The sequence below is a fragment of the Brassica napus genome, chromosome C3 (genome assembly GCF_020379485.1).
Source record: "Brassica napus cultivar Da-Ae chromosome C3, Da-Ae, whole genome shotgun sequence".
NCBI lineage: Eukaryota > Viridiplantae > Streptophyta > Magnoliopsida > Brassicales > Brassicaceae > Brassica > Brassica napus.
In genome coordinates, this window is record NC_063446.1 from 55387495 (window position 1) to 55671328 (window position 283834).

The following is a 283834-nucleotide window of genomic DNA, read 5'->3' on the forward strand; positions in this document are numbered from 1 at the left end:
TATTCTATTGTGATTGGTATGACACCACCCCAGATAGAGGAGTGAAGATTGATGCGTTTGGTGTTACATCAGTTCATTCGCGGCGGAAACTTCAATATTATGATCCCTTCATTCTTGGTTCGCAAGCTGATCAGGTATGTCAATCTATTCATAATTTTTTACCAATATAATTAATTAATGTTATATATTTTACTAATACTTGTATAATTGATATGTATAGGTGTGCTACATCAGTTACCCTCGGGTGACGTACAGAGACGATCCATGGGTTACTGTAACGCAAATCAACCCAAGAGGACGAGTGGATGGAACTTCTGATGATGATGAACCATTGCAACCAGAGTCTACCAGCAACGCCCAGGCAGTTGAAGATTTGGAAAATGTTCAACTCGTTGAGAATTTGACTGTGTTTGGACATGATGCTGTCGTACATTCAGAGCCGGAAGCCGAGGTTGGGGAGTTTGATGAAGATTCAGAAGATTCTGATTAGTTTTTTTTTTTTTTTTTTTTAATGGTCCGTCGGAAATCCCTCGCAATATACCGACGACATAGCGACGACAACGGGTTTCATTGAAAATTGGAAAGGTCGTCGGTATTTCGTCGGAAAATACCGACGACATTCTGACGAACTTGTCCAGTTCGTCGGAATGTCGTCGGTATTTTCCGACGAAATACCGACGACATTTTTTCTATAAAGTTTCAATCATAAAAATCTATAAATTTAGATGCCAAAACTATGAAAATAACACATAATAAGTGTTTAGTATAGTATTAGATCGCAACCGTTCAAATATAACAACTCATTAAAATATTTATGTATGCATATCATTGTTTTCATAACATCTCATCTTAACATTATATACTTATACAATCATATTTATATAAGCTTACACTACAAAAAAATGTTGTTGTGTAAAATCGTGTTATAAAACATTTTTTGTTAAATCTTTATGCAAATACTATATATATTATCAAAGATTTGGATTTTGCATTTAGAAACTTGAAATCAACACCCTAAACACTAAGTCGTCGGAATTCCGTCGGAATATACCGACGACATGTGTCCGTCGGAAAATACTGACGGACACATTCCGTCGAAATTTCAATTAGCCCGGGAGAACCAAACCGCTTGAAAATTTTCGCGAATCGGCATTTGGTATATTTTAATTATACCGACGGAATACCGACGAACCCGTGTCCGTCGGAATCCTCGGAAATAAAAACCCTTCTTCTTCCTTCTTCCTTATCTCCGCGGCCTCTCTCTCACGAAACCCTCCGGCGATTTCTCCCCCTCTCCGGCGATTCCGGCCTTTCTCCACCTCTCTTCACCGGCGAATCCTCTCCTCACCCTCATATCTCTTCCCCAAACCCCAAATCATGTAAGAATCATCTCAAACCTTCTTTTTTATCAATTGTTTAGGGTTTTGGAAGTTGATCTCGGATTTTAGGTTGTTTGATTGAAAATTTTAGGATTGAATGGATAGTTTAGGATATATAAGTTAGGATTGTTCTTTGGATTGTTGTTTTAGTTTTTTTTGGAACATTTTTTGATTTTTAAAAACGTTTTTTGATTTTTAAAAACGTTTTTTGATTTTTAAAAACGTTTTTTGATTTTTAAAAACTTTTTTTGATTTTTTAAAACGTTTTTTGATTTTTAAAAACGTTTTTTGATTTTTTAAAACGTTTTTTTTTATTTTTAAACGTTTTTAATATTTTTTAAAAATATTTAACACCATTTTTCTATATTTATAAATTTTTTATAATTTTGTATACATATATATATATATATATATGTAAATCATGTATAATAAAAATTTTAAAATTTTTATAATTTTTTATAAGTTTCCACTAATAAACTATGTATAATAAAACGTTTTAAAAAAAAAATATAAATATTTAACAACATTTTTCTTCATTTATAAATTTTTAACAACATTTTTCTATATTTATAATTTTGTACATATATATATATATATATATGTAAATCATGCATAATAAAAATTTTAAAATTTTTTATAATTTTTTATAAGTTTCCACTAATAAACTATGTATAATAAAACGTTTTTTAAAAAAAATATAAATATTTAACAACATTTTTCTTCATTTATAAATTTTTAACAACATTTTTCTATATTTATAATTTTTTATAATTTTGTATACATATATATATAAGGTTTAATAGTTTTTTTTAAACGTTTATAAAACCTTTTGTAAATATATAAATGAAAACATTAAAAATATAAATGATTTGAAAATATGTTTGATGGGTTAATTTTTTTTTTTTAGGGCCGAGGATGAAGCCCGCCCTGCAGCCCGTCTTCGACGTAGTTCGGTGAGCAGTTCCCGTGCATCGGGATCGTCTCATGACTCGGTTCCCGCATATATTCCCGCTCCAGCTCCCTCAGCCCCTCACGCTGCCCCTCACGCTGCTGCTCAACAGGATCCGGGGGTCATGCCGGTTCATCTATTGGTTCAACAACCAGGTCGAGAGCATCTCCCGTTTCTCCAAACCAACCCACGACGAGGCCATAGCACTTGGTTAGTATTTTTTTAATTTGTACCGTTATATTTTTTTCTTTAATTAACTTGCTAACTTGTATTTTTTTTAAAGGTTCACCAAGTCGAAAAATGGCATTAGCCGGAGCATCAACCAGATGATGTACTCCATGCTCCGTTTTGGATATCCAAAGTGGAGTGTGATCCCTTCCGACGAACGAGAGTTGTGGTTTCGTCAGTTCGCGGTATAGTAACTCTTCATTTTTTTAAAGTTTGAACATTTTTTTAAATATATTTACTTATTAAATTGTGTTTGTTTTGTAGCAAGAGTTCAACTGGCACTCCGATCTTACGGAAACAGTCCGTAAGAAATTCAACGAAAAGGCCATGGACTCTTACACAAAGCAGATAAACTCGTGGAAGACAGTTTGGCAGAAGAACAAGAAGCCACGGTTCATCAACGGGTCGGTGTGGGAGCAGTTGATAGCTCATTGGGAGAAGGAAGAAACTGCAGAGACGTCTTCTAGGAACTCCAGGAACCGGAAGAGCGATCGTGGCGGGAAAGGTATGTATGTGCACAACCTCGGCGCTTGCTCTATGTCTACTAAGGAGGATGAACTTGTAAGTTTTTTATTATTATTTATCTTTATATTTTTTAAATAAATATTTTATATATTTCTTGGCTAATAATGGCGGTTTTTTTAGATCGAAGCAAATGACGGTAATCCCGTTGATCGTCTACAACTCATTAAGGTGGCTCACACTAACAAGACGACGGGTCAAATTCAGGACCCCGTGATCAAAGGTGTAGTTGATTTGGTGGAAGCTGAAATAGTTTCCCAATCTCAGCCTCTCTCTGATGACGGCGACTCCACGGGAGCTTCAACCAACCTGTCTCTATTGCAAATAAATGAGATGGTTGAAAAGGTAATTTTTTTATCAATATATTTTTTTAATAATGTCGATTACTTACTTGTCCCTATTTACTTACTTTAAATATTTTTGTAGGCGGTTCCTAAAAGGAAAGGAGGCCGTTTAGTTGGGTTGGCCCGTCGTGCTTCTTCGTATCCGGCATCTTCTTCACAAGCTCCGTATGCCGATCCCATGATTCTCGAGGAGCTACATGACAAAGATGAACGGATTGGGGCATTGGAGGAGGAGAACACCACTATCCTTTCCGAGAATGCCACTATCCGTTCGGAGAATGCCACTATCCTTGCTGAGTTGGCATCCCAGAAGAAGTTCAACACCGAGATTATGCAGAAGCTAGATCGTTTGATGTCTTCGAGTTCATCTTAGTTTATTTCGGCTTTTTAAAACTTTCGGAATGTTTTTTTTTATTTCGGTTTGTATGAATTTTAAACTTTATGAATGTTTTTTTCCTATTTCGGTTTTTATGAATTGAAATTTTATAATATTATTACTTTTAAATTATTAATATAAAAAAATATATAAAAATGCAAAATTAATTTGAAAAAAAAAAATGGGTATATACCGACAGACAGTGGTCGTCGGAATTTACCGACGAACCTTGTTCGTCGGAATTTACCGACGGCCAACGGTCGTCGGAATATACCGACGACCGTTGGCCGTCGGTAAATTCCGACGAACAAGGTTCGTCGGAATGTACCGAGGAACACTCTGCGTCGGAAGTGTCCGAGGAATGTTCTCCGTCGGTACGTAGTTTTTCCGATGAACTCTGGTCTCGTGTATCCGCATCGTAATATCGTCGGAAGTTCGTCAGAATGACGTTTCTCGGTATTCGTCAGAAAGTCGTCGGAAGTTCTGACGAAATTCCGACGAATTTTTTTTTTCCGACGAAACGATACCGACGGACGGGTTCGTCAGAAATTCGTCGGAATCGGTCTATTCCGACGAATTTCCGACGATTTCGGCCATCAGAATCCCCCTGTTTTCTTGTAGTGAATTAGAATGAAATAAAAACAAGAGAAATTTCTTATGATAGACTTTTTTAGTTTATTTTCACAAAAAATAGCTTTTAAGGAGGAAAATGATCAAAAATTTTTTATTAAAGGATAAAAATACATTTATACTCCAGGGTTAACTAATCTAGACTCAGAGTTTAGAGTTAAGGGGTGGAGTTTTGAGGATAGAGTTTCAAATTTCAAAAAAAATTAAAATTTTCAAAATAAAAAAGGTTATTTTGGTCATTTTACTCATTGAATGCTATTTTTGTGACAAAAAATTTAAAAATGCTAATTGAGAGAATTGTCCTGAAAACAATGCCAACAAAACTATTACTCCTAACTATTATAGTTGAATATGTAAATAAAATTCAAGTATTTAAACTATAAATCTACATCCAGTCATTAACCCACCCAAGTATTTAACAGCTTTTATCAAAATCCAAAGCTACGTCACGATACAAACCACATCTGTCTAAAAGATATCGGTGCACATGTCCATCACTCGTATTCTATAACAAATATCAAATCCTAATTTAAAAGGTTAATTCCTAAACTCAAATGGATTGGCTTACTTGACCTGGATAGAAACCCCACTCAGGTCGCCGTCTTCTTATTTTCCAGCACCAGATCTGCTCCAGTAGAATATTCCATCGCCGGAGACAACGCGTATCCATTCACTGAACGAGTCACCATATGTGGCTGCATTGGCAAGACCGGTAAGTAGAATATCGGTAAAAATTGATGCTGCTGCAAAGGCTCTTGGATAACTATTCTCCGTGGTTGATCTTGAATCTCTTCTCTCTCAGTTTCTTTATCCGAAACTCCGGTGTTCAAAGAGGCTGAAGTTATAGGATCCTCGTCCGACATGGCATGGATATTACCGTGATCCACACGCTTCGTCGTGGTATCATTATTTTGCGGGAATTTCGGGAAGGGAACAACGGAAGACGAAGATGTGTAGATTATTTTCTGTATAGGCGGTTCGAGTCCAAGCAAGTTAACCGAGAGAGGATGTCGAGTTGATGACTCGGGGTAGTTTAACGGGAAGAGGAAGAGACGGATACGCTGGGGACTAGCTGAGTCATACTCGGCGATCATGTTTTGTAGATCTTCGTTGTTAGTGACGGTGATGAGAGAGTCGAGGTCGCAGCTGGGGGGTCTGTACTTGAGGGAGAAGGAGCGGCCATGGAGAAGCTTGTCCGAGAGAAGCTGGGAGAAAGCGGTAAAGGAGATGTCACGTGGAACGGCAACGATGCGTGTCTCTCCGCCAATGTATTCCAGGGAGTTTGACGGTGGGATGAGCGTTATCCGGCCACCGTAGCTACAGAGCAGACGGAGCTTCGGAGTTAACGACGGAGCTAGCGGTTCCATGATGGAACAGAGATTCCACTTTTCTAAGAACGTCGAGAGAAGGTTTTGGCAGATAGATTTGTTTGTTAAGAGGCTTTAGGGTTTCCACTTTTCTATCTCAGTTTGAATTATACTTTTTATAAGATTATACTCTCTACCAGTTTTTATGGGTTTATAAGTTTATCTTTAGTATTTTTTTAATTATTTGTTTTTATCTTTGTCTCTTAATTTTGTGTTGGATTGTGTCTATTTACGAATCGAACATATTTAATAAAATATTGTTATATATATATATATATATACACACATTATTTGTTATATTCTAGGGGCGATGGAAACATAACCGATAGTACATTCGGTAATAACAAATTTTTGTTGTTGCTGGTAAGTTATATTTTTTTTGCGTGTCATTTATTAAACGCTTCTTAATTATTTTAATAAATAGTATTATGTTCTAATTTGTACATTATATGTATAAGTTGATGACAAAAAAAAAATGTAAAGTTAATACAATATAGTCACAAAACATGTGTACATATATATGCTATTATCATATTATTTATTAGTATGTTATGAATTTATATGAATGTATTCTCTTTTTCTATTTTCTATTTTTTTTACCTGAGTTTTTATTGTATAGTCTTCTTTTAAAAAAAACTATTATTTAAAATTTTGGTTATTTAAATAGGATTTAAATCCTTACAATAAAAAAATTATATTATTACATTACCACACATATCAAAATTTAGTGAGTCATAATTTTCATACGTATATTGATTACATCAATTATAGTAGTTGATATAAACATACATCAACATTTTGATATAAACATACATCAACATTTTCAGAATCATTTTTATAAACGATAGAACTTTTATTTACATCAATTATAAATAAAAATTAGATTTTGATCCGCGCGCCCGCGCGGATGTATGGAACCGGTAATTCAAATTTTTGGATTTGTTGTAAAATTAATGGTGTTTTTTTATAGGTTAGTAAGTTCTGACATTGGTGTTTGGTGTTCATTTTGTTTTGTGTTTAATTTTAGATTATAACGTTGTCATGTGTTTTTTTGTATTTTTTTGTTTGCAGTAAAATTGGTTTTAAAAATATTATAGGGTTGGTGGGAAAGATTCTAGAATGTCGTTCCAAAAATCTCTCTCTGAGGGCGATTTTGTATTGACCAATCAGAGGAGAGTAAACATCAGGAAGGCTTTTTTCCTTGTCGGCAAAGAGATTAACTCAAATCTTTTTCCAAATCTTTTTGGAAATATCCAAAAATTTTATGGAAATACGCGTTTTTTTACCAAGATCTTCTTCAAAAGTTGATGTTTATATAGGGTTCCTCTATACACCGCCGCCTTATCACTCCATCTTTTAGATACTTTTGCGTCTCTATATTCAGAGTAAAGAGATTTTTCTACTCTTAATGGACGATAACCTAGCTGGGGTTATGCAAGGAATGTCGTTAGAGGATGATGTGCCAATTGTCCTCCCGGAAGATGATGATTTCAGTGCGGTAGAACGAAGTACTAGAAGCTTGTTAGGAAGGCTTCTAAATCCACAATGCCAAAACATGGCACGTATGTTACGTACGATGCCAAAGATATGGAAAGTCTATGAAAGAGTTCGTGGAATAGCTCTGATGAAAGAGAGCTTTCAATTCATCTTTGATCTGGAAACAGATTTACAGACAGTCCTCAAACATGGTTTCTGGACTTTTGATGATTGGGGAATGGTGATGGAGAGATGGGTTGAGCAACCCCCGAGAAACTTTTTACAAACAGCGATGGTATGGCTCAGGCTCCGCAACATCCCGGGGAATTATCTAACCATCAAAACCATTGATGCGGTTGCAGGAGGGATAGGTTATGTGAAGGACATTGAATGGGATCCAGAGAAGCCGTTGCTCCAAGACTACATTCGGGTACAAGTAGTGATGGATTTAAGCCTCCCGGTACGTGATAAGAAATGTCTCACCTTGCCAAAAGGAGGTGGTAGTGCTTTGATTGATGTGGAGTACGAAAGAATCCGGAAAAAATGCTATCACTGTCTACGTTTATCTCATGAAAAGCAGGCGTGTCCTCTGCTGAAAGGTAATCTGGCTGGGCGTTCAAAAGGGAAGGAAAAACAAAACAATCCTAGTTCTCAAAGGTTGGCGCAGAGACAGCACAACACCAACCTATCAACAGACATAATGCCCCTGTTCGCTCCATCAATACCGCCAGGCTTTGTGCCTCCCGCTGGTTTGATAGCTCCTGAAGTCTTCGAACAAATGCAGCTTTACATGAACTGCATTGATCCTGAGGAGAGAAGAATAAGAGAGTTTAGAATGAAAAAAGCCTGGGATGAGCTATCTAAGGACTCTATTGCTCAACGTGCATGTCTGAGGATGGAAAATGCCCCAATGATCTCAGGTGCAACCAACAAAGATAAGGGTCTGGTCTTTGACTACAGAAGAGTTACTGTTGATACTCCCCCCGACGTAGGAGAATCTTCTGAGTATGCAGAGATACAGAGGAGAAAAGCTGTTCTTCCTAATACTATAATCGTTGCTACGGACCCGGTTCAAAGATCTTCATCAGAGACAAGGTTTGATAGAGTTCAAAGCCGGGGATATGACCGTGTAGAGAACTGCGCCAAGCGACGACCCCGTAGTAACAAGATGAAGGAGGCACGTTCGGAATGCCTTCGATTCCAGTTCTTGGCGGCTTTGAGATTGGGTGTGGAGCGTCCATGATTGCCTCAAAGAATGGAGATAATAGAGGTACTTCCCGGAAAACAGCTTCATGGACACGAAGTGGAAAGAATAACACCCATTCTAGGAAACAACAGGCGGTAAAGAATACTGATGAAAGTCAACTGAAGAGGAAAGCGGAGGAGGAAGTGGAAGTTACCTCCAAAATGTTGAAATCAACAACGGGTTTGATGGTTCACCAGAAACCATCCAATCCTCAATGACGATGCTCAGTTGGAACTGTCAGGGTTTGAGGAGCAACTTGACAGTTCGACGCCTTGAGGAGATGTGTCGTGAACATCTCCCGGATTTTGTGTTTCTCCTAGAGACTAAAAACTCTAGTGCTCACGTTCTAAAGTTCCAAAGCTCGCTGGGTTATGACCATTGCTTTTTGGTGGACCCAGTGGGACTTAGTGGAGGTTTAGCTTTGTTTTGGAAAAGTAATTTTGAAGTGGAAGTGCTGCAAGCTTCTAATAGGATAATTGATACGAAAATAAAGTTTGGTTCGAGAGTCTTCTTCATGTCCTTTGTCTACGGCGACCCTGTTCGACAACGAAGATCAGTAGTGTGGGATATGCTAAAGGACATCGGATTAAATAGAAATGGAGGCTGGTTTCTGGTGGGTGATTTCAATGAGTTGATGAACAACTCAGAGAAAGTGGGTGGACCAAGGAGACAGGAAAACATGTTCTATGAGTTCAGAGCTCTCTCTCGTGATTGTCGACTCAAAGAAGTACCCAGCTCTGGTAATCGTCTTTCTTGGGCTGGTGCAAGGGAAATTATGGTGAATGGTGTGAAGGAAACTGTGTGGGTACAGTGCAGACTTGATAGAGCATTTGGAAATGCTGAGTGGTTCTGGCTATTCCCGAGCTCACACTCTTTTTACTTGGAAAAGACTGGATCGGATCATAGACCCATATTCACAAGTTTGGATTCTAAAGAACAGAAGCGTACTGGTCGTCGGTTCATGTTTGACAAACGATGGTGTAAAAAACCAGATGTCAGAGAAGTCATCAATCGAGGATGGAATCTAAACAACTCTTCTGGACAAGCCTCGGTATCTGAACGCATTCGATTCTGTAGGCAAGAGCTATCTAAATGGAAAAGATCAGCGAATGTGAATTCTAATATAAACATCTCGCGGCTTCGTAAGGAGCTGGAATTGGAGGAATCTAAAACCTTTCCTGATCTTGCGCGGCTCCCTGTCATGCGAACAGAGTTAGAAAAAGCTTTTAAAGAGGAGGAGGATTACTGGAAAGTAAAAAGCAAGAATTCTTGGTTGCGGGTGGGAGATAAAAATACCAAAATCTTCCATGGCTGGGTTGAATCAAGGAGGATGAAGAACAAAGTTCACTCGATTGTTGATGACACAGGGGAGGAACATTTCTCGGAGGAAAGTAAAGGGAAGATTGCAGTGGAGTATTTTACAAATCTCTTCACGTCAAGTAACTCTGCGATCCCTACGGAACTACTCGAAGGAATGACGCCAAGAGTCACAGAGAGGATGAACAGAGACTTGATCAAGCCAATATCAGATGTTGAGATAAAGAGAGCGGTGAAGGAGATTAAAAGTGATAGTACGCCAGGAGTAGATGGTATGACTGGAATATTTTTTCAGAAGTTCTGGAACATCACTGGGCATCATGTTACGCAGGAGGTGCGTAAATTTTTTGACTCAGGACAGTTGCCATCGGATTGGAATTTCACGGAGCTTTGTCTACTTCCAAAGGTGCCTAATCCTAACCAAATGAAGGACCTATGTCCTATTAGCCTGTGTTCTGTAGTCTACAAGATCGTATCAAAGGTGATGTGTGATCTTTTGAAGAGAGTTCTACCTCACATTATCTCGCCGGCTCAAGGAGCTTTTGTAGCGGGTCGCTTGATCTCTGATAACCTGCTCATAGCACATGAGATGATACATGGGTTAAAGACGAACCCGCGCTGCAAGTCTGACTTCATAGCTATTAAAACGGATATGTCTAAGGCTTACGATAGAGTTGAATGGAATTTCTTGGAAGCTCTGTTCATCAAGATGGGCTTTCATAGGAGGTGGATAGCTTGGATTATGTGCTGTGTGCGGACGGTTTCGTACTCAGTATGTCTGAATGGTCAATCTTATGGCCACATTACTCCGCAGCGAGGGATAAGACAAGGGGATCCGCTATCCCCTTTTCTTTTTGTCTTATGTGCCGAAGCATTGATCCATACAATGAACCAAGCTGAAAGGAGAGGAGGGCTCACTGGCATGAAGCTCGCACCAACATGCCCTTCAGTACAACATTTACTATTCGCTGACGATAGCTTCTTCCTTTGCAAGGCTTCTCTGGTTGAATGTACAGAATATTTGCGACGTTTAAAGCTCTACGGTGACTCTTCGGGTCAGGTAATATACTTTCAGAAATCTGCTATAACCTTTGGCAATGGGATTGATCCAGTCATGCGGCGGCTTCTAGCGGAAATCTTGGGTATTGAAATGAAGGTGGTGATGGCAAATACCTTAGACTGCCAGAGTATTTTAGCGGATCAAAACAAAAGCTTTTAGCTTTCATTGGAGAGAAGCTGAATAAGCGCTTGCGGGGATGGTTTGCTAAGAAGCTTTCGATGGGGGGGGGGGGGAAGATATCCTTCTAAAATCCATAGCTATGGCTCTCCCAGTGTATGCTATGTCCTGCTTTAGGTTGACAAAACACCACTGCCAGAAAATTATGAGCGCTATGGCAAGCTTCTGGTGGGATGAAGATGAGGAGAAGAAAAAAATCCACTGTATTTCATGGAAGAGTCTTTGTATCTCCAAAGACAATGGAGGGTTGGGGTTCCGAGACATTGAAGATTTTAATCTAGCTCTTCTAGCTAAGCAAGCATGGCGTTTAATTAATAACCCTGACAGCCTTCTAGCTCGTATCTATAAAGGTAGATACTCTCCTAACAAGAACCTGATGGAGTGTGGTAAAGGCTCTAGACCTTCGTATGCATGGCGGAGTATTCTATTTGGGAGAGAGCTACTGAATAAGGGTCTTATGAAGTCCATTGGTGATGGGAAGGATACTTATGTCTGGTCTGAAAAGTGGATTATGGAGGACATACCTAGAAGACCGGTCAATAAGCAAGTGACGATGGATGTAAACTTGAAGATGGAGGCGCTCATTTAAGAAAATGGACAATGGAATAAGGAGAGCGTCCAGAACTTGTTCCCAATGAATGAGATGACACGGATTCTTCAACTACCTGTTGGTCATACACCTGATAGGCTTATATGGGCGTATACTTCGCACGGCTCATACACGGTCAAGAGTGGTTATCAACTGGCTTCGCGTGATAAAGAGAATAAGGCACGACAATTGGCTTCTAGTGAACAAGGAGTGCTGGAGTTGAAACAAGACATCTGGAAGGTACCAACTATCCCAAAGATCCGGAGCTTTACGTGGCGGGCTGCATCAGGGGCACTTGCAGTCACAGAGAGGTTGAATACTCGTGGAATGCAACTAAACACGACCTGTAAGCTATGTCAGGCAGGTTCAGAATCGATAGAGCATGTTCTGTTTAAGTGTGCAATAGCTCAAGACTTCTGGTTGAGAGTTGGAATTCAAATGGACCTGCAGCTGTTGAACCGTCCGCTAGTAGAGATACTATCAAAGGTTCTTAAATTGATGGATGATGTTAATGTGACAAAGTCAGTACGGCAGGCGATTCCATGGCTAATGTGGACTATTTGGAAAAATAGAAACTCCATTGTGTATGCTGCAACACAAATGTCTATGGACACTCAAATTCAGCAGGCGTGTGAAGAGGCACGGATTTGGAATGGACTTAACGATGATCCAGCGGGAGAAACGGTGCGGATTGGATTATTGGATGAGTCTAAGAATTGGGAACCTCCAATCTATGGGTTTGCGAAGTGTAATATTCACGCAAACTGGAGAAACGCCAAACTCCACAGTGGAGGGGCTTTCATCATACGCGATTCATCGGGCAATGTGCTGCATCATGCGCGAGATGCTTTCACTTTCTCACCCAATAGATTGACATCGGAACTTAGGTGCATGGAATGGGCGCTGCAGAGCATGCAGGACTTGGGGTATAAAGAGATTATTATTGCATCCGACTTACATGATCTCATTACTGCGGTTACAAAGTCGACTGAGTGGCCTCGCTTTAGGCTTCTTCTTTATCGTATAAGTAATCTCTGCTTACAGTTTGAAGCAGTTGCTTTTGAAACAGAGTCATCATTGTCTAACTCTATCGCAAGGAAAATTGCGAAGAGTGTCCTCCGAGATGGTCGCTTTCAACGTATCTGGCGTTAGGAGTTCCAGCGTGGTTACATCAGCAAATATTCAGAGAAGCCGCTTTGATACGTTCGTAGATCTTTAGATTAAGGTTGAACGTATGAATGTTTCTCTGTTTTTCATTCGTCACTTATCTTTTTTAATGGGTTTTACCCAATTTCCAGACGTTAAAAAAAAAAAAAAAAATATATATATATATATATATTATAGGGTAAAATATTAGAGTGTTTAGTGTAGATTTTGGAAGTTTAATAAAATTATTCAAATATGGGTTGGATTACTAACTCAATATTTTTAATGATTTTTAACATACTTCAAGAAAATAATATTGTCAGCAAAAAATAAAATTGTTAAAGTAACCCAACCCACATTTTTTAGATTAGATAAGTAGCAATTTTAATATCTAACCCAGATTAGAGTGGAATTTAAACAGTTATCAAAGCCCATTTACACTTTTTCCGGGAAAAAAAACAGAAACACGTAACCCTTATACGTCTTTTTTTTTCAGACGAAAGATCTCTTGATCCAGTCGATCTCTTTGTCGGTGCCTTCCATTAATCTCCTTGACAAACCCCTAAACTGCTGTGAATTTTTCACTCAAAGGATGAAAGAAGATAGATCTATTGATTACTTCTGGAGATTTCAAATATAGGTTCGAGTTTGTAGATTTATGTTTAACTTTCTACATTCACGGTTAGTTGTTCTAATCTATGTTCTTTATTATGATTTTCTAATATCCATTACAGTTTTGTAATACGAAGACACTACAATTGGATAGATAGATCCCGTCTCCTCTTTAATTACGAAGAAAAAGCCTCAGGTGGTTTCAGATCGGAAAAGAATCAGATGACTTATAATGGTGTTAATGGTGTTGTGAAACTTCTGTTTCCTGAGCTCAAGGCTAGTGATGTGTTTATTGGCATGGTTAAAACTAAGGCGGAAAGGTACACTAAGTATGGTAAGCTTGCTGCTGATTGTGGAAGACCTTTCTTGTTGTTATGTTTGATCTTTTGTTAAGATGTTTTTGTTGTGATGGTTTATTGGAATCATGATGAAAAGTCTTGTGTGGTTCATGTAGAAGGATATTACAAAATGGAGAAGATATTGGAGTTTCTAGGCAAGAACAAGTTTCCCTTGATTACAAAATCGAGTGAAAGTAATACTGCTTGGGTTTATTCCACTACTGTTAAGCTTCAGGTTTGAAGTTTTTGTCACTGCAGTTTGTAAGAGAATACCAGTTGCAAGTCTATCTTTGTGTGCTTAATCGTTGTTCTGTTTTTCTCTTTTCTTCCTTGGTTAGGTTATGATCTTTGCCAAGGCTGATGATTTTCAGAGTATGGCTCCGCCTCTTGAAGATATTGCAAGAAGGTTTAAATCGAAGGTACTTCTGACGCTGAGTCTAAAAGGGCTACATAGATTTAGTTCTTAGGTTCTCTCTTAACGTATACTATCAATTTTCTTGCAGCTCATGTTTATATACATTGATATAACAAATGAGAACCTTGTGATGTCATTCTTGACCTTGTTCGGAATAGAGGATGCGGACAAAACTGTTGTAAGTTTCTGATGCTTGTTCCAGTAATAAAGCTACAAGCCACTGTGGATTAATCTATTGTTTTCTTAAACAGGTTGCTGCTTTCGATAACAAACTCAACTCGAAGTATTTGCTCGAGGCAGATCCATCACCAAGCAATATAGAAGTACAATATTTTTTTCTATATATATGTGAAGTGTTGTTCTGATATTTATGCTAGCCTAAGAAAGCTCATGTTTTTCAGGCTCTTCTTTTAGCAATGCAAGCTAACTCATGTTGTAATTTTTTTGTCACAGGATGCAGTGCTAAAAGAGAAGTGTAAGATTGACCTGTGTGTTGTGAGGATCACTGGCTCAAGTAACATGTTTGAGTAAGTCGTAAGTCAAAGAACTTGTTAAAGTTCTTTGTAGGTAAATTACTTTAATGATTTTTTCCTTACACAATAATCATTTCCAGGGGAATCAACTTATCAAGATGTAGTGAACTTATGAAAGAAGAGGGAGAGTCGGCTGATGCTGATATTGCAAGCTGTTACTACCACCGGTTGCTGCGAGGAATCCATGTTGTCACTACGACACAGGACAGATCTGGTAAAGTGTTAGATATTTGCTTTAATCATTTTTCAATAGGAAATTAAAAATTTGTTCTCGTTGAGGTCCCATGGTTTGTTGATCAGAGATAAGCCCTGATTTTAAACTTTTTAAATCTGTAGTATGATGTTGGACGTGGAAAGGTCAAAGTATCAGTTATCAAGATGCAAAAGAAGACAACAACCATTGGGGATCAACATCTTATAATACGGTTAGTTATTACTTATCTCTTCTAAGTAAGTCGTAAGGTTTCTGAAGTATGGCAGTGTAGAATAAGGTTTTAGATTAGAGAACCCTGCCTTTAGTTAGTATGCTTTGTTTTGACTTGCTTGAGTGTTGCTTGGTAAGGGTATATGTTAATGATAGTCTTATATAACATGCGCTTTATTTTGATATGGTTTTAAAGACCAAAAAACTCATGCATCTGTCTATATCAAAAGAATAACAAACTTATTGCATTTCAGATTCGTTGGAAAAGAAAACAAATGTTGTTTGCATACTTATTAGAGAACTTTGTGAACCAGCAAGCATGCATCCACCATAGAACACGTGAACTTCTGAGATCTGCAAAGAATAAATAGTTTTTATTATACGTAATGGGCGAGTCAAAACACATTCCCTGGTTTTTAAAACAAAGATCACTTCCAAAACAAACTGTATATGACATCAAAAATATGAAAAGACATAACTTATTACCTCATTTGTTAAAGGTTGTCGAAAACTTCTTTGAAAACTACATTCTTAGTTTGTTTCTGTGGTTTGCCATCTTCGTCTAAAATCAGAATTTTCAATCCCTTTTTGGAAGTCACTCTAGAAACAGCAACATATAACTGACTATGTGAAAAGACAGGTCTTGGTAGATAAAGACCTACTTGAGATAGTGATTGCCCTTGACTTTTGTTGATTGTGATTGCGAAAGCCACCGCAAGAGGCAGTTGTCTTCTTCTCATTTTGAAAGGCAATCTGGTGTCATAAGGGGTTATTAGCAATCTAGGAATATCAACTATCTCCCCAATCCTCTCTCTTGTTATAATCCTAGCTTGAACCATAAAATCCATTAGCTGAGTGATCTGCAGTCTCGTCCCATTCATTAAGCCATCAGAAGGAGCTATGTTTCTCAAAACCATAACAGGACAACCAACCTTTATTCTAAGACTATGGTTTGGTAAATCAGAAACCTTGATTGTGTTTAGAAAATTAGCACTAAGAGATTCATTGTTCACAGCACTTGTATCAGAAGGATCAATGCTATCAGCACTGTTATAAGTTTTTTCCTCACCTGAAAGAGAACATATATTTGGAGAATAAGACTCAAATACAAAGAAAGCGAAATCAATAGATGAAAATACCGAAATTTACCTTCTAGCTTGTCCAACATATTTTCATTAACTGTATTAACATCCTCGTTAGTTGGACAGAGGATAGCTCTCTCTTGAAAAAACTTGGCCTCTTTCTTTTCATGCAATGAAGTTGCTATGCCATAAATCTCTTCGCTGATTGCTTCTATAGGATCATTACAGTCTGTAATCAAAAATTCAGAGGGAATTTCTATCTCTGCCTCACCATCATTAGGCTCTGAAAGTTTACCATCACCAACTTTTAATATCCACTCTGAAAATTCTTTAAGATCCTTTGCCTCTGCTGGTGACAATCCTGCTGATAGCAATCTCATATTCTTGAAGAGCTTAAGAACTTTGCAGTGCGTCCAAAGATAGGATGATTTAAGTGAGGCCATAACTATTTCAGCTCTACCAGCACCATTTATAACAGGCAAAACCTGCCTAAAATCACCACCAAACACGATAACCTTTCCACCGAATGGTTGTGTGTCGTGTTTCCAAACAATATCAGATAAACTTTTATCCAAAGCCTCAAAACAATGCTTGCTCATCATAGGCGCTTCATCCCAGATGATAAGTGATGATGCTTTCACTAAATTAGCTTGGTCACTTCCATGCTTCATTGTACATGAAGAAAACTCGTCTGGATTTAGAGGAATGTCGAATCTGGAATGTGTTGTCCGACCACCAGGAAACAACAGTGATGCAATGCCGCTTGAAGCCACATTTAGAACAATATCTCCTCTAGATCTGATAGCTGCAGAAAGCAATTTTCATAGGAAAGTTTTCCCTGTTCCACCAAAACCACTGACAAAAAACATTCCACCATCTCCTTTATTAACAGCAGAAAGAATCTCTTCATATATCTTTCTTTGCTCGCACGTCATCTTCGGAAGATCTCTTCGAAGAGTCTCTAACAAAGCAAAACGCTCGTAACTGCGTTCGTCTAGCACCAAAACATTTTCATCGTGGCTACTTGTCTTTGGCGGTCTAGGCATAGAATCAAATTTGGCGAGAGAAGTTCCGGACCTTTTCAATATTTTTTCAATCTCAAGTAAAGCATACTTCTTTTTGTCGTCATCACTCAGCAACAGACCTACAATGAATATGAAAAAGGCAAGAATCTAAAACTTAAATTCATGTATCTAAATTGAACAATCTCAGGTCATAAACTAAAAACATACCTGGTCTATTAAAATTCCTTCTCCTAGAGTGCTCGATATCTTCAGACAGAAACATCCAAGTGTTTTCCCATACTGACTCCGGCTTAGATAAAGTGTTACTCATAAGCATCATAACAAACACTTTCCGCAGCTCACTTGCTGTGCTCTCAAAACTTCTTCTTACTGTCATCAATGTACTCATCATCATCATCTAATAACCCACTAGCATAACATGCTTCTTTGTAGCTCGGATAGAGAACATCTTGGTATGTTTTAATGTCCTCATAACTCGTGGGTCCCCTGACAACATTCAACAATACACGCAAGTAATAAGCATCTTCCTGGGTCCTAGGGGCATAGTTAATCCTCCCCAAAGCAAATCCCTGTTTCCTCCTGTTGAACTTCTTTGACCTTTTGTCGTAAGTATAGAAGCTTGGGATCTGAGCATAGGTCAATGTTCTTGCGAAGGAGTCAATCTTGTTCAACTCAAATTAAGCTAAGAACATTGTATTTTGAATGAGATTCCGTGTGATAACTTCTTTCAATTTGTCTTTCCCTCTGAATGTAATAACTTGCTTTCCAGGGAGATGGAAACTAAGCTTCTCAACAGCAGTTGATCGATAGTGAATAGGAAATTTGAATACTCTCCATGTTCCTTCACACGTTGACACGTATCTGAAAAAAAAAAACATATAGTTAAAAATCACAGCTTAATTAATGAACTGGTATACTGTAAAGAAAAACAATGCTACTATTACCTGCAATCTAAGAATTCCTTGAGTTCATTCCTTTTCTTATCAAGATTCTCTTTATTAAGCTCAACATCTCCTAACTCACTTGCAACAATGTTGTCTGGTGGTTCAACAGCAACTGTGACACGATCCTGTCCTTTATTAATGTATTTGAATAAATACTTTATATACCCAACTTGGTTGCACCACTCGACGTTGATATGAGCTCTGTAAAGAAGAGATAACTTTCGGTTATAAGGAATGACACTCTGATTGTCACATCTCACTTCATTCTTCATAACAAAGTTCTCTGACTGCTGACGCCTCTTGTAAACCGGAAATCCTTCCTTATTAATAGTGGTTTTCTCAGAAAATGATTTAGGATATGACTTAGAGCAATGGCCATTCTCCATACATGGAGAATTAGTATTTGCTCGTCCACATGGACCATGAATCATCATATCTTTAATGACCTCATATAGTTCTGGTTCTTCCTTCTTGTTAGGAATCTCAGCAGAAATGATGTTGTCAATATCGTCTGTTGTAGGCTTCTTTAACTTCGTCATGAATAAGAGAATGTGAGCATGTAGTAAACCCCGTTTCTGAAACTCAATTGTGTACACAGCTGTTTAAAAAAAAACATTTTAGTCAAAATATAATACACAGCTGTTTAAAAAAAAAATTTTAGTCAAAATATAAATAAATGAAAATGTAAGGAATACAATTTAAATATACAGATCAGACATGTATAACTTACATGACTGTGTCTCTCCCAAAATATTGTTTTTGGTTAGAGTATCCATCAATGAATCAAGTTTGATCTTGAAAATCCTACAGATAATGTCTGACCTGTCTTCAGCCTTTAGCTTCCTCGCCTTAACATATCTTGTGATCTCTGGCCATTTGGGATTACATGTGAAAGTGATGAAAAAATCAGGGAATCCAAAATGCTTACATATAGCCATAGCATCTAAGTAACAATTCTTCATATATCTAGGACTCCCTACGAATGAAGCTGGTAATGTAAACTCAGTTCCTTGCTCATTCATATCCACTTTTCCTGCGTTCTCAGACTCTTTAATAGAGTCATAGCTATCCGATCGCAAAGAAGGCTGGTTTAACTTCAAATATCGCAAACGATTAGACTCAATCGTTGTGAAGGCATCCACCAAAAACTGCTGAAATAGCCTTCTAGAATGTAGGAGAGAATGCGATTCGTTCTTATGCTCATGCAGGCGAAAAGCAAACCATTGCCTCTTACTGATATTAGGCTTCTTCTGGTTTTTCGTCTTTTCTGTTGCTCCTTTCTTAATACCAAGTCTGAATCCATCTTCACCATATGTAAACAAAAGAGGATACTGAAGTGCAAGATATGAAGCATGAATCTCGTTTATTCTCAGTAGTTTTCCTGAATTTTTTTGTAGAACAATATCCCTCCTGTCCACATCAAGACTAAAATCTCCAGGAATCAGCGCAACAACCTCTGAAGCTGTGGGTGTGTTATACGTCCTTCCATCCTTTAACCTCCCACTAACAATCCTCATATGAAAAGAATTTTCAGGATCTGTGTTGAAGCAGTCCCTTGCTGAACTAAACTTTTTAACATATGGATTGACTTCATTCAACATCTTCATTAAAGTCTCTATAATATCTTTTCTGAGATGATCCTTTTTCTTCACCTGGATTTTCTGTTTACCCAAGCAATAAAAATAAAATAAAAAGAACAATGTTAGTAATCTAAACTATTAAAAGCACAGTTTTCATAAAAAAATAAACTTTATACCTTAAACATTTTGCTCTGTTTTCAACTTCATTCTCCGTATCAACTATATATAGCTGTCCAAACTTTGGTTCACTCCCCTCAGGTGGTGTGATACCCGCACCCAATAAATGATAATTTTCTCCTTGAAGCTGAAACATATCAGGGCCTCTACCTTTTTTCAGAGACCTCTCTACTCTTCCACCAAGAGAAGTGAAGGAAAAAACCATATTGTAGGGCCTTATATGTTTTTGAAAATGTCTGCTTCTTGGATCATCTCCTTGCAAGAGATTTTTTAAAACTGTTGGTGGTTCCTTGAACAACGGCAATTTCACTTGTCCTTGCATACAACATAATGAAAATGTAGGATTCTTTGCGTTTCTCCGCTTGTTTAGCCATTCTCCATACCACATGATAGCACCACAATGAGAACAGTTGTAGTCCGGATCACCTTCATCTAAGTACTCTACAAATTTCACATCAAAATAGAAACATGCTTAAATATGACAAAGATGAACATAAAACGTGTTAATGAATCAAGAAAACACACAGAATCAATACCGTTTTCACTAAAACACTTTTGGTTAGGTGGTTTTGGCGCCTTTATAACACCAATAGTGTGTTCTGAATTAGGTGCCACTCTCTCTCTATCGTTTGGCTCAACCTCTGGCTCAAAATCCATAGTATCATCTAAATCAGAGTCCTCATTTTCTGTATCAGTATTCTCTAGAGAAGAACATTCAAAGACTTGCTGGCTATTTGTATCAATGAACCCTGTTAAACAAAAACTTCAATTATATTTAAGTACCAAAGAGCATAAAAAAATCGTATACTTGATAAAAGATTGGCTACCTCCAAACAAATCAGTTCCGACTAATCCATCTTCTTCTTGTATGGACTGAGCTGACGCATCGAATGTAGATGATGATGAATTGCATTTTTGTTTCCTCAGATGTGCTATATTAGTAATGTCTTTCAATACATTACTTGAACTTCTGGTTTGATGGCATCCCTTAGTTTTCATAGATTTGAAACTCCTCTTTTGTAGATCCTCTGTTATAATATTAAACAAAGTTGAAATGAGTATGAAAAATGAACAGGTTAGAGCATATATATACAGTAATAACCCAAGCAAACACTTACTTGATAATGAGGTCAAGCAACTGCTTAACACTGGGGTGTCATTCACTTGGTCTTTTATCGTTTCGAGACCTTAGAAACATTAGAAAATGGAATACATTTTATAGAACTTGATGATTGTACATGATGATAGTTAATAGGTCATTTTAGATGAATCACTTACCAAGGATACATCTTCTTTTATTTAAAGGTGTTTGCGGTGAAAGCTTGCGTATTTGTTGATATGGAGGAATAGTGTAGTTTGGAACATGTTGATTCTCAATATTTTCGAAGAGTCTAAAGTAAATAGAACTTAATGGAATCGGCTGGTTTGAGATGGGATTAGAAAACCTCCGAATCTCTTCAAGGTTAGGCATATCACTGCATGATGCGGTTTTGTTTTTTTTTGGCAGTGTCAAATCCTATTTGGACGTTTCCTCTCTTGCGATTCATCACTTGAGTGTTTGGATCTAGGAATGTTCCTTGTACGACCACAAAGAAGAAAAAATTGTGGGAAGAATGGGAGAGCTTAAGATTAGATTTGCATATATTGAGGTAATCTCCTATTTTACGGGGTGTAATTTTAGATTGACAATATATACTTACCTTAAAGTTAGGATATTAGTTATAATTATGAAGTTTAATTAGTAATTATTATTTTTAAACATCTGTAACATTAACGGGGGTTTGTATGACATTTATATAGATTTCTACTCTTACTGCATGTAAATTGATATTGCCTTTGTTAGTAAAACTACAGATGCATGAGAAACAAAGATGGAGCAGATTCGAACATTCAGACTCTTTAAGACAGGTACACACTTCTAAACAATCTTACTCTTTTGTCAGTTTGAGACCTTTAGATTACGCAAGTTAGTATAGTTTTACTTTAGAACTATATGAGTTGATCACTAGTAAAATACATCGCTACAGCCACGAACATGCCACACGATTTTCGTGGCAAAAACGTAAGAGCTACGATATAGTTACGATATGCTACGAAAAAGAAAACGTAGCACTTTTCTTGCAAAACATAGTAAAGCTTGCTACGAAATTGCTACGACTATATTCGTGGCAATGTTCTCTTACGTTTTGCTACGTCTTCAACGTGGGTATCGCTATATATTAATATTTTATCTTAGTCGGCCAGAAAAAAAACAAAAAAATAAGCTTGCCACGAACAGATTCGTAGCAAGCCGTGGCTAGCTCACCGAAAAAAATCCCATCAATCCAATCCTGCACTAAGGCAGTGATAAATAAATACAAAAAACTAAGCCACGAAAATGTTTCGTGGTAAATTTCGTGACTAGCTTTCTCAGTGCAATCACATCCGTCTGGTTGTGTGCAGAAAAGATTCTAATATTTGCCACAAAATTAATCGTAGCAAAACCGTAGCAATTTTAGTGGCAATTCGTAGCAAAAATTGTAGCAAATATCGTGGCAAATCATGGCAAAAACGTGGCAAGGTCTTTTCTATATAAGCAAGCAAACCCACGAGAGTTCTATCACATTGCAAACCATAACAACAATCGTGAAATCAAACCATTTTTCCCTTGTGTTAAAAAAAAAGCATTTTCCCAAAAGAAAAAAAAATAGAGAGAAATTTCAATGTCTTATTATTTTCAAAATCGAGAGTGGATGGATCGACACATTGATCCAGTTGATAATAATGTTTCGAGAGAATTTACCGAAGGTGTTGAAGTTTTTATCGCATTTGCCTCGAGTCAAAATTCTTTCATGGAGCGAAAAACCATGCTATGTCCTTGTGTAAGTTGTGGAAACCGAAAGCAACGTGATGTAAGAACCGTATCCCGCCATCTTTACCGAGTCGGCTTCAAAAGTAATTATTATGTATGGTCAAGCCATGGAGAAACCTACTATGACGCTGGAGAATCATCGACGGGAGGTCAATTTATAGGAGATGAAGCAAGATATGTAGGCGGCCCATATGAAGAGAACATTCCTGGAGGAGACTTTGGGTCAACTGAAATACCGGAGAATTTGATGGAGGAACCCAACGAAGAGCAATATGAAGAGGGAGTGTTTGAAGCTTTTGAAGCCGCTAATCAACCACTATATGATGGATGTGTTGAAGGTATTTCTCAACTATACTTGGCATCTCGTTTAATGAAAGTAAAAACTGATCATAATTTGGCGGAGTCATGTATGGATGAGTTATCACAAACTTTTAGAGATGTTTTGCCACAACCAAATATAGCTCCTGAGTCATATTATGAGATGAAGAAGCTGACGAAGTCGCTTGGCCTCCCTGTCGTGAAGATCGATATTTGTGAAGATAATTGCATGTTATTTTGGAAAGAAGATCGCGAGTTGATGGCGTGTCGGTTTTGTGGAAAAGATAGATATCACCAAAAGAACCATGGAAAAGGGAAAATGCGTCCAAAACAGAGAATGTTCTATTTGCCTATTACGGTGAGGTTGAAGCGTCTTTACCAACAAGAGGCTACTGCATCACAAATGCGATGGCACGCAGAACATGAGTCGCCAGAAGGAGAAATGCACCACCCTTCTGATGCAGCAGCGTGTAAGCATTTTAACAAGGTATATCCTGATTTCGCTGCGGAAAGTCGAAATGTTTATCTAGGATTAGCAACAGATGGATTTAATCCAGTGGGTATGAGCGGTGAATCCCACTCGGTCTGGCCCGTCATCGTAACCCCGTATAACCTACCTCCTGGTATGTGTATGAAAAGAGAATATTTCTTTTTATCAGTACTAGTTCCTGGGCCAAGGCATCCAAAGAAGAGCATTGATATCTATCTGCAGCCGTTAATTGAAGAACTAAAAAGTTTGTGGAGCGATGGAATCGAAGCCTATGATGTCTCGAAGAAGCAAAATTTTACGATGCGAGCCGCACTAATGTGGACAAATAATGACTTTCCCGCTTACGGCATGATGTCCGGATGGATGACTCATGGCCGTTTAGCTTGTCCATATTGTCTTGATGATACAAAGTCTTTTTGGTTGCAACATGGAAGGAAGCATAGCTGGTTTGACTGCCATAGAATGTTCTTGCCTAGGGAGCATCCTTACAGAAGAAATGTCCAAGCTTTTCGCAAGGGGCAGACGGTAACTGATGATCCTCCACCATGGTTGACAGGAGAAGGAATTCTTCGCGAAAGAATCAACAACATCGAAGGACTGAAGGAAACGGTCGATTGTGGAGGAAATGGACACGAGAAACCTGCAAGCACTATAAACGGCTACGGCAAAGACCACAATTGGGTGAAGAAAAGTATCTTTTGGGAGTTGCCGTATTGGGAAAACCTGCTTCTTCGCCACAACCTGGACTTCATGCACGTTGAGAAAAATTTCTTCGATAATCTTATCAACATGGTGCTTAATGTTCCCGGGAAGACAAAAGATAATGCAAAGTCGAGGATGGATCTACCTGATTTATGCAGACGGTCTTAGTTACATATGAAGGATGATGGAACGATGCCAGTCCCGATATTCCGCTTGTCGAAGGAGGATAAAAAGGAATTTCTGCGATGGTTGAAAAATGATATAAAATTTCCAGATGGATACACTTCAAAGTTTAGTAGGTGTATCGACGAGACGAATAGCAAGATTTCAGGTCTGAAAAGTCATGATTGTCACGTCATTATGCAGCGACTTCTCCCATTTGCGTTTAAGGAATTACTTCCCAAAAGTGTTCACATTGCCATTTCAGGTACATAATCTTAATAATTAGTTTGATATGTGTTATGATTGACTAACTCCTATTATTTTTTTGTAGAGATAACACTCTTCTTTCGTGATATATCTGCGAAGATACTTAAGCACGAAGATGTTGCCATTTTGAAAGAAAACATTGCGGTGAAGCTTTGCAATTTGGAGAAGATTTTTCCACCTTCGTTCTTCGATGTTATGGAACATCTGACCGTACATTTAGCAGACGAAGCTGCTTTAGGTGGTCCAGTGCAATATAGATGGATGTATCCTTTTGAGCGATACATGTACCATCTGAAAAAGAAAGTTAAAAATAAGGCACACATTGGAGGTTCCATCGTTGCACAATATGTGAATGAGGAAATATCTACCGCGTCTGCTAACTTCTTTGGTAATCCACAAGTGGTACCTGAGGTTCCACTTCCCGGAGAAGTTCGGTTTACATATCAATATCCAGATGTGCCTAACTTGTTTTATCACGAAGGTCGGGTTAGTGGAAAATCTGAAGAGAAATGGCTAACCGATGATGACTACACCGTCCTCCAGACTTTTCTGATGCTCAATTGTGATACATTCGAACCCTACGAAAGGTACTTTGATTTTTTTTTCTTGGTTATTGTTTTAGGATATCTGAAGTTATAATCTCTTAAAAAAATTCACAGGATGTTCGAGGTGTTTGTGATGGAGAGAAACCCGTATATGTCTGGTAATGACCTACAAATACTGAAAGACCAACAATTTTCCGAATGGGTGAAAAACTATGTGAGTTTCCGAGATTATTTGATTTATAATTTGAATGAAACTTATCAATTATAGATATAAATTAAATTAACAGGTTGTGCAAGCGAGTAACACATGAGTTTCCGATGTGGATGTTGGATTTTGTACAAGGTCTGCAACGTAAGTATAAATCTTGGCCGATTTACCATTCACGTGGCTACTGCTTCCACACACATAGCCATGGACAAGATAAGAAAACCCAACATTACGATGTCCAAGTTCGTGGAACCACAGATACTGACTATTACGGTTTGATCGAGGAGATAATGATGGTTGAGTATTTTGGTTCTGTTGGACTGAAGGCCATGGTTTTTAAATGTAAGTGGTTTGATACAACTGAAGGTCGGGGAATTCGAAAACATAATTCAGGAATCGTTGATGTGTCTCCGCGCTGGCAGTATGAGAAATATGATCCATTTATCTTATCTGGTAATTGTGATCAAGTTTGTTTTATTCCTTATCCGCGGGTACGACATACATCAGCCAACGATTGGTGGGCATGTACAAAAGTTATGCCTAGAGGGGTTCGAGAAACGTCTGAGGATGCTCTTGGTGCGTTACAAGATGATACACACAACCAAGTTGTTGCACGGAGCGTGATGGTGCGCATTGAGACGTATGTTGTCGAAGATGATTCAGATTATGAATCCACGCCAATTGTTCCTGCTAATGACGAATACGTTTCAGAAGATGAATTAGACGAGGCTTGTATTGATTCGGATTCTGAATCTGATTCAAGTTCTTAGTAAGTTTGTTGTTTATGAAGTTTTTAAAAATTGTAATATAAATAAGTAATCACTTGGTAATTTGTAGTTTATGAAGTTTAAAATTTTTGTAATATAAATAAGTAATTTGTGAAGTTTTAAAATTTTTGAAGTTTTAAATTTATGAAGTTTTTAAATTTGTAATATATAATAAATTTTTAATTTATGAAGTTTAAAATTTGGAAATATGAAATAACTAGATTTCTTAGTTTTAAAATGTTAATATATTCTTAATTTCTAATTAATAGTTTTGAGATTTCATAAAAAAAAAAATTCTAAAACCTTACTAAACCCTAAACCCTATCTATACCCTAAATCTATTTTCCACCACATAATAAATCCAAAAAAATTTCTTCCTAAACCCAAAACACATTTCCCTCCTAAACCCAAAACCCATTTCCCTCTAAACAAAAGCCCAATTTCTATACTTAAGGAATTTTTTTTCCCTCAACAATTTTATCACGTGTCTCTCTCTCTCTCACGGAGTCTCTCCCTCTGAAACTCTCTCAAACCCTTCGCCGCCTCTCTCATCCTCCCTCGACCCTCTCTCACAGATTCCTCTCCCTCTCTCTCTCTCACGGAGTGTCTCTCCTTCTGAAACGCTCTCAAACCCTTCGCCGCCTCTCTCATTCTCTCCCGACCCTCTCTCACAGATTCCTCTCCCTCTCTCTCAACGATGGCTCCTTCAACTGGAATCCCAAACGAATCCCGTCGTCGCCCGCGCTCTACCGGATTACAGCTCCCAGGTTAGTGAGCCCCTCATCTCTGTCTCGATTCCTCTTGGTTCATTGGGTTCATTGGGTTTCGATTAGACTTCCGAGGGTTTCGATCTAGTTTTTTTTTTGAGTTTTGATTTACATTTTTAGTTAGAGTTTACATCTAAAAGTGTGTTTTTTTTTTCAGTTTCGATTTACATGTTTATTTAGGGTTTACATCTAAAACTGTGGGTTTTGATTTCATGTTTTGATTTTTGTTTTCGGTTTTGTCTCCATTTGAAGTTTTGATTTCAAGTTTCGATTTTTCCAGTTTCGATTTACATGTTTTTTCTTCTGTCTACAGATATGCGGCAAGGGAGACCTCAGTTGACCTTATCGGAGCCTTCTGCCATGGCCCCATCTTTTTCTCCTCCCATGTCTGTACCTCCTGGAGCTGTTCCTCACGCATCTGCCGGCTCTTCAAGTGCAGCGCCTGCAGCTCCTGCCCCTTATGTCAGGAGAAGAGAAGATGCTCTGCTACGTGCGCCATCTAGACGTAACCAGCCACACCTCCATCCTGACAAGATCAATGGAGCATTGTGGTAAGACTATCTTGCATTTAGATTTTAATATTTAAACTATGTGTTTGCCATTTAACAATGAAACACATACATTATTGTTCTTTTACAATCATCCTGATTTAGATTTAGAGCATTGTGGTAAGACTTAGACTTAGTAATGATTTAGATTTTATTATACATTACAGGTAGCAAACTACTACTGATAGATTGTAGGTATTTGTAAAAGCATTAGACCAGGTTAAAAAAAATTGTATGATGAACCGTGTATAAGTAGATTAAGTGTAGAGTTTAATATATGATTTTTCTTTGATGTTTGCCATTGTCTTGTCTCAGGTTTGGTATTGATCCTGAAGTCCATGCTTTTATCCGAGCAACATGGCAAGGAAACTATTGGGGGTCGTGGGCAAGCTGGAACTTCGTTCCACCTGAGAAGAAGGATCAGTGGTGGCATGCGTTCATTGTAAGTGCTTCTTTCCCTCTCTTTTTCCCTTTCTCAGCTATAAGTAACAATCAGTGTTTAACTCTAATGACTTATATTATGTTCTTTTGCAGCAACACTACTACTGGGAGGACCAATTCCATGATGAAATCTACTTGAAATGGAAGAAACAAACTCAGGTTACCGTCTGTGGCCGCATCAGCCAGAAAAGGAGAGATAACCGGCAACCTTCCTACATGTCAGACGCTCACTGGGCAACAATGGTTGAGAAGTACAGCACTGAGCAAGCGAAAAAGAAGAGTGCAAAAGCTGAAAAATCTCGTAAGTCTGCTCCAGTTGGGAAGAAGATGCACAAGCACGGTGCAGGCCCACGCTGTTTCTTTAACATTCAGTATAATATGGTAAGTTTTGCCTTGAGTTTATTTTCTTAATTTTTTTTGCCTTAAGTGTTGTCTAACTTCCATCTGTTTCCTTTCTTATAGATGGTTGATGAAGGTTTGGATGAACCACCTTCATACACAGCCCTTGCGAGGAAGACTCACACAGGTAAAGACGGCTCCTTCTTAGACGAACGTACAGAGGAACTGGTGCTGGAGGTTGGGGAAGCCGTTGAAGAGATGTTACAAGATGGATCTCCACATGGCGACAGTCAAACCGACTCCACTGCTGCTTCAAATGCAAAGCGCTACCTTCTCAACCAAGAATACATCAAGGTCATCTCTTCTCTCATCCTCATTTTATTTATTTCAGCTTACTGGAAATGCTTGTGTTGTTTAATTTAATTATTGGAAATGCTTGTGACTGTCCTAGTTAGTTATGTTGCTTGTGATTGGAAATGCTTGATTATGATTATTTTTCCTTTCCTTTTGCAGAGAGGAAAGACAAAGAAGGGCACAATCTACGGCCTTGGCAGTGCTCAGTACAAGAACAGCAGTCCTTCTGTGCCAATTCCTGTCTCACTCAAGCGCAACCTTGACGTGGATATGCGCATGTCTGGCTTCGAGACCACCATTTATGAAGTCAAGGAAGACATTGCTGGAGTCAAGGAAGATTTCACTGCTTTGAAGACAGAGATCAATGCTTTCAAGACAGAAGTCACAGGGGGGATGTCTGCAAGCCAAGCAACTCTCAACATTATTCTGCAAACTCTCCAATCTCAAGCTTCCACTTCTGCCTCAACTGCACAACCATTTCAGCCTCAAGCTCAGTCACAACATCAAGGTCAGCCCCAAGCTCCAGTTCAATCTCATCATCAGCCACAACCTCAAGCTCAGTCTACGGCTCCACCACAACATCTCTCGACCAATACCCATTCTGATTTAGATAGGTGGTGCCAAGAACTTGATATGTAAGGTTTGATCAGTTCATGTATTAAGCTACAATATTTTGTGTACTTTGGTTCAAATTCATGGATCTTTTGAATGTTTGAATGTTTGAAACTTCAACTCTTATGTAATATATTTCGGTTTCAATGATATTATGACTTTCTATTCGCATATAGCATTTTATATAAATTTCAAATTTGTTTTTTATAATTGATTTTAATTTTTTTTTATAATTGGTTAAACTAGCCACGAAATGTTTCGTCAGTAAAACGTAGCATATGTTACGAAAGAAACCGTAGCAAAACCGTGCCTGTTGCTACATTATATTTCGTATCAAATCGTAGCAAGTTACTGAAATCGTGGCAAGCATTGCCACGAAAACTTTCGTAGCAAAACGTGGCACTTTGCTACGATTTTTGATACGCGTTCTTTTTACTACGCTCGTATACGTACGTTTTACATTTCGTAGCATTTCGTGGTTTCTGCTCCGTATAACCACGAAATATTGGTCATAGCCACAAAAATTAACGTGGCTGTAGCGATGTTTTTTACTAGTGGATTGGTTAGTTAGGCTGTTGTGTGAACTGAATAAGATTGTTTTGATTAGTAATTAGTAATTACATTATATTAGTTTAAATTAAATTTTGAAAGAATGACTAAAAATATAGGATGCATCTAATATATCTCATCTTTTTAATGCAATCCACATAAAAACCCAGCTTATTATTTAATATAGGAAATTCAAATAACACAAAAAACCAAAAAAAAAGCACAAAGCCTCAAATCGAAAGTACAGAATAAATCAAAGCATAACAACAACTTGAAAAATAGGGAAATGAGTTCAATATCGGAAAGAAACTTGATCTTCAGCCTAATCATTCTTGGTCTTCTCTTGTTTGATGATCTTGATGCATTGTTTCTTGGAAGAAGATGTTAGGTCCTGTAGGTCATAATCATATTCCTTGCGCTTTGTTATAGGAGTTGGACACTCATCAGAGGAAATTTGATCCAACATCATGGCCTAAATCCATTTAAAATTTTAGGCTTTGTTAGAAACTATGATTACGCACACAGTAATAACAACATGTAAGGCAAACACTTAATAAATAAAAAATATACTTACTGATCCAGATGACATGGTAGAAGAAGTAGTGACCATATCAGAATTAGATTGAGAGTCAGTCTCGATAGTAAGAACTTTATCTCCAGAACAAACCTCTAAAACAACAAAAGTGTCTGAACCATTTGTGACATTGTCTGACGTTATGGAAATACCAAAACAGAAAGACTTTCCAACCAAACTAAGAATAGGTTCTGGTAATATCTCTGGATCTTCAATCTGATATAAAGTAGAAATATAAGGGGGTTAAATCTAAACTATTATCGTGGGAAATAGTAACTGCAAAACACAAATTCATATCAAAATATACCTCCTCATAAGATCCATCCCATAATTCTTCAGCATCCACTGCGACGATGGACTTACCAACAGAGCCTAGTAACATCAAATTACATGTTGCAGAGTCATCTTTGACAACCAAATGTAGCTTGAATCTATACAAAAAAAAAACAAAAACTCAGGATATAGTAAGAATAATTGGATCAAATAAAATATGTGAACTCTCAATAATTAGTTTAAGTAAATATCACCACTTACTTGGGTCCAACCGTACTGATATTAGAACGACAATGTTCACAACAAAACAAAGGCTTATCTTTCTTTGTCATCCTTCCATAATCAACATTAGGAATCTTATTGACACGTTTTTGGTGCCAGTTACAACCAATGTAGAACCAAGACCAATCTGTATCTATTGCTTCAATAGTACATATGATTTTGCAAATCTCCACCTAAATATTTTATAAAATTAAAATCGACTTGTTTTACAGTGCTCATAACCATAAGGCAAAACAATTAAATTCTGAAAAAATGTATAATGTACCTAAGTGGCCTCAGCGGCTTCTGAAATTGTTTTGATCTCAGCATCATTCCAGTTATATAAAAAAATTTTACCATCCTTCTTTCCAGATGGTTTTTGGACCAGAGCAACAGAGAGATCATCATTTGACAGCCTTAAATGCATTAAGATCAGTAAAATTTTGACATTTTAAAAATTAGATATGAAAGATACGCGTGTAATAATATATAAAGCATAACAAAAGAAAAACCTTTCAGTTAAATGGGTAACTTCAGGGATCATTGCATTCAGGAACAGACGTGAAGCATCAAAAGCATTAGTGATTTGCAGCTCTCCTATTAAGCATTAAACATAGTGTTTGAATTCGAACAAAAAACAAATTAATCAACTACTGTTATAAGAGTCAAAACAAATACCTCTAAATTCCTTGATTTTTGCAAACCTGATCAAACAAATAATTGTTTGATCTTTGCCAGAAAACGGTTCAAGTTGCTCGGCATATGTTCCCCAGAGACAGCATGCTAGATTGTTTCCTCTGACGAAATCAAAACATGTTATTTAGTAAACGAAAAATAAAGTGTATAAGCTAACGAAAACAAAGTGTTGTGAAAACAAACTCTGCGTCAACTAAGCGAAACTGAACCCTCTTTCTGTCTTCGCCAGAAACTTGAACAGTCTGTACATCACCAAGTTCATGAATTCTTCCTATAACATCTGTGAGATAAAAAAGAGAAACATAGGTAACGACTTATATCAACTAACAGAAATGATTTTAAACAATATGAATATAACAGAAAGTGAGATTACCTATGAGGAAAGCTGGCTTTTTGGTTCCATTTTCAATTTCTCCATAATTAGCAAGATATAGGAAAAATTCTATCATCAGCTAAATCTGATCTTGATAGCACAGCGTATTCTGCTATAACCATCTTGTATTTGTAGTTGGTAGTTCGATATTGACCACCAGCTGGAGTGACGGTAACATGTTCAATAACTCCCCATGAATCTATAGGAAAGACACGTTGAATCCGTTGCATGAGAGATCGTTTGCTAGTAGCATGGATCTTGTTACCTTAAGAAAAACACAGTCATATTAGATAGATTTCTGACATTAATAATACAATGAAAGAAAGAAATGTGTATTACAAAACTTACCCATTGATCTGCTAAGACCATCTCGAAAGTATCACCTGCAAAAGTTGTGTTTTGCTTCCATGAATATAAACATTTCACTTGAATTCTCCGGTTGTCTTTGAATGGCCTGAGTTTTGTGAGAGGAACAAATGTCGTCATTTTAGACATTTGCGGTTTTGTGTTTTCTTTGATATGATTTGGAGAATTGATGATGAGATATATATAGTTGGGATAGCAAATGGGATCCCGTTAGGTTAATTCGTAATAATTATATGGTAAATTTTGGTAGTTATAATTTAAACGCAGAATCAATGGCAAAATCTTTGCAAAATAATTTAATGTACATTCATTATTTTTTATCTAATAGGGAAAAAAGAATATTAGATCTTTAGAGATATGCATTACTTGGTTGGCAAGTTGTTTGAAAGATAATTATATATGCTAGTAGCGGCCGATATTAAATAGGGATTACATTAATATCTTAATTAATTATGTAGATTTAGGCGAGATTATAGGCGCTATAAATTAGAATTTTCCTTTAACAAGATATGTGAATATCTGTTTAGTTGGTGTAGCTTTCGTAACACGCTTTTTGGCTTGGGAAAAAAGATTGGGTATCACGCAGTAGAATATCCTTTTCAGTTAGATGTTATCTTCACTTTCAGATACGCATGGAAGATTTGATTTTCTTGTTTTAAAACCGATAATATCATATGTTCAAATAAAAAAAAAACCGAGGATATCAGGCCAAATAATAGAAATTGGGTTTCATGATTTTCTTTGTTGAATCCGTTTAATAGAAACAATATTCTTTGTTGATTTGTTTTTTAATAATCGTAAATTTAGGAGTCATTTTTGGAATATTTTGTAATATGGAAGGAAGGAAGTTTAAGTAGGTCCGATTTTCTATGCAAAATCTTAGCTAATATAATATATAAGGAGAATCTTTTACGCATATACAAAATATACCAAATTGAAATAGGTATGTCTCTGTTGCGATTATAAAATTGCATCATACTTCGGGAACCAAAATCTAAACCATAAAAAAACCAAACCGTACCTTTATTATAAAATTAATATACTAATTGTTAGTATGCATAGTCATAAAGAATATTATTATCTGTTTATATCATGCATATGTAATAGAAAACGTGAATATAATGGTGTAGATACGTTTTGATATGAAAGACATTTTGTAAATATATGTTCAATCGATTGGTTTGCTGACGGTTAGAAGATTTTTAAACATTTGGTTATTGATTTTTTTGTGTTCGGTTTGTAAAACACTAAATTTAGCATTGATCTGGGCCATTAACAATTTGTAAGCCCAAAACTATATCATGGGTGGATAAGAAATACGAAAAGGCAAAAATGTTTCAGGAATTAAAAAAAGAAGTCAAATGACAGAGTTTAATGGTAGTGGCATAGGGACGTAATTTTTGTGCAACTATAAGGAGTAATTACTATCTGTATTTCTGCCTTAATAATTTAGATATATAACATACATGAAGCAAGACACTCCTTATTTTTAGGGACACCCCCATACTAAATATCCGTGTCCAAGTATTATTTGATATTCACTCATTTAAAAAGTCAATAAAGAGATGTGCTATTTATAATTTTTTTCTGTAGTATAAGCCACTTATTTCTATATGCAACACCTCAACGTAAAACATAAGAACATTATTATATGTAGCATGCGCATGAAAGTCCCCCTTTGCATCAGAAAATTATAACGCTCCGACCGCCCACAGCTAATGGGTCACCCACGCCCGCTCTCTCGGCCCGTGGGTTCCATCCCATCCGACGGTCGGTCCGTTAACTTCTGAAGGCTCGAAATCATTGTTTACTGACCCTGCAATCACCACCCGACATTTTCCCATGCTTTGGCCTCACTCGCATGTTATCGCGAATCACTTTCCGATAGGTCACCCATCCTTCCACTACTCCAGCTCAAGCACGCTTAACTCTGGAGTTCTTTCAGGATGTGCTCCGGAAAAGGTAAGTCAACTTTGGTGACATAGGTAGCCAAATCAATTCTCTTAAGCCTTTTCACATATCACAACTCGGGATGTTACAATTCACCGCCTCTCAAAGAACGCAACGTCCTCGTTGCGCTCCACGGCAGGTCTCAAGACGCCTCTCAGGTCAGAACTGAGATGGCTAACCAGCTCTGATACCACTTATAACGCCCCGACCGCCCACAGCTAATGAGCCACCCACGCCCGCTCTCTCGACCCGTGGGCCCCATCCTGTCTGACGATCGGTCCGTTAATTTTTCAAGGCTCGGAATCATTGTTTACTGACCCTGCAATCACCACCCGGCCTTTCCCCGTGCTTTGGCCTCACTCGCACGGTATCGTGAATCACTTCCCGATAGGTCACCCATCATTTCACTACTCCAGCCCAAGCACGCTTAACTCTAGAGTTCTAAACGAATGTGCTCCAGAAAAGGTAAGTCAACTTTGGTGACATAGGTAGCCAAATCAATTCTCTTAAGCTTTTTCACATATCACAACTCGAGATGTTACAATTCACCCCCTCTCAAAGAACGCAACATCGTCGTTGCGCCCCACAACAAGTCTCTAGACGCCTCTCATGTCAGAACTGAGATGGCTAACCAGCTCTGATACCACTTATAACGCCCTGGCCGTCCACGGCTAATGGGCCACCCACGCCCGCTCTCTCGGCCCGTGGACCCCATCCCATCTGACGGTCGGTCCGTTAACTTCTGAAGGCTCGAAATCATTGTTTACTGACCCTGCAATCACCACCCGACCTTTTCCCATGCTTTAGCCTCACTCGCACGCTATCGCGAATCACTTCCCGATAGGTCACTCATCCTTCCACTACTCCAGCTCAGGCACGCTTAACTCTGGAGTTCTTTCAGGATGTGCTCCGGAAAAGGTAAGTCAACTTTGGTGACATAGATAGTCAAATCAATTCTCTTAAGCCTTTTCACATATCACAATTCGGGATGTTACAAAAATATTATCGAGCATTGGGCCGGCAACAAAAGAAGCGACATTTGTGTTATTACCCACCGCGACGCTGGCAAGTGTAAGAACAGCACTGAGGACGCCATCCGGTGAGTAAATAGAGCAATTTCCCGTCTGAAGATTAATTGTGATATAGCAGGAACTAGGTGTAAACAGAAGTGTTTGTAAAAAGTTGAGAAACATGAGAAAAAAACCATTCGGTTGAGTTAATGTTTCAGCGAGGTTGGCGGTTAAGCCACCACATGTTAAGATAACAGTGCCATTTGAGATAGGAGGGGCGTTAGGGTCTCCGTTAAGGCTACACCGTGCGATACCCTTAATTTCGACTTGGCCAATGCTGAGGCCACCAAGTGAAAGAACGTGAGAAGGGGGAGAGACTGCCATGATGAGAAGTATGGAGATGAGATAAGCTTTCAATCGTCTTGACATTTCTTGATTTGTGTTTATAGAGCTGTGTGTGGCAAAGAAGCATAAGGTGTGGGTCTTTATATTGGTAGATATTGATTCATCTTGGTATGATGTATTGTCATTGGAATGTGTTTTTCACGATTAAAGTTTTGACTTAGCGTCTCAAGGTTTATTTGTTGTGGATAGATGTTATAAGCTTCTCTAAGTCACATATGATATGGGTATCTATACTATTATTTGAGAAGTGAATTTACTTATTTATCTTGTTCTCCATAATTTTAGGCTTAGTCATTAAACAATTTTAATTTGACAAATTAAAGTTTTAATATCTAATAAATAAATTATATAATTCATTATTTAACTGATTACAAACTAATATTATAAAAATATCTCAAAAATAAATGAAAAACGTTTTTGAAAAAAGAAGAAGATAATTCCATGTATTTATTTTGTGTTTATCTACATCTTTATTTCTTATTTATTTATTTTTATAATTAGTATTATATATACACATATCATAATTAGATTTATCACTATACTAAAATATTATAAATATTTTTATACAAAATAAAAAAATTTGATTTATATTTTTTTGTAAACATAATATGTCATGTCATATTTTTAAAAATTATTAAATTTATTTTAGTATTAAAATACTAAAAAGAAGTATATAAACAATAACAATAAATTTGATTTATATTTGTTTGCGAACGTGATTTTCGTGATATTTTCATTTTTATTCTTATCATTCAGTCGCAAGAATAACTTGTATTTGTTATTTAAGTTGAAAATTTAATATTTCTTTGTTTTTATTTTTACTAAATATTTATTGTTATAATCCAGTTGCAAGAATAACTTTCAAAAAAGAATATGTTCAAAAAAAATTATAACTTTGTTTAAATTTCCTCAAATATACATTACATATTAATGTTTTGTTTGTCAACATAGTTGGCCTGCTTGAGTGTTTATTCAATTATTATAGGAAGTATTTCCCAATATAATTATACATATATCAATATTATTATTTACTTTGACTAATATAATACAGTAAAACTTCTATAAATTAATAATGTTAGGATTTTAAAATTTTATTAATTTATAGAGATATTAATTTATAAAAGTTCCCTTATTTAGATTTATTATTTTAAGATATATTTATTCTAAGATAAGAAAAATATTTGATTTTAGTGAATAGATATTAGTTGTTATTTTTAAAAATTTGACATTCATATTAATTTTATTATATTATTTGGTGTATATAATATATATTGCATATAACTTAAATGTGGTTTTAGATATAATATTATAACTAAATCTCATCAAAAATATATTAAGTGTTAAGAAAATATAAAGATAATTCCATTATGAATATAAAACAAACAATATAACAATAGTTTTTTACTTATGTAAAATATGCATACATATAAATTATTAATTTATAACTTTAATGGGATCATATATTTACATAGAATTTTTTATAATATTATTATCTTATTATTTTATCGATTTGTGTCAAATTTTGAACCGGTCCAAATTGGGACCGGCGAAATTTATTAATTTATAGAGATTTTTAATTTATCGAGTATTAATTTATAGAGGTTCTACTATATGTAAAGCTGAGTTTGGTTTAACATTCTTGTGCTTTTGATTTATTTTGAAATTTTGTAGGTTATGCTAATTCCTAAAATTTGGTTTAATAACATCACTTTATATTAACACTTATATATTTGTTTATTTAATTATATCATTGTTTATAAATTAATATAATAAACTTTTGTTCAAGATAACAATATATTTACAAGATATTAGTGTTGTTATCCAAAAATAATGTTTTTAAATCAATAAAAATTAAGAAAATGAAAGATTAATAAAAAAAGTATAAATTTAATATTTTATTTATTTTTTTTATCTTTAAACAAATAATATATTTATTAATAAATATTTATTAAATAACAATGCCCGCATTTGCGGGCAAAACTCCTAGTTATAATTAATGTATATGTTTTACGTGCACGAGATGTAGTTTGAGTTACTAAAATTTGTTGATTGCATAAAATAAATTCCAAGCAATATTATGATTCTTTTTGGATAAATTTTCTATCGTATTAACAAAATCGTAGTTAGTGTAAGTTTGTTGAAGGGAAACAAGAGAAAGATGTGTACTGTACGTCTGTATAAGGGCTAGGAACTCATCATAAGTTTATAATGTTGATAATTAGATGCAAATCATGTGAAGCTCAGTTGTTTTTTGTCTCTTCTCCATCCACAGAATCTTTCCTTACTTGAGGTAGAATTCAGTATCCAAAGAACTATCCGAGCTTCATCATAACCATGTTTTATCGATGTAATTTGTCAAATTATTTATGCTCAAACGAGCTTAGTGATAATAGAAAGTAAACATAAACTGGAAATAGCTCTAGAGAGCTTTATTATACAAAAGAGAAATGAAACGAGGAAAGTTTAACTTGTCGCCAAGAACACAACTTATATTGATTGATATATATATATATATATATATATATTATATATATATGAGAAAGAAGAGAGTTGTTATTTTTTATCTGTCTTCAATCGTGATACACAAACATATTATACAAAGGAGAACGCAACAAAGAGAACAATACTAGTGCAAGGGTTAAGAACACACGTGGGTCTGGATATGGAAAATTTTGATCTCTATTCTGATTTAGGTAGCTATATTTTTGGTTACATTTTCTGTTTTTTATTTTTTTTTGTTAATGAATGACTTTATATTTTAAATATGTTTAGAGAACTCGTATACTCAAGGATATATACCAAATTCCAAAATATCTGCTAATTTCGTACCTCCATGTGATAAAGATAAATTGTATATTCATTAGTGACGATCATAATATACCAATATCATTTTGAAATAGAAAATAGTTGTATTCTAAATAGGAATGGGATAAGTTTTTTTTTGTTATAGATCGCTATATATTAGTGGCTGTAAATAAACAATCTATATTATTAAAAGATAAGTACCCTTTAAAAAATACTCCTAAGTTTTCTAACTTATTTACACTTCTATGCCACTGCGAATTAAATTAAACTACATATTTTAATGTTTGTCTTTTCCAGTTAAATTAATGAGTTTTCCTTAATCAAATTTAAACTTAATGTCATTAAATGAACCTACCTATTTTAATACTTGTCTTTTCCAGTTAAATTAATGAGTTTTTCTTAATCAAATTTAAACTTAATGTAATTAAATGAACCTAAAAATACATCATATTTAACATAGCTTATTACAGACGAGTACGGCCCAATAATGAACTTGAATTTTATTTTTACGAAAACGTGAATCACTTGACTTAAATAATATTTAAAATATATTAACTACAATATAACAAATGCATATAACCTACCTATGCTTTAGTTTGAAATGATCATGCTTAAGTTTTATATAGTCAACTTACATCATGCATCGATCGATGTACAATATTCAAACCACCTATAGCTTTCGTTTTCTTTATAAGATGTATCAACAAACCAATCATCTTATTGATTTTCTAAGCTTTATAAAAAAACAAATCAATAAATACAAACTCAAAATCCAATATCTTCTATTAATCAAAACAAAATATCTTCAATGTCGTATCTTTAATGTAACTACTAAATATAGAAACTATAACCATAATTACACTAATTATAAGAATAGATTTGATTCCAACCAATTGATCTATTACTTCAGTAATTGATTTGCTTGCAGAAGATGAAACAATAAATTTAAAATTTATAAGAATATAAAGATATAGAGATTCCAACCAATTGCCTATATTTGCGTATGATTTTCGCATAATAAGCTTCAAATTGAACATTGAAAAAGATAGAAAGATTTTTTTTAATCTTTTACCGACATATAACTTAAACAAAACGAAGAGTTAAAGGTAATTTTTTTTTGTTACACTTCCCGGAAAAAAACGGTTACAACATGGGCTTTCATAATATGACCTTTTAACATATTAATGTTATGGACATTTAATAACTATCTTGACGAAAAACAAAGACTATAAATAATTTATTATTAATAAAATTATGAAATTATTTACAATTTGATGACTAATTCATCGCCCTTTTTTATATGTTAAATTTTTCGTAGAAGTTCAAAAATCATTTTATTTTATTTAAATATGTATAACTAATTTAGAATCTTTTATGCCATACTAAGTCATAATATAATATTTCTTCATATTTTACATTAATAACCATTGTTTTTATATATCGTCTACAATTCTCTAATTAATTCTATTTGTTCAATTTTTTATATGATATCGAATATTCGTCATAAATGGATGGTTTAAGATGCCAAAAAAATTATTTACTTGGTGAATATAATACATCAAATATTACAAATACATCATTTAGTTAAATAAATAAACAAAAACCAAAAATTCATACCTGCGCTGGCGCGCGGATCAGGGTCTAGTATATCTTAAAATAAAACATAAAAAGATACTATAAAACAAATAAATATAGTTTTAATACTGAAGTAAAGAAACTAAAATGAAGACGTAAATTGCTTTTTTAGAAGTTTGTTTCCACCACTGTCGACTGAACTTTGTTTTACTATTAGTCAATCATTTATAAATACAATCATAGAAAACTCACATGTACAAAAGATGTCTTCTGTGGCAAGGAATATCAATAAAAGAAGCCCTAGTCTCTGCCTTAGAGATGTACAATATATATATATATATATATATATCCATATCGGTTTCTACGTAGTGAAACAACAGTATTGTTCACAAGACTAAAATAATCAAGTGCATGAATGCAATTGCAATAGTATAAAGTGTAAGAATATAATATACTGAGCATCTACATTTGTATTTAAAAAAATATAACAGAATTTAAACAATATTAATTCGCTTTGCCTAAAAAAGGGTGAAAGTAAAACGCACAAAACAAAGCCTTCATGTTCAGGCTACATTTGGTAACGTTGGAAGAAGAAAGCCTGAACCTCTGAGAGTCTGTTCAAATATGTGACCAACTTTCAGAAACTTCTCCTAAAACCAATAACAAAATAAAACTCAATCAATCATCATTCTAAGCAAAATCTAAGTGAACCCAAGTATAAAAAAACTTGTTCTCAAGCTAATCTTGAGAGTAATCAAAGAGTTTATGTAACAAACCTCATCGAAGGCTTCACCAATCATTTGAAGAACAACCAGTAGACCTGAGGAACCTCCTTCAACTAATCCACATGGTAATATACAATCGCAGGAAGCCCCACAAGAATCACATTAACCTGCAAAAGAACTCATACGACACAACTTTATGTTCTGTGTAATGAAAACTGGTTAAAGAGAGTCAGACGAGAACATCTATTTGTTATAATTCCTATATTAGCACCAAAGAGAACATGTAGTTGTTGAGCTCGCTTGTAGTATGCATCGTACGTAACCCGCATAATGTTGCCATTAAAATTCTCTTTTTCACCTTCATAACACAAAAATTGGATTTGATTATTGTGAAATGATGGAAGTAATGTAAAATCAATTTATGAAATCACACCTCTCCACCATGAGAACATATTCATACAGATTATTGACCTCGTCAGTCATAAATTGTTTCCCATATCTTCATTTTCAATAGAAAAATCAATCTTATAATATATAGATCACATACATTGTGAATCAAGTCTATCACCGTGTTTACCTGACACCATCATTACGTGTTGCAAGATGATTCAGATGAGGCAATCAGATGTAAGCTGGTAATCCAAGAGAGAATGAAGGAAGAGAGACATGTGAATTTGGGAACATAAATCTCTATGTATTTCTACACAAATAACACACAAAACAACATAATGTCAGAGAAACAAACCTCTGTTCCTGAGTTGAAGATCTCATTCCAGAATGAACATTTTCTTCAAGCGTCTCGCGAATGAAGCCAATTTTCCCTTTAATGGTTTAGATTCAAAAGAATCCATAGAAAGAAACTGTGATTGGAACTCAGGCACATCCTAGACAAAGCAAAGATACTTTTAAGTCAAAAGCAAAGACGTTTCTACTCACTAAAGCAATGTTAATCATCAATTTCGAATTTTAGATCGATGTGTACTCATCTCAAACCAATACCCAGAATCTCAACTGAACCACTCTGAAACACAATTCTTAAAATCACAAACACAAAAAAAATCATGATGCGTACTCACGTCTAGTTCAATCGTTATCAATCTTTAAATCAATCCATACGAAAATCTCAATTTAGCAACAAATCATGGAAACAACGATGAAAATAAGAAAGAGAGGAAGAGGATGGAGAAGATGAGAACGATAGATGATATATGATAATATAAGATAAGAGAAAAATATTTTTAACCGTGTGTATATTTAGTCACAACTTTTGGAATATGTCCAAAAATAAAACATGCCACGGTAGATTAGATGGTCACTATTTGTCAACAAACAATAAATGGATAAATAGATATGGGCTAATGGACGTGGGCTAGCGCAGTTTACAGCTCTAATCAAAGCCGTCGGCGTTTGTTTCACCAACGCAAAAGCAGAGGAGCTGGAGCGCTGTCCACGAAGACTCTCCAACCATCTCTTGTTGTATACTCAAACTTCCAGTGTCGTCCTACAAGCCATGCCATTGCGGTTCCACCAAGCAAGCCACCAATCTGAAATTCACCAGAGATGTTATTCATCAGACCACTACTGCTCCAAGCAAAATAGAATTGGTTAATAGATTTTGAAGGCATGCTTTTGGTTACTTACATGTCCCCAGTTATCTATGCCTCTGGATACTAGACCCAATGTCTGCGTTGTCAAAGCTTGTTAGAATTTGAGAGAGATTATATAGATTCTATAAGTTTCTACCTGACCATGTTTAGGGCAATATAACCTGATCTATCTGCATCAGATTTTCATTGCCACCTCTGACCATTTGTTTGTGTCTCATGACAAATACAGCTACCGAGCCAACCTACAAAAAAAAAAAAAGGTATCATTAACAAACTTCATTTTGTATGAGAACAAATGCTTATGGTTCCCCAAGGAACTTGTCAATCCGAAAATTGCACCGGAAGCACCAACTGACGGCGCTTTGTTGAGCCAGGAACTCATTGCTGAACCTAGAACTCTTAAGATGGTTTTTGTTAGTCAACTATAATCACCCACAACAAAGAAAGTCTATGAAACATAATTACTTGCGATTGAAGAAGTGAAGTAAACGGCAGGGAATCTCGTTGGGCCACCTAAACTCTCAGTAGTTGGTCCAATGGAATTCAAAGAATAGCAATTTATCTAAACACAAAGGGGGAAACAGTTTAGCCATACAGAAAGAAGTAAGCAGCATTGACTAGGGTCATTACAAGGATGAATGGTGGATGAGAAACTGACCATGAGATGCATAGGATTTGCATGACGAACAGAAGATGTAGCCAGTCTCCATAATTGACCTCTATCGATTAAGCTGTTAACCTGCATTCAGCTACAATTGTCCAAGGTACTTAACCTTGTTATACTTCTCTACAATGTATATTTCGTTATATTAAAGCAATAATCTTAGGATAAACATTTTTCATTTAACAAACTTAAAGCAAAGATTGGTTGGAAATACTTGTAACATCTGTAGCTCTGTTATCTATCAGTGTAGTAATTAATCAAGAAAAAATCAATGACAGTGAATCAGTCCCCTATTTATGAAATTATATAATTCATTTACAACATTTTTAAAAAAAGATAACTTACATCGGTTTCATCATTTTGGCTTTTTTTGGCAATGACATGAGATGTGGCTCCTCTCATTCCTCAAAGAAGATCCTGCAAGGGCAGAGATCTCTTGCCGAAGGTGAAATCTATGAGCTCTGGATGAGAACCGTACTGACGTACATGACACATAGATGTACAATTGATAGTATCGTCGTGAAGAGCATCTCTTTCCAGAAAGATATGATTAGATTCTTACGTATATATTTTACAAAATATTGCAAAAGTGTGTACCTCCTAAGTTTGAGACTTGGTGCTGCTATTCCGCCAGAAGCTTGAAGGGTTGTCCTAACATGCCTCTGCATTGCACATAAAGCACAAAACCCAGTCACATGGACTACACAAACGTTTTCATGAGAGCATCCAATTAGACACTGAATAAAAGACCCACCAAGCCAAGCAATTAATCAAACCAGCTTCTAAATGCATACAGCGTTTCACATTGCTAACATCTAGAAAGTAAGCATCTAAGCACTCATGTGTATGTCAAAAATTGCAATACAGAATTCAGAAAATATGTATTCCCAAGATTCTTCAAACCCAGACCCTACAAATCACCGACACCGACCAAATGTCAACAGAACCACAAAGGAGTTCTCAGATAAATAAAAAGACAGATATATTTATGTTAATCAGTGAGTGCTCAACCTTCCCTCTCTTTTGATTTTTTTTCTTGCGAACTTGGAACTTGTTACTGCAGCAGGGATCAACGTCTCCATCTTGAATTCAGAACCACCATTAGAGAAGCCACTAAAGGGTTTCCTAGCAAGATGAAAACCAAGTCGCAAAACCTTCGTCCACTTCTCCGAACCCTAAGACAAATCGCCTTCGTAATCACTTCGTACAATACGCTTATCTTGAAATCCCCAATTTGCGATGATCTCTTGTTCCAGATCACAAAATCTTTTAATTATGCTAAAAATTATTTAGTTGAAAGGGATAGAGAAAAACGAAAATATATTGTTTGTTGTAATAAAAGGATTTCCTGAATAATAAAGATAATTAAAAAGCATACTTTAAAATAAAGCAGTTGTAGAGATCTGTAAATATTGTTGAAACAGAAGCGCATCTCAAAAAAGGGGTCTTCTGTTTTAATAGTATCGATTAAAACTGAGTTCCAATAATGTATATTGGGTAGAATCACGTTTTCAAAACATTAAAATTACTGTCGGTGAAAACATAGAACATAAAGATTTTATAGTGCACAAGACATTGAACATTCTGTAATGAATTGATCACATACATGAAACAATAAGAAGGATAAATACAATGAAACGCAAGGATGTAAGTAATGTTTAACATCAAAAGACTTTGCTAAAGTATTTGTCGAATAACTTATCAACCATAACTTGATAAGCTCTTTCAGTTGGATGGTAGCTATCCCAAAATATATAGGCCGACGAATTAGAACATGTGAATGGATTATATGAGTTGCACATATAAGAAATTTCGAGAAAACCAGTACCGCAACAAGCTCTATCAGCTACCTCGAAACCTGAAACATAATAGGATGTTTACTTAAAACTTAGTCCACGTTTTTAATACAAAGGAATAAAAAAAAAAATATATATATATATATATATATATATTATGTTTGTGAGATGAATTAACCGTATTTTTTAGGATTTTGGATCATGTCCAAAAAGGTCTCATAAACATCAACGTAGAAGATAATACCATCCAACTCTCTACCTAAAGATTTCAGTGCTGGAGAAAGTCTAGCGTTGAATTTTTTTGCCATATTGTTTAAGGGTTTAACACATTCTCTTGTTAATACACTTCCACGCACTGATCTTTGAAGTGGTACACATCCAACAGGAAGTGCACTAAACACCCCAATTTTTCGAGCTCCAAGCTTGTGTAATTTCTAAATATTATTAAATAAATAATATTATTAGTTGTTATTTTATTGTTGTTTGATTTAATATTTGAATAAATCTAACACACTTACTCTTACGAATTTAACTGCTGATTTAGCTAAGAAAGAAGCATACGATGCAGGGTTATATTTATGAGATTGGGCTATATAAGTGTGAGCAAGGTCATTGCTACTAGAAACCACGAGAAAAATGCCACTGTTCAAGATATGTCGAGCTTTTCTTTTTCCATAACGTCGTTTGATCGTTGATATATACTCTTTGAAATATATTAGTTGATCCCCCACTGATATCACCGACTACAAAAGATCAACAAATAAAAATTCTATATTATTTACTAATTTTTTTTTTTTTGAATATTTAGAGGTTCAATCCCGAAAGCCCTTAATTACATCCCCTTGGACGAGATCCACCCCATTTTAAATAGCATTCTTTAGGAGAGCAAGCCTCTCTCAACCGGAACTGGATCCATAACTTTTCAAAATTCTTACTAGGTAATTTAAGAGTTTTAGCCTCCAATCGAAATCCCTATTCCTAAATAAATAAAACTAATTAATATTTCCTAGCGTTCCTAAAAAATATCACCATTCACGAGGAATACATTTTTCTTCTGATTCTCTACTATTCTTTTTTTTTTGTAGAAAAATAAAGAACAAAAGTATTCCTTGTTAAATTTGAGAAGGAACAACCATTCTTTTTATATTCGTTCCTCTTGTTTCCGGAATGGTCACCAGTCGAAGTATATGATAACATACCATAGTTTCGGCTGTCAGTGGATCATAACCGGTTCCTCCAGACGCAAATGTTATACCTTTCAAAAGATTTCTAGGCTTCAAATTTGGACTTAGGTATGCTGGTAATGTCTTAGCCAACCCCAATTTTTCCGCTGAAATAAAATTGGTTAAAACAAGTGTAGAACGATGTAAAAATAGTTATAACTCTTTATATAATCAAATATAAAAAATAGTTCAAACAATTACCAATAAGATCAGAAGGAACTTTTCCATCCGAAAATCTTCCAGTGGCCAATCCGCCGGGAAAGTCTTTGCCATAAGGAGGGAAGTTGGACTTAAGAAAAGTTGAGAGATTGTTGTTGTTACCAGTATCCATTATTGAATCTCCGAAAACTATTAATGCAGGGATTTTAGCCTTCTTTCTTTGCTTTGCTGCATCCGCTTGGACGGCTAATACCAACACGAGCCATAACACGTAAAACTTCATTGTTTGATTTGTTTAGTTTTCTGTCGAGATTTGGTTTGTCTTTTTTAGTTTGTAGACATGCATATATATATATATATGGGTCCCTTCATATCATGGATATCGCTTAATATTTATTATCAAAAAAATAATATTTATCATCAATAAAAATGTAACTAATTTGTTTTCAAATTGAATATACAACTTTTGCAATACCGTAAACGTAACCGCAATTTGGTATAATCACAGTAATATGTCATATTTTCGATATAGAACAGTATGTTTATATTAGCTACTACTATATAAGAAAATGTTCAAATCGTGGTGAATCGTCGCAAATTAAAACTGCTGTTAGTAAAAAATGCTACCAAATATAAAAGAAAAATTCATGGCTTTTTTTTTCTCTGGCTGCTTCGATCATTAAATGCTACCAAAAGTTTGATTGTTGCACCTTTCAGTATGGGTGACAATTTTGGTTAACCTAATCAATGATCTAACTTAAACTAACCTTAAAATTCCAAATTTATTTAGGTTTTACGTATATTCAAAAGTCCATTTAGATTAAATTAATAATTAAACTCATGACTTATTTTACTAGTATTTATATGTATAAGTTAATTAGCTCACTACAAAAAAACACATGCTTAACGAGGAAATTTAACGAGAAAAAACAATCCTCGTAAATTTACGTCGATTTTACGAGAAACTTACGTGGAAAACTAATGTCATCGTTATTTCCTCGTAAAGTAACGACAAAAGCGTTTCGTCGTAAAGTGGATGTAATTTGACGAGTATTTTACGAGGAAATACTATTTCCACGTAAATACGACATAAACTTCGCGTGTTATTTACGAGGAAATAGTTTATGTGTATTTAGCGAGGAAATTTTGAATCCACCAACTTTGTAGGTGTAACACGTTTTTTTTTGCCACCTAATTAATTTTCGTCGTAAATTCATAGGAAAATTACAACTACCAGATTCGAAATTTCCTATAAATATGGATGTTTGAACATCATTTTAAAACACCAACAACAAAAAACGTTAAAAAGAAAAATGGCTGGCTCCGGGACTATCTACGAGTTGCGGAAGTGGATGTATATGCATAGAGATGCTAACGGGAGAATGACGAAAGAATACCTTGCGGCCTGGAGACATTTATGCATCAAGCAGATTCAACACCGCTCGCCCAAGAAAGTGGTAAGATGTTCTGTCCTTGTCGGAAATGCAACAATTCGAAACTGGCAAACCGTGAAAATGTTTGGAAGCATTTAATAAATAGAAGTTTCACGCCAAATTACTATATCTGGTTTCAGCATGGAGAAGGTTTTAATTATGATCAGAACGAAGCTAGTAGTAGTAATAGCAATTTTCAGGAAAAAGAACCGGTTGATCATCATTTGCATAATGAACATAGTTACCATCAGGAGGAGATGGTAGATTATGATAGGGTTCATGATATGGTAGCTGATGCATTCGTAGCTCATGATGAAGATGAAGAACCTAATATAGATGCAAAAAAGCTTTACAAAATGTTAAACGCGGCGAATCAACCACTTTACAGTGGTTGTAGAGAAGGTCTCTCTAAATTGTCGTTAGCTGCTAGAATGATGAATATTAAAATTGATCACAATTTACCTGAAAGTTGCATGAACGAATGGGCAGACTTGTTTAAAGAGTATTTGCCGGAAGACAATGTGTCTGCTGATTCTTATTATGAGATTCAGAAACTGATTTATAGTCTTGGGTTGCCTTCGGAGATGATAGATGTTTGCATCGAAAACTGCATGATCTATTGGGGAGATGATGAGAAGCTAGAAGAATGTCGATTCTGCAAGAAGCCATGATTCAAGCCGCAAGGACGGAGACGTAATAGGGTACCGTACCAAATGATGTGGTACCTACCAATTACAAACAGATTGAAAAGATTGTATCAATCAGAGCAGACTGCTGGAAAGATGAGATGGCATGCCGAGCATACTCAGACGGATGGTGAGATGACTCATCCATCAGATGCAAGAGCCTGGAAACATTTCAACAAAGTACATCCGGATTTCGCTAGCAATAGCCGGAATGTGTATATCGGACTATGCACAGATGGATTTAGTCCGTTCGGAATGTCAGGGAGACAATATTCATTGTGGTCAGTCTTTCTTACACCATACAACCTGCCACCGGAGATGTGCATGCAACGGGAGTTGCTATTCTTGACCATATTAATACCTGGTCCGAACCATCCAAAAAGGTCTCTGGATGTTTTCCTACAACAACTGATAAAAGAGTTGAAAGATTTGTGGTCAACAGGGGTGAGGACGTATGACTATTCAACGAAGACGAATTTTACGATGCGAGCGATGCTTTTGTGGACCATAAGTGATTTTCCTGCCTATGGGATGTTGTCTGGATGGACTACACATGGGAGATTAGCTTGTCCATATTGTAATGGAACGACAGATGCGTTTCAACTGAAGAATGGTAGGAAGACAAGTTGGTTTGATTGTCACCGTCAATTTCTTCCCATTGGTCATCCTTACCGAAGAAACAAGAATTTGTTTAGGCACAAAAGGGTTGTGAGAGACACTCTTCCTCCATATCTAACTGGAGAACAAATTGAAGCGCAAATCGACTACTACGGAGCTAACGAAACAGTTCGTTGGGGTGGTAATTGGCATGTCCCTCGTAATATGCATGATTCTTACAGTGTTCATCACAACTGGCACAAGATCGTGAAGGGGCGAAAGTTCGCTTGTTGGACACGGTCTCCAACTGGAAGGGTGACTGGATCGTGAAGGGGTATGAGCGTGGCAAACCCGCTGAGCTCGCCACGGATGTGTGGGATGGCCTCATCCGTTATTGGCGTCTTTCTGATTCCATTAGAATCGCCCAGGCTTGCTCTAACTCCCGTAACACGGTCGATGAGCACGGAAACGGGCCGATGCTTCACACTACGGGCCAAAAACCCCACGCCGGTATCCGTTTGGAAATGGTAATTAAATATTTTATTAAATAAATTTTTTAATATTTATATTTTTATTCTAACTTTCTTAAATGTTTTTTAGGCCAAAGAGACGGGACATCTCCCATCTCTTATGGAACTTTACGAGAGGACCCACAAGAACAAGGCGGGCGTATTTGTAGATGGCAAGTCAGAGAAAATCTACAACGACGTGGTTGCTCGGGTTGAAGACCGCCAGACCCAGCTGACCCAGCAGTCTACTGACGGATTACCCGTCACCTTATCCACACTTGAAGTGGATAAGATTTACGAGGAGGTAAATTTTCAAAAAATTTAATTTTTTATTATTCATTTAATATAAATTTAAATTTTTACTAACAATATTTATTTTTTGTTTTTAAGGTTGTCCCTAAAAAAAGGGACGGACGTTGGGGATTGGTTCCGTCAACGATGTTCCGAGAGCGACATCGTCTTATGGTCAGCGACGGGATGATGAAGTCACTGAGCTGCGTAACGAGTTGGCCGCGACAAAATCTCGTATGGGTGGAGTCGAGGGCTTCTTGGACGTTATAGCGGCCACAAATCCGGAATGGGAGTCCATGCTGAGGAACATGCGACAACAACATCCCATTCAAGGCGAGTCATTCGACATACATAACGAGGCGGATGTTACGAGGAGGAGTGATGAATTCTACCAGGCGATGAACGACCCTTAGCTCTTTTTTCCGGTTGTTGTATTATAAATTCAAAACTTATTTATATATAAAATATTTTCGTATTGATTTATTTTTATTTTAAATTATAATTTTATTAATAAATTAAATAATTTTAATTATTTTTTAAAATTCTGTAAAATAATAAAAACGAAGTAAATTCGTAGCTAATGTACGACCTATTTACGTAGAAACCTTACGAGGAAATGACGAGAAATAATAAACGAGTATTTTACGAGAAAACATTTACGAGGAAATGACGAGGAAAGATAAACGAGTATTTTACGAGGAAGTACTTTTGTGGTAGTTACGTGTATTTTGCGAGGAAACACTTTCAAGGTATTTACGTGTAGTTTACGAAGAACTCGTTTCGAGGTATTTACGAGGAAATATAGCGACCTCCTTACGTAGAATATTTACGTGGTCTTTACGATGAAATGATGTATTTCGTCTTTACGACGAAATATTTTCCTCGCTAAGTTACGACGAATTGGTGAGGAAATATGTGTTACGACGGATGAGTAATGAGAAAACGTGTTTCCTCGCTAATTCATCGTAAAGCCTCTTTACGACGAACTCACGAGGAAAACCGTCCTCGTTAAGATTATGTTTTTTTGTAGTGGCTTCTTGATAACTTATTCATTTATTAAAGTTGATTAAAAAATAACTTCAGATATCATTTTTATTGTATGGAAAATCTATCCAGTTTTAAACCAAGACAACACAAATACAATTAAATCTATATCAATAACATTTATTTAATTTAATAAACAAACATTAATCCAAACTTGGCTCTTATAAAAACATTTAAGATATCAAACATTAACATTTTAGTAATGAGCTGCTACTTTGACCCAAGAATCAAATCCTCCCAAATACACATCCAATCTCTCTATATTCATTCACATGGCATCAAAAGAGAAAACTGTTCAGCTTCGTCCCCGTTCATTTCTCCACCGCAAAAAAAGCGGCATTGGAGCCCTGTCCACGAAGACTCTCCGACCGTCTCTTGTTGTGTACTCATACTTCCACTGTGGTCCTACAAGCCATGCCATTGCGGTTCCACCAAGTAAGCCACCAATCTGAAATTCACCAGAGATGTTATTTCTCAGACATCTACTGTTTAATACATTTTTCAAGATTTGGTTACTTACATGTCCCCAGTTATCTATGCCTCTGGATACTAGACCCAATGTCTGCATATAGTCAAAAGCTTGTTAGAACCTGAGAAAGGTTATACAAATTTAAATGTTTTGTATTACTTACCATGTTTAAGGCAATAACATGAGCTATCTGCATCAGATCTTCATTCCCACCTCTGACCATTTGTTTGTGTCTCATGACAAATACAGCTACCGAGCCAACCTACCAAAAGAAAAAGAGGTATGAATTTAAAAAAAAAACTTCATTTTGTATGAGAACAAAGGCTTATGGGTTCCAAGAGACTTACCAATCCGAAAATTGCACCTGACGCACCAACTGATGGCGATTTGTTGAGCCAGTAACTCATTGCTGAACCTAGAACTCTTAAGATGGTTTCTGTTAGTCAACTATAACCACCCAACGTCAAAGAAAGTCTATGAGACGTTAGTTACTTGCAACTGCAGATGTCAAGTAAACGGCGAGGAATCTCTTTGGGCCACCTAAACTCTCAGCAGTTGGTCCAATGGAGTTCAAAGAATAGCAATTAATCTAAAACACAAAGGAGGAAACAGTTTAGCCATACAGATAAAAAAGAAGAAGAAGTAAACAGCATTGACTAGGGTCATTACAAGGCTGAAATGGTTGATGAGAAACTGACCATGAGATGCATAGGATTGGCATGAAGTAGAGAAGATGTAGCCAGTCTCCATAGCTGACCTCTATCGATTAAGCTGTTAACCTTGGCTCCCCATGTCAGCACTCTGCCATTGGATGCAACTTGTGCAATATACATTCTGTCATGACACAAGAATGAAACCCATAAGCCTAAAGCATTCCTCTAATGCAACATATCAAAACCAAAAGACATGATCTTTTTGTTATATGTAACAGAGACAAACACATACATAACGTTAACGGCAAGGAGGACATTGGTCCACCTCCGTCCACTGCTTGTGTTTCTCTTGGATGTCTCCTGGTTTGATGATGATGATGATCCTTCATCACCTCTAGGATCTATCCTACTCTCTCCTCCTCCATAAAAGAAACACACGGATAGCAACGAAGATCTGATATCATCTCTGGAGTGGAGGAAGTTAGCACTGTTGAATAGAACGACTCTTGTTGATAACTCCGTTCGTGCAGCATCAGAAACTTGCTGCAGTTTCTGTAAGTCCCAAGACAAATGAGATGAGCCTGCTATGATCGTGATTGAAAGTTGAAACCTTTTTTACACTATAATTGCATAAGAGCAATTCACAAAGTACCAAGATGATCAAAGTTTAAGCCTTTTTTTGTTCTAGAGATCTAAACAAAGTACCCAACTTTCCGAGAAAAGAGAGTAGCTTGAACCTGAAGGGAAGAGCGGAGGTGACGGCGAAGATGATCGCACGCGTGTATGGATGCGGCGGTTGCGAAACCTCGAAACGCCGTGGATCCAGTTTCCGGCGGCCAGAGATTATGTTGAGATAATGACAAAGGTACCATCATCTCCTTTCACGTTTCTCAGTTTCGAACTTGGGACCTTTCCGCTTTTCTTAGGTAACATCGGGCAGGCCTTTTTCCGATTGGATTCATTTTGGGCCCATCTAACTCAAAACTAACGAGTGAATTGTTCAATATCTTCTATTTTTATTTCATTTTTTTTTGCGTAATATCATTTCAGAAATAAGATTTTTTTTTTTTCATTAACTCTTTATTTATTTTCAAAAAACGAGTTACAAAGATTCAGACAACCTACCTTTCTCAAAAAAGCCTAAGAGATTTAACAAATCCTTAGAACAAACTTAACCAAGAACCTAAATAAGTAAGAGAGAAGAGCTGCTAGTGATCCTCATGTTGCGAGATAAAGGATCAAGTCGCAACCGAACAGTCTGTTTTCTCCTGAATGATGGCGTGCGTAGGTCTACTCACGTTTGAATGTAGTCGAGCATTTCTTTCCTTCCAAACCATATAAACAACAGCTTGAAAGATGAGCTTTACTATGAGGAAGATGTTTGGATCAGTGGAAGAGTTCTTAAGCCACCTAAGACAGTCTTCAAACACGATAGGGGGTGTGAAACGGGTACGGGAGCAGAAGTACGCCCAGATTTCAGAGCTGTAGACGCAGTCAAAAAACAAACGTTGCCTAGACTCATCACACCCTGAGCAGAGGAGACAGTTCGGAGATACCTCGATACCCCAAGCTCTCATTCTGTCTCGAGTAACTAATCTGTTCCAAGCTACCAACCAAGCAATGAACGCATGTTTGGGAATTCTACCTTTGAACCAGACTTGAAAATGCCAATTAACCGGAGGAGATGGAGGGTGAGGAGAGGACCACGTCTTGGCGGTAGAGAAGATAGTTGAAAGGGAATCATTTCCCGTTCTCCATAGGTACTTATCATCCGACGATGACAGCACAATCGGAACTGGCGATGGCAGACATTGCTTCAGCAAAGTGATTATAGCATTCCTACTACGAGAAGCACTCAACCACCACTCTCCATTCACTAAAGCCTCTGCCACTGTCGCTTCTTTGTGCAGACCTGAGACTGCTGGCCCTCTTCCCTCCGCCAAGTGAAACAAAGGGCCTAGATCCGTCCAATCATCAAACCAGATGCTAGCGAAATTACCAGACCCCACTTCACATGAAACAAAAGGTCTAGCAATCACTCTCAACTTACATAGCTGCTTCCATATCCAATTGTCTCCTCGACGAGGCTCCAGCTCCCAGAAATTGTCGGGTTTACAAGATGTGATTAAATAAAATACGAGACCCTTAAACTTGTTTTTACGGCAGTAAAAAGATACGAAAATGAACCTAATCCCTTCTTTTCTTTTGTAATATAAAATTTCCAAATATGTACAGGAGAAGATGTTCACTAGTGAGACAGTTAATTAGAGGATATAAAACTACAGCTAAATGCGACAGTAACGGTTACATTAGATAATCAAAAGTAGATGAACATAAAATAAAATATATAGCCGTTATGATATACCATGTCAAATATGATTAGCAACATGCTAACACATATTATATATAGTATGTATGTACGATTACATATTTGATGAACACATGCGAAGTAAGGAAAAGAGAGAGAGCTACTTAATTATAAGCTTTGTGGAACATTGATCACTTTATTGCTGGTTGCAAACACCTCAATGTAAAACATAATGTCATTATTATATAGTTTGCATGAAAGGCCCCTTGCACTGTTGCATCTGAGACTAATAGTGTTAGATGATGGAGCAAAATATGCGGTATTTATGGTATTGTTCTGAACAACCTTGAGCAGTAGTAACGGGACATAGAGAATGTTTTCCGGTGCGACAAGACCACAACTTCCCGGCGGGATATTAATTCCGAGACCGCAGTAACTAGGGTTAAACAAAAGTGTTTGCAAGAAGTTGAGCACTATTCTAAATGCACCTTTTGTATCGGTAAATGTTTGAGAAAGGGTTGTGGTTGAGCCGCCACATGTTAAGTAAACAGTGGCATTCGAGATAGTGCTACGCTCTCCGGTAACATTACAATACAGGACATCGTCAATTATGACTCGGTTATTGTTCTGATCACACGATATTAGAGACCAATGTATATAAGAAATCCTTCCTTATTAACTTAGGAAAATCACTCAAAACCTAAGCTCTCACAAATCAATCTCTAAACTCACAAATTAATGGCACATCTCACAATTCTCTTATATAGAGACTTTTATATTCCTAAACACACTAGGTATATCTTATTTAGATAACTCCTAAATAAAATGTGTTTCCTAATCAATCTAGTTTTAAGTTAGCTAGTGGATTAAGCTACTTTCAAGATTATCCTCAACATTCTCCCCTTTAATCTTGAAGTCACCATCTTTCAAATCTTGAATTCCAACAAGCTCTCTCATCTCTTTGAACTTGATTCTCCCTAAAGCTTTCGTTAGTATATCCGCCTTCTGCAAGTTGCCTGCGATGTGCTCTACCTCGACTTGATTGTTGTCAACACATTCCCTGATAAAATGGTATCGCTTATGTATATGTTTGCTTCGACCATGGAATACAGGATTCTTGGTGAGAGCTATCGCAGACTTATTGTCTAGCCTTATCACCACTTTCTTGCTTTCTTTCTCTAAAATTTCTCCAAGGAGTTCTTGCAACCATATGGCTTGTTTTGCTGCTTCGGTGGCTGCCATGAATTCGGCTTCACAGGATGAGAGGGCAACAGTCTCTTGCTTTGATGAACACCAAGTGATCAGGCACTCATTTAGATAGAACAGGTGTCCCGTTGTGCTTCTTCCATCGTCGAGGTCCACGTTATGGGATGAATCAGAGTATCCAATCAGTTCTGATTGATCCGTCCTCATGAATGTAAGTCCATACGCAAATGTACCTTTCAGATATCTTAGCATTTGCTTCAGAGCGGCCTGATGACTCTCCTTTGGCTCGTGCATATACCTACTTAAGACTCCCACAGAGTATGACATATCTGGTCGGGTATGAAGTAGATAGCGCAAACACCCAATAATTCTCCTAAACTCCTGTTCATCTATATTTCGTTCTTCTGGAGCTTTGGAGAGCTGTAAACCGGCATCCATAGGTATTTGTACTGCATTGCAATCAGCCATCTTGGTCTCGTCTAATATTTTCTTGGCATAGCTTTCTTGTTTCAGAGTAATACCACCTTTGAACTGAAGTACTTCAATTCCCAAGTAGTACGTCAATAGACCAAGGTCACTCATATCAAACCTAGAGGACATTCCTGCTTTGAACTCGTTGATCAAGGTTACCTTTGAGCCGGTGATGAGAAGGTCATCCACGTAGACTGCTACTAGTAGAAGCTCATCTCCCTCACGCTTCCGGTATAGTGAAGGTTCCTTGCTGCATCTCATGAACTCAAGCTCCTCAAGTACTTGATTTAACTTCTCATTCCAGGCTCTTGGAGCTTGTTTTAAACCGTATAATGCCTTCTTAAGTCTATAAACCTTTCCTTCACTCCCCTTGACTTCAAATCCTTCCGGTTGCGAGACGTACACAGTCTCTTTGAGGTCACCGTTTAAGAATGCTGTTTTGACATCAAGGTGATGTACTTCCCATCCTCTAGAAGCTGCTAGACCGAGGATGAATCTTACTGTCTCTATGCGTGCGACGGGGGCAAACACCTCCTCATAATCGATGCCATGCCTTTGTATATATCCCTTTGCAACCAATCTTGATTTGTGTTTGTTTATACTCCCATCAGAATTCCTTTTGATCTTAAAAATCCACTTAAGTCCAATAGCTTTTGCTCCTTGAGGGAGATCAACTAATTCCCAAGTGTTGTTTTTTACTATCGAGTTGATCTCTTCTTTGCACGCATCCTTCCACACTTGTTTTTCAATGGCTTCGCTAAAATCCCATGGCTCATCGTTTATGAGCAGCAGAAGTTTGTCACCTTCAATGTCAGCTAGGTACACATAGTTATCTAAGTAGCTTGGCTTCCTTGTGACTCTCGTTGATCTTCTCACCAATTCTTGAACTTGCTCTGTATCTGAGACAGAGGACTCATTTTCTTCATCTGTTTCTTTAAGGCGAGAATCAGAATCATGGCTCTTATCTTGTATTTCTTCCTCTTCCTCTTCTCCTCGTATTCCATTGTTACCATGTTCTCCAAACGAGACTTTGAACATGCCAGGTTGATCTTCAGAGTTATTATTGGTCGATACATCCCACTTCCATCCTTTGTCCTCTGCAAAGACAACATCCCTGCTTACAACTACCTTCCGAGTGTTAGGATCAAATAATCTGTATGCCTTTGATCCAGGCTCTATTCCTAGGTGAACCAGAGTTCTTGTTCTGTCATCAAGTTTCTTCAGCTGATGGCTATCATACTTTACGAACCCTAGGCACCCAAACACTCGTATGTGTTCAACAGTAGGTTTCTTTCCCTTTAGAGCTTCGTATGGAGTCTGTGTTACCAAGACCCTCGTGGCAATACGATTAATTAAATAGGTAGAATGTCGAACTCCTTCTCCCCAAAGGTAGTTGGGGACATTCATGTGTTTTAAGATGCTTCTTCTCATCTCCATCAGTGTTCTGTTCCGACGTTCCACCACTCCATTTTGCTGAGGTGAGTATGGTGCCGTAAGGTGTCTATTGATTCCTGTAGCTTCGCAGAATGCATTGAACTCTGTAGATGTAAACTCTCCTCCCCTGTCGGTTCGGAAGGTTTTAATAGTCTCCCTTGTTTCTCCTTCCACCATTGTTTTAAACCTTTTAAACTTCTCGAAAGCCTCACTTTTTTCTTGCAGCAAGATGGACCACATGTATCGACTATAATCATCAATAAGCACAAAGATATATCTACTTCTTCCTGCAGTTGGTGGCGATATAGGACCACATAAGTCTCCATGAACAAGCTCGAGCTTCTTGGTAGCACGGAAAGATGTTGCAGCGGGGAATGAATTCCTTGTTTGTTTGCCAAGTAAACACGCAGTACATATCTCGCTCTCAACGTTTAGTTTTGGTATACCTCGGACAAGTTGATTCTTCACCATTGACTTCATTGTGGTTCCTCCAATATGACCTAAGCGTGCGTGCCAAACACTGTACTCCGTTTTAGTGGATACCTGGAAGCATTCTGTATGAACAATGTCCATAAGAACTTTGTATAGTCGATTTAGTGATCTCTTTGCTTTGGCGATGAGGTTTCCTTCTTTATCATGGAGTGTCAGATATTCTTCTTTCATTCTTACTTCACATCCAGCTTCCGTCGCTTGACCAAGGCTAATGATATTGCTTTTGAGGTCCGGTATGAAGTAGACGTCAGCAAGAACTTTCTGTTCTCCGTTTTGGCTTACGAACAGTATAGATCCTTTACCTTTAATATCAACTCGTGAATCATCTCCAAAGCGAACCTTCCCAGTAATACTTTCATCAATAGTTTTGAAGTAATCTCGCACACCCGTCATGTGGTTGCTCGCACCATTGTCTAAATACCACACTCTGTTGCTATCAGTACTTGTCTCGAACTCTTTTGGCTTGACGTTTTTTTCGTTAAGAAACACAATCTCATGCATAAGCAGACCATCAGCTTCGTGTGTTTCATCATTCTTGGTTTCATATGCCTCCTGTAGCTTTAACAACCTGTCAGGACAGCTTGAAGCAAAATGTCCAAGCTTATCACACCTGAAACACGTAACCTTTGAGTAATCTATCTCTCTGTATGATCTCCCACGACCGCGTCTACCGTATGATCTTCCTCCTCGGCCTCTGCCTCTGTACTCTCCATAATATTGTCCGTTTGTTGACTCTGAGGTAGCATACATGAGTTTAGTTTGGTCGTTTTGACTATCATCTTCATCATCACATATTCTTTCCTCATATGCTTTCAAACGTCCTACTATGTCTTCAAAGCTTGTAACCTTTAGATCAAGGACTTGTTCCAACGAAGCTACCATAAGTATATATTTCTTTCTAGGTAAACTCTTGAGAAACTTCTTAACAAGTTTAGTTTCCTCAATAGTTTCACCCAAAGCAGCTGATTTTGATGATATCTCGGATAGCTTGCCGACGAAGTCATCGATTGATTCATTGTCTTTCATCTTTAAGCGGTCAAACTCAGCCATTAGAGTTTGCAACCTTGCCTCCCGGACTCTGTCTGCTCCTAGATGTCGAGCCTTGATCGCATCCCAGACTTGTTTTGCCAAGATAAGCTCTCCCAGCTGGAGAATAAGGGCTTCAGGTATGGATTGGAAGAGTAATGCAATCGCTATGTCGTTTTTCTCACTTTCTGTCGACTCAGTTTCGACGAACTCCCATGCTTTGTGAACCTTAAGAAGTATCTTCATCTTGATCGCCCATACTGTATAATTTGTTGACGTTAGCATAGGGCAGCTGATCGTGGAAGAGGATATCTCCTTAGGTTTGTTGACGATGGCTAATGTATCACCCATAGTTGTAGCTCTGATACCAATTATTGTTCTGATCACACGATATTAGAGACCAATGTATATAAGAAATCCTTCCTTATTAACTTAGGAAAATCACTCAAAACCTAAGCTCTCACAAATCAATCTCTAAACTCACAAATTAATGGCACATCTCACCATTCTCTTATATAGAGACTTTTATATTCCTAAACACACTAGGTATATCTTATTTAGATAACTCCTAAATAAGATGTGTTTCCTAATCAATCTAGTTTTAAGTTAGCTAGTGGATTAAGCTACTTTCAAGATTATCCTCAACATCGGTTAATGGTGTAGCCAGCGATTGTAAGACCCTGGGAAGGGGAAGAGAGTGAAACTACGATGAGAAATATGGCGATGAGAAAAACATAAGATTTGGCCATTTCGTTTTTTTTTGTTCACTCTCTATTTTGATTTGTTTTGAAGAACAGTTTTGGCTGTGTGTGTGGCAAAGAAGCATATATGGAGGGTATTTATACGGGGGTAAAATGAACCATTTATGCGACATTGTTACGGAAAGTGTTTTTCTACTTTAAAATTTTTGACTTTGCGTCTCAACTTGATCCAGTTTTTAAATCCGTGGAATTAATTTTGTTGTGTAGATGTTAGAGTTCTTTTAAGGTTAAATATGACTAGAAATGCTAAAATTGATGTATTTGTGTTTTATGTGCACGATATGATTTGAGTTTTATGTTTCAAAAAAAAAAGTGTTTCAAAAAAAAAAAAAAGATTTGAGTTACTAAAAAGTATTTTGATTGCGTAATAAAATATTCAAGAAAAAAGAACTGGAAATATGTGTTATTTTTAGAAGAGTTTCTACCGTATTAACAAAACTGTGGTTAATGCATACAAGAAAAAGATGTGTTTGGTATGTGAAATAAAACCTGCAATCAAAACTTTTTCTTGAACAAGGTGTTAGGTTTAGGGAAACTATTGAAAATAATTTGAGTAGATTTCTAAAATATTTTATTCGAATGAAGTAGATTTAATATTGACAATAAATACAAAAATATAAAAAACAAATCCATAGATTGTACAATGAACTGAATATTCTAATTGTCAAGAAACAAACCAAATTCACGTGTGAAATAATGGTATTGGCTTGTCTTTTATGTTGTTCACCTTACTTCTACTATTTTGCATATCTAATACGATTGGTCTTGTTATCCACTTGATCTGGAGTTCACTAACTTTAACTGCGAATTACTGATTTGAATGGAATAGTTGTAACTTCTATCAGAATTTGAAATTGGCATAAATACCAATTGAAATCTTAACTTTTATTACACAGAAAGAAAGTCTTCTCAAATTTTATGATATCGGTTATAACTTATAAGTCAGTGAAGATTGCCCAGTGACTGTAGAGAAGAGGTTAACAGTAGACGCCTGACTCTCACAATAACAACCGAGGATTGAGACAAATTGACTTTTACCAAACAAAAAAAAAAAGATAACGAGACACAATAAGGATTAGATGAATGTTTAGGAGAAGTAATGTTTCTTCTGTTATTCACAAGCGAGCTTGGTGTCAAAGCTGCTCAAGCAAATCGCAAACGCTTGAAACGCAGACAACGGATACCTATAATCCATCGTGAACATATCTTTCCCCACTTTACCAAACTGTAGTATCACCTTGTCTTGCTCTCCATGAGCTCCCGGTGCTGGTGCAACGCCGCCTGTCCCTTGCGTCTGAGGCTGTCTCACAGCCACAAGCTGGAAGTTCTTAACAGACGCAACCGTCACACGTCCACGGAAATTCAAACACCAACACTGCAACTGCTCGTGCCACCTCGGCTGCTTGTTCTTCAAAACCAACGGTCTGAAACTCGTCTCTTCTTGGTCCTCCTCGCATGATACTACTCCCATCTCAGAGAACCTAGCGCTGCTGAAATCTACTGAACGGTAGTCGAGTGATGACTTGGAGAATGAGATGTTACTGCGGAATGACTCGTCGAGACGGCCAGGGACGAGCTTCTCAGGTTGGTTAGGAACCGAGCCGCCTGGTTCGAGAGATGAAGTTGGGATCGAGTTCATGGTGCAGTGCATTCTCCTCGGCCCGCGCGTGCCCAGCACGTTGAGCTCGTATGTGATTTGAGCATTGTTGTAGCTTCCGGATGGGACTTTAGGAGAAACTCTTTTAGAGTGGAATCTGCTTCTGCTTGTTTGGTCAGTGATGAGTGCACTTGAAGAAGATGGGGTTTGTGGTGGTTGTGTGTCGTAAACCAAGAACTTTGTCCCAAGAAAGTTTGATCTGAGAGAAGGAAAGAATCTTCAATAAGTGAGTGGGAATTAAAAGTAGCTCAAAACTATCAAGGAGCTCAAAACGAACCTGAGCTTTCCAAGGTAAGAGTTGCTTGATCTTGAGATGTTATCAGCATCCATGGAGATAATGTACTCGGTTCGAGTAGTTCTACGAGTTCTTTTAGCTGAAAGAAGAAACTTCCCATTCTCCACAAGTAGAGCTGAATAAAAAAACATAATGCGACTAGTCTTCAGACATAAACTAATGATCCCCCAAGTCATAAACGAAACGATTTTTTTTAACCACTCGAAACGATTTTCTTGAAATCTAATTATGCGACTCAAATCGGTTTTAAAATGTTCTGAATCGGTTAAAAACAATCTAAATAAGTTTAAATCTCTGAATCAAGCAATAATGATAGTTCAAATCCACAAAATTGTCTAATTTCTTTCTTTCTTATATATTTAGTTTTTATAATGCATCAAATCATTTTATAATAAAACCTAAATGCAAAATATATAAAAATAAATCAATAATTTGTTAACGACTATGCTTCTCCTGGGCAGCCTAAGCCGACTAGTTACCGCCTAGCAATTTATTGAATATTGTTTTCAACACCAGCAGCTAAGTCACTAACAACAAAGCTTACCAGGACTTAAACAAAGGAAGAGATGAAACGTTAGCTTTGATTTATCCCTCTTAATGAAACACTGAATCATCGGATCGCGAGGCCCTGGCTGCAAAACATTAACCATAGTAAACAACAGCTTCTTCATCAGTTTGTTTTGAACTAAAACTACAACACAAAAGAGAAGTTTTCTTGAGGAGCAAACCTGTTTGAGGGAAACTGGAAAAGTGAGCTTCCCGCAGATTTCAGGAGACAGGACAATGTCTTGGCACATAGCTCTCCAAGACCGACAAACAGAAGCACAAGCCACCACATGTTTTCTTGCAGGCCAAGTACTCTCACTCTCCTCTAATCTTTTGATCACATCCAAGAGCAGCTCCGGAGGAAGATTAGCCCATCTGCTTGTCTGAACTATCAGAGGTGACAAGAGGTCACGTGAAGATGAATACTCACAAGAGCCCTGAGATTTCCCTTTGTGAAGCCTGAAGTCGAAACTCCTCCTCGACAAGCTCCCAAGCCCATCTCTCAAATCTTGAACAATGCTCCTAAACGACATTTATCTTTCTATTTCCAAATCCAACAAAGAGAGCTTCAGACTGAGATGAGAGATTCCACTGACTGTACATAAGATTAAAAAGTCATTAAAGCTTGGCAATTCTGAGTCACCTTTTAGTAAGTAAGAAACTAAAGTTAAAAAAAAAAGGCAAGTGGAGGCTAAAAGAGAAAGAAGATTGGCTAAAGCTTCACTGCATGCCCAATAAAGAAACTAGGCCATGTCCTCACCATATAGCTTTTAATCAAGCAAAGAGAAAACTTTTTCTTTATGAAAATAATAATTAATCAAAGAGAATCTGATATCAATTCCACCAAATGCAAAATCCAGATCACATAACTGTGTAGAAGGTAAAATCAAGAGTCAATTTGATAATTAAAGCAAAATAAATTAACTTAAAACATATATCAAGGATATGAAACGGTTTTCATAATAATCATTAGAACATCAAAATTCAATCTTGAAACTACAAAAACGCATCTTATTTACTTCCTATAGATTCAAGATTTTTAATGAAATTATTGGGTTTAGGACATATATAATCTCAGTGCATAAAAACATTAAAGAAAGAACAGAAGAAGGGTTAGAGAACGAACCTTTCAGACAAGAAGGTAATTAACTCAGAAGCTTCAAAGACAAAACCCACCTAACCTTAAGCTTTCTCCGACCAAATCAAGAAGTTCAGCAAAAAAATAAGTAGAACAGAATCTGGGTCTGGCTCAACAACTCAGATCCTCCAGAGTTTACGTGTAAACAGATCACACGGATTTAAGCAGATCCGTAGGAGACTAGAACAAAAGAACCCATAAAGTCAGAGAGAACAATTAAAACCAGAAAAAGATAAAGTCGTCCTTCTCTCTGCTTTTTTGCAGTACCAGGAGCCTTCTTGTTTTTTTTCTTTAATAGTTCATTCACGAGCCAGCAAGTAAATAGTTAAGATTTTTTAATTATTAAATGATTACTCTGGAATGCTTCTCCTCTGGATTTTATTGTACTCGAATTTATATGAATTTTTTAATTATTTGTATTCTTAAGAGAGAGAGAGAGAGAGAGAGAGAGAGAGAGAGAGAGAGAGAGAGAGAGAATGAAATGGTAATAAAGTGGACATTGTTAAGCGTTATTGTCCACGAGGCGGCATGACCTTCGCCTCGCATCATGCAAAGACCCGAACTATCATTTTGACTTTTTTTGTGTGTGTTGATAAACCTTTTTACCTAATTGTTACTGAAAGAGATTTATCACCGTTTAACTTGGAGTCTTATCACTGACAAGCATTCTTGATTAATATATTTTCCCAAATTTGAATTATATAAGCTGGTTTACGTCCGGTTTATCGATATTGGATCGTTTTCCAATAACCAGTTTAACTAAACCGGACATAAACCGATCCATCTACAATACATTATGATAGGCTAGGAAGTAACTGGAAGCTCCAAACCATTTTCTTTGGATAGACTAGGAAGACTCCACCGCAAACCGTTCCATCTAAAATACATTCTGATGATTAGTTTGCCTTCGATGGAACAAGGATGTTAGGCCTACGCAAAATAACCGAAACCAAAAAACCAAACCGAAACCGGACCGAAATACCCTAAACCGGACTAATACCCTCAAATACTCGAGCAGTTCATATATTTTTATATCTGAAATAACCGAACGGGTACCCGGAATATGTAAAAATATTAATTATATATACATATAACATAACTAAATATATATTTTTAATTTAAAAATCTATTAAAAGTATCTGAAAATAGTTGAGGATAACTACATTATTATAAAATATCCGAACTATCCGAAAGTATCTTAAACTAACTCGATAGTTTTATCCGAAATATCCATAGTAATCCGAAATATCCAAAAACATTATCAAAATCATCCTAATGATTTGATATTTAACCCTAAATAACCGATATTTTATTCACATTATCCGAACTACCTGAACTATCCGAACCCGAACCGGATCCAAATGAGAACCGAATTATTTCCGGGTATTTCCGGTTCCTAGTTTCACTATCCGAACCGAACCGAACCCGAAATTATTCGAAACGAACCGAACTGAAAATAGGTCAAGTAGTAAATGGATCTTCTAGCCTCTTACCCGAACTACCCGAAACCCAAAATATCTGAACCGAACCGATACCCGAAATGCTCAGGCCCAAAGGATGTATATCCTTCTACATACCGGTCTCTAAATCGAGCCAAAAATCACAAATTATAATCCTTTATTCTTGGATCTTTTAGCCTCAATCTATATATTATATATTCTATAATTTATGGTTAATCTCAATTATCCATCTCTCGTTACATACTGGTTTTAGAATCATATTTTCCCCTACCAAAACCTGCGACATGCATCATGCATGTTTTCTCTTCACAACTCAGAGAACCCTTACCTCACAGAATTACTTCCATTGTTCCATTTTCACTTAAATTGACAATGATAGTAATGAACTAAAAATTCTGAATCATTTCCAAGGTATAACATCTAGAGAGAATGACAAAAAAACAGCTAATATCGAAGTTGTTATGCTTCTAAACAAATAGCACTTCTCTATACTTGTTATTGATCAGGAGGTGTTACAGGTGACCAAAATATTCAATTAATTTATATCTTGAATTAATTATTTAGGATTATATTTTCATTAAATCCTATATTCATAAATTTAATTTACTTTTACGAAATTAAAAATATATAAATACAAAATAATTTCTTAAGTCTGGTCCATTCTAGTTATTTCAATCCTTTTCAAATCGTGTTGCTATTAAAAGGTGTGTAATAATTGCATTGCTTCCGAACTGGCATTACTATTCACAATTTTTACCCATTGCATCCTACCAAATCACATGGCTTCCACACTCAAATCGCTATCACACTTGAATCGCATTGCTATTTAAGAGAAGACAAGAGAGAGATAAGTTGATCGGTTCCAATGAGCTACCCAACCTACCCTAGAGTTGGGCCTGACAAAGGAAGAGAAGATAAACATAGGACAATTAGCCGGTACGTGTTAGTGTGTTACCTATCCTATAGCCGGACAGTCTAATAAAGAGAAGACAAGACATGAGCTCACTGGTTCTTAGCAGTTTTTATACGAGTTCACTGGTTCTTAGCAGTTTTTAAATACGAGTTGATACTAACATGGCAAATTGACTGGAACATTGAATCGTTGGATCGTAGTTCGACCAGTTTTCATTACATTTCAAAGTTAATACATATGGTAATACTAGTAGTTAAATGGAACATCGGAGCAGCAATTATTGGTTATTGACTACAATAACAACATAAACAATACGTAATATGTTTTGCAGAGATAAAATTTTGAAACGAAGATTACAACATTATTAAATCCAAAATATGGATCTTAGTAAATATCAAAGTTTAAGCACCAGTCTCTCCTGCCTTTTTAGCATCTGCAATTACAAAAAAAAAAAAAAAGTTTCAAGTCCTTTTTTGGTTTCACTCAGATGCTAAACCAAGTCATCTCACGACGTATGATCTGATTCTAATAGGCTTTAAGTATGATAGATCATAGATCATAAATTCCGACCCTGTTAGTCTGTTTCATGCATGATAACATACAAAGCTAACCGACCAGTTAGAGTTGTTACCGATTATACAAATGTACCAGATATAAGGATCCGGTTCATTAATTACCTGGGCCACACCGAATAGAGCACTTGCGATCGCATCGGGACGTCTTTCTCGCTGGAAAACATAAAAAAGGTAGAAAGATTAAAAACAAGATATTTAGACTAATCCCCAGAATTTGTGTAGCGTTGGGGATTCATATAAGTGGAGAGAAGCGTATATGTAAATGAAGAAAGAAGAGGGTGCTCACAGTCGCGCTGGACGCAGGCGGTGGAGCAACCGTCGTAGCAGTCTCCAGGGCCTAACTGAGCCTCAGCAACCATATCCAAATTGGAAGATAAAGCCACCAGAATCAGAAGAGCCGCCACTATTGTCACTTGCTTCTTCATCATTCTTCTATTGTTTAGATCTTTGATTTTTTTTTTCCTTTCTCTTTCTTCAAATTTGAGCTTTTGTGGTTATTTATAGAAATGTCGCAGTTGCCAGGTTTGACCACTAGTCCATGTACACGCGTCATGATTACTCTCCTAACATTATCTATCCCTTTAACATTACTGCAAAATTTATTTAATCTTTTTAATTATGACATTACTGCAAAGTTATCTACTAAATTTTTGTATATTTGTCGGTTACTATTCAAGATCGACGGTGGACCAACACAAATTAATGGACTAATTAGTGGTTATGCCATTAAGTATTGGATTTTTAAAGTTAAACCCCCTAGAATAAATTTGTTTTAGGTAAAAACGGATCAACTATCTATTTCCCCACGATAACTATCATATAACATCAGAACCCCACCAGACTATGGCCTCGTGCTAGATCACCACGAATTGGTAGTTGTAAATCTTTTTTTCCATGAAAAGTTAGTTCGAAACTTCATTACCCATAAAACATGGTTTTACATCGGTTTGCTGGTTTTATTCGGTTTATTCTTAACCGAACAAACTAAAATTAATTAAACCAAATAAAAACTTAATTTTATATATAATCTATACTATTAAAAGGGAAACATTCTGAAAAAAATTCTACTTATACAAAGTTGTTGGACCTATTCACTAACTAATTATAATTGTTGGTTTTACTTTGGCTTTGAATGGTGACCAATGAACGAAAGAGAACACTGAATTTCTTAACATTCCCTAAAAAAATCATCATATACAAGGAATAGTTTTTCCTTCTTGTTCTTCCCCATTCTTTTTTTGTAGAGAAATATAGAGCAAAAACATTCCTTGTTAAATTTGATAAGGAACAAGCATTCCTTTTGCATTCCTGCAATTTTATTCTTATATGTTCCTTTCCTATTCGTTCCTCGTGTTCCCGAAAAGGTCACCAGTCGGAGCCTTATATTTCTCTAACTATACTTAAATAGTTTAACTAACTATACTTAAATAGTTTAACTAAACTCATTTATCACTCCAATATATCATGTGACATACCAAAAAGATTCCATAACGTTACATAAGGCCCATTTTATTAAACTAACATTTTATCAAGTCGTGTGTTTTTTGGTACCTAATTTCACTAACAAGCAAAGATGTTTCCAGATTATACATGACTTATGAGTAAAAAAAATGAACAAAACATAATCATCAGAAATCAAAAGCTCATGCTTTGAAGAGATCAAAATGCACATCAAAAATCCAAATCATCAACAAAATAAGGTTAATCATTTTCACGAAATATCCCGTGAAAGTTTCTAACCTAAATCCCCACCTGAATCAATCATATTGAATTGCTTTTAGAAATCACCAGAAGATCATCTTATTCTATTATCATAGATTCGAGGGATTACCTCTCTTTTAATTGAATTTAGATTTTTGTAACTTTTTACTTTTTTTAAATACGAATTTGGGAGTACTGACTTCTTCTTTTTCTGTGATTTAGGTGATCTATCTTCTCTATGGTTTAAGTTTTGTTGGACTTATATTTGTAGGGTCTTAGAAACGCTGATCAGCAGTGGGAGTTAGCGAATGATGATTTCATGGGAGGGGAAACTCATCTTATCGAAGAAAATTCATAGATGCAACCTGTTAACAATGACTCTACCTAATCTCTAAATTCCGTAGAACACATTGACGGATTGAGAGCAAAAAAAATGAATAGTCTGATAGAGTGACTGGGGTTGCTTGAAGAGTTACAAAAACAAGAGGAGGAACGAAAACTGTTTAAGCAACAAGATAATAAACTAAAATATAAGTTATACCATATGGAGAAGCATAAAAAGGCAATGGTCTTATATGTTTCTCAAGTAGGAAAAACCAGGGTTTCCTCTGAATCTCTCACCGTGTTTACCCAAAAAGAACGAGAGGAAAAGAAGGCTCCCTAGGATCGGGTTTGAATTTGAACTGATGTTGGAAGATAGCCAGACATGTGTTATTGTGAGAGAGGATAGTAACAGTTAGAGTAATCAATAGCAACCCTTTAGAATCTAGACGTAAGAAGTCAACCTGAGCTTTTGAAGAAAATGCATGTCCAAGCTATGTTGTACTGGTTTAAGAAAAGTGCTAAAGCAAATGAAAGCTAAAGCAGAAGCAGAAAATTGCTTGCAACATAGGAATTGGCGCAGCGTACGAATGGGTGAACGGTCGATCTAAGAATTTAGGGTTCTTCGAGACCTGTTCTTGGATCGATCAAGAGTTTCTTTCGATAGCTTCTTGAGACCAACTTCTTGTTTGAAGAATTGAATCGAATCGAACAAGGGATAAAAGCGAAAGCTCTTCTTATTATAAAATCAAAACGTATCTAGTATCAGAGCTTTAGCTGCGTTTATATAGCTCTTCTATTAAACAAACCCTAATAGAAAAGGAAAACATAAGACTTACGTAAAAAGGAAGTTATGAAAAAAGAAATAAAGCCTAAACCCAAAACATATAAGCTAAAGGAGTTATGATTCAAATGCTTCATGTTGGCGCCAATGATGATGATGATGCTGCATCAGGTCTCCCTGGGTGAGAAGGATTCGACCGCGAATCTGGACCATTGGTGTCGGAAACAAAACGAGACAAATACTTGACATTAAACACATCAGAAGTGTTAATATCAGCAGGGAGACGGAGACAGAAAGCATTGTCATTTATACTTTCCAGGACTTCGAGCGGACCTATCTTCTTGGCTTTGAGTTTGTTGTAAGCATGAGCCGGCATCCTATCCTGTGTAAGATATGCCCAAACGAAATCTCCAACTTCAAATACAAGACGACGTCAGTGCTTGTCCACATGACGTTTGTAGTTTGCCGAAGAAGCTTCTAAATTTGTGATGGCTTGCTCATGGAGATGCGTGAAGGAGTCGACAAACTTTGCTGCATCGCCATGAATGCGAGTATGATCCGGTAGAGTAGAAAGATTGACTGGAGCTCGAGGAACTGTTCCATAAATAACCTGGAAAGGAGAGAAGCCTAAACTCCGATTAAAAGCATGTCTGTGGGCGAATTCAGCTTGAGGCAACTTCCCATCCCATGTTTTAATGCTATCACCAACTAAGCAACGCAAGAGATTCCCTAAAGATCGATTTGTCACTTCAGTTTGGCCATCGGTTTGGGGGTGATAGGCAGAGCTCATATCGAGAGAAGTTCCCAAAAGCTTCCAAAGAGAACGCCAAAAGTGTTCAAGAAAACGTGAATCTCTGTCGGAGACAATAGACATATGCAATTCATGTAAACGGTATATCTCCCAAAAGAACAATGTAGCTACCTGTGAACCGTCGGTCGTCTTCTTACAAGGGATGAAGTGAACCATTTTTGAGAAACGGTCAACGACGACGAAGATTGAATCAAAACCTCGTTGAGTACGAGGAAGGCCAACCACAAAGTCCATACTAATGTCCGTCCATGGTTGTGTCGGAACAGGTAGAAGCACATAAGCATTTGAAGAAGTTCCTTTAGATGTTTGCACACGACACATCTCTCAATAAATATTTCCATATCGCGGCGGAGAGAAGGCCAAAAGTAGGAAGTGGTGACGAGGTGTAAGGTTCGATCTCAGCCAATATGACCTTCGCAATGGAGTTCCGTAATGAGCTGCAACCAGAGGCTACAGTCAGGAATGCAGAGTCGTAACCCATAGAAAAGAAACCCATCGTGCAAGGTGTAGTCCGCAAGTGGTGTTCCTGATGACAAAGTTGCAAAGATGTTACCAAAGAACGGATCACTAGGATAAAGATATGCAAAGGTGGCGAAGCCGGGAACTGATGTGTGAAGAACCGTAAGAACAGAATGCCTGCGACTTAAGGCATCGGCAACTCTGTTTGGAGCACCCGAAGTATGTTTGATGACGAATGTAAATTGCTGGAGGAATGCTATCCAAGATGCCTGGCGCGACGAAACTTTCCCTTGGCTGCTTAGATGTTTCAATGCGTCATGGTCGGTATAAAGAACGAAATCTTTATGAAACAAATACTGCCGACAATGTTTGATGGCTTGGCTGATTGTATAGAACTCGATGTCGTAGGTGCTGTAACGAAAACGTGCACCAGCTAATTTCTCACTGTAGAAGGCAATGGGACGGCCTTTTTGACTCAAAACAGCTCTGATGCCTGTCTTCGAGGCATCGCAATGTAGCTCAAACACCAAAGAGAAGTCCGGGAGAGCAAGGACTGGGGCTGAGCAGAGTTTATCTTTAATGACCAGAAAGGCTCGAGCAGCTTAGTCCAGGTAAAGTGTCCATCGCGTATGCAGTCAGTAATAGGTGCCATAAGACTACTAAACTGTGATACAAAGCGCCTATAGAAGGAGGCAAGACCGTGAAAGCTACGAACCTCGGTGATCGTGGTCGGTGATGGCCACGACTGTATCACAGATATTTTGGCGGGATCAACAATAAGTCCATGTTCCGAAACAATATAGCCAAGGAAGTGTACTTTAGAGGAGCTAAACTAGCACTTCTTCAAGGTAGCATAGAACTTGTCCCGGCGTAATACAGTGAGAACGTCTGAAAGGTGGCGCACGTGTTCCTCCAGTGACGTGCTAAAGATCAAAATATCATCGAAGTAAACGACGACGAATTTGCCAATGAAAGGACGTAATGCATGATTCATAACACGCATGAAAGTACTGGGAGCATTAGAGAGGCCGAAAGGCATGACAAGCCATTCAAATAATCCTTCGCGAGTCTTGAAAGCTGTTTTCCATTCATCACCGTGATTGATTCGTATCTGATGATATCAACTTTTCAAATCAAGCTTAGAGAATGTAGTTGCCTTGCCGATCTGGTCCAGTAGGTCGTCAAGACGTGGAATCGGAAAGCGGTAACGGATTGTAATTTTGTTGATAGCTCTACTGTCAACACACATTCTCCACGAACCGTCCTTCTTTGGAATGAGCAAGGCGGGAACCGCACACGGAGAGAGACTTTCACAGAGAAATCCCTTTGCCACGAGCTCCTCCACTTTCTGTCGCAGCTCTTCGTGTTCTCTTGGGCTCATACGGTAGTGGGAACGATTTGGTAATGCTTTGTCCGGAAGAAGATCGATGCGATGCTGGATGTCCCGTACTGCCGGGAGTCCTTCGGGTAGATCTTGTGGGAAAACGTCGGTGAAGTCTGAGATGACAGTTTTAAAGGCTTCCGGAACTTGAGGAAAGTGCTGATTGGCTACTAGTTTGGTAACAAGAACCAGAACCGTGCCTGCGTCACACATGGCGTCGATAAATGGCTTTCTGCGGAGGAACATTACCGGCTTAGGTGACGGGGATGTAATGGTTTCAGGTGTAGGCTTCAACACAAGTTTGCGGTTTGCAAAAGTAAAGGTGTATGTGTTGAGAAAGCCATCATGAATTACGCGTCTGCCATATTCCCATGGTCGTCCGAGAAGGAGGTGGCAAGCATCCATAGGCACTATGTCACAGTAAACTTCATCTTGGTACGACGAGCCAACAGAGAATGATATGAGAACACGTCGAGCGATGATAAGGTCATGATCTTGTTGTATCCAAGCAAGTTTATAAGGAGAAGGGTGTGGTTCATCTTTCAGATCAAGCTTCTGAACGGCATCAGCGGCAATGACGTTCTCAGTACTCCCCGAGTCAATAACAAACGTGCAGACCTTACCATTAATCGTACATCGAGATTGGAACAACCTCTTGTGTTGGGTAAATTATGTGTCCGAGCGAGGTGCTAGACATGATCGACGTAGAACAAGAAGCTGTCCGTAATCAGGATAGACTTCTTCTTTAGTTGGTTCCTCATCGTAGATAGGAGCTGGATCATCGTCTGCTTCTTCAATGAGGAGACCGCGACGAGCTCGTGAAGGACAAGCAGACTGGCGATGGCCATGTTCGCCACAAGAGAAGCAACGTAGGCCGCCAGGGCGTTGTTGTTACGTGGTGGTTGCAGGCACAATCGCTGTTTCTGTTTTGTTAGAAGTGGTGTCCGGGGTAGTTGTGGTTGTGGAAGCTGTTGTTGTTCGGTTCTGTCGTGAAGTACCCCAAGGCTGAGAACCAGCACGAGACTGATTTTCTATTGTTATGGCCTGTTGATGAGATTCAGAGATGGACTGTGGTCTGAATAGGTTCAGGGTAAACTGTATTTGTTGACAGAGTCCTCCAATAAAGCGCATGACAAGTTGCTCTTCAGAATCTCGAACCTCCACCCTATTGATCATCTTGAAGAATTCCGTTGTGTATTCATCAACAGTGCGACTGCCCTGTCGAAGATTCTGCAATTTCTGAAACATCAATTGATCATCGTTGTAGGGAAAAAAATTTTTTTGCATCTTGCGTTTAAGTTTGTCCCATATGGTGATTTTCGGTTTGCCTAAGCGAGCGCGAGTTGTTTTGCTCTGTGCCCACCAGGCGGATGCATGATCGTGAAAACGTATTGCAAGGAGAGGGACACATTTTTCGAGTGGGACTTCCTTGAACTCGAGGATTTCTTCGATGGTGACGAACCAGTCGAGTAATTCTTCTGCATTTGTGGAGCCTTTAAACTCCGGGAACTCGATTTTAAAACTTGACTTCCATGCTCTGTCGTTGTGTTTTTAATCGGAATCAAAGTTGTTATTGATGTTGCGGTGACTACGAGCTTGTTGTAGCGGAGCAAAAGGATTGTCGTCCTCATCCTCAGAGTCCGCGGGGATACTGGTTCGGTTATTACGGTGAGGCGAATCGCGGGGGTGGCATTTTATGTTGTAAGGGCGGCTACAGAGTCCACAAGGGCCGTGACTTGAGCCTGAAGGTCATTGACGGATTGTTGGGATGCTGGTACATCGTCATCAGCTTATTGCTGAGAACGAGTTTTGCGAACCATCGTAGTGGTTGAGAAAGTTTCGGAGCGTAGCAGAGCTCTGATACCAAGCTGGCGCAGCATACGAATAGGTGAACGGTCGATCTAAGAATTTAGGGTTCTTCGAGACCTGTTCTTGGATCGATCAAGAGTTTCTTTCGATAGCTTCTTGAGACCAACTTCTTGTCTGATGAATTGAATCGAATCGAACAAGGGATAAAAGCGAAAGCTCTTCTTATTATAAAATCAAAACGTATCTAGTATCAGAGCTTTAGCTGCGTTTATATAGCTCTTCTATTAGACAAACCCAAATAGAAAAGGAAAACATAAGACTTAAGTAAAAAGGAAGTTATGAAAAAGGAAATAAAGCCAAAACCCAAAACATATAAGCTAAAGGAGTTATGATTCAAATGCTTCATGTTGGCGCCAATGATGATGATGATGCTGCATCAGGAATACTTTGTGAGAGGTAATCAACCTGATCTTTTGAAGATGATAGATATCAAAGCTACGAGTAATAAGTTTAAGAAAGGTCTTAAAGTAGTGAAAGCCGAAACTTGGTAAAGTTAATTATAACTATGATACGTTTGATCTTTTGACATTTTGAATTTTAGTTCACTGCCCTGTGGCTTGAGAGACGATGATCATAATTGGTTACCGAAAGTAAAGAAGAATGAGAAATAAAACATTATTCATCTCCAAGTAAACTCAATTTCAATATCTTCTTACTTAGTTTAAGCTGTAATTGAAATCATTAATCTTTGAAAGCTGTTAAATATAATTAAATCTAATTAATATCTATACTATTAAAAATTAAAAAAGATGAAGTCCTAAAAAATCTACTTAAAAGTTGTTAGTGTATATATATATATATATATACACAATTTGAGAGTGTAAGAGAATCCTAAAACAATTTCACTTGAAAAAATGAGATTTCATCTATATACATAGTTATATTGTAGAAATATAACTAAAATTATTAAAATTTCATATTAATTTCAAAACTCACAAATGTAACTTTAATATGATCATTACAAAACTCATAAATTAAAATGCATAACATAAATACAATGTATTAACTTTATATGACAAATCAAATAGTTTATTTAATTTTGTATACTAATAAAAAGTATATGAGAAGTTTAATCACATTTTTCTGGGATTTTACTGGATCAACATGTGTCGGTTCACAGGTTAATGGCGGGTTTTTAGGTTTTATTGCATTTTTAGTTAATGAGTTTTTTCATTAAATCGAAACCATATATGGTTACCAAATTTACCGATTCGACTGCGGATCTAAATTGTGTATGAAAACACTGTTTATATCTTAAGTCGTCTATAAACTACATATATACCCAACTAAAATGAATTAAATACTTTGTAAAAGTACAATATTTTTTCACACCATCTAAATGTAGTGCACTATTAGTCATCAACATATGGTTTCAGTTCTTTTTTTTTTGGTTTTTGGTGTTGTGTTTCTAGAAATTTAGAAATTTTTCAGGTAATTACAAAGTATAGTTCGGTTTCAGTTAAGTTATTTTGGTTTCTGCTTTGGTTCGGGTACCAAAGTTAGGAACCAGTTAATATCCAAAATAAATCCAGGTCCAATTTGTTTCCAGTTCGATATGGTTTTTGGTAATTTCAGATTTATAATAAAAATATTGGATAATTCGGGTTGGTTAGTTTAAATATCGGGTTATTCAGGTTGTTTGGACAAAAATACGAATAATTCAGATAAATTTTAATATTTCTAATAAAAAATTGGGTAATTCGCTTTTTGGGTAAGTCGGTTTATGAATAATATTTTTAGATATTTGGCTATTTAGAAATTAAATATAACTAATATTTGTTGGTATATAATTCGTATTTAAAAAATTGGATACTCTTAGTTTTTGGTTCTATCCTGGTTTTTTGGTTCTAGAGATATTGGATCCGCTCGGTTAAATATTAAATTCAGTTTAATTTTGTTTTTTTTATTGTTACGGTTTGGTTTCTAGGTTTCCGATAAATGTGCTCAAATCTATATTTTATCTTATATAAAAGTTTGTGTAAAAATAATTTATTTAGTTCTAAAATAAATCCGCACTTCCAAAGCGCGGGTCAAAATCTAGTTATTTTTTAAAAAAAATTCATCATCTTCTTCGCAAGTCTTTCTTCTTCTTTCTTCACGATTGCCATGGTGGAGCTGATGTTCTCTCATGATCAAACTTTTCCTCATTACTCTATTCATCTCTGTTTCAGTTTGCTGGTGAGAACAAATACAGTAAAAGGCAAAGGCCCATGGTATTGGAATCATTTCGTGCCAATATTACTACACAATACGGACGCCTCCACCGTTGCCGTCTAGTCGCTGGTTCCACGGTCTTTCCTTCTCCGCCGACACACTAAAAGAAAACGTCTCATATATAGCACGAGAAAAACGTTATTATAAGATAGCGCAGCGTTATGGCGAACGTTGTATCTTCCTCCGCAATCTTTTCTCAGACACTTTAGATAGCGTTTTATTGAATGCTAAGTTGAAGTATTAATTCGATAGCATTCTTTTAGTTGTGCAATTATATAACTTATAATAGCAAATAATAATTGCTATTATAACATTATTAAATATATATATATGCTATCTTTATCCCCTTCCCTTGTAGTGACATCTAGTCGAAAATGCAGTTTCTCCGGTAGAAGCTATGTCGCCGTGAATCATCATCACATGACCCCTCTTACCATCGTTGATCCGACTATCGTCTTCCTCCTTGTGCTATCATTCTGAATTTTTCATCTCTTTCTTCTGTTTCTTTCCCATTTTTGGTCACAAATCAGATAAGTTCAACTTTGAGTTATCACTATGCTTACGCACATGCATTTGATGCTTTCCAATTAATGAATCGTTGAATCCAGATGTTAATGGAACAAGTTGACCATAGCTTTAGCTGGTTTGACTTTTACTTTGTTGAAAAAAATATAAATAATTAGGTTTTTGTTTGGTTTAATTAATTTTAGTCTGTTTGGCTAAGAATAAACCGAATAAAACTAGCAAACCAATGGAAAACTATGGTTTATGAGTAATTAAGTTTTGAACTATCGTTTCGTGGAGAAATAGATTTATAACTTTCAATTCGTGGTGATCTAGCACGAGGTCATAGTTTGGTGGGGTTCTGATGCTATATGATAGTTATTGTGGTGAAATAGATCGTCAACTCGGTAAAAATCCTCAAACTAAGTATTTAACGAAAAAACTCCAAACTAATTTTATTTAATGAATTAAACCCTACCAGATCATAATTACTATTACTACCGGTAAATCTTTAGTTTGGGGGATTTCTACATTAAGTAAACATAGTTGAACGGTTTTACCATTAGAAATCGAAAAAGAAAAAAAAAAGAATTTGTTTATAATATTATCTAACAATTAGTACCTTAAATTTTCAAAATTAGCACTTTTAATTTTTTTTGTAAATATATGAGTTTAATGTGTTTTTAACATCAACATTATATATGTATAAATTAAAAACGTAAAAACCCAAAAAATATAATAAAAAATATCTAAAGATTTATTGTTACATTTTTATTAGATAAGATATAATTTCTATTATATTTTCTTGTTTTTTACATTTTAACCTTTTAGTAATTTTATTACAGGTAAATATTTATTACATTTTTATTAAATAAGATATAATTTTTATCATATTTTCTTGTTTCTTACATTTTTAACCTTTTAGTAATTTTATTACAGGTAAATTTTTAGATACTTTTTATTATATTTTCTGGGTTTTTAAAATTTTAATTTAGACATATATAATGTTCATGTTAAAAACATATCAAACTCATATATTTACAAAAAAATGCTAATTTTGAAAATTTAAGTTACTAATTTTTAGATAATATTATAAAATTTGATTTTTTTTTTCTGAATTTTTAATGGTAAAACTCCTCAACTATGTTTACTTAATGTAGCAACCCCTAAACTAAAGATTTACTGGTGGTATTGGTAATTATGACCTGATAAGGTTTACTTCATTAATAAAATTAGTTTGAAGGATTTTTCGTTAAATACTTAGTTTGAGAGCTTTTACATAAAACAAACTTAGTTAAGGGTTTTAACGTTAAAAATCCGTAATTATTCCATGATCCAACACAACTACATTAGATAAGTCATACTCCCTCCGTTCCCGAAAGTTAGATTTTTTAGGTTTTTTTCTTGTTTCACAAGGATATGTTTTCTATATTGTTAAGATATTTTTTTTATACTTTTGAGGAACATTAATTGAGAATATTTGAATTGATTAAATTTCATTGGTGAAAAATTATTTGAAAATGTATAATAAAATAAAAAATAAATTAAATTATACACATTTATTAAATTTTTAATAAACATGTATATTCTAGAAAATCTTAGTTTGAGAGAGAGGTAACCTACCATCATAGTCACTACGTCCTACACAAAATAGCTAGGAAATTGTGATTTTATTTTATCTTGAGCCGTTGGAATTAGTTGTCAAAAATTTCCACAGAGAAAAAACGACCACTTAGATGATGAACCACATTAGACACATAAAATATATAGAGAATAAGATTCACATATTAGAGCAGCCTCAACGGCACCCGCGGTTCTTAAAAAATAAATATATTAATTTTTAAATAAAAGATAGTTAAATGATTAAATTTGATCTTTTAAAAAAAAAACTTAAACCAACAGACAACTGACATTTGGATCTGGATTTCTTATGAGTTGCTTTAAATCTGTTAATTAAAGACTTCTTGATATTTTCTCTCTTTATTTCTATTTTATTTCTTTAATTTTAATTATAAGATACTCACTCAAGTTGTACCTTTGGAGCTGCTTTCCACTCTTCCACACAATCACATATACCATACAGGAAAACATTAGTTGATTGATGGAATACACCGAAGTTCCCGATTGACGGAGCATAATTCATGGCCCATACCCGATGGTCATTGCCTAAACCCTTAACGGGCCCTTAAAAGCCTTAAACGGATACGCGCGTCAATCTAACGCCCGCGAAAGGCGCGTGGAAGAAGAGGTCACTAACTTCCACAAGACGTGACGTCAAGAGAGAAAATATTCTAATCTGGAGCCGTGAAGATGCTTCTTCTTCTAATCTCGTAACTCTCTCTCTCTCTCTCCCCAGCTTCCCGGCGTCATTTCACGTCGCCGGTCTCGCAACACTAAACTTCCTTCGCTTCCTTAATCCCAGCAGCGTGGATTACATTCATCCGGTAGGACTTACGATCGCCGTTGATTTAGTTGTCTGTTTAGGAGTATGTATGACTTTAGGTCATACGATTTGATTCAGATTCAGATTCAATTTGGATTGTTTAATAGCTTGGAAAATATAATATGTCAGGATTTCTTTAAAAAAAAAAGATTTGGATTAGTTGTGTATTTTTTTTTAATAGTTGTGGATCTGAGATGTGTTGCTCCTCCATGTGAGTATAAAGGATTATTGAACATGACGATGGTTTGTTCTTTAATTGTTTATTAGTTGATTCACTGCCATGTCGCGTGAATGTTCGGTCAAGCACGTTGCTTTTTTTTTTTTGAGCCTCTGGCATGTAACGTGTTTGCACATCTTCCCTCATTTTTATTGATCAGACCCGACTTGTTCTCTCTCTCTCTCTCTCTCTCTCTCTCTACACTCTGTACATTGATAGAACAATCTGTTTCGCTACAAGGTAGAAACTTTAACTGCTTCGTTGAATTGGAATCTAGTGTGTAAAGAGTTGTTAAATGTCTGTTCTTCGATACATATGTGTCTTCTCTTTTGCTAAGTGTGTAGGGTTTTTGCTTGTTCTTGTTTCAGGTGTTAATCTTTTTCATAAGAAGATGGTGAAGGCTAGAAGGGCTAGACGCAGGGTTTCTACTCGACGGATCAGGGCAAGACCATACAAGTTCGCATCTTCATCAAGGAGGAGCGTGTTCGCAAACACATGTCCCAAGGTGACGGAGAAGAATGATTGGGCGGATGCTGTGTGCTCCGTCTGTATGGAGTGTCCACACAACGCTGTGCTTCTCCTCTGTTCGTCTCACGACAAGGGTTGCCGTCCTTACATGTGCGGAACCAGCTTCCGTTACTCCAACTGCTTAGATCAGTACAAGAAGGCGTCTGCTAAGCTAACGCCATCGCATCAGCAAGTGGTCAATAGTAAGCTTGAGGTTGAGAATCTGAAGTGTCCGCTTTGTAGGGGACAGGTGAAAGGGTGGACTATTGTGAAGCCCGCGAGAGACGATCTGAATCTTAAGAAGAGGAGCTGTATGCAGGAGGGTTGCTCCTTTTCTGGAGCCTTTAAGGAGCTGAGGAAGCACATGAAGAAAGACCATCCTTGCGCCCAGCCGCGTGAGGTGGATCCCGATGTGGAGCAGGAGTGGAGAAGGTTCGAGGTTGAGCAGGACCGTAACGATGTGATCAGCACGATCAGGTCGACGATGCCTGGCGCAACCGTGTTTGGGGATTACGTGATAGAGAGAGGTGCTTACGGTTCAGATTCAGATGAGGAGAGGGAGGAAGTAGGCAGGATCGGTGCTGGGATTGGTAGGAACCTAGTGAACGTTTTCCTTCTGTTGCAGGCTTTTGGGGGATCAGATCTCGCATCCGACACATCCCATGGTCTATCATCTGAATCGAATGACTTAACGATCAATCAGAGCGATGTGGACTCTTCTGAAGATGAGGAGGATGGAGCTAGATCATTCGCAAACCAGATGAGGAGCCGGAGAAGGGTTCTCCTGGGAAGATCAGCTAGTAGGAGACGTAGAGATAGAGAAGCTAACCAGAACTCAGACCATTCTAGATGATACAAATACTCTTTAAAAGGAAAATCTATGTTGGGTTTGTGTAGAAGGTACAAAATCTTAATATCCATTTGCTTTCTTTGTTTTAATTTTCGATAAAAAAAAATAAAAGGGAATGTATTCTGATGTACAATTCTGGATAGCAATTTATGTTGTTTATAGTTTACTTCTGTATCCTTCTGAATTTAGTAGGAAGGCCTTGAAGACCATTGTCTTCATGGATGATGTTTTACTCAAACCTTTCTTTACTGTTTGTTGTCTGTAAATTTGATGTTCTCTTGTGTTATGAAAACGTTTGGCTTTGTCAATTAATAAAAAGATCTTTTATACTACATGCGTTTTTGCTTAAGTTATGTTTCTGCACTTCTGTATCTTTGAGTAAATACTAGTATTTGTGTTTCATGAATCTGGATATGTAACTTAACTTCCAAATATTTGGATTTTAGATAGGTCAGGGCGTTCAGTGGATTTTTTCTGGTTTTCGAGTTCGGCCTTAAATATGTTGAGGTTGTGTTTGGATAATAATATTTTAGATTCGGATTTTTGTTAATTTTACGTCAGATTTGTTTTGGTTCAACTCATTTCGGATTCAAATATTTTTATAGATAGTATAAATATGAACTGAGTATTTTAGCTGTTTATTAGGTTTCAAACAAATTCAAATATCTGAATAACACCATTCGTTATAAAACTTTTCTCGAAAGTTTAATGTGCAAAATATATGTTATAATGTCCAATGGCATTACATATAATTTATCTAGGCAATGGATGCTTTAAAATAAAAAATTGTGTAAAGAAAACTCTCATGATGATATTGATAATTATGTTAATCACACATGAGAGTGATGTTAATTAATAAAAAATGCTCCGAAGATAATAAAAGGGATCAAGACTAGGTATTGGACGGATATTTGAGATCCAAAAGCCAATGTCCACCCGTCGAACGAGAACACAAAAGGCCCATATATCTGAAACTGGGCCCAATCGATTCAACTTAGTCGGATCCAAGTCGGGTTAAATTAGGGATCCGAATTACAAAACCGACTAAAAGCAGAGAAGGGGAAGTTAGGGTTTAAGGAGCCAAAGCCGTTACCTTTGGTTGCTCTCACTTTTTTTTCACTTCATCCATCAGAAACCCTAGAAGACATGCCTAAATCAAAGAGAGACAGACCAGGTCAGAACTCCTTCTTCCTTCACTCTCACATGTCTCTATTGTCTGAAACTATTGAATCTTCATTAAACGAGCTGAAAAGCTCTAAGCTTTATAGCCGCCGTCAAGGGTTTAGATATTTAGAGCTACCCTTTGGAATAAAAATTAAATCTTTGCATCAATTGGTGAATGCTTTGCTATGTATTACTTGCAGTTACTTTGTCGAAGACAAAGAAGAAAGGAAGAGAGCACAAGGAGACTATTGTCAATGGAATCAGAGAGGCTGTTGAGAAGTATTCATCTGTCTATGTTTTCTCTTTTGAGAACATGAGAAACATCAAGTTCAAGGAGTTCCGACAGCAGTTTAGGCACAACGGAAGGTTCAGTTTCTTTTGGTCAAAGACATAAGAAGATATTGTTTTGTCTTTTAGTCTTTGATTTATAGTTTTGGTTTATTTTTTTTTTTTTATTGGATTTAGGTTCTTCCTCGGTTCGAACAAAGTGATGCAGGTTGCTCTAGGTCGTTCTGCTTCCGATGAAATGCATCCTGGTATCTTCAAAGTCTCCAAGGTTGTGTACTCTGCTTCTCTTACTTGGCCTTTTTTATTGTCAGCTACTTATGTTTGTGGAATGTTGTTTCAGATGCTTCGTGGTGATGCTGGACTTCTTGTTACTGATATGCCAAAGGAAGAGGTCGAAAGGTATCTATCTTTCTCTTGAATCCATGTCTCTTTGTTGCAACTGTTAACAAAGCCTTCTTCATTTGCAGCTTATTTAACGCTTATGAGGATTCAGACTTTTCAAGAACCGGAAGCACTGCAGTGGAAACGGTTTGTGGTTGATTAGAACTTGTCATATCTCTATGTATAGTTGTGCCATCTCTTGCTGATTATTGAACAACTCTGTTTCGGTGTCATTGGAATTTTGATCAGGTTGAGCTGAAGGAAGGACCTCTAGAACAGTTCACACATGAGATGGAACCGTTTCTTAGGAAGCAGGGTATGCCTGTTCGTCTTAACAAAGGTTTGTTGTCTCATCATTTTCAGTTTCCATCTCTCATTCAATACACTACTAGTTTGAGTGTAATCTTCATTACTAAAATGTTACTTTCTTTTGCTGATTCATTATGTAGGTACGGTGGAGTTACTCTCCGACTTTGTAGTTTGTCAAGAAGGAAAACCTCTTTCACCAGAATCTTCTCGCATTTTGGTAAATAAGAATCTCTATTCCAAAAGCCTTTCTTCATCTTGTTTGTGTTCTGAATATTAGGAGATTGATCACTCTTGTTTATATTACTTGCAGCGTCTGTTGGGAATCAAGTTGGCTACTTTCAAACTCAACCTAGTCTGCAGATGGAGCCCTAGTGACTTTGAGCTTTACCGAGAAGGCTTGGATCTCTCAGACGTTGAAACCTCTTGAAAAAAGCCAAGATTTTGATGATCAACTCTTTTTAAGTTTCTTAATATCGTATTATTGCTTGTTCTGTTTGGTTCTTGGTTTGCACTTGGATGTTTTATCTCAAAGTTTTGTTTCTTTGATGTTTGTAGAATACCAAATTATCATCGTGACTTCCCTATTCTAGTATTCTCGACTGTAATACAATATCAAGCTTACTATTTTAAATCTTATTTTCCTGTTATTCAGTTACATTATTGAATCTGACAAAAATGCAAGGTTTACAAAATTTCCAAAGTTTGGCATTTTGATGTATGTTATCTTGGTGGATTGATATATCAAATATTTGGGCCTTCTATTACGGTTTAAGGACTTGCCTGCCCAATAACAAATGTAGAATTTATTCTTTAATATTAAGTTCTATATACAGTAAAATCTTTATAAATTAATAACTCTTTGAAATTTTATTAATTTATAGAGATATTAATTTATAAAAGTTTTCTAATTCAGATTTTTTATTTTAAGATATATTTATTTTAAGATAAGAAAAATATTTGATTTTAGTATATATACATTAATTTTTTTTAAATTTTTTTTTTGACATTTATATTAATTTTATTTTAGTGTTTGGTATATATAATGTATATTGCATAAAAATTAAATGTGGTTTTAGATTAATTACTAAATATCATCATGAATATATTAAATGTTAAGAAAATATAAAGATAATTTCATTGTGAATATAAACAAACAATATAATAATAGGTTCTTATTTATATAAAATATGTATACATATAAATTATTAATTTATAATTCTAATGAGTATATATTTACATAAGACTTTTCTAAAAATATTATTATCTTATTATTTTATCGATTTGTGTCAAATTTTAAACCGGCCCATGTTAGGACCGGCAAAATTTATTAATTTATAAAAACTATTAAATTATCGAGTATTAATTTATAGAGGTTCTACTAGGCCTGAGACTTTTTATCCGAGATCCGGATTCGATCCGAGATCCGCTCCGGATCCGCTCTGAAAATAGGATATTCGGGGTGCCCAGATCCGAATCCGAATAGTAAAATCTTGGATCTGTCCAAACCGAATCCGGATACCTTAATTTTTAGGTCCGGATATTCGGATCCGGATCCGTATTTTTAAAACACATTAAATTTTTAAATTTCATTAATATTAATATTTGATATATTAATATTTATACATAAATTAATCTTATAATATTATATTTTAGTTTTATAATATTATATTTTAGTTTTATAATATTATAGACACATATATATATATCTATAAATCTTGTATAAATATTTAATTTATGTATTATATTAAAAAATTAGTATTTAAAAAAAAAAAAATTTAATTATTTTTACGGATCCGGATCCAGATATCCGCGAGTAATAGAATATCAAGACGGATATCCAGATTTTAGATATCCGGAAACCACGAATCCGGATCCGAATATTAAATTCCCGGATCCGGATCCGGGTACCCTGAATTTTCCGGATATCCAGATCCGTCCGAGGCAGGTTCTACTCAATATATCCTTAAAATTTTGCTTTTTATATTTTGTAGACAATAATACAAACATACAAAAATTGTAAATTTGTGGAGATGAAGAAGTGACATGAGATGTCAGATGAGGGTGTGTGGGGCATTAAAGGAGGAGCAAGAAAAGTGAAAAAGTGAGAGCAGAAATGAAATCATGAAAGTGAGGGAAAAATCAGGTGAGAAAGACTGAAGCCTGACTGACTCTCATAACCACCATTTTCAATCTTTTTGGGCACTGAAATCCATGTCGTTTCTTTTCTTCTAAAAGGCAAACGACAACAACTTCTGCTCTGAAACACTGCATTTACTCTCCTCTCCATCTCTCGTTGACACTGATTTTGGCTTTTTCGTGATGGATGAGCATCTTTTAATGTTGTTCTTCCCATTTATAGCACATGGTTTCCTTTTGTATTAGTTAGTTTAGCCAAATGAGAGCGTTTGTTACAATAAATTTTTACAAAGTTGGGTAAAAAAAACCATTTAAAAGCTAAGGATTTTGAACATATCAAAATATGATGGTGATAATAGAATGCCTTTTTCAGTTCGCTTAGATAACATACATATATGTACATAGCTTTTTTTGTTAAAGTTAATATAGGGTATCTCAAACTTAATGAAAATGTCTACACTAGTCTTCAAGGAGAGAGTTGTAGTCCACGAAGAATCCTTCTCTCTGAAAAGTTAAGTAAGGGTCCAAAACATGGTTCTATATCCGTGACCATAAATATTTAGTATTGTAAACTGAGATGTTTGAAACAATAACATTTTTAAAATAAATAAATTTGACTTTCTATGAAAGCTAACAATTTTTGTACCCCATGGCCAATTGACGTAAAATCATATAAATTATTTTTCCGTAAAACCAAATACATTTTACCCCAATGGTTTATCCTCTTTATAAACTAAAGGATCTTTAGTTCCTAAGTTTTTTTCTCGACGGACAGGTCTGCTCCACGTTTCTTAATACATGAATTTTTGAATTTTCTAAATAGATTTGCCTCTTATAGCTAGTGTAAAAGAAAATATATTTTTGTTGATGAAAAGTTTAAAACATATCCTTTTATCAAATGGCATCTTATAAGATTCGGTCTTTATGTGAGTGAAAATGATTTCTTGTTAAGTCAGATTGAGACTAAGCTACAACTACGAGAATGTAAAGATGTGAAAGAGAAAAGAGGCGACTCGTAATCATATTTTATTAGGTGTACATCAATCATTTCCACCAGATAATGCACAAAACTTTGAACTCCATCAAATTTTTCTTTCCAGTTTAATGCAAATTACTACTGTGCTTCCCTCAATCAATGCTCCATTCATTTTTTGTTCTCTAGAATGGTCCCTTAGTTTATAAAGTGAATAATAGCATTTTCTAAAACATTATTACTCCTACGATAGCTTCCATAAAGAAAAGTTACAACTTACACCAACCAATCAACAAACACCACACCATTACGACCATCTTTTTGTTAGAGACATTTATTAATATCAACGTAGCCAAAACCAAATATATAAAACAAGGAACAAATATTCAATACAATGAAATTTATATAACCGGAAATTTTTTAACCGATGTTCCAAACAATTCTCGGAATCTACAGTGTAATTTTTCAGTGGATACAAACGATGCATAGAGTAAAAAATTGATCCACAACATGGTAACCACTAATACCATCATTTCATTAAAAACTATTAATGTTGTCTTTTGCCCTTGTGTGAGTATGAAGAAGTATTGAATCACTCGGCTTCCCCTTCCGTTGTCGCCGAGGAAACATAACACGTAACAAGAGACGACGTACTCTCATCAGCCATAACGGGGAGCTGAAACAGATCCTTGCAAGAATGGCAAGTGATCTCCAACATTGTTGCATTAATCCTCTTTATTGCTTCTTCTCTAACAACATGAGCCTTCTCCAGCTCGGCCTTCGCTTCTTTCCTTATATTCTTCGCCTTCTCAAAATCCACTTGTGCCATCTCTATCTGCCTCCTCGCTTCTTGTCTCATTTTCTCCGCCCTCCTCGCTTCCTCAATTGCTCTCTCCATTGTTAAACTTGACTCACCCTTTTCGTTTCTTTTCACTTGTGTTTTCGTCCTTCCTATGGATAGTTGAAGCTGGAGGTTCTCGAAAGGAGCTGATGAAGCGAAAGCTAGAGACTGTTGATGCGACGCTTGTGGTGGCCTTAAGAAAGGAACTCCAAGCAAAAAAGGGTTAATGCGTGGGGTTAAAAATGTTCTTGATGGAGTTGCATGGCCCTCTGTGTTCTGATGTAGAGGACGGTGGTTGGTGGGCTGAGGTCCCCGGATGGTGCAAGTATCTTGGTGCTCTATGAAACTTTCAACCCTGAAAAAAAACCAGGAGAATAATCAGGAAAGAAAGAGTTACTATTGCACACATATTTGTTTAGTTGATAACCAAAACAAACTGAAAATTAGGGTGTACATATATATATGTCTAAACTTGAATGATAATAGTGGATGGAAATAGGGTTTAAAACATTAGGGAAAAATATGCTTGGTGGAGTACGTACGTAATCAAAGACAGTAATATATATAAAACAAAACTGAGTGGACTTAGGTATCTCTGGAAAGGGATAATGTGGTTATAAGACTTTTTAGTTTGTGTAATAAATTAATGCAACAAAGTGTGGGTAAAGGAAATCTGTAATGTGAAAAAAAAAAAAATCTGTAATGTGGTCAATGTGATGAAATGACATACTAAAACATACCACTATGTGATTAATTCAATTACTAGATTTTGACCCGCGCTTCCAAGCGCGGGTTTGTTTTCGAAATTAAATATAAATTTTTGATGAATTTCTAGATAAGAGTATAAGTTTAAGTACATTTATTCGAAATCTCAAATCGAATTGTATCAAACTGAAAAAAAGAACCGAGCAGATCATATATCTTTAGAACCCAAAATTAAAATCAAACCAAACACTGAATGGGTACCAGAATATTTAAAGTACAAATTATATATTCACAAATATTAATGATCATGACTAATAATGCATCAATACCATTTAAATGGTGAGAAGAAATTTCTTTTTTAAAATTATTGAACTCTTTTTAGTGGAGTACATATATGATTTATAAACGAATTAAGATATAAGAAATATTTTTATATCCGATACAGATCTGTGATCGAACTGGTAAATATAGTGGTCGTATATAACCCGGACTGGTTTATGTTTTTCATGTAGCATTCTGTCAGATTTTTTAACAAACTCATATGTTTCCACAAAATTTGTATTCAATGAAAACTTATTAATTAAAATCCAATAAAACCAAAAAATTCGCTATTAATCCGTGGACCGACACCGATTAACCCGGTAAAACCATAATTTTAATACCTTTTAAACATTTCATATACTTTACAATACTACAAAAAACTGAATAAACTATTTTATTTGTCATATAAATAAATTTATTGTATTTATGTTATGCATTTTAATTTATAATTTTTGTATTGATCAATACTATTACAATTTAAATGTATATTGTTTATTTATTTTGTTTAGAAGCATACAATGGGTTTACACCTATTAATAAAATTAAAATTAAGATTGATACAATGAGAAATTTTTAATAGATCATGAATGCAAAGAATTAAATTAATTAATGGATATGTATAGTCTTTATCCCAAAACCCAAAATACCAAATTTTCATCAATGAGAATTATTTTTTTTTTTGTAATTTTAAGAACATTTTGTAAAATAGTCATTTTCATTAAAAGAAGAAAAATAATATTATAGGTATTATTTGTTAGTGTTTCAAAAGGTATTATTTGTTAACTTATATTTTTGTAGTTGTTAGTATATTTAAGTGTCATTAGATTTGGTAATCATAGTTGGATTAAATATGATTGATCTTGTTTAATATAGTATTCTCGTATAGTTTAAGAAGTCGCTACATATTCTTTTGATTTCTTTATCACAATAATCGTGATCCCACTATATTAGGGTTTTAATTTTTTTATGGTAACAGAAAAAAAAATATGCATAGTTAGTTATTAATCACATATAGTTAGAATAATTAATTGTATAACTAAAAATATAATAACTTGTTATAGATAGGTCCAACAACCTATATATAGGGGAAGACCAAAATATAATAAAAGGAAAAGGTCCAAACAACTTTGATAAGTAGATTTCTCAAAACTGATTCCCTTTTAATAGAATAGATTTAAAATAATCATATCTGACAACAGTCACAGACTGACCTTCTATTGGTAGGTTATGTCAAGAATATATCCACATTAAAAAGAGAAATAACAAATCTTTATGCATTATAGATAATAGATATACCAACATTACACACCATTCTAGAAAACATTCTTTGGTTTAGTTCAAGGATTCCAAAATTTCCTATTATATACTTTTTCTAAACACTAAAAATTTGTATAAATTAATTATCAAGAAAAAAACTTTGAAAAACCAAGAAATTCAATCATCAGCACATTAATTAGGGTTTTCCGCAGAACTTATTTTTTTTAGATGAGAGTACAATAAGAAATGATGAACCTGGAGAAAACGCGGCCGCAGTCGCATGAATGACCGCGTGAACCGCAGGTTTTGAGATGGGCTTTGTAGTCAGATTGAACAGCGTAGCCTTTTGAGCATCTCTCGCAAACCCATTGCTTGAGGACGCTGTGTTTCCTGCGGAAGTGCTTTTTGATTCCGACCAGATCTCCGAGGGCGTGGCATGGGTCGTGGTGCAGACAAGTTGGCTCAGGACACACGTAGACTCTCTTTCTCACCTCCTCATCTTTCTTCTCTCTCTTCAGAAGCTTCCATGGTACTTTATGCCTTCTTCTATGCATCTGGAGGTTCTGATCCCTCTGAAAGCCTTGGTTGCAGATCTCACACACGTACCGATCTGACTCTAGCAGGGTTCTTGGGGATAAAGATACAACATCAGCATCTGGATCTGTTGGCACCGATAAACAGGACTATAAATGATTATATTGATACACAAAAGTATCAAGAAAGCCAACCCACAATATTATCCTATCTATAAATCATATGGAATATAAAGAAAAGTTTTGGAAAGTTATCGAAATCCAAATCTCAAAAAGAAAAACTATACCAGAATTAATGAAAACCTAATAGTAGACAATACATATTTTCAAGAAAATTAATTTGAATTATTTTTAAAAAAACCTGGTGTCCCTGCTGGTCTCCGTTTCCTCTTATTAATCACGGCTGCTCCATTGATGGCAAGAAGAAGATCGGGGGAAGATGAAGAGGGAAAGTTCTGATGGTTGTTGTTTTTCTCGTAATCTATCATCGGTTGAGGTTTATAATAATCTCCTTTTATTTTCTCTTAACGATGGTGGTATTAGCAGAAGCGTACCGATTACTTTGTGACTACTGAAAAAGAAAAGAAAATCAAAGAATCTTTTGTTTTTTCATGTGAAGAGATTTGAGATTGTTTCTCTTTTTCATCTTTTATTTGGTGGATAGTGCTGTCTCAGCTTTATCTAATAGAAGAAAGATAGATGAGTTAAGAGGGAGAAACAAAGGTTTTTGCTGTCTGAAATCAACTTTTGTTTCAGCTCTCTTTTTCGAGGCCTAAAAGTTTATTTTTTACCCCTTTTACTTAATCTTATTTTCCTGAAAAAGTTTATTTTTCTTTTGTTAATTGTTTCATTGACCTACCACCTTACCTGGAGAAGGCATTGTATCGTCTTTGATTGTTTTAATCTTCTTCTTTACATACATTCATTATCTTCTTTCTCTCTCACTGATTATGTAAATGCATACACATACACACATACATGTGACCTAAAGGAAACGGGGTTGAGACTAGAGCCCACATATATATTTGGAAAAGAAAAAAAAGAACATCCCATTTAACAACAAAACAAATCTAAGTCATTATTATTTCATATTACATAATCTTCTTCTCCACAAATTACTCTTTAGTTTTCAAGTTGTGTTATTAAGAAAATTATTAGAGCAACTCCAACAATAAAAAACCATATAAGTTTCTAAAAGAAAAAAAATATTAGTATTATAGTTAAATCAATTATATTTTATTTTTTTAAGTCAATAAAAACACTAATTTTCTCTTACATGATGACATGTGTATTTTAAGGTTACTAGTAGGTTTTAAAAACCTCTAAGTTTAAATTTTTTTTGTTTTTATCTCTCTTAATTTTTTTATTTTTTTATTTTTTTATTTTTCTTAAGTACTTAGAACCTCTCTTCGTACCCATTGTTAGAGGTGTTCTTATCTAAGGACTCATGGGAATTTGGATATATATATATATATTTTATTCTCGACAACTCACGCCCCTTTCATGTCTGAATCCGTATTTGTGAGGAGCGAGACCACTAACGTCAAAGAGATAATATCATTTCACCTATTATCTATCAATGCGTTTTTTTCAGTTGGCCTTTTCAAAAAAAAAAAAAAAACGTTTTCAGTTGGAAGTTTATGATTTTTAATATGCTATAAGAGTTAACTTGCTAGGTCCATACAGGTAGATACAATCGATCCAAAAATATGAAAAATTGATTTATTTCGATATGAATGAGAAAAAGGTACTCTAGCCCGAAAGTTATGTTAGGAATCTTATATTAGAAATAAGGAGCAACAATAGTATACGAATAAAATGTATTAATGATGCCCAATACAAATTTTATAATGTTACATCCAGCAGGTACGTAAATAAAGGGACGACTTAAGAATTTTTGTTCTGGAAGTTGGACGAATAATTACTTATTATTACGTTTGTCGTGTGCACATAATCAACTCATGTTTCTGTGTGGGTGAGGAACGTAAATCGGAATCCATACAATGTGGTACCATTATATGAACAGATCATATAGTATAGTAGACCCAGTGAAGATCTTTGGACAGATTTTGAAGCATCACGAAAGAGCCAATCATGTAAAAAGTGTACAAAGACCGGGTCCATATGAAACACGGATCCAAATCGATTATTTTGAAATTTCTTGTAATTCTCTTCCCTTTCATTTTATTTGTTTAATGTTTTGAAACGAGATTATCGTTATTGCTTTATATAAGTTATTAAGATCATGTTTCGTTTTATTCCTTTTGTTAAAAGATTTACTATTGAATCGTCTCTTTGTTGAGATAATGTTTCTTCAATCTGTCTCTAGTGTACTCTTTGTTCAGTTGATCAGCGTGTGTTGCATATTTTCCAAATGTATGTATGGCTTTATCGGATCTAAGACCCTTCACGAATTCAAGAGTGCCTGTAAATTGTTTCCAATAAAAGATTTTGGTATCATGATAAAAGAAATAGCATATACACCACATGGCTAATTTAGTTCTTCTGAGATAGTACAAACAACTAGTGTTGTTTTCCATGATAACATATATATATATCATATGTTAGGATATATATCATATGTTAGGAAAGTTTGTCAGTGGATTAATGGCATAAATGTCGTCATTGACTTCATAGCAATCTCTATACATGGACTACTGTGAAAATTTAGGCTGCGTACATCATACTGTTATACCATCCGATCCGGAGTGAGCGCAGGTTTCGAGAACGCTGCTCATTGACAATGGAGAAGAGCAGAACAAACTGAGCTTGCTGAACCAGGAGTGAACTTAATTACTTGAACTCTTCTTGCATATCTTCAAGAGATATACACACTCTTGCTCTTTTGCTTTAAAGTTGTTGACTTCTGCATTATGACTTACATCGTCTCTAGCTAGAAGCCAACAGAGACTGTAGAACTGGTGACTTGGTCATCTTCTCCTCGATTAATTGGCTAGGCTTTTAAGTTGTAACAATGTCTGAACATTCACTTTTTGTATGAACTGGCCCATGAAGATTTAAGTAGTGACCGTTACGTTGTATCATTTGGCCTTTGTAAGAAATATGCAAGCAATTACTACAAGTAGGTTTAAATTCTACTAAGCATGTGCAAAGTGTTATTAGAGTTCAAATCTAATCTAATCTATTAAAACTGAAGTATACTTTTGAATTTCCTCTTAGTTTTTCATTTTATTTACTAACCCCTGCCACTGAGTTAATATTTTTTATTTTAAATTAAAGTAAAACAGGATAAAACTTGACCATACACTTATCTTGAAGCCACCAGAATGTAGCACTATTTAATTGAATTTTATAAATATAGAAACTAGAGAGTATATTTTCAATATTTTTCAACTTGACGAGTATGTTTTAATTCAATAGGATATTCTAAACTTATTCCAAATTCAGAATATTCGTAACTATTAAATTTTGTATCCCACTGAAAAAGCAATCTAATATATCAAGATCTTATATGCATATCCTAAGTTAGATTTTTTTTTCCATCGATTAATGAGAATAAATATAAGATCTCTTATTTAATATACGTGCGTTTAACCTACAAATACTAACCATCTACGTATCAAACATTCACACGATTTTCACCAAGGTATGTTATTACAAAAAAGGTGTTATTACAAAAAAGGTTCATCTGACAGAATTTCAAAACTATATATGACTAATTACGACTTGCAGGTTTAAGCTTCATCTGATGCTAAAAGATGATATATGAACTACCAAATTCATGTTCCTAGATTGGATAGCAAAGGGAGGAGAAGGAGAGATCCAAGAGCATTGATAAAGACGATGAACACAAAATGAATCATGCCATCGATTAATTCGGTCTTAGCCAAGATGGTGAGTGCAATGGTACATGCCTCCATCAAGGGCTGTAAGCTATAGGCTGCAGATATTTTAAATTGCAGATATTTTAAAATAAAATATGTGAAATATGTGATGTATATATAAAATAATAATTATTTTTATCACTTAAAATAATTTATATTAATATTTTTAAAATTATCAAAGTTTACTGTTATTTAAAATGTGATATGTAAATAATATTTATATTATTTAAAATATTTCAATAATTTAAAAGCACCCAAATTTAGAGTAAAATATTTATAGATGTTTTTTTTTATGATTATCTTATTTATTTGATATTATAGATATTTTTTTTATTCTACAATTTCTACAGCTTATAAATGAAAGATGTAGGTTTTTTAACTAAAATACATAAGAAAAATATTTGTTTTATTTTTTTTGCTGTAGGTTTAAAAATAAAGCTAAATCGTGATTGGTAAAAATTAATAGAAATTTGATGTAAGCTTTAACTTTGAAAAGTAAAGGTAAAGCATGATTGGTAAAGTTTAATGATTTAGAAAAAAATAAAGCTAAAGTAGGTAGATAAAGTCCAACCAATCACCCTCGTTATATCAACTTTAGAAAAACAACTTTACAACATACATACTTACATGATATTTGCTTATAACTGCCTTGATTTTTACAGATTATATCAATGTGTCTTCATTTAGGCAAATTATGATCGAAACGACCAAATCTGATGTGAATAGAACATACTCTTCATTTTATTCCATATATAATCAAGCAAGAGACGCAAATTAGGCTTTTGGTTGGGGTCTATAGTTAATAATTATTTGTAAGAAAGCACTACTTCCAATATTTATGATCCATTAAAGTCTTTGCTCTGGCCATACCATTTTTATGATCGATAGCGATTTGTCATCTACGTTATTGCTTTCATTACAAATTTACAAACATTTCATATCAAACAAGTCAAATAAAAATGATTATCTTTCTATAACCAAATACTAAAAGACAATAAAATATTCACCATGCAATTTGGTAAAATGGCGATTCATTCATATAAATAATCAGCCAGGTAAGTTTAGTAAGATAACACAAATACAAAAATAACAATTAAAAATATCATCTAACGTCAAAAAAAAAAATATAAGATAGCATCTTCTTATGCTCTAAGCCTTAGCATAAAACCATGTGGTTTATGCAATATTTACAACACATATGTTTCAGTTACTGATATCTTTTAACTTCTAAATTTATTAGATATGTGGAGGATAAATTATTTTTATACCAATTGGTATCAAAAATATTACTCGAAAGCAACGGATAAAATATCTAAATGTTTATTTGGTACAATCCAGACGACATTAACGTCCATATTTGACAAGGATTCTCAAATAGGCCTAAATGAAATGAAAAGAAAAATTTATACTAAAAATCCTGAAATATTTTGAGATATATCTGACGTTGATTATCATCCACATATTCAACCAAACAAAGTGAGAACAAAAATAGAAGAAAACCAAGGAATAAAAAATGAATCTGATCAAGTTGCAATTAGAAAAGGTGATTAAATCTGGGTAACGTGTGAGAAAAGTAAACTGGCTCTTCCATAACTATAAGAGGCAAAGAACTCGGATCCACGTTATACAATCTATGTTGATCAGTTTATTTGATATCCTTACATGTGAAAGAATAGCGTCTTCAAAAAGTTCCCATTTATCGCTTATGATAGTCTGGAACTCTGGTCTCTCTATCTAATATGATACCTTTCTCTTCCTCTACTTCATCATGCTCCTCCTTTGTCTCCTCTTTTTTTCTGACTCCATTCATTAATGACTTTCTCGATCGCTTCAATGTCTTTTTCAGAGATTCTGACGAATATTAGGATATCATGCGCGTTTGAGACCCCAAACTCTTTGCAAAAACCAAAGTAGAGTGCTAGGTCTTCTCTTTGAGATGTAGCCTTCTTTACAATCTTAAGAGGCATAGCAGCTGGATAGATCTTAATGAGAAGCTTGGCTATAGGCTATAGCGCTGCAGATTCTTCCATAGATGTCAAATATCTCGATCACTAGGCAGTCCATGGGTTCAATGATAAGAGTCTTCTTCATGTTATCAGCCATTGGACGGATTTGGAGAAGCATACGGAGAAGAGACTGAAGTTTCTGAATCCTCTCCAGCTCTTGGTTAACAGAATCCAATAATCAAGAAACGAGAAATAAGCTCGGATGAAAGCGTTGAAATCCGAGAATAGACGTGACTTTGGAGCAAAGGACCCCATGCACGAGCATTAGGTATTTTGTTTCAAACTATGTTTCCACAAAAATAAAAATAAATTAACCAGCTTCAAATTGATTCAGAGAATAAGAGCATGCCCATTAGAGTATCACAAGGGGTTCATGGGCTCGGATTCATAGGCCCGAAATATTTTTTAAATTAAAAAAACTAGACTTTGACCCGCGTGCCCGCGCGGGTTTTGAATTTTTTTTAAATATAAATTACTCTCTCCGTTCCTAAAAGATATATGTTTTAGAATTTTCACATTTTTTTAATAAAACATATTAAAATTTAGCTATAAATACATAGTTTTTTGTAATTTTATATTTCCTATATTTTTAAACCAATAAGATTTTAAGAAATGCAATTAGTGTTCTTGAACTTCACAATTTCTCATTATTAGTTGAAAAAAACTACATTGAAATATATAAAATATGTATATTTTTGAAACAAATTTTTTCTCTAGAATATGGATCTTTTAGGAACGGAGTGACATTTTTAAACACATAGTTTATTTAGATATTTTTAGGTGCCTACAGATCTATTCGGACTGATAATTTCCTAACTTAAATCCCTTCTAGAAATTTATATATATGTTCGATAGTTATTTAAATTTAGAACCTACGAATCATATTCGAATGGATACTTGGATGTCCATGTCTAACTGATTCTGAAACAAATAAGTAATCACTTTTATTTTATTTTTATCACGAATGAAACAATATTGTTAGTTTTTTTTTTGCAATCATTGTTTTTTATTTGTTCATAATATTTTATCAAAACTTTTATAACTTGTGCAGTTTCTTTTTTATGAAATTATACTAATCATATATTAACCACTTCCTTTTTGTTAATTAATTTCAAAATCCAACAACATATTGAAAAGTTTTTTTTTCAAATATAGTATGAATTATTATTAATTATATTAATTTTTGAATATTTTATCCTCTAAATATCTATATGTGACTAAACAAAACAAAATAATACTATATTTGCAAATTATTGTTTTATTAAATATATTAAATACTGTAATTAATTAGGATATATTTTGGCATATTGGGTTTAGCTTTCTCCACACATTTTTATGATGGAAAATTAGGTCATATAACCAAAAAAAACTATAATTCACTAAATAACCAGAACTCTATTTCTTTCTTCCTTTCTCTTTCTACCATTTTACTATAAAACTAATTTTCCCTTTTTTTTTGGTTATTTCATAAATAAACCTTTTATGATAGAGGAAAGGGATAACATATCACGCTCTAGGATATATTATATCAATTAGTGGCTACCTTAAATTTAGGAAATATTTATGAATGAGTTCATATATGGTGGATATGCAGATTTTAATTTAAATTGGTTGACAATATTTACGTAATACTTTAATACGTACGATTTATTGTGTGTCTTCTACTTTGGAAAGTGTAAATATTGTTTACATATTTGACCAGATTTTTGGGATATCAGTTAATATCTTGGGTTAATCTGGAAAATATATCGCATGTGATATCAACAACAGATCTGTATCATTTATTAAACAGTATGATTTTTCGGATCAAATAATAGATATTGGGCTTCGGAAATATCTTAATGATTAGGCCAACCAGTAAGTAAGAAAAAATTGCAGTGGCATAAAAGGTAAATATTAAGCAAGATTAATGGTGAAATTATATTTGTACTTCAGTTTTAATAGATTAGATGGGCTAATTTCGGTGAACCGGTTCGCCAGAGTGAACCCGTATGATACGGGTTCAAGCCACGTGGCAACACCTCATTGGAAGGACGTTTTTGTGTTGACGAAGTCGAAACACGGGTCTCTCGATAGCTCTCTCATTTTCTCTCATTTCTAGGGTTTCTTTCTCTCCGAGGCGATTTGTCGAGCGACGGCGACGCCATAGCTTTTCTCCATCTAATCGACGACGGACTGTCTCCTCCACGAGCTCAGGTGAGTATCGAGTACTTTGACGTTATAATAGAATCGATTTTGGGCTCGAAAGCGATCTCGGGAAATCGAAATCGATTTGGGGGTTTCGAGTTAGGGTTCTAAATCGAGAAGGGGGTTTCGATTTATGGTTGTAAATCTTCATGCGGGTTCGATTTAGGGTTCCTTTACCGGGGATTCGAAATCGATTTGGGGGTTTAGGGTTCTTAATCGATTTGGGGGTTTCGAGATAGAGTTGTAAATCGATTAGGGGTTTTCGTTTTATGGTTGTAAAGCGTCATGAGGGTTCGATTTAGGGTTCGTTTCAACATTTTGTTTCGTCATTATGTTCTAATCAATTTGGTTTTCTGGTTCAGATGGATCCCGCAGAAGAGAGAAGAGACACAAATAGGCAAAAGGACTACATCAACATGCTAGGATACGTTGCCGATTCGGAATACGGGATTCCGACAAGGTGTCCGTGTGGTGGGAGAATCATTGACGAGGTCTGAGGGAAGGAGGACTACGACACTCTTCCTGGCAAGCACTTCTTCACTTGCAAAAACTACCAAGTAAACAAGGCTGTTTGTTTATGTCAAAATTAATTATCAATTGGCTAATTTGTAATAATTATGTTGCACAAACTGATTCTGACTTGTGTTTATGTTGTAAACAAGGCTGATGGGTTCCATTATCGTCAGTCATGGGTGATTGGTGTCCAGGAGGAGATCGAACGCCTGACTAAGCGGTTGGAGGAGGCTGAGCAGGTGATCAACGGGGTGCCTAAGCTCAATAATCAGGTTGAGACACTGGAGGTTAGTTAAGTATACTTTTGAGTCTCTCATATTTGTCCTATATTATTAAGTCACTCACGCTTTAATTTGTGTTTACATGTGCATGCACAGGTTAAAATCCTCACTGTGCAGGTTGATAACCTCCATGTTCAGGTCACTGACATGGAGAAGATGGAATGGCTGAGTAAGCGGTTGGAGGAGGCTGAGGAGGTGATCAAGGGGGTGCCGGATCTCAATAAAAAGATTGAGACACTGGAGGTTAGTGAATCTCAATAACGTAGTTAATATTTGTAAAGTTAGGTACTTATTAAGTCACTAACACTGTTTGATTGTCGTTTCCATGTCCAAGCACATGTTGAATTCCGCATTGGCCAGGTTGATAACCTCACTGCTCATGTCGAAACCCTGGAGAAGCTCTGCTTCGAATGAAACCCAAAGGTACACTAAACCTGAACTAAACTGTGCGTGGACTAGTTCTTGTTCTTAGGCTAAAGCAAACTGAAGTTTTATGTTTTTTAAAAGTTATACTAAACTAAACTACAACTAGAACTAGTTCTTGTTCTTAAACTTAAGCGTAACTGAAGTACACTAAACTAAACTGAAGTAGAACTAAAAAACTTTCACTAAACCAAACTGAACTAGAACTAAGCTAAAGCAAACCCTTAAAAAGTTTCACTAAACTAAAATAGAACTAGAAGTACAACTTACGTTTTTTAAAAAGCTACACTAAAGTACACTCAACTAGAACTAGTTCTAGTTCGTAAGCTAAAGCAAACTGAACTAGAACTAAGCTAAAGCAAACCCTAAAAAAGTTTCACTAAACTGAAATAGAACTAGAAGTACAACTTACGTTTTTTAAAAAGCTACACTAAAGTACACTCAACTAGAACTAGTTGTAGTTTTTAAGCTAGAGCAAACTGAACTAGAACTTAATTTCCTTTGAAAAACTTGCATTAATTCTGTGTTGGTTGGTCGCTGTGATGAATGGTCGATTTGAAAAACTTAATTTCCTTTGAAAAAACTGATTTGATGTGTAATGAATGCTCTGTGTGAATGTTGTTGTGTAATTAACTATAATGAATGTTTGGTAGTTAGAGTTTGTTTAACTGTGTGAGCAAAAACTAGTTTAAAAAGATAGCAAAACCACATCTGAAAACGCAAACCAACTTAAAAACACCAACAAAGAAAAACCAAACTCAAAACAGAAACCAACTTAAGAACACCAACGAAACCAAAATGGATCCTTTTTCCCAGAACTCTCCCGAGTTTGTTAACCTATTAGCTTCACAGAGCAGTCAAACAATAGACTTAGAGTCTCCTGAGATTCCTAGGTTTAGTAGCCAGAGCTCTGAAGATCCTAAACCAGTGGAAAAGAGAAAGTGGACACCGAAAGAAGACATTATCCTCATCAGTGCTTGGTTGAATACCAGCAAGGATCCCATAGTGAGTAATGAGCAGAAGACAGGAGCGTTTTGGAAGAGGATAGAGGAGTATTTCAATTCAAGCCCTCAGCTCAGTGGTTTACCTCCTAGAGAGGCAAGTCAATGTAAGCAGAAGTGTACATATATTCTTTTAAAAGTGATCAATAAATTTAACATTTCATCAAAAAAAAAAATGTAAGCAGAGGTGGGGAAGAGTGAATGAGCAGGTGTGCAAGTTTGTGGGTTGCTATGAGGCGGCTGTCAAAGAGCAAGCTAGTGGCTAAAATGAGAATGATGTCATGAAGGCTGTCCATGACATCTTCTTAAATGACTACCAGATGAAGTTCAGCCTTGAACGTGCCTGGAAGGAACTACGGTTTGGCATATATAGCAGAAGCATAGGACTTCAAATTTACAATTATAAACCTCAAATGCTAAATTTCTAAAGACTATAACTGATTCAAAAACAAATATGTGTCCCACGTTAGTATGTTCATATGACGATATATACACATACAAGTTCTGCAACTCACCTTACCGAAAGGTCCGTCCAAATAGGCGTTAGAGATTTTTTCAAGAAAAAAATCTATGACATGAATACTCATGATTTTAATAGAAACACATATATTAATACGTTTTTCTTTTCAAATTGTTTTGAGAACTCTTTTATACTATTAGAGATGAAATGCTCTTAGGAAAAAAAAACTAATAATTTCTAAATGTTATGAAAGTCAAAAAAACACAGCCACCGTAATGTTTGAAAATATAAAAGATGTGGGGTCCGCTGCACTATTTGCACAGTGAATTTATCTTCTATATATACGAACATTTTCGTTCGTTGTAAAACACACCTCAACCTTCTCTTCTCTCTATAATAAAACTCTTTCTATCAGTGTTATAAATTCTACGGGTATAAATTTCGCCCTTATTTAAATTCCCACGATATAATAAAATTCCAGTTCTTTTCATAACACGTTATCAGCATGATCACTCTGCGATTCGGTAAAATTTATTTGTATCATTTATACCCTGTTATAATGGTCGGTATACCGCCTCTACTACTATTTATATCATGTTATAATGGCCGGAATACCGCCTATATTATTTACTAGTAATTTAATTTATTTATTGGTCGGCCGAGCCGCCTTATATTCTGTTTATTATTTATTGGTCGGCCGAGCCGCCTTATATTCTGTTTATTATTTATTGGTCGGCCGAGCCGCCTTATATTCTGTTTATTATTAATTGGTCGGCCGAGCCGCCGTATAATTTATTTATTACTCTGCATTGATCGGCTGAGCCGTCGCATGATTTGTTATCATAACATAAATATTTCATTGCCATAATTTTTACTTTTATGAATTTTTATAGATTTGATTGACTGTTTAATACGATATTTTCAGACTGATTTTTAGTGCACTCGATTTAACACCAACGGTCACAAAGAAATTTTTTTCAAAAATTTCTCCTTTCTCCAACGGTCATGAACAGTATTTTTCATCTATAAATACAACTCATTTTCACTCCATTTCATCATCCAAAACATTTCATCTTCTCTCAAAAATTTCAAATCGTTCTCCTCCGATTTCTCATTTCAAGAAAGATGATTCGCGCACTTTTGTTTTTATGTGTCATTTTTATTTGTGTTTCTATTTATGGTTTATTCGTTGGAGAATTTACTCCAAGTGAATTTAAGATGAATATCGGTTTAATTTTCTTTACATCGCTTCTCCTTGTAATTGCTTGCATGATCAATGTAAACGGTTCCTTTTAATATTAATAATATTCTAATAATTTTTATTTATGTGCTTTAGAAATACAAATGGCAAAAATCGAGAAACTTCAGTTTCCGGCATTGGAAGTAACTGGGACAAACTACACGGCATGGGTTACAAACATGGAGCTTCATCTAGATTCCGAGGAAATACTCGGAACAATAAAAGACGGCAATATATCAACCTCTCATGAAAAGGCTAAGGCCGTGATATTTCTGAGAAGGCATCTAGATGAAAATCTTACGCATGATTATGCGAGAACCAAAGATCCCTTAGATCTTTGGAAAGCTCTGAAGGAGAGGTTTGATAACCAAAAGAAAATTACTCTCCCCCATGCACTCGATGAGTGGAAAAATCTACGATTTCAAGATTTTGAAAAAGTGGAAACGTACAATTCCGCTATATTGAGAATAGCGGCGCAATTAGATTATTGCGGTAAGCCTGTCTCGGAAGCAGAAATGCTCGAGAAAACTTACCAAACGTTCCACAAAAATCATTATGTTCTACAAGAACAATATAGAAATTGTGGGTATACGAGGTTCTCTGAACTCGCTGTGGCGCTTATAATAGCGGAGAGAAATAATGAACTCCTCATTAAAAACCACAATGCCCGACCCACGGGAACCAAAGCATTTCCTGAGGTAAATGCAACGGATATAAAAAATCCGGAAAAAGGAAATTATTCCTATCGTGGGCGTGGTCGTGGCCGTGGTCACAATCGTGGTTTTGGTCGTGGTCGTGGTTATCGATTTAACCGCAACCATGAAAGGAGTAACAACCCAAGAGGAAGGGGATCCAACACATGGAATCGATCTGATCGGGTAAAAGGGAAAGAAACCCAAGAAAACCCTACTCATAAAAATGAGAACGTCTGTTACAGATGTGGATCGAAGGGACACTGGTCTCAAGTATGTCGAACTCCTCGGCATCTATGCCAATTGTACCAAGAATCTATTAAAGGCAAGGCAAAGGAAGTAAATCTCAATGAACACCTTGTGGGTACAACATCGACATACCTCGAATCCTCTGACTTTATGGGAGATTTCGACGAGGCCACTCATCAAAATAATTGAAGTGCTTGTACTGATCAAGCTTAATAATGCCTAGTGATGCCATAAAATATTATGTATTTCACTTTCAAAATAATGTTGTATTTCAAAATATCTAATGTATAATTATTGTGTACTTGTTATTGATGCATAATATGTTTACTTATGAAAGTTTATTTTCTTTATTGATATTAACTGTGTGTTACAGAAATGGATAAGAAAGCAAATGGAACAACAACTAAACAAATTGGTAGAGAAGTTTGCATACCAGATAGTGGCACAACGCACACTATACTGAAGGATAAGAGATATTTCTCTACTTTAAAGTCAGTAAAAATGACTATAAACACAATATCAGGTCCTACAGACCTGATCGAAGGAATTGGCAAGGCAAACTTTATGTTGCCTAATGGAACAAAGTTTTCCATAGATAATGCCTTATATTCTCCAAATTCTAAGAGAAATTTGTTGAGTTTCAAAGATATATACCGTCAAGGGTATAACACTCAGTCTGCAACTGAGAATGGAAAGAAGTATTTATATATAACTTCTGAAAAATCAGGCAAAGGCCTTGTACTGGAAAAATTTCCAGAACTTCCTTCTGGATTGCATCACACTTATATTGATGCTATAGAATCACATCTTGTGATCAAAAGAAATCCAGAAGATGTTACATTATGGCATGATCGTCTTGGTCATCCAGGCACTACAATGATGCGAAAAATCATTGAAAGCTCACATGGTCATTCAATAAAAACCCAAGATATATACCAAAGTAATAAAATGACATGTGATGCGTGTGCTCTTGGGAAATTAATCATAAGACCATCACCAACCAAAATTGACAAAGAATCACCAAAGTTTTTGGAAAGAATCCAAGGTGATATTTGTGGACCAATACATCCACCGTGTGGACCATTCTACTACTTTATGGTATTAATCGATGCATCGAGTAGATGGTCACATGTTTGTTTGTTATCATCTCGAAATATGGCATTTGCGAGATTTCTAACTCAGATAATCAAATTAAGAGCACAGTTCTCAGATTATCCAATTAAAAGAGTTAGATTAGATAACGCTGGTGAATTCACATCCCAAGCTTTTAATGATTATTGTATGGTATCAGGGATTGAAGTAGAGCATTCTGTTGCTCATGTTCATACACAAAATGGTTTGGCAGAATCATTAATTAAACGGCTGCAACTAATTGCAAGGCCATTGATCATGAGATCAAAACTCCCAACATCTGTATGGGGACATGCTATTTTGCATGCAGAAGCACTAATTCGGATAAGACCAAGTGCATACCATAGATATTCCCCATTACAGTTAGCATTTGGAAAAGAACCAAATATCTCTCATCTAAAAATCTTTGGTTGTGCGGTTTATATTCCAATAGCACCACCGCAACGTACAAAGATGGGACCGCAAAGACGGTTGGGAATATATATTGGCTATGATTCTCCATCAATAATAAGATACCTAGAACCACAAACTGGTGATGTGTTTACGGCACGATTTGCCGATTGTCATTTCAATGAGAAAGAATTCCCAACTCTAGGGGGAGACAATAAACAAGTAGGAAAAGAGATCAAATGGAGTGTACCATCGTTATTACACCTTGATCCTCCTACGAAACAGTCAGAACTAGAAGTTCGACGTATCATGCATTTACAAAATATAGCAAATCAGCTACCTGATGCATTTGCTGATACCAAAATGGTAACTAAATCACATATACCCGCTGCAAATACTCCTGCTCGTATTGAAATACCACAAAATGGTGGAACGGCAGTTGATACACGTGAATCAGGAACACGTTTAAAGCGCGGTAGACCTATTGGTTCAAAGGATAAACTTCCTAGAAAACGTAAGGAATGTGAAAAGCATGATACTCCCAAAATAACAGAAAATATTTTGGACGAAGAAAATTGTGAATCTAATGACAATATAAAGCATCTTGAATCTGAAGGAAATCATGAGATTTCTATCAATTACATCCATAATGGAAAGATATGGAAACGAAATGAGATGGATGATATTGATGACGTTTTCTCATACCTTTTAGCAAAGGAAATAAATGAAGAAAACGAAGATCCAGAACCAAAGTCTGTATATGAATGTCAAAAGAGACATGACTGGATAAAATGGAAAGATGCAATTCAATTCGAACTAGATTCGCTTAACAAACGAAATGTATTCGGACCTATTGTGCTCACACCCAAAGATGTAAAACCTGTTGGGTACAAATGGGTGTTTGTCCGAAAAAGAAATGAGAAAAACGAGATTACAAGATACAAAGCTCGTCTCGTAGCCCAAGGTTTCTCTCAAAGGCCAGGAATTGATTATGAGGAAACTTATTCTCCTGTTATGGACGCAATCACATTTAGATTCCTGATGAGCCTAGCGGCAATGAAAATTTAGAAATGCGTCTCATGGATGTCGTTACGGCATATTTATATGGATCATTAGATACTGATATCTATATGAGAATCCCAGATGGATTTAAAATGCCAGAAACGTTAAGTTCCAAACCTAAAGAGTTATGTGCAATAAAATTGCAAAGATCATTATATGGGTTAAAACAATCTGGACGAATGTGGTATAATCGTCTCAGCGAACACTTAACAAAAGAAGGATACACAAATGATCCTATATGTCCTTGTGTTTTCATAAAGAAAACAACATCCGGATTTGTGATAATCGCGGTGTACGTTGATGATCTTAATATTATTGGAACTCAAAACGAAATCCAAAAGGCATCAAACTATCTGAAAGGAGAATTTGAGATGAAAGATCTCGGGCAGACAAAATATTGTCTAGGATTACAAATTGAGCATTCTCGAAAGGGTATATTTGTACACCAGTCTACATATACCAAACGAGTATTGAAACGCTTTAACATGGATAAAGCAACTCCTCTTAGCACCCCGATGGTCGTTAGATCACTTAATGTTGAAAATGATCCGTTTCGACCATCTGAGGAAAATGAAGAAATACTTGGTCCTGAAACTCCATACTTAAGTGCAATTGGAGCTCTTATGTATCTTGCAAATTGTACTCGACCTGACATATCTTTTGCCATTAATCTTTTAGCGAGATTCAGTTCGTCTCCTACACGAAGACATTGGAATGGAATTAAACATGTCTTTCGTTACCTTCAAGGAACAACTGATTTAGGCTTGTTTTATCCTAAAAGTTCAAAAGGTCAAATGATTGGTTTTGCAGATGCAGGTTATTTGTCAGATCCACACAAAGCTCGATCCCAGACAGGATATGTTTTTACAATTGGAGGCACCGCCATATCTTGGCGTTCTCAGAAGCAGACACTTGTTGCTACTTCTTCAAATCACGCTGAGATCATTGCACTCCATGAAGCAAGTAGAGAATGTGTATGGCTAAGATCAATAAGCCGACACATCTGTTCAAGCAGTGGGATTGACGAAAATACGGAGCCAACTATTCTATATGAAGATAACGCGGCATGTGTTGCTCAAACGAAGGAAGGATATATCAAAAGCGATAGAACCAAACATATACCTCCGAAGTTCTTTTCATACACTCAAGAGCTCGAGAAGAATAAAGAGATTGAAGTAAGATATGTTCGATCATGCGACAATGCAGCCGACCTCTTCACAAAATCACTCCCTACCTCGGTATTCAGAAAACACATCCACAACATTGGAATGCGTCATCAGAAGGATCTATAACTGCTCATTCGAGGGGGAGCTTACGTAGTTGTACTCTTTTTACCTTACTATGGTTTTTCCCATTGGATTTTCCTGGAAAGGTTTTTAACGAGGCAACAAAGACGTTAAGCGGAAGCGGATAGTGACACCGGCCCCCACGGGGGAGTGTTATGAAAGTCAAAAAAACACAGCCACCGTAATGTTTGAAAATATAAAAGATGTGGGGCCCGCTGCACTATTTGCACAGTGAATTTCTCTTCTATATATACGAACGTTTTCGTTCGTTGTAAAACACACCTCAACCTTCTATTCTCTCTATAATAAAACTCTTTCTATCAGTGTTATAAATTCTACGGGTATAAATTTCGCCCTTATTTAAATTTCCGCGATATAATAAAATTCCAGTTCTTTTCGTAACACTAAAATATTATTAACAAGAATATTAGATTTGGGCTGCTTATCCAGGTGAGTACGTGACAATATAATCCACTGCGACACGACCCATTCTTACACTTTGACCCAAAGAAATAAAAAATGAAATGACTCACCTACTAATTAAACACGTGGTCCATGTTTCAATAAACGCATCGTTTCACCTGTCATTTCCCAATTCTCTTACACAGATCCTTGTGTATAAAAACTCCTCTCTCTCCTGGAACCAGAGAAAAGGAACCATCTTTAGTTTTCCGACAATGGCGGCTACTACATTGAACAACTCTTCTTGTCTTCTCCAACCCAAGTCCAGCTCCACCGCTCGCCTTAACCCTTCTTCTCTCCTCAAGCCCAGTAAGTCTCGCTCAATCTCGGATGTCTTCGAGATTTATGATTGGTCTTTGATTTTTTTCGTTCTATCTGTGATTAGGAGTTTCGTTTTCGGGGAAGAGTCGTGGACATGTCGTTACGAAAGCTTCGATTGAAATGGCGCATTCGAACTCGACACCTGCCGCTGTTGTCAACTCCTCGAGTAAGCACAAGGGTCCCATCATCGTGATCGATAATTACGACAGCTTTACTTACAATCTCTGTCAGGTTTGACTTTCGTAACTAATGTCAAAATCTGTTCTTTATCTGTCATCTGATAAAATGAATTGAGTAATTGGAGAATTTTTAGAAAAGTTTTGGTTTTTTTTTTTTTCTTGCAAGAATATGATCTTGGCTAGTTTCAAGCTCTTAACTTTATATGAGTTTGTTCAAATATGCATTGTCTTTCATAGAGTCTCTGTTTCGACATGGTTATAGTCTCAGATGTTCTCTCTTTGTTATGTGTTGTCAGCCGTTGTATCTTACTGTCGAAAGTCTACAGTACCTGGAGTAGTGTTTTTTGTTTGTATGCTTGTTGTTGATCTAGCAGAAGCTGAATACATCACTTCTTTGAACTTTAGATTTTGGTTACTCGTAGTTTTAATAACTCGCACTCTCGTGTAATTTTGGCTGCTCTGGATAATACAAGTTTCATCATGTCTCACTTCAAGCTCCTCCACGCATACTCGTGTGAAGTGCATTCAGTTTGTCTTAGCCGTTCTCATTATATGCTTTACCTATCTTTTTCATACAAAGTATATGGGAGAGCTAGGATGCCATTTTGAAGTTTACCGCAATGATGAACTTACTGTAGAGGAGCTCAAAAGGTGAGAAGAAGAAACCAATATATGCATTCTCTTCAAAACTTAATCTGGTTATTTCATACAAGGGGGTTTTGATTCCTTTATTATGCTCTCTCTCTCTCTCTCTCTTTTGGCAGTAAAAATCCAAGAGGGGTGCTGATTTCTCCTGGGCCTGGTAATTATATTACCCTCACTTCCTGTGTGGTGTGTATCTTGTAAGATTCTTTTTAGTGAAGGAAAAAGAAGATAAACAACTTTCTTACTATTGATCCCAGGTACCCCACAAGACTCTGGGATCTCCTTACAAACTGTGTTGGAACTCGGACCACGTGTTCCTTTGTTTGGAGTATGTATGGGTTTGCAGTGTATAGGAGAAGCTTTTGGAGGTTAGTTTGCAATTAACATGGTTTCTCATACGTTTGTGTAATGGATCCTCAACTCTGAATGCACTTTTGTATGAACTTTTTGGTTTATAGGAAAGATCGTGAGGTCACCATATGGTGTAATGCATGGGAAAAGCTCCATGGTTCACTATGATGAGAAAGGAGAAGAAGGCTTGTTCTCTGGTTTATCCAAGTAAGTATGAATCAGTTTTTTTTCTCAATGAGTTTTGTTATATGTTTCTGCCAAAACATTGTGCTTAAACAGATCTTCTTGATCTGTCTGTGTCAGCCCTTTTCTTGTAGGTAGATATCACAGCCTAGTGATCGAGAAAGATACCTTTCCCAGTGATGAACTCGAGGTTACTGCGTGGACAGAAGATGGTTTGGTTATGGCGGCCCGACACAGGAAGCACAAGCATATACAGGTCTTTAAAAAAAAAAAACTCACTCTAGTGGTTTCATGTTTCTTCTTACCTCTATTTAAAACAGAGGTCTTAAAAGTCTTGTTAAAATTGGTTCACAGGGAGTCCAGTTTCATCCGGAGAGTATCATAACAACTGAAGGCAAGACAATTGTTCGCAACTTCATCAAACTTGTAGAGAAAAGAGAGGCTGAAAAGTTGACTTAGCGCGTGCCTCAGTCATCTGTGTACGAATAGTGTCTTTGTTATAAAGTTTGCCGATGCAAAACGTTCCTTGTCATCTTCCCATTGTTTCTATCAATAAAAATGACAAATTTGCATGCATTTCAGTTTTTATTTGGATACTGCTTTGGTTTATTCGATATCTTTGCTTACCTCCTCATTATTGGATACCATTAAACTATGTGACAAGCTGGTGCAATCTTTATGGATATTGCTTCAAAGGTAACAAGGAATATACAAAGAGAGTTCACAAAAGTTCTAGAGCTCTGGTATTCATTCACATACAGATCAAGAAGTCATTAAGCGGACATGACTAGATCAGGCAATTTATACTGACATTAATGTATGTTCAGACGGTTTCTGAACAACAAGATAACAATCAACTTGTGTCTTAACAGCAAGATCAGATCAACAGAACACTTTTCCATGTCAGTAAGAGAAACCAGTCGCATAAAAGATACTCTTTCTGCATTGAAACCCTATGCTAACATATCAAAGGAGACATAATGAGAGCAGAAAAAATATCAACACAAAGATGAGACGGGCCTCCATTCTTGAACTCTAAATCATCTGAATATTCTAATATTAGTGAAAACTAGTTCATTCAAACCTTGAGAGTAATAAAACTCGATTTGGGCAAAAACAAAATTCACTTATTGGTAGTGTCTTTGGGTAAAGAAACAAAACAAACGGAGGATCAAAGCTTCTGCGGAATGTGGTAGGCAACGAGCATACTCTTCTCAGTCGATGGTAAGATGACGTGCCAACTCAGTGTGCAGTGCATGACCCGCCTGCATTTGATAAAGACACAAACAAACCCATTTTATTAGAAAGCTGTTCACTCTTTTGATGTCAAGAAAACTAGAAGGTGATATAAAAGTAGCACTTGCCTTAAATGCTACTATGTGAGCCACAGGGAATCCTCCATTTCCGCCTCGTGCTACAAGGGAGAGGTCACCAATAAGGTCCAAAATCTTATGTCGACATGCTTCATTATCAAACCGCAGAGGAGGGTTCATCCATCCATGCTCGGCGCTGCATCAGAGACGTTTCAGTTTAATATATATATATATATTTTTTTTCTTATTACCATAATAATATCCAGAGCCTTGAACATGCAAGTTTCTTTACCTACAAACGATTGCATTATCCAGAGAACCTCCTTTAATGAGCCCTGCTTCCCGCATTTTCTCCACCTGCAGAGCAACACTCAATACACACATGTTTAAAGAAACAAACACCAGTTACTAATTCTAAATCCCATAAACAAGTAAACAACAATGATGGGACTAACCTCTTCATAGACACAAAACGTTCTCGACGGTGCTATATCTTTTGCATACGAAGAGTGATGTTCAGGTTTCCAAGAAAACCACTGGCAGCCTATAGCAGGCACCTGTAGGGGGGTTTCATCATCATAAAAACCAGAGTCAAGAAAGAAGTTTGTTTTCTTATGTGTTGTCAAAATGCAGTAAAGATTGAACCTGTGGGAAGTCGATACCACAAGTAATTCGAGTCTCTAAATCAGGGAACACAGCTACGAAAGAATCGTTCTTGCGAACGTACACAGGCTTGTTCACATGTGCTACCATCTTCTCCACAGTTTCTCCATCATGGTTTTGAGCTACGTTTATGCCAGCTTCTTCGATCGCTTCTACCCATTCTTTAGCTGATCCATCACAAATAGGGACCTGTCACTTGGTTAGTATTGCATGCATTCACCACATCACCAACTGAGCAAAGCTACACACCATCTGAACCATTTGCAATTGGCTATGGGAGTTCGGATATCCTTTTAAGGTTCGGATCGGGTTTTCGGACTCATCTTCCTAGGCCACATGTGGATTTTACATATATATATATATATATATGTTAGGATCGAATTCAGTTAGATTTTATAACTTTTTCTAAGATATCTATTTTGGGTTCGGTTACAGGTACTTATTTATGTTTAGAATACTTCAATTTACAATGTTCAAGAAACCTGGCAGTAGTTATGCGCCTTATAAAAGATTATTGATTAGTCAGACGTATACAAAAATCGCCTAGACCAACTTTTTTGTTTTGTTTTTTAAATTCTAGAAACATTATTTTGTTTAGGTCCGATTTGTTGACAAGGTAGAACTATTTTTAACAACACTGGATACTAATTCAGATCTTCGGGTAGTTTTACAGTTTGGATCGGGTATGGTAGTTAGGATTCAGTTACAAATGCCAATGCCTATAAACAAACCTCGACTTCCCGATCATCTGGACTCTCGCTCTCGCTCTCGATTTGAATTCTGCAGTTATCAACGCCCTTAGCCTCAAGAGCTGATAGCAAGTGCTCGACGGTTCGGATCCTGAGACCGTCTTTCAACAGCGTTGTGCAGAGAGGCGACTCCTGAGCAAACTCAATCGACGCGGGGATTGATCTGGAACGAAACTCCAAGTACCTCCCAGCTCCCGCGATCGCCGGAAGTAGCTTCACCGTCGAAACCTTGCCGGAATGCAGAGCCTTACCGTTCACTTCCACCGATCCCGCGAGAGTTTGCTGTAACCGCCCGCTCTAGTAACGAATCGCAAGAGTAAACAAAATCATAATGATTCTTATGGAAAGGGAGAGAGAGAGGTGTGTGTACTGGTTTCAAGGAGACTGTTGACGAAGACGATGAATTGGCGGAGGATAGTCGCATCAAAGAGATGAGAGTGGATTTCTTGGCTTTGACGGCGCTAGAGAGGCTCATTGATTCCGACGTCGTCACACCGCCGTCCGATTCAGTTAAGAGAAGTCGTACGCGAAGGAAAAGTGGATTTGCGTCAACCGAAACCTAAACGGATTATGGATTTTTAAATTTAACTATTAACCGGGTTTGGAGTAAGCTTCTAAACCGGGATCAATAAGGAACAAATAAACCGGGATCATTGTAATCCAATGTTTGCACTGGTTAGCGGTATGGCTGGCTTGATTTATGAATGTCCATTGGATTTAGATTTACCTAGTGGTTTGTCCGCGTACCAAGTGCCGGCTGTTGTTTAGTTTTAAATTTGTGATCTTGTTGTGTAACTTGGTCACGTAAAGCTTTTAATACGGTTATATTTTTGTGTTTAGTCTGCCGGTGCAAAATTTAATGTAATGTTTGTCTTTGTAAATATAGTGGGTGTAACGATGTAGTGTTTTTGTTTTAGGTTAGATAGAAAGTTGATGAAAGACGGAGGATTGCTCTTATGAAATTGCGGAAAATACTAAGCAAAAACTCTGCTACCCCCAATAGTGAAACATAATTTGACTATGATATGTGCCAGATTTTAGTATTTCCTATAGTATAAGATGTTGTGAACTTGTAGTAGCAATGTTGTTTGTAAACAATAGAGCTCGGATGGGGCTTTTGTTTTGGTGAGTTTTATGTTTTGCACGTGTTTGAGTGTTGTTTCCTTCAAATTCTTTCTATAAAGCTACCGCCGTGGTTTGGGATTTTGGTTTAAATTGCAAATTTTTGAGAAATATACATCAGTAATATTAAAAAAAGATAAAGTGGAGATAGTGTTTCAAGTCCAAGTATGGAAAGGTGCTGGTGTGGCAATGGCTAGCCAGGCCTGAGATTTCGGGAGCCCTGTTCGAAACAAAATCACCATAGACTTAATTGATAGTTTTAAACTAATTTTTCAATAATAGTTATTATTTATAGTTTAAAATCTATTTATTAAAATGATAACATAAATGTTATCTAATACTTTTAAAATTATTCTTATAAATAGGGATTTTTATTTGTATATTATACATTTTATTTTTTTAAAATAATTTTTTTATAATAATGATAAAGTGTAGATAAACAATTAACATTTTTTATTCCTAAAAAACCATTAACATATTAAAAATTGAGAGCCCATTCAAATGTTTCAACCATTCCCCAAAGGCCCGGGGTTCTGGATTGGTAAAAATAATGTCAAAATTGTATATATTTAGTAGGTATTTAAGGTCGATGATGGTAATTTTGTTCTGTTATCGGTTGTCGCTTTTGAACTTAGGTTGTTTTGTAAAAAGATTTGGATGGCTCATATGTGAAGCTAGTGTGGTGGTTATAATTTTCAGGTTGTGATCCAAAAATTGTGTGTTTTCCGCCGTAGTTTGGAAGTAGATGGATTTACATTATTTGACGGGCTATTGAGTGAAGATATTAGAATGAGTTAGTTGATTATATGTTAAATAACTATAGTGTTAATTTGGTAATATGTTTAGTAATAAAGTTGATACAGATGCATAATACATTACAAAAGATAATATTATATTTTATATACAAACATATTAAATATTGTTATGATAAAGTAAATAGTTATTTGTATATTTTTGTAGTCGAATATTTGTAAGAACATTTGAAATATGTTACCAAATTTGTAAGTGTACTTGTAGTTACCATTTATATATATATATATATAAATATAAAGTTGGGTTTGATCTATTTTCATTGCGCCACGTTATCATGGAGAGAGGGGCAAATCTCAACACGTGGCATCCTTAAAAAATCGCAAAGCTCGCTTTATTTACGTTCGCCGAAATCGCTGGTTCTTTGTGTTTGGTGGGTTTTTATTTGATCCTCAAATTTTTATGGGCTTTAAGCAAATTAGGTTTAGTCATCTTCTTCCTTCGATATTCTCTGTCTCGCAGCCGTAAGTTCTATGGAACTTAATACCGATTAGCTAACCCTTACGTCTTCAGTTTGCATTAAAATGTACTTTATTCCTAGCTTTTACGTGGTTAACCCACTCATGAAGCATTCAATCGACTCATCGATTTCCAAAGTAACCAACTAAAGCAACGAGTATAAATACACCAACTTCCAGCGATGAACAGCATAACTACAACAAGCTCTACAAGGATAGTTTGTTCAGCTTACCAATTACGACAACGGCGAATTCCTACATCCTTGGGAGCTGCTCCAACACGTTGAGACCATGGAAAGAACATGGGAAAAGATCCAATTTTATTCATCTTTTTACTCAACGCCGATTTGTTTGGTGGTAGAGGAGGACATCTACTCTTCTTTGCTGTTTAAAATCAATCTAGATCTGAACCTCTCCAGCGTATCCTAGCAGGTTTTTTTGGCCTCTTCAATTCTATGCTAATCTTCAGCTTGATCTATGTTTCGATAGAATTAACAATTGAAGAAACCCACTGATGAAGTTTTATGGACAGTTTTCTTTTTATTACATAACCGAAGCTGCAAGCTGTGTTTTTGTTGGTATCTCTTGCAGTTACCATCATGTAGCCCCTCTTAGGTTATACGCTTAGATTTGTTCTTCTCTTGCAGATTCCGAAGACTTTAAAATCACATCAGAGCCTGAGGTTGCGATTACACCAAGTTTGCAGCTTCAGATGATCATTGTCTCCGTTCTTTAAACATGGGATGACAGAGTATGTCATCGGAGATTTCATCAATATATTTGGAAGCGTAGCTATTAATTTTGGCACAAACCTTCTCAAATTGAGACCTAATCAAGTTTGCATTTGCCTCAGTCAGTACCATTTGGTTGCATTTGTCCTTCTGAGCCTTACTCTGTTGGTTTTGTGTATTATCAGAGAGAGAGAGGTTAGCTTTACAGAATAATGGTGGAGGAGAAACGCAATTGATGCCGCATATACAGTTTCAGACATGGATAGTTAATAGCAACTGTTGATAAGATTAAAAGGTCAAGAAAAAAAAGTATAGGTGTCATTCCTCCACTCCAATGTTTTAGTAATTATCTTCCGATCAGGCTCTGTTTTCTTAAATTATTTTTTACTTTCATTCTGCAGGATGAGAACAAGTGAGGAACCGCCAGTATGTGTGACATGCTTTTCATAGCAACGTCGCACTCCTTGCCAAATTCATCTTCTCTCTTGACCTGAGCTAAGGTTCATAAATCAAATGAAAAATATGAAGGTAGCTACTTGACTCCATGTTCAAGTAATGGTGGATAAGTATGAAGTCAGCTGGTAAGTTTGATTTTACACTTGCAACTTAAGATTTTTTCCGAACTGTTTCCTGATGTATTTGGAACTACTTGCAGTGATGGTATGAAAGGATACTTGACTCCATGGGCCTATATTCAGGTCTCCAGTGAAGGGTATGGAGGGCATCTTGACCAACCAACTCATGTGAGATCACGGACCTAGATCAGAGGTTTTTCTAACTTTTAACTCCTCAGCTTCCCCGCCCGTCACACTATGGGAGTTGGCCATGCGAATCTTTCTCAGTCTCTCTCGCTCTTCTTCTTCTCCTATGATTATTGTTTCCAGTCTTCACAACATTTTTTAACTGCGGCACTAAAAGGGTTTTACTTAAACCAAACTTTGTATATAAGTCTTAATATTCTATTCATATACCAAATATCGAAAACATATATTGGTGCCTTATATCCAACATAATGTCAAGAAGGTGCCCCATCAATGATATGGACAACACTAAAAGGTTTGTATTAAGAACTTTATAAACTTCATCTGAACGGGTATATTGTCAAAATAACTCATGCATTGCTATTGCTTCAGTTTTACCTTCAACTATAGCTTCTGTTTTAACCTTCAACAACTTGTGCAAATATTTTCTCATTCAGCCCGTCTGAATCAATTTCAGCCCTAAAACAACTACAAATCTTTGCAAGTTAAACGACAACCTTTTTCGCAAAAAAAGAAAAAAAAAGTTAAACATCTAAAAATACCTACTTGATACAAGGAGGTGGCACTTGCCCCCCTGATAAATAATCAAATTCTTTGTAACTTGCCCAAAATTTAGTTATTTGCCTCTTTTAAAAATCAAGTTTTAGCCTGATTTTTATATTTACATATGATTTGTCCCCACTAAAAGTTTGTTCTACATCCGCCTAAAATGAGATAATAAACAAATATAAAAGCTAGAAGACATCATTAGACGGTCTAAGCCATCCGAGTGCGAGAATAATTTACAAACGTACACATGAAACTTACGTTTATAAAATACAAATAAAATTATCCCATTATTTATACCAATATTCTTAGACGTAACATGCATGAGACTTTAAGGAAAAAAACAAAATGGAAAAACAAATACTATTCGATTAAATAAAAGAATAACACCCAAAGTATTGGTAAATCGTTTTGTCTTACGCAACACCATGTAAACAAATATAAAACGGTCGGAGTTTTTTTTTTTTTTTTTTTTTTTTTTTTTTTTGTTTAACCAGGTGTTGACCTTACGGCCCACCACCTAGGCCCGGCGCCAGCCTTTGTCTGTACCTTCTTACGGGCCCTGGACACGCCTCCCCCTCCCCGCGAGTCGAACTGGCCACCTCCCCTCCCCAAGGAGGATGATACCACTGGACTACGAGGCCCTGGACACGGTCGGAGTTAATACTAAAATACTTTTAAGTGTTTAAAAGGTGATCAAAAGAATTAGGGGGAATAGTTAATTCTTCTTCGTTCTTTTAACTTTGACACCATTTATAAAAAAAATCAATATTCTTTTTCATTCTTTTAATTTAAAGAATCATAAAACATCATTATTTCTATTAAATCCGGTAAAAAATATTAAAGAATACGTATTGTTTTGTTTTTCTACTATTTTGTTCTTTTTCTTCTTATTATATTTTAGTGATCATCAGTTAGAATCTAAAAACAACACCATCCGTGAGATCTAAAAATCAGTATGTAATTGTAAACAAAATAATAATAATATTTTATTCTAATTATTATGCCCAATACTACACTTAGATGATTGATTTTTGGGGAAGTTCTTGCTGAGTATATTTTCAGAACTTTATATCACCTTCTCTCATCTTTTTCTATTACTTGAATGGAGTATTGATTATTTTCAAGAACTCCAATGAAAAATCCTCTTTGTAGGTGCTCTAAATGCACAAACACGTTATCAACACTTACGGAGAATTAACTAAGTCAATAATCACTATTAAGAACACTACCTACACATGAGTTGAAACGTTTAATTAAATTAAGTATTCTTCGATGATACAAATCAAACCTTCTAGCTCAAATAAAAAAACAACTCTTATATATAAATGTCAAAATTAATGGAGATAGACCCCTATCAAAACTTGAATAATTCAATCAAGACATCGAAAGCAATATCATCTTTAAAGTATCACTGTTATCAAGAACCATCACCCGTATGTCATGCAATTATTATGTCCAATACTGGCCAAAACTATTAAAGACAGCCATTTTTTTCAAGAATATGACAATTAAATCATTAACCATCATCCATCCATTTGCTTTTCTAATAAAGTATAACGATATGGAAATTGATTATCATCTGAAAACTTATAAGTTCATTATGTTAAAGACATTCAAGAATATTTTAACAAAAAAAAGTTAGCATCATCCTCCATCATCTACAAATATCAACAGACGGTTCGTATCTAGATGCAATTTATCTATACAGTACAACAATGTTTTGCAAAAATGACAAAGATATAGGAAAAAGCTACATTGATAAAGTTGGTTGGAGCCTTGGAGGCATGACCATAAGCTCGGATCAATGTTGAAGTCACATTAAAAAAACATTTCATGAAGTGCGAGTTAAAATACTCAAATCTCACTCAACCACTTTACGAGCAACGAAGTCTACAATCATACGTCATCCCAACTACATCAACAGAAGGTGCGAGCACTGCTATTTCTAGAAGAAAATAACAAAATTCATCTAATTCATATAATAATACATCAATCACTTTTTGTTCCTTAACATAAAACATCAGATCACAGCAACTATTATATATTTCACAGTAACAAATATTTATGGATTTATACTGACCAAAAAAAAAAAATTTAATCACTCTTCACTACAAGAAAACAGCGATATACTGAGGGAAAAAAATCGTCGGTATGTCGTCGGAATAACGTTATTCCGACGACATACCGACAAAACAAGTCCTCGGAAATTCCATTTTCCTCGGAAATCCCTCGGAATTTTCCGACGGAATTCCGAGGAAACAAATTTCCGAGGAAACTCCGAGGACCACCAGTTCGTCGGAAATCTCCTCGGAATATACCGAGGGAGAACGTCCTCGGAATTTACCTCGGAAGTTCCGACGAAATGTTCCTCGGAATTTTCCGATGAAAATTCCGAGGAAATGAACCCTCGGAAAATTCCGAAGAACAAGGGTCCCTCGGTATATTCCGAGGAATGTCCCTCGGTATATTCCGAGGGTTTATTTCCTCGGAATTTGAACCCTCGGAAAATTCCGAGGAACTAGTCCCTCGGTATATTCCGAGGGTTCATTTCCTCGGAATTTGAACCCTCGGAAAATTCCGAGGAACTAGTCCCTCGGTATATTCTGAGGGTTCATTTCCTCGGAATTTTTAAAAAATTAATTTTTTTTTTTAAAAATAAAATTTTTGAAATTTAAATTCGAAAATACAAAATTAAAATTAAAATTGAAATCATATTAGTTAATATTCAAAGTTGTACAAATAAAAATAAAACATTCCGAGTTTTAGAAAAAAAAAACTACGAGTCTGGCACGTCCGGGAACACCTCGTTCGGGTACATCCTCTGCATCATCTCCATCATTTGCTGGTTCAACCTCCTATGTGCCTCATAGCCCGCCTGTTGAGCCGCCATCTGGGTCTCCAACAAAGATATGCGATCATCCTTGTCCTTCAACTGAGCCGTAAGTACTTCTGGATCAACAAAGGGCGGTGGTGCAGAAGAAGGAGGAACCGACCGGGTGCGACGACCCATACCGACCAAACGTCTCTTCTTCTTTGGAACCGACTGAAATAGAAAATAGCCAAATTTAAATCAAGAAATAAATGAATTAAACTTTAAAAAAAGAACTTACGGATTCAACGATTTCGTTGATTCGAAACCGGGACAAGTTGGTCGAAGCCGTCGAAGCGTCATCCTCGGGACAAAAAAAAGTTTTATAGATATTAAAAATGTTTAATAAATATAGAAATTTATATAATATAAATATATATATATATATATATATATATATATATATATATATATTTTAAAAAAATCCCAAATAATAGTTTTTAATCACAAAAAAAAGTTTTATAGATATTAAAAATGTTTAATAAATATATAAAAATAGTTCTAATAAACAAAAATAGTTTTAATAAATAAAAAATAGTTTAATAATTACAAAAAATAGTTTTAATAATATTAAAAATGTTTAATAAATATATAAATTTATAAAATATATATATATATAATTTTTTTTAAATCCCAAATAATAGTTTTTAATCACAAAAAAAGTTTTATAGATATTAAAAATGTTTTGTAAAATCCAAAAAATCGAATTTATATACAAAAAACGTTTTGTAAAATCCAAAAAATCGAATTTATATACAAAAATCGTTTTGTAAAATACAAAAATCGAATTTATACACAAAAATTGAATTTATATACAAAAATCGATTTTATAAATACAAAAAAAAATAAAAAAATTCTAAAAAAATTCTAAATCAATTCAACAAAACAAATTATTCAACCAAATCACAATTCTAAACCTATTATACAACCAAATCACAATCCTAAACAATCACCCTAACAAAAATCTATCAAATCTACACAAAAACCTAACAAATAGAACCTAAGAGAGTGGGATAGGGTCCTTACATGATTGTGTAAGAGAAGGGGGAGATCGCTGGAGATATCGTCGGAATTCAGGGGGAAATCGCCGGAGAGGAGAGAGGAGCCGCGCAGAGGAAGAAGAGAGAAATGGGGAAGAAGAAGCGGCTCGTGGTTATAAAACCTAGGGTCCGACGGATACTATCCTTCTGAATTCCGTCGGAATTCTAATTTCAATTTTCGCGAAATATTTGCCCGGTTAAATGAAAATACTCCGAGGAAATTCCGACGGATACTAAAATATCCGTCGGAATTCCGTCGGAATATTCCGAGGAAATACCGAGGAACTAGTGTTTGAGGTTTCAAAACATCAATTTTTTTGCCGTATTTCATTTCTTATACAATTGTAATGCATACTATTGATGATTCTTTGTATAGATGATCATAAACCATGAAATAACAAATTTCAAAACGAATTGAAAGTATTCCCTTTACCGTTCATTAAAGTGTATAAGTGTTTCTCTTATGTTGTGGGGATTTCGTTCATACAATCGGAAAAGTGTTTATTATAGAGTAAGGAACAAATTTTTGACTTCATAATCAGTCTAAGACACTTAATAAGGGTTATATAAGTGTTATTCAAACCGCAAAACGTTGTTTTCGGTTTAAAAACCCTATTTCCTCGGAATTTCCTCGGAATATTCCGAGGGAATTCCGAGGAAACCCTTATCTTCCTCGGAATTCCGTCGGAATATTTATTAAAAAAAAAAATCGATGCTAGTCTGTTTCCGAGTCATCATCACCAGATGAATCTGAATCTGGATCTTGGTGAAACTCTCCAATCACTGGTTCATCCTCTACGTGAACGACGGTTCCTCTCCGAAGTTGGTTAAATCGACTACAAGGCCAACTCCAGCTAAATCTTCTGCTGCACTTAAGTTGCTGGATGTGCTTGGTTGTAGTGGGTCTTCCAGCTCAGAACTTCCCTGAACTCGGCCTCTCGGGTTGAGTCTTGTAACAGTAACCCATGGATCATCTCTGTTCCTTACCCGGGGGTACTTGATATAACAAACCTGTAACATTTAAAAAATTATTAGTAAAATTATAAATTAATACACATGATGATGAATCATTCTAAATAATTAACATTTAATTACCTGATCGGCCGGAGAAGCAAGAATGAAAGGATCATAATATTGCAGCTTTTGCCTCGAATTTACTGATGTAACACCAAATGCATATGTTCTGACACCTCGATCTAGAGTGTTGTCGTGCCAATCACAATAGAAAACAGTACAGCACAATCCAACCATGCCCAGATACTTGATTTCCAAAATCTCACGTATGTGTCCGTAGTATACATCATCTCCTGATGCAGAACAAACGCCAGCATCATAAGTCGTACTCGAACGTCTCCTCTTCTGAGTTGTGAATGCATATCCTCGAGTACAAAATCTCGGATATGACTTCACAACAAATTTTGGTCCAACGACTATCTCGCGTATCCAATCGTCAAATGTTTCACCTATGGCCAAACCAGCAGACACCTATTAATAGCACATATATATGTTATATCAATAAATGTGAATTAGTATAAATATGTGATAAATGATATTTTAATTTGTTTAAAGCCCTCACATAAGTAAACATCCATCAAGAAAATTCTCTCTGCTTCATTTCTTCTAGCTCGTCCTCTGTGGCGTATCTATATTCGAACCGCTTTTCTGCCATGAAAATCCTGTACATATGATGACAATAATGTAATTAATTAAGATTTAAATTTCAACTTGTTAAAATAAAAATTTGTAAGCTAATTTATTTACCTCTCATATTGAAGAACATCTTCGCAGTTGGTGAGCAAATATGTTTGCAAATTACTGCGCTCCTACTCAGTAAGCCGACGGTCCTTTGGTTTTCCGCTAAGTCGTCCAACGTCTGTGAAAATGTCTGGAACCGTAACATGATATGTTGCCCGTTCGCCTCTATCATCATGCCGAGCAGGTTTTCTGTTTTTGGTCTGAACTTCTGCTGGAAAGTAGTACTCGGCAAAGTTTGAAGTTTCTTCATTGATCATCTGTGCGACTATAGAACCTTCCACCCTACTTAAATTTTTCACCATCTTCTTCAAATGGAACATATACCGCTCATACAGATACATCCATTTATTCTGCACAGGACCACCAAGTTCCAATTCTCTTGCCAGGTGAATAACAAGATGCTCCATAACATCAAAAAATGAGGGAGGAAATATCTTCTCAAGGTTGCACTGAGTCACAGCTATGTTAGTCTTCAAATTTTCAATACCTTCAAGAGTCACTGATCTCGTGCATAAATCGCGGAAGAAACCACTTATCCCTGCAATTGCTTCATGAACATTTCGTGGTAATAGTTCCTTGAAGGCAAACAGAAGGAGGCGCTGCATCATTACATGGCAATCGTGGCTTTTCAAGCCAGTAAACTTTCCTTCCTTTCTGTCGATACAGTTACGCAAATTTGATTCGTAACTGTCTGGAAATTCCACATCGTTTGAAATCCAATCAAAGAACGCATCTTTTCCCTCTGCATCAAGTCGGTATATGGGAAAAGGAGCCCTACCATTCTCATCAACATGAAGTTCTGAATGAGCACATATATCGACTAAATCCAGTCTTGACTTCAAATTATCCTTTGTTTTACCTTGACCATTAAGGATCGTGTTCATGAGATTGTCAAAAAATTTCTTCTCAATATGCATGACATCTAAATTATGTCTTAGCAGATGATCCTCCCAGTATGGCAGATCCCAGAAAATACTTTTTTGTGCCAGTTATGTAGGTCTCCAACAGCATCTACCGGAAAATGCTCATGTCCACCAACGTCTGGCGTCCTTTCTGCACCAAAATATCTTAGTTGTATCTTCAAATCTTTCCCACAAATTTTCGGAGTTGGACTGTCAAACACCCCCTTGTTCTTCGTAAACAAATTCATACTCCTACGATATGGATGATCAAGTGGTAGGAATCTCCTGTGACAGTCAAACCAACACGTTTTCCTTCCGTTTTTTAGTTGGAAAGCATCAGTGTTATCTTGACAATATGGACATGATAGCCTTCCATGCGTTGTCCATCCAGATAAAATATCATATGCTAGAAAATAACTTATTGTCCACATTAGTACTGCCCGCATTTGAAAGTTTTCTTTACACGAAACATCGTATGTTTCAGCACCTTGAGCCCATAGTTGTTGCAACTCATATATTAGTGGCTGAAGAAACACATCAAGTGATCTCTTAGGATGCTCTGGTCCGGGAACGAGAATCGAGAGAAACAAAACTCTCGTCGCAAGCACAAGTTTGGGGGTAGGTTGTATGGTGTAAGAATGACGGGCCATAGAGAATACTGTCTTCCACTCTTGCCAAACGGGCTGAAACCATCAGTACATAATCCAAGGTAGACATTTCTTCTCTCATACGCAAAGTCGGGATACTTTGATTAGAAATGCTTCCACGCTTTTGCATCTGAAGGATGTCTGATCTCACTATCTGTTGAGTGCTCCGCATGCCATCTCATTGGTTGCGCTGTGCGTTCAGACAGATACAACCTCTGCAACCTTTCCGTCAAAGGTAAATACCACATCCTTTTATATGGCACTGGAACTCTTCCACTCGTATCTTTATAACGAGGCTTTCCACAAAATTTGCATGTAACCCGCTGTTCATCCGCCCTCCAATAAATCATGCAGTTGTCGCTGCATACATCTATTACCTGATACGATAAACCAAGACCAGCTACGAGTTTCTGAACCTCGTAGTATGAACCAGGAGCTACATTATCCTCGGGTAGAATACCTTTTACAAAATCAGCAATCGCATCCACACAGTCTTCAGCCAAATTATAATTTGTTTTAATGTCCATCAATCTTGTAGCAGATGATAAAGCTGAATGACCATCTCTGCAATCTTCGTACAATGGTTGCTTTCCAGCATCCAACATATCATAAAATCTCCTAGCTTGTGCATTGGGTAAATCTTCCCCTCTAAAATGATCATTTACCATCTGCTCAGTACCTACACCATAATCTACATCCGTTCTAATTGGTTCTTCTAATCTAACCGCTGGCTGAGGTTCGCTAGTACTACCATGTTCATAATCAGTTTCCCCATGATGATACCAAATTTTGTAACTTCGTGTAAACCCACTCAAATATAGATGAGTCCAAACATCCCACTCTTTAATAACCTTTCTATTTTTACAATTAGAGCAAGGACATCTTAACATACTTGTTTTTGCTTCCGGTTGTCGGTGAACTAACCCCATGAATTCGGTTATACCTCGTTGGTATTCTTCCGTAAGCAATCTAGTGTTCGGATCCAAATGAGGTCGATCGATCCAATAACGAAAATAATTTGAAGAAGACATGTTTTTTTATGAATCAAATTCGTGTGTAAAGAGAGTAAGAGGGAGGATGAAGATATGGAGTGAATGAAGAGGAAGAGGGGTGCTTGTATTTATAGTTGAAATCCTACCGACAGCCCGAGGAAATTCCGACGGAATTCCGACGCCAACGGCTAGTTCGTCGGAATTTCCTCGGAATTTTAAAAATCCCCCAACGGCTCTCTAACGGCTATAATATATCCTCGGAATTCATCGGTTTTTTCTGAGGAATACGTTTTTCCTCGGTATTCCATAAGAATATTCTGACGGATTAGTATTTCCTCGGAATTCCGTCGGTATATTCCGAGAAAATTCCGAGGAAACCAAATTTTGTGTTTCCTCGGAATTTTCTCGGAAATTCCTCGGGATATTCCGAGGATTTCATTTTCCGTCGGAATGTCCGTCAGAATACCAATGTTTTCTTGTAGTGCTTCGTTATTACTATTATTTGACCATCTCTTTTTTCTCAAACATATATATATTCCTGCTAATGGATGTAATGATCCACAAACAAATGACCAAATTCGTGTTTCATAATTTTAGCACAATATGGATTGCTCTCGACTTTCTTTCAGCTTTCATAATAAATAAAATTGAACCACATCTTCTTCTTTTGAAAATTACAAGGAAGAGAATTCAAGCTATAAAAATGTGAAACTCTTAGAAAAAGGTATTAGTTAGTCTTACCTACGATTTCTTCAACTATATCAAAGTGAAATAAAAAAAATATGAACCACTTTTTATCTTTTTATTTTAAATTTTATGTTCTCTATAAAAATAAGCGTTAGTAGTTCTTTCAGTCCAAACCAACAAAATTTAATAAAATTTACAATATGATCCTCGAAAACAAATTAATTTTATTATGTTCAATTTAAAGTAATTTTCAAATATTTTATAAAATTTAAATATATTTAAATATCAAATAATTTTATTGTAAACTCACCCGCCCGTCAACCCCTAGTTTATATATATAATATATTTAAATAATATCTTGTTTTGTTTCCATCGTATATTACATAGCAAATTGCAAAAAATCCCAATTTGAGAAGAACCCATATCATATACACATAGAACCTACGACAACCAAACATAACTTCAAACTTTTGATAAGGTTCCCAGTGGTTAAGATGTCTTATGATATTGGATATCCTGATACTGTTTGATCAATCCTTGAAGCCTTTGAAACCAAAACCAAAACCAAACACAGATTAATGTGAGACGACATTCATTTACATGTGAAGTTTTAAGTTTAAATCTTACCTGCGAGCAAAGGCGTGAAGCTCAGATGTTGTTAGTACCTTCAAAGGAAGAGATTTAGAGCTTTCAAGTATCTCTCAGTCTCCAAATAGCAATACCAACTTTCTAGGATCCTCTTCTTCTTCAGATAGGTTTGCCAATTCAGTCTGGTATTTAATGGTCAGAAACAGATTCAGAAACCAATGAAAGACGGTCTTTTAGGCGGTTCTTTGTAGTTATCTCCGTTACACTGTCATCTACATAAAACATACAACATTTATGATTCAGAGTAGCTCTACAGATACGGTTCTCGTAACCATATTGCAACGGACCGAGTAACAAACCGGTGGAATTGGATCTGATAGAGCGTAGAAGCTTGTTAAGAACGGAATATGCGGGTAAGACAATGCTGATCACTTGATTGCCTTTGTTAGACTTGGCTTCTTAGATGTCGTTTGAGTTTATAATACCTTCCGTTACAGTAATTTCTCTGTTCCAGGAGCTGCAAAAACCATTAAAAGATTTCAGACAATAGTGACAAATAAACAGTCAATAAGATAAATGGTATTAGAGAGATTGTCGAGTACTTCAAGTGGTTTCAATTCAATTTTTGGGCCATTGTTTGATCCTCTCGGAGTTGTCTTGAAGGACCACTAGAAAACGCCAAAGTACCACCTTCATGTTCGTTTCGAAATGTTGGCCTTTAAACTCGCTATTACTCATATCAGTGAAACATTACAAAATACAACATACCTGAACGCCTTCGTGGCTATCATATACACCGAAGAGTTGACCAAACTTTGAGAGAAGAGAAGGTGGAGCTCCATCGGTGAGGACAGTAGAATATGTATACGATGGCAACAGAGGCGATAAAGAGAGTGATTTCGGCATCGGTGTTGGACTTCACCGGAACTTTGGTATTAGAATTTTTCGGGAATCGTATCCATGGAAGACGGTGGTGAATTTCACCGGGGTTGTGTTGCTCGAGCTCGCTGGGGCGGTGGAGCTTGGATATTTATGTTTTGTATCCAGTAAAGCATATATGCATTGGGTTATTAAAGATGATTGGAAGTAGAGGAGGCTTGTGTTCATGGGAGTATATATGCTGAGTTTGGTTGGAGGTGAAGCATTTAGATTTCATAGGGGGAGGTGAAGTTCTGAGAAGTTTTGATGGTTGAGAGATATGGAGGTTGATGATGACGACTAAATGCGAGGGTGTGAGGAATGGTGGAAAGCACGTAAATGCTTGAAATAATGTTTTACTACATCTGTTACACTGATGTCGTCCTTAGGATCCAAATATGAAAGGGAACGGTTGTTCTGCTTTCTATCTCCAACAACAAAAAGGAAGAAACCCTATTAACATCTGGGATTTTATTCAAATGAGGATAAGAGCCCAATGATTTTTTCAGATTCTAACACCTGGCTCACTCAATATTTGCGATACAAAAATCAAATGATTAAAGAAATGGTTGACACGTGTCACAAAATGGAAGCCCTTTCGCTGCGGTGGTAGCATGAGAGTGACTATAGTCTACTTTATTATTATAGATGTTTGAAGCTCGGTGCGGCGCTAGAATTAATCAGATTAGGGTTTAGATATCTAAATATGAATACAGTTGCAACTTTCAGACAAGCATCGTCAGAGGTGTTTGGATTAACAATATTGGATTCGAGCTAGTCCTAAAAGTTTTTTTTTTGAACTGGTAGTCGTAAAAGTTTCCAAGTGAATATTAATTCCTTCGAAAATCCAATTTACCGGGAGGTTAACTTTGCATTAAATTTGACTTTTTCCCTGCTTTTGATCATAAGTTTTTATTACTTGTGCTATTTTACCTTTTGATTTTGGTTAGAGTATTATTAGAACTTGTTAGAATTTCTTGTATGTAAAAAATATGATAGTCAGGTTTTTTAATCCAATTTATTGAGTATTGTGCTTTTTGAAATTTTTATGTTTTTGCTTAAAAATTTCGTTATTTTAGTCTTTACATTTTGATAAAATGCATATTCTCCCCTGGATGTGGCATATTAAAATTTGTTGTAATATGGAGGGAAAGCAAATCACCGGCACACATATATATTATTTATAATATAGCATTTCAAGGAAATAATTTTTAGCATTAGTTAATATGCGTTGTGAAATAATAATAGGATGGGCATACATTAAGGAGTAGTATTAGGATCAAAGTCTCTACGTTCCACAAGCGTTGTCTGATTCTTCAAGGCATAGCAAAGAAGTGTCACATGTGTGCACACAGCTTTCCTCCTTGCTTCTCTTTCCCTTTTTTTTTTACTTTATTGTATCCTCCCTTTCTTTTCAAATTAATTGGTGACATCAAAGATCTTGGTAACATTACAATACAGTTTTACTATAAAGCAAGACATAGTTAACGGTTAAAAATTGACGATAATGCGTTTTTAGACCGCATACATCGCAAAGAGTTAATTATAAGATGTATGTTTATTGAAGTAAGAAACTACAAGATCAAGGTGTGATAACGTGGTACTGGTAGTACAAGTTTTGTAACATCGCGGTTCTAGACCGATTACATCTCAAACACCTATCATAAGATTTTCTAGACTGACGTTATGTGATAGTTCCAGACAAAGCGTTATCTATCCACATGTTATAGTAGAGTTGGTAGCCAAAAAAAAACCCTAACAGATCGTAAATGTAACAGATAAAATTACAACATGCCCGAGTACTAGACTAGATCCAATGTATGGTTACTATGGTATTTACAGCAATATCTTCAGAAAATCAAAAGAGATTCAGGCCCTTTGTGTTTGTTACTTTACATTGGCAATAATAAATTAATAGTTTTCTACAAGTAATATATCGTTGTAATGGAGGCAAGCATGTATGTGAGCACAAAACTCTAGCTAGTTAAATAAATAAATAAAAACGTTTTAAGATTGCGGAATTTCCGACTCAGGAATATCAAATTGTATCAACTGCTTAGTTTTGAAAATGTTAACAACTTGAAATCTTCATAACTTTATAGAAACATTTACTTGTTTACATTGTAGTATCATATAACTCACCTACATAACCTTAACCATTACACTAAAATACCTTTAACAATTTCGAGATCTTTGAAAACTTATATAGAATTCAAGGGTGTGAACCAAAGTTTTCTTGTCATTCATTTTTATCTTTATTTTGTATAAAAAGTCTATAGACCTACAAGACAGGAAACTAGCACTCTCATTTGCTTATGTTACATAGATAGTTGGTACTGGACCAAGCCAAATGAAACATTCTCTTCAAGTCAACAATTTTTTTTCAAAAATTATATATTAATAGGTTTTCAAATTTGTAAGAGAAAAGTGAGGATCCCAAATTATGGAAATCCTTCTTGAACCGTTTATAGCTTTTAAAATATCAGAACCGGCCTTGGTTACATATTTACTGCATCTCTGCAAAAAGAGGATCATACATCTCTTTATTCTGAACTTAAATGACTGATATTCTTAGGTGATATCTAAGAATTGATTCTAAATGTTAGTAAAAATTGTAGTTACAATTACAAGTTCATATACTTTTCTTCTCGTGTTCCATTGATTTTTACGAAGGGATAGAACCCAACTCACCTTACTGGATAAACGAAAGGAGAATAACCAGAAAAAGCACTGTCCCTCGAAAAGGGAAAAAGGGAAACACATATTTGGTACATCGAACATTTACCTCTTTCCACGCGCAAAGCATCTAATCTTCACTAATCACACCTTTTTCTTACTAATAATCGCTAATCACTTAATCAGACAAAATTTTGATCACGTCAACACATTTTAATCATAGTATTGATTATCTACCTATATTTTAGAGCGATTTGCATAGAAAATATACAATAATAATGAAATTTGCAAGAAAATTGAAAAAAATGTGGAGCCCAATAACAGTAGATGCAAAAAGACACGGCTAACTCTATCATTTGTATACTTCTCTCTCCCTCTTTCTTTTTTAATTGTAACAAAATTATATTAATTTTTCCCTGATAAAGGGACGTCGGAGAAAATATACGGTATCGAAAAAACGTCGGAATCCTAAACGAACGGATTCAGCAAGAACGAACAAGCATAAACACAACAAAATCTAGACCAAGATATAAAGAGAGGAGATTGTAGCGAGGGAAAGAAGACATATGAGTTATTGGCCCAGCCCCGACGAACACGAAGGGGTATTGGATCCGATGGCCTCGCAAATTCACGGCAGCCGGTGTGTTCGAAACCGTACATCGATCCATCCACGATTAGTCTTCACCAAAAGAGCCATCCCCGTAGTTGCTTTGCGGCCTCGACCGCTGGAATCTACAAGAGACTCGACTCTCAAACTTTTTCCACCAAGTTCAGCTGCTGCCTCACCGTCACACGCATACTACAACACCGCACACAAACCCTAAAATATACCGGCCAATAAGAGCTTCAACATCTAAGAGGGAGATGTCCCGAAGAACCGACATCCCCAAAACAAGCTCGTCGACACCAGGATCTTCACAGCGACGGCGCAACAAGAAGACTAGTGCCGATAACTAACTAGCAAAACTCCGCAAAGATAATATAATAATTAGCCATCTAACATGAGTTATTAAAGTTTATGTATTTGTTTGTTTAGCTGGCTAATATTCATTAACATTAATTAGTTATTTTAGCCGGCTAACATTCATTAACATTAATTAGTTTAGCCGGCTAACAGATATATGTTTACGTATTCATCTTCTTTGCTTTTAGTTTGGGTAGGGTTGGCGTAAGTACAAATTATATGGTTGATATATAAGTTAGCATGGTTATAATGTGACTCATTTATATTTTCCATAAATTAGCATGGATACATGGTCGGTTAAACATAAAATTAACTCTATAACCAACCACAACACATATGATAAAATTTGTGTACGGCTAAACACAAAATTAACTTTACCAAATCTCAACACATATGATTAAAAAGATTTTTAGCCGGATATAACACTGTAAGCATAGTTAATTAATTGCAAATTTATGCTTTACAACCGATAGCACCTGAGACGAATATCTTTAGATAAAAACGGCTAAACTAAAACTTGTTATTGATATAAATTTCGGCCTGGTCCTCTTCGAAGTATCTGTAAGATCTTTGCTGAAAACTAAAATGCCACCAGTACAATAATAGACATGAAACAGAACGTACATGAACTTATTAATATTGCTTGGCCGTATAATGTTTATCTTAACCGGTCACTATAACACGTATCCGGCCACATAGATAAGTAAATAAACACATACCTTCGCTGAAACTGGTCTGGCCCTCTCTGCAGTATTTATAGAGATCTTTGCTGGAAACTGGAACTTCACAAGCCTTTGGACCCTCCCGTTATAGACCCTTTCGATCTAAAGCAACAAAAGACATAAACTTTGAGCAGACCATATACACACATGCAATAAAGCTTTGAGTTGAAACTAAAAGCAAACAATTTTGAAGCCAACCTTGATGTAGGCGAGATTATTACGGATCTGGGATACGGAGTCGGTGAGAGAGAGTCATGTCTAGCGAATGAGAATTCTCGTTCAACCTTTACCATCAGACTTAGAATCTGACGGTCCACCTATGATTTCGATGCGAAGCAAATGGTCGGAGAAGTTCCTGATGTAGAATTCAGAACCGAAATCACCATTTGGAGATGAACCATGGCGAGAAAAAATTGAATCCATCTGTGTGTTGGGGTCAAATATATATGAACCTATCATCTTCCTTTTCCGACCGATTAGAGGACCCGTCGAACGTCGGTTGCAGAAATATCAAGGAGGTGAGAACTCGAAGAGATTGTGAGAAAATGGAAACGTGCTACGGAGAAACCAAAAGGATTGATAGAGATGAGATAGATATTTCTTCCATTAGAGTTTATCGATTGTAGTGATAAAGCGTCGTCTTTCTCATCACGCGTAATCATTAAAGAGAATATAAGGTTTTGGCAAATATTACATATTAGGCTTCGATATAGTATGATAGGGATAGTAACGCCATTAAAAAAAACACGTCACTCCAAAAGCCAAAAATCCATCCTTGCAAATATGCAGGTTATGTTTGTATACACATGCTATTTTATTAGGAAAAGGTAGATCGGTGCACCTGTCATCATATAAATTGCTTATAATATCTAGAAGTTACAAACAATAATTGATTGGTGTTCTATTTTGGAAAAAGAATGTCCAAACAAAATGAAAATCTGAAAAGAGAATATGATTAGTCTTAAAGTAAAGTTTAATATTTATGAAATTAAACTGTCATAAACCCCTAAATAAACTATACGACATTTGCATAAAATAGTTTAAAAGAAAAAGTTGGATACCGTTGTCAATATAAATTCAACTAAAAGAGTATTGTTATAAACCATTTAGTGATCGACCCATTTATCAGCCCGTGTAGCAAGACAGGCCAAGCCCATCCGCAGGATCATACTGGCGTCTATCTACTCTTGTGTTTATCTACATTATAGTTGGTGTTTATCTTACGTATTGCTAGTCATTATCTAGTTAAGGATAAGTACGATCTCATGTGGATCCAGTACTTAGACCGTCATTACCATATGTATATAAAGACCAGTTGGTCGACCTAATAATACACACAAGTTCCCCTCTTCATTCACAACACGTTATCAGCACGACCTTGTCTCTAAACCCTTCCAAAAATCCACCACCCATAAATCAGAAACCAAACAATCTCTTGCTATTTTCCGGCGACTTCTAAAGCTCTTCCAGTCGCCTCCTTTTCTCTCTGTCAGCAACTAGCAGCAGCTCTCTCTCCTTACAGACCGTTCAACTCATCACAAAAGGTTCAGGTATCTTCAGAAAACTCAAACAAAACCAAAAAGGATTTAAACCCTCAGCCGCATACATACAGCTACATCTAGCCGTATGTCTTTGCAGAATAAAATCTAAAACCCTAATCTATTTTCAAAGCTTAAATCTCGTCTTGTTTCACCCTGTTTAAGCTTGTTTGATTTTTTTTAATCTTCCTGATGTGAGTTAATTGCTAGAACCTTTTAGATTGACAATTACACCAATTTTTTTTTACATATCCGACTACTGCATCAACTTAATATGATTGTTTGCTTGCATTAGAAACTTGTTCTTGAATGTTTAAAGTCTTTCTCTGATATGTTGAAATCGACTAGAACCTGTCTCAAATTTGAAAGAATTTTTTTAATATTTTTAAGATAAATCCGATTTTTCTTATAGATAAATCTGAAATTTTAAAGATAAATCCGATTTTTTTTATAAATCCGACTGAAAACAATATATTATATATTTTAATTTGATTTTCCTATTTTTTTTAAACCTTATATCTTTATCTTAAAAAAAAAAATATAGGATTTTCAGCATTTATCAGAAAAATATCGATTTATTTTTTCTAATCCTACTAGGAATAGGAATTGCTAGTATTTATCTGAAAATAAATAAATTTCGGATTATTACTGATATACTAGCATTATCAAATCATTATATTTAATCTGATAAATATCGAAAACAAATAAAAGTAAGAAATGATTGCATTTTTTTTGAAAATGTATACTAATCTGATTTCATGCATGGATTTAACTTTATCTCGATTTTGTATAGGTTTAACTTTACCTTCCTGCATATCACATGAAATCATCTGATTAGGATAGATCATTCATACTGATTAGTTTACTTTCATGTCGAAAATTGATAAAACTGATCAGATTTCATGCAATGGATTTAACTTTATCCTAGATGTATAGGTTTAACTTTACCTTCCTGCATATACATGAAATCGTTTGGATCATTGAAAAAAAATATTGTTATTTACTTGCATTGCTTGTATCCGACTGAAAGAGTATGTGAATGATCCGATTATTTTCTTACTAATGGGGATAAACTACAAATATTTTTCAGATGTCAAAGATTGCGAATCTTGATTTCAGTGCTTTGAAAAGCAATGGTGACAACTACCTGGAATGGGCGCTTGATGCAAAGATCATGCTGCGATCAAAAGATCTTGGTGACACAATCACCAAAGACAACAATTCCAGTGACAAAGACAAGTATAGAGCTATCTACATGATACGCCACCATCTCCAAGAGAACTTGAAAACTCAGTACATGACCATGGAAAATCCATATGACCTTTGGATCGCTTTACAGCGAAGATATGACCACCAGAAAACGGTGTTGCTTCCAAAGGCTCAATATGATTGGAAACACATAAGGTTCTTGGACTACAAATCAGTAGACGAGTACAACTCAGTCCTGTTCAGAATTGTGTCCTTGTTTAGTTAGGTTATGTGGTGAAAAAGTAACCGAGGAAGAGATGCTTAATAAAACTCTCTCCACGTTTCCTCAAACCAACATGGTATTGCAACAGCAGTACAGAGAGAGGAATTTCGCCACATATACTGAGTTGATAGAATGTCTCTTGTTGGCTGAAGCTAACAACGAACTGTTATTGAAAAACAGTGAGATGAGACCTCCTGGTACAGCTCCATTACCCGACATCTCTAAGCTGGCTATAGAGCCAAAGAAAGAGAGTAACCTTGTCCAACACAATGACCATCCCGGTCCAAACCGTGGAAGAAGTCAAGGACGAGGTCGTGGTTCTTTTAAAGCACACGGGCGAGGACGTGGTCGCGGTACCACACCCGGCTTTAGCCGTGGTCGTGGCCGAGGCCGTAGTGTGTCTTTTAAACCACAGATCAAAGCTGATCGATGCCACAGATGTGGTATGGGTAATCATTGGGCAAAGAATTGCCGAACTCCTAAGCATTTGTGTGAGCTTTACATGGAGAGCTTAAAAAGAAACCCGGAAGCTAACATGGTTCGAGACCCGGGATATGATGGTGATGATGATGATGACTTGGAAGACGTCCAGGATCACCAGCACGAGTCAGACAAAGTTGATCACATGGAGTTTGAAACTTCAGACATACTGAAATAAGGAATTAAAATTCCATATCGTTTTTTATTGTTTTCCCCTGGATTTGGTGTTCTTTAAGATTGTTTATCAGTGTTTGGCTTTGGATTTAACTTTATCCTTATGAATGAATAAATTTTTTCATTTCTCATATGCCTAAGAATTAGATCATTAAAGATACCATCTCTGAAAATTTTATTATTGTTCATTAACTTTATGATTATTGTTTTTGAAGAATGAAAAGTGGAATGGATACAATCGTGGTGGACAGTGGCACCAGCCACACCATTTTGAGAGACAAACGATTTTTCATACATCTCACACATAAGGTAGCTAACATCACCACTATAGCTGGCACGGCTAGCTTAATTGAAGGCTATGGCCACGCCAATATCTTATTGCCAAAAGGTACACATCTTGAGATTGAAGATGCTTTGTACTCACCTAGCTCAAACAGAAGTCTATTGAGCTTTAAAGACATAAGACTGAATGGTTTCCACATCGAAACAATGGGTGAAGGAAGTAAAGAATTCCTACAGATTTATAAAATCACCCAAGGCAATAAGAAAGTCTTTGAGACTATACCTGCGTGTGGGACTGGTCTTTATTATGCCCAGACCAGTCTTGTTGAGGCTAATGCCGTCTTGAATAAAGAATTCAAAGAAGAGTTCACTCTTTGGCACAATCGGCTGGGACACCCCGGTTCGAACATGATGCGAAAACTCATATCAAATTCAAATGGTCACAGTTTGAAAACAAAAAGAGTTATCCCTAAGAATATCACATGTGAAGCATGCTCACAAGGGAAACTAATTACTAAGCCATCACGTACCAAAGTGAATAAGGAAGTGACAAATTTCCTAGAAAGAATACAAGTTGATATTTGTGGACCAATACACCCACCCTGTGGGACATTTAGATATTTTATGGTCCTGATTGATGCATCCACAAGATGGTCACATGTTTGTCTCCTATCAACTCGTAATCTAGCACTTGCAAGATTGCTGGCTCAGATAATAAGACTGAGAGCACATTTTCCAGATTTTCCATTAAAGACTATACGTCTAGACAATGCAAGTGAATTCACTTCCCAAGCTTTTAATGACTATTGTATGTCCATGGGGGTAAGTGTGGAGCATTCTGTAGCACATGTCCATACTCAGAATGGCCTGGCTGAATCCTTTATAAAACGGATCCAGCTGATTGCCCGGCCACTCTTAATGAATACCAAACTCCCAGTATCAGCTTGGGGACATGCAGTACTACATGCAGCTGAGCTAATTCGCATCAGGCCATCTAGTGAGCACAAATACTCGCCATCCCAACTACTAACGGGTCATGAGCCAGATATATCCCATCTAAGAGTTTTGGATGTGCCGTCCAAGTGCCTATAGCACCACCACAGAGAACAAAGATGGGACCTCAGAGGAGGATGGGAGTATATGTTGGATACGATTCCCCTTCTATTATTAAGTACCTAGAGCCAACAACAGGTGATTTGTTTAAGGCCAGGTTCGCGGATTGTCATTTTGATGAATCCCAGTATCCAGCATTAGGGGGAGATTATGGTAAGCTGGTACAGGATATAAAATGGAATCAAACATCCTTAACATGGCAGGATCCTCGGACTAGAGATTGTGATCTAGAAGTCCGGAAGATTATACATCTTCAAGAGCTAGCTAACAGATTGCCAGATTCCTTTGCTGACCCAAATAGAGTAACCAAGTCATACATACCAGCTGCAAATGCACCAATAAGACTTGATGTCCGTGATGGACATAATCAGGCTGCTACTACGTCTAAACCACAATTGAAACGTGGTAGACCAGTAGGTTCCAAAGACAAAGAAGTTCGGAAAAGAAAGAGTGCAAAGAAATCCGACAAAGTGGAAACTCTAGACATGGAAAAGGAAACTCATGTACCACCAAAAGATACTTGGGACGCTAAGAATCAAGGTAATGAAGTTCCTGACAATAATGAGATCTCAATAAATTATGTCATGTCTGGAAGGAAATGGAACAGAAAACATGTCGACATGAGTGATATATTTGCTTATAATGTAGCAGTCGAATTGATGGATAATAAGGATCTAGAACCCACATCTATACTAGAATGTATGCAACGACCAGATTGGTTGAAATGGAAAGAAGCCATTAATGTGGAGTTAGAATCACTGAAAAAGAGAGGAGTGTTTGGACAGATCATCCGGACACCTCACAACATAAAACCAGTGGGATACAAATGGGTTTTTGTGAAAAAGAAATGAGAAAGGAGAAGTTGTGAGATATAAAGCACGACTTGTTGCACAAGGATTCTCACAAAGACCAGGAATAGATTATGAGGAAACTTATTCCCCTGTGGTGGATGCTACGACCTTAAGATTTCTAATAAGTCTGGCTGTAAGAGAAGGTCTTGATATGCGGTTAATGGATGTTGTAACTGCCTACTTATATGGTCCACTGGATAATGAGATATACATGAAAATTCCAGATGGTATTGAATTGAAAAACAAAGAGAGTTCTCGAGAACAACATTGTATCAGATTGAACAAGTCTCTTTATGGATTAAAGCAATCAGGTCGAATGTGGTACAATAGACTGTCCGAATATCTCCTGAAAGAAGGATACAAAAACGACCAGATCTGCCCATGCATATTCATAAAGAAGTTCAATAAGGGTTTGTAATCATTGCAGTATATGTAGATGATTTAAATATCCTAGGAACCTCTGGAGAAATTTCCCAAACTGTTGAATATCTCAAGAAAGAATTCGAGATGAAAGATCTTGGAAAAACAAAGTTTTGTTTGGGATTGCAACTTGAGTATATGAAAGATGGAATTCTTGTGCATCAAAAGGCATATACAGAAAAAGTACTCAAAAGATTTAATATGGACCAGTCTCACCCATTGACTAGCCCCATGGTCGTGAGAAGTCTTGGTCCGGACACTGACCCATTTGGTCCGAAGAAGAAAAATGAGGAAGTCCTTGGTCCCGAAGTGCCTTATCTCAGTGCCATAGGAGCTCTGATGTATTTAGCTGGCCACACACGACCAGACATCAGCTTTGCTGTGAACTTACTTTCTAGGTTCAGCTCCTGTCCGACCCAAAGGCACTGGAACGGGATTAAACATATACTTCGTTACCTACAAGGAACGAAAGACTTGGGTCTTATGTTTACTAACAAATCTAAGGAAGATTTAGTTGGTTTTGCTGATGCAGGTTATCTCTCTGATCCACATTATGCTAGATCTCAGACTGGTTATGTTTTTACACACGGTGGGACAGCTATATCCTGGCGGTCCATGAAGCAGACCATGGCAGCCACATCCTCTAACCACGCAGAAATATTAGCCATGCATGAAGCCAGCCGTGAGAGTGTATGGATGAGATCCATGACACAGCATATTCGTACCACTTGTGGTATGATCAAAGGAAAGGATCCACCGACCATCCTATACGAGGATAACACAGCATGCATCGCACAGCTTAAGGATGGATACATTAAAGGAGATAGGACGAAACATATTCTTCCTAAGTTCTTCTTTACACACGAGCTTCAGAAGGCAGGAGAGGTCCAAGTATTGCAAGTCCGTTCGAGTGAGAATTCAGCCGACCTCTTCACCAAGTCACTACCAACCTCAACGTTCAAGAAGCTCATATGGAAGATAGGCATGCGTCGACTGAAGGATCTTCGGTGATGCATTCATCAGGGGGAGTTCATGTGTTGTACTCTTTTTCCTGTCTTGTTTTCCCTTTACCACATTGGGTTTTGGGTTTGTCAAGAGAGGTTTTAATGAGGCAACATCAAAAGCATGAATGAACCTTGACCGGATGTGTCGATCAAGGGGGAGTGTTATAAACCATTTAGTGATCGACCCATTTATCAGCCCGTGTAGCAAGACGGGCCAAGCCCATCCGCAGGATCATACTGGCGCCTATCTACTCTTGTGTTTATCTACATTATAGTTGGTGTTTATCTTACGTATTGCTAGTCATTATCTAGTTAAGAATAAGTACGATCTAATGTCGATCCAGTACTTAGACCATCATTACCATATGTATATAAAGACCAGTTGGTCGACCTAATAATACACAGAAGTTCCTCTCTTCATTCACAACAAGTAAATTCAAAAGTAAAAGAAATTAAATAAAAAGGTGAAAAGGAGAAGAGAGAAAAAAAAATGTGAAATAAAACTCATAATAAAATAAAAGAGGAAAGAAAAGAAAACTCATAATAAAATCATACAACTCTCGTAAAATCTAGAGTAATTAATGTACTTTTTCTACAGTGAAATAATAAAACTCTTATAAAATCTATCTTATAGTAAATAAAATAAATAATGAAAATTGATATTCTATTTGATTAATAATTTTGTAGTTTAACTTACAGAAGAAACATAAAAGGAAAATGTCTTAAATGTCACGAAAATCTGCATCTAATTAATCGTGTTTCTCGTGTTGTAGGGTTAGTTAAAGGATTATTCCTTGTTAGTCCAACACTCCAACTGATGACAAAAGAAAGTACATAAGTTATTTTCTACAAAGATTCTGATCTATTCCGTATACAAATCACTTTTGTATAAAAATTGTCTTTTTATGGTAAAAACAGACCTGCCGTCACAAACTCGCTGAATAAACAAATTATATATGCAATAAAAAAATAGGAAACATATTCGATTATTTGTTTGTTGATTAATCGAAAAGTAATCATGTTCCTAAGTCAGTGTTCATGGAAGAGATGATGGATTTGATTGATACTCTCGCTGTCTTGTCAAATCTATTACAAGAGAGAGAGAGAGAGGAGGACAGAGAGGGAGAAGAGAGAGAGAGAGAGAGAGAGAGAGAGAGAGAGAGAGAGAGAGAGAGAGAGACAACAACCGTAACAGTATTTAAACTTCTTTTCTTGTCTCTAATTTTCACATTCTCATCTCTCTCATTAAACAAATAAAAAAAAACGAAGAAGACGAAAGAGTTATCTCAAATCTATCTCTCTCTATCTCACTAGGTTAGCATCGTTTGCATCCCAAATAACTCTTTAGCTTCGGATTCCTCTCTCTCTCTCTCTCGAACTCAGCATTATTCAGCTGATACTTTTTTTTTGGCGTGTTTCATCTTCTAGCATTTCGGATCATACGTGTTTGAAAGGATCAGATCGAAGATGTCGGACGTTTCCGGTGACGGAGATGCAACGGCGTCGATCACGCAACCGGCTTCGTCGTATCCGTCACTGAAGGTTTCGGCGTCATACAAGGAGAGCGGCGGAGGAAAAAGCTCCTCCAAGCGTAGGCCAGTTAAGCTGAGCTTAGACGACGCAGCGGCTGAGAATGAGTTCATCACTCAGCTTCATGGCTCGGATCCAGTGAAGGTGGAGCTTAATCGACTAGAGAATGAAGTTAGAGGTTCGAAAAAAAAATAAAAAATGCTTGCTCGATCCGTCGATTCGATTCTGATATTTTTGATGCATGATTTGATTTAATAAATGCAGATAAGGATCGAGAGTTAGGGGAAGCACACGCTGAGATCAAAGCGTTAAGGTTGTCTGAGAGACAGAGAGAGAAAGCTGTTGAAGAGGTTTTCTCTTCTTGTCTGATTTTCTATTTTTTGACTTTGTCTTGTCTTCGTTTGAAATTCTAAAAGTTTTTCTTTTTCAATTTCACATATAGCAAATATTAAGAGAAGTCCCCATCTTTTCTCAATTTGTTTTTGTTCAGCTAATCAATAATGGTTGTTGCTAAGTTACTCATCTGAGTGCAGTCACTTTTATTTCTTCCTTTCACCACATAGTCTATGTTTTATTTTGTTAGTTGAAAAATTCATTTATCATGACATGGTCCAGGTGCATTTATCCCAAGTGGGGGTACTAGGTACTACTTACTAGTTTTTAATCAATCATGACATCATGTGTCTGTTCTTGACTTTTATGTTTTAAAAATGTCAAAGAAATTTGCAGACAGGATACAGTCTCTTTCTTTGTCCAAGTAGTTTCAAGTAGTGAGTTTTTCATGCTTTTCCTGGATTGACTTTTTCGACTTTTTTTTTTTACTATTAGCTTACTGAGGAGCTCGCTAAGTTGGATGAGAAGCTCAAGTTGACAGAATCAATCCTCCAAAGCAAAGTATTTCTCATAATTCCTCCTTAGCTTGGTTTTTTTTTTTATTCTGATACAAATATGATATTAACTGTATTGCAGAATCTAGAAATCAAGAAAATCAACGAGGAGAAGAAAGCCTCAATGGCTGCTCAATTTGCTGCTGAAGCCACCTTAAGACGGGTCCATGCTGCACAAAAGGACGATGACATGCCTCCAATTGAAGCCATCCTTGTTCCTTTAGAAGCTGAACTTAAGCTTGCACGATCTGAGGTATTTTCTACAATTGCTTCCTTTCTTATTGAAAATTAATCAAGTCACTCGTGAACTGCTTGTTACTGCATAGATTGGGAAGCTTCAAGAAGATAACAGGGCTTTTGATCGTCTGACTAAATCAAAGGAAGCTGCCTTACTTGATGCTGAGAGGACCATTGAAGGTGCCCTTGCAAAAGCAGCCTTGGTTGATGATCTTCAAAACAAGAACCAGGAGTTAATGAAACAAATAGAAATCTGTCAGGTTCTCTCTAGTTACCATCTTATTCTTTTGTATGTACTTTAAACACACTAGAGATGAGATCTACCCCATCACATGTCAGTCATCTACCAACAATCTGATTGAATATCTATCTTATGTCCAGGAAGAAAACAAGATTTTAGACAAAATGCATAGGCAGAAGGTTGCTGATGTGGAAAAGCTCACTCAGACAGTAAGAGAGCTGGAAGAGGCTGTTCTTGCAGGTGGTTCTGCTGCAAATGCCGTGAGGGATTACGAGCGAAAATTCCAAGAGATGAATGTAAACTAACCACACTTCACAAGACTGCCACAAGGTCTCTAGTTTTTCTTGCCACTAACTTCTTAATGAATTCAATTCTTGCTGTGTTTTTTTCAGGAAGAGAGGAAAACTCTTGACAGGGAGCTTGCACGTGCAAAGGTTACAGCAAACAGAGTTGCAACGGTGGTAGCAAATGAGTGGAAAGATGGTAATGATAAAGTGATGCCTGTGAAGCAATGGCTTGAAGAAAGAAGGTTTCTACAGGTTTAAATTTAGATATGATGTCCCCTCTCCTAGACTTTCAGGATGCAACAGTGAGAACAATATCAACATTCTCAGCTCTTGATTCTCTACTCTTTGCAGGGAGAAATGCAGCAACTTCGCGATAAGCTTGCCATAACAGACCGAGCTGCTAAATCCGAAGCACAGTTAAAGGTAATGGATCTTACGTACTTAGTGTTGGAATGAAAAACTTTATAAGGATGGAGAAAATGTTTAAGTGTTTGAAGAGAAATAAGCTTTGTGAAGAAGAAAGATTTTATAACTTAGAAGATGACTCTTATTATTACTTGAAAGTTTGTTACAAACTTGATTATTTCTTGGTGATACAAAATGAAAGGGGAGTGGAAGTATTTATAGCCTCCAAAATACAAAATATCTTACATATTTTAATCATAAATCTAGAGAATTCTACCATAATATCTAAGATTTTTTATTATAATTATCTAGATAATTCTATGAGAATATCTAGATTTTTATTCTAAGGAGGTGGAGGATGATTCTAGATATTGGACTAAGTTTGGACTAAAATGATTAGTGAATTATTAGCCCAAAATGTGATCCAAATCAAGTTTAACTTTCAACACCCCCTATTAAACTTGATTTGGTTACTCCTAGCAAACTCCTCATCTTGATAAAGTCGTCTCGCTTGAGTGGCTTGGTGAAGATATCAGCTACTTGATCATTTGTCTTCACATACTCTAACTGCACATCCATCTTGGTAACACATTCTCTAATGTAGTGATAACGAGTATTGATGTGCTTACTCCGATCATGGAAGACTGGATTCTTCGCCAATGCTATTGCCGACTTGTTATCCACAAAGATCTTTGTTGGCTCCTCTTGTGGTAGGCTCAACTCCTTTTAGCAAGTTTCGTAACCAAATTGCATGGCAAACACATGAAGTAGCTGTCACATACTCCGCTTCACAAGTAAAAAGAGTGACAATTGGTTGCTTCTTTGACATCCATGTGAAAGCGGTTTCTCCAATGAAAAACACAAAGCCACTTGTGCTTTTCCGGTCATCTACGTCTCCACCCCAATCACTATCGCTATATCCAACAAGCTTGTAATCGTCAGAAATAGAGTAATACAAGCCAAAGTTGATTGTACCTTTGATATAGCGTAGGATCCTCTTGGCTGCCTTGAAATGAGTTGTTGTTGGATGCTCCATGTATCGACTCACAACTCCAACTGCGTGTAGGATGTCGGGCCTTGTGCACGTTAGATATCGTAAGCTTCCAACCAAACTCTTAAAGAGTGTTGGATCCACACTCTCTCCTTCTTCTTCCTTTGATAACTTGACTCCACATTCCATTGGCGTGCAAACTGGATTTGAGTCATCCATCTTGAACTTCTTAAGCACCTCTTTAGCATAGCCTTCTTGAGTAATGAAGATTCCATTTTCTTCTTGCTTTACTTCAATGCCAAGGTAGTATGACATCAATCCAATGTCGGTCATCTCGAACTCCTTTGTCATCTCCATCTTGAAATCTTCAAACATAATCGGATTGTTGCCAGTGAATATTAAGTCATCAACATATAAGCATGCAATCAATATATCATTGTTTTGAGTTTTGATATAAAGTGCATGCTCATATGGACACTTGATGAAGTATTTCTCCTTGAAGTACTTATCAATCCGAGTGTTCCATGCTCTTGGTGCTTGCTTTAATCCATAAAGCGCCTTCTTTAGCCTTAAGACTTTGTCTTCTTCTCTTTTAACTATGTAGCCTTGTGGTTGCTCAATGTAGACTTCTTTCTCAAGGTTTCCATTTAAGAAGGCTGATTTGACATCCATTTGATGTATCCTCCAACTCTTTTGGGCTGCCAATGAAATGATTAGTCTAACCGTTTCTAAGCGAGCAACTGGAGCAAATACCTCATCATAGTCGATCCCGGCTCTTTGACTATAACCTTTTGCCACCAATCTTGCCTTGTACCTTTCAACTTCTCCTTTAGAGTTCTTCTTTGCCTTGTACACCCACTTCACACCAATTGCCTTGTGTCCATTTGGAAGTGAAGCTAACTCCCATGTATCATTCTTTTGAATCGACTTGATTTCCTCATCCATTGCACTTCTCCATGACTTCTTTTCTTGGGCTTCTTCAAAGTTCATAGGCTCGCAATCCGCAAATAGACAGAATAGAGTAAGACTGTCTTGATTTTCGGTTACCTCGTAGATGTCTTGTAGACTTCTAAAACGTGGAGTCCTTTCACTTGAGCTTTCATCTCCTTGAAAACTTGTTGTTGGTGAAGTTGGTGGTGTAGCTGGCTCATCTCTCTGTTGCTCCACATTCTCTTCTTCAAAGTATGGAAAGAAGTTGTAGTCTTCATTATTTGATCTCCAATCCCATTCTCTTTCTTCGTCAAAGATGACATTCCGACTAATGATTGTCTTCTTTGTTTCAGGATTGTAAAGCTTATAGCCTTTGGAGTTAGCGTCATACCCAATAAAGATGTACTTCTCACTTTTATCATCTAGTTTGCTCCGCTTCTCGTCTGGAACATGAGCGTGCGCAATGCTTCCAAAGGCTCTTAGGTGTGAGACTCCAGGCTTCCTTCCGCTCCAAGCTTCTTGTGGTGTCTTTTCTAAAACACTCTTTGTTGGAGAACGGTTTGATATATAAACCGCACAAGCAACTGCTTCTGCCCACAACTCCTTTGGTAGCTTCTTACTCTTGAGCATGCCTCTTGCCATATCAAGTATTGTCCTATTCTTTCTTTCCGCTACTCCATTTTGTGAGGGGTTCTTGGCACCGTCAACTGTCTCCGGATGCCATTATCTTCACAATATTTCAGAAACTCTTTGGACATAGATTCTCCTCCTCGATCTGATCTCATGGACTTGATCTTAAGACTACTTTCCTTCTCAACATGGACTTTGAACTTTTTGAAATTTTCAAACACTTCTGATTTTTGTTTCAAAAAGTAAACCCATGTTTTTCTTGAAAAGTCATCAATAAAGAAAAGGAAGTAGTTACTCTTACCAAGTGAACTTGGTTTGATCGGGCCACATACATCTGTATGTATGAGTTCTAGTGGCTTTCTTGCTCTTGTCTCTGACTCCTTTGGAAAACTCATCTTGAATTGCTTTCCAAGTAAGCAACCTTCACACACTTGATTTGGATGATTGATGCAAGGTAATCCTTTCACCATTTCTTTCTTGGAAAGTAGCTCTATGCTTCCAAAGTTGAGATGCCCAAATCGAAGATGCCAAAGCCAAGATTCCTCCTTGTAGCACATCTTGAGACATCGTGCAATGTCATTTTGAATGTTTAGGACAAACATTCTATTGCTTGACATTGGCACCTTTGTGATGAGATTATTTGCATTGTCTCTTAAAGAAAGGCTATTATCTTTTAGTCTAATGTCATAACCTTTCTCTAAGAGTTGTCCTAGGCTCAAGATGTTGGTCTTCATGCTTGGAATGTAGTAAACATTGGAAATGAATTTATCATCTTCAAGCGGATGAGAATATTTCCTTTACCTTTCACCTCCATCTTCGATTCATCTCCCAAAGCCATATTGACCGATTCATCAAGCTCCACGAACATGCTTTTATTTCCACACATGTGGTTGCTTGCACCACTATCAAGGTACCACTTGTGAACCTCATTTGGTTCATCCTTCTTGTAAGCCATCAACAACATATCTTCTTCCTTACGCCGTTCTTCAACATAGTTGGATTTCTCTTCAACTCTATTGTTGTTTGGAGTTTTGCATTCAGAAGCATAATGTCCAAACTTTCCGCAACTATAGCATTTGATGCTTGATTTATCGTACCTTGATTTTGGGTTTCCTCTTCCACGATCTCTTGATGAATTCTCTCCTCTTTGGTTGAAGTTGTCTTCATATGGTGTCCAACCTCGTCCATTTACACCACGACCTCATCCTCGGAAATGACCGCCACCACGTCTTAGATTGCTTCGGCCACTTTCTTCCTTGTGATCAATTCTCATCTTGAGAACTTGCTCCACAATATCTTCTTTCTTCTTCTTTTTTTTTTCATAAGCTTGTAGTGATCCAAGAAGTTGCTTCATTGTCATAGTCTCCAAGTCTTTTGTCTCTTCAATCACAGTGACGATATGCTCGAATTTTGAATCCAATGATCTAAGAACTTTCTCCATGATTCTTACCTCATCTAACTTCTCACCATTTCTTTTTAGGTTATTAGTAACCGTCAAGACTCTTGAGAAGTAATCTGAGATGAGTTCTCCTTCCTTCATTTGTAACGCTTCAAATTCTCCTCTTAGAGTTTGAAGACGTACCTTCTTAACTTGTTCCGCTCCCTTGTAAGATGTCTGAAGCTTCTCCCATGCTTCTTTGGATGTCCTTGCACCAGCAACCTTCTCAAATGTATCTTCATCTAATCCTTGATAGATTAGACAGAGAGCCTTCTTGTCTCTCTTCCTTGTATCTCTCAAACCATCCTTTTGTGTTTGAGATAAACCACCATCATTTTCTGGTTCATTGAAGCCTTTCTCAACTATCTCCCACACATCATGTGCTCTTAAGATAGCCACCATCCTAAGACTCCAATTGTCATAGTTGCTCTTTGTGAGCAATGGAACTTGGAAGGGAACACCATTGTTTGCCATCTTCAAAAGGACTTGTAGCTCTGATACCACTTTGTTGGAATGAAAAACTTTATAAGGATGGAGAAAGTGTTTAAGTGTTTGAAGAGAAATAAGTTTTGTGAAGAAAAAAGATTTTATAACTTAGAAGATAACTCTTATTATTACTTGAAAGTTTGTTACAAACTTGATTATTTCTTGGTGATACAAAATGAAAGGGGAGTGGGAGTATTTATACCCTCCAAAATACAAAATATTACATATTTTAATCATAAATCTAGAGAATTCTACCATAATATCTAAGATTTTTTATTATAATTATCTAGATAATTTTATGAGAATATCTAGATTTTTATTCTAAGGAGGTGGAGTATGATTCTAGATATTGGACTAAGTTTGGACTAAAATGATTAGTAAATTATTAGCCTAAAATGTGATCCAAATCAAGTTTAACTTTCAACACTTAGAGGTCATTAGCTTAACTGGAAATGACCTTGACCATTGTGTCAGAGGTCCCCAGTTCGAGGTACAAACTATTCAAACTAATATTACATGATGATGTGGTTTCAGGCCTCGGGGATTACGGGCTTAGGCCCTGATATTTAAAAAAAGGATCTTATTCATTAGTCAGCTTCTCTGTCTTGCTCTTGTTACACAAGACAAGAAGTAAAATATTTGTTTGTGCAGGAAAAGTTTCAACTGCGGCTTAAAGTGCTTGAGGAGGCACTTAAAGGAACTTCAAGCAGCAGCATTAGGAACACATCCGAGACAAGGACCATGAGGAGTGGACCCTCTCGCAGACAGTCGCTTGGTGGATCTGAAAACTTGCAAAAGTTTCCATCAAACGGTGCATTGTCAAAGAAAGCTCCAGCTTCTCAGATGAGACATTCCTTGTCTATTAACTCAACTTCTATGTTGAAGAATTCTAAAGGAACATCCAAGTCATTTGATGGAGGTACAAGATCCTTGGACAGGGGCAAAGCACTCTTAAATGGACCTGGGAACTATTCTTTCAACAAGGCTTCTGATGAATCTAAGGAACCAGAGCCAGCTACTGGGTGGAAAGACAGTTCAGAGGAGAAGACACAAAGTGAAAACACTCAAGCAGCAAGTGAGGACAGTGTGCCAGGTGTTTTGTATGATTTACTACAGAAAGAAGTAGTTTCTTTGAGGAAAGCTTCTCATGAAAAGGACCAAAGTCTCAAAGACAAGGATGATGCCATTGAGGTAGAATAATGAATCTTTTGTAGTTGTAAATGGAAGGAAGTATGATAATTTTGATGTTTTGTAGATGCTAGCTAAGAAGGTGGAAACATTAACAAAGGCAATGGAAGTTGAAGCGAAGAAAATGAGAAGGGAAGTAGCTGCAATGCGTGTGGAGAAAGATCAAGACAACAGAGCCAAAAGGTTTTCAAATATCAAAAGCTCATCCAACACCGCTTAGATTCTTGCTGAAAGGTATATCTATAGTTAAGAGTGGTTGATAGTCAAAACTGAATTTGACGTTTGGATTTGCGCAGAGCTGCTGGAAGAAGCGGGTGAACCAAGAGTACACAGTGAGCATGAGCTTCAAGATATAACAAGTAAAAGAATCTTATAGGCTCTTGTTATTAAGTTGTTTAGCGGTTATATATCTTCTTCTTTCACTTGATTTTACTTTTGTGTTTGTTTTGTTACCTCATGTGATTGATTGTATCACCATATAGCTTAGCATGATGATAATCTCATCCTCACACCTATATAACCCAGTAAAGAGAGAAGGGGGGTTAAACTGGTTAGAGGGAGATAAATGTTGGCATTTTTGGATAGCATTTTCATCCCCTTATCCGGAAGTTAGTTTGTGTTTGCGTGTGTATAGGTTAGAGAGCTTTGTATTGGGTTCTACGGAGAGGGAGAGAGAGAGAGAGAGAGAGAGAGTTTGTGTACCTGTGATTCCTCGTTTGTTTGTACTCTACTTCAGTCTTTGTGTGATCATTCGATTATATATTTGGGTTTATGTGATATATTGATCTATATAAATGCCTCTCTTCAATCATCTTGAAAGCTTAGAATCTCTTTACTCATGCTTGTTAACTTCTGTTTATAGATTCTTGTGGTCGGCATGCATTTCAAGAAAAAAGGAACAAATCTTTATTCTTTAGCATAATCCAACACACACGAAATGAACAAGAACTTGATTAAAGAGACAAGAAAACATGAAAGATTCTTAAAACTTGATTTAAGTAAAAAACCAAGAACGTTTGATGAGTCTCTTTAATCACACAAGGCGTCTGCAGAGAGTGACACCATCACCAATGGAGACTTGCGAGACCTCGATGCGAGGATCAGAAGCGAGCCGCTTGTTCAACTCCATGAGGGCTTTTCTGTTAACCCTCATGTGCACTGGCACAGTTTCCTCTTCCTCAGCCACAAAACCAAACCACAATGTGTTGTCAAAAGCTATTATTCCACCTACCTTCACTAGCTTCATTAGTCTCTCGAGTGCGTTAACATAATTTGGTTTATCAGCGTCCACAAATGCGAAATCAAACTCCGGTTTAGGATTCTCCTGTGGTTTTCCATAATGTATAAACCAATGTCATAAGAATATATGAAAAAATAATAGCTAACAAAAGCAAAAAAAAAAAAACATGAGTGAGAGTTGTAAAGGATAACATACGCTCAGCAACTTGTCTAAGGCCTGAAGACCATCAGATTGGATGAAGTTGATTTTGTGATCAACACCTGCATTCTTGATGAACTCTAGACCCATCTCGTAAGCTTCTTTTGTCAATGTCTATTGCAGTAATCTGTATATATCCAAAGAGTTCATAGTCTTATTATCATTTTTTATTCTTTTTGGAAATTTAAGGATAGTTGTTGCATGCATACACGGCCATCTTCAGGCAATGCGAGGGCCGTCGTGAGCAACGAGTAGCCAGTGAAAACACCAAGTTCAAGCGTATTCTTGGCGTTCATCATTTTTAAAAGCATCGATAAGAAGTGTCCCTCATCAACCGGTACCTCCATCTCGCTTCTACACATAATTAAACATAAATACCTTTTGTTTGTTAGTATTAGTATTCCTCTGAAACTGCGAACACAAATTGTAAAAATATCTAGTAGGGCTAATTACACCCTGATACGTGAAATGAATCTTTGTTGGATCAAAACAAAGAGATAAAGCAAATAACGTTGATTGTTGATAAACTGATTACAAGGTTAATGGAGTCTCTCAAGACTTCCCCTCATTTGATCCTTTCTCTGGATAACCTTTTCTCATTATTCATTCCTAATATCTATACTAACGCATAAGCCTTTCCACGTCATCAAACATCCCATGTGCTCCTGATGAATATTGTTACTCATTTACTTATTTTAGTTACTCTGTAGATAAGGATAGCTCCCTTCTAAAAGTTATGTCACCTTCCACACGCATCACACCCCCAAAAATAACATTACAAAAATGTTTTATGTTTAAGTTAGGATAAGGATCTTAACTTTATAAAACTTGAAATTTGTAGAAAGAAAAGAAATATGATCATATCTCTCACAATATAATAGCTCATCAAAATGAATAATGGTTATTGAAACATGGACAAGGGAGATTGTAGGCAGACTTACAAATTGCCATACTTGTGAACCGTAGCTTCTCGTAACTTTTTTAGCTCTTCATGCTCTCTTGGATATGCCGACGTTTCAAAGATGTACTGTGAGAACATATAACAAGTTTTGATTCACGACCACACCCGTATTATATATATATTGGTTGGTTCGGATTTAGCATTCACACATCCGACATGGTAAAATCTTTGGTAAACAAAGAGGTGCAACACCAGAACTTTCTGGGATGTCTATCACTCTTGCCCAAGCATGTTTAATGCGAAAATTCGATGGGATTAAGTTCATTAGTGATGATATAATCGTACCTAAGAACAATTGAGTAATAAATTAGAGGAAAATCTAGTGATTGATTAACATACCTTTTTGAGTTCCTCGTTCTTGAGAATTCCTTTGGACGGAATCAAATTCTCCATATCTGGCTCCATCTTGTGATGCCTTGAACTTCAAAAAGCTTTGCAATACTTATGGACATATACTATATTACTTTACTTTATTTGTCTTTTTTACTATATCTTTATTTATGGCTTTATTACCTTTTATAGTATATCTTCATTGCTTTATTTCATGAGAATCGCAAAAGCTGATAGAGTTGGTGGCATGTCATAATCAAAAGATATCGATAGCTTTGCAGTTGGCACCACGTTTACCTTCAGGATCTGATGGGTTCGACATTTCGGTTACAGCGATAAAGAATTTAACGTTTATGTGCTACTTTTAATAAAGATCAGTCTCTTTAATAAAAACGACTCGGACAAGCTGCAAAAAGCGGTACATTTGTGTCGGTATAGAAAGTAGATGTTACATTATGGCGGTAATGGGTTGGATGGCCATGTTTCAAGAAAGTTTTTGTTGTTTGGAACTCTACCGTATAGATTTGTACTTTTAAAACAAAATTGAACACATGTTTAGTTTCTATATGATCGCTATATCCTACTATATTATATAACTGGTGGTTGGCCCGCTCTACGGGCGAAAGTATATAATAAAAGTTATTTATATGATTTTTTTTTTTAATTATATAAAACTTTTTTAAAAAATATTCTAAATTTTATGAACATGCTCATGATATATATATATATTATAAATTAGTATTTATAAACTAATAAAACATGACACTTCAAAGTATGAGCCAAACTGTTAAATTAGTTGCACTTGTTGTTGAGGCTTGAAGACATTTGTAGATTTCATGAACTTGTAGGCTTACCTTGTACAGCCTATTACGTGATCTAGTTGTCTTAACCATTAGTCCTCCAAGCCGATCAAATAACATCAACACATCATCCTGGTTGGAGAGGACGAGGAGGTCGTTCTGGTTGGAGAGGAAGAGGCCGAGCTCGTGGAAACTTTCAAGCTCAACGAGAAGCCTACAGGCAGTCCCAGGGACAAGAGAGAGATACTTCCCATATAACGTGCTTTCGTTGCGACAAGCTTGGCCACTATGCGACCGACTGCCCTGATAGGTTACTAAAATTGCAAGAAACTGTTGAGAAGAAAGCTAACGATACGGAAGAAGCTGATGAGTTGATGGTGCATGAGGTTGTTTATCTCAATGAAAAGAAAGTAAATCCAAGTTTCTTTGATACCGATCTCGATATGAAAAACGTATGGTACCTCGTGTTGATGTTATTTGATCGGCTTGGAGGACTAATGGTTAAGACAACTAGATCACGTAATAGGCTGTACAAGGTAAGCCTACAAGTTCATGAAATCTACAAATGTCTTCAAGCCTCAACAACAAACGAGTCATCTAAATGGCATGCACGACTTGGTCATGTCAATATAGAGACGATGAAGACGATGATCAGAAAAGAATTGGTGACTGGTATACCTACCATCGAAGTAGAAAGAGAAACCTGTATGAGCTGCCTGCGACGGAAGCAGACGAGAAAACCTTTCCCATCAACAACTACATTTCGAGCATCACGAGCTCTTGAGCTTGTCCACGGGGACCTATGCGGACCAATCACACCATCAACACCTTCACGAAGCCGATATGTATTTGTCCTCATCGACGATCACACTCGTTATATGTGGACTATATTATTGAAGGAGAAAAGCGAAGCATTTGTTAAATTTAAAAGCTTTAAAGCACTGGCTGAGCAAGAAACGAAAAAGGTGATAACAACGTTCCGTTCAGATCGCGGTGGGGAGTTCACGTCCCGAGAATTCGATGACTTCTGCAGCAAAAACGGTATCAAAAGACACCTAACCGCACCTTACTCTCCGCAGCAGAACGGAGTTGTTGAGCGACGTAACCGAACTCTTCTTGAGATGACTAGAAGTATCCTGAAGCACATGAACGTACCTAACCGTTTCTGGGGTGAAGCAGTAAGACATGCTACATATTTGATGAATAGGATCACAACAAGGTCACTACAAGGGATGACACCGTATGAAGCTTTACGAGAAAAGAAACCGAGCCTGACGCATCTCCGGGTATTTGGTTGCGTTTGTCATGTGAAAACTGACAGTGTGGGAAGGAAGAAGCTGGATGATAGGTCGAAAATCTTGGTTCATCTTGGGACTGAACCCGGTTCCAAGGCTTATCGCCTATTTGATCCCTTGAATAGAAATATTGTGGTCAGTCGGGATGTCATCTTCGAAGAAAACAGAGCATGGGACTGGAACAGAGAAACAGAACTCGAGACTGATCATAATACCTTCTCATTTGCTGGCATGTTGAGAGATGTGGAAGAAGTCGATGTCAATCACGACCAAGAAGATGCATCGCAGGAGCAGGAAGTGAACGAGAATGACGAGATGGAGGAGAACGAAGATGACAAAGAGAATGGAACTGAAAACCACGATCAACCTCAACCACGACGATCAACACGTACTACTACAAAGCCATCATACTTGGACGATTATATTCTTGTGGCCGAAATCGAGTGTGAAAGGCTGTTGATGATAATAAATGATGAACCATGGAATTTTAACGAAGCAAAAGGAATAAAGGTCTGGTTTGATGCATGCGAAGACGAGATTTTGTCGATAGAGAAGAATGATACTTGGGAGCTGGTCGATCTTCCTTTAGGAATAAAACCTATTGGTCTGAAGTGGGTTTTTAAGATTAAGAGAAACGCAGATGGGAGCATAAGCAAGTATAAAGCGCGATTGGTAGCAAAGGGGTACGTTCAGCGACATGGTGTTGACTACGATGAGGTTTTTGCTCCTGTGGCTCGCATAGAAACGATTCGTCTGATTATTGGTTTAGCATCAAGCAAAGGATGGGAGATACATCATCTCGATGTAAAGACTGCGTTTCTACACGGTGAGCTCAAGGAGGAAGTTTTCGTCGAGCAACCAGAAGGCTTTCTAGCTAAAGGAAAAGAAAACAAAGTCTATAAGCTAAAAAAAGCTCTTTATGGCTTGAAACAAGCTCCCAGGGCATGGAACACAAAGCTGAATCAGATTCTCTTGGAGTTTAAATTTCAAAGATGCTCCAAAGAGCCATCAGTATACAGAAAAAACGACAAGAAGGGTCTTCTCATTGTGGTGGTGTATGTAGACGATCTTCTTGTGACGGGAACATCATTGCAGTCAATCATCGAATTTAAGCGAGAGATGTCTTCAAAATTTGAGATGAGTGATCTTGGTAAGCTGACATACTACTTAGGAATTGAGGTACATCAATATAGTGAAGGCATTGTGTTAAAACAAGAACGTTATGCTCAGAAAATACTCGAAGAAACAGGCATGGATGCCTGTAACCCGACACATATACCCATGGATATGAACGTGAGGCTTTCAAGATCACTCGAAGAAAGAAGCATTGATGAGACAGAATATAGAAGAAGGATAGGGTGTTTGCGATATCTACTTCATACACGGCCAGATTTGTCTTTCGCAGTTGGAGTATTGAGTAGATACATGCAAGATCCTAAAGAATCTCATGGTGCGGCATTAAAGCAAGTGCTACGTTATTTACGTGGAACTAGTACGCTTGGTCTTGTGTTTACTCGGACAAGGAGTCTCGATCTAATGGATTTCAGTGACAGTTCCCACAATGTTGATGATGACGACGGCAAAAGCACTACAGGGCATGTGTTTTATCTTAATAAAAGTCCAATATCATGGTGTTCACAGAAGCAAGAGATAGTTGCTTTGTCGTCATGTGAAGCAGAGTTCATGGCTGCAACTGAGGCAGCAAAACAAGCTATATGGTTGCAGGATCTATTGAGAGAAGTCGTTGGGCAATCAAACAAGAAGGTGACGATATATGTTGACAACAAGTCTTCTATCTCACTCTCTAAAAATCCAGTTTTTCATGGACGAAGCAAACATATACACCGAAGATTTCATTTTATACGAGAGTGTGTTGAGAACGAACAAGTGGATGTTGAGCATATTCCAGGAAGCGAACAACGAGCTGACATACTGACCAAGGCTCTTGGTAGAATCAAATTTGTGGAGATGAGGAAGCTTATTGGTGTTCAAGATGTGAGTGATGATGAGTTCAAGCTTAAAGGGGAGAATGTTGGGCTAAGCTTGAAGTAGTTTGGAGATCAAGCAATGTATTTCCTACCGAGTTATAGAATAGGAAATTATCTATTTGTGATTCCTAATGAGTTTAGGAAGTTATGAGTTATATATAAGGAGATGCATATGATGTTGCATAACTGATGAATTGTGAGCTTTAGTTTTTTAGTGAGTTTTCTAAAGCATTGAGAGATTAATAAAGTGATTGAGTTTGAGATATACTTTGTGTTCTTGAGGTTAGCGTTCTATAGTACTCACTTCAATAACAAAATTATTTGTTGGAAGTTCTTTTACTTAAGTTATGTACCATTTCATATCAAATAACTTAATCAAAAGTTAATATGAACCCGAACTGTAACTAACAAAAAACAAACTTAAATGTAATGTAACCAAAGTCCGTCCCCCTTACTCCTTAAACTGAAGAAGAATTGTCGTAGAAGAGGTAAGCATAAAGCGAAAGGATGAGGGGACACACGAGATCAAATCTGAAGGTACTACACGTTTAGATGGATATATAGTAATTATCTTTTATAAGTTTGATTTAGATAACATCTTTTATATTTTAGAAAATACTTTTAATATGATAGTTGGTTGATGCTTACTTTCCAGGGGATGAAAGAAAGTGCAGATGGAGAAAATGGTAAGTACCAAATATATTATAAAAAGAGCGGGTGAAGAAGAATGTAAGGAAAGTACCATATATCAGGTAGATCTCTCTCTTACAAAACCTGGATTTATAGAAATTATTTCCTCTCAGCTGCATCAACGGAAAGTCGCCAGCGATGTAGCACTTGTGGTGGTTTGAAGAAAGGCAATGGTGCCTCGTGGATGCTAGGATCTCGAGGAACTTTAACCTTATTTGTGGTGTGCGTGTGAGGGCAGGTGTGTGGCGTTGTTTTTATCAAGACAAAAATGGTGTTAAGGTAGAGGAGGATGCTTCCATCGTTATACTAAAGTATGGCATAGATAAATATCATCAAGGAAGAATCCCCTTCCCAGGTTTCTTCAAGACTTTGACAATTTCCATTTCATTTGAAAAATAAAGCCTCTTTAACTCATGTTTAACTGTGGAATGTAGGACTCTGCGTCAAAGACCTCTAGTCTCATAGCATCACTGACCCAGATTGTTGATAAGCAAAGGAAAGAACTATGGTCTTCATAGACGGGTGAGAAGCTGAAAGTAACCCTAAAACAGTATCGTGGTATAAGCGCGAGTGAGCTCGTGACTCGTTCACTCTATGAGGAACTGAGCTCTGCCTCGGTGAGCTATATCTCGAAGCTGTCCACGTACAGAAGTCTTATAAAGGAACGGATCAAAGACATGTCTAGCCTGTCACATATAACTGTATAATTCTGTGAGGGAATCCTAGAAACAATTATGCATAACAACACCATCTCAGTATATTGAGTTCGAGATCACATAACGTGTTACTGCTGTAGTACTCACCCACGGTTCTTGATACACACGAGCTGTAGAAGAATAAAAGAAAGCAGCATCATGAGTGGTATAAAGCAAAACAACCTTTCTTCTCCCTTTTTGGCTTTGCATATTTCCTAGAGCAAACAAAATTAAATCCAAGAAGACTCCGAAAATAACATGAAATGTTTAGTAAAGTTAATTACTCTGCGGCTTTGTGCACTGCCATTATTGTCGTCAATCACTTCACAGAAAGAAAGTTTGGTAATTCATAATTAGATTACAGAAGCTAAAATTGGCCTGAAGAACACTTTATTTTTTTTTTTTTTGCTTTGGGAAGATGATTACAACATAACTTCTGGTTTGGGCACACGCTTCAGTAAGCTACGAACTGATAACGTAATGGGAACAAATCACAAATCTAATCGTGAAAGGAGCGTCACCAAACCGTAATTTTGGCTTGCTTCTTGCAACATCAAAAGCACTCAGATCATGTAGGGAGGATAATAATGACCATTTACAGGAAAAGTTAGAAAACTCTAAATCTTAAACTAAAAATTGAAATAAGGTTCCGGCTGACCGTCGCATTAATAAGCAGCATGTCGATCACCATCAGCTCACCGGCCTTTTTCACATAATAGTCTCATCCGAACGGTTTCTCTGCAGTGGACAACATTCAGCTCCAATAAGTGAACTTCATAAGTCGCCATGGTAGAGGGCTTTCAGTGATAATGGACACGAATTCTGGATTTCGAAAAGCGAAAGGATTTGGCGTAGTCGCTCATATGCTTCATTTTTATATGCGATGAAGTAGGTGAAGGTGAATTAAAGAAAGATTGAAGAGTACGTAGTGGACTGGAAATAGTGGGGTAGCTTGATTGATTGTGAAAAATGTAGGACTTATCTAAAGTAATTATAATTTGGGCCATGAGCCCAAGATGAAGAGAAAAAGATGTCTAGAATTTAAAACAAATTCGAGTGAAGTTTAAAAAAAAATACACGTGTCGTAAAAAAAAATCTATTTTATTGTAATAGACATCCGGCCATTTTTATTGACAGTTACAAACTACTAGGTGTTTTCCTGCACCATGTGGAATAAATTTTTTTAAAAATCTAACTTATATTTAAAAATTAAAAATAAAATTTATTAAATATTATAGATTTTACTATTTTCTTACTAATATTTAATATAAATTTGATATATATTAAATCAATTTGTATAAAACTAATAAAATGATATAAAATTGTATAATTATCAAAAATTTAGCCTAAATAATATTTATAAAATTTGTAGATATATAAGAAACTAATGATCTTACGGTTATATAGTTAATTTTTTTTTTTAAATTGTAGAAATTTTTGAAAGCTTCTGTAATACAAATTGTATAATTATACAAAAGTAATAATATTTCAAAATTTGAAATGTTATATATGAATATATTTATTTTATAGATGATGTATGAGCTACTACCATATTTAAAAAAAAATTACCAAAAATAAATATCAACATTAAATGTAATATATGAATTATTACCATATTCTAATAAGTTTACCAAAAATATAAATCAACATTAAATAAAATTATCCATGTCATATTTTTTCGGAAGCTATGTCATCAATTTCAGTAGTCATGTCATATTTGTTTTGTGAAAATGATTGTAGAGATGAAATGTGGCAAAATCACTTCGCAAATATAGTCTAGGAGATTATTTTAGGTAATCAATCAGATTCCACGCTCAGACTAATGAACAACAAAATTTTAACTATAATCAACCTATTTTCATATAGAAGGTTTGTTTACACTCGAAGTCAGTTGTTAAAGTGTCCATTCTCCTTCTCAGTCGGGCAAAACATTTTACATTGATTACATCTGAAGAGTGCTCCTTCCCAGTGGGATGACATTTTGCATTGGCTATCTCAAGTGACCAATAATTGAGTTATATTTTTAGCTATATTACAAGATTGGTAGGTCTGGATTCACACTTTTATTATCCATTATCAACTTATCATTCTCAACAAATACTTAATTTGGTTGATTACTTTAAGAAATTTGGTTCATATTCAAATCCAAGTTATTTCTCCCTTTGAAGATATATTCATCTTTTGATCAGCTGCTTACTTCTCCGTTTTGTTTGTTATCTAAAAGTTTATAAAACCACATTTTAGTATACAAGTTTTCGTTAAGTATCTATGAGTAAGAAAATAAAACATTTTCTCAAATGAGAATTCACAAAATACTCTTTAGAAACCCATTAAACACACATCAGTTTTAAAATGTTTAATTTTTAAAACAAAATAAATTTTAGTTATTAAGGAAAAACATGTCAAAATAATTTATTTTATAGTTGAAAAAAACTCATTTTGAACAACTTGGCATTTGATCGTGCTCTTATAGTGTTTTTGTATTGTCGTTTAATCAAAAAAAGTTATTAGACAAAAAAAAAATGATGAGTCTGTTACAAATCTTTATGTGGACGAGCCATAACCGGCCTGATCCGGTCCGACCAGAACCGGCCCATCCGGTTCGTACCACATGTCCAAAGGCGGCTGGAAGTTTTCCATTATACTTGACCGACTTTTCTTTTACTTATGTAATTAGGTTTTCCTTTTCCTAATTAGATTAGGAATATGTATCTTTACCTTTTCCTAGTATGTTTAGGATTTCCATATTACTATGGATTTCCATTTATCTATGACGGTATATTCTTGTATATAAAGGAACTTCTATGAATAAATAATATACAGATTAAATCATTTTCATCATCATTATTTTATAACATTTCCCATCATCCTTATTTTATAACACGTTATCAGCAAGATAGTCCCTAAAACCATAAGCTAAATCTGAAACCCATAAACCCTAAAATTCCAGCCGACAGAAACCTTGATTCCTTTTCTCTCTCGTCTGTTTTTCTTCTTCATCCGATCAGATCAGTCCAACGATCCGACAAGCAGCCGAAAACGACCAGCTCAGCCACATCCGACGAGACGATAGCGACCCGATAGCAATCCGACCAGCTTCAGCTCGTTCCCGATTCGCGACCCGACTAGTCCTCACGCACCAGCTCGCGAACTCTCTCTGCTTTTTGGTGGTCCGGTTCAACCCTACAAAAGAAATGGTAAATCTGAAACTCTAATAAAGAACCCACATCGAATTTGGCTTGATTGATAAAGGTTTAAGACAAATTAAAATCTTGCAAAACCCTAATAATAGAAATCAATACTCTAAGTTTGGAATAAAGAAATTTATGATAAGATATCGGTTAGATTTTGTGATTATTTGATCATATAGAACCAGATGATAGGATGTAAAATTCGGTTGTATGAAGAACCCTAAAACCCTAATTGTAAATCGGTTTGTTTGATGTTCTTGTCTGATCGTTTGATCATTGAGGTTTAAATTATTCTTGTTTGAATGATTGATGATCTGAGTTTTAAGATTAATAGATTGATTGAATCTCGAATTAAAATCTTAAGGCCTTGAAACCTTAATCTCATATTGTTAAAACCGGCTGCTAGTATTGTTTTAAGATTGAATAATATTAAAACCGGTTGTAGCTGATCATTAGTTTAAAATCTTTGGCTGCATAATAAGTTAACATTTGATTGTTACATATAGAAACTGATTGTTAGGGTTAGAATCTGAATGATAGGATTGTGTATTTTTACATATGGCCGATCATTCTTACTTAATTCAATCTCGACCAGCATGACATATAGATCGCATAAATTGTATTGTTTGCATCATTATACTTCCCTTAGACCATATAGTCTTAGGTTCGTCATAAGCTTGTTTGCATCATGTGATAGAAAGCCGTGTGGCTTAGTACATATTTATGTGGCCGTGTGGTCTAGTAATGCATCATATCCGAATGGTCATGTGACCTTGCTTGCATACTCATGACCGTATGGTCTTATATTCATATTCCTAGAGATTACTTGTTTTGATTGATGCATTCGTTACATTCTCATATAAAATCCGATCTCTAGGGCCGTTGCATCACAACATTATAAGGCCGTGTGGCCTAAGCATCACATTGATACATATATACCCCGCATTCTCGACCTATCTCGCACCATGGTCGAGTAGTAAATTGTTTTTGGTCGAGAGACTTGTGAAACCGTATGCATTGATTATTTTGAATTGGTTGCATGAATTCTAAATCTTGAATTGATTGATAATATGATGTCGAAATTTGAGCCCTTGGATCATGCTGCCATAAATCTCTCTGGAGATAATTATCTGGAATGGGCAATGAACACTTCAGTTGTCCTGAAATCAAGAGGACTCAGTAGGAGTATCATTCAGGATAATTATGCAACTGAAAGTGAAAAGTATAGGGCCACAACAATTATGCGCCATCATCTCACTAAGGATCTGAAAAATCAGTACCTAAATATTGAGAATCCTCGTGACCTTTGGATAGAATTAAAATCCAGATACACAATGGTGTTATTACCAAAGGTCAGACATGAATGGATGAGTCTCAGATTACAGGACTTTGAGTCTGTGGATGAATATCACTTTGCTTTGTCCAAAATCGTTTACAAACTGAGACTATGTGGTGAAGTGGTAACAGACGAGGATTTACTGTTCAAGACATACTCTACATTCCATCCAGGAGATCTGTTGTTAGCACATATCTATATAGAAAGAGGTTTCACCACCTATAATGATCTGCTTTCATGCCTATTGATAATTGAGCAGAATAAGTTGCTAAAGAAAAGCAGTGAGATGAGACCTCCTGAAGCAAATAAGACTGAAGTAGATAAGGAGGAATCCAAGGTAGCTGTGTCCAAAGTAATAGATGGTGTGGCCGGCTTGTCTATTGACTAAGAAAATAAGATTTCGACATACTGATTTTGTGTTAAGTTTTTGATTTATGCTTTGCTTTGATCTTCTTGTCATTCACAAATTTTCTTATAATAATAGAATTGTTTTGAGTTCATTGCTATTATACCTTGCCTGATTTTGCTTGATAATGTGAATGATTTTATTGATAAAGAGTACAAATTTGGGGGTATAGTAGCCTAGTGAGGAATCTATGGCCAAGGCATTGCCTAAAGGGCATTATATACACCCAAGAATTTGTGACCCATTGAGTTATAATAAAATGGTTTCCAAATAGAAACAATGGGCAAAAAGGAAACAAAAAGTTCCTTCAGATTTAAGAAGAAAAATCGCCTAAGGCCTTATAAGAAAGTGGTCAAGACTATACCTGTGTACTCTACTGATCTAGACTATGCCAAAGATCAGTATGATAAGAGGCAAGAGCCATGGTAACCAGATTGGTATACCCCACGAAATTATACACTTTATGGCACGACTGGATTAGCCATCCTAGTATAAACTTGATGCAAAGATTGATATTGCAAAAGGCACACAGAGTTATCCCATAGGATCTCACTTTGTGTAACATGTACACAAGGGAAACTCATTATGCTTTATTGTCCCAAGCATCACGAAATTATAGTATGTTCATGAGGGGGAGTGGGGATAAACCCGTGGTCCATGACCATACTACAAATTCGTGTACCATGGCCTATGACCATGCTATAAATGGCTTGGCTGGACCCTTTTATAAAACACATAATCCACATCCAGCCTAAAGCTTGGGGACATCACAAGTTTTACATGTATATAAGGCAAGTGAGCATAGATATTCCCATCTCAGATTGAATACGGGTCATGAGCCAGACATATACTATCTTAAGAGACTTTGAATAAACCACCACAGACATATGTGCCGTCTAAGATGGAACCTCGGAAAAGGATTGGGAATATATGTTGGATATGAGTATGTCTTTCTCCAATGAGTTTTAAGAAACCTTGAGCTAAATATGGGTGATCAGATTAAGGCCAGGTACACGGATTGCATGACTAATGAATCCGACTATCCAACATTAGAAGGAGAAAGTTATAAGCTGGTAAAGAGTAAAAGAATGATAAGAGAAATAGAATGATATTAACCATCATTATCATGGCAAGATCTTCGGACTAAAGAGTATGATTTAAGACGTCCAAAGAAAAGAAAAATTATACAAAGCTAGCTAATCAGATGCCATACACATTGACCCGAAAAGAAAAGAATGACTAAGTCATACCAGCTTAGCACCAAACGAATTTGATGTCCTAGAAAGAGACATAGTCAAGTTGCTATAGAGTCTATACAAGATAGACCAATGAGTTTCATAAGATAAGAATCCTCGGAAAGAAAGGATAAAGGTGCATAGAAAGATAAGACAAATCCGAGGTCATTAGGGAAACAAGACCAGACATAGAGATAAGGCTGGCCAGCTGAACATCTAAGGTACCAAACCATGTAGCTTGGGACACCAAGCTGCTAGGTAATAAAGGTCTTGGATAATGAGATCTCAAATCGATTAGATCATGTCTGGAACACAATGGAACTATATAAGAGTGTCGACACATAGATGATATATTTGTATAAGGATGCACAAGAAAGTAGCACTTGAACATAAAGATATAAGCGAGGATCATGAACCCACGTAAGAGTACTCGTAAAGATTAAGATTAGATTGAAAAGGAACATGGGATTAAAGTATATAAAGAGATAGGCGTATTGGCCATATAGATATAGAGACGCCATATGATGATTAAGCCAGTGGATAAATGGATCCTGTGAGGAAAAGAAAATCGTGAGATGAAGAATATGATCATGTGGTCTAAGGTGTTCATGTTCCCACTTACAGCATTAAAACATGGCTTGTTACACAAGGATACTCACAGAGACCAATAACAGTTTATAAGGAGATATACTCAATTGTGGTGGATGCTACTACATATTTTCGAATTGATACAGGTCTGGTCATAAGAAAGAAATTAGATTGACATATAATGATGTAGTAAGCAGCATATGGATCACTGGATAAAGAACAACATTGTTCCTAAGCTGTTTATGGACTGAAACAAAGCAGATGCATAAAATATGTAATACTTAGTAAAGGAGTTATATAAGAACAATCCAATTCAGTCCATATATACTTATAAAAGAAATTTGTGTTCCTTGTGTTTACTTTATACTAAACCAGCCTAAAGAGAGGTTAATTGGTTGATACAGATTATCTATTAAATCTCAGAAAAAAACTATAAACCATCGCTGCAACACTAGCCAAGATAATTTATAGTTGAAGTTGATATATCAACATGGACCGATCAGATTGTAGTATGGCTAGTGGAAAAGAAAGATTAGCTATCATGTGGCAGTCCATAAGCACGTGTGGTCGAGGTCCATGACCTAATATATATTCCAGTGAGTGGTATGATCCACGGCAAGAAAGGTCATAGGACGCCATCAAGATATAAATATAGGACTGCAAATGTAAGTATAGCCCATTATGTATATCAATAGACAAGGTAGAACCATAATGGCCAAAGAGATTGACCAGGGGTATGTCTGGTCAAGGTCTAATGTATATGACATTACCGAAAGCAAGAGAGATCGATAACCATGTATGAGGTCCATGAGTGTATTTGGCCGCAGAGCCATAGTTTGATGAGATTGTGAAACTCATTGCAGCAATGATCATTGATCATGATCTTAGACACTCATGAGACAAGTTATGGACATGTATAGACGAGGTCTATGACTCAACATGGATCGATCAGATTAGAGTATGGCTGATGATAATAAAGAAAGATCAACTGTAATGGACAAGACATTGGTGCATATGGTTGATATACATCCGTGTGGAGAAGATGCACCAGAACATAGGTTTACGACCTGAAATTAAAAGTTCATGGTACCATGCTCAGTCTATATTGTCTATGAGTATGTTTAGTCGAGATCTGTCCGACCAAAGTATAGAGTGGTCGACAGCAAAGATTCACGTCTTGTCCATGCACACACGAGTTTCCAGAAGACATGAGAATTTCAAGCATTACGTTCAAGTTACAATTCAGCAAGAGCTATTTCAACATCAACATTCAGGAAGGTTCGAATTAGGGGGAGTAGTATGTGTGTTGTACTCTTTTTCTTATTCATGGTTTTGTCCCACTGGGTTTTCCTAGAAAGGTTTTAATGAGGCAACATGAAGCACATTACGAACCCTGAATGGTTATGGCGTCTAATGGGGAGTGTTATAAATCCTTATGTGGACGAGCCATAATCGGCCTGATCCAGTCCGACCAGAACCGGCCCATCTGGTTCGTACCACATGTCCAAAGGCGGCTGGAAGTTTTCCATTATACTTGACCGACTTTCCTTTTATTTATGTACTTAGGTTTTCATTTTCCTAATTAGATTAGGAATATGTATCTTTACATTTTCCTAATATGTTTAGGATTTCCATATTACTATGAATTTCCATTTATCTATGACGGTCTATTCTTGTATATAAAGTAACCTCTATGAATGAATAATATACAGATTAAATCTTTTTCATCTTCTTTATTTTATAACATTTTCATCTTCCTTATATAAGAGTCTATTTTCTTTCAAAAAAAAATTTTAAAACGAATAATAACTCAAGGAAGAAATTAATGGGCTGATATTGAAAGACCCAATAACTAAAAAAACAAAATCCCCATTATAGGGAAGATGACCCAAAGGTTAAGCTAGGGTTTTACTCGACTCCCTCATTACAGTGGCATATAAACACCTTTGTCGCTTGTTTAAACTTGATCTTCTTCTTCCACTTTACTTAATTGTTTTTTCTGTCTGTTTTCGTTTTCATGATTTTTTTCTTGTGACGAATCCAACTCTAATCTCTGTTTTAGTATGTAGTAATTTCCTTCGATGATGATCAAAACATAACTTTCGTTCTTCCGAGATTCATTATGCGGAAACTTTATGGAGACCTGAACTGAGCAGAGGCAATTACTACATATCATTGAACTTCTTGTAGATCAAAACTTGTTTTTGGTGTTAGCTTGAAGGGTATTTTTTCTGGGTTTGCTCTGATGATGTCAAAACATATAACTTTCGTTCTCCTGAGATTTCAATGTGCTGAAATAAATTGGAGACCTGAACTGAAGTGTTTCGAAACAAACAAAAAATATATTTTTTTCTTTTGTTGTCTTTATTCAAGTTTGAAGGTTTACAGAAGCATACACAGTATACACTTTGCAGCTACATGAATTTAAGGAGAGAAGTTGCCAGTTCGTTTTGAAAATGTAAATTCCAATGACCAGTTACAGCATGGCCTTGCTTGACGAGATTGAAATAGAACGTTTTGGACATATTATCTCGTTTATATTGACCATTAAACAACTAAAAAGCAATAGTTAGACTAATCTCACATGATCAAAACCATATTCACAGAATTTGTAAGTGCACCTAGTAATAACAGGAAAAGAATTTGATGGATCTATCACTAAATTTTATCTCAATATATAATAGTCATATTAGATCAAAAGGAAAATCTTAGACTTTTCAAAGTTATTGGCCTCATAAGTCAGGACAATAAAAGTACTCTCTTTATAACCAAATAAAACACATTCGGTTATACCTATTCATTTGTAATACTTATACACAAAACCTACTAACAAAATATTCAGCTACGAACGAGCAAAGTATAAAAGCCAAAACCGTGATTGTTATTGGAACCGTAAGGCATTGTCAACAAAGAAAGATATCAATCACAATAATGTAGATGTTTAAAATTCCGACTTTTCATGATAAATAATCTTAAAACAAACGTAGGATCTTGGAATCATCAGAGTCTACTTCCGATCTCTCCGCTTCCGTTCTGCTCTCTGCCTCTTGTCTTCTTCCCACTCACGATCATACATTCTAAATACCAATGGTCAAGGAAACCTTGAAGATACACAATCAATGATGCATCATATAAGGGAGTGTTTCATAATGCAAAATTACTAAAGCAGATAAGATTATATAAGTTGCTATTCAAGGATACGGGTCAGGATCACGACGAGCCATCTTGCTGGAAGCTTCTTTGCCAAGAAGTCTGATGCTTGGCTCTTCAGGATAACCTCCATGTTGAATCATACTACTACTGCTCTTTCGCTGCTCTCTGCCTTCGTACGATGATGGTCCCATACCCATTGACAAAGATGACTGGTGTGGCATTGGAGAGTATTCCCCTGGCTCTGCAGATGAGACCTGTTGATCCCTCTTTATCTTCCTTCTCTTGGAGGCTTCAAAATCATCTTTCAATGGGATACTTTTTTCTCTTTCTCTTTCCCTCTCTCTTTCCCTTTCTTCTCCCTGCACATAAGAGTAGACATAAGAGTTTTATTCCTTTTGCATTTATGCTACAGTTTCTGATAAAGAGGAGCCATGTTACCTTCAGGATGATGGTTTCTCGGTCCTCTCGCTTTCGGTCACGAAAATCGTCATCTCTTCTTCGTTTCGACTCTTCCACAGAAACTGATGTATTCTCTTCAGAGCGTCGTCTCTCTCTTTCATCATGCCTCGGAGAAAGCCTCTGGGAATGCCTTGTACCTCCGGCCCTCCTTTCGGGTTCTTCTTTCGAGGCCATAGATTGTGGAACGATGTTAGGAGGTAGCGGTGGAGGTGGGGGTAAGCCTTGAGAAATAGAACGATCATCACCATGAGCTTTCTCAAGTGACGCGTCGCTATGACGCAATTTGCTTCTGTCATCTTTGCTTCTTTCATCCTTGTTTCTATCGTAACTCCTAGTTGTTCCTTTATCAAGCCCCCTCTCAACTGAGCGCTCTCTACCATAGCGTTCCATGGATTTATCTCGTGCTTTTACCACATCATCTGCACGAGTTTTATCAGAACGCTCGACTCTTTCTCTGTGGTCCCTGTCCTGTCTTTCATTACCCTTATCCTTTGCCCTGTCTTGATCTCTCTGGGTGCTTTGGTCATCACTGGGTGTTTTGTTTAAATCCACCCTAGCCTCTGCTGATCTGTCTCTATCACTCGGTCGAGCCTCACTGTCATGCTCTTTGTGCTCAGAGTCTGCTTTACGGCGTTTACTTGTTCTGTCACTATCTTCAACAGCATTAGCTCGTTTCTGTAACCTATCACTCGACCTCGAAGAAGTGCTAATTTCATGCCTAGGGGAATGAGCAGTCCGAGTAGATTGCTTTTGAGTATCTGTAGCTTCAGCACCATCATCTTTCACTGCATCAGAGATTAATGTTAGAATACCTGACAAGTCCGTCCAGTTTTCACTAGCTTCAATGAACGTCTTATGATTTTGTGGGTGAGATCAAACCTTTGGAAGAACCAGTAGCTAAGCTACCATTGCCTGCTGTGCTGGGAGAAGCTTTGGTCAAACTTGCTTGCCTGCTCCCCAGATAAATAACATCGTTGTCAGCTGCGGATGTTCTTCCAGCAGCTTTACCGGACTTTCCATCATCTTTTCCAAAATCTTGCTTTGTTGATTTGTTCATCGATGTAGCCGATGCACCTCGTTTAGAAGAAGGTTTTAACTGCCAACCAAAAAATAAATTAAGCATGATATAGAGTTGAAGCCTGAAATCTACCTGAAATATTTTAGCGAGCAACTTCCAACATAAAAAGGGTGGGGATAGGTTGGGGTGAAGGCGAAGAATATAAGATTATAGTATACTGCACTATCTTGGGATTAAATCAATTGACCTTAAGAGTTTTCACTCACAACCAAGAGCCCACGTGAGGGGATAGGTTATCCCAAATACAATACCTAATTATCACTTTCCTAATGGAGCTGTCAAATAAGTAGAAGGGGCAGGTTAAATTTCCTATATAATTTCTGTGTAGTGCTAGTGACAACTTTGGGAGTTATAAGTAAAGCAGGAGTTGCTAACTTAAATAAATAAAAGAGCAGGGAACATGATGATACCTCGGCTTCAGAGTACTTTGAACCAGCTTTGACAGGATTCTCATCAGATATTTTGGGTGATTCATCTGTTTCCTTTTGGTCCACTGGTTTCTTAGACACAGATGGTTGGGCATCCGATGGATTGCCTCCCTTTGATTTTGGATGTCCTTGATCAGATTTTGAAGGCATATTTTCCGTTCTTCCATCTGGTATTTTACTTTTTGACAACTGGTCCTTGCCGCCAGACTCAGGCTGCTGGTTAGCAGTAGATCTTCCCCCAGTTGATTCACCACCTACCAAGCCATTCTGGGAAGGAGTATGTTTAGGAGTATGTACTGGCGGAGCCTTTAGTTCAAGGTAACCCATGCCAAATTCTTCGTCAGTAACCCATGATGACTGCAAATAATCCACATTCAGTGAAAATTGCAAAAAAAAAAAAAAAAACACTCGAGTATAAAAAATTGCTGTGGTTAGCACTCACTTTTCTTGCAGATAGAGCAGCGGCAACACCAGTTGCCAAGACCTTAAGGTCCTCTCGCTCATCATTTTTAATTTTCGCTACCTGTGAGACAAGACCAACAAAGAACGGAAACATTAATCTTCTCACAAAGAACAACACATGAAACAAAAGCTGTACACATAAGACCAACTTAAATCATATTCATAAGACTGGCTAGTAAATAGGTACTTGCCCGTTTCTCGATATTATATCCAGTTTTCCGAGTAACTGGGAAAACACCAGATATTTTTGTTAGCATAATAAGGGCATTACGAATCTCCATGTACTCGTTTGACTCCAGACACTGGATCAAAAGCTTTGTGATTTTTGCACACCATTTCCAATGTACCTTCAAAGACATCAACAGAAGAAACAGCCATAAACACACATAAGAAACATGATATTGCTACTAGTAATTAAAGCATAACACGTGACAGCTAAATAGTAGAAATACATAGGGAAAACATATCCAAAGATGAAACTAAATATATCAAAATCATCGCTGAGTAGATGCAATGCAGTAACATCATATAAAATATATTTAATTGCTTTTCTACGCGTCATGCCATTAGTTCAACAAATAAAAAAGGTAAGAACACCCAGCTGACATTAAAACAACCCTTTAGTTGAAACAGTATAAAATATATTCTCGAGTCTTAAATATAGCAAATAATAGTTATAGTGCCTTCATAGCCTTGATTTTCCTGATCTTTCCGTTTTATCTGGTCAAAGACTCAAAATTTCTATGCGATAACGTCTCAGCTATTGGAAGATCTTTACGTTAGCCCTTAATACTTCCAGAGAACGTATAGAATTGCCCTTCTACTTTCGGCTGACCATAATAAAGAACACTAAATAATAATGAACAAGGATACTCAACAGCTAAAGAGATTATACCCTCCTCAAACTTGATATCGTTAGATTTTATACATATTACAGAAGTCAAGGATCAGAATTTCTAACCTTCACAAATTGTCCAAATGTGACACGCTGGCTGTTCGGGTATCTATAATAAACAGCAAACCCAGGCATGTTTCCGCATTCACTTTCATAGATTGATTCTGCGCTCTGAGAAAATATATGCGACAACACCAGCATTAGAAACTAGATCAAGAAATAACCCAATTCTATACTTTCATCGTCTAGGTAAAATAAAATTTCTCGAGTTACCTTCCAGTGGTATGCAATCTTCAAGGTCTCGAATAAAAACCTCCCAAGTCGTCCAACTTCGTATTCAGTGCAGCAGCAGATCATCGGTTGTAGCGTTTTACATATCAGTACATCAATGTGGTTGACTGTGTTAAAATAGGGTGTTCCAAGAGAGTGGAGCATATGTACAAACATAGCACAGTACACAGAATCTGCCATGCTAAATGTGCAACGAGGGAAAATACAACGTTGCAGGAACTCCATATTGATCTTCAAAGTATCAGGACAGGAGCTCAACCATTTATCCTTTTCACGTGAAAACCTTCTACGGACAGAGGCAACATGTTCTTCATGCTTTTTCAGTTCACCGGTTAGACGATCAAGAGATTCTTGAATCCTTTCCTTCTCTTTTTTTCTCTTCGTAATTGCAGAGCTGGAATTATCAGCAACCTCTTCCAGAGTCTTAAGGGCAGCATGTTGTTTAGATATCTCAGACTCATAACGACTTCTGGGAACATGGAGATCATACAGAGTAAGCCCCCAAAATGTAGCGTAGAGGTCTGGCGACAGACTATTCCAAGCTTTCGAGGGCAGCATTGTTCTTACTGTATCAAGAACATCAGACCACCTGCAAACATATTAACACGAGAGAAAGTCCAATATATCAGCATCTAGGTGTAATTCAATTAAATAATTGATTCTTATCACACATCAAATCTTCAGAAAAAGACTAATTGACACTTTAGATAAACATCACGTCCACAATGTTGGTGCGACCAAATATACTAAAGTTTTGAGTTGAGATATTACGTTACAGCTTTTTCAGATGTGCCGACATCAAGAATCATGGAACTCTCAGATTTTGATACATCGGAATCTGCATCAATAGATTCCCCACTGTCCAAAGGCCATGAAATATCACCATTCCGTCGACACTTAAAGAGCCTCATCACAGGTCGAAATACCAAAAAAGCGACCTGGCAGGGGATTCAAAACATAAGTTTGGGCTTCATAATGCAAAGCAATAATAGCAAAGTGAAGTAATCGCAAAATTAAGATAATAATGCCTAACAATGTAGACCAGAAAGACATGCGAAAGTGATGAAATTCATATTGTTAAAGAGTGCAATAACACAAGGGTAAAGAACAAGGGACAAAGGAAAGGAAAATCGAAAGACCTCTGGCTCAAGATGGTATGTATGAACAAGCTCTTCAAGCGAAGGTATGAGCTGAGCATAAGCAGTAGCGGGAGTAACAGCGCTAGAAAGAAAGTCCACGTATTGGAGGAGAATTCCATGACATCTGTCGAACTGTTCAGTGACCATCTTAATATAGGGTGCATCCGCATTTACCACAACCCTGCATATAAAGAAGTAGTTTACGTTATAATAACAATTATAACATAAATCTAGAAAATCATAGTCTGTTGACTAGATGAGTAACTGTACATCACACATACTCGATTTAGAGATATGAACATCGTTCGTGGTCAGACCAAATATAAAATATAAAATCTACAATGTCGATTTAATAGGGCATTTTTCTCTCCGTGTCTATTTAAGTTTCCAGGTATATGTTGTAGAAAATTTGCTCCAATTAAGACTAGTGCTCCATGCAAACAAATAATGCCAAACAATTTTGCGCAGTCAAATTTATCAACTTACAGTGAACGATGCTGGGCGATAAGTAACAAAAGGGGGATAGCTAGCTTTGGTTCGTCATTTGGGAGTAACGAATCTCGTAGACGGTTGGATGATTTGACAAGTGCCTGCAAAAACCAGGAAGACATGCATTAAATAAACAAATAAAGCATATTTATACTGATGGCGCTGTCGCAAGCTCATATGTTTTTTTATCTACGGAACCTAGCATCTATAGAAGTATAAAAGAGGTTTTGAATGAAATGCATTTTCTTACAAAACTAGACATTCTACATGAAAGACTTTAGATAAATAACTTGTCACAGCTTTGCAGACATGTATGCATCTGAACGCATAGACAAGTGACACAACAGTGTCAGAATATATGCAGCTGCAAACGATGAGCTCAAACAAAAATGTAGGGGATCAAACTTGAATACAACCAAATCAATAATGTTTCATTCAGATTACTTGGGAAAAAAAGAACCTAAATTTCAAGCTGACAACATAGCCAATTTTCTCTAACAACATTTAACAGATACATGCACTTGTGGTAAAGACCAAAGGTTGGCTCCTCTCAAGATTTAATAAGATATTATTTTAAGTTTCTGGGGATCTATAAAGACAAACCTTGTTGTTCCGTGTCATGCCAAAGGATGTTGCGTGATAACGTAATGTCTCACTTCCTGCCATGGCATCCAACTGATCTTCAGTAAGGTTCTCAGTGTATTGTACATTTGCCATCTGCTGGATCAGTTCCTACAAATCATTGTCGAATGACAGGCAACCACCATTAGTTTGAATAAGTTGGATCATAAAAATTTGAGGAATAAAAACCAACCTGGAGAAGAACAAGCTCAATCCCTTGGCCTCTCTTTAACTGGTTAACGAGATACTGGAAAAGACCCCTTAACTCCATTGATGGATACTTCTTACACCTGGATAGCATGATGTTGTTTATCGAAATACTCCAAAATGATGGCCTTTATTACTTTATGAATGAAACTACTATATATATGCATCATGCAGATAAAATTTTGGCGAAATGACAATATTCTAATGGAATTGAGAAAGATAAAACACTTATGAGAAGAAACACATGGAGAAACTAACACGATGAACACATAAAAAAAACTAATGGCTAACTTCTAGAGGTTAGCACTCGTACACAACGTGCTTTTCTATCCTGGGCATTACTGAAAATATGCCTAGACTACGCAATCACAAAAAAAAACGCCTTTAGCAATCCGTTCTCACTCTGAAAATGTAATGAAACTATTTCTAGCATGTATCAATGCATTCTAAGAAAAACACATACAGGTGACCCCAAAATGAAGCCAAGGATTGAAGCCAGTCTGATAAATTAATCCCGTCATCTTTGAGTTTAGCTCGTCCGCTTTGCACCAGTCTTTCAATCACGACATATTCCAGGACATCATACTCTAGCTGTGTATCAGGAAGAATTTAGAAAGTATGAGAAGCTTCTCAATATCAACAATAACTTAGAAATGAAAGCTGACAAACTCCCTAAATGTACTAGAACATTAAATTAAAAGGGTCTCTGAAAGAATATATTAGGATCCATCTGACTGCATCCCAATTTACCATGGGTTTACAATGTACTATTTCACTTCATTGAAGCCTTCTTCAGAAGCTCATGTTTGGGTATCCGCCAAACCAACATACCCCATTTCCGATATTCTAAAACTAACAGAATGAATGCTAGAACGAATGACTACAATGCATCACTAAACCTGCAAAGCCAAATCACACTGACTCGTGTGAAAATAAATTTACTTTGCACTCTGAAAAAAACACTGGCAAAAAGACCATCCGTTATATTTTTTATTCATAATGCGTGTATAGGAAAACCGAGGTGAGTAAGGGTATAAGGTCAACAACGGCAATAGCATACAAACAAGAGGCATAAGGCGGTACTGACCTGTGTCAAGTATTTGAAGGCGTCTACAACAGGAGCAATCATATCTCTGTATGCTTCAATCTGTTGCAACAAGAACCTAACAGTTAGCCGTCTGAACAACTCTGACTACAAAAATAGTAGCAAAACCAAATTTTGCGGTAGATTGACACCTGAGTCACAATTGTCCGAAGCACCGTCATGGGATTGGCATGCGCTAGTTTTGCCACCATCCTTCCTAACGGCTTCAAATTTTCTTTTGCAAGCCGTTTCAGAATCCATCTAGTGTCCAACTGACATACGAGAATAGCTCATGAGGGTCTGAAGATGCATATTTCCAGCTGTATAATATAAGGATAAAAGGTCGAAGAAGTTATACTGCGCAATACCTTAGCCACTTGCCTTGCTGCCAACAGCAAAGGATTCCGCTCATCGTCCTTTTCCCACTCACCATATAAGCGATAACGAGCCTAAACACAAAATTAAGCAGCTGGATAAACCATCACGTTCTACAGAAAAAAACTATTTGGATAAGAAACAGAAGCAAGTTAACCTCATATGGAAGGAGACTCATCACTTCCCAAATCTCATGACCAACTGCTGGATTTGCAGGTATTAACTGTAACGATGGCAGAAGGCATGTTCCAAGGGCTTCTTCCACTCTAAACCTAGCTTCCTTCAGGTGCTTGATTTCATCTGCACTACCTTCTTGATTTGATGACCCATCACTACTGCGAACAAGATCTAAGGCCGACAAGTAGTAAACCCTTAATAGTCTACAAATCTGCCACAATGGTAAACATGTATCAGCTTCAATCTTCAATATTTTGTATAATCAGAAATTTAAAGGCCAGTGCACGTGCACCTTCTGCAGCAGTTGTGTATTACGGTACAAGTAGGGTCCAACTGTAACAAGCATCTGAAACACTTCTTTAAGATCTGAACAAGTTTTACTGGCACTTGTATTAGCAGCGTGGGCAATCTTTTCTGAACCCGCAGAAGAAGAATTTTGAAAACGTGTCTGACGGGCAATGCGATAAGCATGAGTAATTCTTTTCTCTATAAGCCTGAAACATAGAGCAAAAATATCATTGTTTTCATCATAAATTAGTGGCCAGAGCTGCTGTACTACTTAGGTGATACATAGAGCTGGAGTGAACACTGAAAAGTAACAAAGCAGTTATACATCTGATGAAAAAATAGCTGAGTTCACTCACTAACCTAAACAAGCCATCACATATATGATTGTGAGCCACCGGATTAAGAGGCGCAAGACGCTCGAACATGATATTGGCATGACCCCTGAAGACAAGTAAATTGTTAACAAAATAATAGGAGCTTTCACTTCAGTTGAACAGAAAGGGGAGTAAGTACTATGGCATTAGTTATAAATAAGATATACAAAGCAGCTTTGAAGAAGTATAATTTGAAACTTCACATGCAATAGTTCAAGGCGGTGTAACTAAACAAGCTGTTTTGATGATAGTGGATTTGTTATCAAAAAAGAAATCAAAATGGGGATGGCAAAGCTTTCAGAAGAGTTCAATTTTTTTATATAAATCAAGAGGAATACCAGTCGTCCACAGAGAGGAAACCATCAAGGAGGCCCAGAGTCTGATTATTTTCAAGCTCTGGTATTCGCTCAGCAACAGCTTCAGTTTCCATGTCTAAAGCAGCATAGAGATCAACTTTGAAATCTCCTTGCTTCTCATCCTCCATAAGATCCTTCCCAGTAGCAGCAAGATTTATCTTTCCAATATTATTGGCCTGTAGGAAAGGAAGAATTTGTAAATATGACAACTCGTCAATAAACATGCGAAAGAAAGGCTTCGAAAACAACAAATAATTGGCTGGCTTCCAGGAAAATGGACAACTGCTTAATATGTAAGTATTAATTAAAATCTGGACAAGATGAGCAGACCATCGTATGTGCAGCGGAAACAAGTTTTTTCGTTTGTCTTAAGAGAGAAAAATGTATTAATTCAGAAGAAACATAGAGACAACTTACGCTGGGCCAGCACAAAACTATCTTAAAACATCTATACACATGCATCTACGAACTTCTTAAAGGAAGAGAACAATGTGAATCGTACCTCTTCAAAACGCTTTGCAGAATAAGTATTATAATCCTCAAAAACTTCTTCGTCCTTAGGTAGCAGATGTGCATATCTGTTTTCAACAATTGGAAAACAACATAAGAACATACGGTCCATTGATTTAGTATAGCTTCACTTGTTATTAACACAAGGAAATGTAGCAAACTCGTAATCACCGAATCAGTGCACTGGTAAAACAAGATATTGATTTGAATGAATCACTTGCAAGATAATAAATCATCTACTAGGTAGTCATCCCCAAGAGCAATCTCGAAGTAATTTTTTTAGAGCAGCCAAAATAAGTTTTGACAGTCAAAACCCCACCAATTTCCTATCAGAGTGCATCAAGAAACAAGCTTAAGAGACATAGCTACCAACTAGCTAAAAATACATAATGAAGAAAAATCTTTCATTTAGATTCCAATTTATATAGCCTTATGCTAACACAATGAAAAGAAAGGCAATCGTTATGTACAACAGTACAAGTATCCAATTCAAAAGGAAATTTCAAAGGCATCGTCTGCAGAAAAGGGATAAAACCAGTTTATTTCCTTAAGGCAACATATAAGCTCGACTGAAAATTCCCCAGTGGCTTCTAAGGACCTAGAATGTAAGAAAGAAAGGGAAAAACAGATCAAGGAAAATTACTAACATGCTTTCAAGACTGATGAAATTCTTCTTTACTAGCAAGGCCGTAAGCTTATAGAGCCCAGATGGAACTGGACTATTCACCTCCAATCTCTGATAGTATTGAAATTTAAATCCAAGAATTTGTGAAGCATGAGACTGCATATCAAAGAGATTGGGTTTAGCAAAAATAGTCTCTCAGGCTAAGTGGTAGAATATGACAACACGAGGAGACATTCCAAACCTTGGGAAAGATAGGAATTAGATTGAGAAACGTGTCGTAATCTTGTTCAAGTTCAAAGCAATCCAAAACCTATTCGTCAAAAACAAAGGGAATATACATATAGGGAAGGACAAAGGGATGCACTCTGATATCAAACAAAAAGATGAAAGCGACAGAATAACTTACAATGTCGAAAACACGGTTCGGATCAAGGTCAAAATGCCCAATTAATGACTGCAAATAAATATTTTAGTTCAGAAAAGATAAATGGAATACGTATGTGAAACATAACGTATCGGCAGAAGTAAAAACCTTGATAATTCCCATAGTTGCTGCTGATGCATTATGCGAAGAACCTGCAGATCCTCGGCATAAAAGGGTAATCTGCACTCCACAAAAGAATCTATTTAATGAAGTTGTAGTACTGACAATCTGCTTCAATCAAACTCCAAAAAAAAAAAGAAACCCTGCTGACATATATGTTAGTTACTCTGCAAAACTATAATTAAACTAGCAGAAGATTTTCCTTCCAATTGGAACCGTGTGAAAAGTAAAGGCTAAATCAGCATCGTAGAAGAGATCATCGCATCCAAAAACTAAAGACGAGCATTTCTAAGGTGGATTTCACAGAGAAGGCAGTAAAGAGCGAAGATGTATCTAACAACAGAGCATAGAAAAGAAGGGGACAGAAAGAATGACAACAGATAAAAGCCGGAGATCCTCACTAACCAATTTGGCATATCCCTCGCTTTCTTCACGGAGTAAGTTGAACTTTGTCTGCTGGTACAGAAGACGAGTGTTTAATCGCACCTGAGTAGCACAAGCCAGAAATGTAAGTTATAAGCAATGATCTGTAGTTACAATGGTCAAGGAGAAACTCTTTAAGAGATAAATCTACCGCAAAAGGAACTCACTCAAACTAAATATTACACAAATCAGACTACAGTACATTTGTATTTATTATTAAACGAGATGAGATATTATCATTATCAAATTACCGCCGTCCCTATAGCAAATTTGTATGTCACAATAATATAGTAGTTACAGAAGTGTGAAACCTCACCTCTTTCCCCTTCAAATCTTGGGCTTTTATTTTAACCATTTCAGCTTCCCATAAAAACTCCTCCTAATAGAAAATAAAGAAATCAATCATCAGCTACTTCGTAATAGTTACTTTCTTACTAACCAAGAAAATAGAGAGAATGGTGAAAAGAGGGATCATTAATTGGCTGGATGTCACCTAATGTTTACCTCACAACGCTCTTGGAAGATCCTTTGAGGAACTGTCTGTGATTCCACAAGCCATTTTGCCTACAAAAGAAAACAACTAAATTTAGCTGTGAGCATAGAAAAACTTGAGGCGATGGTAAATGAGAACATAAAGTATATTTTAACGAAGAGACTTAAGTATGTAATAATCAAAACTAATAAAACACCACGAATGCTAATAACCTCCAAGTAAGCAGCTTCAAGAAGTTTTGATCAAACATACAATGTAAAGTCTAGACGAAACTGCACTAATCGAGAATTGAAGGCAATACGGTCAAAGTTTCAACTCTTTAGGCTTAAGGAACCTTTTACGATAAGGATCAAGTATAAGGCTCCTTGCAACCCGCCCAAAATGAGCATAGAGCTAGCTGAACCTTAGAACACTACTGATAGCAAAACAACACATGCTCTAATTACTAGCATAGAATGCTATCACATGATTTGTGCCAGTAAATTCTTGTTCATACTTCATAACCAAGACTAACAAGGCAAAACCAGAACCAGTCGAGGTAAAAGTACTGACCAATTTTGTTAGGCGAGAACGGTGATCCCCCGACATGGTAAGCTGCAAAGCAAAGAATCCAACGCTCAGTACAATCATTTGAAAGCAAAAAAAAAGGTCGAAACTTTAAGATCTATTGAAAGCCTACATCTTGAGCTATCTGAGTCACAACATCCGCAAAACAAGAAGCTAACTCTTCCTTCGATGGATCATCCAAAAACTTCACCTTCTCCAACACTACCTTACAGCTCTGAATCGGCAACTCGCCACGAACCTGATAAACCCATTACGACGCACCTTCAGCAACTCGAACACATACGCATAGATTGGAGAAATAGGAAGAGAAGGTTTGTGTGTGAGCGTGTATACCAAAACCCAACAGAGCTCGTATAGGAAACGAAGCATCGGTACGGAGCTGGGCAGCTTGGAACCGTAGCTGCCACTCTTCCCTTCGCGAACGAACTCCTCCGTCACGTACTTACACTCAAGTAGCGGAAGAGACATCTCTGACCCTCTCTTGTGGTATCCTTCACTCCCCGATTCGAAACCCTAGAAGACGAAGACAATAGCGTTTAGACTGCTGGAGAATCCGATTGGCGGGTATAAATAAGCATTCCTGGTATCGGGAAGATCAGGGAACGAACAATTGATCGGAGAAGATGAATTAGGGTTTTGGAGAGATCGTCTGATTCGATGCGAAGTGAGATTGAAGACGATGACGGGTGTTGGCTATGTTTTGTTTCAGCTAAACGCAAAATTGAACAACCATTAATATCGTACATTTTACATACGAACCGGGTTCGGTTTAGCCCAAGGACGTTTTCTGATTGTGAACCGGCCCATGGGCTTAGTGATCATCACATTTTTTATGATTAGGGCTTGTTCAGGTTGTTGCTCCATAACGTGATATATTAGAGCATCCGCAACTGGGGACGTCGAGAGTCCTTAGCATCCTAACCTAGACAAATTAGATTATAATAATATTATTTAAGCTAAATAACCTAAGGATCAATCCGTAAATAAGGATTTACCGGACTTGATCCTTAGAGACGTGGCATGATTTGATTCGTTTGATCGGCTTTTGAGTTTGGTATTGGAAAAAAAAAAGAAATCATTTTCGACGGAAGACGCAGAAAAAAAAGAGAGCTCTCGACGAAAGGCGATTCGATCCGTCGGAACACGAAGGTAAATCGAAGCCTTCTCATGGAGTTTTTTGGATTTAGATTAGGTTCGATGTTGTATTTCTCTCAATTTAGGGTTGGGTTCTCGGTTTTCAAACGATTTGGGAATTTTTTCGTATGAAGTTAGGGTTTCAAACGATTTGGGTTTTCAATTGATTTGGGGATCTTTTCGTATGTAGTTAGGGTTTATACACGATTTTGATTTGAAACGATTTGGGGAGCTTCTCGTTTGTTTTACCGTCGATTATTACAACCGAGTTACAATCGAGTTTTACAATCTTCTCGTTTGTTCTTAATCTTTGGTCATGTTTTGTTCTGACGGTTCTAACTCGATCTCTCTGTTTTGTTCAATGAAGTGGGAGAACCGGAGGGTAGACCTGTTGGGATCAAGGCTGCTGCTAAAGCTTCTACTAAGAGGAAGAAGAGTGGTAAAGAAGAGGAGTTGTCACAGTTACATGCCATCATGGAAGTGAAACAAAAACTCTCTAAGCAGAAACTGCTTGATCGTTTACTTGCCAAAAAAGATCCACTCACTGAGATGGAAACATCTCTTAAACTCAAGCTTATGTCTGAGATGTTATGAGGTAGACATGTCGTATTGCGTAGTTTAGATATCTCGTATTAAGTAGTTTAGCTATCTGGTATTAAGCAGAAACTGCTTGTGTTCTTTTGAAAACTATAAGTTCAAATTCTTTATGGAGTTGTCTTGAGTAGTTACAACTACTTTCTTATTGTATCACATGTCGTATTACTTTAATTATTTGCTAACTCTTGTCTTTTGTTTTGTTTCAGGTGCAGCTGTAGGACATGTGAACTAAGTCACAGGTGCATTTGTGAAAATGTTTAGCTCATGTGAATCCAAGTCACGGGTTGTATGTAAGAAATGTTCTATAAGTTTCCCTTCGAGCTTGTCTTTAGGTAGCTATCTCGTTTGCTTAGTTTCCACCAGACCTTCTTTCCTTTTGTTTCCTTTTGCTACTACTGTATTCTCGGAGTTGTAATCTTCTTTTGCTGTAATTCGAAGTTGCGGATGCTCTTATGTCCAGCAAGTTGTAATGAACAAGTACTCTTTCTCATAATTCGGTAACGCTATCACTTTAGATGCTTCTCTTTACTTGCTTCTCTTTAACCAATCTTGTATAGATCATTTATAACCAAAGTAAAGTTGATCATGTATGCCAATCGAAACTAAAACTTATAGAAACCAACGTACTTGCTTCTCTTTACTTACTTGATCATGTATGACCAAACCAAACTAAAGTTTTATAGACATGATCCCAAAACTTATAGAAACCATATTAAAAATTGTTAAAAGTGATAATAGAATAACTATAGATAATTTGAACTTATAGAGAATTTGAGCTCATAGATAATTTTTTAGTTTAAAAAAAATAAAACTTGTATATAATTTGAACTTATAGATTAAAAAAATAAAACTTGTTGATAATTTGAACTTATAGATTAAAAAAATAAAATTTGTAGATAATTTGAACTTATAGTTTTAAAAAAATAACTTATAGAGAATTTGAACTTATAGAGAATTTGAACTTATAGTTTATAAAAAATATTATTTTTTGAAGCAGGATACCTAAATATGTCATCATTTTCATCCGATGAACTCGAAGAAAGATTGGACGAAATTTTCGACGAATACTTCGAAGATACATTCAACAACATAGTGGAGGCCCAAACCATTAAGAAAAGGAAACGTGCTTATATAGAACGAAACCGTGAAGCAGGACACGACCGCTTATGGAATGACTACTTCAGCGAAGACTCGACATTCTCGTCACATTTATTCATACGCCGTTTCCGCATGAATAAGGAATTATTCTTGCGTATTGTCCATGGCCTATCAGAGTGCATTCCATTCTTTCAGCAAAGAAGAGATGCAACCGGGAGGTTTGGTCATTCTCCACTACAAAAATGTACGGCAGCAATTCGTCTGCTTGCTTATGGTTCTGCGGCTGACACGGTTGACGAATATCTCCGACTTGCTGAGACCACTGCACTTTCGTGTTTACATAATTTCACTGACGGAATAATACAGTTATTCGGAGATGAGTTTCTACGACGACCCACACCGGAGGATCTTCAACGACTACTCGATATTGGAGAAAAACGAGAGTTTCCTGGGATGGTCGGGAGCATTGACTGTATGCATTGGGAATGGAAAAATTGTCCAACCGCTTGGAAAGGACAATACGCACGTGGATCAGGAAAACCGACAATTGTCTTAGAAGCTGTAGCTTCACACGATCTTTGGATATGGCACGTTTTTTTTTGTCCTCCAGGTACCTTAAACGATACTAATGTCCTCGATCGGTCTCCTGTTTTTGATGATATTTTAGAAGGTCGAGCTCCCAGGGTAAAGTACGTGGTCAACGGACACATGTATAAGTTGGCGTACTACCTCACAGACGGTATATATCCAAATTGGTCAACATTTATCCAATCTATCACACTCCCTCAATGTCCTAAACAAGAGTTATTTGCTAAAGTTCAAGAAGCACCCCGAAAAGATGTGGAGCGGGCTTTTGGAGTATTGCAAGCTTGATTTGCGATTGTGAGAAACTCGGCTCTTTCTTTGGACAAAGAAAAGATAGGGAAGATTATGAGAGCATGTATCATACTACACAATATGATAGTCGAAAATGAACGGGATGGATACACTCGTTATGATATATCTGAATTTGAAGAAGGATACGTCACCAGAAGTTCACAGGTGGAAACCGACAGGCCTACAAATTTCAATAATATGTTTGGCATTCGGAATGATGTTCGGGATAGGCGTATACATCAACATTTGAAAAATGATTTAATTGAGCATATTTGGAACAAATTTGGTGATGAAAATTAATAATTATTGTATTTTTATGTTTAATTATTGTATCTTTATATTTTTATGTTTAATTATTTTTTTATTCCTAAGTACTCCAAATTAGGAACACCATTGGACACACTATTTTGACTAGAATCCTTAACTATTCAAAAAAAAAAAAAAAATACTATAGTACTCCTAGAGACTCCAAGAAGGAGTCCACCGTTGTGGATGCTCTTATCTACATGTAGTTAGCGTCTAAGGGTATGATACAGTTATCTGAAATATTCCATATGGTAGAACCACCTTCGGGTATGATGTGCTCATAACTTACGAGGGGGAGATTAGCTTCTATTGATATAAATAATGATACAAATTGTGGAGTTTGGAGGATGTAAATAGACACAAGTGATCGTTTCAAGACTTTCACTTACTTTTTCATAATTGGATTCTGACTCAGCCGAATGAACACTGTGTATATGACATTTTCAAACTACAAGATTCATGGTGAGTTTATTTATGCACCTTTCTCCTTCGATATATCGTCGTATATTGTATTCTACGATCCGATGAGAAACAGTTGTAGAAGACTCGAGTGTTAACTTATGCATCAATGATCATCTCGTCGTTTATTTATGCATCAATGATCATCTCGTGGACTCTCACGTTAATGGATCATGAAGTGGCAAATCCTCAAGTGGTGGCTATTGAGATTTTAGCATCATACTCAAGATATCATGTGTTGGGTAATTTGGATACCAACAACAAGAAATACATGATGAAGCCAAAGACTGGACTAGGACCAAAGCTTGTAGGATTCATGGGAACATCCCATGATATCATCAATAGCATTGGAGTTCGATTCTACAAGTCTTCCTATGCCATAACAGAGCACGATTTGTTCTGTTATTTTATGTTAGTGTGTATTGCGTTTGCTTTGGGTGTCATGCAGTAACCAAGAGTGGTTATTAGCATTTCTATTAAAATAGCTAAACATTATGTACTTTATTATATTTGAGACAATGTAGTATTATCTTTATGATAATCTGTTATTTTTAAGTTGTTTTTGATTTTGATTGACAAATGTCTATGCTAATTGCGACACTGCTTGACAAGTGTGTTCCTTACACCACCACCAACGCCTACAAAAGAAAAACCAAACGGTTCCACCGCTATGCATTCATTATGGAACTCATGTTCACCGATAGAATTTGGTTTAGCTCGAATATTATCTTTAAGACAGTTTATTACAAACTTTTAAGTTGTTTATGCCACAGTTTGACAAGTATTTAAGCTCAATGTGACACAATTTGACAAGTGTGGCCTCTTATAATGTGTGCTGAACACATCAATCAAATGCATATAATTCAAGTTTTAATTGTATGGAACATTTAGAGTAAATAATGAAGAATAAAAATTAATTATTTTTACTTATTCTTAAAATTAACCAATCAAATAAAAACTTATTTTTCTATTTTCTCTAGTTACTGTTCAGAAAATAGAAAACACGATCAAATTTATTCTAATTCAAACAAGAATAAATATATTTCTGCTTATTTTTTCCTTATTATTTTTTTCTATTTACTCTATTTCTCAGGCACACTCTCAAAGTGATTTCTAACAATACTGTAATCATTATTATGTTTAATTAACAGATTGTGGTTTGAAAACTTCCAATTCAAATTTATGTTAGCAAAAAAAAGTCTCCAAGTATGAGTTCGAGGCTTTGAAACAACGAGTTGTTAATAATTAGAAGCCACCAAGTGAAATAGAAAATTTATCATTGTCAGCTTAGGATAGAGAACAGTGTTTTGATAAACGGGACAAGTAAAAATATTAAATTAAGCTGTCTGGAGGAGAAGCCCAAAGTGTTTAAACTTATAAAAATACACATATATATAATAACTCGAGTATAAGAATGTAAATTTTTATAAAGTTTGTGATATTTTTTTAGAAAAATTAGTCTATATTTACAATAATGTCCGTTTTGTGAAATATAGAAATGTGAGAATGTTAGTTTTACAGTAAACATTTATTGTGCTACAACCTATCTTTTAAAATTAAGACAAACGGCAAAAAATCATAAAATCATATTCACCACAACTTACTAGACTGAAAAGTGTAAAGTCAGGAAATATGGGTCCCCTTCTTGTAAGGGAAATTGGGCTGTATAACGCAAAAAAAAAAAATGATAATTCACTGACTAACTAATTACCCTATTTTTTTACTATTTCTTGTGCTTTTTATATAAAATTGTCATATTACCTTTGATTGCAACCGGTAAAACCTGCAAGTCAATTTTTTTTTAATCATGTTAAGTTCCAAAAATTCTCTGTGTCCATTACAGAATCACATATCCTCACATAATTTATTCTTCCTTTCGAAGTGCGTTGCAAAGGGGACATCATCTCCGTTTCTGAAATCTATTGCGAGACGACGGTGTTACAATTGAAGTGGCGAGAAAGAGCAATCCGAGCATCTTTTCTTTCTCAGATTTGTGGGATCGTTGATGAAATTGTATTGTCTATGTTGATGGTGAAGGGGTGTAGTGGATAATAGAGTTTCAAAGACGAGTGGTGTCTGCAACAAAGTTGATCGGAGAAGATGAACTGTATATATTATGTTACTATACTATTTTATTATGTTTCATTTCATTTGATGGTTACTAAAAAGTGTTCTATTTTGTTTAAAAATACAGTTTTAACTTTTTAAACTTCTCGTTACATATTTTTGAACCTGTAAAATTCGCACTATGATCTATATTGTATAGTTTAATATTACATAATAATATAATATAGTTTAATATTACATAATATTATGTACTTTTTTATATTTTGATATTTGAGTTTAGGTTTTATATTTAGGTTAGGGTTTAGTGATTATAGTTTAGAGTTTAGTATTCTAGAAGGCGAAAGTGTATGGTTGGGGGTTAGCATTAACTTCTTCCATGCAATCATAGACATTTCATAACTTCACCTGTAAATACTATGTCATTTATTTTTTTTTCATTCTATTTGAGTTTAAGATTTATATTTGGGTTAGGGTTTATATTTGGGTAGGGTTTAGTGATTAAAGTTGGTTTATATTTGAGTTTAGGGTTTAGTGATTAGGTTTTAGGACTTAGTATTTAGTAGGTGAGGGTATGGTTGGGATCAATGTTAACTTATTCCATGCAATCATATATGTTTCATAATTTCACCAATATGTACTACGCTATGTATTTTGTTTCATTCTATTTGGGTTTATGGTTTATACTTGGGTTTATGATTTATATTTGGGTTTATAGTTTAGTAACTAGGGTTTAGAGTTTAGTAATTAGGGTTTAGAGTTTCTTATTTATGAGTTGGGTTGGGATAGTGTTTAGTATTTAACAATTGTGGATGTTGTTGCATCCTTCTATACTATTTTGGCGATATAGAATAGAACACTATGTACATATGTATGTGGTCAATAAATGTGTAACATGAATGTCTTTTTTCTTTCATATGACATAGTTTTAAGTCACTTCTCATCATATATTATTTGTGATACGTTATGTTTATCGGGTAATTGTAAGTAGAAAGGGTATAACCGACTAATTCTGGGTGTAAATGTTAGATTCTTTATTATGCCAAAATGAATGTTATCTACCTAATTTTACTTCTAAATTTGGTTAGATGGCCCCTGTAATGTAGACATTTTTTGTTGGTACATTTAGTCATTTTACCTTTCAAAACTAATAAAACCATGACTAACATGTCTATCATTTTCATTATTTGTATTCTCTTCCGTGATAAGGCACCTTCAAAACTCCAAAGCAGCACAACTAAAGCAAAAACAGATATAAATATATATATATATATGTGGTAGTTTAAAAACTTTTTCCAGCATCTGGAAGTGAATACATAAGGATCATCACTTCACATCTACAATTTAATTTAATTTCCAATCAAATTAGGGATTTTTTATTTTCTTTAATAAAATCACGTTTGTATCGTTTGATATATGATTTGTTATTGTTAGTCACACACAGAGTGCTAGGTACGTCCAGTAAACAAGATAAAGAGAGCTATTATTTTGCCTAATGACTTTTGGTTTCATATGGGGTTTGCCATTCCATTATGATAATATAGCTGGATCATCGAACGTAAAACGTCACACTGTTTAACTATAAAAATTCTTGGAAGTGACATATGAGATCTAGTGTACCAAATGTTGCTACCTAATAATTGCTTCTCCACAAAGCTATAATTTCGTTTTGATTATATCCGTGAACTAACTAATTAACCGATTTAGCAACTAGCTTAATTATTTTAAACTCGTTTTGGATTTAAAAATATTTTTGAATTATTTTATTTTGAAGAAAATTACTAAGCGTTATATGTAGTAGTCTTATAAAACCATGGTATGTAAACATTGTTTTCTTGTTATTAAGAAAGATACGTGGTTTAAATGATCCTTTCCAGAGGTTCATTTATGGATCTGGAGATTTATGAGGAGATGTTATACTTTTTCTTCCAGATGGCCATTATAAGATTTTGTATGTTACTTTCTTGCGTGGTAGCCTGGTAATATATATAAGTAACCTAGCACGATTTAAACTGTTTGATGATCCTTACTAATTGAGATGAGGGGACATGGATGTCGTGTATATATATACTTTACCTTATCTCATACAACCGCTACACAGTTTCTTGAATATATTAATCAGCAGGCAATGCAGAATAGATTCTTCAAACTGTGGAGATTAAAGTTTAACGGGTGTGCGCGAATGATCCATTGGAAGCTCAAAAGTCAAAGTACTCGACTTTGTAAAGAATAGTCTGAACTATCTCAAAGTTCTTAACCCGATCAGACTTATTAAAGATGGTGACACATCATAATTTTCTATTACCAGCAATATAGAAACGATGGAACAATTATTTGTGAAGTATGACTGGAAAGCAACTAAGGTAGTGGAATATAAAGGCTAATGAATTGAAGTGGGCCTTCCGAAAACATGTTGAGGTTGAAATTAAAATAAAAGTGGGCACTGGTCACTAGTCACTAGTCACTGGTCACTCACTCAATGCATAAAAACAAAAGAAATAAGGAGACACCCTTATCTAGTTTTGTTTTGCCACTATTCCAAATCTCCAATACTGATTTTGCCTTACTTAATATTTTTGGGATAAAATGTTAAATGTCTTTACTTGATTTGGTCCACGCAGTCAAAAAAAAAAAAGATTTGGTCCACACACCCAACACCTTCTTAAAAAAGTACAGAAATTAGCTTCACCCCTAGTATGAAACTTTAAATTCACTCCACCCTTTAGCACCAATCAAATTTACACATAGATTATTAATTAAAAAATATTAAATTAAACAAAAAATAGCTATAAAAAATAAAAAATACTAATTTTAACGACACTAACTTCTAAACCCTATACCTTAAATTCTAAACCCAAGTCCAAACACCTAAACCCAAACCCTATACCCTAAACCCTAATCCTAAACCCTCAACCCTAATCCTAGACCCTAAACCTAAACCCTATATCCTTATACCCTAATCCTAGATCCTAAACCCAAACCCTATACCCTAAACCCTAATCCTAGACCCTAAATCCAAATTATATACTTTAAACCCAAAAAATAGACTATAAACCTAAACCATATACCCTAAACCCAAGTCTTAGACCCTAAACTTAAACCTTAACCCAAACCCTATAGCATCTAAGTTTGGGGTTTGGGTTTAGGGTTTACCATTTGGGTTTTAGGTCTAGGATTTGGATTTAGGGTATAGGTTTTGGGTTTGGGTTTAAGATTTACGGTTTGGGTTTAAGATTTACCGTTTGGACTTATGGTTAAAGTTTTGGGTTTAGGGTATATAATTTGGGTTTAAGGTTTACGGTTTGGGTTTAGGGTCTAGGACTTGAGTTTAGGGTATAGAGTTTAGGTTTATAGTCTAGTTTTTGGGTTTATGGTATATAATTTGGGTTTAGGGTCTATGATTAGGGTTTAGGGTATAGGGTATAGGGTTTGGGTTTAGGAGTTTGGATTTGGGTTTAGAATTTAGGGTATGGGGTTTTGAATTTAAGATTTAGGGTTTAGGGTTTACGTGGAAGCGTTAGCGTCGTTAAAATTAAATTTTTTATTTTTTGTAGCTATTTTTTATTTAATTTAATGTTTTTTAATTAATAATCTATGTGGAAATTTGATTAGTGCTAAAGAGTGGGGTGAATTTAAAGGTTAACCCTAGAGAGTGAACCTAAGTTTTGTCCTTAAAAAATATCTATTTTACTGGTATAATATAAATTACGATTAACATATACACATATAATGTTAGCGTGAAAATTATCTAAATGACTTTTTATTTTATTTTATTGTTATTTGTTTTTTTTTGGTCAACTATTGTTATTTGTTTAATTGAGTCATTACAACTTATTACGCCAATTTATATATTACCACCGTCATCACCCAAATCACATTATACTCACAAATTTTAATGCAATATTCATATCTCAACAAATACAAGAACTCTCAACTATTATCTTGTGAACTGTTTGAATTTGTCTTCATCAGAAGTTCAATGAAAATTGAAAAGCTGAACACTCAAAGAAAACCATATAAGCTGAAAATTATATGAAAAATTAACTAATTTAAAACTATGTTTTGTTTTTTCTAAATGGCGATCCAATAGAAATGAAAAAAAAAATACAAGAAAACACATCATTTTGTAATACAAAAATAGAAATGAGAAAAGAATAGCAAAGAAAATTAAAGAAACTACTAAAAAGGTAAATTAGTCTTAAAATGATTTATAGGTCATTTTATAAAAGATAGTATAAATAATCTGATTATTCAAATTTGCGTTGTCTTCCAATGAAAAATATGGGTTGTTGGGTTTTATAACCAAAATAAAGGTTTCGCTTAAAACAAAAACTAAAGTAAAAGGTTTAATTACCCTATTTTGCACAATGAAAAGGGTGAAATCAACTAAAAAAGCAATATAATGAAACAAAACACCTTATTGTTTTCTTAGAGCATCATTAACCAGATGAGCTTAGAGAGAAGTGTTTAAAAAAAAATATTAAACAAATGAGTGGGTCTTAGGAAAAATCTAAGCAGCAGAATGCTTGTTTAAGCGTCGCTGTTTGTTCTGTTTGCGGATCCCACCAACACGTGGCGATCCGCAATTGATTTTTTTTTAATTTTTTTTCTTTAATCAGAAAAAAAAACTTAAACACTTTTAATGGGTTGCTAGGGTTAATGATGTTTTTACCGCACCAGCTATTGGTAACAGCAACCCTCACAGTATCGAAAGAAATGTTTTATTTTACCTTTCTAGGAAAAAGAAAAGAAAACATAAATGAAAAGGAACAGAAAAAGCAGAGACTTTGAATCACATGTAAAATTTCAGAAAAACACAAAGAAAATGTCGACGTCAAATGGAAAAGGTGAAGCCGGGGGAATGAATGTATGGGCTCCATGCGACATTATCAAATCCCTTGCGCTGCTCCATTCTTTTTTAAATTAACTGTTCGAGTTCAATTATTAAATATTCATGAAAAGATCCAAATTAAAATCTTTCTGAACAACTCTGACGAGTGAGATTAAAATTGAAAAATTTAATGGTTCTTTTAACTTTATGAAATATAATTAGGTTGTTCTTTTTTTTTGTAAGAGGTAAAAGTTGACTTTCACAACAGCAAGATAGTGAAAATTGATTCTTTAATGCAATGTAATGTTTAAAATTTCAAATATCTCTAGAAACACAAGAATTATAAAGAACAACTTTTCTTTATTAGTTTTAGAAACTACTCAAAACTAAAACTTTCAATGTTTTTCTTAGATCACTTATTTCGATCTTATTGATCTTATGGAACACCTCTCCATTAGACCTATATTTATATAAAAGACAATTCCCTTTAACATGTGGGATATGGTAAACACAAATCAAACCTAAATAGAAACTTCTTTTTCCTATTTTTAAGTTTTCTTATTGTGTTTATCTTAAAATATTAAACATCTAATAATATGTTAAGTTTCCACAAGCTTGGAATTATCCAACATTCACCCCTTAATTCCAACTTGAATTAGGGAGATCAATTTTTTGAACTCCGATTAAGCTCCTCATTTGCTTGAACATAATCCTTGCTAATGGCTTGGTAAGGATGTCGGCCTTCTGCTCAACACCCGACACATGCTCCACTTCGATCTCCACACACGCACGAATGAAGTGATACTTCTTGAGTACATGCGTACTCCTTCCATGGAAAACTGGATTCTTCGTTGGAGCAATGGCTGATTTGTTGTCGATCCTAAGCTTGACCTTCTCGCCTTCTTTGCTTAGTATCTCACTCAACAATTCCCTGATCCACATAGCTTGCTTCGCTGCTTCTGTTGCTGCCATGAACTCTGCTTCGCATGATGACAATGCAACCGTCTGCTGCTTCTGCGACGTCCAAGTGATCAGTGATGAACCATAGTAGAATGCATGACCTGACGTGCTCCTCTCGTCATTGAGATCAATGTTGTGACTGCTGTCACTATAACCAACGACACTCCTTGACCTATCTCTCTTGAAGAACAGACCAAAGTTTGTTGTTCCTTTCACATACCGCAGTATGTGCTTGATGGCTTGTCCGTGAGAGTCTCTCGGATTGTGCATGTATCTGCTAAGAACACCTACTGCGTAACACAGGTCGGGTCTTGTGTGAAGCAGATACCTCAAACATCCTATGATTCTTCTAAACTCGGTAGCATCTATCGCTTGTTCATCTTCAGCTTTTGAGATCTTCAAATCCGCCTCCATTAGAATTTGAGTTGCATTACACGCTTCCATCTTTGTGTCACGCAGGATTCCATGAGCATACCTCTCTTGTTTTATTCTGATTCCGTCTGCTCCTTAAATCACTTCTATGCCAAGGTAGTACGTTAGCTTACCTAGATCAGACATCTCTAACTTCTTAGACATCTCCTCCTTGAATTATCTAATCACCTTAAGTGAAGTTCCTGTCACAAATAGATCATCAACGTAGATGGCTATGATCAAGACGTCTCCTCCTTCAGTCTTGCTGTACACTAATGGTACCTTCGTGCACTTCTCAAATCTCATCTCCTTGAGAACCTGATCGAGTTTTACATTCCATGCCCTGGGTGCCTGGCGTAGCCCATACAAAGCCTTGTGTAACACATACACACGATCCTCTTCTCCTTTCTTTTCAGATACAGTCGGTCTATCTACAAGCTCACATATCTTGTTTCTTGTGATAGATTTCAACTCGTCTGTCATAGCTTCAATCCAATTTTCTTCACAAACTAGATTGAGCTCATCTGAAGCTAACTCTCCTCCTCTATCGGTGCATCCTAGATTGAACATAGCTGAGGCAACCTCTCCTCCTCTATCGGTGCAACCTAGATTGAACTTAGCTGAGACAACATCTCCTCCTCTATCGGTGTGAAATCTTTTGAACCGATAGAATGCCTCACGATTATCTGCTGGCGTTGGTGGTGCGTTTCGTCCACACAAATCTCCAGGCAATAATCCCAATGGCTTTGATGTACAAACCATGGCCTTAGTCGGGAATGAGTCTCTGATTTGCTTCCATGCGAAACATGTGTCACACACGGCTTCTCCGTGTGTTACACTCGGTAACAAGTGTCTAATCTGCTTCTCTGCTAGACATACGTCACACACGCTTTCTTCGTGTGTCACACATGGCATTCCTACGACCCTCTCCTTCCTTACCATGTTTTTCATCACTCCATAGCTTATATGTCCTAGTCGAGCATGCCACCTCCATGTAGCATCTACGTCCCTGACATGTAAACACTCTGGGTAGCTTATCTCCATAGGGGTCTTGTAGAGATGGTTTGGAGATCTTGTCACACGAACTAGCAACCTTCCATGCGAATCTGTGAGCGTTAAGTAGACATCTTTCATGTTAACCTCACATCCGTTTTCTGTTGCTTGCCCTAGACTCAATATGTTGTGCTTCAGGTCGGGTATGTAGTATATGTCCTTGAGTGCCTTCTTCTCTCCAGTCTTGCACACAAAGGTAGCCACACCCTTTCCTACAATGTCAACACACAATCCATCACCAAACTTCACCTTCCCTTTGGTGTTGAGATTCAAAACTCGAAAAGAACTCGTTGTTTCCTGTCATGTGATTGCTCGCTCCATTATCCAAATACCAGACACTTGCATTGCCTTTGTCGATATTAAGATTCTTCGGAATCACCTTATCTTCGTTCAAAAACACCACCTCGTGTACATAGAGTGTATCGGCCTCTTCTGTCTCGTTTAGGTTGGTTTCTTGATTCTTCTCTGTTTTCTCGGGACAGACAGTTGCGTAGTGACCAGGCTTGTCACATCTCCAACATATCAGCTTTGAATGATTCTTCTTCGAGTTGTTATATTCGGTGTGTGACGCACGATTTTGGTTGTGTGACCTACCTCGACCTCTGCCTCTACCATTCCTTCCTCTTCCTCTACCACGGGAATTCTCATAGCCCCTCTGTCTATGCTCTTAATTGTTCGAAAACATCAGCTTCCATTGGTCTTCTTTCTGAGTTTCTTCTCCTACATGCTCCTCGTACGCCTTAAGCCTTCCAACTATGTCTTCAAACCCCGTCGAGTTGAGATCTAGGACTTGCTCAAGTGATGCTACGATCTGGATATACTTGTGTCTCGGAAGACCCTTCAAGAACTTCTTGGCCATCTTGGATTCTTCTATGTTATCTCCCAACAAGGTTGCTTTGGATGATAGGCCCGATATCTTCCCCGCGAAGTCATCGACCGTATCGTTATCGTCCATCTTCAACCTATCAAACTCCATCATCAACGTCTGAAGTCTCGCCTCCCTTACACGATCAGCTCCTAGGTGTCGCGAATTGATGGCGTTCCAGATCTCTTTTGATGCGGTTTATTCTCCCACCTGGAGAATCAATGTTTCGGGAACAGGTTGAAACAAAAGAGCTATCACAACATCGTTCTGAACTGGGTTCGATCGTGTCCCACACTTCATGAACACGAAGTAGAACCTTCATCCACATCGACCAAACTGTATAGTTTGTCGATGACAACATCGGACATTGGATGGATGTAGATCCAAAGTCCTTCGTGAGTGGAGCCCTAGTCACGTCTGCCATCTTGCTTACGCGATCTCTTGTTCACAAGCACCAGGATCTTAAGCTACAACTTAAGCTTAGATCGAGTCTCCAACCTGAGGCTCTGATACCAATTCAAATCTCAAAGATCTCTAGAAACACAAGAATTATAAAGAACAACTTTTCTTTATTAGCTTTAGAAACTACACAAAACTAAAGCTCTCAATGTTTCTCTTAGATCTCTTATCTCGATCTTATGGAACACCTCTCGATTATACCTATATTTATATGAAAGACAATTTCCTTTAACATGTGGGATATGGAAAACAAAACCTAACCTAAATAGAAACTTCGTTTTTCTATTTCTAAGTTTCCTTATTGTGTTTATCTTAACATACTAAACATCTAATAATATATTAAGTTTCCACGAGCTTGGAATTATTCAACAATGTTCACTTTCAAGACAAACTCTTATTTAAAAAACCCTTTGTGTTATTTTGCCACAAGTTTTTGAAATGTTTATGTAAATGAATGGCTACTAATCTGTCTTTGTTATGGGTTTGTTTGAAGAATGTGAACTACTACGTTGAGGAAATGTTTGTCAACCCAATTTTTGTTAAACTGAACCAAATAATAAGTTTGTTATACGAACTAAAATCAAACTGAATTACAAAAACCGAAGCGAGACCAACATGGAAAATAACAAAAGAAAATTGTTACTAAACAATATAATTATTTTTTCTATCAAATTTTTTTTGATCAACAACTAAACAATGTTTGGGAATAAACCCAATACGGCGAACCCTGGTTCGAACCCCGCTGGCCACACGGATATGGGCTATTACTTTCGGCTCATTTGAATGCCCAGGAGAGGGTCTATCCGTGGGCTGTACCTCCACCCGGGGGTTAGGTCTGTGTCTTTAATAGACCCAGGTTTAACCATTTTCAAAAAAAAAAAAAAAAAACAATGAACGCATAAAAATACTTTCTACGTGCACACCAACGCCTATACGGCTGTTGTAAGAAAAAGTATTTTACTTGATCAATTTAGAGAAAAAACTATAGTACTATTTTACTAAATGCCCCCTAGAAAAGGTCGCTGAACTATTGAAAACAAAAAAACAGAGGTCTAACTGGCAGACACTTTAGATTCCCACATGTGTTTCCACCAGACCATGCCCATCTCTCTAACATTTGTGTTTTCCATATTTGTTTAGACATAATTCTCTCTCTCTCTTCTTCAGTACCTCTTGTTCTCTACTTTTCTTCACCAATCCTATCTCTTCTCTCTGGCTTTTATTTTCCTTACATCTGGATTTGACCCATTTTTGGTTAACTCAAAGAGTACAAACTTCTCTTAAGCTTCCAAGTCAACCACTTCAGGTTCTGTCGGCTGCCTCTTCCCAGATCTCAACATAATTTTCGTAAGCATAGTACTCTCCAGTCTCCACCTTGTTTTCTCTCTCTCTCTCTGATCTTTTCTTGTAAATCATATCCTTAATTGTTGTCTTAGATTCTCTCTCTCCTCATAGTTAAAGCTCAAAAGCTTCATTTTGGATGGTCTTCTTTAAGCTTCGAACTTGCTGATCCTTGTCTGAACTTGCTGATATAGTAACTCTGTTTAAGACTTTACTTACCATATCTTTTTATATAGTTCTTGTGTTTAACAGTGAATTTAGAGGGGACTAAAACATTTTCTTGATCTGCTTTTGACTTTAATATGATTTTTTTTTCAGGTTAAGACTAAAAAGAGTTTGATTAAATGACGGAATCTGATGATGCCTCACGAGAATTACCAGCTAGAGAAGGAGATACCTCGTTAAATCAAGATCTATCCAAGCCAGAATCTATCATCTCTGTCTCGCTCGATCTCAAGCTCAACGATAATTTCAATGATGATCAAAAGGGCGCAAAGTGTCAATCCAACCCGAGAGTCTTCTCCTGTAACTATTGTAGGCGCAAGTTCTATAGCTCTCAAGCTCTTGGAGGTCACCAAAACGCTCACAAGCGAGAACGCACAATGGCTAAACGAGCAGTGCACATGGGAAGAATGTTTGGTCACCACCACAGGCCTTACACATACACATCTTCTTCTCTAGGGATGCAAGCTCACTCCGGTCTACTTCACCACACCTTATCCCAGCCTCAGCCTCCTCCTCATCTTGCAAGGTTTCATCATCAAGGGTATTTTGGTAACACCGTGCCATTGTTCTTTGACTATGATGATGGCAGTGATTTATTCTGGCCCGGGAGTTTTCGTCAGGTTGTTGAGGAAGCTGAAGCTCCAGTGGTGGTGGCTGTTAGAGAGTCAGGTCTTGATCTTAACTCGGTTGCAGCTGATGGAAGTGTAGTAGATAATAACAATAGGTCAAAGCCTGATCTTACATTGAGACTCTAAGCTCATCATCTCTTGTGTTCATTTACAGAAATTGATGCAAAACTTTTATTGTTATATAAATGAAGTTTGTTATACATTTTGATATTTTTATGGAGCTCTCAATAGTTAAATTCTTTTTTTTTTTTAACACTAATTGCTTATATTAAAATTAAAAGCCCAATGGGCAAAGTCGGATACAACCGGAAAGATTTTCGACGGTCAACTGAGAAACGAAAATAACTAAGACATAATGAATGATAGATGTAGCTAAGGAGAGAAGAGACCTAAAGAGAAGCTTCACTTGTAGCCCTAAAGCCCGCATTCGAAGAAACGCAAAAAAGTCGAAATTGACGTTGAAAAACCCAACCAAAGGGTTTTGATAGCAAGAAGTCTGGGAACCTCTGTAGATGATAGCAGCTCCGGTGAGAGGGTCACAGTGCCAACTATGTGAAGAACCGTCGATGCTTGAGACGGCATAATGTAATGGAGGCGCAGCGGTGACGTAGTAGAGATCAGATATGGCGAGTCCACACTCTTGTACAATAGTTCCTGGGACGAGGAAAGGGGCGGGGGATCGTAGAGTCGACTCTGTGAAGAACCGTTGATGCTTGAGACGGCGTATTGTGATGCAGACGCAGCGGTGATGTAGTAGCGAGAAAATCTGGCGGGTCCACACTCTTGTACAATAATTCCGAGGACGAGGATAGGGGTGGGAGGACCGTAGTGCCGATTCTGTGAAGAACCGTCGATGCTTGAGACGGCGTAGTGTGATGGAAACGCAACGGAGACGTAGTAGCGAGAAAATTTGGCAAGTCCACACTCTTACACAGTAGATCGCGAAGACATTTCGGCAGGTGAATAAATCGATGTCGAGTTTGAGACCAATCTTTAGATGGGTCGTCGCTTTAAACGAAAGCTTCACAAAGGAAGATTTTGAAATGGACTTTTCAAGGGTCCAATAATCAAATAATTATAGTAATTGAGATGTCAATCCATTTCTAAGTATTTTGATGCAAAGAGAATGCAGGTTCAAACTTAATCTAAGTGCAATCAAGTGATAGGGTGATTCAATCAAACTAACAAGGTTCTAACACTACTAACTAGCAACTTTCAATCAAATAGATAAAGGTGGACACATGGGTATATGAATTTGATGTCAAATGATTAGGATTCAATCTAAAATGGCAAGGTTTCAATCAACACATTTCCCTAAGTCTAGATAACAGTTGTAAGCAAGTTCTTTTTCAAGATAAATGCTCATTTGCTCTCATTGATCAAACATCAAATATTTTTGGTTTGTGTCTATCAAGCAATCATTAAGAACATATCATATAACTATCAAAACTCCCCTAACATCAAATGTCTTTGGTAGGGTAAGTTAAGAGCATGTTGAGTTGGCTCAGACATTTCATCGAACACCTTTTAGGCAATGAAATGTCTAGGATTCTAATCTGAAATGGCCAACTCCAGATTAGCATTAAGATCACTCAATCAAGCAATAAAACATATTAATCTATTCTAAACATTCTAGATCATCACTTAATCATCCTAATCATCCTAATCATCCTAACCCATGAATCAAAAGATGACTACTCACTAGTCTTCATGATAAACCCAAGAATTAATGATGATTTGGTGTTAATCATGATTAGTGATCAATATAACTAAGCAATCACAAAAGATAATGATCAAGATTAGATCTTTCACCTAAAAGTTCTTTGTGATTAGATAGAAAATAAGATAAGTCCCAACTTTGGGATTACAAGAGTATTTATATGTCTTTGGTAAACCTAATGGTTTCCATTAAAAAGTCTAAAAAGCCCTTTAAAAACATTAAAATTTGACTAAGGATAAGTCTCGACTCGCGTAGAAACGATCGGGAACAACCCGCGTCGGATCGTCGTCGAGGTTTCTCCTTCATGCGAGCAGGTAGACGATCCCGCGTTGCTTCACCCCGCGTGACTCCATCGTTTGCTTCTCTTCGTACGCGGGTAAGGGAACCCGCGTGATCCAACCCTCGTCAAGACGTCGAGCAGCCTCATTCTCATGCGTGCGGGTGCGACTTCCCGCGTGATCTAAGCCGCGTTGGAGCTCTTCATTGCTTCATATTGATGAGTCGACGCGGGCTAGTGAACCCGCGTGGGTCAACACCCGCGTTGCACTCATCCAAACTTGACCAAACTTCATTCTTCATCCCTTTTTGAGCCACAATGCTCCTAAACACCTCCAATCACTCCATAAGACACTCTGATACCTGATAGAGACGTATGAATGCAATATGGATCCTAATGATGCTTAATTCCTAATCTATATGATCAATGTGTACAAAATGGATGGTTAAAACAATGCAAATATAGTTGATATCAACTCCCCCAAACTTGTTCTTTACTTGTCCTCAAGTGAACTTGCAAGAACTCATATAGGAGAGAGATTTGAAGGTGGGAACTCATAGCCAAAAGAAACACTTCCTAGTACTCAACTTAACATCCTAAAGAAACATAGCAAATAGCATGAGCAACTCTCTTATTATACTTTAGCTTCTCTAGGCCTATCCCTACACTTATCCCTCTACACAAGTTGCAATACTCTTCAACTAACAAGTTCTTTAAACCAGCTCTCACATTGATTTACACACACACACAAGGTGAATTCTCACAAATGGGCACATGAGCTCAATCATTTGGCTAGGTAAGCAATGATCTAATATGAATGAAGAGAAGGATTTAAATGTTGTCATTTCAAGGTAGTTATCACTCAAGAACAAGGAGCTAGATCATTATGCAAAATTTATCTAAGACTAGAAGCAACTCATGCATACATAGATTCATTCTCATCATTCTACCCCTTTTTATAAGTGATTACAAGTTCTACCCTTTTATCATCATCTTAAAACCAAAATAAAAACCACTCACATCACTCACCCAATGAACAACTCTTTTTTTCTTTTTACTCAACCAACTAGGGACTTTAATTCATTTTTTTTACAACACTTAGCTCTAACTCTTTCTCATTTCACTCCCCACCTTCTCTTTGATTCTTTTTCTCTTTTTTTTTTTTTTTTTTTTTTTTATAGGGGGAAAGGTTCTTTTGTACATAACCTAGAGCTTCATATTTTCTTTTTGTCCCTAGAGTTTTCTTTTCTAATGACACTCTTTTGTTAATCTTTCTCATCTTTCTCACTCTCCAAACACAAGATATTAACATTTAGAATACACAAACCCCTCTCACCACCCCCAAAGTGTTAAGTTAAGTTAACCGTTGCGTTTTATACGATTAATCTGAATCCATGCGAGAAAACAAGTCTTTGCGGGTTGTTTTTTATCGTAAAGTATCAATGGTAACTCCAATCGACACGAAACAAGAGACGTTTCAATCGAGATTTGAAGGAGAACACAAAGATGGTGGTAAGGGCGAGTAGGAGCAAGCAAAGGAGTTTAGACGAGTCTTACTTGTTTTCGTCATAAAATCTCAACGGAAACTCCGATTGAGACGAAACGAAAAGCGTTTTGATCGGGATTCAAAAGAGAACACAAAGGAGGAGCTTTTTGAGGCCTGACAGGTCGTTATGTAGCGATCTAGAGGTCTGACAGGTCACTATGTAGCGAGTAGAAGTAAGCCAAGAAGAGTCCTACTTGTTTTCGTCGTAAAATCTCAACGGGAACTCCGATTGAGATGAAACGAAAAACCTTTCGATGAGGATTCAAAAGAGAACGCAAAGAAGGACCTTTCTGAGGCCTGACAGGTCGCTATGTAGCGAGAAGAGGTCTGACAGGTCGCTGCGTAGCGAGTAGAAGTAAACCAAGAAGAGTTCTACTTGTTTTCGTCGTAAAATCTCAACGGAAACTCCGATTGAGACGAAACGAAAAGCGTTTCGATGAGATTCAAAAGAGAACGCAAAGTAGGACATTTCTGAGGCCTTATAGGTTGCTATGTAGCGAGTGGAGGTCTGACAGGTCGCTACGTAGCGAGTAGAAGCAAGCCAAGAAGAGTCCTACTTGTTTTCGTCGTAATATCTCAACGGAAACTCCGACTGAGACGAAACGAAAAGCGTTTCGATGAGGATTCAAAAGAGAACGCAAAGAAGGACCTTTCTGAGGCCTGACAGGTCGCTATGTAGCGAGTGGAGGTCTGACAGGTCGCTACATAGCGAGTAAAGCAAATCAAGAAGAGTTCTACTTGTTTTCGTCGTAAAATCTCAACGGAAACTCCGATTGAGACAAAACGAAAAGCGTTTCGATGAGGATTCAAAAGAGAACGCAAAGGAGGACCTTTATGAGGCCTTACAGGTCTCTACGTAGAGAGTGGATAATTGGCTTGTTTTCGGTCGCTACGTTGCGACCGAACCGTGTGTGTGCGTGCTCGGTCGCTACATAACGACGGAGCCGTGTACTTGCTCGGTCGCTACGTAGCGACCGAGCTTGGCTGGAGCTTGGTTGCTACGTAGCGACCGAGCTTGGCTTGAGCTCGGTCGCTACGTAGCGACCGAGCTATGTAATCGATTTGTTGCGCTTCCTTTTTTCGCGATTAACCTAGGGGTTTTCTGCGGTTTTTGGGAGAACCAGTTTTACCCTTTCGAATTGTTTTCTGAAAACGTGTTTTGGTATAATCCTTACGCATTGAGATTTCTTTTGTTCGGTAATGAGCCAAACTTGGGGGGTTTGATAAGATTTATCGTTTCCCTTTAATGTTTAGAAAGAGAAATCACGAGCTCGTTTCATTACACTTCCTGTGGCGAAAAGTCGCAGCAAGGTTTTCGATTTTCTCAAGAACTGTGGCATTTGCGTAGGCGTTAGCCATAGGCGCAGTGGCGGCTGGGGTTGTCTTACCAGCGTTATTTCGAACTGCGATTTTGTCTTTTGTATTTCCAGACATTGTTTTGATCAAGCGTTTTGTGGCTGAGAGTTAGAGTGATTCGTACCCCCTTCCTTCTAGCGCCAAACTGTGGGAACCGAAATTCGCACTGTCGATTTCCGTTTAAATTAGGAAACTAGGAAAAACCTAATTTCCTAGAGGTCCCAGATATCTGCTAATACCACACGCCAAGCAATCAGAACACGAGATAACAACGATAAAGTATAAGGAATCGTAAAAAGAGAGCAAAGAGAAGTCTTATTCCGAATTTGCGTATGAGCGTTTACAACAAGGTATTAGCCTGGGGTCGAGAGCTATCGGCGAGATTCCTAGTTCTCAAAACCCTAAGGCGGCTAAACCTAATTGAGTCGCAGCTCGAAATAACAAAAACGGAATGTTGCCTAATTGCTCTAAGTACTAAGTTTGTTCTGAGAAAATCCTCCTATCTGCCTCTTGCCTAGAACTCCTTATATACTCGCTCCTAGGTCGGTTTACGCTTTTCCCCTTCTGCCCTTAAGCCGTCATAGCTCAAAAATGGAGATATTCTGTCTTTCCCGATCTTCGTGATCATCTTCGAAAACTTCATATTTATCCGCAGAAACTTGACATTTATCTTTCCTTGCGAACCAAGCATAAACCGTCATACAGCTCATGGGCTTTTGGTTAAAAAATCGTAAGTGGGCTTCGAGTAACGTCTTAGGTCTCTTTGGACCGTCTTTTGACTCGAAACGTTTATCACGGTTTCTTTGATAAAAATGAACTTTCTGCGGTTTTTATCGTAAAGTTTGATTGATGAATTCGAATAACGAGAAACATGAAATGGTTCAGCTACGGTCTTCGGGAGATAGCATTAAAGAGTAGACGAGAATGCATGGATTCGCGTCGTATCGACGTTTTGGGAAAGCTCGATCGCTTCGTAACGATCGAAATGTGCATGTGCTCGGTCACTTCGTAGTGACCAAGCTTGGTTCCGAACTCGTTCGCTACGTAGCAACCGTGCCGTGGGCATGCTTGGTCTCCACGTATTGATCGTGCTTGGCTTGTCCTTGGTCCGATTATCATGCTCGAGCTCGTCCATGGCCAGTCGGATACGTGTCCGTTGTCTTGGGACAATCTGTATTTGGTTCGACCGAGATTCGAATAAGATTTTACCGCAAGGCTCTTCGGAAAGATTTTTTCAGACATTGATTCCGTCGTGACCGATTTTGACCCCAACATCAGTCTCCTCATCTGTTGAGGCAAGGTATGGAGATTTGTTTCCTGAATTGGAGGGTAGAGCTGGTGGGTTTATTTTCCGGCGGAGCAGCTGTTTCTTGGTGGCGGGAAAACTGAGTGCCAAAGGGCCAATTGAGGGCTGGGGCTGGGGAGTAAGGAAGTCAAAGTCTGATGTTGAGCATCCTGCTACAGCTCCTCTAGTTAGTATATCAGCCACCTTCTTCATGAACTGAGCTGAAGCTTCTGCTTGCCTCTTTACAGTCTTATTCAACTCCTTGCATTTGTCCTTGAGCTTGAAGATATTTCTGTCCTGAGCCTTGTTCCATCTTTGGAGGTTGCCAATATGCTCATGAGCTTGGCGAAGGGGACCATTGGGCAAAGCTCCAGGACGTTGCTCAAAGTGGTAACGAGCAGGACCAAAGAGGAGCGCAGAGTTTAAACCGGAAGTATCTTCTTGGTACATACCACATTTATCTGCAGTCTTCTTCATCTTGGGAGATCGCATGGGGACTAGAGGACCATGGGGTCCAAGGAGGTGCTCTCTCTCAATATCAAAGCTAATAGCTCCTGGCCGCGTCAGGCTTGTTAGGTTGCAGTTTGGAGAAGCACTTCAACCTCTTTTGTAGACTGTAAGTAAGAGTAGACACAAGTTCCATCGAGCCTTCCACTGAAGTACTGAGCTTTCTTCAAGTAGCTTCCATCCATGAAGGTTGGACCAGTTGGATCATCTCCCAAGGGGATATCGTTGTACTCAAGCAATGGAGTTATCAAGCCACCAATTCCAATCTGAGGTTCTGAGTCACTTGTTGTCCAAGCCCACTTTTTGTAATGGATGAGGCGCTTCACAAAGAATCCCACCATTCCAAAGTTCTTGTAGAAATCAGTGCTGACAAGAGGCAACTGAGATGGGTGAGCATAATGTTGAACGGTTTGGTGAAGAAGTTGTAGCTCCTCATCATTAACAGTTCCTGGTTCTTTCCTTGGGAAGATGGTGTGGACAATTAACCGGTGGAGATAGCGCACTGAAGGATGGCGAATGGGAGCATTCTTGTCACGGCTTGGCTTGCGAGTCTTCCCCGCCAACACCTTCCAAACCATTCTGGCAATGCTCTCATCTCTAGTGGCATCATAGAGGATGAGAATGGATGATTCCTCCAAATCCTTAAGACCAAGCGCTTGTCCAATCTCCTTGAAGGTCATGTAATGAACCTTCCCATGGATTTTGAACTTGATCTTTCCCCATCCTTGCCTCACATGCTTAGAGGTGTGAAAGGTGGCCTCCAATGATGCCAAGAACTGACATGAGACCTCTTCATAGGTAGGGTAAGCCATGGAGAAGAAGCTTTGCATGTTCATGTGCTCCAACATTTGCTTAATGTCATCACCTATCTCCAACTCTTCCATAATCTTGATATCCGCGAATCGAGTTGGAGGCCACAACACACCATTCTTCAAATGCCCATATAGCTCATATTCAGTTGGTGTCTTGGTTCTATCCCTCTCAGTATCAACCTTCTTCCCCTTAGACACTTTGGCTTTCTTGAGGGGAACTTGGTCTTCTTCAGTGATGTTTTCATTTTCGTCCACTTGAGGAAGAGCTACCCCCTTATCTTTTGGTTCCTTAGATCTCTTGGGAGGGGCTGACCTTTTACCATTAGCATCCATTTTCTCAACAGTGGCAACTTGCTTGCCATCTCTCTTCTTTGCTGCCAAGGCTTGTTGCCTAGAAGTTCCTCCCGTTGTAGCCACGGAGGTTAAAGGCTTCCCAGTTCTAGCAGTCTCTTGCTTTGCAAGCTTTTGTTTCTCAGCCTCTATCTTGTGTTGGTCCTTTCTCCCCATTTGTACCTTGCTTTGTATGAAAGGAAATGACGAGTTGAATCAAGAAAATAGACTACAGGGGCGAAAGCTTGGATTCAGGAAAAAGAATGGAGTGATTTGGTGGAGAATTGAGTGAGATATGGGGTGATTTGGTGTGGGAGGTTTTGATGTTTTGTGAAAAGAGATAGAGGAAACGGGAGAGAGAGACGCGTGTAGGGGGTGTTTTAGGGTTGAACCGGGTCGGTCTGTCGGGTTGTTGGGTCGGGTCACCGGGTTTAAGGGTATAAATCATACCTGAGCGGGTTTGGACCCGTCGGCGCGGGTAGGAGAAACTCGTGCGACCCCGCGTCATAATATCTTCGAATGCGTCTGTCGTGCGAGCGGGTAGAGGAACCCGCGTGAGCTCAACCCGCGTCAAGCCATTGACGAAGCTACGCGGGTAAGGGAACCCGCATGAGCTCAACCCACGTGAGATCTTCGTCACCGACCAAATTCGTGCGAGCGGGTAAGGGAACCCGCGTCACTTAACCCGCGTTGGCTCCTCTCGACCTCTCTCCAGCTCGTGTCACGCGGGTAAGCTATCCTGCGTGAGTTTTTTTTTTTTTTTAATCCTAGTGAAGTATGTACAAGGATAGACATGGGACTTCCTCCCAAGTGAGCTTGTTTTAAGTCTCTAGCTTGACTTTGTTTTCCTTTGGCTAGGCGGTGACGGGGTCGGAGAGTGAAACCAAGATTCCTTTCTCCTCCATTGTGGTTCCCATGTAGAGCTTAACTCTTTGTCCATTGACTGTAAAGTCTCCACCATTCTTGTCCCATAACACAATTGCCCCATATGGCCTAACTTCCTTTATCTTGAAAGGACCGGACCATCTTGACTTGAGCTTCGCGCGGAACAACTTCCGTCTAGAGTTGTAGAGAAGCACTTGATCTCCAGCACTGAACTCTCTCTTCAAGATCTTCTTGTCATGAAAAGCTTTGGTTTTCTCCTTGTAAATCTTTGAGTTCTCAAAAGCATCCAGTCTAATCTCATCAAGCTCATTGAGTTGGAGAAGTCTCTTCTCCTTGGCACTCTTGATGTCAAAATTCAGCAACTTAACAGCCCACAATGCCTTGTACTCAAGCTCAACTGGTAGATGACAAGCCTTTCCATACACAAGGTTGAAAGGTGTGGTTCCCAAGGGAGTCTTGTAAGCAGTCATATAAGTCCAAAGTGCATCATCTAGCTTGATAGACCAATCCTTTCTTGTAGTTCCCACAGTTTTCTCCAAAATAGACTTGATTTCTCTGTTGGAGATCTCAGCTTGACCACTTGTATGAGGATGGTAAGAGGTTGCAACCTTATGCTTCACACCATTCTTCTTGAGAAGATTCTCAAACAGCTTGTTGATGAAATGAGATCCTCCATCACTGATCACAACTCTTGGAACTCCAAATGTTGGAAAGATTGTGCTATTGAACATCTTGATCACCACTCTAGAATCATTGGTGGGACTTGCTACAGCTTCCACCCACTTGGAGACATAGTCAACAGCTACAAGGATGTATTTGTTGCCAAAAGATGATGGGAATGGTCCCATGAAATCAATACCCCACACATCAAACACCTCCACTTCTAGAATTGGGTTTTGAGGCATCTCATTCCTTTTGGTGATGTTCCCTCTCCTTTGGCATGAATCACACTTAGAGACAAAGTCTTGAGTGTCCTTGAACATATGAGGCCACCAAAACCCAGCTTGTAGCACATTTGAAACAGTCTTGAAAGTAGCGAAATGACCTCCATAGGATGACGCATGACAGTGTGTAAGGATCCCATCAACTTCTTCTTCAACTACTACTCTTCTATTGAGTTGATCTCTACAAAGTATGTAGAGGTAAGGTTCATCCTAATAGTATCTCTTCACATCTTTGTAGAACTTCTTCTTGGCATACCCCTCAAGACCCAATGGCTCTCTTCCATAAGCTAAGTAGTTCACCAAATCAGCATACCAAGGACTTTTCTCTTCAGTTCCTTTCACCTCTTCAAGCTTCTTTCCAGTTTCACAAACTGCTACTACTGCTCTAATAGCCATAATCTGTTCTTCCGAGAGCCCTTCATCAATGGGAATTCCACACTCAATCTTCAGTCTAGACAAGTGATCAGCTACACCATTCTCAACTCATGGTTTGTCCTTAATTTCAAGATCAAACTCTTGTAGTAGCAGGATCCACCTCAACAGTCTTGGTTTAGCATCCTTCTTGGCCAAAAGGTGTCTCAATGCAGCATGATCTGTAGACTATGACTTTTGAACCAACTAAATAGCTTATGAACTTCTCAAAGGCATAGACAATGACTAGCAACTCCTTCTCAGTTGTAGCATACTTCATTTGGGCTTCATCAAGAGTTCTACTCTCATAGTAGATCACATGGGTTTTCTTGTCTTTCTTTTGGCCAAGGACAGCTCCCACAGCGTAGTCACTAGCATCACACATGATCTCAAAGGGGAGCTCCCAATCCGGTGGCTGCACAATGGGGACGCTAATCAGCTTGTCCTTCAACTTCTTGAATGCTTCTAGACACTCCAAATCAAAGGTGAAAGCAACTTCCTTGCATAGAAGCTTAGTCATTGGTCTAGCTATCATGGAGAAGTCTTTGATGAATCTTCTATAGAATCCAGCATGACCAAGGAAGCTTCTAATGTCTTTCACTATCTTTGGTGGAGCTAACCCAACCATCACTTAAATCTTGGCCTTGTCCACCTCAATCCCCTTCTCTGAAATCTTGTGTCTGAGCACAATCCCTTCTTTAACCATGATGTAACACTTTTCCCAGTTCAGCACAAGGTTGGTGTCTTCACATCTCTTTTGGACCCTGCACAGATTTGACAAACAAGCAGAAAACAAAGATCCGTAGACAGAGAAGTCATCCATAAACACCTCCACAACATCCTCTATAAGATCAGAGAAAATAGACATCATGCACCTTTGGAAGGTGGCTGGAGCATTACATAGCCCAAATGGCATCCTTTGATAAGCAAAGGTACCATAAGGGCATGTGAAAGTCGTTTTCTCTTGATCATTTGGATGTATGGGGATTTGGAAGAACCCTAAATACCCATCAAGAAAACAATAATAGGGATGATTTGCAAGTCTCTCTAGCATTTGATCAATGAATGGCAATGGAAAATGATCCTCTCTAGATGCTTAGTTAAGTTTCCTATAATCTGTGCACATCATATGTCCCGTTATTGTTCTTGTTGGAATTAGTTCATTCTTATCATTTTTAACCACAGTTATTCCACCCTTCTTTGGGACAACATGCACGGGAGACACCCATTTGCTATCTGAAATAGGATAGATCACACCTGCATCTAGGAGTTTTAGAATCTCTTTCTTAACAACATCTTTCAAGTTGGGGTTCAACCTTCTTTGATGTTCTATAGAAGTCATAGATTCATCCTCTAGATGTATCCTATGCATGCATAAAGAAGGTGATATCCCTTGAATATCATCTAGTGAGTAGCCTATTGCCTTTCTATACTTTTTAAGTTCATTCAAAAGTTTAGACAATTCGTTTTCATTCATTTCACTACTCACAATGATATGATATGTCTCATTAGGTCCAAGAAATGCACACCTTACACCAAGGGGAAGAGGGTTAAGCTCCACTTTTGGTGCTTTGAGTTCACTCCAATCATCTTATTGGAGGTTCTCTTGTTGATCACCTGAGGCAGCATGATGAACTTCTTGTGGAAGCTCTATGAAGTTGTCTTCTCCACTTTTCTCCTTGTGGCAGTCTAGCATCCTCACATACCTTGATCTCTCCTCATCTTCAATCAATTGAGTCTCTCAATCAACTGTTAGGGCATGTTGAAGAGAGTCCTCAATAGCTAATTCCTCCAAATACTCTTCCGCTAAAGCTTCCATCTCCTCAATGTAGAATGCTTGGCTTTGGGTAGTGGGCTTCTTCATCACCTCTTTGATATCAAAAGGCAGGATGTTCCCTTTGCCAAGATGAAGATCAATCTTCCTTTCCTTAACATTCACAATAGCTCCTGCTGTAGCCAAGAAAGGTCTCCCCAATATCAAAGGATCTGTTGGTTCTTCATCCATCTCCAACACCACAAAATCTGTAGGAATCTGACAATTTCCAACAGTAACAGGGATATCTTCTAGGATACCAATGGGAATCTTCACTGAGCGATCAGCTAGCACAAGAGAGAGTCTACACTTCTTGTATTGTGTAAACCCAAACCTTTTTGCAATGGAGAGAGGCATAAGGCTCACACTTGCTCCCAAATCACATAGACACTTCTCAAAAGCCAATTGCCCAATGGCACAAGGTAGAGTGAAGCTTCCTGAATCTTCAAGCTTCTTGGGGATGGTTAAACGATGTATAATGGCGCTGCATTCATGGGTAAGGACTACCATCCCTTCCATCTCTTTCTTCTTCTTGATTACAACATCCTTGAGGAACTTGCTGTACTGAGGCACTAGCATGAAGGCATCAATAATGGGCATAGTAATCTGAACTTCACTCATTTGCTTCTCAAACAAGGCCATGTATTGCTCCAAAAGTTGTCTCTTGAATCTACCAGGGAAGGGAAGTTTTGCTTCATATGGAGGACGAATGAATGGAGCTCCTTTTGATGAAGTAGCAGCTTCATTCTTGTTCACAACCTTCTTCTCTTCTCCAACTTTTCCTTTCCCTTTAGCTTTAACTATCTTCTCCAAGATCTCTTCATTGGTTTTCTCATCCACAATAACTACATCATCATCCACATTGATGACCATCTCCCCACCTTGCTTCTCATTATCCCTAATGAGAGTTCTAGGAGGAAATTGTTTACCACTCCTTAGGGTGATTGATTTCATTGTCTCCTTGGGGTTTTGCTCAGAAGTTCCGGGAAGTGATACCATAGGACGTTTGGAGTTACTACTCATTGAAGCAAACTGGTTCTCCAAAGCTTTGAAGTTGGAAGCAAGGTTTGAGAACTTGTTGTTGAGATCATTGTAGCTTTCATCAACTTTGGTGTGAAGGTTCTTCAGCTCATATCCAATGTGCTTCTCACTTCTAGTTTGAGACTCCAAGATTTGTTTCAACATTGTATCAGTGTTACTCTCTTGTGTAGTAGAGGTAGAAGAGCTGGCTTGACTTTGTGTAGACTGATTTCCTTTGGAGGGGAAGCCTTGAGAGTAGTTTTGTCTAGTTTGGTAACTACCTTGTTGGTTGTTGTTGTAGAAAGGCTTTTGTTGGTAGTTGTTGTACTGAAAGTTAGGTTCCTTCTTGTACCATGTCCCATTAGCATTCACAAAGCACAACTCTTCTTGACCTTCTAGACCATTAACTTCATTAAGCACAACAGTCCCTTCTTGTTTCTTCTCACCAACAAAGTTCACCTTCTCTTGTTTAACTCTATCCAAGAGAAGCATATCCATCTTTTCTTGTAGAGCCTTTGACTCTCTCTTGGTGTTTGTATCATCACCTCCACTGCCTCTGTTGCTTCTATCATGCTCATCACTGTAGACTGAATCACTCTTAGCCATGTTCTCTACAAGATCCAAAGCATCTGCTTCACTTCTTCCCAAGAAGAAACCATTGCTAGCAGTATCAAGCTGACTTCTAAACTTGGGCAAAGTACCTCTGTAGAAAGTACTAAGCAAACTCTCCATATTGAAGCCATGATGAGGACATTGAGAGATGTAGCTGTTGAACCTTTCCCATGCTTCTCTAAAGCCTTCAAGATTCCTTTGATGAAATCCAGAGATCTCATTCCTTAGCTTAGCAGTCCTTGAAGTAGATAAGAACTTGGTGAAGAAGGCTTTCTTGCACTCATCCCATGCGGTGATTGAATCTCTTGAAAGGCTCTTCTCCCATGTGTGAGCTTTGTCTCCCAAAGAGAATGGAAACAACCTTAGCTTGAATGCATCTTCAGAGACACCACTGATCTTTGTAGTTCCACACAGCTTATCAAAGTTATCCAAGTGGTCTAGTGGATCCTCCAAGGCAAGACCATGGTACTTGTTGCTCTGGATCATGTTTATCAAGCTTGACTTGATCTCAAAGTTGTTGTTTTCCACAGCTGGTGCTCTGATGCCAGCTCTATGCCCATGGATATTGGGCTCATCATGTGTGCCAATAGCTCTAGCTTGGCGCTGTGGGTGTTGTGGCCTAAGGTTGTCAACTCCTTGGCCATTGCCAACTCCATCTTGAGGCTGATTCTGATGTTGATCCATCACAAACCTCAATCTGTCTAGGTGATCCTGTTGCTCTTCTTCTCTTCTTCTCCTTGCAATCTCCCTTTCAAGTGCTCTAATGTCTTCAACTCTTGGAACTAGGTCTGTTGGGCCTCTGCTCCGCAAGTTCATGCACCTGAGATACAAAAGGGCTAGAAGAGAGTATCAGTAACTAGATATAATAATAATAAGACTTAGTCTCAAGTAAGGACCAAATCTCAATGTCAAAATTAACTTGGAATTGGCAACGACGCCAAATTTCAAATGGACTTTTCAAGGGTCCAATAATCAAATCATTATAGTAATTGATATGTCAATCTATTTCTAAGTATTTTGATGCAAAGAGAATGCATGTTCAAACTTAATCTAAGCGCAATCAAGTGATAAGGTGATTCAATCAAACTAACAAGGTTCTAACACTATTAACTAGCAACTTTCAATCAAATAGATAAAGGAGGACACATGGGTATAGGAATTTGATGTCAAATGATTAAGATTCAATCTAAAATGGCAAGGTTTCAATCAACACATTTCCCTAAGTCTAGATAACAGTTCTAAGCAAGTTCTTTTTCAAGATAAATGCTCATTTGCTTTCATTGATCAAACATCAAATATCTTTGGTTTGTGTCTATCAAGCAATCATTAAGAACATATCATATAACTATCAAAACTCCTCTAACATCAAATGTATTTGGTAGGGTAAGTTAAGAGCATGTTGAGTTGGCTCAGACATTTCATCGAACACATTTCAGGCAATGAAATGTCTAGGTTTCTAATCTGAAATGGCCAACTCCAGATTAGCATTAAGATCACTCAATCAAGTAAGGAAACATATTAATCTATTCTAAACATTCTAGATCATCATTTAATCATCCTAATCATCCTAACCCATGAATCCAAAGATGACTACTCACTAGTCTCCATGATAAACCCAAGAATCAATGATGATTTGGTGTTAATCATGATTAGTGATCAATATAACTAAGAAATCACAAAAGATAATGATCAAGATTAGATCTTTCACCTAAAAGTTTTTTGTGATTAGATAGAAAATAAGATAAGAGCAAGTCCATCGGCGTCTCTTCCCCCCCCCCCCCCCAACTTTTTAAGCCAAACTGAAAAAGAAATAAATGAAAAAGAAATTAAAAGAAGAGAAACGGTGCTAAATATAGGTTTTGTAGAACTGGTAAGAGCCCTTACGTGTCACTCTCCCACTGAACCTCACATTTATGACTCTCTCTCTCTCTCTCTCTCTCTATCTCTCTCTCGACGGCTTCGTCGAAGTTCTTTGTCGAAATCAGTTTGGATTCCTCCTCCAATGTCGATCTATCCATCTTCTCTCTCGATTCTCTCTTGAGATCACTCCATCTTCGATTGTAAAAGACCAAAGGCAAATCCAATCGACATCACTCCATGTTCTCTGTCTGGATTCAAAGACGGTTCTGTTTTCTTTCATCGAAGAGCTTCACCGAAGATGGATTCAAGGAGGAAGCAGATGATCTTATCAAGTCTCTGTATTGTGAGTTTCTGATCCTCCAAAAGAGAATCTTAAAGCTTTAAAGATTAGTTTTTTGGTTCTTGTCGCTTATGCGGTTTTGATCTCAGGTCTTTTGAAATTAGACGAAGGAGTTGGAGTTCGTATAGTGAATTGCTCAAGCTTAGTGGATCAGTCGAAGCTTGTTTCTGGGACCATAGTTACTCTTCAGAGAACAACGTTTACTATAATCAGAATCCTCCCTCCTAAGGTTTCAACTCTCTGTCTTTATCATGAACTCTATGTCTCTGTTTTGATGTGTGTAGACAGACTCTCTTTTTAATATACCACACAAACTCTGAATGAAAGTGTATATATGTTACTGACAGTGACACTTATGACCAGGCAAGAAGCTTACCAACGGATAAGCTGCGGATAACCTATATATCAGTCAATGTGGCTGTTTATTGGCTCAGGTTCATGTTTGATTCTTACTGTTTTCCATTTTTTTTTATTTTCATTGATACAAAGAATCTCTTTGAACCGTTCTCACTTTTTGTAGAAATTTGTGGTGAATCGAAAGACTTAAGTCTCATATTGTAATTGATGTCTCTATCAGGTTGTTATATGGGTATTCATCTGGGTAAATGATAACAGCACTGTGGAGTTAGTTGGAAAGATATTTATGTCAGGTAGTTTTTTTTGTCTGATCAAGCAAGTTTGCTAAGCCCGTTACTGAAGTTTTGATTACTCTGTATTGACTTTTTTTTTATTTGTATTATGTACTTCTTCTTCTAGTTGTGTCTTTCATCGCTGCGTTAGGCTTCTTGCTGTACGGAGGAAGGTAGTGTTTTTGTTCATCTCTGCTGCTTATCTCGTAAATTAAAGTGTCCTAAAGTTTTTCAATGGCATTTCTTATGTGTTCCCTTCCCTTGCATGCTTTGTAGATTGTTTATTATGCTAATAAGGTTCCCTATTGAGTCAAAAGGAAGAAGGAAGAAGCTCCATGAGGTAGTCACTGTGCTTGTGCTTCTTTGTCTTAGTTTCACAGAACTTTGTAACAGAAAAGTTATTCAATTGCAGGTTGGATCTGTGACAGCCATATGCTTCACCTGCTTCCTCATAAGATGCATTGTGGTAAGCTCTGAGATATAACCCAAAAAAATGAAATATTCATCTTCAGTTAATGTGCTAATCATTGTTCGGTTTTATCAGGTGGGTGTATCAGCTTTTGACAGGGATTTCAACTCTCTCTCTTTATCATGAACTCTATTCTTAAAGCAGAACGGGAGTCACAGGTTTGTCTCTGACTTCTAAATTTGCTCAGCCACTTGTATATATGTGAATATTCTCATGAGTTGAATGCTTTTTATTTTTGTTTTTGCATTCTTCCAGATGTAAAACTTATATTAAATCATTCTACTCAAAAAAAAAGAAAATTTTAAGAACCCCTATGGGGTTTTCCCATTGGAGGAAGAAAAAATTATTTCTACAAACCAAAGTTCTAAACTTGCCAAATCACCTTATTTATTCTTAATTTAATCATTAGACTCCATTATAGGTTCTAATGGATGGAGGTGGTCTAAGTCCCAACTTTTGGGATTACAAGAGTATTTATATGTCTTTTGTAAACCTAATGGTTTCCATTAAAAAGTCTAAAAAGCCCTTTAAAAACATTAAAATTCGACTAAGGATAAGTCTCGACTCGGGTAGAAACGATCGGGAACAACCCGCGTCACTCAACCCGCGTCGGATCGTCGTCGAGGCTTCTCCTTCATGTGAACGGGTAGGCGATCCCGCGTTGCTTCACCCCGCGGACTCCATCGTTTGCTTCTCTTCGTATGCGGGTAAGGGAACCCGCATGATCCAACCCGCGTCAAGACGTCGAGCAGCCTCATTCTCATGCGTGCGGGTGCGGCTTCCCACGTGATCTAAGCCGCGTTAGAGCTCTTCATTGCGTCATCTGGATGAGTTGACGCGGGCTAGTGAACCCGCGTGGGTCAACCCGCGTTGCACTCATCCAAACTTGACCAAACTCCATTCTTCATCCCTTTTTGAGCCACAATGCTTCTAAACACCTCTAATCACTCCATAGGACACTCTGATACCTGATAGAGACATATGAATGCAATATGGATCTTAATGATGCTTAATTCCTAATCTATATGATCAATGTGTACAAAATGGATGGTTAAAACAATGCAAATATAGTTGATATTAGATTCTGCGGACAAACTAAAATCTAAAAGATGGTCGTAGCAATGTAGAATCTCAGCGGGGCATAACGGGGAGGTACGATAGATCGTAATGGTATCAGTGGAGTAGAGGTGGCGAAGTGTGACTATGGACGCAGCGTTACAGAAAATGCAACAGTGGGGTTGGAGGGTGACGATGGATTGGACGGGACCGGATGACAGCCGCGGACCGGACGCATAAATTTCATCGGAGATAGTAGAAACCATATCCAGCCAGAGAGTGAAGAGCGTCACGGCTGTGTGGGAGGTGGCGGTGATGGCTTGCGACCCAGAAGAAACAACGAGGCTGTAGATGTTAAAGTTGAGGATAACCAGAACGGAGCAGAGAAGTCGCGTGGGGGCGCAGCCGGTGCGGAGAGGTTGCAGAGGATGTAAAGAGCTCGGAGGCGCGAAGAAACTAACTGATCCGGAGAGCTCAACCACATGGTGAGCAGATCTGTCTCTTACACTCCCAGTTTGAGGAAAGTATGGGTTTTGTGGTGTCCGATCAGGAGCATAGTGGAAGAGACGAGTCCGTTTGGTGGTTCTCGGGTGGATATTTGTTGTTTACCCAGTAGATCCCGGACCATAGCCTATTTCCGGTGGATTCGAGACCATATACTGAGGCTGTGGAGGTCAACTCCGGCGGCGCCGAGTAAAGGTCTAGACCGAACAGTAATAGTTTCGTGAGCAGCAGAAAGCAGGTGATAGAGTATGAGAAGACCATGACTATGAAGAGGAGAGAGAGCTTCAGCGGTGAGTCCCAGCGCCGACGGGAAACGCCTTCACCGACGCCGGAAAAAGAGGCTCTTGACTCTGTCTCGATGTTTCGTGCCTGAGAGTTGCAGGGCGAACGTTTTAGTTTTCACTAGTGAAATTCATGAGCTAATTTAACATCTTGAAAGTGATTTTTTGGATGTTTTTGTTTAACAAATATGGCAGAAGATATGGTAGTTGATGTTCTTGTAAGATTTACTCACACATAATTTATTTTGTGAATTTAAGCGCTTTATTTGGAATCGCACAACTTGCTTTAGGCAATGCTGACAAAGAAAAAGGGGTCGATATCAAGAACTTTGTCCCATCAACCAAGAACACAAAACAAGGAGATTATATGACATAAAAAAATGCTACTTAAACATGAAGCAACAAACTACTGCATGAAAAACATATATATATCCAGCACTTAAACATGGCCTAGGTATCTGAAGCAAAGACCTTAGTCAAATCCTTTGTTAGATTTTGAAACACGAGTTGGTATATGCATAGACAAACGAGCACACCAACCATGGAATGTATAAATGGAGAATTGTACAAGGGATCATGGTCCAACCTAGCTTAAATAATGATATCCTTACAAACAAAACCGATCATTAATATTAATTATTAATGGGAAATTAGTAAATATGAAACAAAAATACAACTACATTGTCCCTATACTATAAATCCAACTATAAGTTGTCCTTATGCCATAATTTTTTGTGATAACCCAATTAAACTCCTATTATTAACCCATTTCCATTTTTATTAATTCAGTTATTCAAAAAAATTAATAATTCAGTTATTAAACAAATGAAAAGATTAAGTTTAATAAATTAATTTTTTTTTGGAAAAATAGCAACACTCATTTAGCCCCAAATCGGGTCTCCCACGAACCCTAAATCAAATTTTCTCTTTCTCTTGACCAGAGAAAAACAAAGCCAAGTCAAGGCGATTGATCTCGACGGTGCTTCACTTCGCCATCACCGGAGTTTCTTCTTTCTTCTAGGACTCTGCTAGTCTTCCTTTTCGTAATCGAAGTCTCCTACACCTCTTGCTCACTTCGTGATCTCTTTCTCAAAATCTCGCCGGAAAATCAATTTGTGCCTCGCTGAGTCTACAATATATACTCTCAGCTCTTATTTTAAGCCTAAGAATCGAGCTTTTCAAGTCTGTAAAATTACTTGTCGTTTGTTTTGCATGTCTTTTTCTCTCTTTGATTTGAGTGTTTTTATCATAGTTTGAGTGTGATAGCTTTCAATCTTAGTTTGTGTCAATGATTTAGGCTTATATGCTATCAAAGTTTCATACTTTTTGATTTTTGTCATCGCTTATGTTATCAAAGTTACATACTTTATGATTTTTATCATCAAATTGAAGTCTCATTCTTGTCTTGTGATCTCTCATTACTGGTTCCATATTTGCCTTGACTCCTGAATTCACTTCTATTTATTTTTTCGAACTATTTCACTTCTGATGTATGCTTTGACAATAAATTTTATTTCTATTTTATGATTTTATGCGGTAACTGATTTCTTTTACGGTCCTTACGACATTGTTATACATAAATTTTACTACAACTTCCAAAATATATTCCAAACAAAGAGCACATGCTATTCAAAAACTATAACTAAAATTACACATCACCTAGACTATATTTGCGAAGTGATTTTGCTATCTCTACAATCAATTTCACAAAACAAATATGACATGACTACTAAAATTGATGACATGGCTTCCGAAAAAATATGACATGAATAATTTTATTTAGTATTGATTTATATTTTTTCCAAATTTATTAGAATATGTTAATAATTCATATATTATATTTAATATTGATATTTCTTTTTGGTAAACTTTTTTAAAATATGGTAATAGCTCATACATCATCTATAAAATAAATAGATTCATAGATAACATTTCAAATTTCGAAATATTATTATTTTTGTATAATTATACAATTTGTATTACTAAAAATTTCAAAAAATTTTACAATTTTTAAAAAATTTAAATATCTAATCGTAAGATTATTAGTTTCTTATATATCAATAAATTTTATAAATATTGTTTAGGCTAAATTTTTTATAATTATATAATTTTTTATCATTTTTATTAGTTTTATACAAATTGATTTAATATATATCAAATATATATTAAATATTAGTAAGAAAATAGTAAAATCTATAATATTTAATAAAATTTATTTTTAAATATAAGTTAGATTTAAAAATTTTTTTACTGCACATGGTGCAGGAAAATACGTGGTTTATAAAAACATATGATGTAATCATGAATTAATGTCATGTTGTGCCTTCCTTTCGTATGGCCAATATGACCATATCAAAGATATCCGGGGGCCTATAAATATATATATATATTTTTTTTTGGGGCCTATAAAAATGATCTTCAAATAGTTATTCATATACGTGGTTTATTTACTTGTTATTATATTATTATATTTGTTTGTAGAAACAATGATCATATCGAAACCATCTGCACTTTTTTATACTTGTGTTTGTGTGATGGGAAACTTGAATGGCACACCAAATTCTCACCAAACAGTGCAAAAGCAGTCTTGTTCTACAGAAATCCGCTAGGTTATTTTTTGAACTGATCATATGAAAATACTATTTCAGAATAAGTTTTATTATGACGTAATAAAAAGAAGGGCAATTATCTTAAATAGACATTTTAAAGTTTTTGTTACAAAAATAGTCTAAAAAATGACCAAAATTGTCATTTTTATTTTGAAAATTTTTATTTTAATTTTTTATTTTAAAAATTTGAAACTCTATCTTCAAAATTCACTTCTTAATTCTAAACCATAAGTCTAGATTAGTTAACCCTAGGGTATAAATGTATTTTTACCTTTTAATAAAAAAAAAATTTGGTCATTTTTTTTTAAATGCTATTTTGTGACAAAAAGTTAAAAATGATTATTATAGGAAATTTTTCTAAAACGAATTAGTTTTATCATGGGTCGTGGTTATCATTTTACATACTTTTAGTTTCTTTTCGTCGGCAAGCTTATATCCTTTTAAACATGTTAACTAGTCCAGAGTCGTGCTTCCTTTATGCCAAAAGAAACATTCGCCTAGGGCATCACTTGAAAAAATAACACTTATAATGGAAAGAGCTCATATGACCTAAAAAAGGAAATGCAAATTTTTTTTTATTTGCTAGTAGTGGCCTCTTTCCATTATTATTTTTTTGGTGTAACGTTTCCATTACACCTTTCTGTTTTTTACAAGGTTTTCCCATTATTTCATTTGTCTGAAAAATAGAAACAAATTCTTTGGGAAAATGGAAAAAGAAAAAAAAGAAGAAAATTTCCGGCAAAGAGCTCTTTCCTTTTCTCTCCCTTTGTGTCCCCTTAAGAGGCTTATAACCCAATGTAGATAAAGTTTGAATCAACGCCTCCTCCTTCGTTTCCAACTGTGAGATTTTACTGCGGAAGAAGAAGAATTGAAGAAGATTGTGAGGATGCTGCTTACTTTGCTCTGTTCCGTTGCCTTGGTGTACGGACAACCGTGGCCGTACGGCCACCATGTTCGCTCTGAGAGACTCCCTGAAGTCTAAAAATCTCAACTGGTCAGACCCGAACCCTTGTGTGTGGACAAGTTTAGGATGCGACGCAGGAAGCCGTCGGGTCAGCCGGATCCAAATCGGGAACAGAGGAATCTCAGGAGCCCTAACTTCTTCTCTAAGTAACCTCCCTGCTTTGACTATTTTCGAAGTCATGGGTAACAGCTTAACCGGGAATATCCCGAGTCTGACAAAGATGCATGCTTTAACCAAGGCATGGCTGCAAGAAACCCGGTTCTCAGGTGCCATACCGGTCTTTTCTGGTCTGACCTCTCTGAAACTCGTCAACGTCAGCGGAAATCAGCTTACCGGTATTGTACCGGAGTCTTTAACCGAGTTGACATCTCTTTCTGATTTGGCTTTGGGCAATAATCTTCTTCAAGGACCAACTCCAAGCTTCAAGTCTAAAAGCATGAACCTTGATATGACAGGGCTCAATAGTTTCTGCTTGGACGTTCCTGGTGCTCCTTGTGATCCCCGTGTTAACGATCTGCTTTCAATCGTTGAAGGGTTCGGTTTCCCTGCGGTATTTGCTGAGAGGTGGAAAGTAAATGATATGTGTAATAGTACCAACAAATGGGTAGGAATAACTTGTTATGTGCTAATATCACAGTTATTGACTTCAAAGGCATGGCACTCAACGGCACTATCTCTCCAAGCTTTGCACGTCTTAGAACTCTTAAGGTTATCAATCTCTCTCACAACAATCTTAACGGTAATATTCCAGAAGAGCTCAGTGAATTGAGAAACTTGGAAACTATAGATGTTTCCTATTGTTGTGACGGATGTGAGAGGATACAGATTAATACATTGATAAACGATAAAGAAAGACACAGAGATTTAACGTGGTTCACCCCTAATGGCTACGTCAATAGGCAAAAATAGTATTATTATTGATGGAGGCGAGTTTTCAGAATACACTTCGTGCTACAGAATAGGGTAAAACCCTAAAAGTATATATAAGAAAGCGTTTAATGAAACTTTCCATATTTCTCGGATTTTGGCAAGGAGAGGGAACACCCACTCCATGTCGCATAGCGCCCGTTCCAGGTATTAGGGAACACCCGTTCTCTGCCAGGGATCGCCTGATCCATGACGTCTGGATCGCCCGATCTTTGCCAACTCACAGATTCAAGGCATATTACAACAAATCTCCACCTTGACTTGAATCCTCCATCATCAGATTTACCAGAACACACTTCTTCATGCTCAGAATACAGATGTACCAGACTCTTTCTTTGCCTCAGATGTTCCGTCAAACTCAGATGTCAGATGTCCCGTCGGACCAGATGCTCCTCAGAGCCAGATGCCCTCACTTGGGCTAGATGCTCTTTCGAACCAGATGCCCCTTAGGGCCAGACGCCCATCAGAGCCAGATGCCCCAACGGGCTAAACCATATAAATGGTGAGATGAACATTCGCAGTGCACAGAAAACGGATAGGTTCATCTGAAGACATCACGAACCTTGTCATCACCTTATTAATGTAGGTCTTCTGTGACAAGAACAACTTCTTCTCCCTATCACTGAAAATCTCCTTTCTTAGAATCTTCATTGCTTCACCCAAATCCTTCATCTCAACTTCATAACCCAAAAGCTCCATCTTCTCGATGTCACACATCTTCTCTTCAGCTATCAGCTTGTCATCTACATACAACACCAGGTAGATATACGAAACATTCTCCACCTTACTCATGTAAATACAACAGTCATAAGGAATCTTTTCGTAGCCCAAACTGACCATATAGCTATCCAACCTCTTGTACCACTGCCGAGGAGACTGCTTAAGTCCACAAAGTGATTTCTGAACCTTACATACATAGTCTTCTTTTTCAGGAACTCGGCAACCATCCGACTGAGTATGTATATCTCCTTCTCTAGCTCTCCACGAAGACACACTCTCTTCACATGAAATTTCTCAAGCTCCAAGTCCTGACGTGCTACCAGTACTAGCAACACTCTGATGGAAGTATGTCTAACCACCGATGAGAATATCTCATCGGAGTGTACTCTCTCTCTGACTGAACTCTCTTGCAACAACCTGAGCTTTATACTTAACTTCTTCTGCCGATGATGCTTCATCCTTAAACTTGAAGACTCACTTGCATATTACATCCCTTCTTCCTGATGGTAATGTGATCAGATCCAATGTATGATTCTTCTCATGAGACTCCATCTCATCTTCCATTGCAGCAAACCATTTCCCAGACGCATAACTTGAAATAGCTTCTCTGTAAGTAGACACCTCGCAAGTATCCACTTCGTCTGCAACATGTAGTGCATGACCCACCATATCTTCAAACCGATATCTATCTGGTGGCCTGACATCAAATCTTCTTGGTCTTTTTCTAGCACAACTGCATTTTTTAGACCCAACAAGTTGATTTTCAGAATTAAAAGACTTTGGCTGATCGTCTGTCATCGCTCGATCCCTCCCTGCGGATCGATCGATCCTGGGTAATCCGACTGGATTTCATGCAGCTCCACTTGCTTGTCAAAACCCTTTGATTCAGCCTAAAACCTCTTCTCCAAACTAGCATTTGACAGTATGCACCTCGCTCTCTCATACAAAATTTGGTTCATTCTCTCTGCTACACCATTCTTCTGTGGTGTATCTCTGACTGTAAGATGCTTAGTAGTTGTTGCATCCTTACAAAACTGATTGAACTCTGATGAACAGAATTCCAGACCATTTGCTGAAACTGTTGAACCTTCCAGCAAATACAGAGTACCATGAATGAAACCTCTCATAACCACATCTGAACCCCTGTAGACACTCAGAACTCCATCTCCACCTGAATACTTGAAACCTCTGCTATCCAAAAGACTAACTGAGATCAAGTTCTTGGACATGGATGGAACATGTCTAACTCCGGTCAATGTGCAGACTCTACCACCATGTGCCTTGAGCTTTATAGAACCGATTCTTATAACTTTGCAAACAAAATCATTCACCATCTTGATCTTGCCATCAGTCACTTTCTCATACTCTGAGAACCATTCCCTCCTTGGACACATATAATAAGGCGCTCATGTGTCTAGAACCCACACATCTATAGAATGTGTTTTTCCATGGGCAACTAGAGCAATATCGTCATCAGACTTAGCTTCATTCTCTACTACATCAGCGGAATCAGCTTGCTTCTTCTTCTTAGGACAATCTGATTTCCAATGCCCTTTCTCTTTGCAGTAATTGCAAATATCAGTTGGTTTAGGTCCCCTTGAAAATGAATTTTTGTCTTTCGACCTTTTGCCTTTTCCAAAGTTCTTTCCACCACCTACAAACAACCCAAAAGTTTGGTCGTCTGTACCAGTACCTGATGCCTTGTGTCGCAACTCCCTGCTATGAAGTGCCGACCTGACTTCCCCCAAACTCACTGCATCCTTACTCCCTATGAATGACTGAACAAAGTTCTCATAGGAGTTTGGTAGTGATACCAACAAAATCAGTGATGCATCCTCATCCTCCACCTTAACGTCAATATTCCTCAGATCCAACATAATGGAATTTAGACTGCCAAGGTGATCTTGAAGTTGTGTACCTTCCTGCATCCTCAGAGCGAAAAGACGCTGTTTTAGAAGTAGCTTCTTAGTCAGAGACTTCGTCATGTATAGACTCTTTAACTTCGACCACAAATCAACTGCAACATCAACACCACAAACTTCGATGGTGATCTCATCTGCCAGACACAACAAAATTGTTGAATACATCTCTTCAGCAACCTCCATCTCAGCAATACCAGGTTCAACTTTCTTCCCAGACAACGGTGCCCAAAGACCTTGTTGCTTCAGCAACGCCTTCATCTTGATTTGCCAGATACTGAAACTGTTCCTTCCAGTAAACTTGTCGATCTTCATATTCATCCCAGACATCTTCTCACCAGATTCAACCCGAAGCTCTGATACCAGTTTGTTGTGACGAATGTGAGAGGATACAGATTAACAGATTGATAAACGATAAAGAAAGACACAGAGATTTAACGTGGTTCACCCCTAACGACTACGTCTACGGAAAAAGAGAGTATTATTATTGATGGAGGCGAGTTTTCAGAATACACTTCATGCTACAGAATAGAGTAAAAATATATATAAGAAAGCGTTTGATGAAACTTTCCATATTTCTCGGATTTTGGTAAGGAGAGGGAACGCCCACTCCATGTCGCAGAGAGCCCGTTCCAGGTATTAGGGAACACCCGTTCTCTGCTAGGGATCGCCCGATCCATGACGTCTGAATCGCCCGATCTTTGCCAACTCACAGATTCAAGGCATATTTCAACACCTATAATCATCAGTTGTGCGATCTATATTTTCCTTTTGGGCCAAATGTTATAGTCGTGCATGGGGATCCCGGCATAAGATACCATGTCCCTCCACCGGTTCCTGGTTACCTTGGTTCGTCTTCTCAGAATAATAATGTTGCAAAATTGTGGGTTATGTTATTGGTACTACTGTGTTTATTTTGCTTCTTATCGGATTTGCTATTTTCTTGTGCGTCAAGAAAAATAAGGCATACCATAAGATGCATCCTCAGCAACATTCTGGTGACCAAGATGCACTGAAGATTACACTAGGGAATCTGTGTTGGTGGAAGTGAAAGTGGATTCAGGGGTAGACATGCTCATGTGGTATTGTGATGTTAATACATGTTTTGAGGGATGCCACAAAGAAGAAGAGATGCTTCTGCAGTAGACCAGCTGAATTTTCCATTGATTCCATAATTCAGTTTTACTTTACAATAACTATTTTTATTTTATGATTTTATCTAGAGATTTTATTGAAAATTAATAAAATTCGTCGATTCTTAAGACGTTATATGTTGATTTTACTGCAACTGGCCGTAATTATATTCCAAACAAAGAAAATGTGATATTTTGATTATATAATACATCATGAACTGCTGTCATGTTGTACTTTCTTTAAATAGTTATTCAATAAAATTATAAATTCACTTGGATCATATTTACCAAATAAGAACTACCTAATTCTTGATAAATTAAGGTTTTTATAAGTTACCATAATTCTAAAATGTCAAAAAATAATAAAAAATTAATATTTGACTAAATATCAAAAATATATATTAATCTAGATATTGGAGTTAATTATTAACTAGAACTTGACCCGCACACCCTCGCGGGTATTCTTTTTTTTTAATTATCTTATATAAATGGTAATATATATTTATAAAATTTATATGTATTAAATAATTGTTTAATATATTTCTAAACCCATAAATTTTATAATTTATTGTGAATAATTTTATTTTATTTTTTGATCCGTTAATTATTATACCCATATTTTTAAAATATAACCCGTGTGTTGGTGTAAATGTATTTTTTTATGGATCAAAAATTTAGGTAAAATAAAAATGTTGTCTATGGTTATATTTGATTTATACGATCAAATGATCGAATATATATTATTTATAATTTTGTGTGTTTTATATGATGTATTTTTATAACATTTTATACGTTTTTTTAGGCATAGTTAATATACCAAAATAAAAAATAACCAGTCCGTATAATGAATATTTTGTTATATTTTTGGTATTGATTAAGTGTAATTTATTATTTAGCTTGATTATAGGAAGTGTTCCTTAAATAAGTAGGACATAATTTGTTGTATTTCATTTTAGGAAAATGCATTCATTAAACTATAAAAGATAAGAATACTAAAAAGTAGGTAAATTTATTACTTCAGTGGCATTGAGATGTAAATAAATTAAAAAACTAAGAGTTAATTTATAAGTGTACTTCTATTTTAATAAGATAGATAGATGTGTTTTATATTATGTATTTTTTTAACATTTTCAATTTTTGTAGACATAGTTAATATACCAAAATAAAAAATAACCAGTCCGTATAATGAACATTTTGTTATATTTTTGGTATTGATTAAGTGTAATTTATTATTTAGCTTGATTATAGGAAGTAATCCTTAAATAAGTAGGACATAATTTGTTGTATTTCATTTTAGGAAAATGTATTAATTAAACTATAAAAGACAAAAATACTAAAAGGTAGGTAACACTACAAGAATAGTTGGATATTGCAACATAATTTTGCAACTTTTATTTTTTGTTAAAATTTCAACAATTTTTGTAAATATTTTGTAATGATGACCACACATCACAATTTTATCTCATTTTTATTGAAAAATCATAACAAAAATGGTTTGTTTCAACTTATATTGCAAATTTGCAATACGCTTTTTTACATATGTACGTATGTTTTAAATTTGTGATAACTATTCAACGATAATGAGTTGACATTCTTTTGCGTTAAAAACATGTGACAAATATGCTACAATTTAGAAGAACTCTTATGACAAGTGTAAATTTTTTATATTTTTGGATTTTGTAACTCCTAATCAGAACTTGTTGTTAGTTTTGTTTTTATTTGGTTCAGGTGTTGATATTTGGTAAATACGTATATATAAATTAATTGGTTTTGGCTTGCTATACTAACTTTTTCTTAAAAACCTAAGTATGATTTGAGATTGATGAATGGTTTTTGGTCTATTTTATATCCATTTGATTCAGCTCAATACATATTTTCATAATGATTAGGTTTTGTGCATATCCACAACTGACAAAAGAATATTGCATAGCCTAATTCCACGTTGAATTTTCATTTGAAATATTTAAAACTAGAACAAATATTCTAATCAAACTAATAACAACCTTCTTGATATTTCAGTTATCAAACAATCCATAATCTTCTTTAGATAAGTACAAATCTGGATCAAATATTTGGCATTCTGCTTTCTCTGTCTCTATATATATTCCAAGCTTTCTCTGTAATACAAACTAATTAGGTGATAACTCGTGCCCTGTGCGGAGCGAGAAGATTTTTAAAGTATTATAACTTTTAATATGTAGACATAATAAAAGTTAAAGTCATAGTAAGAAAAATATATGTAAGAAAATACGGATTATAGCTAAGAATTTTAGTATGTTAATATAAATTTATATGCGATAGACTTTGAAATTAAATTGTATATTTGTTTGCATGCGGGTAAATTATAAATATAATATTAAATGAAACATAAGCAATAGTCTAATAAAATATAAAAAGAACAATGTATCAGAAAACAAAAGAAAATGAAAAATAGAAACAAAATAACTGCTGTCAATAATGCTTTCAGAAGTCTTCGTTTGAAATCCTATTATGAGCAATAGCAAAGAGATCATCTTGAGAAATTAAAAATATTATTTAACAAAATATGTGAATGCATGTATTACCTCAGTCGTAAAGCATCAATTTTTGGAACACCAGTGGGGTCGAAGACAATTTTGGAAAACCCATCAATGTTAGTAACCTTCTTAAGTCGGCCTTATTATGAAATATGAAAAATATTAGCAAGATATACATATAATATCAGCTCCAAAAGATTTATTATATACAATAAATACAATAGATTACCCTGTCCCCAATTAATTTGCCAACCCCACCTGCAGGGCGCGGATTATCAAGTCGGCAACAGAGTTAGTTTTTTGTGTTTGCTAGAAATGTAATGCTAAAGGAGTTCAGAGAAGGAGGCAATGGTGAGGAGATGTAAACGAACACCTCTACTATTTATATATGAACGGAGGCAAGTGGTCTTTCCTCACCACGCCAAAGTCATTTGTGAAACCGATATTAATGTCTTGAAATTAATATTGTACATACCAGTTCCCTGTTTTGAAAATTACGTGATGCCTGGACGTGAACTAGGTAAGAAAATTCAGTGATGGTCACGCAAAATATATTTCAGAAATATTCCCCGATCGATTAAGGTAAGTATTTCAATTCTTTGAATTTTGTTTCCTTGAATACGTTAACAATTCAATTGTGTTTCCTTTAAATTTTGAAGCATTAAGTGTTGGAAATAATAAAGGGATTTTCGATGAATTGAATCGAAAAGATCATAAAACGATTTGATATGAATATTCGTACAGGTTATGATATGAACATTATTATAAACGATTTGATATGAACATTATGATAAACATGGTTTACTTGTTGCAAGATTAGATATGACCATTTGTACAGGTTATGATATGAACATTCGTACAGGTTAAAATAACCAATTCAAACCGTAAAGAACTTAGTTGTACGAAGTTTGAAGAATCAAATATTGTACTCAAGCGTAAATGACTTACCACAAACGTATATTTTGTTGCCTTATTTAAATGAACCACTTCCAAATTTTCGAACAAACCATAAAGTCTCTCTTTGGAAGGAGTTAATATGCTGCCTTAATTAAATCCCCGTTTTTTTTTTTGAAATCCGAATGTAATCAAGCGTAAATGACTTACCACAAACATAATCTGAAGGTTTTTTTTGAAATCCGAAAATCTTATAGTATAATGTAATGATCAGTGGCATTTGTTTGTAATTATTCTAGTTGATAAAGGGCTTTTTAAAAAATGAGGTGAGAGTGCATGTGGTGGTGACACCTAGGAAATGGCACACATGTAATAAACACATGAGGCCAAAGTTATTTTTTATCATTGCTCCTCAAATAATAAAAAAGGTTCAAATAATAAAAAAGGGATACAGAGCCCAAATATCTATCTATAATTATAAACCACACACATACGTTTCTCTATTTACTATACCATTTTCAATTTCACTGGATGAGTATAAGGATCAGGCGTGTGTTTGTTGGTATATGTTCTCAGATCAAGATAACACACAAACCTGTGTTTTAGCTTTTAATTGAGTCAGATTATTTCAGTTAATTTAATGTATGTTCAGTCGTCAAAAAGTCTGTGAGATCAGATCACATTAGATGTGTTCGAGTGCAAAATACCAGGTTTGTCTCTGAGGCTTATAATTATTTCTTTTGAGTGAATTATAAATTATTTTTCTTAATTACATTCTTCTTGTGTTTAGCAGTCATTCTAATCAATGGTGGATTTTCTGCTATCTTTAAAAAAGATCTTCCAAGTGCAGCATTCAACAAAAAGGATAGAGAAGCTTGAAGAAATATAGAAAATAAGGAAAAGTATTTTTTCGGTGTAAAAAATAATCCCTCATTTTTTTTGTATTTTATATTTATTTAGTGTGAATTTTTTAAGTTATTATAATTTGCTGGGTGGTTTCGTCTTTAATTCTTTAAAATATGGTTATTTTAGCTGTCACAAAATCTATCTAATAATCAGTTTAATATGATTTTTATTCAACTAACCAGCTTATTATGATTTTAATTAATCAAGTCAAAAAATTAAAAACAAAAAATTATACCCGTGAAAAAAAAAATGAACATTACAAAATAAACAATTCAACCATACATTGCATTGGACTATAATTTGTGGTAACAATTAAATAAGGAAATGGTTGCATATAATATTTTTAATTTTTTTTTGTTTTTATTATTGTTACAAAAAAATCTACAATATATATTTATAGTCGAAAGAGGTCTTAATAAATAGTTGTTAGAAATTTTCAATAGTGCTTGCTATGTGTTTTGTAGCAATGATTTACAACGACGTGGAGTAGCAAACAAACGTTGTAATATTGCTTTAAGTTTGCTACATTTTTTTCATCACGTTAATACAACACATATAACAAGAACATAATTTATTGCAAATTTTGCAATATTCATGCAACAAATATGATTTTGCAACACTCAATCAGCAACAAAATAAAACATGTTGAAACTTCGTTACAATAACTATGTTTGCAACAAAATATCGACTTTTTGCAATAATTTGTTAGTGTTGCTATACTAGTATTTTCTTGTAGTACAAATTTATTATTTCAGTGGCATTGAGATGTAAATAAATTAAAAAACTAAGATTTAATTTATAAGTGTACTTCTATTTTAATAAGATAGATGTGTTTTATATTATGTATTTTTTATAACATTTTCTATGTTTTTAAACGTAGTTGATATACCAAAATAAAAAAATAACCAGTCTGTATAATGAACATTTTGTTATATTTTGGTATTGATTAAGTGTAATTTATTATTTAATTTGATTATAGGAAGTATTCCTTAATTAAATAAGTAGAACATAATTTGTTGTATTTTATTTTAGGAAAATGCATTCATTAAACTATAAAAGACAAGAATACTAAAAATAGGTAAATTTATTACTTCAGTGGCATTGAGATGTAAATAAATTAAAAAAAACTAAGGTTAATTTATAATTGTAATTCTATTTTAATAAGATAGATGTTATAGATGTTGCAAACATTGTGGGTTCTGTTAATAGTGTCACTGTGACGGGTTTGCTTTTTGTTGGATTTGCTATTTTCTTTTGCTTCAAGAAAAGGAAGGCATACCATAAGATGCATCTTCTACAACATTATGGAGACCAAGATGCACTCAAGATTACATTAGAGAATCTACATGTTGGTGGAAGTGAAAGTGGACTCAGTGGTAGCCACGCTCATGTGGTATTGTGATCTCAAAAGATCAATACATGTTTTGAGGGACGAGCTGGTATTTGCATGATCCTTGCAAACAAAACCGATAATTAATATGATTATAAATAGGGAAATAATGACCATGTTATTGACTTTGTAATTATTGACCAGTACTGGGAGAGCAGTACTTCACGCATGACCTCAAGCTCTTCTCATCAACATGCCTCCCACCTCTATTTTCCCATTTCCAAAATACTTTTATCTAATAGCCTATATCCATTTTTAAATTATGACAAAACAAACACAACTAAGTCCATTTGTGTAATTTTTGTCGGAAAGGGAATCCCAAAATAGTTAGCGATCCAGAGATTCATCCGCTTCCTTTGGAATCACAACAAATACGGATATTTCTCTAAACTCCTGATTCTTTTTTTTCTCACAGAGATTTGAAACCATGTCAAACAACAAAAATCAATCCAACGGTTCGGCGTCTAGAACCGGAGCAGACTCTCCCTTCCTGCACAAGGCACGCTCAGGTAAAACAGAGATCAGAGAACTCGAAGCCGTGTTCAAAAAATTCGACGTGAACGGAGACGGTAAGATCTCCTCCAAAGAGCTTGGTGCAATAATGACAAGTCTAGGCCACGAGGTTCCAGAGGAGGTGTTGCAGAAGGCCATAACAGATATCGACCGTAAAGGAGACGGTTACATAAACTTCGAGGAGTTCGTTGAGCTCAACACGAAAGGGATGGATCAGAACGAGGTGTTGGAGAATCTGAAGGACGCCTTCTCGGTCTATGATATCGACGGGAACGGGTCTATATCGGCGGAGGAGCTGCATGAGGTTCTGAGGAGTCTTGGAGATGAGTGTTCGATCGCGGAGTGTAGGAAGATGATTGGTGGCGTGGATAAGGATGGAGATGGGACGATTGATTTTGAGGAGTTTAAGATTATGATGACGTTGGGATCAAGGCGTGATAATGTTATGGGAGGTGGTCAGAGGTAGAGTTTTACGGCTTCATCTTCCTTGTTGTCTTGTTTCTATCATCCATTGTTTATTATTCCACCATTGTTTCAATCTTTCTTTTCTCTTTTGTTCTCTCGGAATTTTCATTCTAAAGTTATTTAAGAAAACATTTATTAATGTAACTCTTTTTGTTTTGTCTTCAGTTGTGCTTAGAATTAACTATTTTGATGCATATACAGTGAAAGTTAAATGAGTCGATTCTAATCAGAACTGATGCATATATTTTACCAAAAAAAAGTTATGTGGATATAAATAAGAACCATTTTTTATTTAGCATCTGGTCTGTTACATATGTTTCAGATGATAAATGTGTTTTAAAAATCGTTTTAGACAGTACTTAAGTATCAATTGATTAATCAGAAAATCATATAGATAAAAATGATTTTAAAAATGAGTTAAACAGTATTTAAACACTAATTTCTAATAAATTGTTTAATTATCACCTAATAATTTTTGAATTCGATGATATTTTTGTGTTGTATGACACACCTGAAATGATTAGTTTTGAGCATAAAATATTTGAAATATAAAATCATTTTCATCTTCTTCATTACAAATATAACTACTTAATAGAATAATTTTATATGAATTCTATAAAATACAAACGCATAATATAGTTTGGGAAAATTCCTACTCCAGCTAAATTTTGTTAAGCTTTTTATACCCAAACTTTTTTGCTAGCCACTTTAATACTCCAACTAATTATTTTGCCCATTTTAATACATAAAATTTTAAAATTGTGCCCATTTAATATCCAAACTTTGTTTATTTAATCAAAAAATGTAAATAAGGTTCAAACGAAATTTTAAAAAATATCCAAATTTTAAGAAAAAATCTTTACAATTCTTACGTTTATTTTAAGTTAAAGGAAAGAAAGTAAATAAATTATGGATAAGTTTTTATATTTAAAAAACTTAATTTTGAAGGAAAAATAAATAAAATTTATTTTCTATTTCAAAAAGTAAACTAAATTTGGTATTTAAAACTTGAAAATTTTATTACACAATTTAAGATTATCCAAAATTTAATTACTTTTATTTCTAGAACTTAAAATAAAACTAGAATTTTTAGAGTGTTTTGTGAATTTTAGAGATTTAAAAAAAAATTGTTTGTAACTTATTAACCTTTTTCATTAAAAAAAACAAAGTTTAGGTATTAAAATGGGCATAGATTTAAAGTTTGTGCATTAAAATGGGTAAAATAATTAGTTCGGGTATTAAAGTAGGTAGAAAAAATTTTGGATATTAAAATGCTTAGAAAAATTTAGTTGAGATACTTTTATTTTCCCATATAGTTTTGAGTCCAAAAAAGTTCGTTATCTACTTAGTAAAAAGCCCATTAGAGATTTAAAACGAATTTCGAAACTTCCCTATAAACTATAGATGTTTGAACAAAGGTGAACACGAGTAGAGATGAAACAAAATGAAACAAAGTTCAAAACGAACTAAAAAGCCCATTAGATATTTAAAACGAAGTTCAAGCCTGTTTTGTTTTTTTTTTTTTTTTTTTTTTTTGTAAACTGGCTTTCATTAATACTAGAAAATAAAAAAAGGTGCAAACCCAATGGGCTAGTGTTGAGAAGGCAAATGCCAGTAAAACCCATAAAATAAAACCTAGAATCTCAATTTGGAACTTTCATGTTGTTGTGAAGCCCAATGGCCCAAGTAGAAGGATGAACGGAGAGTCTCGCTTCCGACATCAGTTTGCATAGCAGGAGAGGAGGAAACAGATCACGATGAAGAAGATCAATGAGTGGTGGTGTCAATCCATCGTTGGTACATAGCAGAGGAGAGGGAAGGGTTTGATTCCCTGAAGCTCTGTGTTTTGTTTCTGATCTGTCGATCAATGATGGTGAAGAGTACATCAGCCGATCGGAAAGTGTTAGTATGCAGACGAGAGAGTCGCTCGTTCCAGATCCAATAGAGACTTGCCTGCCATGAAAGAAGGGTTAGGAGACGATTTGCTTTTTGTGGAGCCAGCGCTTGCATCTGATTGATTGTCTCATCCCAAGTCCGTCGAGGAGTTATCCTGCATCTAGTTGCTATCATAGTCCAGAGATCAAAACTATAGGAGCAATCATAATAGAGATTGTCTCTTGATTCTAGCCGGGAGTTACAGAGGAGACAATTCGGGTCAACTTGGAATCCCCAACGAAGCATTCTGTCTTTGGTGGGACATCTGTTCAAGATCATCAGCCATGAGTGAAAAGAGTGTCTTGGGATGGACCGGGTGAACCAGACAACAGGAGCCCAGGCTTGGTCCGGAAAGTCTCCTCTCAAGTGAGTATAGAGATCTCCAGTACTAAACTTTGCAGTTATCTTTCCTTGTACTTCCCAGTCATAGTAATCTTGTTCCTCTGTTAAGACTATTGTGGTAATGAAAGTGTACAGGTCCAACATCGCTTCTGATCTTGCCGGCGGAAGGTTCCAATTTCCATTTATGCTCAGGGATGCAATAGTAGCGTTCAGTGGGATTCCTAGGCGTGACCCGGAGGAAGCCTGCAGTGAAGAGATACAACCATTTGGAGCCCAGTTGTCCAGCCAAAAACGAGCTGACTGTCCATTACCGAGCCTCATTTTTATTAAGGGAAACACTTCTGACCTCAGCTTGATTAGTTTATTTACTAACCAATAGTATTTCTGACTAGGCTTTACTGTCCAGTAGTTATGCAGGGAACCATTGAGAATCACTTCTTTAAACCAAGCTGCCCAAACCGAGTCTTCTCTGAAAAAAAGATCCAAATGAGGCGCACTGAGCAAGCTCTGTTCCAGATTAGAAGGTCTTTGACTCCTAGACCTCCCTGATCTTTTGTTAATGTTACTGTTTCCCAAGCTACTTTAGCAGAGTGGTGACCCTCTAGGTTTCCTTTCCAGATGAAAAACCTGCACATTGAGTTGATCTTTTTGATACAGGCTTTAGGGAGGATAAATGCTCAGCACCAGAACGTTGTGATCCCGGCAATGATTGTTTTGATCAGAAGCAGACGTCCTGCAAATGATAGAGTCTTGACAGCCCAAGAGGATAGGTGATTTTTCACCTGATGAAGCAGTGGTTCACAGTTTGCCAATGAGAGCTTCTTGGAATTCAGTGGTACTCCTAGATACTTGAAAGAAAGCGTACCATTGACCATTCCAGTCGAAGCTTGGATAGTGTTTATTTCTTGTTCTGACAACCCCGAGGCATAGAAACTTGTCTTTTGGAGACTGACAGCGAGACCAGACCTTCAAACTCCTTGAGAGCCTGAAGCACATTTTGGACTGACCTCAAAGATCCATCGATGAAAATTAGTAGATCATCTGCGAAAGAAAGATGGGTAAGTTTCATTGCATCACATTTGGCATGGTAGTTTATCCTTTCATTTGCAGCTGCTTGGTTTAACATCATAGATAGGCAATTCATTGCCATGATGAAGAGGTAAGGAGACAGAGGATCTCCTTGCCTGAGTCCTCTCTTGCCTTTAAAATAACTGTTAACCATACCATTATAACCCACCATGAAGCAGGTTGTGCAGATGCAGGCTTTGATCCAGGAGATGAACTTTGATGGGAGTTGAAGTCCCTGAAGACAAGAGAGGATGAAATCCCAAGAGAGAGTATCAAAAGCCTTGGCGATGTCGACTTTTATGGTAATTCTTTTAGCTCCTTTGTTTTTGTGATACCCGTTGACTAGTTCACTTGCTAGAGTAGTGTTCTCTACAAGTAATCTGTCCTTCACAAAGGCTGTTTGGCTAGGAAGAATTAACTTAAGAAGAATAGGCTTGAGTCGAGACACCAGTAGTCGAGAAATAACCTTATACACCGTGTTCAAACAGGAGATTGGATGGTAATCAGTGATCTTGGTTCTGGACAAAAGGGTTAGGGTTGGAGGAGTGAGATGGTGAAAAAGTTGGGGATGAACTGGATCGTTTTAGGGATGGTCTTGGAGGAAGGTCATGCGAGGGTGGGGAGCTAGATGAAGAAATATCAGGAGGATGGTCTATTAACATTTGGTCGAGGCCAGGAACTGGTGGCACTAAAGGTCCTAAAGGAATTGGATTAGGCATCAAGGAATCAGGGTCACTTAAAGCTTGAAAAGGGTTTGAGGTTGAGTTAACTGACTTCTTTTTTACATAAACTTGCTGCGGGTTTTTGGAAGGGGTTGTTTCGTTTTGTTTCCCTTCTACTTCATCAACTACTCGTGTTCACCCAACAACGACCCTCTTTTTCATCTTTTCATGCTGTTCACGAGAAAGAATGATAGTTGATACATCCCTTCTTCTTTCATTTACATCATTGCAATTCTTAAATTATCATCATATATTATAAACACACAAAGAGAGACTAATTTGGCGTTGCCCACCAACCTAACTTCCCTTCTACTTCATCAACTAATTTAAGAATTGTAATGATGTAAATGAAAGAAGAAGAGATGTATCAACTATCATTCTTTCTCGTGAACAGCATGAAAAGATGAAAAAGAGGGTCGTTGTTGGGTGAGTTGTGTTTACGTGTCGGCCTCAAAGCTAATACAACCAAGATCTTGACCTTTTTTTTTGTGAGCTTCCAAAGTTTAGAAGCTAAACAAAGAGTTGCTTGAAAAGTTGAAAAAGACTTGGAACTACTCCGTAGGAAATACTTTTGTTTGACGAGAGAAGCTTTGCATGGACTTTCTATTAAAAGACTAGCATTGGCTTCTTAAGGGATTCTAATTAATGTGATTTCTTTGATTAAAGAAAACAGATAATTTGCTTTTTTTTTTTTTTGAATGGTTAGCAAAACCATAAGTCCTAACTCTCTAAATATTGGGCAAAAGACTAGAATTCAGATTCTCTAATGTCGTATCACTCTAACCGACTGCGCTAACCGTACATGAATCTCTCGTTTGAATTATTCTACATCAAATTAAAAACCAGACCAGATTTTAAACCTTTTAATGCGGTTTTTTGGTATCTAACTATGGGCTCTCTAATCATTTCTGATTTTTGATGTTAGATATCAAGTAACGTATAATAAAAATATAAAAACATAAATGAGAAAATAATACATTTTTAATAACTCCATCCTTAGGATTCATGCAACAACCAAACACAGTAACTAGTTTACATTTTATACATGTCGGGGTCAAAATCGGTCACGTAGAAAAACCGAATCTCGGTCAAAACTTCAAAAGCCGAGAAAACGAACAGCCGAAACGGATTGCCCGGCGAGCTCGGCCGCGACACGGGCCAGCTCGCCCGGCGAGCACGGCCGTGTTGCCGGTCGAGTCGCCGGCGAGCTCGGCCGTGACACGGGCCAGCTCGCCCGGCGAACATGGCCGCATTGCCAGTCGAGTCGCCAGCGAGCTCGGCCGTAACACGGGACAGCTCGCCCGGTGAGCACGGCCGCGTTGCCTGTCGACTCGCCGGCGAGTGTTGGGGTCAAAATCGGTCACAACGGAATCAATGTCTGAAAGTCCGTAAAAATTGGCATGAACGTTTTTACGAAAAATAAATCTTAGAAAAAGATTTATTTTTACGAAGAATCTTGCGGAGAAAACACATTCACGAAAAATTGGAAAAAGGCGCGAACAAGGTTGCCACGTAGCAACCAGCGCAAAAGCTGGTCGTTACGTAGTGACCGAGCTCTCCCTGAAGCTCGGTCGCTACGTAGCGACCAAGCTCTCACCCAAAGCTCGGTCGCTACGTAGCGACCGAGCACGTACACAGCTCGGTCGCTACGTAACGACCGAGCTCTCACCGAAGCTCGGTCCCTACGTAGCGACCGAGCACATACACGGCTCGGTTGCTACATAGCGACCGAGCTCTCACCGAAGCTCGGTCGCTATGTAGCGACCGAGCACGTACACGGCTCGGTCGCTACGTAGCGACCGAGCTCTCACCAAAGCTCAGTCGCTACGTAGCGACCGAGCACATACACGGCTCAGTCGCTACGTAGCGACCTAGCTCTCACCAAAGCTCGGTCGCTACGTAGCGACCGAGCACGTACACGGCTCGGTCGCTACGTAGCGACCGAGCACGTACACGGCTCGGTCGCTACGTAGCGACCGTGCTTTCTTAAAAATCGATACGACACGAATCCATGCATTCTCGTCTACTCTTTAATACTATCTCCCGAAGACCGTAGCCAACCCATTTCATGTTTCTCGTCATTTGAAGTCATCAATCGAACTTTATGATAAAAACCGCGGAAAGTTTGTTTTTATCGAAAGAAGCCGTAATAAACGTTTCGAGTCAAACAACGGTCCAAAGAGACCCAAGACGTGACTCGAAACCCACTTACGATTTCTTAATCAAAAACCCATAAACCGTAGGACAGTTTATGCTTGGTTCGCAAGGAAAGATAAATGTCAAGTTTCCGTGGATAAATACGAAGTATTCGAAGATAATTAGAAAGATCGGGAAAAACGGAATATCTCCATTTTTAAGTTATGACGGCTTAAGGGCAGACGAGGGAAAAGCGTAAACCGACCTAGGAGCGAGTATATAAGGAGTCCTAGGCGAGAGGCACGGGGGACTTTTTCAGAGCAAACTTAGCACTTAGGGCAATTAGGCAACTTTCCATTTTTTGTTATTCGAGCTGTGACTCAATTAGGTTTAGCCGTCTTAGGCTTGTTAGAACTAGGAATCTCACCCACAGCTCTCGAGCCCAGGCTTATACCTTGTTGTAAACGCTCATACGCAAATTCGGAATAAGACTTCTCTTTGCTCTCTTTTTACGATTTCATATAATTTATCGTTGTTATCTCATGTTCTGATTGCTTAGCGTGTGGTATTAGCAGATATCCGAGACCTCTGGGAAACTAGGGTTCTCCTACTTTCCTATTTAAACGGAAATCAACGGTGCAAATTTTGGTTCCTACAGTTTGGCGCTAGAAGGAGGGGGGTACTGACTACTCCAACTCATAACCGCAAAACGCTTGATCAAAACAATATCTGGAAATACGAAAGAGAAAATCGCAGTTCGCAACAACGTTGGTAAGAAAACTCCAGCCGCCACTGCGCCTATGGCCAACGCCTATGCAAACGCCACAGTTCTTGAGAAAATCTAAAACCTTGCTGCGACTTTTCGCCACAGGAAGTGCAATGAAACGAGCTCGCGAATTCTCTTTTTAAACATAAAGGGAAACGATAAATCTTATCAAACCCCGTAAGTTTGGCTCATTACCGAACAAAAGAAATCTCAATGAGTAAGGGTTTTACCAAAACACGTTTTCCGAAAACATTTTGGAAGGGTAAAACTTGTTCTCCTAAAAACCACAGAAAACCCCTAGGTTAATCGTGGAAAAAAGGAAGCGCAACAAATCGATTACACAGCTCGGTCGCTACGTAGCGACCGAGCATGCACACGACTCGGTTGCTACGTAGCGACCGAGCTCAAGCCAACTCTCCACTCGATACATAGCGACCTGTCAGGCCTAAAAAGGGTCCTCCTTTGCGTTCTCTTTTGAATCCTCATCGTAACGCTTTTTGTTTCGTCTCAATCGGAGTTTCCGTTGAGATTTTACGTCGAAAACAAGTAGGACTCTTCTTGGCTTACTTCTACTAGCTACATAGCGACCTGTCAGACCTCCAGCTCGCTACATAGCGACCTGTCAGGCCTCAAAAAGCTCCTCCTTCGTGTTTTCTTTTGAATCCCGATCAAAACGCTTTTCGTTTCGTCTCAATCGGAGTTTCCGTTGAGATTTTACGACGAAAACAAGTAAGACTCGTCTAAACTCCTTCGCTTGCTCCTACTCGCCCTTACCTCCATCTTTGTGTTCTCCTTCAAATCTCGATCGAAACGTCTCTTGTCTCGTCTCGATTGGAATTACCATTGAAACTTTACGATAAAAAAAAAAACCCGCAAAGACTAGTTTTCTCGCGTGGATTCAGATTAATCGTATAATACGGCAACGGTTAACTTAACACCTTAGCCGCCTCAACTATACGATTACGTTGAACCTTTTTATTGACTTCGTATCAGTCAAGTTCGGAAGATAAATGTCAAGTTTCAAAGGATAAACACCAATATCGAAAAAGGTGAACATACACAAGAAGAGGAAGGGGAAATGAGCAAGCAAAACTGAGAAGAGACAAACTGCATCTTCGAGAGAACTAAGGTATTTGCGACTTGAAATTTTTGAAATCAGACTTGGAGTTTTCGTAGGAAATTACTAAAAAATAAAAACGCCTTTGAGACTGCAATAGAACTTTAGGGAACGTAAAACCTAGGTGGATAGTCTAGCGAACTAAGTCTTAGGTGATTTTTCCTGTCTCGATATATTGTCCGATAACTGTTCGTCCAGATCTTGCAAACCGATCTAAACTCTCCGAAAATCGAGAAACGATCGCCACGCATATCAAGCTCGCTTCCTAAGGAGAGAAAAAACTAGAGACATGAACGTCGTCTTAAAACCGATTCGTTTCTGGCAATTTTCTCGGAACCGACATATTCCTAGTCTTCAACCTGGAAACAACTAAATCACAGTCCAAGCGTCGTCTTCAAACCGAATCGGACTGTCGATCATTCTATTCCTCGAGAAAAAAAAGGATGGAGTAGGTGTGTATACTATACTCGTATACTCCCATACTTCAAAAACTTATTCATACAATGCGATGTCTCGTCAAAATCATCCTAAAAGCAAACGACAATCTGAGATTCGTCTAAACGCTAGGAACTGATCCAAACCATGTTGGAAAAATTCTCAAAGACTATACAACATCTATCATTGCAATCATTCGTTTAGAAAACCTCTGCCAAACTTTAGAATGAAAGTCGGTGATTTGCTGAAGTCATAAAGATCTTTTCCGATTTGATAAAACGAGTTTCGTATAAGAATCATTATACGAGAAATCTTCAGGCATCAAAGCATCACTCTCATTTTCCATTGAACCAACCGACTCACGGAAAAACATCAAAAACATTTGCCACAAAGCAAAATCAAGAACAAAAGTAACAGAAAATACGACTAAGAGAACACGTCCTCCCCGCTCGTCGACTAAGTCTATCGCTATTTAACTGATTCATTCAAGAAACCTGCAAAAACGTTCCGCGACTAGATCTCGGTGAAATAACCTTTGGTAAAACTCCATGAGTGACTCAGAGAAACTTTCACCCAAGAATAAAACAAAAGCGAAAACGTTTCTCAAAAATCTGCGGAAACATCGTTATTTTGACATCTCCATATGTCGCGTCAATTTAATAAATTCGTAAAAACCAGTCGCCCGTTACTTACGAAAAAAATCCTTCGTATAACCAGATCATGTCATACGAAGTAACTTTTGAAAGTAAACGTAACAGGTTTTACAAAAAAGTACTTTCCTTATAGAAAAAAACCAAGCTGTATGATCCAACATTGGATGACCAATATAAACTTTACTTCCTCGCACCACGATCTGAAAGGTCTCATTCTTTAGCCCTGCGACTCACTGGCATCCGCTCTCATTCCGCTTGGTCACGTCCGAGCAGGAAATCACCCCGCAACTGACTCCGCACGGGCTCTGTATCGAGCTTCTTAGGCTTTATCTCCCTCGGAAACAAAGGAAACAACTTCCATACGAATAAAAGAAACATTATACAAAACTTTCATCGTATAAATTAACCCTAAAGTGGAAAAATGTTTTCTATCACCATGGGCATACTCGGCCTATCAATCTCGATAAACGCTATTCGTCACTCGCCCAATTACACCCTTCCTTCGAAGCCGAACTAGGTTACAGCATCCCCTTTAAGGACGATTCTAACCGACTTGACCTTATTGACAGCACGAAAGTGTCTTGGTCTAATCCTTTGGCAACAACGTCCTTGGCTATAAAGCTGAGCACAACCTTCATGCAAAACCAAAACAAAGTGACCACCGCTCCAATAACTTGACGGTTAAACGGTAATCCGGAATTTGTCTTGAAACGCCAAGTAACGATTACACAAACAACTATCGTACCACCCAAAAATGGGAATCATACGGTAAATTCATCATAACAAAACTCAGTCCTAACAACCAAACAGTTAACGGAAATGTTCCACTTGTCAAAAATCGACCAAGTTCCATATACTATGATTCACTTTAAGCCCGCTGTGTTTTACTCGTAAAATGCGGCATGTAAGGAAAACTCGTAACAGAGCTCCTATAGCTATACGGAACATCCTCAAATAGACACGAAAGAAATCTCGGAAGACCAACACCACACAAAGCACGGAATAGGAGGATGCCTCTTTCCGTGGACAAATTTACGCGACCCCTTGGTCCTAACTCCTCGATCGCAAATCAAATCCAAATAGGAACAACAATTCTGGCTGCGAACATCCGTAGTCAAACCAGAATGTTTCCAAATCGCAGGGCTAAGACTAATCCCTTGCAACATCGCGAAACATCTTCAAGCCCGTGAACATTTCAAGCACGAAACGCGGCATACGAAAGAATAACAAATCTTCAGCATCGCGAGACGTCGCAGACGCCTGAAGATTCGTTCTTCGACGAAATTTCCTTCCTCGATAAAAACACTTTCTTGGAAGACCAGACAGTCATACGCACTAACATCTTCTCAAAACATATCCTTCGCGAAGACTCTAAACGGTAATTTTAACCATTAAGTTTGTTGCTGATCACAACAAACTCTTAACGTCCTAAACAGACTTTTTGGTCAGCACTTCCAAGAGGCTTAAAAATTGTCTTTGGAGAGATGCTCGGTTCCAACCATACAAGTCGTATAAGCCGAGAACCTATCGCGGACTTTAAATCGGTATGGAATCATGATGAAACTGAAACGGGATACGTAAGTCGAATTAGTCATCGCACCCTCTAAAACCAGGAGTAAACCTAGGTCTTGCCCTAAACCCAGCGCACTGGTCTCTAACATCTCTAGGCATAGTATCAAAAACCTTGATACGAGATCCCAAAATTTGTCTCTTTGCCAATATTCGAGCGTCTTCAGAAATCCCGCAAGTTTACACACTGCGGAAAACTCTCGAAACAGATCACGTATATAGCAGTTCACACAGAGTTAGATTACGAGATGACAACTTGTAGTCTTCCTTCTACACCCATATAAAATGCCATCGGCAGCAACACGCCTGATAACCTCTACATAAAAACCAGACCGTAAAGGTCTCGCTGGAAAACTAGTCATACGAACCTAAACTCCAAGAAGAACTACGAAAGGCTTGATCCCTTCAACAAGGGTACGTAGGCAGCCGTCATAAGGCGCAGCCCCAATCTTATCGCATTCAACTTTTAGAAGAGCGAGAAGACCACTTACCACAGACCTTTTCGACCATAAATTCCGCCTAACTCACCTAACTTGCCTAACTTGCCAAGCCAGTCGCTAGAACCTCACGCTAGAAGCTCATGGTTCTAACAAGCTGGGGGACTAACTGTTGGGGTCAAAATCGGCCACAACGGAATCAATGTCTGAAAGTCCGTACAAATCGGCATGAACGATTTTACGAAAAATAAATCTTAGAAAAAGATTTCTTTTTACGAAGAATCTTGCGGAAAAAACACATTCACGAAAAATCGGAGAAAGACGCGAAAAAGGTTTCCACGTAACAACCAGTGCAAAAGCTGGTCGCTACGTAGCGGGCGAGCACATACACGGCTCGGTCGCTACGTAGCGACCGAGCTCTCACCGAAGCTCGGTCGCTATGTAGCGACCGAGCACGTACACGGCTCGGTCGCTACGTAGTGACCGAGCTCTCCCCGAAGCTTGGTCGCTACGTAGCGACCGAGCTCTCACCAAAGCTCGGTCGATACGTAGCGACCGAGCACATACGCGGCTCGGTCGCTACGTAACGACCGAGCTCGCACTGAAGCTCGGTCGCTACGTAGCGACCGAGCTCTCACCGAAGCTCGGTCGCTACGTAGCGAACGAGCTCTCCCTGAAGCTCAGCGCCTTTCGAACTCTCTTAGGCGTAAAGGAAGTCCAGAAAAAAGGACCGTTCCTGAGCAGATCCTTCACCGCAATAATGTCCTCAGGAAACGGAGCAAGAGGATTGATGAAGGGACGATCGTTCGGCAACCTCCGGAACAATGGAATACAACTCTCCTCAATGGACGCAGCGTCTACACGAACGAAGAAGAAAAACTTCTTCCACGAGTTGAAGTTAGAAGTAAACCCCTTAACCACCGACATGAAGTTCCGAGGAACCAGCCTGTACGTGTCCGTATCCTTGATGATCTGTAACCGAAGAAGCGCTTCGAAGTGATCGACGGTATGGGAGAGACCATGCTCGTACCTCAGGATCAGGACTCCAATGAGGTGCTGGATGCCAAGAGGATTCAGTTGGCTTATCGCCACCCCGAAATGATCTAACACACGGACGATAATTTCGGGAATCGGGAACCACAAACGACAGCGAACTACGAATGCTTCGTAACAAGTAAAGTAACCCTCCTGGGGACTACTAGCACGCTCTCCTTGACGAGGAACCCTGAACTCCACCGCATCCGAAATATGGTAGAACGACCGCATGACCTCGAGGAATTTGCTAGTACTCCTACTTGGTGCACCTACCTCCATCGGGCGACGGTTCATGATCGGGAACGATTTTTCTTTGGGAGGCGTGATCAAACCATAATACATCACCCACCATGTCTCGATCTCGGCCGGGTCTACCGAATGAGGAACAAATTCCATCTTTAGCACACAGAGCTCTTCAGAAACATTCGCGGGCAAGGACCCTTTCTTCGAACTCCTCTTCTTACTCGACATCTCGTGTTTTTCTTTTTTTTATCAAGAAGGAAATGATAGAGAGAAAGAGAAAGAAGAAAGAATTTTTCAAGGAACCTCTCTATGAGAATGAGTAAGTGTAAAGATTGTGAAGAAATTACCCCCCTTCTTATAGGCATGAGAAATTACTATTTACTTGCGGATTTTCGGACACGAACTTCGCCCAAATACACCAATCTCGTCCGAACTCGCCATACCGCACGTTGGGATCTCACTAGAAATCCACGATCCTAACGAGCTGGGGGGCTAACTGTTGGGGAAGTTTCCGACAGCTCGCATCGGAATTTCTCAAGCAATACTCTTTGTTCATAGATACAGAAACTTCCGATGTCGATCTCTGGAGTCTGTCCCAGAGGGAAGACGAACCCCTCCGCGAGTACATCAGCGATTCAAGTTGGTATTGTCCAGGGTCAGCGGGATAAGGGAAAAGGTGGCCATTGATGCACTCAGAAAGGCGCTCTGGTACAAGTCGAAATTCAGAAAATGCACATCCCTTGACAAACCGCGGGCGATCCAGGACGCCCTCCACAAGGCGATGGACTACATCATGATTGAGGAAGAAACGAAAGTGTTATCACAAAAACATAAGTCGGCGAGACCATCCTCGAAAGATGTAGATCCGAAAACGAAGAAGAAAAACCCTCGTAACGACAAGTATGTCCATCGCGAGGGGGAAGATCTCCAAGGAGAGCACAATTACGCGATCGGCTCGGACCAGGGCCGAACCACGGGTAATACGTGGACTCGCAATCAAGGATATGATGAAAACACCTTCTGCGAGTTCCACCAGTCCCGAGGACACTCCACGACTAACTGCAAAGTCTTGGGAGCAAGGCTGGCCGCGAAGCTACTAGCTGGAGAGCTCTCAGAAGTGACCAGCGTGAAAGATCTCATCCTGGAAACTGATCGCCCCTCGAAGCCGGACAGAAATCCTCCCGCGGAGAGATCTCCTCAAAGAAACCATTCTGGGGATAAACGCGGCAGGAGGCCAGACGACAAGGGGAACGATAACAATCGTCGCAGAGTCAACATGATCATTGGAGGATCGCAATTCTGCAACGATACGGTTTCGGCCATCAAGGCTTACCAGCGGAAGGCGGAGTCGAGCGCAAACTGGCCTACATGGTCTCCTACTCGAGATGATCATAATTGCTCAATCACCTTCACGAAGGAGGAAGCCGGCGGGATCGATCAACCTCACTGCGATCCGCTCATCACAGACCTCGTCATACGAGATCTGGAAGTCGGAAGAGTACTCATTGACACAAGAAGCACGGTCAATGTAATCTTCCGTGACATTCTCAATCGGATGAGCATCGAACTCGGAGAAGTAACTCCAACGCCGAAACCGCTCACAAGCTTTTCAGGCGAAGTATCGATGACCCTCGGGTCGATTTAGCTACCAGTCATGGCCAAGGAGATCACAAAAATTGTCGAATTCGCGGTAGTCGATCATCCTGCCATCTACAACGTGATCATGGGAACCCCATGGCTCAACGCCATGCAAGCCGTTCCATCGACGTACCACCTGGGTGTCAAATTCCCGACCACAAACGGAGTCGCATCTATCTGGGGATGTCAGAAACAGTCGCGACTGTGCTTCCTCGCGGAGAACAAGTTAAGGCAGATGACGAGCTCTGCAATGACAAATCGCAAACGCACGAAGATAGATAAATTTTCGACCAAAAACGTTTCAAGAAAAGACGATTTAACATCGTCTGCTGACGCAAACGCTTCGGGTGTCGAAACTCAGCATGAGTCTGAAGCCGACAGTACGACTCAACCGTAACATCTGGAAGAGAATGCTGACCCGGCCACGGTCATCACGATCAAGGCGGTCAGCACGGCGACAATCGCCGAGTGAAAACGCTTGCGGCATAAAATAGAACTACGAGATGGCTTGATCCTCGAAAGAGGTACGTAGGCAGCTCGTCGAAAGACGAGTTCAGCTATCCCCCTCTCTAAAAAGGGGGGGGGGGAGTGGGTGCGTATACTCGTATGCTCCCACATAGGAAAAGATGCATTATTGTAATCGAGTTTTTTTATAGATTTCGAAATTTTTTACTACAATATGCATCGCTCCATTTTAAGACACTTGCACTTAAACGCAAAAATCTCAGAACACGCTTAGAAAATCTACAAACGTTAAGACTCTTATCGGCAGCCTCATACGGCCCAAAATCGCGAAACAATCTCGCTTCAGGACCGAAAATATACGTATAGTCTTAGAAATAACTGCGAGACGTCGCCAAGTTAAAAGTCAAGACGATACGAACAAATTGTCCGAACGCGACCACAAAAAATCTTACACTCCGTTCGTTGATTGGCCCCGAAGAACACATCAGCCGTCTTAAACAAACGCAACTTGATTACTCTTTTGATCTTTGAACGTCCAACACAAGGACGAAAGCGCGCTACAAAAAAATCTGAAATTTTGGTCTAGCACTTCCAGTTGGCTTAAATTTGTCTCTGGAAAGATGCTCGATTCGTACCATACAAGTCGTATAAGCCGAGAACCTATCGCGGACTTTAAATCGGTACGAATCAGGTAGAAATTGCAACAGGAAAACCGATAGCCGGCTAGTCACCGCACAAACCTTAAAACCGAGAGTAAACCTAGGTCTTGCCCTAAACCCATCGCATTGGTCTCAAACATCTCAAGACATGATATCTAAACGATACGAGATCTTAAAACATGTCTCTCCGTTCATATCTTGACGTTTTCGAAAGTCCGTAAGAATAAATAATTTTTACGAAAAAACTCACGAACAAACTAACAGATTGAACGCCTCAACGAAGTTAAATATGAGAAGACAACTCATGTTTACTTCAAACCCACTCGAAAGAAAGTAACTCAAACAAACATCCATTATATAAACCGCATAGCGGTAGGGGTTCAAAGCCACCAACGGCCAGTCTCGATAAAAATAAAAACGGCCAAAACAGGCCCATACAAAGTTCGAAGGCCACACTCGGCCGGACATATATGAACAAAGGCCACACTTGGCCGCAAAATACTAGATAAGGAAAAAACTTCTTCCCGTCAAACACTCACAGATCAAAGTTAAAATTCCCGAACAAGGAAGCTCCGAATGCATCCGCGGGATAGTTCACTTCCTCATCGTCACCGGCAAAATCAGTCGTGGTTTCTACGGTATCAGGAGAAACCGGGATGGGATCCCAGAATCCCAGAATCTTCCCATCGATCGGGGAAATGAGCGTCTCAGCGTGAGCATGATCCTTCATGCCACCCTTCATTAACTCCATCTCCCTCTCGAAAACGTAGTCATCCGCCCGCGTCTTCCAAAGGCTCCCGACTGAGCCGCGACACTCACGGAAGTCGCCCGGCGAGTTGAAAGCATCCTTGAGGTTCCCGTACTCAACCTGGAATTGAGAGGCGCGAGTCTTCATAACCTCCGCAATTTCCCTCTTGCCCTTCCGTTCCGCTCTACGAAAAGCCCTGGCATGATCACGAGCGAGTTGAGCATCTGGCACCAACATCTCGTCTCGCATGCGAGCAAGATCCTTTTCCGCCTTCTCCGCTTTAAAGCGATAGATCATGGCCTCTCTATGGCTCGCCTCAATGGCCGATCCAAGCAAGTTCAAGCCCTGTAAAACCGATTGACACGTTATAGGCAAAAAAAAAAAATAACGATCGTCAAAATTCTTAAAGCTTATACCCCGTTGATGATACGAGATCCTTCCGCGACGACTTTCGGCCTCCCCGACTCGTTCGTGGCCGGAAGAGCATCGAAGCCCGACGGAAGACCAGCGAAGAAATTATCGAAGTCCAGAATAAGGACCTCGCTCGTACCGCTTCCATCGCCGAAAGCAAGGTCCGGATCCCATCCTGGAAGCATGCAATCGTCCACCGAAAACTCCAGGTCACCGAGGTCAAAATCTTTCCCCTTTGAAGAATTCAGCCCCGTCGCAATCGTGGGAGCAGCGTCGGGACCTTGGTCATCAGGCTCGGAATCACTCCTTGTTTCTCCGCCCAAAGCAGGACTAGGATGCACAAACCTCAGCGCCTTTCGAACTCTCTTCGGCGTAAATGAAGTCCAGAAAATGACCGTTCCTGAGCAGATCCCTCACTGCAATAATGTCCTCAGGAAACGAAGCAAGAGGATTGATGAAGGGACGATCGTTCGGCAACCTCCGGAACAATGGAATACAACTCTCCTCAATGGACGCAGCGTCTACACGAACGAAGAAGAAAAATTTCTTCCACGAGTTGAAGTTAGAGGTAAACCCCTTAACCACCAACATGAAGTTCCGAGGAACCAGCCTGTACATGTTCGTATCCTTGATGATCTGTAACCGAAGAAGCACTTCGAAGTGATCGACGGTAAGGGAGAGACCATGCTCGTAGCTCAGGATCAGGACTCCAATGAGGTGCTGGATGCCAAGAGGATTCAGTTGGCTTATCGCCACCCCGAAACGATCCAACACACGGACGATAATTTCGGGAATCGAGAACCACAAACGACAGCGCACTACGAATGCTTCGTAACAAGTAAAGTAACCCTCCAGGGGACTACTAGCGCGCTCTCCTTGACGAGGAACCCTGAACTCCACCGCATCCGAAATATGGTAGAACGACCGCATGACCTCGAGGAATTCGCTAGTACTCCTACTTGGTGCACCTTCCTCCACCGGGCGACGGTCCATGACCGGGAACGATTTCTCTTTGGGAGGCGTGATCGAACCATAACACGCCACCCACCATGTCTCGTTCTCAGCCGGGTCTATCGAATGAGGAACGAATTCCATCTTTAGCACACAGAGCTCTTCAGAAACATTCGCGGGCAAGGACCCTTTCTTCGAACTCCTCTTCTTACTCGACATTTCGTGTTTTTTTTTTTATCAAGAAGGAAATGATAGAGAGAAAGAGAAAGAAGAAAGAATTTTTCAAGAAACCTCTCTATGAGAATGAGTAAGTGTAAAGATTGTGAAGAAATTACCTCCCTTCTTATAGGCATGAGAAATTACTATTTACTTGCGGATTTTCGGACACGAACTTCGCCCAAATACACCAATCTCGTCCGAACTCGCCATACCGCACGTTGCGATCTCACTAGAAATCCATGATCCTAACAAGCTGGGGAGCTACGTAGCGACCGAGCTCGAGCCGAAGCTCGGTCGCTACATAGCGAAGCGACCGGGCGCTTAGTCGCTACGTAGCGACCGAGCTCTTCCGAAACGTTGATACGACATTAGTCCATGCATTCTCGTCTACTTTTCGATGCTATCTCCCGAAGACCGTAGCGAACCCATTTCATGTTTCCCGCCATTCTAAGTCATCGATCAAACTTTACGGTAAAAACCGCGGAAAGTTCACTCTTTATCAAAAGAAGCCGTAATAAATGCTTCGAGTCAGAAGACGGCCCAAAGGGACCTAAGACATGACTCGAGGCCCAACTTACGATTTCTTAACCAACAGCCCGTAAGCCGCATGACGGTTTACCCTTGGTTCGCAAGGAAAGATAAATGTCACGTTTCCGCGGAAAAATACGAAATTTTGAAGATAATTACGAAGATCGGCAAAAATGGAATATCTCCATTTTTATGCTATTGCGGCTTAAGGGCAGAAGAGGAAAAGCGTAAACCGACTTAGGAGCCAGTATATAAGGAGTCCTAAGCAAGAGGCATGGAGAGGACGTTTCTCAGAGCAAACTTAGCACTTAGAGCAATTAGGCATATTTCCGTTTTTGTTATTCGAGCTGCGACTCAAGTAGGTTATTGCCGTCTTAGGGTTTTAGAACTAGGAATCTTGCCGACAGCTCTCGTAGCCCAGGCTCTTACCTTGTTGTAACGCTCAAACGCGAATTCGGAATAAGATCTACTTTGCTCTCTTTTCGATTTCTTATACTTTATCGTTGTTATTATTGTGTTCTGATTGCTTGGCGTGTGGTATTAGCAGATATCCGGGACCTCTGGGAAATTAGGGTTTTCCTAATTTCCTTATTTAAACGGAAATCGACAGTGTGAATTTCGGTTCCCACAACGAGCCACTTCGCGAGTTCATGAACAGATTCAAGCTAGTAATGGCAAGAGTCACCGGGATCAGCGACAAAGTGGCGATCGATGCTCTGAAGAAAACTCTCTGGTACCGGCAATGGGTATCCCTCGAAAAACCGAGAACGATTCAGGATGCTCTTCATAAGGCAACGGACTTCATCGTAATGGAAGAGGAGATGAAAATCCTCTCCCAGAAGTACAACCCGCAGAAGATGCCCACGAAAAAGAAAAGCTCTCGAAACGACAAGTATGTCCACCACGAGGGAGAAAACATCCAGGACGAGCACAACTACACTATCAATTCCGAACAAGGGAAGACCTCTGGAAACACCTGGTCCAGGAACCAGTATAAGGATAACTCCTACTGCGAGTTCCACCAGACCAAAGCTCATTCCACTACGAACTGCAAAGTTCTCGGCGCAAGGCTAGCCGCAAAACTCCTCGCTGGCGACCTCTCGAAGGTCACTAGCATAAAAGACATCATCATGGATTCCGACCGCCCTCCCAGGACTGATAAAGAGTCTCCCGAGAGGGACGCACGCGCAAATCAATCTGGCGAAAAACACGAAAGAAGGCAGGATGACCTTGGAGACAATAGTACCCGCCGGAGGATAAACATGATCATTGGAGAATCGCAATTCTATCGCGACTCTGTTTCGTCCATCAAGGCCTATGGTAGAAAGGCGGAAACAAGTTCTAACTGGACGACTTGGTCCCTGACCGACAATGCTCCAAACGATACGATTTTTTTCGAGGAGGAGGAAACCGTCGGACTCGATAAACCTCACTGCGACCCGCTGGTCATCGACTTGGTGATTCGAGACCTCGAAGTGGGAAGAATCCTCATCGACACAGGCAGCACGGTCAACGTCATTTTCCACGACACTCTCCGGAGAATGAACATCGAACTCGGGGAAATTATCCCGGAACCAAAACCACTGACCGGTTTTTCCGGCACAACATCAATGACCCTCGGATCGATCAAACTTCCGGTCATGGCATGATACAAGCCTAAGCTGACAAAGGCTATATAATTCCCAAGCAAGAGAGTAGGAGTCGATCTAGCACAAGGGTGATCCGGTTTTGGACTGATCTAATCAGCCAAAGGGATCTGGACAGGAACTGATGGATGGATCGAAGTGCACCACACGAGATATGGAAAAACTCGTGATACAACACAGGGTCCTCAAGGCCGTGGAGGTACTGGTCTCACAAGGCAATGAGAGAGGAGGCGAGTTCTTGATAGAGAGCTCTAGGGTTTTCTTTAGAGAAAAGTTTATGTTTATTCAAAGCCTGCCCCAAAAGTGGGCTTGCGAAAACATATAAATAGAACCAAGGGAACAGGCTCCACTTAGGTCACGAAAATACAAATAAGGAAACAAACTATAGTGTAAAACATGAAATAAGGTCATGAGTCTTCTTAGCCTTGGATCGAACTTAGCACTTGGTATAAGTGTGAAGCAAGTTGTGGCCTCGTTAAAAACCTCCTCTGGAAAACCCATTTGGGACAAAACCAAGAGTAAGGGAAAAAGAGCACACACAAAGAGCTTAGCCTAGCTGCTAGATTCGTCCAAGAGACTTGCTAGGCAAGTTGATCTTCCATGGTGATGATCATCAAGTTGGTGTGGCCTTGCTCCGAGATGAATGGCCACATAACCTCACTTGATGCTTGTTTCTCCTTAGCTGGTTCTTCACTTAATTCATCTTTCTTCAAGCTTGATTCACCAGCTAGTTTAACATGTCCAAGATCAGAAGCAAGTATCATGCTTTCATTAAATTTATGTTGAAGTATCTTAGCTCTTTGTCTAGTGATAGCTCCCTTGAATACGGTTGGTACTAGCACTTCTTGAACTGTCTCTGATTTGGTTATGTTGCTGATCATGTGCTGGATATCAGGTTCAGTTAGGTCTGGTTCCGGCTCTGGTTGAATGTCCTCATCATTCCCTCCCTCTTCAAAAGGTTTTGACCTCAAAACTGGTTCATCTGCAAAACAAGGAGATAGATCAGTAACATTGAAAGTAGAAGACACATTCAACTCACCTGGCAGATCAAGACGGTAGGCACTGTTGTTGATCCTCTCAACAACTTGAAATGGGCCGTCTCCTCTTGGCTTCAGTTTGGAACTTCTCTGGTTAGGAAACCTTTCTTGCCGCATGTGTAACCAAACCCACTCTCCTGGTTCAAATACAATTTCCTTGCGGCCCTTGTTGGCATGTTTAGTGTACTGCTCAGTCCTCTTCTCCAAATTCTCTTGAACCTTCTGATGGAGTTCCTTGACATAGGCAGCTTTAGATTCCCCGGTAAGACTGACAACTTCAACGGGAGGTAAAGGTTTAAGATCCAAAGGGGTTTTTGGGTTGAACCCATAGGCTGCCTCAAAGGGGGACATCTTAGTGGCTGAATGCTGAGCTCTGTTATATGCAAATTCGATGAATGGGATACAATCAACCCAATTCTTCATGTTCTTCCCAATGGTTGCCCTAAGCAGCGTAGAGAGCGTCTTGTTGACAACTTCAGTTTGCCCATCAGTTTGGGGATGAAAAGTAGTAGAGAATAGCCGCTTTGTACCCAACTTCTTCTATAGTGTTCTCCAAAAGTTGCTGAGGAACTTGGTGTCTCGGTCAGATACACTAGTCCTTGGCACCCCATGTAAGCGCACCACCTCCTTAAAGAACAGATCATCTGTTTTGGACGCATCATTCACCTTGGCGCAAGGTATGAAGTGTGCCATTTTGGAGAATCTGTCCACGACAACAAAGATTGAATCCTTGTGATGAATTTTTGGTAATCCTAGAACAAAATCCATGGAGATGTCTACCCAAGGAGCTGTAGGAATCGGCAGTGGCATGTAAAGGCCATGAGGCTGGACTCGAGACTTAGCTTTCTTGCAAGTTACACATCTTGCGCAATGAGATTCTACTGATTTCTTAAGATGCGGCCAATAGAAATGTTCTCTGACCACAACAAGTGTCTTATCTACTCCAAAGTGACCCATGAGCCCTCCTCCGTGAGCCTCTCTAGTGATTAGATCTCTCAAGGAGCATTGAGGAATGCACAATCTCCTTACCTTGAAAAGAAATCCCTCATGCAAGTAGAACTTTCCTTGTGGTCCTTTGGTGCAACTTGAGTAGATGGCAGCAAGATCCGGATCTTCTCCGTACAAAATTTTGATGAACTCAAATCCCAACACCTTTGCTTCCATGATTGCAATCAAAGCATATCTCCTGGAGAGTGCATCTGCTACAATGTTCTCCTTGCCCTTCTTATACTTGATAATGTAGGGAAATGTCTCAATAAACTCTAACCAGCGTGCATGTCTCCTTTTGAGATTGGTTTGCCCTCTTAGATGTTTAAGGGTTTCATGGTCAGTGTGTACCACAAATTCTTTAGACAGCAGGTAGTGCTGCCATGTCTCCAAAGCTCTCACCAAGGCATACAGCTCTTTATCATAGGTCGGATAATTGAGAGCTGCTCCACCAAGCTTCTCACTGAAGTAAGCCATGGGTTTTCCTTCTTGAATAAGAACTGCCCCTATCCCAATCCCTGATGCATCACATTCTACTTCAAAGGTCTTGTTGAAGTCGGGTAAGACCAGTACTGGTGCATGGGTCAGGCGATACTTCAAGGTCTGAAAGGCTTCCTGTTGAGCTTTTTCCCAAATGAACCCAATACTCTTCTTCACCACAGCAGTAAGGGGTGCAACTATGCTACTGAAATCCTTGACAAACCGCCTGTAGAAGCTAGCTAGACCATGGAAACTTCTGACTTGGCTGATGTTTGTTGGAGTTGGCAACTCTTGAATGGCCTTAACCTTCTCTTCATCAACCTGTAAGTCCTGTGAACTCACAACAAAACCTAGGAAGACAAGTTTATCAGTGCAGAATGTGCACTTCTTGAGGTTTGCATAAAGCCCTTCTTGTCGAAGTGTCTATAGTACTTGCTCAAGATGTGTCACATGATCAAGTAAACTAGTACTGTAAATTAAAATGTCATCAAAATAAACCACAACAAACTTACTGATGTATGGTCTAAGAATGTGGTTCATGAGACGCATGAAAGTACTAGGAGCATTGCTAAGTCCAAATGGCATCACCATCCATTCATATAGACCTTGCTTTGTTTTAAAAGCTGTCTTCCACTCATCTCCTTCTTTCATTCTTACCTGATGGTACCCACTCTTAAGGTCAATCTTGGAGAAGATGGTGGCTCCGCTTAGCTCATCCAACATGTCATCAAGCCGTGGAATGGGGTGTCTGTACTTGATGGTGATGTTGTTGATGGCTCGGCAGTCTACACACATTCTCCATGTCCCGTCCTTCTTTGGTACAAGTAAGACAGGCACCGCGCAAGGACTGAGACTCTCCCTCACGTATCCTTTGTCCAATAGGTCCTGAACTTGTCTCTCCAATTCCTTAGTCTCTTCCGGGTTCACCCTATAAGCCGGTTTGTTTGGCAGAGCAGCTCTTGGCACAAAATCTATCTGGTGCTCAATGCCTCGGAGTGGGGGTAAACCGTGTGGAATCTCCTCTGGAAACACATCCTTGAACATGTCAAGAAGCTTAGTAATCTCTGGATGAAGAGTTAACTCATCAGAACCTGCACTCAAAAGCTCCTTAAAGATCATTAGTAGCATTGTGTGTTTGGTAGCAGCAGCCTTTCTTACACAGCTAGGACGGATAAGAAAGTTTGATTTAACAGACTTTTCCTTTTCCTTAACCATTTGCAAATGAATTTCATGAACTTGTGCTGGGGTGAGAGGTGCTAAGCTTATCTTACGCTTATCATGCATGAATGTATACATATTAGTTCTACCATCATGCTTAGTTTCTCTATCCCACTGCCATGGTCTTCCTAGCTATACATGTCCAGCTTGCATAGGGACTACATCACAAACTACTTCATCTTGATACTTACCAATGCTAAATGGAATGCTCACTTGTTCTTTAATTTTAAGCTCAACCTTATCATCTAACCACCTTAGCCTATATGGGTGCGGATGCTTTGTCTTTTCTAGACCAAGTTTCTCTACCATGTAAGCACTAGCAGCATTGGTCCAAGACCCACCATCTATGATAAGGTTACATACCTTGCCTTTTATGGTGCAACGGCTGTGGAATATGTTTTCTCTTTGGATTGTCTCGGCGGGTTGCACTAGGACGCTAAGCACACGTCTGATCATCAAGCTCTCTCCCACATCAGCATATTCAACTTCTCCATACTCTTCTTGAATCTCAGGTACTTCTCCTTCATCACGAGATTCATAGCCGTCATCAGTGAGCAGCATTACCCTCTGGTTTGGGCACTCTCTTGCCATGTGCCCTCGGCCTCTACATTTGAAACAGGTGATGTCTCTGGCACGTTGGGGGTTGGTAGTTTTGGCTGGCTCGGTTTTGTTGTCCTTCATGGGTTCGGTGGTGCGAGGCTTAGGCCGGCTGTCTCCTTCAACCCCTTTTCCTTTGTCCACCGACTTGTTGTAGTTGCTATTGCTTGAATTCCAAGAGACTTGAGACTTGCCCTTGGAGCTCTTCTTCTTGATGTGTTGGTCAGCTTGGATAGCTAGATGGAACAGGTCCTTCATGTCAGCATAAACATGTATCTCCACCTTGCAGCTTAACCTCTCCTGTAAACCGTCGAGGAACTGAGCCATGGTAGCTTCCTCATCCTCATTAAAGTCCAAACGGTTTCTTAGTTTCTCAAACTCTTCATAGTATTCCTCCACTGACTTGCTGCCCTGCTTGAGTGCGCGTAACTTCCTTTGCAAGTCTCTGTGAAAGTGTTGAGGCACAAACCGTTGCTTCATCGCATCTTTCATGTCTAACCAAGAGTCTAGTTGCCTCAGGCCGTTCTTTCTCCTATCGGAGCACAATCTATCCCACCAGGAAAGTGCATTGTCCGTGAGCTGAGCTACTGCCAAAGCAACTCTTTTAGGACCAGAGTGGTTATAGTAGGCAAAAATGTGATCCATCCTTTTCTCCCAGTCAAGGTAAGCTTCTGGATCAACCTTTCCCGCATAGCCGGGAGCATTCATCTTGATGTGCTCTGGTTCTTGATTATAGTTTTGTTGGCGTGGAGCTCTATGTGGCGGTAAAAAGTCTCCTTCTTCAAACCCTTGGTTGCGGTTTTGCCTGCGTGGGGCTCTTGGCCGGGGTAAGAAGTCCTCATCTTCTTCCTCTTCTTCACCATAGTCACCTTGTTCCTCAGTTCTCCTTAGATTCTGGTTTTGGGGATAGAAAGGTCCGGGGTCATCTTCTGGTTGTTGATGAGTATTGCTAGCCTCCGGAATGTCGTTGAAGTGTATTCCGGTTCTTCTTGGAGCTGTGCCCGTTGGCGTTGTATTGGCCTGAGCTGTTCCAAAGTCAACTCGTCTCTGTGGCCTAATGACTGGCCTATGCTCAATCCGGTCCATCCTGCCTCCAAGTTCTTGTCTCATGTTGTTCATCTCTTCTTACAGATCACGGAGGGCCTGCATCAAAGCTGCTTGAGTTTCTTCTCCCATGGCGGCTTTTCTCTTATAATATAAACCTAAGAGAAAATAAAAGAAAACTTAAGTTGTGATCGGCCAAAGTAAAGGAAATATGCAATATGAATTTTTTTTTTTTTTTAACTTTAGAAAAGGAAAATTTAATTTAAAATCGACAATATGCAAAAGAATATTAGATTGGATGTAAAAGAGGAAAAGGTTGATCACACGGTTGAAAGAAAGGAAACTTTTTTTTTTTTTTAACTCGACCAAATAAGGAAACTCGGATTTGCAAGCTTTACTAACAAGTTTTAATGATTTTTTTGAATGAAAATAAAGATCTAGCAGCCACTAAACTCGACAGGATGAAGAACACAACTTTTTATGGTTTTATGAAATAGAAACAAGATAAACTAGATGCAACAGAAACAAGTATGACTTTTTATGGGTTTTATATGAATGCAAAAACAAATGAAACTAAAAACGATTGTAAATAAAATAGACAGGATAGATAAAACCTGATGCTGAAGGAACTTCAGCTCTGATACCAGAAATGATACAAGCCTAAGCTGACAAAGGCTATATAATTTCCAAGCAAGAGAGTAGGAGTCGATCAAGCACAAGGGTGATCCGGTTTTGGACTGATCTAATCAGCCAAAGGGATCTGGACAGGAACTGATGGATGGATCGAAGTGCACCACACGAGATATGGAAAAACTCGTGATACAACACAGGGTCCTCAAGGCCGTGGAGGTACTGGTCTCACAAGGCAATGAGAGAGGAGGCGAGTTCTTGATAGAGAGCTCTAGGGTTTTCTTTAGAGAAAAGTTTATGTTTATTCAAAGTCTGCCCCAAAAGTGGGCTTGCGAAAACATATAAATAGAACCAAGGGAACATGCTCCACTTAGGTCACGAAAATACAAATAAGGAAACAAACTATAGTGTAAAACATGAAATAAGGTCATGAGTCTTCTTAGCCTTGGATCGAACTTAGCACTTGGTATAAGTGTGAAGCAAGTTGTGGCCTCGTTAAAAACCTCCTCTGGAAAACCCATTTGGGACAAAACCAAGAGTAAGGGAAAAAGAGCACACACAAAGAGCTTAGCCTAGTTGCTAGATTCGTCCAAGAGACTTGCTAGGCAAGTTGATCTTCCATGGTGATGATCATCAGGTTGGTGTGGCCTTGCTCCGAGATGAATGGCCACATAACCTCACTTGATGCTTGTTTCTCCTTAGCTGGTTCTTCACCCTTTAGTTCATCTTTCTTCAAGCTTGATTCACCAGCTAGTTTAACCTGTCCAAGATCAGAAGCAAGTATCATGCTTTCATTAAATTTATGTTGAAGTATCTTAGCTCTTTGTCTAGTGATAGCTCCCTTGAATACGGTTGGTACTGGCACTTCTTGAACTGTCTCTGATTTGGTTATGTTGCTGATCATGTCCTGGATATCAGGTTCAGTTAGGTCTGGTTCCGGCTCTGGTTGAATGTCCTCATCATGGCAAAGGAAGTTACAAAAATCGTTGACTTCGCTGTAGTCGATAACCCAACCATCTATAATGTTATCATGGGAATCCCATGGATCAACGCAATGAAGGCGGTACCGTTGACTTACCACCTTAGCATCAAGTTCCCAACACCAAACGGAACAGCAGTAATCTGGGGATGCCAGAAACAAACTAGGCTCTGCTTTTTGGCCGAGCATAAGCTACGACAAACTCGGAACACCCCTGCGGTTAGCCCGAAGCGAGTCAAGAAAACTCAGAGTACTCCCGAAGGTTCCACGAAGAGCGATTCGGAATCACTCGCCCAGGAAACGGCTCCGGACAGCGACGCGATCCCGGAGTCCATCGCCCTACCAGCGGAAAACCCGACTCACAAAATGGCCGCCGATTTAACTAAAGCCTCAACAGCCGAAGTAGCAGAAACGGCCCTATCCAACGAGTAGGAACGCCCGCAACAACAAAGCAGAACTACGAGATGGCTTGATCCTCGAAAGAGGTACGTAGGCAGCTTGTCCTATTGACAAGTTCAGCTATCCCCCTCTCCAAAAAGTGGGGGGTGGGGGGGTGGGTACGTATACTCGTATACTCCCACAAAGTTTGGAATATCCACACATGTACTCGATATTTTTGAAACTTTTCTAATAAAACTCATTTTATTACGGTCTCCCGATTCACTTGCAATAAGCCACAACAATCGGAGATTAACCTGAGAAACACCCAAGACAAGAGTCTCCAAACACGCATACCTTTCAAGCAGTCCTTGGATGGGAACTAACTTAAACAACAATCACTGCGTATCAATGGTCAAGCAAGACCAAATACATCTTCTCTAAAAATGAAGATTGTAACTTTCTCACTACAAAGGATATACCTTTCGGAAAAAGTGAGACGTCGTAAATATTTTCGAAAGACATTATCCAAACACACGGTCCGTCCGCGACTCTAAAAATTTCCCGTCGATTGGCCCCGACGGACAAACCCAAAAACGTTCTAGAAAAGAACTCGTAGTCTAACCTTTCGTAAAAATAAAGGTTCTCTTACATCCGACGAGGATACCATAGCGCGCTATACAAGAAATCCGAAATTTTGGTCAGCACTCCAAACGGTCTCTGGAGAGTACTCGGTTCGTTCCAAACAAGTCATATAAGCCGGCGCCAAGTCGCGGACTTTAAATCGGAAAGAACCAGGTGGAAATCACCCATAGGCAAAACGAGAGCCGATCAGTCGTCGCACAGCCTTAGAGCCGAAAGTAAACCTAAGTCTTGCCCTGAACCCAGTCCTACTGGTCCACTAATATCTCAAGACATGATACGATATCTTAAAAACATGTCCCATCGTCTATATCTAATACGCTCACGAAACTTCGCGAAAATCCTAAACGTTTCCGAACGCCCTCGTTCAGTAAGAGCAAACGAACAAGACGATAAACTAAGAGTTAAGATACGAAGTGACTACTCGTATCTTTCCCTCACACTTGGCAGAAGTATAAACTAAAACGCACAGAATGTAAATCATTCATCATATATATAGAAGCCGCAAAAAATGGCTAGGACCCAAAGCCACCAAACGGCCGGTCTCAAACACATAGTTCACATAGCCTCGCAAGGCCATAACACACATAAATCAAATACGGCCACACTCGGCCTAGATACATCAAACCTCGAAATAAAACTAAGGGAAATAATCCCAAAAATCCTCAAAGCTCAAAGTCGAGGAACCCAGACATGGAGATCCCGAATGAGCTCACGGGCTGATCCACCTCTCTGTCTGCAACTCCGGCACCTTCATTACCGACACCGGTTCCCGCTTCCACCGTGTCCTCCGATCGGAGGAACCAAGGATTCGGCATGGGCACACCCGTTCATAAGACCCGACATCTCGGCGACCTCGGCAGGAAAAGAGAAGTCCTCTTTCTGCGATTCGTAGAGGGTAGCAACCGAGCCACGGCACTCGCGAAAATCACCCACGAATTTTTGAGCATCCTTAAAGCTCTCGAATTCGCTGGCAAACAAAGCAGCCATCCGCTTCTTTTCGGCGACAATCGCTCTCTTTCCTCTCCTCTCCGCACGGACAGGGGCCCGAGAATGGAGCTCAGCCTGTCTCTGGCTCTGTTCTCCGGCCTCCTTTCGAAACCGAAAGAGTTCCCTTTCGGCTTTGAAGTGAGAGATACGCGACTCCCGGAAACTTCCTTCGAGCGCCGCATTGAACACCCTCATCCCCTGCACGAACTTAAGATCGGAAAGGGAAAAAAAAATATAATTTAGATCAAAGTTCAAAGGATAAACCTCGTTGATTAAACTGGAGCCTTCGGCGACTACTTTCCTCCTCGACTCTTCGTCCAGCGACTTATGAGTACTAAAACCGGGAGGAAGGTCGGCAAAAAAGTCGCTGGGAAGGGGAACCTCGCTGGTTCCACTCCTTTCCCCTAGGGAGAAACCAGGGTTCCATTCTGGCAGCGGAAGGTTTCCCAAGACATTCTCGGAGGCAACTCCCTTGCCTTTCCGAGACCTGATTCTCTGCCTCTGAGCAGGCAAGACATCAATGACCGGTTCTACGCCATACGGAACATCCAGAGGCTGAGAGACGGCTCGAGATCGATGGAGCTCCACCGCGCTTCGAATCCGTTCGACGGTAAAGGAATTCCAGAAGAACGGCCTGCTACGGAGAAGATCTCGCTTGGCAAAAAGATCGGCAGGAGTCGGCGGAAGGATCATGTTCACAGCAAGATAATAAAAAAATCATCTTCGCATGTTTTTGAGGTATCAAAACAAAAAATATAGCTATTCATATTACCACGGGTGAAGTTCCACTCTCGACGGAATAGGTGGATGTAGCTCTCCTCGACAGACTCCCCATCAATCCGGAAAAAGAAAAAGCGCTCGAACCATGCCTTAGGATGTGAAGTGTGTTAGGGTCGAAAACGGTTACGACGAAGTTAACGTCCAAATTCCCGAAGAAGAAAAACAAAAAACCTTCCTCGACAAATATTCTTTCGAAATAAATTCTTGCTTATGAGAAGCTTTGCGGAGGAAACACGAGTCATCGGACAAAAGCTCGAAAAGGGTCGCTATGCATCCGCTCGGTCGCTAAGTAGCGACCGCGCTCTTTCGACCGTAGCGAACCCATTTCACGTTCCCCGCCATTCTAAGTTATCGATCAAACTTTACCGTAAAAACCGTGGAAAGTTTGTTCTTTATCGAAAGAAGCCGTAATAAACGCTTCGAGTCAGAAGACGGCCCAAAGGGACCTAAGACATGACTCGAAACCCAACTTACGATTTCTTAACCAACAGCCCGTAAGCCACATGACGGTTTATGCTTGGTTTGCGAGGAAAGATAATTGTCATGTTTCCGCGGATAAATACAAAATTTTGAAGATAATTACGAAGATCGGAAAAAAATAGAATATCTCCATTTTTATGCTATGGCGGCTTAAGGGCAGAAAAGGAAAAGCGTAAACCGACCTTGGAGCCAGTATATAAGGAGTCCTAGGCGAGAGGCACAAAGAGGGATTTTTTTAGAGCAAACTTAGCACTTAGGGCAATTAGGCAACTTTCCGTATTTGTTATGCGAGCTGCGACTCAATTAGGTTTAGCCGTCTTAGGGTTGTTAGAACTAGGAATCTCGCCGACAGCTCTCGAGCCCAGGCTTATACCTTGTTGTAAACGCTCATACGCAAATTCGGAATAAGACTTCTCTTTGCTCTCTTTTAACGATTTCATATAATTTATCGTTGTTATCTCGTGTTCTGATTGCTTAGCGTGTGGTATTAGCAGATATCCGGGACCTCTGGGAAACTAGGGTTCTCCTACTTTCCTAATTTAAACGGAAATCGACGGTGCGAATTTCGGTTCCCACAGTTTGGCGCAAGAAGGAGGTGGGGCTACGGATCAATCTAACCCGCAAAAGCCACTCAACGATCAGGAACGATATGCAAGACTCAACGTGCGCGAACGTCATCTCTTTCAAGGGGGGAGCAACGGTCGATAGAACCAAACCTCGGAACGATCTCCTTGTTATCGAACTGGCGATCCGAGATATCGACGTCGCTAGGGTGCTAATCGACACCGGAAGTTCGGCCGATATCATCTTCAAAGATACTCTCGAGAAAATGAAGATCGATCAATCCGAAATCGTGAAATACCCTAGCCCACTAATGGGACTCTCGGGAGAAACGACCATGGCCTACGGGTCGATTAATCTCGCAGTCAAAGCCGGAACTGTGACAAGGGTCACAGAGTTTCTAGTCGTTGACCGTCCCGCGTCTTACAACGTTATCATGGGAACACCATGGTTGAACGCCATGCGTGCCATCCCATCAACGTACCATCTTTGCCTCAAGTTTCCAACCCCTAACGGAGTCGAGGTAATATGGGGAAACCCAAGAGTATCACAGGTGTGTTTTGCCGCAGAACAAAAACGAAAAAGATCAGACCTCGAGACCACTCCTAGAAAAATGGAGAAAAACGTCCTCAACCGGGATTCGCGAAGTCAAGATTCGGCTGAACTCTTCTGGCAGTCTCGTAACATCACGGCCCTAGAAGAAAAACGCGAACCAACTTGCGAACCTGTGGTCACAGTCTGTCTCGACGAAGCATCTCCGGAACGATGCATCGAAATCAGAGCCAATCTCCGTGAGCCTTTGAGGACAGAGCTCATAACCTGTGTAAAAACAAACCTCAATACTTTCGCATGGGGCGCAGAAGATATGCCAGGGATCGACATTAACATAACGTGTCACGAATTAAATATCGATCCGACCTTCAAACCCGTCAAACAAAAAAGGCGGAAGCTAGGACCTGAACGGGCTTCCGCGGTCAACAACGAACGGAAGTGAGGTATCGAGACTGGCTCGCTAACCCTGTAGTAGTCAAAAAGAAAAACGGAAAATGGCGAGTTTGCGTGGATTTTACCGACCTAAACAAGGCATGTCCAAAAGATAGTTTCCCTCTGCCACATATCGATCGATTAGTAAGCAACGGTGGGAAACGAATTTCTGTCTTTCATGGACGCCTTCTCAGGTTACAACCAAATTATGATGAACCCTGACGATCGCGAGAAGACTGCGTTTATTACCGATCGCGGAACCTATTGCTACAGGGTAATGCCCTTCGGCCTCAAAAACGCTGGCGCAACTTACCAATGACTCGTGAACCGTATGTTCTCTAAACAACTCGGTAAAACGATGGAGGTTTATATCGACGACATGCTCGTCAAATCCCTCCAAGCAAAGGATCACGTATCACATCTCGAGGAATGTTTCGCGCAGTTAAATTCCCATAACATGAAGCTCAACCCGACAAAATGCAGGTTTGCCGTGGCATCAGGGGAATTCCTCGGCTACCTAGTCACATTCCGCGGCATCGAAGCTAATCCAAAACAGATCAACGCACTGATCGAGATGGCTTCGCCGAAGAATAAACGGGAAGTCCAAAGGCTGACCGGTAGAGTCGCGGCACTTAACCGGTTTATTTCACGATCAACAGACAAGGGCCTGCCTTTCTACGATGTCTTACGGGGAAATAAAAAATTCGAATGGTCGAAAGAATGCGAAAATGCCTTTCAACAGCTGAAGCGGTATTTAGCTTCCCCTCCAGTCCTCGCAAAACCCGGGGAGGGGGAACCTTTGTTCTTGTACATCGCTATATCAGCAACAGCTGTGAGCGGCGTGCTGATCAGGGAAGAACGCGGCGAACAGAAACCTATTTTATATATAAGCAAAACCTTGCTGGATGCCGAATCTAGGTACCCGCTAATGGAAAAATTAGCATGCGCGGTCGTAACATCGGCCCGAAAACTAAGACCATATTTCCAATCCCACACGATTGTCGTCCTCACGACTTTTCCCCTACGAACGATTCTTCATAGCCCGAGTCAATCGGGCCGGTTGGCCAAATGGGCGGTGGAACTGAGCGAGTACGATATCGAGTACCGACCGAGAACAAGCGCAAAGTCACAAGTGCTTGCGGACTTCTTGGTCAAATTACCGACAGAAACCATAACCAACGACGAACCAAATTCCACTTGGCTCCTTCACATCGACGTATCCTCGTCCAAGCAGGGATCGGGCATCGGAATTCGCCTCACATCTCCGACAAGCGAGATCTTAGAGCAATCATTCAGGCTGGAATTCCACGCCTCAAACAATGAAGCCGAATACGAAGCACTCGTCGCAGGACTGCGTTTGGCTCACGGCTTGAAGATACGAAACATCCCCGCTTACTGCGACTCCCAGTTAGTGACAAGTCAGTTCAGCGGAGAGTATGAAGCCAGGGACGAATGGATGGAGGCGTACCTCAAACTGGTCCGAAAACTAGCTCAAAAATTTGACTGTTTTGCCCTTACGCGAATTCCCCGTTCCGAAAACGTCCAGGTAGATGCACTCGCGGCCTTAGCATCAAGTTCTGACCCAAGACTTAAAAGGGTAATTCCGGTCGAGTTCATCGAACATCCGAGCATCGGACCACCAATCGTCGTGAACCTCATAGAAGGTCAAGATGACGAAGAAGAAGAAGTTACGATACGACCGCAATCAGAGCAATCTGATTACGGCTGCGATACGCCATGGCTGCAGAAAATTCGAGACTACATTATCGACGGACACCTGCCCACCGAGAAATGGGCAGCCCGTAAAGTCCGAAGACAGGCCGCGCGCTACGTAACATTAGAAGGCGAAATTTACAAATGGAGATTCTCCGGACCACTCATGACGTGCCTGGAAGGGGAAAAAGCGAGAAAAGTGATGGAAGACGTACATTATGTTCCTGCGGCAATCATTCCGGCGGAAGATCACTGGCATGGTCCGACCATCCGAAAACCAGCTGAAGTTCTCTCCTCCATCACATCGCCCTATCCTTTTATGCGCTGGGCCATGGACATCGTCGGTCCCCTTCATAATTCAAAGCAAAAGTGTTTCCTTTTAGTCCTCACTGATTTCTTTTCAAAATGGGTAGAGGCAGATTCGTACGCAAGTATAAAAGATGTCCAATTCGAAAGTTTCGTATGGAGAAACATCATCTGTAGGCATGGAGTTCCTTACGAAATCGTAACTGATAACGGATCTCAGTTTATCTCCACCCGGTTCGAGGCGTTCTGCGAAAAATGGAAGATACGACTTAGGAAATCAACGCCCAGGTATCCGCAGTGTAACGGACAAGCTGAAACGATTAATAAGACCATTCTCGACGGACTGAAGAAAGGCTTAGAGGCCAAAAAAGGCAGGTGGGCCGGCGAACTCGAGGGAATCCTCTGGTCCCACCGTACCACCCCGAGGCGAGCAACAGGAGAAACCCCTTTCTCTCTGGTGTACGGAACGGAATGCATGATTCCCACAGAAGTAGAGTTCCCCGGTGTTCGAAGAAGATTACTTCCCGAACGAGAGGAGCTCAACAACGCAATGCTCCTCGATGATCTCGATCTCATTATCGAGCTCCGAGATCGAGCACTCATCCGAATCCAAAATTACCAACACGTAGCCGCAAAGTACTACAATTCCAACGTACAGAATCGCAGATTTAATCAGGGAGATCTAGTACTTCGCAAAGTCTTCCAAAACACCGCTGAAGGAAACGCGGGAAAACTCGGAGCAAACTGGGAAGGACCTTATAAAATCGAAAAAGTCATCCGACCGGGCTCCTACGAAATAGCCAACATGCAAGGCATAAAAATTCCAAGGACCTGGAACGCGATGCATCTCAAAAAATACTACCACTAACCAAAACAACTCACAATGACCGAACTACGAGACGACTTGATCTCCATAAGGAGTACGTAGGCAGTTTGTCGAAAGACAAATTCAGCTGTCCCCCCTCATTAAAAGGAGGGGGAGTGGATACGTATACTCGTATACTCTCAAACTCGGAAGCATCCGACCACACCTTTGATGTTTCCGACGTATCTTAACCAAGCAAACAATCTTTCATCCGCAAAACATTTTTGATATGCGAAAATAAATCAGCCGTTAGGAGAAGCAGCCTTTCGCGAGAGATGCCTCGAGGGTTACTTCTTCCGAACAACGAAAACGGACACTCCGTCAAAAAATAAAAAAAAATCACGAACTTTTTAACACATATCTTGCGCAAAAAAACTCTAAGCAACGGCATCTACCGCCAAGTTCGGTGCTGATCACATCGAACTCTTGAACGTCCTAAACAGACATAGCCATCTCACGAAGATGACTCTCGTACATCCGACACAAGGATAATAGCGCTATAAAAGAAACCCAAAATTTTGGTCCAGCATTTCCGGTTGGCTTAAAAATTGTCTCCGGAGAGATGCTCGATGTGGGAACCGAAATTCGCACTGTCGATTTCTGTTTAAATAAGGAAACTAGGAAAACCCTAATTTCCCAGAGATCCCGGATATCTGCTAATACCACACGCCAAGTAATCAGAACACGATAATGACAACGATAAAGTATAAAAATCGCAAGAAGAGAGCAAAGAGAAGTCTTATTCCGAATTTGCGTATGAGCGTTTACAACAAGGTATAAGCCTGGGCTCGAGAGCTGTCGGCGAGATTCCTAGTTCTAGCAACCCTAAGACGGCTAAACCTAATTGAGTCGCAGCTCGAAATAACAAAAACGGAAAGTTGCCTAATTGCCCTAAGTGCTAAGTTTTCTCTGAAAATCCCCTCCTTATGCCTCTCGCCTAGGACCCCTTATATACTGACTCTAAGGTCGGTTTACACCTTTCCTCTTCTGCCCTTAAGCTGGCATAGCATAAAAATGGAGATATTCCATTTTTTCCGATCTTCGTAATTATCTTCAAAATTTCGTATTTATCCGCAGAAACTTGACATTTATCTTCCCTTGCGGACCAAGCGTAAACCGACATGCGGTTTATGGGCTGTTGGTTGAGAAATCGTAAGTTGGGCCTCGAGTCGTGCTTTGGTCCCTTTGGGCCATCTTTCGACTCGAAGCGTTTATTACGGCTTCTTTCGATAAAGAATGAACTTCCCGAGGTTTTTACGGTAAAGTTTGATTGATAACCTAGAGATGGCAGGGAACGTGAGATGGGTTCGCTACGGTATTCGGGAGATAGCATCGAAGGGTAGACGAGAATGCATGGATTGATGTCGTATCGACGTTTCGGAAGAGCTCGGTCGCTACGTAGCGACCGAACTTTGGTTGGAGCTCGGTCGCTATGTAGCGACCGAGCTTCGGCTCGAGCTCGGTCGCTATGTAGCAACCGAGCTCCGGCTTGAGCTCGGTCTCTACGTAGCGACCGAGACCCGGCTCGAGCTCGGTCGCTACGTAGCGACCGAGCGGAATGGGCGTTTGGTCGCTATGTAGCGACTGAGCTTTGGCTCGAACTCGGTCGCTACGTAGCGACCGAGCGGAGTACGCGTTTGGTCGCTGCGTAACGATCCTTCTCGAGCTCTTGTCCGATGACTCGCGTTTCTTCCGCAAAGGTTTTTCGTAAAGAGAAATATATTTGTCGAAGTTTTTTTATACGTTTTTCTTCTTCGGGGATTTGGACGTTAACTTCATCGTGACCATTTTTGACCCCAACAGTTAGCCCCCCAGCACATTGGGAACATGGATTTCTAGCGAGGTCCCAATGCGTGGTATGGCGAGTTTGGACGAGATTGGTGTATTTGGGCGAAGTTCGTGTCCAAAAATCCGCAAGTAAATAGTAATTTCTCATGCCTATAAGAAGGGAGGTAACTTCTTCATAACCTTCACACTTACTCATTCTCATACTCATTCTCATAGAGAGGTTTTTCTTGAAATGTTCTTTCTTTTTCTCTTTGTCATTTCCTCCTTGATCTTAAAAAAAAGAAAAACACGAGATGTCGAGTAAGAAGAGGAGTTCGAAGAAAGGGTCTTTGCCCGCGAATGTTTTTGAAGAGCTTCGAGTGCCGAAGATGGAATTCGTTCCTCATTCGGTAGACCCTGCCGAGAACGAGGCATGGTGGGTGGCGTGTTACGGTTCGATCACGCCTCCCATAGAAAAATCGTTCCCGGTCATGAACCATCGTCTGGTGGAGGCAGGTGCGCCGAGTAGGAGTACTAGCGGATTCCTCGAGGTCATGCGGTCGTTCTACCATATTTCGGACGCGGTGGAATTCAGGATTCCTTGTCAAGGAGAGTGCGCTAGTAGTCCCCCGGAGGGCTTCTTGACTTGTTACGAGGCATTTGTAGTGCGTTGCCGTTTATGGTTTCCGATCCCCGAGATCATTGTCCGTGTGTTGGGTCGTTTCGGGGTGGCGATAAGCCAACTGAATCCTCTTAGCATCCAGCACCTCATAGGGTTCCTGGTCCTGAGCTACGAGCATGGTCTCTCTCTCACCGTTGATCATTTCGAAGCGCTTCTTCCATTACAGATCATCCGGGACACGGACACGTATAGGCTAGTTCCTCGGAACTTCATGTCAGTGGTAAAGGGGTTCACTTCTAACTTCAATTCGTGGAGGAAGTTTTTCTTCTTCGTTCGTGTAGACGCAGCGTCCGTTGAAGAGAGTTGTATCCCACTGTTTTGGAGGTTGCCGAACGATCGCCCCTCTATCAACCCTCTTGCTCCGTTTCCTGAGGACATTATTGCGATGAGGGATCTGCTCAGGAATGGTCCTTTTTTCTGGACTTCTTTTACGCCGAAGAGAGTTCGTAAGGCGTTGAGGTTTGTGCATCCTGGTCCTGCTTTGGGCGGAGAAACAAGGAGTGATTCCGAACCTGAATACCAAGGTCCCAACGCCGGTCCCAACGCCGGTCCCACTATTGTGACGGGGCCAAATTCTTCGAAGGGGAAAGGTATTGATCTCAGTGACCTGGAGTTTTCGGTGGACGATTGCATGCTTCTAGGATGGGATCCGAACCTTGCTTTCGGCGATGGAAGTGGTACGAGCGAGGTTCCTATTCCAGACTTCGATAATTTCTTCGTTGGTCTTCCGTCGGGTTTTGACACTCCTCAGGCCACGAGCGAGTCAGGGAGGCCGAGAGTTGTTGCGAAAGGATCTCGCATCATTAACAGGGTATAATTTTTAAGAATCCCGACGATCGTTATTATTATTTTTTGCTTATAACGTGTCAATCGGTTTTACAGGGTTTGAACTTGCTTGGATCGGCCATTGAGGCGAGCCATAGAGAGGCCATGATCTATCGCTTTAAAGCGGAGAAGGCGGAAAAGGATCTTGTTCGTATGCGAGACGAGATGTTGGCGCGAGACGCTCAACTCGCTCGTGATCATGCGAGGGCTGTTCGCAGGGCGGAACGGAAGGCAAGAGGGAAATTGTCGAGAGGATGAAGACTCGCGCTTCTCAATTTCAGGTTGAGTACGGGAATCTTAAGGGCGCTTTCAACTCGCTGGGCAACTTCCGTGAGTGTCGCGGCTCCGTCGAGAGCCTTTGGAAGACGCAGGAAGATTACAACGTTTTCGAGAGGGAGATGGAGTTAATGAAGGGTGGCATGAAGGATTGTGCTCACGCTGAGGCGACCATTCCTCCGATCGACGGGAAGATCCAGGGATTCTGGGATCCCATCCCGGTTTCCCCCGATACCGTAGAGATTACGGCTGATTTTGCTGGTGATGATGAGGAAGTGAATTTTCCCGCGGACGCATTCGGGGCTTCCTTGTCCGGGAGTTTTAACTTCGACCTGTGAGTGTTTTGGCGGGAAGGAGTTTTTCCCTTTGTTCATATATGTCTGGCCGAGTGTGGCCTTGAACTTTGTACGGGCCTTTTTTGGCTGCTTTTATCGGGACTGGCCGTTGGTGGCCTTGAACCGCTACCGCTATGCGGTTTATATATTGGATGTCTGTTTCGGTTACTTTGTTAGAGTGGGTTTGAAGTGAACATGAGTTGTCGTCTCATATTTATCTTCGTTGAGGCGTTCGATCTGTTAGTTCGTTCGAGACGTGAGTTTTCGTAAAAATTATTTACGATTTTTCGGGAACGTTGAGATATGAACGAAGAGACATGTTTTAGGAATCTCGTATCATTTAGAAATCATGTCTTTGAGATGTTTGAGACCAATGCGATGGGTTTAGGGCAAGACCTAGGTTTACTCTCAGTCTTAAGGTTTGTGCGGTGACTAGTCGGCTATCGGTTTTCCTGTTGCGATTTCTACCTGATCCGTACCGATTTAAAGTCCGCGATAGGTTCTCGGCTTATACGACTTGTATGGTACGAATCGAGCATCTTTCCAGAGACAATTTCTAAGCCAACTGGAAGTGCTAGACCAAAATTTCGGATTTTTTTTTGTAGCGCGCTTTCGTCCTTGTGTTGGACGTTTGAAGATCAAAAGAGTGATCAGGTTGCGTTTGTTTAAGACGGCTGATGCGTTAGTCGGGGCCAATCGACGAACGGAGTGTAAGATTTGTAGTGGTCACGTTCGGACAATTTGTTCGTATCATCTCGATTTTTAACTTGGCGACGTCTCGCAGTTATATCGAAGACTATACATATATTTTTGAGGTGAGATTGCTTTGCGATTTTGTCTTAAAAAGAGCGACGCATATTTCGTGAAAATTCTCGAAATCTAGATAGAATTTGATTACAATAACGCATCTTTTCCTATGTGGGAGTATACGAGTATACGCACCCATTCCCCCCCCCCCTCTTTTTGGGGAGGGGGATAGCTGAACTCGTCCTTCGACGAGCTGCCTATGTACCCCTTTCGAGGATCAAGCCATCTCGTAGTTCTGTTTTATGCCGCGAGCGTTTTTACTCGGCGGTTGTCGCCGTGCTGACCGCCTTGATCGAGATGATCGCGGCAGGGTCAGTGTTCTCTTCCGAATGTTCTGGTTGAATTGTAGTGTTGGCTTCGGCCTCATGTTGAGTTTCAACGCCCAAAGCGTCTGCGTCGGCAGACGATATGAAATCGTCTTTTCTCGAAACGTTGTTGGTCGAAGATTTTTCGATCTTCGTGCGTTTGCGATTTGCCATTGCAGAGGTTGTCATCTGTCTTAACTTGTGTTCTGCGAGGAAGCACAGTCGCGACTGTTTCTGATATCCCCAGATAGCTGCGACTCCATTTGGGGTCGGGAATTTGACGCCCAGGTGGTACGTCGATGGAACGGCTTGCATAGCGTTGAGCCACGGGGTTCCCATGATCACGTTGTAGATGGCAGGATGATCGACTACCGCAAACTCTACGATTTTGTGACCTCCTTGGCCATGACAGGTAGCTGAATCGATCCGAGGGTCATCGATACTTCGCCAGAAAAGCCTGTGAGCGGTTTCGGAGTTGGAGTTACTTCTCCGAGTTCGATGCTCATCCGATTGAGAGTGTCGCGGAAGATTACATTGACCGTGCTTCCCGTGTAAATGAGTACTCTTCCGACTTCCAGATCTCGTATGATGAGGTCTATGACGAGCGGATCGCAGTGAGGCTGATCAATCCCGCTGGCTTCCTCCTTTGTGAAGGTGATTGAGCAGTTCTGATCATCTTCGGTAGGAGACCATGTACGCCAGTTTGCGCTCGACTCCGCCTTACGCTGGTAAGCCTTGATGGCGGAGACCGTATCGTTGAAGAATTGCGATCCTCCGATGATCATGTTGACTCTACAACGATTGTTGTCGTTCCCTTTGTCGTCTGGCCTCCTGCCGCGTTTATCCCCAGGGAAGATTTCTGTCCGGCTTCGGGGGGCGATCGGTCTCCAGGATGAGATCTTTCACGCTGGTCACTTCCGAGAGTTCTCCGGCTAGTAGCTTCGCGGCCAGCCTTGCTCCCAAGACCTTGCAGTTAGTCGTGGAGTGTTCTCGGGATTGGTAGAACTTGTAGAAGGTGTTTTATCATATCCTTGATTGTGAGTCCACGTATTCCCCGTGGTTCGGCCCTGGTCCGAGCTGATCGCATAATTGTGCGCTCCATGGAGTTCTTCCCCCTCGTGATGGACATACTTGTCGTTACGAGGGTTCTTCTTCCTTGTTTTCGGGTCTACATCTTTCGAGGACGATCTTGCCGACTTATGCTTCTGCGATAAGATTTTCGTTTCTTCCTCGATCATGATGTAGTCCGTCGCCTTGTGGAGGGCGTCTTGGATCGTCCGTGGTTTTTCGAGGGATATCCATTTTCTGAATTTTGACTTGTACCAGAGTGCCTTTCTGAGCGCGTCGATGGCCACCTTTTCGCTTATCCCGCTGACCCTGGACATCACCAACTTGAACCGGCTGATGAACTCGCGGAGGGGTTCCTCTTCCCTCTGGGACAGACTCCATAGATCGACATCGGAAGTTTCTCTATCTATGAACATAGAGTATTGCTTGAGAAATTCTGGTGCGAGCTGTCGGAAACTCCCGATAGAGTTTCGTTTAAGGCGCGCGAACCATTTGAGGGCAGCTCTTTCTAGATTCTCGACGAACAGGCGGCAGTAGCCGGCGTCTCTCTCGCCGTCCTTTAGCCTGACTCTTCCCATCGTGATGTGGAAAGCCTGAAGGTGCGCTCTTGGATCGGTCGTACCATCATACTTCGGTACTTTGATCTATCCTGGATCGGATACCCTCGTATCTGAGATGCGAGCGGTGAAAGGGGTTTTCCGAGCCCCTTCCAGCTGTCTATCGATCTCGGGGGCCGCGCTCGTAGCATGATGGATTTGAGATTTTACGGCTCTTACTTCTGCCGCAGTCTTGGTGATATAGTCGCGAAGATCGCGTATATCCGACGTCTCGTCAGCAGGTTTCCGCGCTTGACGGCATTTACTGCGAGTGAGCTCGGTTTGTTTTTCAGCCAGCTCTTCATGTTCGTTCCAATAAAGGATTTCCTCCTCTTCTGTCATCGGTTTGTCGAACGGAGAGCTTTCCCAAGTGAATCGGCTTTTGGTCCTTCTTGGATGTCTGTCGGCGTCTTCATCAGTATTGTTGGAGACATCGCTAGGATCCAGGTCGACTTGCTCGACTCCGTTGTCCTCTGAAGCCTTCGCGGGAGGCGGAGGGCTTTCGGAGTTTCCCTTTTCGACGGGAGACTTCTCGCTAGGGTTTTGACCCGAAGGTCATTCCTGGGCGGCTCCAGGCCTGTTGAGTGGGGTCGCAAAGTCAAGTCTTTTCCCGCGGAATTTAGTGGTTCCACGGGGGCGGATTGCTCGAGTCCTTGCCGTTAAAGTTTCAAATTGTTTGGTCAAGGTGCTCACGAGCTTATCCTGTTCTTCTGACCTTTTTTCGTAGGTGGCGAACATCTTTTAAAACTCCTCGAGCGCCGCGGCGTTGGCTGGTGCGTTGGCCGCGGATACGTCCGTGTCGTCAGTTGACATGTCTGGTTGAGAGGAGTCTACACGTTATCCGTGTCGTCAGTTGACATGTCTGGTTGAGAGGAGTCTGCACGTTATCCGTTAAGAGGAGTCTGCACGTTATCCGTGTCGTCAGTTGACATGTCTGGTTGAGCGTGATGTGGTTGAGAGTTAGATTGATCCGTATCCCCCTCCTTCTAGCGTCAAACTGTGGGAACCGAAATTCGCACTGTCGATTTCTGTTTAAATAAGGAAACTAGGAAAACCCTAATTTCCCAGAGATCCTGGATATCTGCTAATACCACACGCCAAGTAATCAGAACACGATAATGACAACGATAAAGTATAAAAATCGCAAGAAGAGAGCAAAGAGAAGTCTTATTCCGAATTTGCGTATGAGCGTTTACAACAAGGTATAAGCCTGGGCTCGAGAGCTGTCGGCGAGATTCCTAGTTTTAGCAACCCTAAGACCGCTAAACCTAATTGAGTCGCAGCTCGAAATAACAAAAACGGAAAGTTGCCTAATTGCCCCCCCCCCTTATGCCTCTCGCCTAGGACCCCTTATATACTGACTCCAAGGTCGGTTTACGCCTTTCCTCTTCTGCCCTTAAGCCGGCATAGCATAAAAATGGAGATATTCCATTTTTTCCGATCTTCGTAATTATCTTCAAAATTTCGTATTTATCCGCGGAAACTTGACATTTATCTTTCCTTGCGGACCAAGCGTAAACCGACATGCGGTTTATGGGCTGTTGGTTGAGAAATCGTAAGTTGAGCCTCGAGTCGTGTCTTAGGTCCCTTTGGGCCGTCTTTCGACTCGAAGCGTTTATTACGGCTTCTTTCAATAAAGAATTAACTTTTCGCTGTTTTTACGGTAAAGTTTGATTGATAACCTAGAGATGGCGGGGAACGTGAGATGGGTTTGCTACGGTATTCGGGAGATAGCATCGAAGGGTAGACGAGAATGCATGGATTGATGTCGTATCGACGTTTTGGAAGAGCTGGTCGCTACGTAGCGACCGAGCTTCTGCTCGAGCCCGGTCGCTACGTAGCGACCCAGCGGAATGGGCGTTTGGTCGCTATGTAGCGACTGGGCTTTGGCTCAAACTCGGTCGCTACGTAGCAACCGAGCGGAGTACGCGTTTGGTTGCTGCGTAACGATCCTTCTCGAGCTCTTATCCGATGATTCGCGTTTCTTCCGCAAAGGTTTTTCGTAAAGAAGAATATATTTGTCGAAGATTTTTTTCTACGTTTTTCTTCTTTGGGGATTTGGACGTTAACTTCGTCGTGACCGTTTTTGACCCCAACACTCGATTCATAACTAACAAGTCATATAAGCCGAGTACGTATCATGTTAAAATCGCGACAGATAAATCGATAGTCGGCTAGTCACCGCATAAAATCTTAAAACCAAAAGTAAATCTAGGTCTTACCCTAAACCCAGCGCACTGGTCTCTAACATCTCAAGGCATGATATCCAAAAGATACGAGATCCCAAAACCATGCCTCTATGTTTATATTCGACATCTTCAGATATCCCGCGAAGTCGATATCTCGCGGAAAAACTCTCGAAACAGATCTCGAACGAAACATTTCACATCGAAGAAGGATATGAGACGACAACTCATCACCCTTCTTCCACGCCATACGTACACTTATGAAAAATGCAACTCGATCATCTTGTCATAAAAAGAAAGCCGCAGAGCGGCAGGGATCCAAAGCCACATACGGCCAGTCCTGAAACATGAAATGAACCATTTAAGGCCGAAACATCAAACATAAAAAAAATCTCCCGCAAGAGATCTAACCAAAGTCATCCTCAGAACTCACGCTCCCTCTTTACCCGTCACTTTGTCCAAGCCTGGAGCCGCATCACCTCCACCTTCCCCGAGCACCAGATCTTTCCCCTCTGGACCTTCTGAACACGTCGGAAGAAAGCACGCGGATTTCATATCAGCTAGGATGAGATCAACATTACAAGAAAATATGAATCTTGCTACCACAATATTTGTCACAATATATTCTTTTTTCGTCACAAATTTTCTATTGTGACCGATTTGTGACAAATTATAAAAATTCACAATAAAATGGTCACAATTCAGTTTACGTGTCAAAATCGTCACAATTTTAGTGACCATTAACCACAGTAACAAATTTGTCACCAATTGTGACAAAATGTCAAAGTCACAAAAACGACACAATTTGTTACTAATTAAATTGTCATAAATACGTTACAATCCGTGACCAAAGTTATGCCACGGATTCGTCACAAGTTGTTACCAAATATGTGTCACCCATTAGTTACATATTCTGACCAAAATTATATCGCTTATTCGTCACAGTTAGCTACCAAAAGATGGTAATGAAAATGTCACAAAATCCTTTAATTTGTGACGTTTTGTTGTTACTAATCTTGTTACATATCATGACTAACAGAGCGAAAAGAAAGTGGCAAATTAGTCACAGATTTTAATTACAACATCAGTTTTAAATATATAAATATCTCCTATATATTATTTGTGAAACATTACAACTTCTTTTTGTAGCCACATGTCATCACTATGATGATTTTTAGAATTATTAGAGAAATAAGTTGGTCCATCTAATTATATAATAAGCTTTTTATTAAACTAACTATAAATTCATTATTAATGTCATTTATTATTTCCTTAAATAAAGATTACGGAATTGCCTAATGTGAGTAAAGTATATATGACAATTAATAATTTTGAATAATAAAGATCTGATAAAAAAATGTATCTTCTATCAAATTTGTTTAATTTAAAACTATTAAAATAATTTTTAAAAAAACACAATAACCATATTATAAAAATTTAGATTTTTCTGTATATTTTATATTTTAAATTTTTAAAAATGACTATAAATTACTAAAACTGTTAAAAGTCTCACATTCAAATTTTGAGATCCATGGTTTAAAATTTTTGTTATGATAAAATACAAATGATTACAAAATCATATAAATAAAAGTCTAATTTAATTAATCATTAAGATTTAAAATATATATGTATATATATCATTCTAAATTAAACTATAAACCATATTGAATAAATAAATATTTTAGTTTCTAAATTTACTTTGAATAATTTTTTTTTATAAAAGTTTTGAACTAACATTGATAAATTTTTTTAAATTATCAATTACCAAAATTATTAATCCCACAATGAAAATTTTGTTATCAGTAATTTAAAGTTTTTGCTATTAAAAATACACATGATAAAAAAATATATGAGTAGAAAGCATCATAAAAAAAAAATAGACATTAATATTAAAAATATACTATGTATGTTAATATCATTTAAATTTAATTACATATCCTATCAAAATTTTTTAAAAAAATGTTTGGATTAATAAAATTGATTTATACGTTCGCACCAATTTAATTATATATGTAATAGTTACTGACTTTTAATTATTCAATATATATTTATTATTTCATAATATGTAAGAACATATAATATATAAAATAATTTATATATATAATGTTTATTCCGTGCAAGGCGCGGATCTTAATCTAGTTATATATAATATGCGATGAAACACTAAAAACGTTACCATTAATATACCAAAAAAACTTAACATCCAAATCAAATAACAATGATAGGTTCACAAAGATAATCACATGAAATAGTCTTAACAAAATACATAATAAAAGATATTAAAAACATGGGGTGAACGTACGCTTCATGGAAAGTGGAAATTTCTGGTGGTGGATCCAAGTCTAGACACTTAGATTTGTGATAGACTAAACAAGAGTCTCCATATTCCTAAGTCTCTTCTGAAACTGTAGATTCTCTTCACGGCTCTGTTTTAGTTCTGATTCCACCTCTTGCAATCTTTGTGTTATCATTTCAACTTCTTCAGAAGCTTCGCGTGCATTCCACGAAACATCACAAGCTGGTAAAACCTTATTGTGTAATGCTCCAAGTCCAAAGACACGTCCCTGTTTAGACATTCCAACAGCCTAATAGAAATGACAAAACATGAGAACAAAAACAAAAGCACTACAATAACTGTAACTACAATAAATAAATACTACAAGATGTACTGATAGTCAATCTCACCATTATCAAAATGACAAAACATGAGAACAAAAACAAAAGCACTACAAAAAGAAACAAGCCACAACAACAGTGACTAGTTTGACACTATTTTATAATCATGTAAGCCAGTTATGTACTGATTCACATTAAGGAAAAATAAGAGAAATAATCAAAAATGTAACTAAGTATATATATTTAGTATTAATAAACATCACAAAACATGATTTAAAAATTATAACAGTATAAGAGTTTAGAATATTACCTTTACATAAATATCATTTCTTTCACACTGGTCAAGATTCTCAAGTGTTACATTATCTAGACCAGAAGATTCAAGCTGTCCGAAACGTTCTTCCACGTGCTTCTCATAAGTTTCTGCAACCAAGCGAGCACGCTCATCAACGTATGTTCCGTCAGGTCTTTGATGAGTTTTCTTCATCACAGCAATAAAAGCGTAGTCTTCGTTGTTTGCTTCCTATAAACAATTACAAAATTAGGAAAGAAATAATACAAGTAATCAGAAACTAAGAATGGAAATATAAACCTTACCAGCACATCTTGAACTTTGGCTTAGGAACATAAACCCGCTCTATGTCGATGCGAACCTAAACCATTGCGGTCAGACAATCGAGAAGCACGTGCACTAGCACTCGTTTTTTTGACTTTCGGTGTTGCCCAATAAGCTTGCATAGTGGTCCAATAGTCCGACAAAATCCAGTCAGGTTTTGCTCCTCCTTTCTTTGTAACACTTACCATTCCTTTGAGGGGATAGGCAGCAAGTTTCTTAAACTCCTTTTCAACTGAATAGTTGATCGAAGCATCCCAATTGAAATTTTTCTGAGAAAGAGTATAGCAAAGATGATGAATGAATTATAAAACCATTACAGAATTAGATAAGAAACATAAAATCAGTTACTCAGCGTTAAAATAAAGCTAAGACCATAATATGTGAGTTTTCATTACAAAAGCGTGGTGATGGATACGAACAGTTACGTTAAGGTTAGCAAAATCATGATACAGAACTTTGATACCGTTTTAGCAATTCAACTCCAAATCCAAATCCAGAATCAAGTAGAAATTACCTTTTTAACTGGAAGACAAACCAAACGTTGGAATAAGGACGACGACGAAGAGACCGAGAGAGCAACAAATAAAAGAGATATCTAGAAAGATAATCTTTTGGGGGTTTAAATGGGTTCGTGAATTTTTTGGTAACACTAAGCGGTATAATGAAAATTTTATGCCTCCACTAACAAAATTTAAGGCGGCTTGATTAAAAAATTTAGAAACCCCACTATCTAATTTTAAGACGTGTGGTTATTTAACACAAAATATTTACTTCATGAAAATAAGAAAAATATGTAGCTTAAATAAATCATAGATAACGACAAAAAGTAACAAACATTTTTAGTGAAAATAATGAGTACTAAAGACTCTGTATATCGAAGTTCACCAACCAATAGAATTTCGTTATTTCAAATATAATATCTTTAAAAAAATATATAAAATATTATCAAGTTATATTATGTTTTTAAAATAAAAAGGCAAAAACTAAATAAAAAATAATAGTAATTACAAAAAAAGAATGTAAAAAAATATATATTTTAACATCTTCAATAAAACACTAAACCCTACACCCTATTGGATAAACCCTAAATCTTTGGATAAACCTTAAACTCTAAATCATGAACACTAAATACTAAAACTCTCAGGGGTTTAGGGTTTAGGATTTAGGATTTAGGATTTAGGGTTTGAGGTTTAGTATTTTAGTGTCTTTAATTTAGAGTTTAGGATTTATTCAAGGGTTTATGGTTTACCCAAGGGGTTAGAGTTTACCCAAGGGTTTAGGATCTAGGATTTATGGTTTAGTGTTTTGCCGACGATGTTAAAATTTTTTATTTTTTTTAACTACTATTATTTTTTTTTGTTTTTACCTTTTTATTTTAAAAACATAATATAACTTGATAATATATATATTTTTTTAAAGATATCAAATTTGAAATAACGAAATCATATTAGTTGGTGAACCTAGAGTTTTACCCAGAGGGTGAACCTAAAAATAACTCCATTTAAAGTAAACAAGTTTGGTCTATAACTCTATATTATATCAAAGGCTACTTTAATATGATAAAATATTGGAAGAGGCTTCAGAACTCATGTTTCTTATCAAAACAAGTTCGACAAGTCATCTCCAATCACGATCAGGAACGGTGCTTCAAAAATGCATCAGTTCGTGTCTGATTGGAAGCAAAAATCATCGAACAATACAAGCTTATGAAGCATAAAGCCTTCACTGTAATTACTATCAATGTCTCAAACAACAGCTTATCAAAGTATATAAGCATGAAGAGTTATAATGGCTATCCAAGTAGATTGTATACGAGAACCAATTTTCTTGAAAATGATAACAGTTACGTTGCAATCCATTAGTCCAACTAACGATATAACCCTTGTTGCAACTCATCACTTCAAAGAATCGTTGTTTAACAGAATGAAACATAACAAAAAATATTAAGTTAAATAGGGGTTTAAGTCAAAATAAAATGCTGAAATATAAGTCTTGAATCAAGATAAAACACAAACAACGACCAGTTTAATCAGGCTCTGTTCCGACACTTCAATATCTGAATTTCCATCTTCATCATCTGATCCAGATTTATCATTATCATTCACATCATCAAGGTACTCTGCTTTGCCATGTAGATTTGTTAACGTCTCGACTTGTACAGAATCGACATTCACAACTGGAGAATCATTTTCAAACTTATGTGCTTAAGTTTAATAGCTAGGTTATTATTGTTCTACCCACTCTTTACATGATTAATATATTTTTATATTGCTTAATTCCATCACATGTAAATATTATTATTATTATTGTTAAAAAAATATTTTATATGTTTAGTTTTTTTTTACGGCCTTTATATGTTTAGTTATGATTATCATTATTGCATGAAATTCTAGTTATATCATAGTATAATTGAATCTGTTTTTTTTTTGCTATAAAAGTTCATGCATTCAATGAAAATTTGTAGTTTAAATATGAACTTTTTATATGAATTATATTTTCTTGTCAACATTTAATTTTTTATATGAATTTTCAAATCTGATTTTATATAAGTTATATGCATGTTTAGAATTGAGTTTTGGTCACTATTTCAGAGAAAATCATGTTTATATGTTAAAGATAGAGATAATGGCTTAATTTTGAAATTAAGAGAATTTTTTTTCTGAGTATGATATATTTTTAAATACTCATGTGCTTTCATTGTAACTAAAAATAGTCATAAAGATGATTTTTTTTCTTTTTCATAACAGCTACGTTGATGGCATAATTATAGGCATTGAAATCGTAAAATTAATAACATTTTGCTCGCATAATTTATAGCAATATTTATGACAAGTTGTTCGTCTCTAATTCGTCATCATTTGTGACATTATTTTGTTACTTAAAATTAAGTCACAATATTATGACTAAACAGTTACCATTTAGTAACGTAATAACTTGGTCACAAGTTAGTTAACAATTCGTCACAATATTGTGACAAACTATTTTGACACAAAAATTAGTCACAATATCCATCTTTTTTTGTAGTGCAAAATCTCCATCCACGACTGCCAAATCTCCCTTGCAGCCGGACAGTCTGGCCTCTTCGGCCTCTAAGGTCGAAGGAGTCTCACTCTGGAACGACTGAACCACGGCCATCCCGCCCTCAATCGTCACCAAGGCTAAATCCCTATTCTGGATGCACTCAAGGAAGCCCAGAAAGGCAGAGATCTTCGCCAAGCGAGCCTGAAACTCAGAGAGAAGAGCATCCTTTGCCTCTTGAATCCCGCGGCTCGCTAACCCTGCATCACCCTCGATCTGACGCTGAAGATGACGCACCTCTGAAAATTTGGCCTTCCTGGCTTTCTTTTCCTTAAGCAGTGAACTCGCCGTCTTCCTGAGGTCCCTCTCGAGCTCCCCTATCGCGACCTCGAGTTTCGACACTTTCACGGAGTGAGAATCCTTGACAACCGTCAGCAAGGCCTCAGTTTCAGACCATCTACCCTGCAGCTCCAACAACTCCCCGGCGAGACGACTAGTCTCAGAATCGCACTCGCTGATCATCCCGCCGATCAACGACATGAACTGCGAAATGAGAAGAAAGTTAGGGATCTGTTGTCTTTAGAAAAAATATGTAACAATCAAGAGAATAAGCGAGCGACAAACCTTTCCACGAAGCCCCGACGCTATGCTCAAGTCTCCATGCTGCGAAGATTCCCCGTCACCGCCCTTGGTAAACTTCCTCTTCCGGCCCTTAGGCTGAGCAACCGGAACAACACTAGGAGCGTGCAGCGCTAGAACGATCTCTTTCCTGGCCGGAGGAGGAGGCATAGAGTCAGCAGCCGTCTCCTTATCTTCGACGAGAATCGGAGTCGTGGACGATCCAGCAGGTAAAGCCGAAGCATCCAGAATGACCGAGCCTGCGAGAGTTCCCGTATCTCGCGGAGTTACACCCTCGGTCCCACGACCCGGAGCAACGGCTAGTGCAGAAGAGGACGGTAACTCGGCGCCGGCTCGAACCTGTTCTTTCTCGGCTTGGCGACGAACTAATCTCTCTCGAAAGAAGAGATGGTCGGCAACGCAAGCCGGCGCTTCGACCGGAGAAGTCGGAATCGGCACCGGAGAGGTGGCCTCGCCCATCTCCACATCGGAACTTCGCTTGTCACCATGGGAAGAAGACATGTTAAGAACAAGAGATTTGGAGCTAGAGAGGTTTTGAAGGTTTGAAGAAGGGAAGGTGTGAAGCAAATGAATGACAAGAGCTCACTACTTATAGAAGTAAGGGCTCAGAATTTTATATTTTTTAATAAACACTTTTTCGATAACTCTCTTCCGAGGAGTTTGAAATAAACTTCGCCCAAATACACCAATCTCGTCCGAACTCGCCATACCGCTCGATGGGATCTCATTAGAAATCCACGATCCTAACGAGCTGGGGGGCTAACTGTTGGGGTCGAAAACGGTTACGACGAAGTTAACGTCCAAATTCCCGAAGAAGAAAAACGAAAAACCTTCCTCGACAAATATTCTTTCGAAATAAATTCTTCCTTATGAGAAGCTTTGCGGAGGAAACGCAAGTCATCGGACAAAAGCTCGAAAAGGGTCGCTACGCAGCGACCGAGCTTGAACAGAAGCTCGGTCGCTACGTAGCGACTAAACGTTCGCTCGGTCACTATGTAGCGACCGACCTCGAGCCGAAGCTCTTCCGAAACGTCGATACGACATTAGTCCATGCATTCTCATCTACCCTTCGATGGTATCTCCCGAAGACCGTAGCGAACCCATTTCACGTTCCCCGCCATTCTAAGTTATTGATCAAACTTTACCGTAAAAACCGCGGAAAGTTCGTTCTTTATCGAAAGAAGCCATAATAAATGCTTCGAGTCAGAAGACGGCCCAAAGGGACCTAAGACATGACTCGAAGCCCAACTTATGATTTCTTAACCAACAGCCCGTAAGCCGCATGACGGTTTACGCTTGGTTTGCGAGGAAAGATAAATGTCAAGTTTCCGCGGATAAATACGAAATTTTGAAGATAATTACGAAGATCGGAAAAAAATGGAATATCTCCATCTCTATGCTATGGCGGCTTAAGGGCAGAAGAGGAAAAGCGTAAACCGACCTTGGAGCCAGTATATAAGGAGTCCTAGGCGAGAGGCACAAAGAGGGATTTTTTCAGAGCAAACTTAGCACTTAAGGCAATTAGGCAACTTTCCGTTTTTGTTACTCGAGCTGCGACTCAATTAGGTTTAGCCGTCTTAGGGTTGTTAGAACTAGGAATCTCTCCGACAGCTCTCGAGCCCAGGCATATACCTTGTTGAAAACGCTCATACGCAAATTCGGAATAAGACTTCTCTTTGCTCTCTTTTTACGATTTCATATAATTTATCGTTGTTATCTCGTGTTCTGATTGCTTAGCATGTGGTATTAGCAGATATCCGGGACCTCTGGGAAACTAGGGTTCTCCTACTTTCCTAATTTAAACGGAAATCGACGGTGCGAATTTTGGTTCCCACAAAGTGTGCCCCTGAATTATAGCCATACCCTTCTTTGGCGCCATGTGGTATGAGCCATCGATCCCCGTTCCTCTCGTAAACCAAAATCCCTCGAAGTCGCCAGGGTTAAGGTCCATTCCTAGCTCATAACTCAAGATCAACACGCCAAGCCAATGCTGCAAGCCCGAAACGCTTAGCTGGCTATCGAAAGCCCAAAGGGGCGAAGCGCGCGGACGATGGTACCAGGGATCGGAAACCACATACGGCAATACACCAGGAAGGCCTCGTAGCAAGTAAAGAAACCTTCCGGAGGGTTCTTCGCACTATCGTTGCCATTCGGGATCCAAAATACGACTCCACTTGGGATCTGGTAAAAGTCCCTGAGAGTCGTGAGGTAGTCGGAAGAGACCATGCTCGGTAAAAGGGGTGCGTTTGGCGACCTCACGGGCCTCTTAGGAATCGGAATGTCTTGCGAAGGCGGGGCGAGCCGCAAAGAGCTTTGTAGTACGCATCCTTTGCTTCTTCCTCAACTTCGAACTCTTCTTTTGGGGCGATCACCTCATTGGCAGAAGAGTCACCCGAAGATGAGTGTGAGGAAGAATTCCTCTTTGAAGATCCTTTTCTTGAAGACATTTTCTTTGAGCAAAGAGAGATCTTGGAGAAAAAATTCCTATCTTGGAGAAATCTTTTCTTAAGGGAAGAAGTGAGTAAAGAATTTGAAAAACTTACTTCCCTTACTTATACAATTTTTTTCTTTTTTACTATTCACCTTCGATCTTTCGACAAACGATTACGTCTAAATTCCACCTAGAACAGACCATACAGCAAGCTAGGACCTAACACCCAGGTCCACGGATCCTAGCTAGCTGGGGGCTAACTGTTGGGGTCAAAATCAGTCACGACGGAATCGATGTCCGAAAGTCCTTAGAAAAACCGAATCTCGGTCAATACTTCAAAAGCCGAGAAAACGAACAGCCAAAACGGATCGCCCGGCGAGCTCGGCCGCGACACGGGGCAGCTCACCCGGCGAGCACGGCCGTGACACGGGCCAGCTCGCCCGGCGAGCACGGCCGCGTTGCCAGTCGAGTCGCCGGCGAGCTCGGCCGTGACACCGGCCAGCTCGCCCGGCGAGCACGGCCATGTTGCCGGTCGGCTCGCTCGATCGTGCCGCGGATCGGCTCGCCCGGCGACCGCGGCCAATTCTCCGTGGACCATTCCGAACCCGGTCCCATCCCATAACCGTGCATCTTCGTCCGAAGTTTCCGTAACTCAGTCTTCGGGTCCGTGGATACGACACCAATGTTCCGCCTACAAAACATCGTCGAAAGTATTCGGGAAGTTGGGAAGGTTATGTCTCTCGAACAGTTTCCTATTCTCCGTAGTGGAGCAGGTTACAGTTAACTTAACACCAACTGCCTTGGCTATGCGAAGAAACAGGGTTCCGTTGGAAGAACCATGCCTATACCAACGGCTACTTCGCGAGTAAAATCATAAAAACGCTAAAGTCTCGATACGGCCCAAAGAGGGTCCGAATTGCGGACAACGGCCCACCTAGGACGAAGAGCATAAAAAAGAGCATTCTAAGAGTAAACTTAATATTTAGAGCAATTTAGGTATTTTTTCCGTTTTTACTATCGAGCTGCGACTCGACTAGGTTAGAACTTAGGTGGCTAGACTAGCGAACATACCGACAGCTCTCGTGGCCTAGGATCTCACTTGTTGTTCACGCTCAAACGCGAATTCGAAAATAAGACCTCTTTGTTCTCTTTTCGCTCTTTTACGATTTACTACTTTTGAATCTTTCATATTGATTGTGTTGTGCATGGCCCAACAGATAACCGAGACCTTCAGGGAAGGCTAGGTTAACTTGGCTTTCCTCCGATTAACAAAAACTCGACGGTGTGAATTCCAGTTCCCACAATACAACCATGTTACTTGAATTCTTCTGAACTTTTGAGTCTATTATACCTTTTGAAAATAATTTTCAATAGAAATACTATATAGTATAGTATTAGAAAAGTAAAATGAATGTAAATCTTTATAACATGAAATTTCCAGATTAAAAAAAAAGCTCCCATGCACCTTCTCCAAGACAAGTCTGTTACCTTACGATTATTTGTTCCCACCCCTCCCGACAGCTCTTTACCCACAGAATAATAGATTCTCATTTCAAATTATTCCCCCTTTTGGGTATATCTGTTAGATAATTACAAGACTCAACGTTTTACACACCGGATTCTTCCTCCGACCCGTGGTCGGCGGGACCGTCTCCTCCTCCTCCTGCGCCAGAACTATGACAAGTACCGCCGTAGAAGAACCTTTCAACCTCTCCAGCCTCACTAGCTGTGAAGAACTTCACTAAAAGAACAATCCTCCAACCTTCTCTTACTCAAGTAAGAAGAACCTCTGTAGTTTTCCACCAAATAAACTCAACCGATCTGAACCTCTCTGAAAGCGCCCCTAAGCGCCAGATGCATCGACGACTATTCTATGTGGAAATGGGCAAGGCCCCTGCTGAACCCACCCCTCCCCCTCGCACCGCTCAAGTTAGAGTTCCTTCCTTTGACAGCTCTGAACTCATCAGAAAACACTCCTTCACGCTGGTTGGAAGAATGACAAACCCTAAAGTTCAAAGAATGTGGTCCCTCATTCCTTTCCTCTCTGATCCTTGGAAGTGTGATTTACGCCCTATTGGAGCAGATCTGGGGCAGGGTTGCTTCCAGTTCCAATTTGCTTCTGATAAAGACCTCCCGAAAATTCTTGACAATCAACCCTATCACTTTGCCCGCTGGATGATAATTCTCCAACGTTGGGAGCCGACTTTATCTCCAAGTTTTCCTAGCCAAATACCGTTTTGGATTCAGGTCCAAGGCGTCCCTCTCCATCTGTGGTCAGAGGCGACTTTTATGTGCATTGCAAGGGATATAGGAACTTGGGAGTCGACGGAAATCACCTCCACGACTGCAAAGATGAGAGTTTTCATCAATGGACTCCAGCCCTTTATAAAGAAGACTACCCTGGAATTTGATAATGGTCAGAAGTAGAGGCTACACTGGTGTATTAAAAGCTTGAGTATCATTGTAGCTACTGCTCCAGTATGTGACACAGTAGAGAAGACTGTCCAGATAAGCCTGAGGAGACTAAAACTCAAGCTCCTAGCTCACAAGCACAACAAGAATCCTCTTATGCCCGCCATTCATCGTCAAGAGAGGACAGAGTCTTCCCATCTCAGAGGGAGGGCAGGCGCGAAAGACATCACCCCTCTCCACCAAGACATACCCTCTACCATGCGAGAGGAGCTTATGGAGCTAGACCGGCTAGAGCTTCTTCAAGAAACGACGACAACCGCTCCTCGGCTCTTCGAATCAATAATCCTCCTTCAATGGAGAGAACCGTTACTGATAGATTCCAAGACCGATACAAATCAAGGCAAAACAACTACAGGGAGTACAGCTCTAACTCGTACCACTCTAGAGAGTATCGACGTACAAATGATGACAGAAAGAATCAGACTCCACTCCAAACTTTCCGCCCCCTATGGGTGGAGAAACCAAACCAGGGGCTTGTTCGACGCCCCAACTCACTACCATCTGAGCATTCAGCATCCTCAAAAGTCCTTGCTCACCAGAGCCTTACAAATGAGCCTTCCCCTCCCTCCATACTTCACTGCATGCTGCTGCTCTAAACATAGCAATGGAGGAAATTAGGGATGTCATGGTCCAATACTCCAATTGTGTTGATCCCTCAGAAAGCGCTGCTCGAAAAGAATGTATCAGACAGGCTGACCAACAGGGAGAATTCGAAGAAGCGGCTGCTCAACTGGTAAGAGAAAACATAGAATCCCAACGATCAGTTCCCCCAGCTGAAACCCGAATGGAAAGCACTCCAGAGAGAGTATCTGCTCTGGAGAGACTAGGACCGATTACAGATTCTCAACCTCTGCCTGCTCAAACTGAAACTTCGGAACCGTCCTCAAGAAGATGACTAGTGAGGCCCCTTGGAAGGAGAGTTACAGTGTCCTCTTTGAGTGTACAAGGAGCTGGTGTGCGTAAAAGAAGAACCACTAAAGCTGCACCATCTCCCTGTAAAAGATCTACCAGAACCATCCCTCGCAATGAGATGAACCGTACGAAGACAAAACCATCTGCCACGGGACCAAGCGCTAAGGCTCCTAAACCAAGCATTCCCGTGGTCGTCCTCCTACTGCAAGAATACCAGGAAAGGCTAAAGGAATGGATTTTCGGAATCCAAATCTCCTCTTCCTTAAAAGTTGTAGCTTGGAACTGCCAAGGTGTGGGGAACCCTTGGACAGTTTGATATA

General features: G+C 38.0%; 29 protein-coding genes, 2 long non-coding RNA genes, 4 other non-coding genes and 1 pseudogene across 66 annotated transcripts; 18 read left to right on the forward strand and 18 right to left on the reverse strand.

The window, feature by feature from the left end:
* Window positions 1–4603: 4603 nt before the first annotated feature.
* Window positions 4604–6674, reverse strand: BNACNNG04770D. Its single transcript, XM_013798985.3, has one exon. It carries the CDS (start codon window positions 5793–5795, stop codon window positions 5019–5021), a length of 777 nt encoding a protein of 258 aa, XP_013654439.1. The 5' UTR covers window positions 5796–6674; the 3' UTR covers window positions 4604–5018.
* A 529-nt stretch (window positions 6675–7203) lies between these two features.
* LOC106359257 lies at window positions 7204–8514 on the forward strand. The gene has a single exon (XM_013798986.1). The coding sequence runs from the start codon at window positions 7204–7206 to the stop codon at window positions 8512–8514; it is 1311 nt and encodes a 436-aa protein (XP_013654440.1).
* Window positions 8515–11225: 2711 nt separating this feature from the next.
* Window positions 11226–11660, forward strand: LOC125583184 (uncharacterized mitochondrial protein AtMg00310-like). Its single transcript, XM_048749792.1, has one exon. The coding sequence runs from the start codon at window positions 11226–11228 to the stop codon at window positions 11658–11660; it is 435 nt and encodes a 144-aa protein (XP_048605749.1).
* A 3962-nt stretch (window positions 11661–15622) lies between these two features.
* On the reverse strand, window positions 15623–20935 carry LOC111215919. Its single transcript, XM_048749793.1, has 11 exons — window positions 20764–20935; window positions 20473–20685; window positions 20214–20377; window positions 18910–19840; window positions 18180–18777; window positions 17994–18096; window positions 17606–17897; window positions 17443–17514; window positions 17064–17354; window positions 16309–17015; window positions 15623–16264 (listed from the first exon to the last, which is right to left on the reverse strand). Exons 1-11 carry the CDS (start codon window positions 20933–20935, stop codon window positions 15623–15625), a joined length of 4185 nt encoding a protein of 1394 aa, XP_048605750.1.
* A 1733-nt stretch (window positions 20936–22668) lies between these two features.
* LOC106359260 lies at window positions 22669–24465 on the forward strand. The gene has a single exon (XM_013798989.2). It carries the CDS (start codon window positions 22669–22671, stop codon window positions 24463–24465), a length of 1797 nt encoding a protein of 598 aa, XP_013654443.2.
* Window positions 24466–26785: 2320 nt separating this feature from the next.
* LOC106360153 lies at window positions 26786–30650 on the forward strand. Its single transcript, XM_048750822.1, has 6 exons — window positions 26786–27013; window positions 27327–27564; window positions 27877–28003; window positions 28096–28383; window positions 28465–28695; window positions 28855–30650. The coding sequence occupies exons 1-6, from the start codon at window positions 26944–26946 to the stop codon at window positions 29332–29334; spliced, it is 1434 nt and encodes a 477-aa protein (XP_048606779.1). The 5' UTR covers window positions 26786–26943; the 3' UTR covers window positions 29335–30650.
* LOC106359262 lies at window positions 30179–32385 on the reverse strand. Its single transcript, XM_048749794.1, has 9 exons — window positions 32382–32385; window positions 32153–32298; window positions 32034–32049; window positions 31844–31940; window positions 31643–31761; window positions 31477–31561; window positions 30738–30861; window positions 30431–30646; window positions 30179–30328 (listed from the first exon to the last, which is right to left on the reverse strand). The coding sequence occupies exons 1-9, from the start codon at window positions 32383–32385 to the stop codon at window positions 30179–30181; spliced, it is 957 nt and encodes a 318-aa protein (XP_048605751.1).
* A 9701-nt stretch (window positions 32386–42086) lies between these two features.
* Window positions 42087–46656, reverse strand: LOC106359264 (GDSL esterase/lipase At1g59030-like). Of its 20 annotated transcripts, none has more exons than XM_048750835.1 (13): window positions 46361–46656; window positions 46136–46266; window positions 45455–45679; window positions 45115–45370; window positions 44152–44998; window positions 43738–43802; window positions 43486–43617; window positions 43135–43225; window positions 42942–43038; window positions 42816–42866; window positions 42638–42718; window positions 42511–42552; window positions 42087–42413 (listed from the first exon to the last, which is right to left on the reverse strand). In XM_048750835.1, the coding sequence occupies exons 1-5, from the start codon at window positions 46599–46601 to the stop codon at window positions 44805–44807; spliced, it is 1047 nt and encodes a 348-aa protein (XP_048606792.1). In that variant the 5' UTR covers window positions 46602–46656; the 3' UTR covers window positions 42087–42413; window positions 42511–42552; window positions 42638–42718; window positions 42816–42866; window positions 42942–43038; window positions 43135–43225; window positions 43486–43617; window positions 43738–43802; window positions 44152–44804. The 20 variants fall into 20 exon arrangements, with proteins under 20 accessions (XP_048606792.1, XP_048606794.1, XP_048606787.1 ...); XM_048750837.1 differs by having other exon boundaries at window positions 42816–42874; XM_048750830.1 differs by lacking the exon at window positions 42816–42866 and having other exon boundaries at window positions 42613–42718.
* On the reverse strand, window positions 42282–43221 carry LOC106359263 (RHOMBOID-like protein 10, chloroplastic). Its single transcript, XM_022697835.2, has 6 exons — window positions 43135–43221; window positions 42946–43038; window positions 42833–42898; window positions 42638–42718; window positions 42511–42552; window positions 42282–42413 (listed from the first exon to the last, which is right to left on the reverse strand). The coding sequence occupies exons 1-6, from the start codon at window positions 43219–43221 to the stop codon at window positions 42282–42284; spliced, it is 501 nt and encodes a 166-aa protein (XP_022553556.2).
* A 4328-nt stretch (window positions 46657–50984) lies between the features above and the next one.
* Window positions 50985–52987, reverse strand: LOC106359265 (RHOMBOID-like protein 10, chloroplastic). Its single transcript, XM_048750845.1, has 8 exons — window positions 52738–52987; window positions 52293–52552; window positions 52046–52181; window positions 51840–51936; window positions 51695–51762; window positions 51511–51609; window positions 51399–51440; window positions 50985–51326 (listed from the first exon to the last, which is right to left on the reverse strand). The coding sequence occupies exons 1-8, from the start codon at window positions 52873–52875 to the stop codon at window positions 51174–51176; spliced, it is 993 nt and encodes a 330-aa protein (XP_048606802.1). The 5' UTR covers window positions 52876–52987; the 3' UTR covers window positions 50985–51173.
* A 251-nt stretch (window positions 52988–53238) lies between these two features.
* On the reverse strand, window positions 53239–54064 carry LOC106359266. The gene is made up of 2 exons (XM_013798994.1): window positions 54051–54064; window positions 53239–53986 (listed from the first exon to the last, which is right to left on the reverse strand). The coding sequence occupies exons 1-2, from the start codon at window positions 54062–54064 to the stop codon at window positions 53239–53241; spliced, it is 762 nt and encodes a 253-aa protein (XP_013654448.1).
* Window positions 54065–60545: 6481 nt separating this feature from the next.
* On the reverse strand, window positions 60546–63808 carry LOC106361932 (tubby-like F-box protein 10). Its single transcript, XM_013801741.3, has 5 exons — window positions 63323–63808; window positions 62379–62791; window positions 62195–62282; window positions 61633–61765; window positions 60546–61554 (listed from the first exon to the last, which is right to left on the reverse strand). Exons 2-5 carry the CDS (start codon window positions 62727–62729, stop codon window positions 60810–60812), a joined length of 1317 nt encoding a protein of 438 aa, XP_013657195.1. The 5' UTR covers window positions 62730–62791; window positions 63323–63808; the 3' UTR covers window positions 60546–60809.
* A 2073-nt stretch (window positions 63809–65881) lies between these two features.
* Window positions 65882–66827, reverse strand: BNAC03G75650D. The gene is made up of 3 exons (XM_013801742.3): window positions 66569–66827; window positions 66385–66435; window positions 65882–66140 (listed from the first exon to the last, which is right to left on the reverse strand). Exons 1-3 carry the CDS (start codon window positions 66708–66710, stop codon window positions 66109–66111), a joined length of 225 nt encoding a protein of 74 aa, XP_013657196.1. The 5' UTR covers window positions 66711–66827; the 3' UTR covers window positions 65882–66108.
* An 11732-nt stretch (window positions 66828–78559) lies between these two features.
* On the forward strand, window positions 78560–80675 carry BNAC03G75640D. Of its 2 annotated transcripts, none has more exons than XM_013801743.3 (2): window positions 78560–78770; window positions 79355–80675. In XM_013801743.3, exon 2 carries the CDS (start codon window positions 79378–79380, stop codon window positions 80344–80346), a length of 969 nt encoding a protein of 322 aa, XP_013657197.1. In that variant the 5' UTR covers window positions 78560–78770; window positions 79355–79377; the 3' UTR covers window positions 80347–80675. The 2 variants fall into 2 exon arrangements, with proteins under 2 accessions (XP_013657197.1, XP_022555602.2); XM_022699881.2 differs by lacking the exon at window positions 78560–78770 and adding an exon at window positions 78883–79226.
* A 684-nt stretch (window positions 80676–81359) lies between these two features.
* LOC106361936 (mRNA turnover protein 4 homolog) lies at window positions 81360–83140 on the forward strand. The gene is made up of 8 exons (XM_013801744.3): window positions 81360–81517; window positions 81708–81873; window positions 81973–82063; window positions 82136–82194; window positions 82263–82323; window positions 82426–82516; window positions 82626–82702; window positions 82796–83140. Exons 1-8 carry the CDS (start codon window positions 81490–81492, stop codon window positions 82910–82912), a joined length of 690 nt encoding a protein of 229 aa, XP_013657198.1. The 5' UTR covers window positions 81360–81489; the 3' UTR covers window positions 82913–83140.
* Window positions 83141–85977: 2837 nt separating this feature from the next.
* LOC106361937 (protein indeterminate-domain 16-like) lies at window positions 85978–90008 on the reverse strand. The gene is made up of 3 exons (XM_022699882.2): window positions 89613–90008; window positions 88974–89379; window positions 85978–86790 (listed from the first exon to the last, which is right to left on the reverse strand). Exons 1-3 carry the CDS (start codon window positions 89737–89739, stop codon window positions 86187–86189), a joined length of 1137 nt encoding a protein of 378 aa, XP_022555603.1. The 5' UTR covers window positions 89740–90008; the 3' UTR covers window positions 85978–86186.
* Window positions 90009–94440: 4432 nt separating this feature from the next.
* Window positions 94441–95277, reverse strand: LOC106359267 (annotated as a pseudogene).
* Window positions 95278–98487: 3210 nt separating this feature from the next.
* Window positions 98488–108734, forward strand: LOC106361939 (anthranilate synthase beta subunit 1, chloroplastic). Its single transcript, XM_013801747.3, has 9 exons — window positions 98488–98506; window positions 106626–106788; window positions 106865–107031; window positions 107560–107630; window positions 107744–107781; window positions 107882–107992; window positions 108083–108182; window positions 108279–108414; window positions 108513–108734. Exons 2-9 carry the CDS (start codon window positions 106695–106697, stop codon window positions 108615–108617), a joined length of 822 nt encoding a protein of 273 aa, XP_013657201.1. The 5' UTR covers window positions 98488–98506; window positions 106626–106694; the 3' UTR covers window positions 108618–108734.
* On the forward strand, window positions 99305–99773 carry LOC106359270 (glutathione S-transferase T3-like). The gene is made up of 2 exons (XM_013798995.1): window positions 99305–99604; window positions 99693–99773. The coding sequence occupies exons 1-2, from the start codon at window positions 99305–99307 to the stop codon at window positions 99771–99773; spliced, it is 381 nt and encodes a 126-aa protein (XP_013654449.1).
* Window positions 108735–109156: 422 nt separating the features above from the next.
* On the reverse strand, window positions 109157–111460 carry LOC106361940 (probable UDP-3-O-acyl-N-acetylglucosamine deacetylase 1, mitochondrial). 2 transcript variants are annotated; one of them, XM_013801748.3, is made up of 7 exons: window positions 111254–111460; window positions 110866–111180; window positions 110117–110323; window positions 109927–110028; window positions 109764–109828; window positions 109523–109667; window positions 109157–109423 (listed from the first exon to the last, which is right to left on the reverse strand). In XM_013801748.3, exons 1-7 carry the CDS (start codon window positions 111356–111358, stop codon window positions 109373–109375), a joined length of 990 nt encoding a protein of 329 aa, XP_013657202.1. In that variant the 5' UTR covers window positions 111359–111460; the 3' UTR covers window positions 109157–109372. The 2 variants fall into 2 exon arrangements, with proteins under 2 accessions (XP_013657202.1, XP_013657203.1); XM_013801749.3 differs by having other exon boundaries at window positions 110866–111165; window positions 111254–111457.
* A 1564-nt stretch (window positions 111461–113024) lies between these two features.
* On the forward strand, window positions 113025–114979 carry LOC106399755. Of its 5 annotated transcripts, none has more exons than XR_007320646.1 (5): window positions 113051–113705; window positions 113921–114024; window positions 114190–114313; window positions 114406–114585; window positions 114660–114979. It is a non-coding gene; the product is annotated as an uncharacterized LOC106399755 (long non-coding RNA). The 5 variants fall into 5 exon arrangements; XR_007320647.1 differs by having other exon boundaries at window positions 114190–114299; XR_007320644.1 differs by having other exon boundaries at window positions 113052–113705; window positions 114190–114319.
* A 14741-nt stretch (window positions 114980–129720) lies between these two features.
* Window positions 129721–131610, reverse strand: LOC106399621. Its single transcript, XR_001280085.3, has 2 exons — window positions 130273–131610; window positions 129721–130176 (listed from the first exon to the last, which is right to left on the reverse strand). It is a non-coding gene; the product is annotated as an uncharacterized LOC106399621 (long non-coding RNA).
* A 1092-nt stretch (window positions 131611–132702) lies between these two features.
* LOC106398631 lies at window positions 132703–133741 on the forward strand. Its single transcript, XM_048749796.1, has 2 exons — window positions 132703–133016; window positions 133087–133741. The coding sequence occupies exons 1-2, from the start codon at window positions 132703–132705 to the stop codon at window positions 133739–133741; spliced, it is 969 nt and encodes a 322-aa protein (XP_048605753.1).
* A 4820-nt stretch (window positions 133742–138561) lies between these two features.
* Window positions 138562–147434, forward strand: LOC106401933 (microtubule-associated protein 70-2). 2 transcript variants are annotated; one of them, XM_022705122.2, is made up of 12 exons: window positions 138562–138721; window positions 138836–139115; window positions 139202–139287; window positions 139766–139831; window positions 139907–140077; window positions 140151–140321; window positions 140443–140598; window positions 140695–140841; window positions 140941–141012; window positions 146121–146660; window positions 146725–146891; window positions 146954–147434. In XM_022705122.2, the coding sequence occupies exons 2-11, from the start codon at window positions 138875–138877 to the stop codon at window positions 146875–146877; spliced, it is 1803 nt and encodes a 600-aa protein (XP_022560843.2). In that variant the 5' UTR covers window positions 138562–138721; window positions 138836–138874; the 3' UTR covers window positions 146878–146891; window positions 146954–147434. The 2 variants fall into 2 exon arrangements, with proteins under 2 accessions (XP_022560843.2, XP_022560844.2); XM_022705123.2 differs by having other exon boundaries at window positions 146725–146840.
* Window positions 147435–147539: 105 nt separating this feature from the next.
* LOC106401934 (putative caffeoyl-CoA O-methyltransferase At1g67980) lies at window positions 147540–149572 on the reverse strand. Its single transcript, XM_013842551.3, is given in 6 exon segments — window positions 147540–147981; window positions 148093–148200; window positions 148202–148222; window positions 148305–148449; window positions 149037–149122; window positions 149396–149572. Coding segments are annotated over 6 exon segments (717 nt in total). The 5' UTR covers window positions 149462–149572; the 3' UTR covers window positions 147540–147690.
* A 14112-nt stretch (window positions 149573–163684) lies between these two features.
* On the forward strand, window positions 163685–163768 carry LOC125584886. Its single transcript, XR_007321793.1, has one exon. It is a non-coding gene; the product is annotated as a small nucleolar RNA Z159/U59 (small nucleolar RNA).
* Window positions 163769–163848: 80 nt separating this feature from the next.
* Window positions 163849–163934, forward strand: LOC125584885. Its single transcript, XR_007321792.1, has one exon. It is a non-coding gene; the product is annotated as a small nucleolar RNA Z159/U59 (small nucleolar RNA).
* A 536-nt stretch (window positions 163935–164470) lies between these two features.
* LOC106400753 (THO complex subunit 2) lies at window positions 164471–177351 on the reverse strand. The gene is made up of 34 exons (XM_048750847.1): window positions 177257–177351; window positions 176982–177161; window positions 176761–176886; window positions 176634–176675; window positions 176093–176152; window positions 175905–175967; window positions 175571–175651; window positions 175154–175225; window positions 175028–175075; window positions 174863–174931; window positions 174644–174777; window positions 173989–174064; window positions 173469–173662; window positions 173117–173197; window positions 172761–172962; window positions 172449–172679; window positions 172285–172365; window positions 172069–172188; window positions 171920–171979; window positions 171296–171423; window positions 170819–170915; window positions 170608–170736; window positions 170002–170105; window positions 169516–169696; window positions 169148–169314; window positions 168359–168965; window positions 168152–168256; window positions 167382–167537; window positions 167171–167251; window positions 166711–167085; window positions 166102–166318; window positions 165202–166007; window positions 164812–165122; window positions 164471–164687 (listed from the first exon to the last, which is right to left on the reverse strand). Exons 2-34 carry the CDS (start codon window positions 177114–177116, stop codon window positions 164618–164620), a joined length of 5409 nt encoding a protein of 1802 aa, XP_048606804.1. The 5' UTR covers window positions 177117–177161; window positions 177257–177351; the 3' UTR covers window positions 164471–164617.
* Window positions 177352–177485: 134 nt separating this feature from the next.
* On the forward strand, window positions 177486–180720 carry LOC106398630. The gene is made up of 2 exons (XM_048750848.1): window positions 177486–178876; window positions 179377–180720. Exon 2 carries the CDS (start codon window positions 179388–179390, stop codon window positions 180348–180350), a length of 963 nt encoding a protein of 320 aa, XP_048606805.1. The 5' UTR covers window positions 177486–178876; window positions 179377–179387; the 3' UTR covers window positions 180351–180720.
* A 12070-nt stretch (window positions 180721–192790) lies between these two features.
* Window positions 192791–194166, forward strand: LOC106401911 (zinc finger protein 7-like). 2 transcript variants are annotated; one of them, XM_013842524.3, is made up of 2 exons: window positions 192791–193108; window positions 193421–194166. In XM_013842524.3, exon 2 carries the CDS (start codon window positions 193447–193449, stop codon window positions 194080–194082), a length of 636 nt encoding a protein of 211 aa, XP_013697978.2. In that variant the 5' UTR covers window positions 192791–193108; window positions 193421–193446; the 3' UTR covers window positions 194083–194166. The 2 variants fall into 2 exon arrangements, with proteins under 2 accessions (XP_013697978.2, XP_022560720.2); XM_022704999.2 differs by lacking the exon at window positions 192791–193108 and adding an exon at window positions 193137–193295.
* An 11604-nt stretch (window positions 194167–205770) lies between these two features.
* On the reverse strand, window positions 205771–208290 carry LOC106398628. The gene is made up of 2 exons (XM_048749797.1): window positions 207191–208290; window positions 205771–206995 (listed from the first exon to the last, which is right to left on the reverse strand). Exons 1-2 carry the CDS (start codon window positions 208288–208290, stop codon window positions 205771–205773), a joined length of 2325 nt encoding a protein of 774 aa, XP_048605754.1.
* LOC125584634 lies at window positions 207599–207705 on the forward strand. Its single transcript, XR_007321545.1, has one exon. It is a non-coding gene; the product is annotated as a small nucleolar RNA R71 (small nucleolar RNA).
* A 1063-nt stretch (window positions 208291–209353) lies between the features above and the next one.
* On the forward strand, window positions 209354–213999 carry LOC111204730. Of its 5 annotated transcripts, none has more exons than XR_007320650.1 (9): window positions 209355–209677; window positions 209764–209903; window positions 210038–210108; window positions 210252–210324; window positions 210431–210476; window positions 210580–210643; window positions 210716–210769; window positions 210848–210930; window positions 211194–213999. It is a non-coding gene; the product is annotated as an uncharacterized LOC111204730 (transcript). The 5 variants fall into 5 exon arrangements; XR_007320652.1 differs by having other exon boundaries at window positions 213555–213999; XR_007320651.1 differs by lacking the exon at window positions 211194–213999 and adding an exon at window positions 211028–211080.
* Window positions 214000–222551: 8552 nt separating this feature from the next.
* LOC106400471 (probable calcium-binding protein CML25) lies at window positions 222552–228428 on the forward strand. The gene has a single exon (XM_048750850.1). The coding sequence runs from the start codon at window positions 227019–227021 to the stop codon at window positions 227568–227570; it is 552 nt and encodes a 183-aa protein (XP_048606807.1). The 5' UTR covers window positions 222552–227018; the 3' UTR covers window positions 227571–228428.
* Window positions 228429–229336: 908 nt separating this feature from the next.
* Window positions 229337–230167, reverse strand: LOC125583185. Its single transcript, XM_048749798.1, has one exon. It carries the CDS (start codon window positions 230165–230167, stop codon window positions 229337–229339), a length of 831 nt encoding a protein of 276 aa, XP_048605755.1.
* A 42679-nt stretch (window positions 230168–272846) lies between these two features.
* LOC111213997 lies at window positions 272847–275243 on the reverse strand. Its single transcript, XM_048750851.1, has 3 exons — window positions 274024–275243; window positions 273737–273949; window positions 272847–273395 (listed from the first exon to the last, which is right to left on the reverse strand). The coding sequence occupies exons 2-3, from the start codon at window positions 273911–273913 to the stop codon at window positions 273177–273179; spliced, it is 396 nt and encodes a 131-aa protein (XP_048606808.1). The 5' UTR covers window positions 273914–273949; window positions 274024–275243; the 3' UTR covers window positions 272847–273176.
* Window positions 275244–283834: the final 8591 nt, after the last annotated feature.

What these genes read in the sequence shown, in the direction of transcription:
- LOC125583184 (XM_048749792.1), top strand. Translation starts at nt 11,226, where the DNA reads ATGGCAAGCTTCTGGTGGGATGAAGATGAGGAGAAGAAAAAAATCCAC.
- LOC106398628 (XM_048749797.1), bottom strand. Translation starts at nt 208,290, where the DNA reads ATGAACTTGCGGAGCAGAGGCCCAACAGACCTAGTTCCAAGAGTTGAA. An exon ending in AAGAAGGAACCTAACTTTCA is followed by an intron (nt 206,996 to 207,190) that starts GTACAACAACTA and finishes GTCTCAAACTAG; the next exon opens with AAGTGAGAAGCACATTGGAT.
- LOC106400471 (XM_048750850.1), top strand. Translation starts at nt 227,019, where the DNA reads ATGTCAAACAACAAAAATCAATCCAACGGTTCGGCGTCTAGAACCGGA.
- LOC106361932 (XM_013801741.3), bottom strand. Translation starts at nt 62,729, where the DNA reads ATGTCGTTTAGGAGCATTGTTCAAGATTTGAGAGATGGGCTTGGGAGC. An exon ending in TTCCAGTTTCCCTCAAACAG is followed by an intron (nt 62,283 to 62,378) that starts GTTTGCTCCTCA and finishes AATGTTTTGCAG; the next exon opens with CCAGGGCCTCGCGATCCGAT. An exon ending in CTTCCTTTGTTTAAGTCCTG is followed by an intron (nt 61,766 to 62,194) that starts GTAAGCTTTGTT and finishes TTTTTTATTCAG; the next exon opens with CTCTACTTGTGGAGAATGGG.
- LOC106359270 (XM_013798995.1), top strand. Translation starts at nt 99,305, where the DNA reads ATGGATCCTTTTTCCCAGAACTCTCCCGAGTTTGTTAACCTATTAGCT. An exon ending in GTGGTTTACCTCCTAGAGAG is followed by an intron (nt 99,605 to 99,692) that starts GCAAGTCAATGT and finishes AAATGTAAGCAG; the next exon opens with AGGTGGGGAAGAGTGAATGA.
- LOC106361937 (XM_022699882.2), bottom strand. Translation starts at nt 89,739, where the DNA reads ATGATAGATTACGAGAAAAACAACAACCATCAGAACTTTCCCTCTTCA. An exon ending in GAGACCAGCAGGGACACCAG is followed by an intron (nt 89,380 to 89,612) that starts GTTTTTTTAAAA and finishes CGGTGCCAACAG; the next exon opens with ATCCAGATGCTGATGTTGTA. An exon ending in TGCGGCCGCGTTTTCTCCAG is followed by an intron (nt 86,791 to 88,973) that starts GTTCATCATTTC and finishes GTTTTTTTTCAG; the next exon opens with GGTTGAAAGTTTCATAGAGC.
- LOC106401911 (XM_013842524.3), top strand. Translation starts at nt 193,447, where the DNA reads ATGACGGAATCTGATGATGCCTCACGAGAATTACCAGCTAGAGAAGGA.
- LOC106359260 (XM_013798989.2), top strand. Translation starts at nt 22,669, where the DNA reads ATGGATCGACACATTGATCCAGTTGATAATAATGTTTCGAGAGAATTT.
- LOC106359264 (XM_048750830.1), bottom strand. Translation starts at nt 46,601, where the DNA reads ATGAAGTTTTACGTGTTATGGCTCGTGTTGGTATTAGCCGTCCAAGCG. An exon ending in AGTTCCTTCTGATCTTATTG is followed by an intron (nt 46,267 to 46,360) that starts GTAATTGTTTGA and finishes ATTTTATTTCAG; the next exon opens with CGGAAAAATTGGGGTTGGCT. An exon ending in CACTGACAGCCGAAACTATG is followed by an intron (nt 45,680 to 46,135) that starts GTATGTTATCAT and finishes GATCTTTTGTAG; the next exon opens with TCGGTGATATCAGTGGGGGA.
- LOC106400753 (XM_048750847.1), bottom strand. Translation starts at nt 177,116, where the DNA reads ATGTCTCTTCCGCTACTTGAGTGTAAGTACGTGACGGAGGAGTTCGTT. An exon ending in ACATCTGAAAAAGCTGTAAC is followed by an intron (nt 168,966 to 169,147) that starts GTAATATCTCAA and finishes ATATGTTTGCAG; the next exon opens with GTGGTCTGATGTTCTTGATA. An exon ending in CTGCTCTATCTGCAAGAAAA is followed by an intron (nt 167,086 to 167,170) that starts GTGAGTGCTAAC and finishes GATTATTTGCAG; the next exon opens with TCATCATGGGTTACTGACGA.
- LOC106359263 (XM_022697835.2), bottom strand. Translation starts at nt 43,221, where the DNA reads ATGCAGGTTAACAGCTTAATCGATAGAGGTCAATTATGGAGACTGGCT. An exon ending in ATCTGATGCAGATAGATCAG is followed by an intron (nt 42,553 to 42,637) that starts GTTATATTGCCC and finishes TTGACAACGCAG; the next exon opens with ACATTGGGTCTAGTATCCAG. An exon ending in GCATAGATAACTGGGGACAT is followed by an intron (nt 42,414 to 42,510) that starts GTAAGTAACCAA and finishes GGTGAATTTCAG; the next exon opens with ATTGGTGGCTTGCTTGGTGG.
- LOC106401933 (XM_022705122.2), top strand. Translation starts at nt 138,875, where the DNA reads ATGTCGGACGTTTCCGGTGACGGAGATGCAACGGCGTCGATCACGCAA. An exon ending in GAGAGAAAGCTGTTGAAGAG is followed by an intron (nt 139,288 to 139,765) that starts GTTTTCTCTTCT and finishes TTTTACTATTAG; the next exon opens with CTTACTGAGGAGCTCGCTAA. An exon ending in GAAAATTCCAAGAGATGAAT is followed by an intron (nt 140,599 to 140,694) that starts GTAAACTAACCA and finishes TGTTTTTTTCAG; the next exon opens with GAAGAGAGGAAAACTCTTGA.
- LOC106398630 (XM_048750848.1), top strand. Translation starts at nt 179,388, where the DNA reads ATGTCATCATTTTCATCCGATGAACTCGAAGAAAGATTGGACGAAATT.
- BNAC03G75650D (XM_013801742.3), bottom strand. Translation starts at nt 66,710, where the DNA reads ATGATGAAGAAGCAAGTGACAATAGTGGCGGCTCTTCTGATTCTGGTG. An exon ending in CGCCTGCGTCCAGCGCGACT is followed by an intron (nt 66,436 to 66,568) that starts GTGAGCACCCTC and finishes TATGTTTTCCAG; the next exon opens with CGAGAAAGACGTCCCGATGC. An exon ending in CTCTATTCGGTGTGGCCCAG is followed by an intron (nt 66,141 to 66,384) that starts GTAATTAATGAA and finishes TTGTAATTGCAG; the next exon opens with ATGCTAAAAAGGCAGGAGAG.
- BNAC03G75640D (XM_022699881.2), top strand. Translation starts at nt 79,061, where the DNA reads ATGTTCGGTCAAGCACGTTGCTTTTTTTTTTTTGAGCCTCTGGCATGT. An exon ending in ACAATCTGTTTCGCTACAAG is followed by an intron (nt 79,227 to 79,354) that starts GTAGAAACTTTA and finishes TTCTTGTTTCAG; the next exon opens with GTGTTAATCTTTTTCATAAG.
- LOC106360153 (XM_048750822.1), top strand. Translation starts at nt 26,944, where the DNA reads ATGGCTCCTTCAACTGGAATCCCAAACGAATCCCGTCGTCGCCCGCGC. An exon ending in TACCGGATTACAGCTCCCAG is followed by an intron (nt 27,014 to 27,326) that starts GTTAGTGAGCCC and finishes TTCTGTCTACAG; the next exon opens with ATATGCGGCAAGGGAGACCT. An exon ending in TTAACATTCAGTATAATATG is followed by an intron (nt 28,384 to 28,464) that starts GTAAGTTTTGCC and finishes CCTTTCTTATAG; the next exon opens with ATGGTTGATGAAGGTTTGGA.
- LOC106361936 (XM_013801744.3), top strand. Translation starts at nt 81,490, where the DNA reads ATGCCTAAATCAAAGAGAGACAGACCAG. An exon ending in GTATCTTCAAAGTCTCCAAG is followed by an intron (nt 82,064 to 82,135) that starts GTTGTGTACTCT and finishes ATGTTGTTTCAG; the next exon opens with ATGCTTCGTGGTGATGCTGG. An exon ending in CAGAATCTTCTCGCATTTTG is followed by an intron (nt 82,703 to 82,795) that starts GTAAATAAGAAT and finishes TATTACTTGCAG; the next exon opens with CGTCTGTTGGGAATCAAGTT.
- LOC125583185 (XM_048749798.1), bottom strand. Translation starts at nt 230,167, where the DNA reads ATGAGGCTCGGTAATGGACAGTCAGCTCGTTTTTGGCTGGACAACTGG.
- LOC106359262 (XM_048749794.1), bottom strand. An exon ending in GGGATGGATCTTATGAGGAG is followed by an intron (nt 30,647 to 30,737) that starts GTATATTTTGAT and finishes ACTTTATATCAG; the next exon opens with ATTGAAGATCCAGAGATATT. An exon ending in CTACCATGTCATCTGGATCA is followed by an intron (nt 30,329 to 30,430) that starts GTAAGTATATTT and finishes AAATGGATTTAG; the next exon opens with GCCATGATGTTGGATCAAAT.
- LOC106359265 (XM_048750845.1), bottom strand. Translation starts at nt 52,875, where the DNA reads ATGATGGTACCTTTGTCATTATCTCAACATAATCTCTGGCCGCCGGAA. An exon ending in CTCCTTGCCGTTAACGTTAT is followed by an intron (nt 52,182 to 52,292) that starts GTATGTGTTTGT and finishes GTGTCATGACAG; the next exon opens with AATGTATATTGCACAAGTTG. An exon ending in GCATAGATAACTGGGGACAT is followed by an intron (nt 51,327 to 51,398) that starts GTAAGTAACCAA and finishes GGTGAATTTCAG; the next exon opens with ATTGGTGGCTTACTTGGTGG.
- LOC106361939 (XM_013801747.3), top strand. Translation starts at nt 106,695, where the DNA reads ATGGCGGCTACTACATTGAACAACTCTTCTTGTCTTCTCCAACCCAAG. An exon ending in TTACTTACAATCTCTGTCAG is followed by an intron (nt 107,032 to 107,559) that starts GTTTGACTTTCG and finishes TTTCATACAAAG; the next exon opens with TATATGGGAGAGCTAGGATG. An exon ending in GGAAGCACAAGCATATACAG is followed by an intron (nt 108,415 to 108,512) that starts GTCTTTAAAAAA and finishes ATTGGTTCACAG; the next exon opens with GGAGTCCAGTTTCATCCGGA.
- LOC106398631 (XM_048749796.1), top strand. Translation starts at nt 132,703, where the DNA reads ATGTCAAAGATTGCGAATCTTGATTTCAGTGCTTTGAAAAGCAATGGT. An exon ending in TATGATTGGAAACACATAAG is followed by an intron (nt 133,017 to 133,086) that starts GTTCTTGGACTA and finishes TTGTTTAGTTAG; the next exon opens with GTTATGTGGTGAAAAAGTAA.
- LOC111213997 (XM_048750851.1), bottom strand. Translation starts at nt 273,913, where the DNA reads ATGAAGAAAACTCATCAAAGACCTGACGGAACATACGTTGATGAGCGT. An exon ending in GAAATGATATTTATGTAAAG is followed by an intron (nt 273,396 to 273,736) that starts GTAATATTCTAA and finishes CATTTCTATTAG; the next exon opens with GCTGTTGGAATGTCTAAACA.
- LOC106359257 (XM_013798986.1), top strand. Translation starts at nt 7,204, where the DNA reads ATGGACGATAACCTAGCTGGGGTTATGCAAGGAATGTCGTTAGAGGAT.
- LOC106361940 (XM_013801748.3), bottom strand. Translation starts at nt 111,358, where the DNA reads ATGAGCCTCTCTAGCGCCGTCAAAGCCAAGAAATCCACTCTCATCTCT. An exon ending in CAACAGTCTCCTTGAAACCA is followed by an intron (nt 111,181 to 111,253) that starts GTACACACACCT and finishes ATTCGTTACTAG; the next exon opens with AGCGGGCGGTTACAGCAAAC. An exon ending in CTCACATAGTAGCATTTAAG is followed by an intron (nt 109,424 to 109,522) that starts GCAAGTGCTACT and finishes TATCAAATGCAG; the next exon opens with GCGGGTCATGCACTGCACAC.
- LOC111215919 (XM_048749793.1), bottom strand. Translation starts at nt 20,935, where the DNA reads ATGAAAACTAAGGGATGCCATCAAACCAGAAGTTCAAGTAATGTATTG. An exon ending in AAAGTGTTTTAGTGAAAACG is followed by an intron (nt 20,378 to 20,472) that starts GTATTGATTCTG and finishes TGAAATTTGTAG; the next exon opens with AGTACTTAGATGAAGGTGAT. An exon ending in TGGAATGTTTTTTGTCAGTG is followed by an intron (nt 17,016 to 17,063) that starts GTTTTGGTGGAA and finishes TGCTTTCTGCAG; the next exon opens with CTATCAGATCTAGAGGAGAT.
- BNACNNG04770D (XM_013798985.3), bottom strand. Translation starts at nt 5,795, where the DNA reads ATGGAACCGCTAGCTCCGTCGTTAACTCCGAAGCTCCGTCTGCTCTGT.